The sequence below is a fragment of the Bubalus kerabau genome, chromosome 7 (genome assembly GCF_029407905.1).
Source record: "Bubalus kerabau isolate K-KA32 ecotype Philippines breed swamp buffalo chromosome 7, PCC_UOA_SB_1v2, whole genome shotgun sequence".
NCBI lineage: Eukaryota > Metazoa > Chordata > Mammalia > Artiodactyla > Bovidae > Bubalus > Bubalus kerabau.
Window position 1 is genome coordinate 41,422,301 of NC_073630.1, and position 288,358 is coordinate 41,710,658.

At 36.5% G+C, this 288,358-nt stretch overlaps 3 protein-coding genes across 28 annotated transcripts; 1 reads left to right on the top strand and 2 right to left on the bottom strand.

The window, feature by feature from the left end:
* Positions 1-2,267: 2,267 nt before the first annotated feature.
* DCAF16 (DDB1 and CUL4 associated factor 16) lies at positions 2,268-13,822 on the bottom strand. 4 transcript variants are annotated; one of them, XM_055588121.1, is made up of 3 exons: positions 13,526-13,800; positions 13,114-13,279; positions 2,268-3,997 (listed from the first exon to the last, which is right to left on the bottom strand). In XM_055588121.1, the coding sequence occupies exon 3, from the start codon at positions 3,375-3,377 to the stop codon at positions 2,727-2,729; it is 651 nt and encodes a 216-aa protein (XP_055444096.1). In that variant the 5' UTR covers positions 3,378-3,997; positions 13,114-13,279; positions 13,526-13,800; the 3' UTR covers positions 2,268-2,726. The 4 variants fall into 4 exon arrangements, with proteins under 4 accessions (XP_055444096.1, XP_055444095.1, XP_055444097.1 ...); XM_055588120.1 differs by lacking the exon at positions 13,114-13,279 and having other exon boundaries at positions 13,685-13,822; XM_055588122.1 differs by lacking the exon at positions 13,114-13,279 and having other exon boundaries at positions 2,268-4,012; positions 13,685-13,816.
* A 160-nt stretch (positions 13,823-13,982) lies between these two features.
* On the top strand, positions 13,983-60,668 carry NCAPG (non-SMC condensin I complex subunit G). Its single transcript, XM_055588118.1, has 21 exons — positions 13,983-14,228; positions 15,354-15,560; positions 15,981-16,209; positions 18,142-18,287; positions 18,570-18,654; positions 19,637-19,829; positions 20,308-20,457; positions 25,157-25,297; positions 25,860-25,983; positions 27,985-28,074; positions 28,393-28,572; positions 33,440-33,550; positions 35,769-35,888; positions 42,035-42,262; positions 53,934-54,115; positions 54,381-54,555; positions 56,717-56,878; positions 57,138-57,276; positions 57,617-57,700; positions 59,528-59,603; positions 60,453-60,668. The coding sequence occupies exons 1-21, from the start codon at positions 14,118-14,120 to the stop codon at positions 60,574-60,576; spliced, it is 3,057 nt and encodes a 1,018-aa protein (XP_055444093.1). The 5' UTR covers positions 13,983-14,117; the 3' UTR covers positions 60,577-60,668.
* LCORL (ligand dependent nuclear receptor corepressor like) lies at positions 60,428-235,457 on the bottom strand. Of its 23 annotated transcripts, none has more exons than XM_055588092.1 (10): positions 235,019-235,090; positions 184,811-184,876; positions 175,317-175,379; positions 172,536-172,615; positions 171,507-171,636; positions 117,638-117,889; positions 94,991-95,084; positions 82,151-86,964; positions 74,658-74,684; positions 62,904-63,034 (listed from the first exon to the last, which is right to left on the bottom strand). In XM_055588092.1, exons 4-9 carry the CDS (start codon positions 172,581-172,583, stop codon positions 74,659-74,661), a joined length of 5,364 nt encoding a protein of 1,787 aa, XP_055444067.1. In that variant the 5' UTR covers positions 172,584-172,615; positions 175,317-175,379; positions 184,811-184,876; positions 235,019-235,090; the 3' UTR covers positions 62,904-63,034; position 74,658. The 23 variants fall into 23 exon arrangements, 22 of the variants coding, with proteins under 22 accessions (XP_055444074.1, XP_055444075.1, XP_055444084.1 ...); XM_055588094.1 differs by having other exon boundaries at positions 235,023-235,082; XM_055588089.1 differs by lacking the exon at positions 175,317-175,379 and having other exon boundaries at positions 235,019-235,457.
* Positions 235,458-288,358: the final 52,901 nt, after the last annotated feature.

The window sequence follows — 288,358 nt, forward strand, 5'->3', positions numbered from 1 at the left end:
CAATAAATAGAGAATAAACTCATCCTTCTTAATCCTAATTATGGTGACTGAATTTAACCAAGGCCCATGGAGAGAGAGAGTGTGAAAGTAGTTAATTGACCCCTAGCCCCACCCACACTCATGACACACAAAAAGAAGTAAAGTCTTAAGGCTTATTCGGGTACCTATCATTTTGTGCAACCTGAAACTACTTAATATATACAAACAAATGGGTTCAAACCTAGGTTTGGACTGAATATCTAACACTTTCTTCAATTATATTTCTTTCCTAGGACAGCCAAGTCATCTCCTATGAGATCCACTGTATCTCTATGGACTCTATTTAGCACTTAGTGAATGTTGAATATGCCTTAAGCAAAGTAGAATCTATTTCATTTTGTTAGGAACAAATAACCATACTCTGTTCAGCATGTACAAAGCTATTGCTTTATTCAGCTGGGAAGCTGGGAAAAGGCTTCCTTTTGGAATGAACAGCAAAGATGTGCTCATGTGTTCAAGGCACTTTTATACACACGCATGCACACACACAGAAAAAGGAACATATTACAGTTACATAAACATCAACATATTTTAATTTTCAGATCTCCCTACTTCTTTCCACCTCCCCCTTTAAAAAAAAGAAACATGTTTTTGTAACATTAAAAAAAAAAACAATTTCATAGAATATCTACATAGGAGCAGTTACTGTTACAGTCAGTTATACTAACATATGGTTTCAATTCAGTAATTTTCCATTAACAAATATTTTTTTCTACCCACTATAATTCCCTCCTTTTCCTTAAGATGAAACAACTAAGGCTCAGTAGAAATTTCTCATTAGGTTAGAAACATTCTTCTTTCTCAAAGTTGCTATACATTTATAGAACTTGTGATTCCATTAATGCTTCCATTTTTTGATGCCACATTGTATACAGCACTTAATTATGGAGAACAGGAAAAAGCAAAACTAAAATAAGGATATATATATATACCTTTAACAATCTATTTTCTGATTCCCTTTAGATGCCCAGCCAACCAGGATCACATACAGATTTCCTCTTAATTATAGGTGTGTGAAAAGACTTACTGGCCTCATACATTTTATGTATGTTGATTTCTATGTTTTGACACAGAAAGACTCATTTGCAAGGCTATGAATGCTTTCTATTCAACCAGAAAAAAATATAAAGTTAGACACAGAAACACTTCAGATTGTGTTAGGCTGAGATTTTCTGCAATCAAGTTCTTTAAAGTTAGAAGGGTTCCTAAAAAGTTTGCAATAGATGTGGAAAGTGCATGAATACTGCTCCAGGAAACATATAGATAAAATACTTTCATCCACTAGCATAAATGCTTTTCTTTCCTATTGGTCTTTTGGAATGTGTTTAATTTGCTACCAACTAAAGTCTAGATACCAGGATGCAGGAAATATATTCCCTACAGAGCAAGTGTCTGTTTAAACTCCATGTATGATCTTATAAGGCTTCTCACATGACGCAGTGGTAAAGAATCCGCCTGCCAATGCAGGAGATGCAAGAGATGCAGGTTCATCTCTGGGTCAGAAAGATTCCCTGGAGTAGGAAATGGCAACCCACTCCAGTATTCTTGCCTGGAAAATTCCATGGATAGAAGAACCTTGCAGGCTATAGTCCATGGGGTTGCAGAGTCAAACAAGACTGAGTACACACACACATGATCTTACAAGCCAGTTCATCTAGAGACAGCCTGGCGGGAGCCTATAAAATGTGTATGCTGTAACTGCAGGTCCAATAATACGTCTGAAGTAGTGTAGGCTACTACTACATTGGTGGGTTACAGTCCACGGGGTTGCAGTTGGACAACCAAGTGACTACACACTGCTGCACTGCACTCCCTCCCCTCAAATAGGAACCCCTAAAGGGTGCCCTATGCAGGACTATCAATATAAAACTGGGAGGTAAATCCATAGTCCTACCATTTTCTTTTGTCCAGTTATTCTATTTAATTCAAGAACCTCTCTGAAAATGAGTATTAGAGAAAAGTAGAAGGCAACGGCACCCCACTCCAGTACTCTTGCCTGGAAAATCCCATGGACGGAGGAGCCTGGTGGGCTGCAGTCCATGGGGTCGCTAAGAGTCGGACACGACTAAGCGACTTCACTTTCACTTTTCACGCATTGGAGAAGGAGATGGCAACCCACTCCAGTGTTCTTGCCTGGAGAACCCCAGAGACGGGGGAGCCTGGTGGGCTACCGTCTATGGGGTCACACAGAGTCGGACACGACTGAAGCGACTTAGCTTAGAGAAAAGTATGCTCAGAAAGGTGTTATTAGCAGTAGCTAATTTACCAGTTTCCACAATGGCTATTCTGAAGGCTGGATAACCAATGGGATACTGGCCTACTTTTCCTTCCCATTAATAATTAGGTATCTAGTTAAGTCCATTAGACAAGCAGAGTAAATTGTGGGGAGAACTGAGTGTGGAGAATAGTCAACTTATTTTTTTTTGTAAAAAGGTCCCTTTTAACCAATTCTCTATTGAAGTTCTCATCTCATCCACAGGGTCTTTCAAAGGGAATGCTTGAACTGCACATCTTCTGTAGTTGAGTTACAGGACTCTTGGGGTATGTATTTAGTACTGGATGGTACTTTGGCTTCTGAAGACAGGGCATAGTTTGAGAAGACATTTGTTTCTCAACTGTGGGCTGTGTTAACTGTGTTCCTTTCTCATCTGGGAACATGAGATGAGAATGAATGGTGGGTGGGTTTTTTATAGTGATGCAGTTAGGAGTTTGTTAACTGCCTTTTGGAAGTCAGTGTAGGAATAAGTAGTGTTGATGGGTTCAGTGCGGGTTGTTTCCTTAACTGTTTTAGTTAACCAGCCACAGCAACAACCAGAAACACAGGAATTAGGAATCTGTTTTAGGTATTCAGGTATGGGGGTGGCTCTACTCAATGTTCGACTTAACTGTTTGGTGGCAAACTGCAGCGCTCCATTTAGAGTGGCATGGTCTCTAGAAAGCCGGCTGGGACTTATAAGGGGCTTTTGAAAAGGTGGTACTCCACAAGAAGCCAGAGGAGGCCATTCAGGAATTGGTTCCAGTTTGGGTACACAATGGGAGCAATGAGAGAGTCTCAGACCTATCTCTCGAAGTATATGGACTGGTGTGCTAGCATCCAGGAGTTTAGCATGATATAACCAGGAATTAGGATTTAAAGGTTTCCAAGTTGTAGAATATTTTAAAAGGCACTTAACCTGCCAGGCAAGACTCTCAAGAGGTGTTAGGTTGGGCACCACAGGGTCCTCTTCTTCAGAGGAATCCCACTCTTCCCCAGAACTCTCATTTAGGTAGTTAGTGTTTTCTTCTTCCTCACTTTCTGATTCTGATAAGGGATCAGGAGAGGGATTTCTAGGACCCATTAAAATAGACCAACAGTATAGGAAAAAAGGTACCAGAAAAAGGTAACAATCTAAGCCAGCAAAACACTGACACTGGCAAATAAAGCAAAAGATGAGAAATTGTTTCAATAAGATTCACTTGTTTCTCAGTCTGTTATACACACATAGTATGCCTCTGGCTTGCGACACTGTACAGTTCTTCAAGATTATGTTGTATATTCTTCACTTACAAAGAAGACAGCTCAGTTCTCAGCACCAGTTCAGTGTGTAAAAGTTAGTCACTTACCAGTGGCACAGGTCAGAGTCTCTCCTTCAAATCCTGGCTACTGAAGAAAAGAAGAGGTCATCCTATAGACAAGCTGATTTGCTTAGCATGGTCTCAACTGGTTGCGATTTCATGAAGAGACACTTTGTGTACTCTTTTTTGTTGGCAGAGATATTGTATCTATTTGGTAATGAAAAGAAACTCAGTGATTGCCTTCTTTGTCAGCTGGTGCAGTAACTTTTGTGCAGGGGGATGGTGGGATGAGTTGCCAAGGATCTGTCTGGTGTGCAATGATCCGATGTTTTCCATAGATGGTGCAAATGCCCTTGGAAACTGGCGACTTAGTTGCTGGACCATCTGCAAAGGTAGCCTTAACCTGTGAATGAGAAGACTCCAGACATGATATTAAAGCTTGAAAGCACTGGGTAACATTATTATCCATCTAATTTCATAGAGTATCCAAGCACACTGATGCTAAGCAAGAAGCCTTACTGCCTTTCCCATCTTCAGCACATAAACTTAGGCAGATTCTCCAACTGGGACTGGCTCCTACCATGACAAAATTGGGAAGGAGAGCCTGGGGTCACTTTAATCCTTTGTTGGTACATGCCTGGACTAGTTTGTTTTTTACTATGCAGTTCTAGATGGAAAAGCCTGGTAGGCTACAGTCCATGGGGTCGCAAAGAGTCTGGACACGACTGAGCGACTTCACCTGTTCACCTAGACCAGATAATTATCTACCAAAGCAGATTGCTTATGCTCCGAACTCCAAATAGGGAGCTGTAAAAGGTACCTTTTTATCTTTAGAGGTGCTTCTTGGCATTAATTTTAGGAGATCTGTCCCCATTGTAGTTTCTAGATGTTAGAACTCTTGCTGGGACTCAGAGGTTGTGGTCCTATGACTACTCTACAGATCATGGCAGGTATAAATTTTAATAATAGCAGGAATTACAATGACTATAAACAGCTTAAATTCATAATTAAAAGACAGACACTCAGAATGAATTAACAAAACAAAATAAGATTCAGTAACATACTTTAAAGCAAAAAGACCCAAAAAGGTCAAAACCAGAAATATGAAAAAAGATGTTATCAGGTAACTGGACCAGAATAAAGCTCAGATAGCAATCTTAATACCCAATAAAAAATATTTCAAACCAGAAAATATAAGGAACAAAGATGGATGTTATAATACAGGTAAAAGTGAAAGAATAAAAGTGATATACTCATAATAAATGTCTATGAACCTAAAAGCACATCCTTAAAGTTTCTCAGGTAACGACTAATAGAACTGAGGGGGGAATATAAACAGAGATATAAGCATTCTGAAACAGTTAAAAATATTAATATGCTCTAGGAACTATAAAACACAAACACAGAAATATTTCATGCATTAAATTATAAAGCATAACTAGATTCCAAAGGGTCAATTTCATTTAAATTGTCTGACCATAGTGCAATAAAAGTAGCTGTTAAAAGTAATTATTGGTTAGGAAACTAAATAACTCATGGATTAGTAAAATGGATATCATAAAATATATTAAATATAAGATTGAATGGTAATATAACCATACAAGGCAAAATTTGTGGGTCATGGCTGAACCAGTACCTAGAAGAAATTCATAGCTTTGAATACACTTGTGAGGAAATAAGGAAGTTTAAATACCCACAAGTTAGGCATTCAAGATAACAGAAAAAAGTAACAGCAAAATAAGCAGAAAAGAAATAATAAAGGCAGAAATTAAATAGTGTATAACAGAAAAATAGATTAATAAAACTGAAAGACAGTTTTCTGAAACTATGAATAAGAAAAACAAAACTGGTGAGATTTATCAAGAAAGAGATTTATAAAATACTAAAATTCATACAAGAAATAGGTAACTTGAATAAAACAGACCAGTATTAAACAAAGTGAAAAGGTAATAACTGCCTATTAAAAACACCACTCTCATAAGAGAGTTCCATTAAACTTCCAAGAAAATTAATACATATTTTATATTAACTGTTACAGAAAAAAGCAAAAAAGCATAAAACTGATTAGCTTCTTTCATGAGGATAATAAAACATTAATTAAATCTAGAGATGAAGCATATAAGAAAGATACAGGCTCATTTTACTTGCAAAAATTTCAGATACTACCTAACGAAATGTAATAGTGTAATAAAGAAAAAAAGAATGTCATAATCATGTAGAGCTTGAAAGCAAGAACATCTCAGTTTCATAAATTTATAAATATAAATCACTATAGTAATAAAACAGAAAAAATGAGATAATTTTATCAATTGTGGAAATTTAACTCTTCTTAGTTTTTGATCAACGCCTATTTATGACTTAAAAAAACAAAACACTTTTACCAGATTGGAAGAGAAAGCTACTTTCTCATCATGGTAAAACTTATCTACCAAAAACTTTCAGCAAATATTATCCTAAATGAGAAATTTAGATATATTCTCTTTAAAAATGAATCACATAAGGGTGATCCTGATGACTGATACTGTGTAACAAAGTACCAAAGTCCTGCTGCTACTGCTAAGTCGCTTCAGTTGCGTCCGACTCTTGTGCGACCCCAGAGACAGCAGCCCACCCGTCCCTGTGATTCTCCAGGCAAGAACACTAGAGTGGGTTGCCATTTCCTTCTCCAATGCATGAAAGTGAAAAGTGAAAGTGAAGTCGTGCAGTCGTGTCCGACTCTTAGCGACCCCATGGACTGCAGCCTACCAGGCTCCTCCATCCATGGGATTTTCCAGGCAGGAAGTCCTAGTCAACATTATTATTATTTTTTAAAAAGGGTGAGAACTGTAAAGAGATAAAACTACTATTTTACAGATGATATGGTCATCCAAATTAAAAAAAAAACCCTAAGATATAAACTATTAGAGCTACCAAAAAAGCTCAGCAAGGTTCCTGAATCTCTTTTCTAATTCACAGATTAACCTATGAATATTCATTAATTTGTTTATATAGCACTTACTCTTTGCCAAATACTATTCTAGGAATTTGGAGAAGGCAATGGCACCCCACTCCAGTACTCTTGCCTGGAGAATCCCAGGGACGGGGGAGCCTGGTGGGCTGCTGTCTATGGGGTCGCAGAGAGTCGGACACGACTGAAGCGACTTAGCAGCAGCAGCAGCATTCTAGGAATTGCACAAATACTACTCACTGAAATTCTAACAATCCTGTAAGATAGGTACTTTTATTGTCCCCATTTTATACATGAGGTTTAAGCTACTTGTCCAGTGTTCTATATCTACAAAATGATAGGACTTGACCACAGGCACTCTTAACTTCTATACCAGCAATACGGACCATAAAATATATTACATAAACACTTTCACAATAAAGAAAAAAAAAAAAAACCTCAGACCAAACCTATGAAGGATTTAAGAACTAATCAATAATATGCAAGACCTCTACAAAGAAGACTGTAAAATTCTAATCAAGGACACAGATAATTTAAAATAAACAGACATTCCATGCTCTTGGATGGAACAAATGAATACTATAAAGATAACTTTTTTCCAAATTAATTCATGCAATCCTCATATGTTAAGAATAAAATTCCATATATAGATACATCAACTATTTAAACAGAAGAGTAAAGGAGGTTCTTGGCTTACAGGATATTAACACATATTAGAGAAGCTGCAGAAATTAAAATAAGGTAGAGTTAGTATAAGAACAGGGCTTCTCTGGTGGAGTATAAGAACAAATAGTCCAATGGAACAAAGCTCAGAAATAGAGCCACATAAAATTTTAGAATGTAATATAAAGTTAGCACATAAATCAAGGGGGGATGAATCCATCTAGCACATAATATTGGTAAATCTGGCTCATATGAAGAAAAATAAAAGTTACTTATATAATGCCACATACAAAAGAGGACTCATGAGAGATTAAAGATCTAAGTGAGAAGTATAAGACTATATATTCACTAGAATATAATGCAGGAGAATATCTTTGTGATTTAGGAGCAGAGGACTTCTTAAAAAAAAAAAACAAACCATAAAGCACAAGAGAAACTATGATGAGTTCAATCACATCAAAATTAATCCTTTTTGGACTGAAGTAAAGACATCAAGAAAGAAGTTAATTACAAATCAACAACAAAGGTAGCAATCTCAATAAAGAAATGGGCAAAGGACAAAAACACCCAGTTTACAGAAGAAAAAATCCACAGGCCATTAACTCTATGTGAGTAAAGAGATATCACATTATTCTATTATTTTGGTAAAAATTAGGAAGATAGATAAGGCCAGGTGTTAGTGAGGGGACTGAAGGAATTCCTTTAGAAACCAGCACTATTGGTGGGATTATAGACTGGACTGAAGACTCTTGAGAGTCCCTTGGACTGCAAGGAGATCCAACCAGTCCATTCTGAAGGAGATCAGCCCTGGGATTTCTTTGGAAGGAATGATGCTAAAGCTGAAACTCCAGTACTTTGGCCACCTTATGCGAAGAGTTGACTCATTGGAAAAGACTCTGATGCTGGGAGGGATTGGGGGCAGGAGGAGAAGGGGATGACAGAGGATGAGATGGCTGGATGGCATCACTGACTTGATGGACGTGAGTCTGAGTGAACTCCAGGAGTTGGTGATGGACAGGGAGGCCTGGCGTGCTGCGATTCATAGGGTCGCAAAGAGTCGGACATGTCTGAGCAACTGAACTGAACTGAACCTTTCTGAAGAGCAATCTGGCAGCACTACTTAGCTAGACTATCTGCACATCTCAGGATCCAGCAATTCTACTCTTGGGTTTATATAACAGAGAAAATCTCCAGAAAACCAACATATATTCTGAAGCTTCACCTTTGATGGTAAAGAATTAGAAGCATTCAAAGTTTCCATCCCTAGAGGAATGGATAGGTAACATGTGATGAAAGCACATTAGAAGTATACATAGCAACACAGATGCACTAAAAGCATAGGTTAAATTGCAGAGTTGGCCATGACTTAGCAACTGAACAACAACAAATGAAATAAGCAAAACCAAAGTATCAACATTCCACTTATGCCATTCTGTAAGAATGATTTTCAAAATGAAAGTCTGTAACATCTCTAGGGTCTAGAGGTGATAAGGGCTGGCTTTGTGTCAGTAATGTTCATCTAAAGAACATTTCTCTGGGACTTCCTGGTAGTTCAGTGGTAAAGATGCCATGCTCCCAACGCAGGGGACACAGGTTAGATATCTGCTCTGGGAACTAAGATTCCACATGCTGTGCAGCATGGCCAAATAAAATAAGAGAATATTTCTCTGGCTTCTACTCATTCTTTTTTATCTAATTTAGTTCTCAGCAGTGGCACATATTAGGGGCTTAGCAAGTTTTTAAAAAAAAATTAATGAGAGAATGGTAGAGCCTGTTATAAGTTAACTACACAAGCATGTTTTACTTTCATTTTAGGGAGACAAAAATATGAAAATTTTAATATACATGTATGAGAAAGATATATAGACATATGAAATAATATTTAAAAACAGGATCAACAAAGATACTATTAAAGCCATACAAAGGGAATTGCTTGTAACTTAAACTTCATTTTTAAGAATACTTTAAAAAGTTTATATTACCTACTTCAATCTGAAAACAAAAAAATTATAAATGTATTGTAAGTATTTTATTGAGATAGGTTTTAGCTTTTAATTCTTCTGTCCTCATAGTTTTACTATTTTCATTCAACCAGATTCCATCTGCAAGACTATTAATTGGCTATACTTTAGTTATTGTGCTATTCAAAGCATTAAAAGGCTCATTCTACTGTAGCAGAAATAAGACAAAGTTTCTTGAAGGCATCTATAAATTCTAGAGTGAACCCATCCTGTTAACCTCTTACATTCCACAGGCACTAGAGTGTGTTAGTTGCTCAGTCGTATCCGACTCTCTGCAACCCGCATGGACTGTAGCCTGCCAGGCTCCTCTGTCCATGGGATTTTCCAGGCAAGAATACTGGAGTAGGTTGCCATTTCCTTCTCCAGGGGATGTTCCCAACTCAGGGATCAAACCCAGGTCTCCTGTATTGCAGGCAGATTCTTTACTGTCTCAGCCATTGCAGAAGCAGTTATAGGCATATCAAAACTGAATTACTGGGAAATCTCATGGACAGAGAGCCAGGCAGGCTACACTCCATGGGGTCGCAGAGTTGGACACGACTTAGCAACAACATGTATATGTATATGATGATAAAGTAACTGAACAAAAAACATAAAAACTGAATTAATCACTCTATATACTCCCATGTAAAATTTACCTTAAGAATGGTTTTTCTGTAATTTCAGAAATAGCCTTACTATACAAATTCTTTAGTTTGCTTAGTTTAATTGCTACAATTTCTTTTCCCCAATAGCATTAAAAGTCAAGACACAAATAAGCGAAAGGCAGTGAGTTTAACATAGCATCTTTTTAAAAATAAAGCCAGTTTTATTGAGGTATGATTGACAAATTGTATATATTTAACATGTACATGGTATCCTGAGATATGTATTCACCGTGAAATGATTACCACAATCAAGCTAATGAACATATTCATCACCTCACAGGTTTGTTTTATTTTTGCATGTGATGTGATGAGAACACTTAGAATCTACTCTCAGTATTTCAAGTATACATAATTAACTATCATCACCACAACATACATTAGGTCCCAGAGTTTGTATGCTTTGGCATCTTCCTATTTCCTTTACCCGCTGCTGCTGCTGCTGCTAAGTCGCTTCAGTCGTGTCCGACTCTGTGCGACCCCATAGACGGCAGCCCACCAGGCTCCCGCATCCCTGGGATTCTCCAGGCAAGAACACTGGAGTGGGTTGCCATTTCCTTCTCCAAAGCCTGAAAGTGAAAAGTGATAGTGAAGTTGCTCAGTGGTGTCCGACTCTTAGCGACCCCATGGACTGCAGCCTACCAGGCTCCTCCATCCATGGGATTTTCTAGGCAAGAGTACTGGAGTGGGGTGCCATTGCCTTTACCTGCTAGCCACTGATAACTCCCTTTCTACTCTGTTACTGTGAGTTCAACTTTTTGAGATTTCACATGTAAATAGGATCATACAGGATTTGTCTGTTTGGTTTATTTCATATGGCAGAATGTCCTCCAGGTTGACCCATGTTGCTGTAAATTGTAGAATTTCTTTTTTTTTAAAGATTGAATCATGTCTGTATATAAATGTTACATCTTCTTTATCCATTTACTCATTGATGGATACTTATTTCCACATCTTGGCTACTGTGAATAATGCTGCAATAAACATGAGAATGCAGATACATCTTTGAAATAGTACTTTTATTTCCTTTGGATATATACCAAGAAGGGGGATTCCTGGATCATATGACAGTTCTATTTTTACTTTTTTGAGGGACTTTCATATTGCTGCCCACCAACATGTATCAGTGTCCCTTTTTCTGTACATCCTCATCAACACTTGTTATCTTTAGACTTTTTAATAGTCATTCTGACAGATGTGAAGTGATACTTTACTGTGGTTTTCATTTGCATTTCCCTGATGATTCATGATGTTGACCACCTTTTCATATAGTGGCTGGCCATTTGCATGTGTTCTTTGGAAAATTTGTCTATTCAGGTCCTTTGCTCATTTTTAATTAGGTTATTATTATTAATTCACTATTGAATTGTATGAGTCTTATATGTTTTTTCTATTAACTCCTTATGGGATATATGGTTTGCAACTATCTTCTACCATTCCAAAACTGACATTTTTGTAATCCAGTATCTTTTTAAAAAAAGTTTTCAGATTATGTTAAAAAAATACTGAACAAAGACATATTATTAAACCTCACCTCCACGGAGCTAATCAAGATAGTTAGGCTGACCTCTGGTGGCCAATGCCTCACCAGTAACTGATAAAATGGTATGAATCTGTGATGAGATAATCCAATAAAATATGGTAAAGGAAATAACAGAATTGCACAGTTAAAAAAGCAACAAAGGTAGCAGACACCCAAAGCATAAGGAAGCATGAGCAATAAAAGGCTCCAAAGTAAGAAAAATGCCTCCAAATATTAGTTTGTTCAAACTTTTAGTTCACGAATTGATTTTAGATGAAAAACAAATGGTAAGTTCAGTGGTTCCCAAAGTAAGAATGGTTCTACACTAATACTGCAGCCACTAGCTCCATTTAGCATTTGAAATGTGGCTAGTGTAAAATAATTCTCAATTTATGTTGAACACATGTTGAAATGCTATTTTGGATATACTTGGTTAAAAAAAATAGTGCTCTTTCTACGTTTCTTTCACCACAGCTATCTAGATATTCTACATTTTAATCTACAGTGAGATTATAATTGTTATCAAGCATATTCCATGTACTCTTAAACCTCTATGATTTTCCTCAGCTGATTAACCTAAAGTACCCACACATCTTGCCTTTTCAGAAATTAGACATTTTGATAATTTTGAAATTATGGGGACTCCAACTGCTACCATATTTATTATTTTAACTAGCATTTGAATACCTAAAATATTTCAGGAATTAGGACTATGAAGCAAGGGAATGGATGAACAAATTATGGCATACTCAAACAACAGACTATTAGAGAAACCTATCTGTACCTCAGTTTCCTCTTCTTAAAAAGCAGAAAGTAGTTTCAAGGGTTGTATCTGAGGATTAAATGAAGTAAAGTGCTTAAAACAGTGTCTTGGCATAAAAGGTAATGAAATAAAATACAATTTCATGGCAAGAAAAGAAAAATTAAAACGTAAAATTTTTCTCCATTTGGGCCTCTTTCCTCCCCTTTAGTGTGTGTTGTGTAGCTGCACTAATCAGAACTCCTAGAAGATAACCATCCTTCTCAATCTTGTAAGGGGTCTCGTATGACCTACTACTCTCTTCACACCCATAGATCTGGATTGTGTAAACTGTCAATAATGTGCTGACAGTCACCCTTCGTCTCCAAAACATATATAATCGTGTTTAAGACCTCTATAGGGCAGAACAGTCCTTAGAGCTTCTTGAAAGACTATCTCATGGGTTATAATCCTCAGGTTGCCTTAAGTAAAATTTTCCTTTTCCTTCCTAGATCAATCACTGATTACTTTTTCCTAGACAAAGGGTCCATAAGGTGTTCAGTTACTGTTATGAAAGTATCAATATGAATAAACTTCAAAAATAACAGTTATGGGAAAAAGCAGGTTCCATATGATTATTCATATAACGTTAGAACATGAAAACAATACAGTATACTTATTCATAGATTTATTCATATGTCATTAACACACAAAAGTTAACAGTAAATTAAGAAAATCTCCACCCCCCCCCCCCCCCCAAAAAAAGAAGTAAGTCCATTACTGCTGGGGAGGGAAGATAGTTCGATAGGAAAAAGGCGTACATGAAGCACTGTAATCTAATTCTTTAGTTGGCTGTAGTATGGAGATGTTGATTTCTACCTGAAATAATTCCATTAAAAAAAATTCGGAAGGCAATTTATCTTAATCTCTATACCCTTTTCCAATCTGTGTTTTCCTTTGTTGAAAACACTGCCCTTAGGTACCTTTGTGGGGTTTCCCTGGTGGCTCAGTGGCTCCCTCCTGCCAAAGCAGGAGATGCGGGTTAGATCCCAGGGTGGGGAAGATCCCGTGGAGGAGGAAATGGCAACCCACTCCAGTATTCTTGCCTGGGAAATCCCACGGACAGAGCAGCCTGACGGGCTACAGTCCCTGGGATCGCAAAGAGTTGGACACGACTTAGCGACTAATCAACATGCACGTTTGTAAACCAGGCCTTCAAAGCCCGTACATCTACATCAAGCTGTATCTAAATTAACTAGTGCCTCTCTTCCCCAACTGCCTCCCACATTTGCAGACTCGCCACCAGCAATTTCACTGTGGGGAGAGGTTTAAGTAATCAGATGTGGGCATTGACCATTAGGACAACCGCTCAGAATTAAAAAGCGGCTCGCCTACATTAGACGACCTCGGAACATCTCCCTTCTCAGTAGAAGCCGGTGCGCTGCGCAGCACTCCCAGGCGCCCCAGCCTTCCCTCCTCCACGTATCTCCAAACGAACTCCTCCCCTTTAGGGGGAGCAGGGATCCTTCCCCTAGGCAGAGTCCCTGTTCTCACCCATGGAGGATTCTTTCTTCTTCCTCGCCTCACCCCCAGCCGCAAGACCCGATTAGGCCTAGCGCCACCAGCTCGGCTCCAATAGTCGAATCTCCACAGGGTTCGCACTCCCAGCGGATATCTCTTCCGGGGTAGCCAACGACCTTTTCTCTAGAAACGCCAAGTCCCCCCTATTAAAACGGCTTAAAAGACCCTCAGCGCATGCGCTCAAGCCGCGATGTTGAAGGCGGTGGATTAATCTCTTCCAGCTCTCGCCGCTCTACGCACTCGCGGTAGTCTCGCGGTATTTCCTTCTCCCGCGGGAGTTGTTTAAACGCTTTGGCGGTAACCACGCCCTCGACTGTCTGCCTCCCAGTGGAGATGCGGACGGTGGTCCGACTGGCCAGCTGTAGGCGAACGTAAACAGGGTTTGTCTCGGCCGGGTACTGGCGCCATGGGGAAGGAGAAGAGACTGCTGCCGATTAAGGAGGCCTTCCAGCTGGCGCAGCAGCCTCACCAGAACCAGGCGAAGCTGGTGGTGGCACTGAACCGCACCTACGGCTCGGTAAGCGCGGCCGCCCGCCGTCCGGAGCCCCCGCCTCTCCCCTCCCCGGCCTCTCTCCCAGGGGCTTCCCGCTACCCTCCCGACTAATCTCACCACGACTCTAGGCTCTTCAACCTTTCAGACCTGGTTCGAAGAGGCATACGGCGTGGACCGTTAATTCTCTGGCGGCGAATCCAAGAGAAATGTTTGCGCACACCGGGGCGACCTAGTGTAGGGCTGCATCCTGGGTCCTGAACGCGGTGGCTCAACGGCTGTTGTCCTTCTGGTCACCGCCCACATCTGATTACTTAAACCTCGCGCCACAATGAAATTGCATCATATCACCAATTAGCAAATTAATTGTTAGCACTAGACTCTTCCTAGTCACGTAAATACTGTTTGCTTCCTTTTGAATGAAGCCTTGAGACGAATAGGACAATGGATTTCGGGAAAATAAATTATCTTGAGGTGCTAGAAAAATTATGTCAGTATAATAGGGCTTGAGGATATGAGACAGGATGTGAAAGTTGTTATCGGAAAGGAATTGCTGTGTAATATTAAGGGTAATGGGCTTCCCCTGTGGCTCAGCGGTAAAGAATACGCCTGCCGTTCAGGAGCCTCAGGAGACGCGGGTTCGATCCCTGAGTCGGGAAGATCCCCTGGAGGAGGGCATGGCATTCTTGCCCTGGTATTCTCCAGTATTCTTGGCTTGGAGAATTCCATGGACAGCGGAACTTGGCAGGCTACAGTCCATAGGGTCGCAAAGAGTCAGACGCAACTGCAGCGACTACTCGCCTACGCACATTAAAGGTAATTTGGTAAAATGCAGACGCTGTTATTGATTTTGGATTTTTCATAAAGAAGCAAATTTTTACTAAACTGGTACAAAGGCATCATATGGAGAATTAAAGAGTGTTGAAAAAAATATCGGAAGAATTCTTTTCACTGTCAAAATTAACGTTGTTTTCTTCCTGGGAGATGTACATTTCTCTAGAGAGAGATTTGTGCAGATTTATTTCGGTGGTTTGGATAAGTGAGAGTTTACTAAATAATGATTTTAGTTTGTGGTAGGGCTGGTGTTTTCAGCGTTTTAGAGTAATGTTGAGAAAAAAGGATTTAATCCATGCAGTTTCTTTTCTCTTTCAGGTGGATGACAAAACAGATTTTCATGAGGAGTTTGTTCATTACCTTAAATATGCTATGGTGGTCTATAAACGAGAACCAGCTGTGGAAAGAGTAATAGAATTTGCCGCAAAGTTTGTTACTTCATTTCACCAATCAGATATGGAAAATGATGAAGAGGAGGAGGAGGATGGTGGCATTTTAAATTATTTGCTTACTTTTCTATTAAAGGTATAGGAAAACTAGAATTTCAGGAGAATAGTATAGAAAATTTTGCTATTTTAAAAGGGCCATAGGAGTTTGTGCATCTTAGGGAATGAAATATCTGATAATTGAGAAATGTAAAGGAAATATTAGAGCTGTCGTTAAGATTAAAATGTGGACTTTTAAAAATAGCTCTGCATTAAATTTTTAATGACCATTCTAAGCCAATTCTTACAAACATTTGTTTTAAATGGGTTCTCTATTTTAGAAGTGAGAGTTCCTACAAAGAGGAATGAATATGCTTTTGTAATTTAGTGAATGTTTTAGACTATATTTTGAGTCTTTGTGGTATGGAATGTGTATTTAGTATGCCTATGGATCAAGGTTTTTTTGCAAGTTGATAATGGTATGTGACTTGGAGTAAATTTTGATTTGTTTCTGTTTTAGTCTCATGAAGCAAACAGCAATGCAGTTAGATTTAGAGCGTGCCAGCTCATAAACAAGCTCTTGGGAAATATGCCAGAAAATGCCCAGATTGATGATGATTTGTTTGATAAAATTAATGAAGCCATGCTTATTAGATTGAAAGATAAAGTTCCAAATGTAAGGATACAGGCAGTTCTTGCTCTTTCACGCCTTCAGGATCCCAAAGATGATGAATGCCCAGTGGTTAATGGTATGTATAGTTCCCTAAATCCTTTTTCAGTTTCGTTGATTTTGTTAAATTCTCAGCAGATGAATTTTCTTATGACATATTATGGAATAGTATAGTTCATATATATGTACACATATATAATATGATTTTGAAACATATATTAAGAAACATCTTAAACTCAAGTAGCCACCATCCAACTTAAAAAAAGAAAGAATATCATCAGTACCTTTGAAGCCTATCTTAGGTCCCACTCCAGTTCTATCACTCTCCCTCTGAATTAATGATTATTTTGAATTTTTGTTTAATTATTCTCTTGCCTTTTGTTTGTTTGAACAGTTATACACGTGTGTGTGTTCTCAGTCACTCAGTAGTGTCTGACTCTTTGCGACCCCATGGACTGTAGCCCACCAGGCACCTCTGTCCATGGGATTTTTCAGGCAGGAATTCTGGAGTGGGTTGTCATTTCCTCCTCCAGGGGATCTCCTGACCCAGGGATCATCTCCTGCGTTGGCAGACAGATTCTTTACTACCACCTGGGAAGCCCAACCACATGTATATACCTCTAAATAATGTTAAGTTTTGTCTATCATTTTGTATGTTTTATGAATCATACTATATATTTCTGTGCTCTCAACATTATTTCTAACATTCATCTGTGTTGATATATTTATTTGCTGACTTATAACATTCTGCTGTATGAGTATAAGACAATTATATTGTTTCTGATATTGATGGACCTTTTAGTTGTTTGCATTTTTTTTCCCTGTTAAAATACAGTGTTGTTGCTATGAACTTTTTATACATGGGTTCTGGTGTACAATTTTTCTGGGATGTATACCTAAGGGTTGACTTGTTGGTATATGTCATGAGCTTTATTGGATAAGGTGCAGGTGTTCTACAAAACAGTTTATCAATTTATATTTCCAATAACTATACAAGTGTTCATTGAGCCCTATCCTTTCCAATGTTTGGTATTGTCATATTTTTAAATTTCTGTTTATCTGGTTATATGTATCATGTCGTTGTTATGCATCTTTTCAAATATTTAGCAACCAATTTTATTTCTTCTGTGTAATGCCTGTTAATGTGTTCTGCTCATTTTTCTATTGACTTATCTTATTAATTGGAGTTCTTTATATATTCTGAGGGGAAACCATTGGGTTATATGGATTGTAGATCTTCCTACTTTAGATGGATTATTTCACTCACTTCACTATGTCTTTTGTTGGAAAAATTCCTAATGTCAAAATTACCAATCTCTTATGGTTTGTACTTTATTTTATTTAAGAAATCTTTCTTTACCTCGGCTTGTAAAGAGAGTTGTATTCCACTTTTTTATGTATGACTAGGCTTCTTTTGGGAACTCTTCTGATTTGTTTTTCTCTTTGTCTCTTACTATCTTTATAATTTTAATAACTTGTGGTAGTTGCTATTTTTTGGTATTAAATGAAGGACATAATAATGTGTAAAATATGTATGTTTAATAGTTAACATATACTTGATGATAAAGCTGAGGAAAATCTAGAGGTAAGTATTTAAATACAGGAAATGAATTTTGTTCGGCAAAACCAGAAGTTCTCTCTTTTTAGGTTCATTAAAGATTAAAACAATGACCTCTTTATAAAAGCCATATTAGTTTAAAATAAACCGCCTTCCAGCTTAGACTTTTTTCTAAATCTTGAGTAGCAAAGACATAATCTGAATGATGGATTTTTCATGATTTTTAGGGTTATTTGTTTTCAGTTTTAGCCTTTATGCCCAGTCCATTGACTGCTTTCTCATTCTGTCCTTTTCAAAGGATGTTGGCAGAAAAGAATCTTCAGCTAAAATTAAATGTGTAAGACTAAAATATAGTAGTTTTATCATTATAAAGATTATGAAATATGGGCTATCTATGACTATGGCTAAATAAATGTTTTGTTGCTGTACTAAAATGTATTACTCTATTTTTAGCATATGCTACTTTGATTGAAAATGATTCAAATCCAGAAGTTAGGCGGGCAGTGTTATCGTGTATTGCGCCATCAGCAAAGACTTTGCCAAAAATTGTTGGGCGCACCAAGGATGTGAAAGAAACTGTCAGAAAGCTGGCTTATCAGGTAAGTAAGTCCAGTGTCTTGTGTAGACCTGTTCTTAAAAAGACAAGAAGCCATATTCTTAAAATACCTTTGAAAAATATTTGGCATGTAAAATTTCTTCAATTGAGATTTTTATGGACAGAGTATAAATAATTTAGGTAGAATCCTATCGCATTATTGTGTTGCCAGGTATTAATTTTTTTGGAGATTGTAGATAATTTTCTTAGGTGAAGGAGATATTACTAGTTATAAAATGCATAAATTATATTGAGTTTAATGGCCATTTTTTGCTGTCTCTTAAAGGTTTTAGCTGAAAAGGTTCACATGAGAGCTCTGTCCATTGCTCAGAGAGTAATGCTCCTTCAACAAGGTCTCAATGACCGATCAGGTAATTTAAACATCTTTATACATAAAACTTTAGTAGATTTTGAAGTCAAACTAAAAGGTTTAGGAAAGAGTGTCCTATTAATAAATTAGATCAGGTAAATCTATCATTTCCACAGCCTGTCCAAGTTTATCTCGGTGTATTGTATAGAAGACATTTTTCAAGATCTTGGTTCTTAGAAGTAGCTCAGTTTGTTTTTTTCTGTGTTTGGTGTATGGAGAAACTAGAGTTTAAGGCTGTAAAAATAACCTACGTCAGCAGTAGGGCAGAATCTCTTTTTCAGCCCTCTCTCTTTAAAAAAAAAATGCTATCTTATCCCTTTTGTGTATATCCTGCTATGAATGTGTTCTGTACATCTAAAACAAGTAGAAATGGTCAGACCAGTGTAATTTCCCTGTTTCCCACCTTTTCTCTTTTACAATTGGAGAATTGACTTACTGCAGTGATATGAGGAATGATATATTTTAAATTTCCAACCCCCATGAGAAGTCTCCAATGGCTTAATTTTGCCACAGCAAGAAAACCTGAGTTTGAAGGACTAATAACTAGGATGACTTTAAAAACTAAGAATAAGGTTTTTCAGTGATATTGCCTGTATGATTCACTACTGCAAATATCAGTTGTATAATACATGAAGTCAGGCAACAAGTGAAATAATAGGTATTATATATAGTCTAACATCTGAAGCCCAATGAACTCAATGAGAGAAGGAATGCACAAATATTAGGCTGTGGTAGTGGTTATATATTTGGTTCTGACCTTTTCCATTTTCACTTGAAAGTGAGGATCATAGTGACTTGTGATATCATTCTTTTAATTTTTTCTTTAGAACGCTTTGTTTTGTCTCTGTCTGGTTTCACTTTTGTAGTAAATATCGACTTAAATGTTAACATTGATCTGATAAAAATTAATTAAAGCACAAAAAATATAGGAGATGGAAGCTAGAGGGGGACTTGGTTCACCTATGTTTCCAATGACTTAACAGATGCTGTGAAACAAGCAATGCAGAAGCATCTTCTCCAAGGCTGGTTACGTTTTACTGAAGGCAATATATTAGAGTTGCTTCATCGATTGGATGTGGAAAATTCTTCTGAAGTAGCAGTCTCTGTTCTCAATGCCTTGTTTTCCATGACTCCTCTTAATGAACTGGCAGAAATCTGTAAAAATAATGACGGCAGGTATATAAAGTGCTCATTATTTGAAATATGATAATTGATGAACTTCTGTACTTAAAAGTAGTCCCTTTTACCATTACTTAAGATTGTATCGGTATCTTTTACTGAGACCTCTTAGGTTTTCTTTGCTCTGGTGAATGTCTTTTTTCCCTTTTTTTCCTCATTATATAAGAACTCACCACTTAGACTACTTTCCATTTTTTGTTTTGTTTTATTACTTTTATGTTTGCATTAGGCCTACCATGAAAAGTCCAACAGCATGCATCCCTATTATGTTTGCTTATTTGAGACTTTCTTTTTCCTTTTTGTCTAACTATCTTCATTCTTTTTTGTGTGGATAAATTAATGACTTTGCAATTAAAGAGGTGGTGGTTATAAATCAAAGCTGCTTATTCCCAGTTTTCTACTCGGTTCAAATTTTTTTTGTGTTCAAATATTCACTGGATATTAAGATATCTTATTCTTTGCTTTTTAAATGAAGGAAATTGATTCCAGCAGATACATTAACTCCTGAATTTGCTTTGTATTGGCGTGTCCTTTGTGAACATTTGAAATCAAAAGGAGAAGAAGGTGAAGAATTTTTAGAGCAGATTTTGCCAGAGCCTGTAGTATATGCAGAGTATTTACTGAGGTAAAATATTTTCCTTTGGTTTGGACTGTGCTTGTGTTGTACTTGTGTTGTTGTGTGTTAACTTTCCAGCCCCCTCCCTCAGAGCCATGCTTGATTAAAAATAAGTTAAAATCCAGTTTTTTTGACAGACAAGGAAAAATAGGTATGCACACTGAGACTCTAGAGAATATCCTGTGCTGCTCAGTATACTAAAAGACCAAAGTCAGTATGTTTTGGGACATTTTCTTAAAATTGTTCAGACGTGATGATGAACACTTTTTGTAAGGTTGACAACGGTGTACTCCCTTTTGAAATTTGTTGGCAAAGCTTTTCTAACTGCCAGGTAGTAAATATATTTAGTAAATATTTCTGTGGGCCATACTGTCTCTCTCACAGTGACTCAATTTGCTGTGACTCTGCAAAAGCAGCCACAAAATATGTTATGAATAGATCTGGCTGTTTTCTGATAAAACTTTCATTAACTTTTGTGGACACTAAAATTTGAATTTCATGTAATTTTCACATGTACATATTTTTACTTATGTATTTATATGTATGTCATATAAAGATGTAAAAATCTTAGCTTTGATGCTGTACAAAAAACAAGGAACAGGCTGGATCTGGTGCATGGGCAAGCAATAGTTTTCCAATTGACTGGGTGGATCCCTGTGGCCTGTTTTAGTATTTATTAAAATTGTTACTGTTTGGCTTTTTGTTTGTTAGAAAGTTTTTTCAAAATATCTTTTATTTATTTGAATTACCCTGATTTCTACTTAGATCACTTTACAATTATACAAGTAAACTTGTATAAGTAAAACATGAATGCATTGTCAAAAATTCAAATACAGAAGTACATAGAATAAATATGTTTCCTCTTATCTCCTAATTCCTCAATCTCCATAGAGTTGATATTTAAACAGTTTGGGGCATACAATTCCAAACCCTCTTTCTCTGCATTTAGAGACACACATTAAATGCATAATTTTAAAACTATAACACAGACTATACATACCTTTGCTTTTTTTCCAACTACTGATACTTGAGATCATTATATATTGGTAGATACAAATCTATCACAGTTTTAACAGCATGGAACTTCATAGTATGGTGGTAATATTTAATTTGCTCTTCTCTTGATGGTTGATAGACATTTAGGATGTTCTCAGTTTTCACTGATAAAGGTGTCTTAAACTTTCTTTACATTTTTATGTTTGTTTGGGATTTTGTAGAGTTGATTCCAAGAGGTGGAATTGTTGGGCCAAAGGTTATATATATATTTTTTTTAATGAATATTGGTGTGTAGATTTTTTAACTTCATGATTTTGGTTCCCTTTTTTTTTTTGACTGCACCTTGTGGGGATCTGGTTGGATCCACTCCAACCAGGGAGTGGACCTGTGCCCCCTTCAGTGGAAGCGGAGAGTCTTAACCGCTGGACCATCAGGAAGTCCTGGTTTTGATGCATTTTTTAAAAAAGCTTTTCATACAGTATGAATTATGGGCATGAATTCTTTTTTGGGGGGAATACAGATTTATGCTTTTGCTTATGAAAGTGAAAGTGTTAGTCATTCAGTCCTATCTGACTCTTTACAACCCCATGAACTGGAACCTGCCAGGCTCCTCTGTCCATGGAATTCTCTAGGCCAGAATACTGGAGTAGGTAGCCATTCCCTTCTCCAGGGGATCTTCTAGACCCAGGGATCGAACCCAGGTCTTCCACATTGCAGGCAGATTCTTTACCATTTGAGCCACCAGGAAAGCTTTTGCTTATAGTGGCTCCACATAGAAGTTTAGAGAGCAAAGCTAAGAATGTGTTTGAATTTTGTATGCAAAACATTGAACTTAAAAATATCTTAAATGTGAGCCAGTATGAAGACTTAGAGCTTGAACTCATAGTAACATGAGAAACGTGGGAATCTACGTAGAGTTTTAATGGTAGTTTCTTCAGGCTTTAATTGGAATATTCATTATAATGCAGTTTGGGCCATGTTGAAATGTTCCAAAAAGAAATGATTTTTTTTTTAACTTTTTATTTTGTATTGGGATATGGATGGTGAAGGACAGGGCAAGCCTGGTGTGCTGCAGTCCATGGAGTTGCAAAGAGTCGGACACAACTGAACAACCGAACAACAACAAATAGCCGATTAACTATGTTGTGATAGCTCAGGTGAACAGCAAAGGGCCAAAAGGAGTGTTTTTGATGCAGTGTTAAATAACACATGTTTACATAAAAGTAATAAATGCTCATAGATTGAGAAAATACAAGAAAGTATGAGGATATGTTAAATATTTAAATAACAAAGAGAAAACATCTCAGACTGCTTCACAGATTAATTCTTGTGAAGAGTTCAGTTCTGATTTTGAGAGATCAGTGATTTTTATATATCCTTTGTCGCTTTGTAAGTTTTTAATTAATTTACTTGAATCAACTTGTTTTTTTCACTTATGAAAAGATTTAAAGATTATATTTAATTATTGAAATAATACTTAAACAGGATGATTTTCTTTTTGGAGCAATGTCATTAGATAGGAATAGTTTTCTCAGGAACAGAAGCAAAATGAAATGGAAAAGTTGTTTCTTGATCTCAAATTTTCAGGCATTTTGTAACATTTTGTAACAGGAAGAGTCAGTGACTCTGAATGCTAATAGGAAACAATTTCCTGTTAATTGAGGTGTTCACATAAAGAGAGAAATTGGGGCTGTTAAATGAGGCTTATTAAATTTGAGTAAGGAAAAGGGACACATACAGTTTTTAGAAAGCTTAAATATAAATTCTTAGAGAGTTTTAGAAAAGACTTTCTTGAGTGGTCTCTTCATTATAAGGATTACCTGTAAAAATGATTGAGAATAGATGATTTCATGATAATTAAAAGCGCTGGGTCCATTTTAAGTTCTGTTATACAGTTCAGGATTTGTAATTACTAATGAAATAACTATTCTAAATTTATTTTTGAAGATACCCAAAATCTTAATGCTATGCATTGTGCTGAAGCTGGATGAAAAAGTAAGGAGGGATCCAAAGTTGAGTGAAGGTTTTTTAGCTTGTCAGAAATCAGCAACTCTACTGATTTATAGACTTTGATAATTATCAGTTTTGTAGCTGTTGCTTAGTTTCCTGCCAGATTCCAAAAGGTGGCTGATAGGTTTGAAGTTCCTAATATCATTGCTGTGGATTGATGAGCTTTTATTTACTCTTGGCTGTAATTTTATGAGTCATTTCATTTATTCGTCATACAGAATTCTGCAGTATCTGTAACTGGATTTTTGTTGACAGTTTAAAATGACACATTTTTCATCTACATTGTTGTTGTTCAGTTGTTTCTGACTCTTTGTGGCCTAATGAGCTGCAGCCCACCAGGCTTCCTGTCCTTCACCATCTTCTGGCACTTGCTCAAACTCAGGTCCATAGAATCCATGATGCCATCCAACTATTGTCTTCTGTCGTCCCCTTCTCCTGCCTTCAGTCTTTCCCAGCATCAGGGTCTTTTCTAATGAGTCATTTCATAAATTCCAACCTAATGGCACCTGGTTGTGTAAGTTTAAACTCATGATCTATTTAAACTCTTTCTTTATTTTGCTTTTAAATAGCTTTTTTTGTTCCACAGGAAAAAAAGAACTTCTGGTAAGCTCTTGAATGTTACCTAGGTGCGGGTTGTAAATGACTAATTTAGGCAGTGATAGTAAAAAATTAAAGGGATTCATTCCCTGGTGGCTCAGTGGTTAAGAATCTGCCTGCTAATGCATAAGCCACAGGAGATGCACATTTAATCCCTGGGTCAGAAAGTCCCTGGAGGAGGAAATGGCAACCCACTACTCCAGTATTCTTGCTGGGATAATCCCGTAGACAGAGGAACCTGGCAGGCTACAGTCCATAGGGTCACAAAGAGTCAGAGACCACTGAGCAACTGAGCACACGCACACACACACACACACACACACACACGCACACACACACACACACACAATAAAAGTAAAAGTGTGGTTGACAGTGCTTGCTTGGTAGCAATTATACTAGAATAAGTATAGTGGTTAATAGGACCCTAAGCAAGGACTGTAGCCCACCAGGCTCCTCTGTCCATGGAATTCTCCAGTCAAGAATACTGGAATGGATAGCCATTTCCCTCTCTAGGGGATATTCCTGACCCAGGGATCCAACCCAGGTCTCCTGCATTATAGGCAGATTCTTTACCATCTGAACCACCAGGAAAGCCCTCAAGCAAGGTAATACAAATTCATGAAGCTATCTGTTTTTTTCTAATTTTTTTAAAAGGTCATTGTGTTCATGGGTAACATAATTTTTATTTATACTATTATTCTTTTAAACAAAATAATGATTAAGGATGATGAGGGAAGACAGGCTCTTTCTGAATAATTGTATTTTTGAAGCAGAGATTTAGAACTTTCTAATTGAGAATACTAGTGACATTGAAATAATTAGTTATATTAAGAGATATAAATACGTACCTTTTGAAAATTTCCCATAGGAAATGTATTTTTAATGAAAATATATTTCCAAGTTCTTTTGAATCAAGCCAGTAAGTTCATGAAAGTTCATGACAATAACACAATTTAGTTTCTAAATCACATTAGTATCACATGGTATAAAATGTCCATATATAGATCTTGGGACTGATAAGGGTATAAAATGATCCTTTTCTCACTTAATGGGGAGCTGTTCAATGTTTTGTAACAAATTCTACATTTTATTGTGCTTGTTTTAGTTATATTCAAAGCATTCCAGTTGTTAATGAAGAACAGAGAGGTGATTTTTCCTATATTGGCAATTTGATGACAAAAGAATTCATAGGTCAACAATTAATTCTAATTATCAAGTCTTTGGATACCAATGAAGAAGGAGGAAGGTACATTTAAATGTTAACTCTTGTTCTAATTTGCTCTCCTAATAGTCTTTGTTAAAATACAGTCATATTACCATATGATTAAATGTATTTAACCTAGGTCTCTAAAATATTATATGAAGTTTTTTCTTTCCTCTTGTATATATAATACATATATGGAGTATATAAGTGAAAATATGTACTGTCTCTGTTTCTCTTCTGTTGTATGTATATGGAAATATGAGTTTCTAATTCAGTTTCATCAGAATAAACAATAAAGTTGCAGGTTTTTGCTTAAAATTTTGTTAGTATTATTAGTCCTCTCTATAATAAATATGGTATAAATTATTTGAATCACTTATGGTATTTTGTCATTTCATCATGTTGATTTATGAAAGATTATTAGGGTCATTTATAAATTTTTTTTTTCAGCATGTGAATTTTTGGCTTAAAGTCTATACATATATTTTTGTACCCAAAGATAAATATAAAAAAGAATTAAGACAAATTAAGTCTGCAGAATAGTTTGAAATATAATGTGTTTCTCTTTTTGTATTGAAATTAAAATAGTTCTTCTTGAATTTAGGAAACGACTGCTGGGTATCTTACAGGAGATTCTTACTCTACCTACCACCCCAATATCCCTAATTTCTTTTCTTGTTGAGAGACTGCTCCACATCATTATAGATGATAATAAGAGAATACAAATTGTAAGTAATTTTCTTCATTGGTGATAGAAATAAAAGATTCTGGTCAATAACATTGAGTGTTAATTGTGTTTTCAGTGCTTTTGGCTTTATTTGTCTTTAATTGCTTTTGTTTTAGTTTTGTCTCTATGTGAAGCTTTTGAATTTCTTAAAACCCAGTCCCTTTCACACACACGTTTTAAAAAATATTTCTTTTCTTCTCTTACTATGCCTATCATTGTGTTGATTCAGTTTGAAATGGAGCAGTTTAGGGAAGGCGTGGCATAGGCATTGGTTGCTAGGTTTGAGAGCCGGCTGAATTTATACATTTGTTGTTGTTGAGTTGCCAAGTTGTTTCCGACTCTTAGTGACCCCATGGACTGCATGCGGCACACCAGGCTTCCCTGTCCCTCACCATCTCCCAGAGTTTGCCCAAATTCATGTCCATTGAATCGGTGATGCATCCAACCATCTCATCCTCTGTCGCCCTCTTCTTCTGTCTTCTATCTTTCCCAGCATCAGCGTCTTTTCCAGTGAGTTGGCTGTTCACATCAGGTGGCCAAAGTTTTGGAGTTTCTGCTTCAGTATCGGTCCTTCCAAAGAGTATTCAGGGTTGATTTCCTTTAAGATGGACTGGTTTGATCTTGATTTCCAAGGGACTCTCAAGAGTCTTCTCTAGCACCACAGTTTGAAAGCATCAATTCTTTGGCTCTCTGGCATCTTTATTGTCCAGCTCTTACATCCGCACATGACTACTGGAAAAACCATAGCTTCAACTATATGGACCTTTGTTGGCAAAGTGATGTCATTGCTTTTTAATATACTGTCTAGGTTTGTCATGGCTTTCCCACCAAGTAGTTGTCTTCTAATTTCATGTCTATAGTCATCCCCCGTGATTTTAGAGACCAAGAAAAGGAAATCTGTCACTGCTTCCACCTTTTCCCCTTCTATTAGCCATGAAGTGATGGAACCAGGTGCCATGATCTTATTTTTCTTAATATTGAGTTTTAAGCCAGTTTTTTACTCTCCTCCTTCACCCTCATTAAGAGACTCTTTAGTTCCTCTTCACTTCGGGTTCATTTCCCATTGGACACTTTCTAAATTTGTGACTTTACCCAAATTATTTAATTTAGAATTTTTATTTGTTTGCAAGGTAAGAATAACAATATTTTTTATTATTCCATGAAATAATTTTCATAAAGTGCTTGGTAAATAAGTATCTTTATTTTTGGTAAAGTGCTTGATAAATAAGTATCTTAAAAATAAGTATCTTTATTTTTTTTAGATAAATAAAATATTTTATTTTTTAAAATTTATATTACTATTTTCAAGTACTGTTATTTTTCTCTGGGGTATTCTAAAAAACAGACTTGTATCATTGATTTTCATAAAATTGTAAATCACAAGTTAATTCAAAGGTTGTCTTTTCCAGCCCTTCCTTATACAGATAATATATAAATTCCTTCTACAACATTGCCAATTAGTGGTTATACAGCACCTGTTTAATGTACCTTCATTAGGGATGCAACTTTTTCCTGAATGTGCCAACTCCGGTGCCTAGTGTCTCTGAAAGGAAAGTGTTTAGTTTGCTGTCATTCTGCCTTGTGCACCCAAAGGAAGAATTAACGAGTATTCTTATTTTTGTGTTCCACTCCCATTGTAGCTTAACAACAGAGGGAGTCGAGGATTAGAGGCAGAAAATTTTAATTTTATGGTACCTAAGATTACAGGCTTTTTTCATTTTTTTTTCTGTTTCTAAGCACTGTATGAAAGAGAATTTATCTTCAGTGTCTGTATGCCTATTTACCTTCCCATAATATTAAGAGTTTTTTAGTCAGATGTATTGTTTGGTCATTTTTTTATAAAATTGTATAGGAAATAGAATGTGTGCCATTTTTGCTTATATGTTTTGCTCTATTTTTCAAAAGATTGTGGATACTGTTTGGAGTTTTGTGTAACAGTTGAATGTCATTTTCTGTTGTATAACATATATTAAAACATTTATTCTGAATTATAATTTATCAGGTTACAGAAATTATCTCAGAGATTCGGGCACCCATTGTTACTGTTGCTGTTAATAATGATCCAGCTGATGCAAGAAAGAAAGAGCTTAAGGTAACTCTCTTCTAAATTAAAGAAATACTTGACTAGAATGTATGTGTGCAAGTCTTTTATTTCTTGTACATTTTCAAAATTTCTCTCACAAAGTTAAATTATAGTTAACTATTAAACTATGAGACTATCAAGATGTTATCAGATTATGTGAGTTGAAAGATTTTCCAGTCTGTTTCAGGAAGACTACAACTTTTTCTATATGTGCCCGACTGATTAAACTTGTAGATGGTTGAGATGTTAATAATACTGTTTAGTTTGCTACAGATTTTGTATTAATCGTTTTTGTTTGGTGTTTATACAATTTATATCTTTTCTTAGATGGCTGAAATAAAAGTTAAACTTATTGAGGCAAAAGACTCTTTGGAAAATTGCATTACCTTACAGGATTTTCATCGAGCATCAGAATTAAAAGAAGAAATAAAAGCATTAGAGGATGCCAAAATAAACCTTTTGAAAGAGACAGAGCAACATGAAATGAAAGAAGTCCACATAGAGAAGGTATAGATAACTTTTTTACAGTAAATTTCAGCTGCTATTAATTATCATAATTAAACCTTGTTTGCTTAATTTAGCTGCCAGAATATATTCCCTTTGGAAGGATTTTTAACAGTACCATGAAATAATATGAAAATTATATTTTTCTGCCAGTTCCTTTCTGTTTTGGACTTCAAAAAGCTTTAATGAACTTTAATTATTATAGCTAGGACTTGATTTGATTTGCTCCCTTGTCATGCTAATCCCTAGGATCTAAAGTCTTTCTTGCTTGCCAAGGAAAATTGCCTTCCAGTGGTTTCCTTCACTTTGTTTTTTGTTTTAGTTTGTCTTGAATGATTTAGAAAAGGAAAATGCATGTTTCACTTATTTGTGGAAGACTCATGATCTTTCCACTGCTAGGAGAAGAATGTCTATAGTAACAATACTGTTAAACATATTTTTTAAAGTTTAATTACTCTTTGGTTTTAGAAAAAGCTAAGTAACTTTGTTATTTTAAATGAGATACTATATAAACTAGGTAACTAATAAAAACCTGCTGTATAGCATGGGCAACTCTACTCAGTACTCTGTAATGGCCTCCGATTATTCTCATGAAGAGAAAGCTGGATAGAGAAGAGTTTACTGTACAGGGGAGTTTTGTGAGATATGTCATTGAGTTCTGTAGCCATAGACTTCCCTGCTGTTAACACCCCACCTTCCCAATGGATATGCCTGCATTTTATTTTCATGGTTAATAGTTATTTCTTTTGTTTGACAAATTCAGTGGGCTTTTAAATTTGAGGAGAAAATTTAAAGCAAAAATTGAAAATGGAAACTGAAAAATGATATAAACTGCAGATCTGAATTAGAGAAATTTTAACTAAGGTGATCTGTCATGATTAATATTATCTGTTTAACTTTACTTGCTTTGACCATTTCTGTGTTCATTTGTCCTATTTAAGGGTTATGAATCTGCTACAGTATAATCACAGTATAGTGTAATAAATGCTATAGTCAGGTAAGGGTAGGAGAGGCATCTAAACCACATAGTGTGGTGTTGACTTCTCCAGAAGAATAAATGTTTAAACTTGAGATTTGAAAAATAATTTTTAAGCTAGTAGTTACAGGATTCTTTTGTATGTGTGTGTAGGCGGAGGGGGATTTTCATGAGTGTGAATTCATTTGATTCTCACTATGACCTAGTGGAATTAGTACAATTATCCTCATTTTATAGAAGGCAAGTAACTTGCCTGAGGTTAGCAGGATTCAGACCCAGGCATGTGGCTTTCGTTGTGCTTTTACTGAACTCTTGTCATCTCTCTGCAATGAGTTAGAGGAATGTTATAGGCAGATGGAGTGACATGTGTGAAGGCCCAGAAGTTAAAGAGTGCCTGTTATGTTAAAAAACTTAAGGTCCATGTGACTATAGAATTGACGGGAAGAGGTAAGAGAGAAACCTGGGGGAAAAATTAAGGGCCAATTCATGTAAGGCCTTGTATAAGCGATCTTTTAAAAATTGTGCCTTACCCAAAGATCATGTTGTTGTTCAGTTGCTAAATTGTATCCAACTCTTTGCAACCCCATGAACTGCATGCGGCATGCCAGGCTTCCCTGTCCTTCACTATCTCCTGGAGTTTCCTCAAACTCAGTCCATTGAGTTGGTGATGCCATCCAACCATCTCATCCTCTTCTTCCCCTTCTCTTCCTGCCTTCAATCTTTCCCAGCATGAGTCTTTTCCAGTGAGTCGGCTTTTCACATCAGGTGGCCAAATATTGGATCTTTAGCTTCAGCATCAGTCCTTCCAAAGAGTATTCAGGGTTGATTTCCTTTATGATTGACTGGTTTGATCTCCTTGCAGTCCAAAGGACTCTCAAGAGTAGTCTCCAGCACCACAGTTTGAAAGCATCAATTCTTCAGTGCTCTGCCTTCTTTATGTTCCAACTCACACATCCATACATGACTATTGGAAAAACCATAGCTCTGACTAGGTGGACCTTTATTGGCAAAGTGACATTTGCTTTTTAATACACTGTCTAGGTTAGTCATAGCTTTTCATGAAATTAAAAGAAAGTGTCTTTTAATTTAATTTCATGACTGCAGTCACTATTCGCAGTGATTTTGGAGTCCAAGAAAATAGAAGTCTGTCACTGTTTCCATTTTTCCCTCATCTGTTTGCCATGAAGCAATAAGATGGGATGTCATGATCTTTGTTTTTTGAATATTGAGTTTTAAGCCAGCTTTTTCATTCTCCTCTTTCACCTTCATTAAGAGGCTTTTGAGTTCCTCTTCGCTTTCTGCCATTAGGGTGGTATCATGTGTATATCTGAGGTTGTTGATATTTCTCCTGGCAGTCTTGATTCCAGCTTCTGCTTCATCTGGCCCAGCATTTCAAAATATGTACTCTGCAATAGAAGTTAAATAAGCAGGGTGACAATATACAGCCTTGATGTACTCCTTTCCCAATTTTGAATCAGTTCATTGTTCCATGTCTGGTTGTAACTATTGCTTCATAACCTTCATACAGGTTTCTCAGGAGGTAGGTAAGGTGGTCTGGTATTCCCATCTCTAAGAATTTTCCAGACTTTGTTATACTTCACACAGTCAAAGGCTTTAGCGTAGTCAAATAAGCAGAAGTAGATGTTTTTCCGGAATTCTCTTGCTTTTTCTGTGATCCAGTGGATTTTGGCCATTTGATCTCTGATTCTTCTGCCTTTTCTAGAACCAGCTTGTACATCTGGAAGTTCTTGGTTCATGTACTGTTGAAGGTTATCTTGAAGGATTTTGAGCATTACCTTGCTACCTTATGAAATGAGCACAATTGTGTGGTAGTTTGAGCATTCTTTGGCAATGCCCTTTTTTGGGATTGGAATGAAAACTGACCTTTTCCAGTTTTGTGGCCACTGCTGAGTTTTCCAGATTTGCTGACATTGGTGCAGCAGTTTAACAGTGTCATCTTTTAGGATTTTAAATAGCTCAGCTGAAATTCCATCACCTCCACTAGCTTTCCTCGTAGTAATGCTTCCTAAGGCCCACTTGACTTCACACTCCAGGATGTTTGGCTCTAGGTGAATGACCACACCATTGTGGTTATCCCAGTCATTAAGACCTTTTTTGTATAGTTCTGTTTTTTTCTTGCCACCTCTTCTTAATCTCTTCTGCTTCTGTTATGTCCTTGCCATTTCTGTCCTTTATTGTACCCATCCTTACATGAAATGTTCCCTGGGTATCTCCAGTTTTCTTGAAGAGATCGCTAGTGTTTTCTGTCCTTTTGTTCTGTTCCTTTGCATTGTTCTCCGAACAAGGTTCTTTTATTTCTCCTTGCTATTCTGTGGAACTCTGCATTCAGTTGGGTATGTCTTTCCCTTTCTTTGCCTTTCACTTCTCTTCTTTTCTCAGCTATTTGTAAGGCCGCCTCAGACAACTGTTTTGCCTTGTTGCATTTCTTTTTCTTTGGGATGGTTTTTGTCACTGCCTTCTGTACAGTGTTACAGACCTCCACCTATAGTTCTGTAGACACTCTGTATCAGATCTAATCCCTTGAATCTACTTGTCACTTCCACTGTATAATCATAAGAAATTTGATTTAGGTCATACCTGAATGGCCTAGTGGTTTCCCTTACTTTCTTTAATTTAAGTTTGAATTTTGTAATAAGGATTTCATTATCTGAGCTACAGTCAGCTCCCCCGGTCTTGTTTTTGCTGACTGTGTAGAGCTTCTCCATCTTCAGCTGCAAAGAATGTTAATCAATCTGATTTTGGTATCAACCATCTGATGATGTCTATATGTAGAGTTGTCTCGTGTGTTTTTGAAAGACGGTGTTTGCTATGATAGTGCGTTCTCTTGGAAAAACTCTCTTAGCTGTTTCCCTGCTTCATTTTCTAGTCAAAGACCAAACTTGCCTGTTACTCCAGGTATGTCTTGACATCCTACTTTTGTATTCCAATCCCCTGTGAAGAAAAGGACATCTTTTTTTGAGTTCGTTCTAGAACGTCTTGTAGGTCTTCATAGAACCATTCGACTTCAGCTTCTTCAGAGTTAGTGGTTAGGGCGTAGACTTGGATTACTGTGATTTTGAGTGGTTTTCCTTGGAAACAAACCAAGATCATTCTGTCATTTTTGAGATTGCACCCAAGTACTGCGTTTCAGATTCTTTTGTTGACTATGAGGGCTTCTCTGTTTCTTCTAAGGGAGTCTTGTCCACAGTAGTAGATACAATGGTCATCGAATTAAATTCACCCATTCCTGTCCATTTTAGCTCAGTGATTCTTAAAAATGTCGATGTTTACTCTTGGCATCTGTTTGACCACGTTGACCTTTTAAAGATCATGGTGTAGAACTAAAAATGAGATTTATGTCTTATGAAGATCACTGTTACTCAGGAAATTCATTTCATGCAGACATACTAGTTTGAAGACTTAGAGTAATGTAGTATTGAGATGATTGTGGTCTGAACATGATGATGGGGGATATGGAAAGAAGTCATGGATTTGAAACATATTTTGAAATTAGTAATAGGGAGAGCAGTGAGTCAGGAGTGTATCCTAGGTCTTTTGGTTTGGATTTCTGGGTAGATGGCAGCAGTATTTATGGATGTTGCTCGGGAGGAGGGATGTGGGTAGTAATTAGTTCCCTTTTGGCCATTTTGAGTTTAAAAAGCCTGTTGGACGTACAAGAGGAAATGTCTTATGGCAGTTTTCTATATGAAAATGAAAGTTTAGAAAATAGTTGAACTAGCTCATAAATGGTAAATTATGTGAATGGTTAAAGTTGTTCAGGGAATGTGTATAGAGACAACATGTCTTAGACAAAAAAACTCTAAGAAAGTAAATATTTGAGAGGTGGGCAGACTGTATTCTTACTAACGCAGAATATCTTGTGTTTTGTTTTAGAATGATGCTGAAACCCTACAGAAGTGTCTTATTTTATGCTATGAACTATTGAAGCAGATGTCCACTTCAACAGGTATAGGTGCAACCATGGATGGCATCATTGAATCTTTGGTATGTTGAAAGAAATAATGTAGTGGCTGCTTCATATTGTGAGAATTAAATTAAGATAATGCATGTAAAAGACCTGGTATGTAAGTTATAATTATTCTTTTAGAAAGTTTGAAAAAATTATACTGGCAAGAGATGCAGAATATCTTAATTTTTTGAATAGTAAGAGGAATACTGAGATACAATAGTAATATTTAAAGTACCAGAATCTTACCGTGTAGAAAGACTGAGAAAGTTACATTGTAAGCCTTGTGTAAGGAATTTGTTTATTACTGCATATTTAAGAGACTTTTTACTAAAGAAACCCTTCATAGGTAATCTCCATTTTACTCAGGAGAGGGATATAAATTCTGCAAGCCTTAGAACAACATTGTCTGATAGAAATATAATGCAAACCACCTGTTAACTTTAAATTTTCTAGTAGCTGCATTTAAAAATTAAAAAGAAACATGTGAAATTAATTTTAATATATTTAACTCAATATACCCCCAATATTATAATTTCATCAGTTAGTCAATATAAAAATTATATTCTTTTCTTCATACTAAGTCTTAAAGCACATTTCGATCTGGACAAATCAAATTTCAAATATTCAGTAGCCACATGTGGTTAATGGTGATGGTATTAGACATGCAGCTTTAGAGTATTTTTTTAATATTGCTGCTTATCCATAGCAAATTTTAAATGTATCCAAGCTCTTCCAGGATTTTCCCCAAGGTTTTTTCACTTGGGATTAGTGAAAAACAGCCAACAATTGTGATCTAAAATCTAGTTCCTTGGATTGTCATGAGTTTGTCAATATAGTAAAGAAATCTGATTGTTGTTTACAACAGTCCAGAGCTGATTAAAACTAGATCTATTAAATCTCCAGAATTTAGTTTTAATTTTAAGGAAGAAGATGTCTCTAGTGAAAAGTGATATTTTTAAATTCTGCTGTGTGCTTTATGTCTGGTTCTGTTGCAGGAGAATGATAATTTATGGTATAATTAACTACACAATTGAAACAGTAGTTACAAAGACATATATATACGTGGGAAAACACATACAATATTGAGAAAATAAAGAATACAAAATTGAATGGTCATAATGATTTTAAATATATAAAAGTAATCTGTCTAAAGATTGGAAGAGTAAGGTATTTAGATATAGGAGTAATAATATTTTAATGGAATTACTGTGCTTTAAAAATGAAAGTGAGTAAATATTAATAATTTTATAATAAATATAAATAATATTGTTTATTATAGTGTATTATGTACTATACACTCAGTATTGGGGATAGAGTATACATGATTTACAAAATATGTAGACTGCCCTTGGTAGATCTTTTGGTCAAGTGAGAGGGGACATGAATCAAATAAACAAGTGAAAGCTTATGCCATTGATAATTGCTATGAAGAAAAGCTTTATGGTCATATGTTAACTTAAGATAATGAGTTTCATCTGTTCATGGAGGGTGACCTTGAGGTGATATTTGAGTGGGCATATTAAGTATGTGAAAAAGGAAGGGAAGAATGGTAGATTTACTCTTGTGAATACTGTAGCCACCAGCAACATGTGGATATTAAAAACCTGTGACTGTTAAAAACTATTCTAAACATATATATATTTATAAATGTAAAAATACATTGGATTTCAAAGACTTAGTACAAGCAACATAAGTTATCTCACTTTTATAAAATATTTTTGAAACCACACCTAAAAATATTATCTTGATTTTAAAATATTGATTACATGTGTTGATAATAGTTTATTTATTTTGGAATAAAATGTAATGTGGCCATTAGAAAATTTAAAATGACATATGTGACTTGCATTATGTCCCTAGTGGATAGCACCAATTGGGAGACATTGAAATCAGATCAATTGAATAAACAAGAGCAAGGGATAGTGTGGTATGAGATGATACTGGGAAAGGCTACACAATATGGACTACACAAAGAGACACAACATGTCTCTCTGAGCACTGGGAAGCCATTGAATCAGTTTTGTCAGGTGGAGGGAATATAAGGACTATATTTTGCTCTGACTGTATTCTTATGTTTTAGCAATTTACTATTTACTTTTTTGAGTTAATAGACTATATATGGAAATGTAGATCTATGAGGAAAAAGTAGATCTATGAGGTCTTACAGAAATTTTCATTTTGACCACCTTTTTAATATACTGTTTTAAATTTTTTCCTCTAGTCAAAATTATTTTAATTTCTAATTCATTTTAGATTCTTCCTGGAATAATAAATGTTCATCCTGTAGTAAGAAATTTGGCTGTATTGTGTTTGGGATGCTGTGGACTGCAGAATCAGGATTTTGCAAGTAAACACTTCGTATTACTCTTGCAGGTAAGATTTATCACATGATTAAAATCTTGATTATACTTACTGAAATAAATACTCAATATGTCTGAATGTGCTAGTATTATAGGTTTAATCTATTCCAGGGCTTATTGATGTTGATGATGATGGATGACTTTTAGGAACTCAGTTTTTAATCTTCTGATTTTTCTGTTATTAAAAATTTTTTGTAGAAGATGAAATGTCAATTATTTAAGGTTATTTTAAAATTAATCATACAGCAAATTATATTGAGTGCATATAATATGCCCTGCATTATTCTAACTTAGGAAAAAATAAAATAGGTAATGAAAAACACAAGATAAAAGTTGCAGAGGAAATACACAGTGGAAAATAAACAGTAAATAGTATGTCAGATGGGAAAAAAGCAGAGGAAGGAAATCAAGACTGGGAATAGGGAGTGGGAGTAGTTTGATCCAGAAAGACATCACTAATAAGTCAAAATTTGGGCCATTACCAGAGAGGAGTGAGAAGAACTGTGTAGATCTGGGTTAAGTTTCCAAAGAGAGGGAAGAGCAGTGGGGGGCCCTGCAGTATGACTTTGCTTTACATGTTCAAGGAGCAGGACCTCATATGGCTAGGGCAGACTGAGCAAAGGGAAGAATAGTAGAAGAAAGAGTTTGTAGGTAGCTGACATCCATGTCTTTAGGGATGTCTAGCAATGGCACCCTACTCCAGTACTCTTGCCTGGAGAATCCCATGGATGGAAGAGCCTGGTGGGCTGCAGTCCGTGGGGTCGCTAAGAGTCAGACACGACTGAGTGACTTCAGTTTCACTTTTCACTTTCATGCGTTGGAGAAGGAAATGGCAACCCACTCCAGTGTTCTTGCCTGGAGAATCCCAGGGACGGAGGAGCCTGGTGGGCTGCCGTCTCTGGGTCGCACAGAGTCGGACACGACTGACGTGAGATAGCAGCAGGAGCAGCAGTCTACAAAGATGTAGCTTCACAGTGAATGAGATGGGAAGGAATTGGAAGATTTTGAGTAGAGGATTTTTATGCTCTGACTGGGTGTAGTGTTAATTAGACCATGGATTGGCAAACCTTTTCTATAAAGGTCTAGAGAGTAAATATTGTAGACTTTGCAGGGCGTATGGTCTGTCTGAACTCTTGCCCTGCTGTGGTGGTTGAAAACATCCATAGGTGAGATATATTATTAGGTGTAGTTGTAGATCAATAAAACTTACATTTATGAAATCCAAAATTTAATTTCATATAATTTTAGCACATAATGAGATACTAGTTTTTAACCATTTAAAAATGTACAGTTTTATTCTTAACTTAGAGTCTGTTTAAAAATAGGCAGCAAACTGCATTTGGTCCATGAGTCATAGTTTGCAGATCCCTAGTAGTAATTACAGGGATACAAGTATGGAAGCAGGGGTACTCATAAGGTATTGTAATAATCCAGGAAAGAGATATTGATGACCTGGACCAGTGTTAAGATTTTTGGGGTTATGGGAAGTGATGGTAGTTTAAGTTTGAAGGACAATGTCTGTAGAATTTGCTGTTGAATCTGATGTGACATGTGAGAAAAAGAAGTGGAAGGAAACAGGAATTTGGCCAGAATAGGTGGAGAGATGGAGTTACCCTTTCCTGTGATAAGGAAAACAGAATAACAGATTTTATGGCAGGTAAATGAGATAAGGAGTTCAATTTTAGACATGGTAAGCTTGAAATTGGAGGTACAGTTCAGTTCAGTTCAGTCGCTCAGTCGTGTCCGACTCCTTGCAACCCCATGAATCACAGCACTCCAGACCTCCCTGTCCATCACATACAAGTGGGTGTATATTGGATAGACATTTGTATGTGGGTTTGGAGCTAGAAGACAGGCCCAGACTGAGCACATGGATCTGGGAGTCTTTATTCTATAATAGTATCTGATGCCTAGAGTTTGGATGTTACCTGACAAATGCATGTAGTTTGAGAAGAGATTTCAACTTTATAGTTCTCTAGGGCTCAGACAACATTTAAGGTAAGGGAGATGAGGAACTAGTTAAGACCAAGGTGAAGTAGATAGTTAGGGAAAAGTGTGATGTCCTAGAAAGCAAGTGAAGATGATATTTTAATGAGGCCAATATGACCCAACTGTCTAATGCTTGTGACAGGTTGGTACGACTTCATGGTTGACCATTTTTGGCAAGTAAGGCAGTGTTTGGTGACTTTCATGAAAGTAGTTTATGTGAAGGTCAAAGTCTATTGGAGTGATCCAAAGAGAGAATTATTGAGTGGAGGGTTTTTGTCTCCAATCCTTCTCAGGGAGAAGGATTGGAGATAGCCAGTGTAGACTATTCTTTCAAGATTTTACTTTGTTAGGAGTAACAGAGAAATGGAGGGGTAGCAAGAGAGGATATGGGGTAAAAAAAGTTTTTTTGGTTTGAATTTTTTTTAAGATGGAGAAAATTAAAGCCTGTTTTGTACCCTAATGAGAATGACCCACGTGAAACGAAAACAGTGAAAATATAGGGAAGAGGGTGCTCAGCTGCTTGAGTGCTATTGAGTAGACAAGAGGGGATTAAGTCTAGTGTATCAGTGGAATGCATTTGACTTTTTGGTTCCTTTGGACATCTGTTTTTAACATTTGGGCCTAGCTTTACTTGGAAAATATACTTCCCTCCATCTCTTGTCAAATGTAGTGGGATAAAAAAGCTGCAAGGAAATTTTGATCTTGGGGGAAATTCAACTATTGATTGGGTTGAGTCTTAAATAAAATAATCTTCCTAAAAATGATAATCCTTATTGTCACATGTTATTTGCAAGTTAACACGAAAAGTGCTCCCATTTACCTGTTGGCAAGCAATATGCACAAAAATACCTTGCAGCTTTTTTATTCCACTACATTTGACAACACCAAGTGCTACATGAATCACACTGTCCTTTTGTGACAATGTGGGGAGATGGAGGGAAGTGTATTTTCCAAGTAAAGCTGGGCCCAAATGAAACTTCCTTTAATGTTGCATATGATATTGCCAAGAAAAAGAAAGCATATACAGTTAGGGAGGATGTGGGTAAGTCGTGTGTTCTGGAAATGGTCAAACTGTTTGTGACTTGTATCAAAGGAAAAAAATTTGACACCATACTTTTTTTTAAAAGATAGTTCTCAGAAATTTCAGTGTTTGGTTATAATTTCCTGTTTTGGAGTACTTTGCATCTAATCAGATCATTTAATGTGCAAGGATTAAATTCCTAATGTTGCTTTGTTTATATTTATCATCCCATGCTCATTATCAGAGTAAAATTTCTATTATGTGAGATTCTTTTGGAAACTTGGAATGTCATGTATTATCTTTAAAATGGTGTACAGTTTTTTTCAAACTGGGAGAAAGATTTTGTACTTTGTCCAGATGAATCATTTATAGCACTTAGCCATATATCTGGTTTTGCTCCAAGATGTAAAATAAATCTCCCATTACTATTTAAATCAGCAGGTATTGGCAATAGTGATTCTACTAGTAATTCTAAAAGGAGTCCCATCGACTATTGTGAATTTTATTGGCTTTATAGATGCCCAGGAAATAAAATCCTACATTTTCAAAGAGATTTTGTTGAGAATTAAACGAGTAAGTTCTCAACTTCCTGGCTTTGTAGAGGAAGGGTAGGGAAGTGTAGATTGACCCCTGCTAAGTGTAGATTGAAGCTGCTAAGTCGCTTCAGTAGTGTCCGACTCTCTGCGACCCCATAGATGGCAGCCCACCAGGCTCCCCCATCCCTGGGATTCTCCAGGCAAGAACACTGGAGTGGGTTGCCATTTCCTTCTCCAGGGCAGGAAAGTGAAAAGTGAAAGTGAAGTTGCTCAGTCGTGTCTGACTCTTAGCAACCCCATGGACTGCAGCCCACCAGGCTCCTCTGCCCATGGGATTTTCCAGGCGAGAGTACTGGAGTGGCTTGCCATTGCCTTCTCCAAGATTGACCCCTAGTCATTACTTTTTTTTTTAAGTGGAAGAAAAATCTTACTAGAACATTTGATAGTGAAGGGTTCATTTATGTCTAGCTTACTAAGTACCATGCTTTCTGACTCTAAAAATGAGGTAAAACATTCATCAAGATGCCCTATATACCATTTGAATACTTCTAATTTACAAGTTGTTTTCAAATTGGAATGCTGATGGAGGAGATTAAAGTTAGACAATTATATAAAATTTCTAGTACTGCAGCAAAAAAAAAATAGCCTAGAACTCTTTCCAAAGGTATAGTCATGCACTTGACTTTTAAATTTGAAATGTGAATTTTGATCTTTTTAATTTTTGTTGATATAACATCAATAATATGGAGAAGGAAATGGCAACCCAGCTCTAGTATTCTTGCCCGGAGAATACCATGGACAGAGGAGCCTAAGGGGCTACAGTCCATGGGGTCACAAGGAGTAGGGCATAATTGAGTGACTAACAGTGTGACAACAACATGAATAATAAGTGTTTTGGTCATTTTAGAAGAAATGTAATATGAATTTAATGCTTAAGAGTGTCCCGGAGCACTAGGAAGTTATTTAATACTAAACTTATCCCCCATTTGACAGAGCTATAGGAGCGCTGTTTTCTCCTGTATAATTTTCTGTAGTGAAAAGAATTGCCAAAATCAAGTTCCTGTGAAAAATAAATGAATGTTCCCTACCAAGACCATTTCATAATTTTACCTTAATACCAAATCAAAATAGTTAATAGTAGCCTTGTCATGGAATTAAAATTGACCTTTTTTTTTTTTAACTTTTATCTCTGAACTTTTTTCAGGGACTGGCTATTAATGTTTGTCTGAAAAATAACAGTATAATTTTTTGTACATTAAAAATGTGAGTGATACCAGATACAAATGCAGTAAAATAAATTGTATATGAAATTTTGCCTATGTTTTGAATGTTATTCTGGGGTGGACTTTTATTAGCTCTTCAAAGGAATTTGCAATCAAAAGAATTTAACCACAGCAGATTCAGTTGTTTATAAAGGTATTTTCAGAGCTATCATTGGAAGATTTTAGATTAAGGGAAAAGAGCTGTATTTTGGTAAAGTAAGAAATCATTTTTTTTTTTTTAATCAAGTTTGACTAGCAGAAACTGATTTAAGAAATATATCCACACTTGTTAGAAAGGCAGAAGAGGGAAATTACTTAATTTTAAAATCTTTCTTTAAAATATATCCAATTTTGAGAGCCAGTAAAGGACTGAAAAGGGCAAGGAAAGCCAAGATGCTGTTGAGAGAGTAGTGTGTTTAAAATTTGTAGAGAATGGTCATGACAGTACATTCTTAGAAATAAGCATTTGGATTTGGCAAATTTGCAAGTCTTGCCATAAGAAAATGTAATAGATTTATCTTGAAATTAAGTTTTGTAATTTTGAGCCATTTTTCTCAATTCATTTATTTGACAAACTTGTTGGTGATTTTTTTCTTTTTCATTCTATGGGCTAAGCTGTACAGCTTATCAATCCATCAAGCATATCAATGACCAAAATTTAAGTACATTAGAGAACATACTAATAGTAAATTCCTTCATAGTAGAAACATTCAACTCTTTTTTTTTTCATGGCTTTTTTTAAATTTAGTTTATAGGAATTCAGTTTTCTTAACTTAGGATACTCATACAAACTGCTGGGTTTTGTGATTTATTTCCTTTTATAAAGGAGTCCAGTGCAATGAAAACTGAATTGATGATTAATGAAATATGAATTTATTGCACTAATAAGAAAAAAATTTGTCTTTAATGAAGCTTGATAGCTTAGAGGAATACTGATATTCTAGTAAATGCTTTTCATTAGTTAGGATGTAATATTTTTGTTTTTGTAGATGGCCCTAAACAATTGCAATATAATAGAACAGTTTTTCTAGATCTTGAAAACATAATAAAATCATAGTTGAACATATACTCATACACATTTTTATATATAAAAGGAACAAATAATATAATTCTGACTCCAGTCAGGAAATTTTTACTGACTGATGAACTTTTTCTGAAAGAAATGTAACTCTTAAGCGTCATGGTATAAATAACAATAACTTTAGAATAAATTTTAAGTTTTTAAAAATATTATATGTAGACTTGACACTGTTGTTGAAATTAGACTAAGATATATGTTAATTTTATGTTGTGTAAACAGAATGAAAGTGTACCTAATTTACTTTTGGTGGGGGATGTTGTTTCAATTTAGGTTTTGCAAATTGATGATGTGACAATAAAAATAAGTGCTTTAAAGGCAGTCTTTGACCAACTGATGACATTTGGATTTGAACCATTTAAAACTAAAAAAATCAAAGCTACTCAAAAGGAAGGTGCAGAAATAAACTCCAATGAAGAGCAAGAGTCAAAAGAATCTGAAGAAGAGACAGCTATAGCCAAGAATGTTCTGAAACTACTTTCTGATTTCTTAGATAGCGAGGTAAGAAATGATCATGGCCTATTAGTGTGCAAGGTCATTTTGAGCATAGATATGTTTATGCTCTTTTTAGTTTTTTAAGCTGAAGTTTAAACTTGGCCAGCATTTAAAAAATTTTTGCCTTTTGAATATCATAATTAAATTCTTTCACTTGTAATATACCTAATTTCCCACTATCAAATTACATGTTTAGAGAATTGAAGTGTAAACAAAAATGAAATGACTATTGGGAGGTTGTTGTTTTTCATCTTTTTTCTCTGTCTTATGATCTATGACATACAAATTTCTTCCCCAGGAGTTTTTTTTTTTTTTTTCTATTTTGGCATGGGGATTTTAGTTCCTTGACCAGGGATTGAACTCCACCCCCTGCATTGAAAGCACAGAGTCTTAACCACTGGACTGCCAGGGAAGTCCTCCCAGTCTTAAGAAATAATTTAAAATAATCTTATATTGAGTGGGTACAAGTTCTAAGATATGGTATAGGCTTAGATCTGTTTCCTTAAAGTACTCATTAACTACATTTTTAAAGCATCTATAAACATTTAAATTATAAATTTTTTAATTTTTATTGAGATGAAATTGACATAACATAGATAACAATTTTAGAGTGAACAATTCATTGACATTTAGTGTAGTGCAACCACTGCCTCTAATTTTTAAAACATTTTTATATCCCAAAGGATTAAGTAGTTGCTCCCAGTGTCTCCTCCTACCAGCCTGTAACAACCATCAATTTGCATTTTGTCTCTATGGATGTAACTCTTCTGGGTATTTCCTATAAATGGAATCATAAAATATGTGACTTCCTGTCTGCTTTCTTTAACTTAGCTTTTTTTCAAGATTTATCTATGTTGTGACTTGTGTCACAAGCCTTCTTATGGCAGAATAATATTCTGTTCTATGTATATACCACAGTTTGTTTAGCCATTCATCCACTGAAGGATATTTGGACTGTTTCCACCTTTGGGTGTTGTGAATAGTACTGCTATGAAGATATGTATGGCTGAGTAGCTATTTTTAATTCTTTTGAGTATATTTCTATAAGTAGGGTTACCAGGTCATATATTAATTCTTCTTTGCTGTTTTAGGATTTTGCTTCTGCTCCTCATCCCAACTAATTGCTTAATATATCCTCAACCTTTCTTTCTCTTTAAAGTTAGAACATTTAAGTTCTCTCAGCAAATTTTAGTAATACTATAGTGTTATCATTTGCCACCATATTTTACATTTGGTCTCGAGGACTTATTCATCTTTTTTTTAAAGGTATAATAGAACTTCTTATAGCTGAAAAAGCACCCTTTTACCAACCTCTCTATATTTGCCCCCACCCACCAATCTGTGGTAACTATTATTCATTCTACTATTTCTCTGAGTTTAACTTTTTGAAAGATTTCTACATATAAGTGATACCAAAAAAGTATTTGTTGGTCTGTTTCACTTAGTATATTGTCCTCGGGGTCTAGTCCTGTTGTTGCAAATGGCAGGATTTCCTTCCTTTTTTATGGCTGAATAATATCTCACATCTTCTCTGTTCATTCACTAATGGACACACAGGTTGTTTCCATATCTTAGCTCTTGTAAATAATGCTACAGTGAACATGGGAGTGCAGGTACGTCTTCAAGATTCTCTTTTCATTTCCTTTGGATGTATACCCAAAAATGGGATTGCTGAATCATATAGTATTTGTGTTTTTACTGTTTTGAAGAATTTTATTCTACTTTACATAATGACTACACCAGTTTACATTCCCACCAAGACTGCACTTTGGTTCTTTTTTCTTCACATCTTTGCCAAATGTCTTTTTGATAAAACCATTTTAACAGTGTGAGGTGATATCTCATTGTGGTGTGTTTTTTTTTCCCTTAAATTCTTTTTAGGTTTTTGCATTTTGGTTTTTATTCATTTTTGAGTTATCTTTTGTATATGGTGCAAGGTATGATCAGTTGTCCTGTGGCCACTGCTGAGTTTTCCAAATTTGCTGGCAAATTGAGTGCAGCACTTTCACAGCATCATCTTTCAGGATTTGAAATAGCTCAACTGGAATTCTATCACCTCCACTAGCTTTGTTCATAGTGATGCTTTCTAAGGCCCACTTGACTTCACATTCCAGGATGTCTGGCTCTAGGTCAGTGATCACACCATCGTGATTATCTGGGTCGTGAAGATCTTTTTTGTACAGTTCTGTGTATTCTTGCCACCTCTTCTTAATATCTTCTGCTTCTGTTAGGTCCATACCATTTCTGTCCTTTATCGGGCCCATCTTTGCATGAAATGTTCCCTTGGTATCTCTTATTTTCTTGAAGAGATCTCTAGTCTTTCCCATTCTGTTGTTTTCCTCTATTTCTTCGCATTGATTGCTGAGGAAGGCTTTCTTATCTCTTCTTGCTATTCTTTGGAACTCTGCATTCAGATGCTTATATCTTTCCTTTTCTCCTTTGCTTTTCGCTTCTCTTCTTTTCATAGCTATTTGTAAGGCCTCCCCAGACAGCCATCACCTGACCTGCCTCTTGAGAAATCTGTATGCAGGTCAGGAAGCAACAGTTAGAACTGGACATGGAACAACAGACTGGTTCCAAATAGGAAAAGGAGTACGTCAAGGCTATATATTGTCACCCTGCTTATATTTAACTTATATGCAGAGTACATCATGAGAAACACTGGACTGAAAGAAGCACAAGCTGGAATCAAGATTGCCGGGAGAAATAGCAATAACCTCAGATATGCAGATGACATCACCCTTATGGCAGAAAGTGAAGAGGAACTCAAAAGCCTCTTGATGAAAGTGAAAGTGGAGAGTGAAAAAGTTGGCTTAAAGCTCAACATTCAGAAAACGAAGATCATGGCATCCGGTCCCATCACTTCATGGGAAATAGATGGGGAAACAGTAGAAACAGTGTCAGACTTTATTTTTGGGGGCTCCAAAATCACTGCAGATGGTGACTGCAGCCATGAAATTAAAAGACACTTACTCCTTGAAAGGAAAGTTTTGACCAACCTAGATAGCATATTCAAAAGCAGAGACATTACTTTGGCAACAAAGGTCCATCTAGTCAAGGCTATTGTTTTTCCTGTGGTCATGTATGGATGTGAGAGTTGGACTGTGAAGAAGGCTGAGCGCCGAAGAATTAATGCTTTTGAACTGTGGTGTTGGAGAAGACTCTTGAGAGTCCCTTGGACTGCAAGGAGATGCAACCAGTCCATTCTGAAGGAGATCAGCCCTGGGATTTCTTTGGAAGGAATGATAGCTGAAACTCCAGTACTTTGGCCACCTCATGCAAAGAGTTGACTCATTGGAAAAGACTCTGATGCTGGGAGGGATTGGGGGCAGGAGGAGAAGGGGACGACAGAGGATGAGATGGCTGGATGGCATCACTGACTCGATGGACGTGAGTCTGGGTGAACTCTGGGAGTTGGTGATGGACAGGGAGGCCTGGCGTGCTGCGATTCATGGGGTCGCAAAGAGTCGGACACGACTGAGCAACTGAACTGAACTGTTGATTAGTTGTTGCTGGGTTTTTTTTTTTTTTTTGCATGAAAGTATTCAGGTTTCCTCTAGCACCGTACAGCATGTGGGATCTTAGTTCCCCCGACCAGGGATCGAATCCATGCCCCTGCGTTGGAAGGTGGAGTCTTAACCACTGGATCACCAGGGAAGTCCCTCATTTTACTTTTGTTTTGTGTTTTCCTGGTGAGTAGTGATATTGAGCACCTTTTCATGTGCCTGTCAGCCATATTTATATCTTCTTTCACAAAAAATGTTTATCAATTGCTCTGCTCATTTTTTTTTAATTTATTTTTAATTGAAGGATAATCGCTTTACAGTATTGCATTGGTTTCTGCCAAGCATCGACGTGAATCTGCCAGATATACCCATGTCCCATCCCACTTGAATTTCCCTCCCACCTCTCTCCCTATCCCACCCCTGTAGATTGTTACTGAACCCTGATTTGAGTTCCCTGAGTCATACAGCAAATTCCCATTGACTATGTATTTTACATATGGTAACGTATGTTTCCATGTTACTCTCACCATACCTCCTACCCTCCCCTTCGCCCCACCTAGCCGTGTCCATAAGTCTGTTCTTAATGTCTCTGTCTCCACTGCTGCTCTGCAAATAGTTTCATCAATGCCATCTTTCTAGATTCCATATATATGCATTAGTATATGATAATTGTTTTTCTCTTTTTGACTTACTTCACTCTGTATAATAGGCTGTAGCTTCATCCACCTCATTAGGACTGACTCAAGAATGTTCCTTTTTATGGCTGAGTAGTATTCCATTATATATTTTTATATATATAGATAGATAGAGAGCGCGCATGTGTGTGCGGCGAGAGCACAGATTCTTTATCCATTCATCTGTCGATGGATATCTAGGTTTCTTCCATGTCCTAGCTATTGTAAATAGAGCTGCAGTAAACTTTGGGTTACGTGTATATTTTTCACTTTTGGTTTCCTCAGGGTTTCTGCCTAGTAGTGGGATTGCTGAGTCATCTGGTGATTTTATTCCTAGTGTTTTAAGGAGTCTCCATAATTTTCTCCATAGTGACTGTATGAATTTATATTCCCACCAACAGTGCAAGAGGGTTCCCTTTTCTCCACACCCTCTCTAGCATTTATTGTTTGTAGATTTTTTGATGATGGCCATTCTGACCACTATGAGGTAATATCTCATTGTAGTTCTGATTCGCATTTCTCTAATAATGAATGATGTTAAACATCTTTTCATGTATTTGTTAGACCTCTGCATATCTTTGGAGAAATGTCTGTTTAGGTCTTTTGCCCATTTTTTGATTGATTGTTTTGGTTATTGATTCGTATGAGCTGCTTGTATATTTCTGAGATTAATCCTTTGTCAGCTCTTGCATTTACTGTTATTTATTCCCATTCTTGGGTTGTCTTTTCACTTTGTTTATAGCTTCCTTTGCTGTGCAAAAGTTTTTAAATTTAATTAGGTCCTATGTGTTTATTTTTTTTAATTTCCATTACTCTAGTTGGTGGGTCGTAGAGGATCTTGCTGTGATTTATGTCATAGAGTGTTCTGCCTGAGTTTTCCTTTAGGAGTTTTATAGTTTCTGGTCTTACATTTAGGTCTTTAATCCATTTTGAATCTTATCTTTGTGTATGGTCTTAAGAACTGTTCTAATTTCATTTTTTAAAAAGTAGTTGTCCAGTTTTCCCAGCATCACTTACTGAAGAGACTCTCTTTGCCCCATTGTATATTCTTTCCTCCTTTGTCAAAAATAAGGAATCCATAGGTGCATGGGATTACCTCTGGGCTCTCCATCTTGTTCCATTTGTCTGTATTTTTTTTTTTTGTGCCAGTATGGCCTTGATGACTATAGCTTTGTAGTATAATCTGAAGTCAGGAAGGTTGAACCAACGCCCCCTGCAGTAGAAGGTGGAGTCTTAACAACTGGACTTAACTGCCTGGAAGGTGGACCACCAGGGAACAACAATTAATCAAATTTTGGTTTTGCTATTGAGTTGTAGTAGAGTTCTTTATATATAATTTTGGATATTAATCCTTTATCAGATATATAATTTGCAAATATTTTCTCCCATTCCATAGGCTGTCTTTTAATTTTGTTGATGATTCCCTTTGCTGTGGAGATGATTTTTAGTTTGATATAGTCCCATTTGTTTATTTTTGCTTTTGTCACCTTTATTAAGGAGCTTACTACCCTCTGTTTTTTCTGTAGTAATTTCATGGTTTCATATGGCAATTTCTTTAATTTTTTGAGGACCTGCCAAACTGTTTTTCATAGCAGCTGAACTACTTTACATTCCCAGTGTACCAACAATGAACAGGGGTTTCATCCTTATCAACACTTGTTATTTTAAACAATTTTATTGTTTGTTATTAAAATTAATACGAGAAAATTGTTATTGAAATTTTTAGCCATTTTAGTAAATTAGATTGGCAACTCACTGTAGTTTTGAATTAAATTACCCTAATGACTAGTGATGGAGAAGGCAATGGCACCCTACTCCAGTACTTCTGCCTGGAAAATCCCATAGACTTCTGCCTGGAAAATCCCATAGACGGAGGAGCCTGGTGGGCTGCAGTCCATGGGGTCGCTAAGAGTCAGACACAACTGAGTGACTTCACTTTCACTTTCCACTTTCATGCATTGGAGAAGGAAATGGCAACCCACTCCAGTGTTCTTGCCTGGAGAATCCCAGGGACGGGGGAGCCTGGCGGGCTGCCTTCTATGGGGTCGCACAGAGTCAGACACGACTGAAGCGACTTAGCAGCAGCAGCACCGACTAGTGATGAGTATCTCCCTATGCCTTTTGGCTATTTGTGTGCCTTGTTTAGAGAAGTATCTATTCAAATCCTTTGCTCATTTTTAAATTGGGCTTTTTACTTTTTTAATAATGTTCTTAGATTTTTATGAAGTTTTAGGTTTCCATGAAGACTAATTTATCTTTTGTTGCTTGTGCTTTTGGTGTTTTGTCTAAGACTGCACTGTCTAATCAGAAGTCATGAAAGTTTATCCTTTTATTTTCTTCAAAAAGTTTTACTCCTTTAGCTTTTGATTTAGATGTATTGGTGCGTTTTCAGCGAATATCTCAGTAAATGGTGTGAGGTAGAAGTCCAGTTTCATTGGTTTAACTGGACATCCAGTTGTCTCAGCACCATTAGTTGAAGAGATTATTCTTTTCCTCCTGAATTGTTTTAGCATCATTGTGGAGGATCAGAGAGTCAATTGATCATCAGTATGTGGGTTTATATCTGGATTCTCAATTCTTTTTCATTGTCTGTCCATCCTGAGCCAGTACCAAACTCTCTTGATTCATGTAACTTCATAGTAAGTTTTGAAACCAGGGAGTTGAGTTTTCCAACTTCAGCTCATTATTTTCAGTATTGTTTTGGCTATTTGAAGTACCTTGAAGTTCTTATGAATTTGAGGATTGACTTTTCCATTTCTGCAAAAAAGTCTGTTGGAATTTTGATAGTGATTGCATTGAATATATGTAGATTGCATTGGGGCAGTATTGCTATCTTAATGTTTTCCAATCCACTAACTCAAATGTCTTTGCTTGTATTTAGGTCGTCTTTGATTTCTTTCAAAAATGTTATGTAGGTGTCTGGGTCCATGTTTTTTACTTCCTTGGTTAAATTTATTCCTATATATTTTATTTTGGATGCTATTGTAAATGGAATTATTTTCTTAATTTCTTTTTTGGATTGTTCATTCATGTTCATAGAAACTCAGCTGTATCTTTGTGTGTGGATTGATTTAATTTTGTATCATGCAACTTTGCTGCATTCATTTGCTAACTCTTTTAGTTTCTCTGTGTGTTTATTCTTTGGCATTTTCTCTCTAAGATCAAGTTATCTGTGAAGAGACAGTTTTAATTCTTCCTTTTCAATTTGAGTATCTTTTATTTCTTGTTCTGGTCTGATTGTTCTGGCTAGGACTTGCTGTACAGTCTTGAATAGCAGTGGTTAAAAAAGGCATCCTTGTCCTGTTTCTGATCTTAGGGGGAAAGTTTTCAGTCTTTGTTGACTATAATGTGGAATCTTCATAAATGCCCTTTATCGTTTTGAAGAAATTCTATTTTCCTCTGAGGTTTTTTTCCCCCTAATCATAAAAGCATGTCTAATTTTGTCAAACGGTTTTTCTGTATGAGTTTAAAAGATCATGCGATTTTTTTTTTTTTAATTGCTGTGGTACATTATAATGCTTCATTTTCTTATATTGAACCACCCTTGCATTCTTTGGATAAATCTCACTGAGTTATGTTGTATAATCTTTTTAATATGTTGTTTGGTTTGATTTGCTAGTAATTTGGTAAAGATTTTTTACATTGGTATTCATAAGGGAAATTAATCTATAGTTTCCTTGCATTGTCTTTGTCTGCCTTTGGTGTCAGGGTAATACTGACCTCATAAATTGAGATAGGAATTGTTTTCTCCTCTTCTGTTTTTTAGGAAGACTTTGAGAAAGATTGCTGTCAGTTCTTTCAATATTTGGTAGAATTTACACATCTAGTCTTAGACTTTTCTTTTGCAGAAGTTTCTGATTTACTCATTCAAGCTATGTATTTTTTATTGGTGTATTCAGATTTTCTATTTCTTAAGGCCCTTTTGGCAATTTGTGTGTTTCTAGGATGTGGTTCGTTTCATCTAGGTTGTTTAATTTGTTGATATTCAGTTCTTAGTTTTATGTTTATAATCCTACTTTTTATTTCTGTAAGGCCAGTTGTAATGTTCCTGCTTTCATTTCTGATTTTAGTTATTTGCGTCTTTTTTTTTTGTCAATGTAACTAAAGGTTTTTCAGGTGTGTTGCTCTTTTCAAAGAAACAACTTCCGGTTTCATTGAGTTTGTTTTTCCCTCTAATTTTCTGTCTCTTTTTTTAGTTCTCTAAGATGTAAAGTTAGCTTATTGGTTTTAGATTTCTTTTTTTAACGTAGACATTTACTGCTATAAATTTTCCTCTGAACACTTTGGTGCGTATCAAAAGTTTTTGTGTTTTTTATTTTTATTTATCTAATTAAGTAGTTTCTAATTTTCATTTTGATGACTACTTTGACCTGTTGGTGTGTAAGAAGAGTATATTGTTTAATTTACATACTTGTGAATTTTACAGTTTTCTTTTGTTACGCTTTTCAGGTGTTTTCCATTGTAGTTGGAGAAGATACTTTGTATGTCATTCTTTATGAATTTATTGAGACTTGTTTTGGGTCTAATACAGGCTGTATTCTTGAGAATGTTCCATGGGCTCTTGAGAAGACTGTGTAGTCCACTGTTGTTGGGAGTGTTTTGTATGTTTGGTAGGTTTATGGTGTTAAGTCCTCTACTTCCTTATTGGTCTGTCCAGCTGTTCTATTCATTATGGAAAGCGGCATATTAACATCTTCAGTTATTATTTTCGAGCTGTCTTCTACCTACAGTTCCATCAATGTATTCCAGATATTTTGGGGCTCCATTTTTTTTATGTTTATAAGTATCTTTTTGATGAGTTCACCTTTTTAAAATAAATATTTAATGTCTTTCCTACTGTAACAATTTTTGACATCACATTTTGACTATAAATTGGTGGAAATAAGTCCTTATTAGTATTTTCTTAAGTTTTTAGTTACTAGCCAAGTGATAAGACTGACTTCTTGTTGGGAATTATCCAGTGCTGTGGGTTTGCTGACATTGCATAGATGGAAAACTATTGAACAGGAAAACTGACTGTAGATGAATGAGTTTTGTTTTTTTGTTTTTGCTTTTTTTTAAATACTGCAGGTTCATTAATCTCTTTCTGGCTTCACTAGATTCTGTGACTTTGATTTTATTTTTGTCATAACCACTAAAAAATTTTGACTTTCTTAATTGTCCTCTGGGCCATATACAAGTTTTCTTTACATGCTTTAAAGACCTGCAATCTTGTCCCAATTCAAATTCCTATGTTAGGAATTTTAAAAAGATGAAAGACATGCAGCCTTTGGAATTGGAGACTTAGAGACTTGTGTTCTGGTAACATCTTTGAATCTTCAATAAGGTATTTATTGCCTCTGGCCTGTTTCTTTATCTTTGAAATGGGAAAAATTATGCTTATTCAGGCTGGTTCTTTAATTTAGTCAACAAGTACTTGACAGCTATTTATGTGCCAGTCACTATATGGTCTTGAGAGTACAGTGCTGGGTGGAACAAAATCTCTGCCCTCATGGTTGTTTTGAGCCCTAAATGAGTTTGTGTGTGGAAAGAACCTGCCGGTACTGTGGCACTTCTTTTTCTTTTTATATTTTATATTTTTATTTTTATATTTTTCTTTTTATTTTTGAGTTTTGAAAAAATTTCTAAAATAGTTTTTGTATTTCCTCATTCCACTGTTTCCCCTTCTGCCCCCTCTAGTTTAGACTTGTCTTTCATTCCCAGATTATGGCCTGTCAACATTGTTGCTGTTGTTCAGTCGCTCTTCCGTGTCTTGACTTTTTGTGACCCTATGGACTGCAGCACACCAGGCTTCCCTGTCCATCACCAACTCCTGGAGCTTGCTCAAGCTCATGTCCATTGAATCAGTGATGCCATCCAACCATCTCATCCTCTGTCATCCCCTTCTCCTCCTGCTTTCAGTCTTTCCCAGCATCAGGGTCTTTTCCAGTGAATCATGTCTTTGCATCAGTTGGGCAAACTATTCAGGATTGAATTCCTTTTGGATTGACTGGTTTGATCTCCTTGCTATCCAAGGGACTCTCAAGCGTCTTCTCTAACACCACAGCTCAAAAGCATCAATTCTTCAGTGCTCAGCTTTCTTTATGGTCCTACTCTTACATCCACATGAGTGCTGGAAAAACCATAGCTTTGACTGTATGGACCTTTGTTGGGCAAAGAAATGTGTCTGCTTTTTAATATGCTATCTAGGTTGGTCATAGCTTTTCTTCCAAGGAGCAATTGTCTTTTTAATATCATGGCTGTAGTCACATCTGCAGTGATTTTGAAGCCCAAGAAGATAAAGTCTGTCACTGTTCCCATTGTTTCCCTATTTGCCATGAAGTGTTGGGACTGGATGCCATAATCTTCAGTTTTTGAATGTTGAGTTTTAAGTCAGCTTTTTCACTGTCCTCTTTCTCTTTCATCAAGCGGCTCTTTAGTTCCCTGTGTTTTTTTTTTTGCCATAAGGGTGGTGTCATCTGCGTATCTGAGGTTATTGATATTTCTCCCGGCAGTCTTGATCCCAACTTGTGCTTCATCCAGCCCGACATTTCGGATGATGTAGTCTGCATATACGTCACAGAATCTAGTTAAATAATCTATGACCTGTCAACCTAATTTTCCTGAAATCTCATTTGTCTAAGTACTCTTTCAAAAATCTTCAACGATATCCTACCTCATTGAGGGTGAATTTCTTTACCTAACTTTCAAGGTCTGTCTAACCTGATTGCTAATAAAACTTACTTTCTATTTGTAATAAAAATAATCACTGACATTTATTAAGGGTTTACTATGTGGATGGCACTTCTAAGAGTTTTACATATATTCTTTGTCATTTGTGATAAGTACTTCTGTTATCCCATTTTTTATATATGAAAAAAGTGAGGCACAAAGAAGTTAAGTAATACGCATAAGATCAGATCATGCAGCTAGGAAGTATCCGAGGCTTGAATTTAATTCAGGCTCAATAGCCAGTATTTTAAACTACTACTCGTTTATACCTGTATCTCTGTTTGAATACCACTACCTCTTTTTCATTTTTTTATCTAGTTTTGTTTTGGTTACCCTTTTTTAGGAATGCCTTTTTCTTCTTGTGCACCTTCTATTCACATTTTACCTGTTATTCACACATAATGCCACTCCTGCCTGTGGAACTTTCATTTATAGACACCTTCTCTGATGGTAGAGACTGTTATTGAAAGTTTTCTATATTTTAGCACCATGATAAGTGTTTAATACATATGGTTTTGGTTTCTGGTTTCACAATATTACCTTTTGGTTCTTTTTGTTCTTCTGAAGAGTTGAAAGGGAATTTATAGCTAGACTAATAGTTTGTCACATAGCCTTAACCTAAAAAGAAGAAATAAAATCCTCTTATGTGCCTTTAAATAATAATAACATGAATGCTTTTGGATAAATTTATATAAAAGTACTGTAGGATGGGCTACAATGTAAGGCCTAAAAGGGAAGTATTAATACAAATAAAAATTTTCTTTTAATGAAAGTCATTTTTAATAGGTGTCTGAACTCAGAACAGGAGCTGCAGAAGGACTAGCCAAGCTGATGTTCTCTGGACTTTTGGTCAGCAGCAGGATTCTTTCTCATCTTGTCTTGTTATGGTACAACCCTGTGACTGAAGAGGACGTTCGACTTCGAAATTGCCTCGGCGTGTTCTTCCCCATGTTTGCTTATGCAAGCAGGTATTTAGTCATATTGATAAACCAAAGTCTAGCTTGAAATGAATCCAGGATCCTCATGAGTCATAGTTATAGTATTTTGCTGTTAGTTTTCTTTTTCTTCAGTGGTAAATGAGAAGAATTTACCTAGATTCTATCTACCTGAATTATTTGGCTCTTTCCTAGATAAACATGTAGTATGTCTTGATAGGGTGAATTTTGCATATAATGTTTTTAAAGAATCATATGCTTTTTCTTTGGTAACATACCTTGAATTGTTTTTCAATAGGACTAACCAGGAATGTTTTGAAGAAGCCTTTCTTCCAACTCTGCAAACACTGGCCAATGCCCCTGCGTCGTCTCCTCTAGCTGAAATAGATATCACTAATGTTGCTGAGTTACTTGTAGATTTGACAAGACCAAGTGGGTTAAATCCTCAGGCCAAGAATCCCCCAGATTATCAGGTGGGTGAGTATATTAGCCTATGGATGGTAAGGGTAGTAACTAGCATGCAGGTCACTGTTGTTTTGGTAAAATAATCCTTCTGATAGTTTCTTTAAAATACAGAGGCTGCATATTGATCTTAAATTTCTGGCATATGTGGTAGTACATAACACTAAGAAAAGAAAAATGTCTTTTGCAACTGTGTCGGTGGACCTAGAGAGTGTTTTGTCTGAAATAATTTGTCTGAAATAATTCAGACAAAAGACAGATACTGTTAATTACTTATTTGTGGAATCTAAAAAATAAAAAGAATGAATATGACAAACGGATATAAAGTAGAGACTAGTGGTTATCAGAGAAGAGAGGGGAGGGGTAAGACAGAGACAAGGGGTAAGAGACACAGGTTACTATTTATAAAATAAACTACAAGGATATACTGTGCAGCAGGGATGTAATGTAGCCATTACTTTAAAATAATTTGAAATGGAGTATGATCCATAAAAATACTGAATAACTGTCATGCACCTAAAACTAATATAATGTTGTAAATTAACTACATTTTAATTAAAAAAGGCCTTTTGGGAAATGGGGAGATATCATATAAAAATAAAAGTGCTAACATTTTTGCTACTGAACGGAAATTACCAAAAATTCTTCATTTTTACCATCCCCTCCCCACCTCGTGCTGGCTGTTACTCATTTTGAATAATGACCTGTTATGTAGGGCTCATTGAGTGCTCAATTATTGATATACCTGCTATGTTTCTGATACAAGGAAGGGGAATTCAAAGGATGAAACTCACCTGAAGCTTAGTTTTGTTTTTAATTTAGAGAAGATACTCTCGCACAAATTAAATGTAAGCTGGTTTTTAACCCTTTAATATCATTTAATCAAACATTCACCATGTTGAAAATTAATGTGTTATGAATTATTTCAGATGTCAGTGTATTAAGTTGAAGGTATTGGTCTTCTGTTTTAATTGATATTTTAGTTTTTGATATTTAGTGACTGAATACCTCATTTGAGTTACTAAGTTACATGTTATTAGAAAGAAGATTACAAAAATTAAGACAAAATATAGTAAGGGTCAGTGATATAGCTAAGTGCTTTAGCATTTTAGAAGATGGCAAGTTTCATGTGGTTTGGATGGTAAGTTCAGCATTACTAGTTTTAAATCTCACTGAGTAAAATTCACTTAGGCCTTGTTTGGATTTGAGGAGTGGTTTGGATACAGAAAGAGACCCAGTGCAGGTGATCAAATGTAGCTGGTTTTACAAGTCATGTTGGGGAACTGTGGAAAAATCTTTACAGCTAAGGATCCTGAATAGGCCTGTTAGGGCAGACCATTAGGATAGGGAATTTGGAGTTGACTCTATTTGCAGGGAGTATAATGAAAGGCTTAATGGGATAATAGTCATTATTGGGAAGATTAATTTGATTGTCAGTTTCATTAGGTGTGGTGAGTTGGTAAGAGGAATAGAGAATATTAATAAAGAGAGCAGTTAAAAAATTGGTTTTAGGAAATAAATGCTTGTAGAAAGAGAATAGAAAGTAGTAGTAAAAAGTAGTAGAAATTGACATAGAAAAAAAGTTGCTGGTACAGAAGCCTAGCAGAAAGAGCTTTGAGGCGGGGGAATTGGAAGAATCCAAGATAACTCTGCTAGGTGTGGATGACAGAAGACCTCAAGAACCTGTTGACATTAGGGTGTACTCTTATGAGCAGCATCTTGGAGGAATGAAGGAAATAGATTGGGTAGAGGAAGAAATTGAACTGTCATGCAGTCTTAAGGTCTCAGCTGATCTCACAGGAAGTTCCAGAATTAGGATTGTTCTTTGCTTTGTCCAGAATTGAGATAAGGCTGGGCTGTTGTACCTGTACATCTACCAGTTACTGAATGTGGATTAACCCTTGGGGAGAAAGTGTGACCTTAAGCTTGGTTCAGTCTACATGTGGGAACTTTTAGCCTCTAAAACTCAAGGTAGCCTGGAGCGTGAATGGTTCAGTACACATTGTACCACAGCATCTACTATAAGAAGGGGAGCTTACATGGGGAGGGCTATGTTAATTTTGTTTTAGACATTTTTGTATTATGACAAGATCATTAGTTGGAAATGATATGTAGGACTGTATTATAAAGATACCATTTCAATTTACCAGTATTTTTCTCTTGATTTGCCAGGCCTTAACAGTTCATGACAATCTGGCTATGAAAATTTGCAATGAGATCCTAACATGTCCACATTCACCAGAAGTTCGGGTCTATACGAAAGCTTTGAGTTCTTTAGAACTCAGTAGCGATCTTGCTAAAGATCTTCTGGTTGTGTTGAATGAGATTCTGGAGGTAAGTAGTTTCTAGTCACTCTTAATGTGTATATGTTTTTTTTATCAAAGTAGAATTTACATTCTATTAAATTTATACATACATTAGTATTTGGTGCTCATTTCTTGAAGTAAATATTTCCTTCATAAATTTCATAGAATTTTTAGAATGCTTTATTAATTTTATCTTTATATAGTTTTTTTAAAAGGTTAGAAAATGCTGCATTAAAAAATATGCTGCATAAAAAAATGCTGCATAAAATTTTTTTTTTCTATTACAGCAAGTAAAAGATAGAACATGTCTAAGAGCTCTGGAGAAAATCAAGATTCAGTTAGAAAAAGGAATTAAAGAACATAGTGACCAAGCTGTAGCAGCACAGGATGACATCACAACTATGACTGTTCTTCAGAGTGAAGATGGTAACGATATAGTAACCTGAGTATTTATAAGATTCTCCTCTAACATATAGGTGATAGATGTCAGAAATGGAAGAGTTTTTCTAATTAAATTCACTTGGGAAAGTGTATGAATATTACTGGTAAGTGTTTATTGTACTTGTATAGATTTTTTGTGTACATTTCTCACCATAATACCATGCCTACTATGTTCCTAAGAGTTTTGCTTGCTTATTTTCCAGTGTTCACACTTGGAACATTTATTTATGGTACATTTTCAGTAGCTGCTGTTGGGACTGATTGTCACTGACTTGCTCATATTTTATGAGGCTATTTTTAATAATTATATTATTTCCTTTAATAGAAAAGAATAAAGATGTATACATAACTCCTCTCAAGGAAGTAAAAGCAACTCGAACGAAATCCACTCAGCAAAAGACCAACAGAGGTAATAACATGGATTGTCTAACTTTACAACTTTTCAGTTTTGTTATTGAATGAAATACTTTGTTTCCTTGGGTAAGTGTAAAGATTTTTCAATGTCTTGCTGCTGCTTCTGCTAAGTCGCTTCAGTCGTGTCCGACTCTGTGCGACCCCATAGACGGCAGTCCACCAGGCCCTGTCGTCCCTGGGATTCTCCAGGCAAGAACACTGGAGTGGGTTGCCATTTCCTTCTCCAATGCATGAAAGTGAAAAGTGAAAGTGAAGTCACTCAGTTGTGTCTGACTCTGCAACCCCATGGATTGCAGCCTACCAGGCTCCTCCATCCATGGGATTTTCCAGGCAAGAGTACTGGAGTGGGTTGCCATTGCATATCCTTAAATTTCTTTTTGATTTGTTTCAGCTTATATTAGGTTTTACTTTGTTTCTAAAAAAGGTAATAACTGTTGCTTCAAGTGCTTTTGATTGAAAGAAGTATGATGCAAAAGATCTGTTGCAAAGGACTGTTCGGCTTAAACTAAGATTTATTTATATTATCAGTTGTTTGCTCTCTGTCCTTTATATGATTAAGCATTTTTGTCCCTTTTATCCTCCTAGTATTTTTCTGGGCTTCTATTTTCCTTTTATTTCATGTTTTCCCAACTTAATTTATTTTCCAAGGGATATCCAACAATAAGGGATTTGTTGGAATAAAGTAAATGTTGACTGTTTAGGGGTCACTTAGAAAAAAATCTGAAAATCAAGGTCTTTTTAATCTTTTATTATTTTCTTATTACAAAAGCAATGCATGCTTGTTACAGAAGAATCAGAAAACACATCCAAGCAAACTAAAGAATGCTAATAATTCCATTCATGAGTCAACCATTTAAAAAAAAATTTTTTTTGAAGCCCTTTTCTATTAAGATTTAATTATTTCTAAATGGAATCTGGCCATGATATGGTTTTGGAGCCAGTTATTTGAATGCTGATTGCTAGATATTGTTCCATATCAGTCCCATATTGTTGGATGTTTTCTTGGGGATAACTGCATTAGAAGTTTACAAGCAAGTATGTAATGTTGGAAGAAAACAAAAGAAAAAATTGAATAAGTATGGTATATAAATTTCAACCAAATGACCATACTGAATAATTTGGCTTTGATCAGACTGCTTTTAGTCAGATATACTACATGAATTCCACCTCTTATTTTTTTTAATAGCTCAAATTTCATTTGTGTATGATATTTTATTATCATAAATGAGGATCATCACAGGCCACTTAACTTTGTAAATTTCTATCAGGTAGAATTTTTGTAACCCCCTCCAGCATATAAAGGCCTTAATTTTATTCTGAAATGTTTTAGGGCACACATTTGAATTGACCTTGTAATTTGAATATTTTAATATTCAAATTTGAATATTTTCTTGTAAAATTTAAATATTTTACAAGAAACCATATCTTACTGATTAAAGTTCTATTTCTTTGGGACCTGTTTTATGGGCTTAATCTATCTTTCTAACCTTATCATTAGGTCGACATATACCTTGTGCCATTAAGGGGTACACTCTTTATGTAGCATTTTTCACATGCTTCGTTTCCCCAAATGAATTTACAGAATTTCCCTCCGTATAACTCAGTTTCCATCTTTTCCCTTGCCTATTGTCAGAGCTTACATAAGAAATTAGTAAAATTTTAATCTTACTTGGGTTCCATTTCTCTATGGTATTGGTACTTTGTATCAAGGTGTCTGGGGACCAGGAGGGAAGGGTGGTGAAGAGGGGAAAATAAAGGGTGGGTAGTTGAGAAAATAGGTTTAAAATGAGCAATTGATAATGAGTTATATACTGTCTTTAAGGACGGAGAAAAGTGGTAGCTTCAGCTAGAACGAACAGAAGACGTCAGACTGTTGAAGCTGAGGCTAACTCTGAAAGGTATGCCATGTATATCTAGAATATGTAAAGAAGCCTATCTTCATTTTTTAAAAAATTATCTAGAAGTTAAAAAAATTGTAGTTTGCTTATACTGTGAATATATAACAAGATAATCTGGAAATGCATAGCTTTTTAGATTATCCAGGAGTATTTGACTTCCTCTGGTTTGTGTGCTTTTCCTATTGGTTGACGTGACTTTTAGTACTATGTAATTATTTTTATGTTCAAATTATATTTCCATCTGTTCGTCTAGTTAAAAGATCATGTATGTATGTCATCTCTGAATTTGAATTGGCAAACTACTGAGATTTAGATTTGGGTTCTCTACATTTATAATGATAGAATAATTCTACCTGTAATTTGGATGGTGTTAGTGGTATAATTTATTTTTGATTTCTGCCAATAAGCCACTATTGGAAGCTGAATGTTTACAGCTGTCTTGTGTTCATTCATTCATAGGTAAAATGTATATATTTTCAGTATATAATTTTAAAGGTGTGATTAAATTGAAAAAGTATATTTTGGGGATGCTTGCTCTTTAGTGTTTTAGGAATTTATTTGCCTAAATAAATAGAACTTATTTTTTTCACTACTTGAGTATCCCATAAAATTCTCGGGCAGTTGCTATGGTTCCTGTTTAATTACAGGCTTCATTATAGAAATTTAAGTTTTTGTTTTTTGCTTTATTCTGTATAATACCAGGTCAGTGTTTCTTGGTTTTTAGTTTTAAGCTCAATGGAATCAGGATATCAATCACACACTGATAGAATGACAGAAACAAAGTTTTATTTATAAATAAACTTGTTTTAAAGCTTATATTTAAATTGGTGTATTTCAACATTTGTTTAGTGATCATGAAGTTCCAGAACCAGAATCAGAAATGAGGATGAGATTACCAAGACGAGCCAAAACAGCAGCACTAGAAAAAAGTAAACTTAACCTTGCACAATTTCTCAATGAAGATACAAGTTAGGAGAAGAAATGATGGCGGTGGAGTCCTTTGAAAAATGGCCTTTAAAATTATGTTCAGTTCTTTGCTTTAATAAAGTTACCCTTGTATGAAAATTGTCTGATTCTTGCAGAAATTTCTGGTGTGTGATTCCACATTGTTTTATCCTGTATTGAATCTATAAGTGTGCTTATTGCTCCATCTGCTATCAATCAATCATGGATTTAATAAGAATCTAAGGTGGGTCTGGGAACCTGCCTTTTAACAGGTCTCCCAGGTAATCCTTATGAATTTTCATGTTTAAAATCATGGCATATGGGCAACATCTAAGTGTAATTAGCTGGCTGCTTGCTTTGAGAAACTTGACTTAGCTGTGGCATATCCAACATAGATAATAACTCCTCAGAACACATTTTTAAAATGACATCCTAAGGACAAATAAATACCACAAACTAGTCAGAAACAAGCTTATTTCCAGGGAAGACTAGTATGATGAACCAGAGTCCCCAGCATCCAAGTTCAAAAGTTATCATTTTGTGATCCTTACACTTTAAAATATTTTGATAATGCTACTTCTATAGGTGATTTTTTTCCCCAAAGTGTTTGCATATGAGAGCCAAAGTTTGCTTATGTTGATGGTTCCTTGGTTAGGGAGATGTTCACATATATGTATTAATGATGGGGTTTTCTGTGTTTGGGATATAACAAAATATTTATTGAGTGATTAAAAAATACTAGTAGGAAAAGAATGTGACAGCAAGTTCACTACATACTAATTTATGAGCACTATTTCTTCAACTGTAAATTTATTTTCTGAATAAAATTGGCACTTGCCTGACTTAAGAAACTTACTCTGTCAAATCAGTCCTCTTTCTTTGTGTTAATACCCAACAAAACATCTTTTACCCTCTGATAATCTAATTATTCAGAACAGAAATAACCTAACATTGGATCTATTTTAATAATTGTGCTTTTTTAAAGGTTTATTTCTGAGAGGCCATTTCCTTAAGGTGATGTTCTCTGATGGAGCTGAAGTTAAGACTGCTGTGCTTTTCTGGGCCAGAGTGCTATGTTACATATGTATATATGCTTTATACAACTGAGAAATATAAAAGGAGCCCAGAAGTTACAAAGAACGCTTATTAAGCTAAAAGGAAAATGAAGATATGGTGGTGATACAAAACAGTGAAAATCAGATGATTGTTTTTCATTCTGTTGGCTGTCTTTTCCTGTGCTTCAGATTCTTTATGTAAGCCTTTTTGATAAATCCCTGTCATTTAAAAAATTATTTGGGGGGTGGTGTAGGTTGGGATAAATAAGGTCTTAAAAGGTATGCTATAAGTAAAAGTCTTGAGAATCTCAATAAACTAAATCCCTTTTAATCCATAGCTATCCAAAGGGAAGCGGCCATATTCTTACATACTTACATGGACCACCATACCACAGCTTGCTTTCTCTGGCATGGGAAAAATAACTTTAAGCACCAAACTTTGAGTATTCTTACTATTCAAGTTTTAGACACAATCACATAAGCCAATGATGAAGCTATGCTTTGCACTACTAAAGGAATATTATCCTCATTTTAGGACATCCCTTTACACTTTAAAATAAATGGCTAGAATACAATAAAATCAATAGATGTAAATCCATTTACCATTTTTCATTCAAAACTGATAACTTACAAAAAATCAAACAGTATTCTTATCTGCAAGAGGCACAGATATGCTGAAGAGTAAACATGCAGTTGTGCCATTGCTCTTAAAGCCCACAGACTTCATAGGTTTAAAAGTACAGAGAAATAACTGATCAGATTCTCCCTATGAATGAAACACTTGATGATAAACTATGATCAATTTTCTATACATATATAACTTTGAAAAAGATACTTCTAAGTGATACCTTTGCCTTTTACCAATTTGCTTCGAGGTAGTTGGTATCCACCTGTTAGACAACCGTTCATGGGTCAAGTCATCAGAAGTCTTTACAGCACTAGCCTTCTAAATTTCACAATGCATTATATATTAAGACTTTGTGTACAGAAATAAAACGGGACAATTACATATTTAGGGTGTAAAAAATTCACAAAATACCATTAAAAAGAGAAACATCAAAATCCATTTGTACTGCAAAATTCCACAATGGTCTGGCATAAAACATGTAAAAAATACAAAGAATATAATCAAAATGATTAATGATTTTATAGACAAATCACAAGACCAGAAGTATTTAAAAATCAATAAATGCTATCGGCAGAAAGAATGTTGATGTACAAAATAAGGATAGTGCAAGAAGAACTGCAATCTATTTCTCTTCACTTGTGAGATTTTGGTTATGAACTGTACAGCTTGCTAGAGATGCTGCTGTCAACTTCAGATTCCATTCAATGGGATGATTAAGGCACATCTTAATGGGGCTCAGAGGGCAACTTGCTGTATTCCCATCAGACAAATCCAGTTTCTCATCAGTTTTCACTTGTAGCATGCTGGAAAAGAAAAGTGTAAAGCACTTTAGTTTTGCTTTCATTTCAAAGAAATGATCAACCTTAGAAAACTCAGTAGTTTTACTGTTTGGACCTCTAAACAGCATTTTTTTTTTTTTTTAAGCTCCTGCTGCCTTAATGAACTGAATGCAACATAAGTAATTGAGAGCTGACTCAGATTCCCTTGGACAAAAAATAGCATATATGGATTTCATCAGTATCCCTCAGGATATTTGACCTACTGAGCTTGGCATTCAACCCTTTTAACTTTTCCTTGAACCTATCAAGGATCGCAGACACTTTGACACAAGAAGGAATTAACCTCTGTTGAATGCCTACCATATTCTAGGCACATTCACATGCATTATCCCACATTTCATTAACAACGAAGCAAGGCTGGTATACTGTAAGCCCATGAGACGATAAAAGTGAGTCACAGAGTTACAGTACAAATAAAATTGAGTTGCAGGGCTGGAGCTGAAATACAGCACTTATGCCTGTCTACTAGCTCTCTGATGAGAATCTTCTCCAAAATCACAGACTTAACAGTCCAAAGGTAGCTAGCCACTCCACACGGGATGCACATGTAATCCCAAGTCTTAAGTAATAATGAAAGTCAATTCACATCTTCAGATGTGAGTTCTTATGTTTAGAAACAGCTTGATACACATTAGGTCATTTGACACGACTGATGAGTTCGACTGATGAGTTCAATTGGGCTACATCATTCCGAAACTTTCTCTGCTACTGCTGCCAAGTCACTTCAGTTGTGTCCGACTCTGTGTGACCCCACAGACCAGCTCCCCTGTCCCTGGGATTCTCCAGGCAAGAACACTGGAGTGGGTTGCCATTTCCTTCTCCAGTGCAGCAAAGTGAGACGTGAAAGTGAAGTCGCTCAGTCGTGTCCGACTCTTTGAGACCCCATGGACTGCAGCCTACCAGGCTCCTCCATCCATGGGATTTTCCAGGCAAGAGTACTGGAGTGGGGTGCCATTGCCTTCTCCGAAGCTTTCTCTAACTGCATGTCAATGATTCTGCCCATTAGTAAAGAGGAAGCTGAGCTGTGTAGTGTAGTGGCTTATTAGAATTGGTAAATGGCAGCAGCATCCAGACTTCAGTAGCAATTTCCTGATCCCTCCTTGCAACTTCAAACAACAGACTCATCTGTCATTCCATAAACCAGAAACAACCTGTTAAACGGTATTTTAACAACTATCATATTTTCACTGAGTTTTCCCCACATTGTTCGTTTCACTGAATGACATGATTTCAATTTTTATAAATAGATATGAAACAATGACAGCCTAAAAGACTACCAATCAAAAACAGTAAATCACTTAAAAAAAGCCAAAACTTAGAGATATGATTAATGACAGTAACGTTTTTCCTTCCTCCAAGGACTGTCAGTCTTCATATTTATATTTTCAAAACAAAGTTTGATGTATGCCCCTTTGAGAAACTAAAGGAAGCTATACAAACACAATGATATTAATTGAGATACCTTGGTAGGTATGTATATCAGGTATCAAATTCCCAAATAAGAAAACAATGGCATGGATCAACAAATCGTGGTCATAAAAATTTTTCTCTTTCTTTTTGCTATTTAACAAAGTATTAATCACAAAGTAATAATAACTATTGTTCTTTTCAATACTTAAGGACAATTTTTTAAAGTTACTTTTTTAGAGAGTAAACTCCAAATTTGGGAACACACTCTAGAGGTGCACAAAACTATACAAATGCATGGGGAAAAAAAATCAGTCAAGAAAAAGAACTCAATGTTAGTACCCATATACAGATCGACATGTTTAATTAATACATACCTACCAAAAAAGTAACGTTCAAAATTTGGGCACCTGTGATCTACACAATACTAAGAATAGAACACAGCCCTTACTAAGGCCTCAAGTACCATCTAGGTTCCTTATCTGATATAGACATGGCCTTACTTTGGATAAGTACCTCTCTTCTAGCTTCCTCCCCCTTTCACCAAAGTGTGTAGTGTTAAACTAAACCTTTACATTTGTCTATAGCTCCATATAGTTTTTAAAGCATGTTGACTGACTCTCATTAGATTGTCAGAAACAGGCCCGAATAAGGGCAAAGGTTGTCTGCAATGATTATGTAGACAGCTCAGCCTATTTTCAATACTTCAGTAATTTCACTCACCCTAAGACAGAGCCTCTCTCCACCATCTGCATAATGGTTTACAGAAAATGTGCATTTGGAAAGTATAAAAGGAAAAAATAATTTTTTAAGTCATGGGAATCCAAATAGTTATTATTTGTGTTTAATGATCAATGGTTACAGATAATTCTAAAATATTTTTTTCATATATACAACTCTAATAATTTAAACTTGTTTTACTTATTACTGGAGGTATGTGATGGTTCATTTCTGTCATATAGACAATAAACTAAGCCAGTCACATTGTAGAAAACATTTTAGTGTAATCAAGACAAGTCTAAAAATATCACTTATAAAGCAGTTGCTATATGCCAGGCATTATGCTACAAGTCTTTCTTACACTGACCTCATTCGGTTCTAACAATCATCCACTGAGGCTTAAAGAAGTAAAATGACTGACCCAAGGTCACAAAACTGAGTGAGTCTTCAGGGCCTATGATCTGTTTATGCTATCGTGCATGCTGACTCTTGGGTTGTGATTCTGTCATGATTCTCCCTTCATGTTACTACCTACTTATCTATTTCTTTAGAATACTTAATTTCCATGTCAGGTCTACAGCCATAACCTTATCCAAGAGACCTATATGTTTACAGCATGAATTTTCTTTAAAGAGGGAGCTGCTAGTCATATCTTAATTTCTCAGTGTGAGAAGAAAATGTCAGGGCACAGACGGACATGAGAGCCACCATGAGTGTTCTCTAGGTTAAGAGTTTCAGGGAACACAATTTACCTTTTCAAAAGAAGAAAGAAGTCTAGCTATATGCATGGATAGGCAACTCTGACACAGGATTTGGAATTTGAATAGTTACTATAATGTCCCGGAAACCATCAAATTTGAACTTATTTAATGCCAGTGGGTTACTGGTTTATTTTCCTCTGGAAATTGTGTCTTCCATTGTTAATTCAGTAAAAAATTCACTGACAGTTGTTACAGCTCAGCACTATCTTTGACTCTGGTATCTCCACAAATCTGTTCAAATAACATGAAAGGGCTGTCAATGTGCAAAACTAGAGCAGAGAACCTTCATGAAGTAGACAAGTGTATTCCTATGTTTTTGAGTAGTAAGTTACAAAAATGAAGTCACTGGTCTACTGGAATCTAAATTTGATGGTTCTTAGGTTCTAGGAGGCCAATATAGGACCCTGCCACAGAGAGAACTGTTTCAGTTCTACATGGGCCTGGCATTGTTCACCATCCACGTGTGCTGGTATAAAGTTAAATCCTTAACAATATCTACCTAATATATTAGGAATATAAAAGTGTGTGCTGGTATCTGTTTTAAAGGGTTTTGCAGCTTGGTAAGGTGGTGGTGGGTGGGGGGGAGTGCGGTGGGGGGGGGGCGGGGGCGGGGAGGAGGGAGTATTCATAAATTACCAGAATTAAAAGCAGTAAAAGGAGTAACTAAGGACAAAGGGATTACAGAGAAGGAAGAGTAATCCTAGAAATGGATTAACATTTGAAGTAGGTCTTTAGGGATGAGAATTTTAGGAAATTGGGACAGGAGATTTTAGATCCTGAGTTCTGATCCTAACTCAAATCACTCACCTGCTGAGTGTACACTCCTTAGCCTCCAAGTTTCAATTTAACTGGGTAGTGAAGATAGAATACCACGTCTTAAGGGTAATGTGATTGTTAAATGAGTTGATGTAAATAAAGCACCTGGTATAGGGAATGCATGTAATATGCCCGATTGGACACATAGTAAGGGGTCAATAAATATGAATATTAGTACTAATAACAAAAATCAAAATAAAAAATTACATGTGTGGGGATAAACTATGGCAGATAAATGTATAATCTGTTTTTACAATTTTTACTGTATTAGTTTCCCCAGTGATTCAGCAGTAAAGAATCTGCCTGCAATTCAGGAGACTTGGGTTCGATCCCTGGGTCAGGAAGACGCCCCTGGAGAGGGAAATGACAACCCACTTCAGTATTCTTTCCTGGAAAATTCCATGGACAGAGGAGCCTGATGGGCTACAGTCCATAGGGTCGCAAAAGACTCAGACAGCGACTAAACAAGTAATTTGTATACAACAGGTTAATTTTGAATCTCTGGGCTTAAAGAGGATCAAATGTAAAAAAGCCATAGAATGTAGCCAGGTAAACATGGTGCACTAGTGAACCATGAGGCTTAACATGACCAAATAAATCCTTTCTCTTGTTGGAAAACTCTCTGAGTGTTAGGTTGTACAGCTGTTGCATTTGTTTGTTTTTAAAAGATGTAATTTATCTGAAGAGTAAAATTTCCTTTTGGTAAGATAGTGATGAATTTAAAAGCTTTGGCAGATTGTTAAATTGGGAAATTTTAAGTCAGCCATTTTTCTGGATTTGCTCTTGGTTATTTGATATGGTTATCTGGAGGAGCAGAAGAACCAGGTGTTTAGGAGCAAGACCTTGAAAGCCAACAGTCTTAGAATAGAATCCTAGAGTTGCAACTTACTGCTACCAATTTTAGAAAAATTACATTTTCAATAAAAGATCAACACATGGTACACGCAGTATGTGCTTACTTAGCGCTACTACGATTAGTAAAGAGCAAATCGAAATAATCAAAAATTGAAAAGAAGACATTTAGAATTTAATCATTTCACTAAGAAGTGAGATATCTACCTAAATTTTTAGCTAAATGGAATGAAGGAAACTGTAGTCAGTTCAAAGGTACAAAACAAATTCTCTTCAGGATTCAATGAACAGTTTGCATTGCTATGTGATTTAGAAGTGATTCTCAGTCTTGTAGGGATCCCTGAATTTCTTAGTGAACTTGCATATTAGTACAACTGTGCCTAAAGCAGTATATTCAATAGGCATTCAAATATCTAGAAACTACATGATTCACATACCTTTATAAATAAACTAGAACATTTCAGTACTAAATTAATATGAAAGTCAAAGCAATTAGGAAGCTGTTTATCTAAAATAATGCCAATTAACTGTAGAAGATCACAGAACCTGGCATGGTGTAAATGTTTTTTGACCCTGTTCCCATAGGCCTTCTCAGGAACTTGTCAATGATCATCATCAGTGGTTCCAACCCTTTTTCTTAAATATACCATCTGTGGCAGATTAACTAATGACTTCGGTTCTTCATCCATCACTGTATTCACTCTGCCCTATCTATTCGACCGTGCCCTCCCATCCTGACTCACCTATGTGATGTGCACTGGCTTAATGGGATAATAGCAAACATACTATTTATAAACAGCAAACATGATGCTAGCTGAAGTTGAGAAACTAGACATTTACGTTCACTTTTACACTTCTGCTTCTGCCCTAAGAACATGCCTGGCTGGCTTGCTGCATGGCTATGAGAGACACAAGGAGCAGGGCTAAGCTGTTCCACTTGATTGCCAGCTAACCGTAACACACTGGAGGGAGCCCAGCCAATATCCAAAGAACCTCCAGTCATACTTGCCAATCACTGACACATGAGTGAAATAAATACTTAATTACTTTGAGCTAATGAGTTTTGGTGTGGTTTGTAAAATGTAGCATTGTTGTGGCAACAGATAAATAACAGACCATCTCTTCTCTTTTGGATTCTCACTATCATGTTTAAACAAGTGTAAGGTCCCTCATTCTTTAAAAAAAAAAAAAAAAGGCTTCACTCAATCTTTCGACCAACGTAGACAGCATATTAAAAAGCAGAGACATTACTTTGCCAACATAGTCAAAGCTATGGTTTTTCCAGTAGTCATATATGGGTGTGAGAGTTGGACTATAAAGAAAGCTGAGTGCTGAAGAACTGATGCTCTTGAACTGTGGTGTTGAAGACTAGAGAGTCCCTTGGACTGCAAGGAGATCCAACCAGTCCATCCTAAAGAAAATCAGTCCTGAATATTCACTGGAAGGACTGATGCTGAAGTTGAAACTCCAATACTTTGGCCACCTGCAAAGAACTGACTCATTTGAAAAGACTCTGACGCTGGGAAAGATTGAAGGCGGGAGGAAAAGGGGATGACAGAGGATGAGATGGCTGGATGGCATCACTGACTCAATGGACATGCTGCTGCTGCTAAGTTGCTTCAGTCACGTCCAACTTTGTGCGACCGCTTGGACTGCAGCCCACCAGGCTCCTCCATCCATGGGATTTTCCAGGCAAGAGTACTGGAGTGGGGTGACGCTGCCTTCTCCCCAATGGACATGAGTTTGAGTAAACTCCGGGAGTTGGTGATGGACAGGGAGGCCTGGTGTGCTGTAGTCCATGGGGTTGCAAAGAGTTGGACACGACTGAGTGACTGAATTGAACTGAATATTTTTAGTCAGATTACTTTAATAAGCTGTCCTATACTTGTTATCACCATTTTCTATACCTCTTATTCTTTAACCTTCTCTAACCTAGCTTCCAGGCCTTTTACTCCAGGAAACCAGCACTTACTAAAGTCACCAATGTAATAAGTCTAACAAAGGATCTTTAGTTTTTGACCTTTTGGCTTCCTAACAACATTCAACACTTTTGGCTGTTTCTTCTGCTAGGGACTGGATTGTGTCCCCCTCCCTTTCCACCACCCCTCCAATGCCCCATCCTCAGATTTATATATTATAAGAGATATAGGGAGTTTAGGAGTAATTAAGGTAAAATGAAGTCATAGGGTAGGGCCATAATCCAATAATCCCTTAGAAGAAATGGAGTAGGCCTCATAGTCAACAAGAGTCCTAAATGCAGTACTTGGGTGCAATCACACAAAAAAACAGAATGACCTCTGTTCATTTACAAGGCAAACCATTCAAATAACAGTAATCCAAGTCTATGCCCCAACATTAATGCCAAAGAAGCTGAAGTTGAATGGTTCTATGAGGACCTACAAGACTTTTTAGAATGAACACCAAAAAATGTCCTTTTCATCATAGGGGACAAGAATGCAAAATTAGGAAGCCAAGACATACCTGGAGTAACAGACAAATTTGGCTTTGGACTAGAAAATGAAGCAGGGCAAAGACTAAGAGACTTTCTCCAAGAGAACGCATTGGTCATACCAAGCATCTCTTCCAAAACCACAAAAGATGACTCTACACATGGACATCACCGGATGGTCAATACCGAAATCAGATTGATATTATTTGCAGCTGAAAATGGAGAAGCTCTATACAGTGTGCAAAAACAAGACCGGGGGAGCTGACTGTGGCTCAGATCATGAACTCCTTATTGCCAAATTCAGACTTAAATTGAAGAAAGTAGGGGAAATCATTAAGCCATTCAGATATGACCTAAATCAAATTCCTTATGATTATACAGTAGAAGTGACAAATAGATTCAAGGGATTAGGCCTGATAGACAGAATGCCTGAAGAACTATGGATGGAGGTTTGTGACACTGTAGAGGAGGTGGTGATCAAAACCATTCCAAAGTAAAAGAAATGCAACAGTGCAAAATGGTTGTCTGAGGAGGACTTACAAATAGCTGAGAAAAGAAGTGAAAGGCAAAGGAGAGAAAGAAAGATATATCCATCTGAATGCAGAGTTCCAAAGATAAGAAAGGAGAGATAAGAAAGCCTTTCTAAGTAAACAATGCAAAGAAATAGAGGAAAACAATAGAATGGGAAAGATTAGAAATCTCTTCAAGAAAATCAGATACCAAAGGAACATTTCATGCAAAGATGGGCACAATAAAGGACAGAAATGGTATGGACTTAACAGAAGCAGAAGATATTAAGAAGAGGTGGCAAGAATACACAGAAGAACTATACAAAAAAGATCTGCTAAGTCACTTCAGTCGTGTCCGACTCTGTGCGACCCCAAAGATGATCCAGATAATCACGATGGTGTGATCACTCACCTGGAGCCAAACATCCTCGAGTGCAAAGTCAAGTGGGCCTTAGGAAGCATCACTATGAACAAAGCTAGTGGAGGTGATGGAATTCCAGCTGAGTTATATCAAATCCTAAAAGATGATTCTGTGCAAGTGCTGCACTCAATATGCCAGCAAATTTGGAAAACACGGCAGTGGCCAAAGGACTGGAAAAGGTTTTCATTCCAATCCCAAAGAAGGGCAACGCCAAAGAATGTTCAAACTACCACAAAATTGCACTCATTTCACTTGCTAGTAATGCTCAAAATTCTCCAAGCGAGGCTTCAACAATACGTGAACCGTGAACTTCCAGATGTTCAAGCTGGATTTAGAAAAGGCAGAGGAACCAGAGATCAAATTGCCAACATCCACTGGATCATCAAAAAGCAAGAGAATTCCAGAAAAAATCTGCTTCACTGACTACGCTAAAATTTTTGACTGTGTGAATCACAACAAACTGGAAAATTCTTTAAGAGATGGAATACCAGACCACCTTACCTGCCTCTTGAGAAACCTGTATGCAGGTCAAGAAGCAACAGTTACAACCAGACATGGAACAATGAACTGGTTCCAAACTGGGAAAGGAGTACGTCAAGGCTGTATATTGTCACCCTGCTTATTTAACTTCTATGCAGAGTACATCATGTGACATGCCAGGCTGGATGAGGCACAAGCTCGAATCAAGATTGCCAGGAGACGTTATCAATAACCTCAGATATGTAGACAACACTACCCTTACGGCAGCAAGTGAAGAGGAACTAAAGAGTCTCTTGATGAAAGTGGAAGAGGAAAGTGAAAAAGCTGGCTTAAAACTCAACATTGAAAAAACGAAGATCATGGCATCCTGTCCCATCACTTTATGGCAAATAGATGGGGAAACAATGACAGACTATTTTCTAGGGCTCCAAATTCACTGCAGATGGTGATGCAGCCACGAAGTTAAAAGACGCCTGCTCCTGGGAAGAAAAGCTATGGCCAACCTGGACAGCATATTTAAAAGCAGAGACATTACTTTGCCGACAAACATTTGTCTAGTCAAAGCTATGGTTTTTCCAGTAGTCATGTATGGCTGTGAGAGTTGGATCATAAAGAAGGCTGAGTGCTGAAGTACTGATGCTTTTGAACTGTAGTGTTGGAGAAGACTCTAGAGAGTCCCTTGGACCACAAGAAGATCAAACCAGTCAATCCTAAAGGAAATCAATCCTGAATATTCATTGGAAGGACTGATGCTGAAGCTGAAGCTCCAATACTTTGGCCACCTTATGCAAAGAGCCAACACATTAGAAAAGACCCTGATGCTGGGAAAGACTGAAGGCAGGAACAGAAGGGGATGACAGAAGACAAGATGGTTGGATGGCATCACTGACTCGATGGACATGGGTTTAAGCAAGCTCTGGGAGATGGTGAAGAACAGGGAAGCCTGGTGTGCTGCACTCCATGGGGTTTGCAAAGAGTCAGACATGACTGAACAACAACAACAATAATCCAATAGGACTAACGTTCTTATAGAGAAGGAGACACCAGAGAATGGGAGAGTGTCCTGCAAGCCAGGAAGAGAGCTCTCACCAGAAACAGAACCCTCCAGATCTTAGACTTTCCAGTCCCCAGAACTGTGAGACAATAAATCTCTATTGTTTAAGTCATGCAGTCCATGTTATTTTGTTATGGCAGCCTGAGCAGAGTAACATACTCTCTTTTTTGAAACTCAGTACTGGTTTTCCTCTGCCTCTTCCTGTCAATTCAAGTTATCCCACTCCACCTGGCTAATGCATGTTGCTAGTTCTCAAGTTTGAGTCCCAGGCTTTCTTTCCTTTTTTCATACTGTCAGCTCTCATCCATACTCAGTTTCAGTTATCAATGATATTCTAGCTATCTCAATTTTTCTGAGTACTCAACCTAAAGCAGCTTTACCAAAAATCTCCTTGTATCACCTAATTTCATAACACAGATTTTATCACTGCCTTATGCTTTCTATTTTTCCCCCTCCCAATAAAATACAAGCTTGAAGAAAGTATAAATCCCTGTTGGTCTTGCTCAGTACATTATTTTCATCACCTAGCATATTGCAGCTGGATAAATATTTGTTAAAAAATGAATCTGGGATATTTTTTTCTGACCGTGATGAGGTAACAAGATGAATCTGCCCTCTTACTTTATAAACAGCACACGAAATACATGAAATAATGTTTCTAAGATAAAGGATGACAGAAGTACAGATGACAGTGATTCCTGAAAAAAAGGAAATAAAAGGTGGTAAGTCCTAAAACTTGCTATGGTTTACTGCTTAGAGTTTCCAGACTGCAATAAAGGAGGAACCCAGAGCTTGGGAATCTTCCTGAAAAGGGAAGACAGAGTTTAGATGTACAGGACTCCACGGTGACTAGAATATGTGGCGTATAGGAAAGAAAGGGGCAGAGAGAGCTGGCTCCAGAGCTCCCTCCAAGTCTACAGATCAATACTGATCACACATAAATGTTTCCCAAGGCTGTGAAAAAGACCATTGAGAAGGACCAGATGGAAAATACCTAGAGGCCATACAGGACTGGATATGACTGGTGTTGCCACCAAAAAATGGAACGTCCTCCTAGAACCTGGGTAAGTAGAGTCCCCAGATAGGTACTGGGTGTTGCCTGACTAATGGGGTAAAATCAACCACTGAAAGGACATAAACATGGCTTCTGAGAACCTACGTGGTCTACCCTTGACTTACTCTTTAATGTTCACCACATGTGACATCACGCTCCTCCTTCTCTAACTCAAGACACACCAGTCACATCTTATCTAACTCCACAAGGAATACCAAGCCTCATGTTTTTTTCAGTCACTTCTTTCTTCCTGGAAAGTCATTCCTCCCCTCCCCATTCTCTGCTGCTTGGCCTAGTTGATGCCTACTCATTCTGAACAGCTCAGTTCAATGGACATTTCCTCAGAGAAGTCTTCCTTTACTTTGCTGACTTGCTAAGATCTCCCTATAAGGAATTCTCATAGTACCATCTACAAATTAAGAACTTGTAAGATTTGTATAACTTTTCTCAAATGTCTGCCTCTCCAAACAAAGCTAACCATGAATGGAGTGACATCTGGTTTTGTCCCCCATCATATTCCGTATGACTACCATATTGCCTGGAACACAGGAGACAAAAATTTTTGAAAGAATAAATTAATGGGGTCTATAGATACTGGCTTCTAAAATCTATCATTCTATACATTTATATAACACATAAAGAAGCAAACAAATGAATTTTCCAGGTTGCCTAGAAATGGAATTGGAGGGGGAAAAAAATGAAGCCAAGGTCTTGCTTAAAATTAACAAAAACAAGGAGGAAAAAACATGGCAGGAGGAAATAATTCAGATACCTGCTCTGCCTTTTTTGGTGTTGTTGTTCGTAATTAAACAATAGGTGAATTCAGTAGGCTGTTTATTATGATAATCACAGAATACTCAGCTCACTATAGGAAAAATGAGGAGAAAAATATGGTAGCCATGAGGGCCGAACTAAAAAATTTGAATTACTAAATGAATAGAGAGGATAAAAGGGGAGAAGAGAACATCTGAGGCAGGAATTTAAGGTGTGAAGCACTGAAATAAATCTCTAACAGGTGGTAGCAGCTGGTTAAGGAAGAGAAGGGTGACCCTTGAACCACTTACCTCAGATAGACAAAGCAGGTCTGGAGGCTGCAGGGAGAAAATCAAGATTTACGAAACAGAACACAACTGGCATTGATGGCTCCCCCAGCACCACTCTGCTGGATACAGACAGGTCTTGTCCCAGCGAGATAAAACAAAATAAAATAACTACAAGTCAGAAATGTACCGGATTGTGTGGCAAGAGGGAGTGGACAACAGGGAGGGAGTGGATAGGTTTTGGGAATGAACTGGATATAATAATCTTAATTTACTAAAAGCAAAAAAAAAAAAAACAATAAATTTTTTTTCTAGTCACATCATATCAAAATTCTACCAATAAAAATGGATCAGCAAACTTTTTCTGCAAAGGGTCAGGGTATTTTAGTCTTTGTGGGTTTAGGATCTCTGTTGCAACTACTCAATTTAGCTTTTGCAGCATAAAACAGCAATAGACAAAACACATAAGTGAATGATCATGGCAATGTTCCAATAAAACTACTTAAAAGGCAGGCTGGGGGCCAGACACCTCAATTTGGAAAGTTAATCTTGTTTGAAAATAGTGCTGTACTTCATATCCATTAATAGGGTGAATCAACCAAATTATCTTTCTTCAAGTTTTACTAATTATGTTGTTAAACTGAAAAAACAACTTGAAATATTTTTTGCTAAGTTCCCTGAGTTACTTTGTAACTCTAATGTCTAACAATGCCCAGTAGATAAAAAAAAAAAAAAAAAAATACAATATTTGTTGAATAAATGGAATAGTTTTCCATGAAAGATATGGGGCAATTAGTAAAGCAGAATATTCTGTAATGGTTGACAAAGCAATGAGATATAAGATATGAGAGGAATATAAGACAGAAATTCTAGGAAAAAAAAGATAAGGAATTACCAAAGTAGCTGTTTCATAATGCAATATTACTATATTAAAACTCTTTAAAATCTAAGTCTTCTTCTCTTTAGTCAGTTGCTATGAAAATTACAATAATGGGGAAAATATCTAATTGTAAACAGAATGTATTAAAGCCTTTTTTATTTCCTTAGAATGCTTTAAATTACTGGGTCACAGTTTTAATATTTTTACTGATGGCACTGGCAAGTAACAAGACGATAATATAAAGCTCATGTAAAAAAGAACAGGTCAATATATTTATTATTTTTTACATTAAAATATGTCTTTTTTATCCAGTTCTGACCAAATTAAGAGTGTGGTTTAATTAAGACTCAAGGAGACTCTGATCTCGTATGTTTTCCTAAACTTGTAAGGTATTTTCTTATGATTTTTAATACAGAGAGGAAAGCCACCTGAACTGACTGCTACTTCCTTTCTTGATTCATTATGAAATAAAATCTATACAAAAATGAAACTTATAAATCAGACTTATCAAAATGTGATTATTTTGGCCTGAATGTTATTTACCAGAATCATCTTTTCATGGTGAATCATAGTAAAGCACTTACAATTTAATTCTGATTAACAATTTATGTACAAGAGCAAGTCTAGTATATAAATTAACTTATATATTTATAGTCACTGCATTCTTTCTGATAATATCACAGTAAGTACAGAGAAAGCCTAGCAGGAAACTATGTAGAGCAGTGTTTCCAAAACTATGTTCTGGGGCTTCCCAGGTGGCGCTCGTGGTGCCTGCCAATGCAGGAGATTTAAGAGACACTGGTTTGATCCCTGGGTCAGGAAACTCCCCTGGAGAAGGAAATGGCAACCCATCCCAGTATCCATGCCTGGAGAATCCCATGGATAGACGAACGATGGGGTTGCAAAGACTGAAGCGACTTAGCGTGCAAACTATGTTCTATGGGACATAAAGTTTGGAGAACATGTTTTAACATACTAATGGGGCACTATGATTCGGTAAGCACAAGAAAGAGAACTGAGCATTTCGCAATGTTACTGGACTACAGAACACTTTGCACACAGAACATCTTGGTGGACCAGTTTTTCCTGGAATATAACTTTGGAATGCTTGTGTAGCAAACCAGATTAAAGTGACTGAATCATTTGGAAACACTTTTCTATCAAAATGAAATTTAGAAAATCATCTACTCTGCAGCTGATGCTGCTAAGTCACTTCAGTTGTGTCCGACTCTGTGTGACCCCATAGACAGCAGCCCACCAGGCTCCCCCATCCCTGGGATTCTCCAGGCAAGAACACTGGAGTGGGTTGCCATTTCCTTCTCCAATGCATGAAAGTGAAAAGTGAAAGTGAAGTCACTCAGTCGTGTCTGCCTCTTCGCGACCCCTTGGACTACAGCCTACCAGTCTCCTCTGAACATGGGATTTTCCAGGCAAGAGTACTGGAGTGGACTGCCACTGCCTTTTCCATCATCTACTCTAGTGCTTCATAATTTCCATTAGGTAATATGCTGAATGTTACATGAAGTAACTCTAAATTTTATTTTTAACTGTTAAAGGATATTCTGTGCTGAGGTTGCCTCAACCGTACAAATTTAAAACAATATCTTGAGTTAGGACTCAGAAAAATATGATAAAATGTTCATTAGCAGGACCAGAGAAGGACGCATGGTTAGTTTCAGTTTTAGGTAATTAAAAGAGTATATCATTAATTTCAAATCACCCATCAGTGACATATCTCAGTGAAAACCAGAATTCTGAGTGGAAATATATATATATATATATATATATAGAGAGAGAGAGAGAGAGAGAGAGAGGGAGAGAGTCATTTTTGAGGACAGAAGACAAAACCGGAGAAACTGACAAACTGAACTTTTTTCAGTCATCTCAGAATCCAATTGAAAGTATAAACCTGAGTTTTGAATTTTTATAGAAAAATTTAACATTTTAGGAAAAATAATATGAGGATAGTAGCTTTAAGTACATAGTAGGTTATTCTGGCCTGAAACTTCAGAGGTGTCCAAAGTCCATTTATTATATCCAGCTGTATATCAATTAGGAAAAGGCACACATTTGCTTTAGGAACTCAAACAACACTGACATTAAAGAGGTCTATGTTATTATTTTCAATAGTCACACATAATTTTAGACCATTATCACCACAAAAATTCTCTTACAACTGGTCCTTCACACACCCCATTCTGCCCTCTCTTCTAATCTATATTGTGTGCAGCTATTAGAAAAAGACTTCTTAGAAGTAGTTTGATCATGTAATTTATCACAATTCAAAGAATAAATTCTTAGTTTGATCTCTTTTCCTTCTGTTACACCCACTTGGTGAACACAGTTTCTATTAAGTAAAATGGCCCATCTTTCTCCCAAGCTTTACATTCTGGCAACAGATAAAATCACAAGCTGTTCAATCCTATTACTTATTGAGATGTATTTCAAACATTATTCAGAGCTCAATACTCACCATAAAACTCTTAGATTACCTCTTGATTCACAGAAAATAGTCTACTATCCTAAACATTCTCCCCATAAATAATAAACTGATTTGTATCCTCCTAAAAATCATTCCCACTATTCTCATGTTTTCAGCTTCCCAGGTGGCAGTAATGCTGAAAGAACCTGCCTGCAATACAGGAGAGGTAATTAATGAGGCTTTTATCCCTGGGTGGGGAAGATCCCCTGGAGGAGGGCATGGCAACCCACTCCAGTATTCTCGCCTGGAGAATTCCATGGACAGAGGAGACTGGCGGGCTGTGGTCCATAGTGTCGCAGAGTTGGACATGGCTTAAGCAACTTAGCACGCACACATGCATTCTCATGTCTTAGGAGAGAAAGGACTCTTCGGGCCAACACCAATCTCTCTAACGATTCTCATGATACCCCACTATCAAGTCAGGGGCTTCACTCCATTTCCCCTATTTGCCATCTCATTTTTCTACTTCAGTCTTTCATTTTCCAGTGGTTTCTTCCCATTGGCATCTAAACATCCTTCAACTGGGCTTCCTCTCACTACTTCCCTATTTCCTCACCAATCTGCCATTTACATTTTTCTGTGCTAATTTTCTTCATTTCTTTTTCCTGCATTTACTCAATCATAAGAGTTCTGACTCTAAAATAACCTCTTGTGCTACACAGAAGATTTCAAGACCTAACTGACCTCTTATTAACACTTTACACTGTTGTTTTTTTCCTTTCTTAAAACGTATTTCCTGTCACCATTCTCTGCTGGCTTTCCTCTTATCTCCTGGCTACTCTCACTAGTCTCCTTTTGTACACTTTTCTTTTCTCCATATCTTTGGGGCTCTGAGACCCTATGTTCTTCACATTTTACACTGAACAGTCGCTTCCACTCTCATGGCTTCAATTATTTGCTGGCCCCCAAATCTTTATCTTTAGCTGAGACCTCTCTCCTGAGCAAAAACTCTTAACTAGTTGCATCCTAAGTATCTTTTCTTGGATACCCCACTAGATATCTCAAACTTTATATGTTTAAAACTGAACACCTAGAGTGAATATTACAATCACCTACCCAGATGTCCAAGCCAAAAACCTGATGTTAAACTTTATTCTTCTATTCTCTAAGATGGATTCTACTTCATGGATGTCTCTCAAATATATCCATTCTTCCCCAATACTGACACTATTAGGGCTCCAGATTTGTTTTCTTTCCATTAACTGATGCTGACCTCACAATTTGTGCTATGCCTCCATCAGCAGCTTTATCTTTTGCCATTTTTTCAACTACCCCACTGCCCCTTCCTAAATTCCTATTTTGTGTCTTAGCTATATGAACTAGATTAATCAGTGTTCCAGACAACCCTGCTCTCTTCAGTCAACCACATTTTCCCCATGCAATTTGCTTCTGCCTGAAATACTCTCTGGACTTCTAATACTTTGTCATTCTTCAAATTCCAGCTTAGAAGCAAGAATCCTTGCGTAATTCTCTGACCCTGGGTTCAACTTCCCTATGTGCCCCTATAGTGCATCTCTCTCTCCCATCATAGCTCTCATCTTTCCACGAATTGCCTATTCACTATCTTGCATAAGATGGTAAGCTCCTCGAGAGTACAAAACATGACTTTTACCATTCTATCCCCTTAAAACATGTAATATCACACTTAAAACATAAAATATACTCTATATTTTGAATAAATAAGCAATATAGATCTTATTTTCTTACTTAGATGGAAAAAAGCTTTTTGAATCTTGTATCGTGCCTAAGAGCATATTGTAGGCATTCATTAAGTATTTGTTAAAACAAGAATACAATAGAATTGCACTTCTTCTTCTTCCTTTCCATGTTTACAGTTGATATAAGCAGTACAAATGTCATCAAGTGTAAGTTTTAAAATTTCTGTGTACTAAACTATATCTATATGGTTAATCTTCAAAAGTTTAAAAACAAGACATTTTCAAGTAAAAGCAAAACTCTTCATCAACAGAAATATTCCATTAATTCATTATTACATTATCAAATGAATTTTCCTAGAAAAGTCCTATTGTTAAGTCTCAAACTTCCAGTCACTATGTATTCAATGAAGAAGAAAAACACATATAAAATAATGAATTTTAGTGTCACTTCCAAAAAGGCAAAAAGAAGTATGGAGTATCAAGAATAATGAAAAAAACAACAACACCTTAAGAAACATTTAAAAATCAGATAATATAACAAATATTGCTATAAATACAACTTTATAAAAATAATGTCCTTGTTGATTGAGTGGGAAAAAAAAGAATGTTAAAACAAAGAAGGAAAGTTATCAGTAAAAGATAAATAAAACTTTGAGCAGAACAGGAACTATTACTATGAATTTTTAAAATGAGAAAAGGTGAAAAACAACTCCTAATATGATACTAAAGTTTTTTTAAATGTTACAAAAGAATTTGAAATTAATTTGAAAAACTAACAATTAGGCATCTTCCATCTTATTTTTCTAGGGTGATATATTTAGTGAGATGAAGAATCATATTAAAATACATTTATATTTATACCTTAGAAAGATACAATGGTTAAGCTGGAAGAAACAAAATACAGTTCTGTTGAGAAATGACAATACAAACTATCTTTAGTATGAAATGAGGATGGTGTAAAGAATTAAAAATGAAACATTACACTTTATTCTCCATTCATGGCAATCTTTTAAAAATATGTGAACTTATTTTTAGGTGAATTATAAGCTCTTTTGAAAAAAATAACTATTAGACTTCTTCCCTCTTTCTTCCTGACATACTATTTGTTGTGTTATTTTTAGTTATCCTTAGGCCAAGGAACAAAGGGCGTTACTTTTGGGTTTGATACATTTTTAATAATAGAGACTCTAATTTGACCATCTTTAAAATTTTAATGATTTACGTTAAAAATTTTAATCACTGCATGTGAGATATACAGAAATAGGTATTATAAAAGTTATTCAGTTAAGTAATTGAATTTTGGGGTTCATAATAATCTTCTAACCTATTAAAACTTGAGTTTAATTACTGTTTTTAATGTTCCAATTTAAGACCTGAAAGTGTTTTTTTAGCTTTTAAAAAAGTTTTTTAAAAACATAACAAAAATTAAGCCACTAATACCTCTCAGGCCACACAAAAGACTCCCCTAAAATATACAATGTAACAATGCAACCATAGGATAAAAAATCCTTAAATATCCAAATGTAACCCAGTAACCCTGCATTCCTTCCCTCTTTCATGTCAGGGAAAAAAAATCAACAAACACTAACACACTCTTACATATCCTAAATTGTCTAGCACCTATCAAGAAGCAGAACTGGAACTGGTTACGATGGCAACTAGTGTTTACACCCCATTTTTCTAGGTTCGAGGGGCAACGGTCTCCCTGAGGCACCAGTGTCAGCTTGGTGTAACTGAGTAAAGCTCATAATTACTTGCTAAAGTAATTCCAGTTTGCATTCTGAATTTAGCATTACCTTAAAATTACCTGTATATGATTTTCTCCTTTGGTAGGTGATGTATTATCTCTATAAAGAAATCCTCATCTTTATATCCATGGAATCAATGTCAGATATGAAAAAACTATTTAATAAGTTGCTGACATATTGGAAAAAAAATCTTGACACTTTTAAATAGACTCTAAAAGTGGTTCCCAAAGCAGTATCAAAGGGCCTAACAACTTAATGGTGAATGTGAGATTGATACGCTAGGATTATTATATATGTTATGGTCTTCATCAAGTCAACCATGAGATAGTTTTTACTTTCCAGATGGTCTCAAAGTTACTAATTTATCATTAGATAATAAATATATATTAGCTTGTAGTGTAGTAGTAAATTTTTAGATAGCTACTTGGGCATATTTATTTGTCAGACTGTTCTCTATATTTTAAATTAGATCAGATGCAAAAGAAGAGAGTATTTACATTAATATTTTAGAAGCTTTCTATGTCTCAAATATACTTTTCTTGAAATCCTGGACACATTTAGATGTGGGGAAGTTCACTGGGACATTTAGCAGCACCTAATTTCATGAGTTTCATACTAGGTGCCAAGAAATTAGATTGTCCAAATATTTTAGAAATAAAACTAAATCAACTGTTCCTTTTCTATCCATCATCTGATATTTCACTCAAGGCACCTACAATGAAACTAAAATTAAGTAGAGAAAAACTTACCTAGTTGGTATTTTGAATAATAGTTTGCCATTTGTCCACTGTTGCAGGACTGTCGTTTATGTCTTTTTGTTGACATTTCTGTGGTCTTCCATGGTGGTCTTTTTCTTTTGTTCATTTTGCTAAGAACTTCACAATTATCAGAAGGATTCTTGTCATAGTTAACACATTTATTTAATCTACTATTTTCAAGTTGGGCAGGAAATTTATCGCTTGAAGGACTATTTGCTTTAGCATTTTCTATTTCTTTAGATTGCTTTTTAAAAGAATTTTGCCTAGCAGACTGGGATCTTAAGGTAAAGCGCTTTGATTCTTCTATGTGAGTTTGATGATTACTTCCACAGTTAACAGATTCAGGAGAGTAAATGATGGTATTTAACTTAAAAGTATTTCTGTGTTCGAGATAGTTGATCTTCCTCAAAAATATTCTACAGTCTTTCAAGGTTTTTGACCTCCAATTATTTGAACATACATTTCCTAGTCTTGGTCCCTTTTCAAAATCTTTTTGGCTGCAGTTTGTTCCATTCTCCTTTGCTTCTGAGTTAAATTTATTCTCTAAACTAGCATGTGTTTTGAAATCAGACATGGCCAACCTCTGTTGCAAAAAGTTATCCCTGATCTCAGGTGGGAAAATAAACTGATTATCTACTGTGTTTTTTCCTTGGAGTGGGACGTCAGCATTTGTTACTCCCTCAGTCTTACTCAAAAGTTGGCTCTGGCAAAAAAATCTTAAGTTCCTCCTCTTAGATATCCAAGCACCTGTCCCATGGCTGTGCAGCTTTCCCTGTCTTCTCCACCTTTCATGATGCAACCTCTTAAACTCAGTTCTTTTTAATCTAGTTAGTGTTAAATTACTTTTCACATTTAAGAGTGGGGAGCTAACCATTTTATGCAGTATATGCAACTTCCCTGCTGACTTTGAAGGCGAAGATAGTGCAAATTTTTTAAAGTGCTTTCTGAAAGGGCTGGTATTAAAATCAGAATATTTGGTCCCTAATTTAATTCCTCTGGTGTTTATTACTTCCAAAGGGTTTCGTGCATTTGCTTTTCTAACTAGTGAAAGAGACTGTGTTTCTGTTGTTTGCATAAACCAGGTACAGAGTTCATTCAAATCATACTTTTTCTGAAAAAGCATTTTTACGGGTGAAACCTCAAGTTCTAAAAGACAGGTCTCCAAAGGGCTTGCTATTTTGAAGTTATCATTTTCAATGTGGTCTCTTTTTTTATGAACACAATTTTCAGCTTCATCTCCACTCACAGGCACCCAAGCATTTGTTATTTGTTCAAATCTATTGTTTAATTCCTCTAATAAGGAATCGTTTGAAGTAGAAGCAGCCCACCACCTGAGCAAAGGGTTTGATGAAATTATAGGGTCCAAGGATACTTCAGAAATGGGTATTAATTTATCTTCCAAATGCTTTTTTGCATTCCTTGAATTTCTAGCTCCTGGCATACCTTTGGAAGCTATTTTAATCCTTGACTGCTTATGTTTGTCCTTCTGACTTTTACCTTTCTGCAAATGGAGCTTATATGACTTATGGAGCAGGGAATTTCTATAAATAAGTGAACTAGAAGATGCTAATGAGTGTAAGAAATGCAGAGATGGTTTTCGATCCCTAATGGAATGTCTGAAAGGTACAGCAGCAACCATACTTTTTGATTCATTCTTGAATTCGTCAGCTTCAGTGTGCCTTGTATCCATGGTGCACTGGTGATTTTCTTCAGGCAGATTTTTCTGGAATATATTTTCTTGTTCTAAAGGGGGTAAGCAGCTGCTAATACTCACTTCTCTCTCCTGAGGTGAAATTCTATTGATAGTCACAGATATGCCAGAGATTTTCACTTTTGCAGGTCTACCAGGCTTCCTAATTATTGCCAAAGGCTTCTGATTTGGTCGAATAATGTTCTTGGACGGTTGAGGTATCACAGGCTTGTTCTTGAAAGGTCTAACATATTCAAAGCCAGACCCCAAGATTTCACTTTCAGTAGTCAAACTTGAAATAGCACTTATTCTTTCACCCAAGTCAGTGTCATATTCTCTAATATTTCTGAGACTATTATATTCTGTTGGAAAATCAGTAACATTATTTTTTAAAGACATACCATTACTTTTGTTTATACTTCCTTCAGAAACATGCCTTTTAGTTCTTCTTGACCTTCCATAAATAACAGTTACTGTAATACTCTTCTGATATATGCCTTCTTTTACTTCTGATATGAGAGACTCTGGGCTTTTCTTTTCAGCACTAATGGACTCATTTTGGCAAATGGCGATGTCTGTTTGGTCAGTTTTAGGTTTCGGTGGTCTTCCAATTGGTCGCTTTATCTGTTTCACAACCTGGGGACCTATTTTTTTAGGTCTACCTGGTTTTCTTTTAAAAGATGAATCAATCGTACTGCTTGAATACTCTTTAGGTAACTCTTGTGGCTTATCATTCTTCATATCATCTGTAAACACTGCAGAGGATTCTGCCATTTCTTTTGCACAATTAAATTTGTTTAGTTCTTTTTGCAAAGTGTCACTATCATTAAGATTAGAACTATAATTTGCAGAGTTAGCATTTGGGATAGTCTCATTTGTTTCTTTTTTATTTTCAGTTACTTGATGAGTTGGTTGCTTTTCAGAAGAAAAATCATGATTTGATTCGGCATTATCGACTGAAGTTAAAGTATATTTGACTCCTTCACTGCTTTTAACCTCAGATAAAAACATGAGTTTGATAGGACTAGAATAGGTGGCAAAAGAAGAGCTTTCAATGGCTTCATATTTTGTTGGTACATTTTCAACACTGGAAATCAAGCTACTTGTGTTTAAAACAGATGACTTTTTCTGGTTAAGTCGTTTGCTATTCAAATCTATTGTAGGTATATGATTGGTTTTAATATTGGTGGATGCTACTATGGATTTTGATAAACTTTTCTCTTTACATGTCATTCTACTTACAGTCAGAGTCATATTTCTACCAGCAGGTTGATCTTTACCATCAACTTCTATCAATTTCTTGGATGCTTTATACCCTTCTGATAATGACTGATTATTCCAAGACTTTTTGGCCATATTTATTGTATCTTCCAAACGTTCCACAACAACTTGTAAATTAGAATTCATTGCAATTTTGTTTAAATCTATACTATGTGAGCTTTCAACCTGAATATTTTTTACTTCATCTTTTCCTTTGGTAGAGTCAGAAACTTTTTTGGCCTTAGGGGATTTTTTGAAAACATAATTATTTGTTACATATATAGAATACCACCCTGGTGGTACAATATTTCGTTTGGTTCTGCTCAAAAGTCCAGGGATATCACTTTTCAAAGGAGTTTGAGTATTCTCTAATTTTGGATTCTCTTTATGATTTTGCAAAGACTTTTTCCTAGCCACAGATTTCTCCTGTGATCTCCTTATGCTCATTTTCTCAGGAGAAGCTGTTTTAAAGCTTTCTGAAAATGCATCAAAAGCCAAGTTAGTTTCTAAATTACTTAGAGGTAGTTGCAATGACTGTAATCCATAATCTGGTAAAAATGATGTTTCCACATGATAATTATCTTGCAGGCTTTTAGAATTCTGTAAAGAAGGTCCTTGGCAATGATAGAATTGCTCTTTGTCTGCTGAAAAGAGTTCATCATTGCGCAAAAACTTCCTTGGATTTTTTTCGGTGTATTTTTTTCTCATAAAGTTTTCATCAAGACTAGCAAGTTCTCTTTTTATCTGTAGTGACTGCCTTCTGAATATGGGTGAGTCAGGAGAGCTGTGCATTGCAAATAAGGTTTCTTGACGCTTTCGAAATCTTGTCTGAATAATTTTATTTTCTATCTTTTTATCATGTTGACTCAGTAATTCCATAAAACTGTAATCACTGGCCTTTGCATTATGCAAAAGAGAGGTTATTAAATCTCTCAATTTTAAATCATTATCTGTATTACAATCACTGCTAGATAATTTTATAAGGTTTGTCATATCTATTGTTTCTATTGATTTTAATTTTTCATTAATACGATCCATTAAATCTTGAAAAATTATAGTAGTTTCACCCTTTTCATGATTTGTAGTACAATTATTGCAGTCTTCTAAGAGCAAAGAATCAGAGTTACTGGATTTTTTAGTTTTAGGCATTTTACCTTCATGATCATCTTCATCATTGCTTATTTCTGCTGGTGTCAGAGATGGAGGCTGGTTAATGTTTGTTTCAAGTCTATTATTTTCTAAGGCTGAACACTCCGAGATGACATCTTTCAATTTTTCAAATCCTTCAGCCTGCACAGGTGATAATGGTGGGGGTGAGGGACTCCGAGATCTACAAACATCTTGAAGATTTACTGAAACATCACGTATTTCCCTTGATGAATGAGGACTCTGAAAGCCTGATTTTGTGGAATGAATGTCTGCTAACAGTCCAGAACAGCACCTGTGAGAATTGTAACTGTTTGCAATTCCTCTATTCACTACCTTCTTAATGTGCTCAATAGTTACAGTTTGACAAGATAAACAATGTAAATCTTTAATACAGACCGGCAGAGGCACAAAACCAGGGCTTTGTCTTTCATTGTGTAAATACCCTCTTTCTGCCAGCCTATATTCACAACTACAGAACAGACCATCTAAATCATCTTCAATTAGGGGATTCTGGGACTCTGAAGACACAGTATAGGATGAATTACAACAGCAAAGAGAAGCAGCATTCTGCTCTTGGACTAGAAATTTCAACATAGCCAAAACTTGTTCCTGGTGATGTATGCACAAAGATTCCAAAACTTTGCTTAATGCTGATTTTCCTTTTTCCATTTTAGTAGCTTCCTCTGATTTTGCATCAACAGTTGAACTAAAAATAAAAATCAAACAAAAAATGAATTACAGCAAAAATACTAATATCATAAGGAATTTTAACAGAGCTTGAAATAGATATTTTGATATTGCTGGACTCCTAATTCCTATGGAGAGCTGTGAAAGTGATATCTTGATTATTGTTTACCAAAAATATAATGAAGCACTTATGATAATTCCCTATGACAAAATATGAGTCAAAGCAAAACCCTATGTTTTGTGTAATATAAAGGCTGCTACTGATAGATATGGTTATATTTACAGATTGCTAATGTTTAGTGCTTTGGCTATATTAAGAATGTTTAATGGAAAGTGCTTCAGAAGGAGTTAAAATTTTTATAAAGTAGACATTTTATAAGTTATTTCGTAGTTATCAGTCCATATTAGTACAAATAAGATAAATAAGATATAGGAGAAAATCTTTCTTATCTTTATTTAAAATAAAGATAATACCTTTATTTAAAAAAAGATAAAATATTTTTCAAGGTAGTGAAAATAAAATTATTAATAAAACGTTTTGTATAGTCAAAAGGAAAGTTAAGGGATTTAGATTTCATATAAATAACAGGCGTTTTAACCTAGTAATAAAATAAAAATTTAAGCTATTTAAAAATGGGATCTATTTTTAATTTATTTTAAATACTTAATTAATTACATCAAAACTAAAGGCATTACTTACCTAATTATTTAATTTCAAATGCTGGAAAATATCCCACTGTAGAAACTAACATAAATCTAATGGAAACTAAAACCCAGGATTACTTAGCAACCAATGTATAAGTCTATATAAAAAAAAAACTTTCTAATCCAATACCAGCAGCAAGAAGAATAAAATATATTAAAAGAATTCTGTTTCAGAAAAGTATCTGTTTAAATTAAACATATCACCAAACTCTGTACATGAAAACAGCCTCCCACTTGTGATTTCTTATATTTGTTGTTGTTAGTTACTGTTTGTATAAATTTTATTTAGGGTTGGAACTGAAATATGCTGACTATGAACAGTGATAGAAGACTGTATTTTGTTTTAATAAAGGGTTATTATGTTCACCAATATTAAAAATTAAATAATTTTTAAAATGAAAGTGAAACTGATTTTAAAAAGTTCCTCCCTAAAACCGGTTTCAACTGTTTCACAGATAAGTAGGCAATATGTTATCTACATTTTATAAAATTTCTGTTGAGTAGCAAAAACATCAAAACAACTGTTTCAGATTAGATAAAAATTTTTCTAGGAAAAAGATAATTTTACTAGATTCAATCCATGTTTCGCTAGTAAAACTAGCATGGGATTTAACATAAAGAAGTTATCAAACAGAAGAGATGAAATTACAATAAAAATTTTTAAGTCTACTGTCATCTCTAGACAGATGGAAGACAGGATATGACCTCGGTATCCCTTCCCTTTGGAAAATAATTTTTGTAAATTTTTTCATGGTTAGAGTATAAAATGATTGAACCGACTCCAAAGATTCACTACTGTATAACTCAGGAAACATATATAGAGAATAAAGGCACAAGTAAATGTTAACTATCAATAAGAGGGTATAAGTGGTATTATATTCTTTCCCAGCAAATTAAAAACTATGATTTTCACATAAGCAAAAGAAAACCCCAAAAGTTCTGACAGATCCATTTCCAACATGTTTGTTTAAAAGTTATATTATGGCCTATTAAACGTATCTGTAACTAAAGAGAGATTTTACATGCTTCTCATAAAAATACTTGCCTAAAACTGGTTTAACCTGTTTCACAGATAAGTAGGCTATGTTGTATCTACATTTTATAAAACTCTGTTGAGTAGCAGCAAAAACACCAAAGCAAATTTTGCAAATTTGGAAAATGACTATTTTTTAAACATTACTATGCTCTTGTAACAGTTCCTGAAATGCTCAAATGATTTTTTCCGTTAGTAGTCTAGAGCAGAACTAATCAAAATTAATGATTAGTGTTATTTTGAAAATCATTGAAAAATTTTAATAGCTCTCTTTTGACATTCCAAGAAGTCTATTCTTTAAGAATTTCTTATTCAGTTGATTATTTTTAATAGTGGAACTTCGAAAATCTCAACAATATCATAGGGCCCAATAATTTTGATCCAATGTCATATGAAGAACAGCTTTAAAAAGTTACTAGATATTCAGATATTAGGATTTTATACATCTCTCTCAGATATTAGATAACTAAGTTCTCAAATTAGAAAATTCTATAATATGCTTATTTGGCTTTAATTATTTTCATTTCTGTATTTTTTATATGTTAGAATCTCAAAGAAAAATCAAATGTATGAGTAAATAGTTGAATACACATAAGCCTCCAATCTAGAATTTACTCTCACTTAACTACATAAAGATTCTAAAATTGTTATGTTTCACAGCTCCATTGCTTTTCGTGCTAAAATTTTTTCTAATTTTTGTTTGATTTATAAACAAACACATCCTGCTTATTTTTTGGTAAGTTTCTATCCATTTTTCCCTTTATAAGCTTTGTTGCTGAGAGTTGTCTTTAGAAAAAGTCAATTTCTATTATTAATATTAATAAAACTGCTTCCTAAAGTGAATCAAATAAGTCAGTGTAGTCAAGTTTTTTCTTTTCTTTTCTTTTTTTCTTTTACTGAATGAATGAGTAAATCAATCACACACCAACAGTGTTGTAAATTTAAGTGCAAAAGCATTGAAGTGCTTTACTACAAATTACAACCTAGAAACACGTTAACTGAACAATTAAAATTCATACAATCAGATTTAGATATATAACAACACAAAGTAGAAACAGAATTACAGTACATTTACAACACAAGACAGATACATGAATTCATTAGAAAATATTGTAATAAATAATTCATGAATTATAGTGCAATTGATTTATGCATAAATATAACTAATTGCCTAACAATCAGTTTATATTAACAAAATCTGTCAAAATCAAGGCAGCCACAGAGTTTTACTAAATTACTGCGACAATGAAAATACTGTAATTAAAGAACAAATACAAGTATTTGTACTGTAAACAACTAAAAAAATCAGTCTCACTAAAGTTAGTATACAATTTAATATAAAATTGTCATTAGCTACCAGAAATGGTTTAAACAACTTTACTGAGCAGTAGTTTTCTAAAAACAGAGGCACTGTTTTTTCTTTTCCTTCTTTTTTTTTTAATATAAAATACTTGAGGAACATTCAAATAAGTAGAAAGCACATAAGGATTGCTTTCACCTTCACTAAAAGTCTGCTGAAACTGGATTTTTCAGAAAATTGTCAATTAACAAGTAGCAACTGGTAACTAAATTTATAAAGTACTTTGAAAGTTAAACATAAAGAACACCTTAATAGAATCACTGGGGAGAAGAGGAACCCATAAATTTCCCTGCCTTTCCTAGTTTGTATAATCAAAAGTTAACTCAATAATTAGAAACATTTTGTTTCTTTTAAAAGTTATGGGTTGATCATTACCTATAAACTATCAAAAAATATTTAATTTACTATTTCTGACCAAAAATAAATAATACGAGTACTAAAATGCTGCAAATTAACTATAATATTACCTATAAAACTACTGATCACTGTGAAGTCAATAGCAAAATGATCCCTGATTTTATGAATCCTGTAAAGTTTTTGGTCAGGTCATCTTTTAAATGATATAAAAGTGTTCTGTAAGTATCCCTTTACTATAAACTTCTCAATCAATTTATTAATGTAAATATAGTGTGAGGAATAAAAAAGCTCAATACAATATAAATATTATGTAATGCATTCAAACCCCCCAATTTTTGCAGGTAAAGTTCTGTATAAAGAGGTCAATAAAATTGTGTTGAAACATTTACTTTAACTTCATTTTTCAATGGGGGGCGGAGGGGAAATATATTAAATAATCCAAGTTCTGGCCCTCACAAAATATGGCTTAATTCTTTAAAAAGAAAGATGACTCTGACATCTGCTGTTTTGCAATCTATTATGTATAATTTCTTGGGGGAAAAAAAAGAGCAAGAGGATTCATATCCTAGTATGCAAGTAACTTTAATAGCTGAAGAGGGTTCAGTATAGATCTGAGAGACCAAATAACTACTTGGTTGTGTAGTTTTCTACTCTTCAGTTTCTTTAAACATGTGTAAGCAGTTTTTAAATGTAATAGCTGAAAATCTCTTTAGTATTATATGCATATATGATTATTAGATACACACAAACACAAGTGTAAAAACACATGTATTTGACAAGGTGCACTTACTTTTTAAATTCAGCTTTAAGTATTCCTTTTGGACTTAGGAAAACTGGCTTAGAAAAAATGATCAGAACCTGAATTTTAACAGAGAAAAGGGGCACTCGAAGAATTTTGTATTTATGAAGCAAATCCCCATTCTTTCTATGGAGGCACATGCTTTATAACATTTTACCACTAAAACTGCGTACTCCATAAATCCAACATGGATACTCTGAAACACATTTTAAAACTGCTATACAAAATTACTGGTCTTTCTCATGAGTCTAGTAAAAGTTAAAATGCACTGCCCAGCTTCTAACTACCTAATTAGTAGAGAGTTTACATTACTGAAAGTTCAAAACAGCTTCAGTGTTAAATATTTGTAAATCTATTCAAGACCCTGAACAAACTGCAAATTTGGTTATTAGCAAAATGATAATGTATCGCCCACCAAAATGAAATCTGTAATTCATTTTGATAAACTGAAAATGTTTTGAAATGTCACAGCAGCAAATATATTAAAGTTACACTGAGGTTTTTCCATAGTAGGAGTGTGTCACAATCCTTAAAATTTAAAGTAGTCATAACATCAACTAACCAGCACATTTAAACCAAAATTATCATTCTCAAGCTTTTTCTGTGCACATTATAAACATGCTCTAAGTTGCATTCCAACTTTCTTTTCTAACCTTACACATTAGCTTATTTTTCAAATGAAAAACAAAATTAAATTATTTTAATAATTAAATTTAAATTACTTTTTGTTCTTAGTATTCCATCTTACATTAAATGATTCTATAGCTGCTGGGGTTAACTATGTGTCAGTTTTTTTTTAAAGTATATACCTTATAAACCCCAACCTCCTGCTAAATCAACTATTAAATGATAAATATTAAATTTCATTATACATATCATTTAAGGTTTTCTATTTCTGATGGATGCACTTGAGTGCATTTCATATTTCATAGAATGCACTGTAGTGTACTAATACTGTATATATTAATTTTTATTAGTGTGGAGATAGCTGTCTGTTTAAACTTTGACTGGTTGTTTCATATACTTACAATAAATGTAAGTATGTTATGCAAAAATGCTTACAAACTAGTAATATCATATTTCCATTAGAAGATGGTTCAACTGAATGGCTGGAGTGGTCTTTCACCAAGAAAAATATTTCACTTGACAGTTACTTGTTTTCCCACAATGCTTTATGCTATTGACTACTAAAGAAAACCTGAATCTTTTTCACCTATTTATACAAGGATTAAATACAAACTATCAGAATTAAGTAAGCAACTATATAATTCTGTCCACAGTGAAAACCCTGAATAAAACTTTTTTTCAAAAGGCATGTAAGTGGTTTTTGAACTGTAAAATTTCATGTCTCCTGTCAGAGTGAGCATCTGTAATTCCCACATGTGTGTAGATAGACACACAAAAACACACCTGTGCACATACACACGCAAACACACATACACGCACTCACGCACATACAAACGTTTTCCTAACAAGTAATCTACACAGGCTTGCTGCTGTTTTTGCAGCTGCCAGTCCCTGAATCTGTCATATTGTATAACCCAGTGTCTGGTAATCGGAGTTTCTTCTTCGGAGGAGTCTTCAGTGTTCCAGATCTTTCTTTTACCTTGTATTCTAAAGTGCTGTGAGGTACCCCATAAATTCCTTGTGCTTTGGAAACACTCATTTTTCCGCTCATTACCATCGCAATAGCCTCTTCCATTATTTCATGATCATATTGCCGATAACGGCCACGTTTTTTCCTGGGCTGCTTATTATCTTTTCGATCCAATCCATCTTCAGTATTTTCAGAGGTTCCATCAACTGTTCCATTTTTAGAATTAAGACACAAAGGAGAGAGGTCCCCATGTAGAAAATAAGAGTCAACACTTGAGTGAGTTACAGGCCCAGAACATTCTATTTTGTTCTGTTTAGGGAGTATATTTTTCAGTTTTTGGAGGGCTGATCCTTCAAGGACTGGAGAGGTTTTGGAAACTTGATACATAACATCCAGCAGACCAGGACCATCAGGTTGTGGTTTTGAAATAGAACTTACTCGTAGCTGAGGAATTTTTAACTGTACAGTAGGATGTGTTTCATATTGTAGGCTTTCATTTTTTTCTTTAAATTGAGTAACCATTTTCTGTAGAGTTAACTGATGGAGGTAACTGGAAGCTGTTGGGAATTTTAATTCTGAGGTTTCAAGTAGATTGAGTTTACTTTTTTCTGTGCGCTCTGCTTGAGCTCTTGCCCACAAGGCTACTTTTTGCAGCACTGCACAAGTTTCTTTACTGTCTTTATATGAGTAACTATCATTGAAATCTCGAGTTTTGTTTTTAAAAGATGCAGGCTTCCCTGCTGGTAAGGCTTCTAAGTGGAGAAGTAAAGTTTTTTGAGGTATGCCATAAAGTATGCCTGCTTTATTTATGTCCAGTGCTCCAGACTGAATGTCTTTCAAAGCTTTTGAGAGCAAACCATCTGCAAACTCAGCACTTCTTTCCACATAGTCCTCTCTGTTTCTGTGTAGTCTCCTGGATGGATGGAATGAAACGATGGTAAACTGATGCATGAGAGACTCTCACACAGCTATGGAAGGGGAGGGTCCACTCCTTTATTATACTCCTTGCTTAGGTAACATCACTTTTTAAGTCTGTGAGACGTAGTAGTTACTCCTTATCAAAGCAAACGCTACAGTCCTGGTAGGACAGTGTGTCAATCATACGGTGGCCTCAACGGGCAGACCTTCCAAGAACATAAAATCCTAACTCAGTATTTGTAAAAATATTCTCATGATGTTGCTATTCCTCTGACAGATGCTTGTAGAGCAACACATAATTTTTTTACAATTAGAGTTCCATTATATAAAATACCCAAATCCTAAAGGAGTTTTTGTTAGTAGAAACGTGACGTTACCGCTAAACAAGTAATAAAAGAGTCAACCCCTTTAAAGGAAATTTGTAGCAGTAAGAATATTTCCAAACACAAACACCCCATATTTTTCTCTAGATAAAAACTTAAAATTTGAAACAAGTAGATATATTATATTGGGTAAAATACTTTTAGATTTTATACATGTTATTTCTATTTTGAATGTATCGTTATAACTTTCAAAGTTTCTTTAACAGAAAGTTCTTTATACCTCATGACTCAAAAAGCTATTACAGCCTTAGTTGAAACAAATTACACTCTGTATCTGAGATTTAAATGTTACTAAAAAGCTTCCTATGCAAATTGTTAATGGAAGATGCAAAAGTTACCCCCCCCAAAATTCCAAAAATCCAACAGAACTTCACTATTAATGATTTAATTAATTAAACAGCTTTCAAAACATGAAAGGACTTTCTGTGGTGATTACTAGGTATATTAAGTCTGCCACCACACCTAAAACACAATGAAAAAACTCTAAGCACTGTAAATTAGTTATAAGAATTAGTAAGTATAGTACTTTTAAAACTAGGTGATTGTTTAAAAAATTAAATAGTGAAATTACATATTTTTCTTAAAACTGCCTCCTAAATACTAAATTTAAAGTTCTCTACTCATCCTGCTTCTTAGTTTGTATTCCATGATTAAGTTGGTAGTTCATTTTAGTAACATGAACTAAAGTTTGGTGATTGTTCTGATAACTTTTCTTTAACAGAAAGAATAAAAAAGAAAGAGAAAGGACAAATGAAAGGTATGAAAGACACACATTTATGAGTGACAAAAATTCTGGAAGAAAACTATATATGTCAGTCTATTCAGAGTAGTATGAAGAATTCTATGCATAATTTTATATTAATACTAAATTATATTTCCTAGATATTGCTTACCCAGCCACTGAATTTTCAGAAGAAGGATCACATATGGATGACTCTTCAGATTTTATGCTGGTTTTCTTTGTAGAGAGATCTAACACTCCATCCCCTATAATTTTTGCAAGAGAAAAAACTTTATATTTGTGACAGATAGGTAATCCTTACATCATAACATTTCATATTTTGATGATCCACTAACTAATGACCTAAAAATTAACACTGGTATTTGATATGTGGCCATTACCAACTCATCTTGTGATTTTTAGCAACAGAACATGACTGGGAAGGCACTACATAGGAAAAAAGAACAGAGGAAGAGCTGGCATTGCCATGATATGAAGAAATTAGATAAAAATTGTTTAAAATCCACCCTTGTTCACCTTTCTCTTCTGCAGTGAAGAATCACTCGATTGCTTATTCAATAAAAAACATGACTGTTTTCTATTCAAGGCTGCCCAGATGATGCTTTGGGTAAGTGGGAATAATGTATGTTTAACTAAACCGAGAGCATAGAAAATAGGATGAATAAGAGAATGATAATTAGCATTTACTAGGACTATTAATATGTGGAAAACATACTTTAGGTAATCTATGACTCTATGCTCAACCAATGTATTTTTCAGAGCTCACAGTATAAAATTTTACTGTTTTAAATAACTGAAATGTACAACAGTTGAATCACTGACTATGTAACATATTGTGGTTATATCTGTGATTAGATGATGACACAACAAAATACCATTTTAGGAAAAAGTAGCTTGCTAGAAAACAACTGCCTATGTATTTCTTACTAAAGTGTAGTTATTATAATACTGAATTTACATAGACAAAACTTCAAGTGACTCAGATATGTTGTTAATCTGATAAATTTCAAAATCAAGAATAAAAATAAACTGAATTTAAAATACAGCAATACATATGGTGAATATGTTTCTGCTGCTGCTGCTGCTAAGTCGCTTCAGTCGTGTCTGACTCTGTGCGACCCCATAGACGGCAGCCCACCAGGCTCCCCCATCCCTGGGATTCTCCAGGCAAGAACACTGGAGTGGGTTGCCATTTCCTTCTCCAGTGCATGAAAGAAAAAAGTGAAAGTGAAGTTGCTCAGTCATCTCTGACCCTTAGCGACCCCATGGACTGCAGCCCACCAGGCTCCTCCGTCTATGGGATTTTCCAGGCAAGAGTACTGGAGTGGGGTGCCATTGCCTTCTCTGGAATATGTTTCTACTGATACCTAAAAGATGGAAAAAGCTGTAAAAAATCATTTTAAGAAAAATCCATGTTTTAAAAATTATACCAAAAAATTCATCTAGGTTTAAAAATAATTCAATTATGTGCAAAGCACTGCGAGAATTTGGAAAGCAGTCATTAAAAATGCATCAAGTACCTCCTCATGGTTCTTAACAATCTAGTTAGATTATTCATATACCACCACCACCATAACCATATTTCAGGCTGATGATATGTGCTACTTAGGAATAATAAAGCAGAGTGAGCTGATAAAAATAATGAGAGTCGGCCTAAGGCAGCTGCTGTTTTATTGAGTATTATCAATTCAGGCCTCTTTTGACTTGAACACAATCCTGAACAAAGTGAAAGTAACAACCAAGCAGATTATCTGGGGGAAAGCTTATAGAAGGATCAGTTTGTGCAAAGGCTATGATATGGAATCATATCTGGAATATGAGGAATAGCAAAGAGACCAGGGTGACTGCAATGGAATAAGCCAGACTGAGTGAGCTAAGATCAGAAACCAGGCAGACCATATAGGGCTTTGTAGACAACGGCAAGAAATTTGAATTTTATTTTGAAAGACACAATAAACCACTGGAGGATTCTAAACATAAGACTGACAATTTTAATTTTTTTAAAGGATTAATCTGCTGTGGGGGGAACAGAGAAACCTGTTGGGAAATTGATATGCTATTTCTCACCTTTGGGCTTTCACGCTTTCAATTAGTTTCCTCTGCCTAGAAGTCTCCTAATCCTCTCCTCCTATCTTCACATTCATCCTGTGCATGTGGGTTAAGCTGCTTTAGTCGTGTCCAACTCTGTGCGACCCTATAGACTGCAGCCCACCAGGTTCTTCTGTCTGTGGGATTCTCCAGGCAAGAATTCTGGAGTTGGGTTGTCATTTCCTTCTCCGGGAAGGATCAAACCAGATCTTCCTGACCCAGGATCAAACCAGGTCTCTTACATTGGCAGGCAAGTTTTTTTTTTTAATCACTAGTGTCACCTGGGAAGCACCAAATCTTACTCATCATTCAAGACACAACTTGAACTTTGTTGTCATTGTAGGTTCCTATACTTGCAACACTTACCTATATTATTTAGCAGTTAGAAGGCCATAATTTAGTTGTTTATTTACTTACTAGTGTTAGCCGCCAGACAATATGCTGCATGAAGGCAGAAAATATGTCTATTTACTGATGTGGCCCCATTTCCTACAACAGCGGCTGATACACAGTAAGTGTTCGGTTAGGTATTTGCTGAAAATAATTTAGAAGTAGAAATTCAGTTATTGCTAGAGGTTACAAAGCCTAGATTGAAAGGATAAAAAGACTGGGCAGACAAGTATATGGTACTGCTAAGTCACTTTAGTCATGTCCGACTCTGTGCGACCCCATAGGCGGCAGCCCACCAGGCTCCCTGACCCTGGGATTCTCCAGGCAAGAACACTGGAGTGGGTTGCCATTTCCTTCTCCAATGCATGAAAGTGAAAAGTGAAAATGAAGTCACTCAGTCGTGTCCAACCCTCAGCAACCCCATGGACTGCAGCTTTCTAGGCTCCTCCATCCATGGGATTTTCCAGGCAAGAGTACTGGAATGGGGTGCCATTGCCTTCTCCAAGTATATGGTACATACTACCTTAAAAATTATTAAATGAAGTATCTTTTGATCTCTTTACCTAATAAATGCCCCGGTTTATCCATTCAGCTCAATCTTATGCTTAGTCAACAACTCATCTCAATGCTCACACTTACTGAGCAATTAAGCCATGTGCAATTCATCAAAAATGCTATGTGGTGTCGCGTCTCTAAAACATCCAGTGCATGGTTCCCTCTGCCTAGAATGCTCTTTCCACTTTTCTTTATAGATTCAGACCCACCCCTGCCCCACCCAAGTAGAAGCTTAATGTCACCCTTGTCAACAGCATCCTATAAAACTTAATGACACACTCACGCAAATTTTGAGTTACGGATCTTTTTTTCCCAAAAGACTGAATTACTCAAGGTCAGGAATCCTGACATATTTCATAAACAAAAATAGATTTATATAGGTTATAGCATATAAAACACAGTCTTCATAAGTGTTATCCCTTGTCAATGTTCCAGAATACATTAATGAATTTCTCCAACTGTAAGTTCTACACTTTTGTTATGATTAAGGTTAATTATTCCACTAACTATAAATAAGAAAAGGAGGTGCTGAGAACTCTTCCTCTCTCTCCTTTACATTAACTTTGCTAACTAGGCTGTAGCTCCCTGTAACTGAAACTGTTAGCCACATGTCTGACTCTTTGCAACCCCATGGACTATAGCCCACCAGGCTCCTCCGTCCATAGGATTTTTCCAGGCAAGAATACTGGAGTGGGCTGTCATTTCCTTCTCTGGGGGTATCTTTCTGACCCAGGGATTGAACCGGGGTCTCTTGCACTGCAGGCTGAATCTTAACTGCCTGAGTCATAGGTAGCTCCCAAGCTAGGGCAAAAAGGTATTCTTGTTCTTTTTGGACTGCTCCTTGACTGCTGGATTGTAGCTGATTTCAGTCTTGAGGAGGAACTAAATTTAAGATCTTTTTCATCTTTAAGAGAAACTACTCAAATTAGGACTATATATCTGATTCACTTTCTTTAGGAACTCTAAACAGTGAAGCAGATAAGAAACACTTTTTTTCCCATAACCCCTTCTCTGTAACTAGGCTTCCCATGTTACTTATAAAAAAGATCTCACTTTTTATTAGCAATTTGCCACCTAAAGTTATTTTGCTGGTATCAGTTCCTTTTTCCATCATGAAGGCTGCAGATCAAGAGCTAGAAAAACGTTAAATACCCCGAGGATTGTTTGAAAAACAAAAAGAGAAGGGGAAAAATAGCTTGGGAATCACGACTGAGGGAAAAAAAAACAATCAGGAATGGCAAAGAGAGCATTTTCTTGCTCCTGTTGCTGATTTACATTTATCAGTATCACTCCTTCATAATGGAGATGTCACGTCATAACTAGATTGTTTTGTGTGTACACATTCAAAGTACTAATAATTAACTTGATGGATAAAAACTGAACATCTATTATGCTAAATGCTGCAGGGCAATATGAAGTTAAGTAGAGGACAGAAAGAGACTGAAATTTATTTAACCATTCACCTTTTGGTAGGTTCTTAGGTTGCTTCAGTTTATTCACTGTTACAAACAATTCTGAAGTGAAAATACTACTAAATGTTTTCTAGTATTCATGTGAAGAATTTTTCTAAGATGCACACCTAGGAATGCCAGTGCTGGAAGGTATACATTTTGAACTTCTGTAGATATTACTAAAATTTTTTTCCACAACCTTGACAACACTTGGTGTTGAGATTTTTAATTTTTGCTAATCTGATAAGTAAGAAGAGCAAGTTGCAGGAGTAAATTAATATGAGTACATTTGATATATGCATTTATGTGGATATCTAAAGCACAGAGAACCATTTTGCTTATAGATGCACAAATACTTATTATCAGAGGTTGCTTTCAAGGATAAACAAAAGGATGAACAGTTCCTTAAGAGAAAACATACTAGAAGTAAATATGATCAAGTAACACATTTCTTAGTTCTGAGTGACAGGAACATGATTATTACACTGCATTTTGCTCTATGTATGAAAATTTTCCAAATAATAAACAAATTATTTCCATTTACTGGTTGTAGTCTGAGCATTAACACAATTATTTCTCATCAAACATTAATGCTAAAGATACAGAATTAGAGAGAGGCTGGTGTAATCTATCAACAAGGTCAGGTAATTGTTAAATACATGACACTACCAGATAACTTTAAAAATAAATTGGTGTTTGAAAAAGTGAAACCATGAACAAATTAAGCAACTTCTTGAGTATTAACATTTTATTGGGTTAATTTTTTTAGAATTCACATTCCAAAACCAAGGTTTGGATTTCTGTTTACAAACTGTTCTCAGTTCTGTATTCTCCTGCAAATACCTGACAAAGAATCTGTAAAAAGAAGATAAATGCAATCCACATAATACAGATTTTTCACTCCTCCAAGGGCACCATTCTTTCTCATCCCTTAGCTGCCCTCTGTCAATTCGTCTAAGTACACTCTATGCTCTATTGGCCAGGCTACATATCACTTCAGCATCATCCCCTCAAAGAAGATTTTCCTAATTTACCCCCAGCCTTCTTTCATATTCCCATAGTACTCTTTGTATGTTTCTATTTGTATTTATGTATTTATGATGTGTTATTATAATTTGCCAAGTTTAGCACTTGAACTTCAATAGTACTGTGGGGAATTAGTAACTATTTTTAGGATCTATTTACAATTTATATCTAATTAAGTATACTTATTTGGCTGATTTTCTCACTAGCCTTACTTCTAAGCAAGGCCTGAAATGAATAGTACCTCAGTAAACACCAATTCACTGACTCAGCAATGGCTTGCCCAGTTCTGTCACATCAATCCTGCATACAGCAGACCCTGACTGACAAAATTATCATGAAATCAAAGAACTTTGTTCAGCCAGTTGAAAATGACAGCACAGTCAAGAAGTTGATATCTTATATGGGAGAGAAGTTAGTTTTACACACAGAGAAACTCCATTCAGTTAGAGGTTCAGAAGGATTTTTAATAATCCATTTCTATATTCGTTAGGTTCTAATAATATTTTCTTCAGAAATCTTAAGACTGCTGATCATTAACCACTTAATATGAATATTAAGTACGTTAAAAACGTATTTATCAACTCCTCACAATACTATTGATCTCCAGTTGCCATACTGAGAATGAACATGAGTTTAAAAGACCTTCAATAATACATTATGTATCATCAATATTAAAGATATAAGTATGAATAAAATTTAGTATATGAAGGCAAGTGAATTTTAATGACAAACTCTCATGTACATTTTATGCTGTTTGGACAAGGAAAAAATATTCCAAATTAAATTTCATAATAACACTAATCACCAGCACAAAACTTTCTTTCAAATCAATACTATTTAACATTTTATGATGTTTGATGCAAATCTATGCTAATAGTTTTAATAAATATCTGAACACTATTTCTACTTTATGTCTTTAATCATTTCTTATCTCTCCTTAAATAGGGTCATCCTTTTAGCCACTTGATGTACTGTTCTAGTCAGCCTTCAGATCTTTCTTGTTTTTCCCTACTGTACTCTCTAGAAGATTCCCCTGATTTCAAATATAAATATTTATATTTAACTGGTTTCTAGAAAATAGAACTTATAAAAAATCTACATATATAAAACTATAATATTTTTCGAGTGTTACTCTAAGAGCATTATATGTCTTAACCCCACTTAGGGCTCACACGTCCCAATATAAAAATAAGTTTTTTTAATTTGCAATTTTTAATGATAAAACTGAAAGTGAAATAGAGGTTAATTATCTTGCCCAGGGTCACACAGTTACACTTACTGTCATTCAAACTCAGGCAGTTATTCCAGACTCTGATTACTCTACTAAACTACAATATTTAACCTGTGTAATGTTTCAAAAAGTCAAGTTACAATGGTAATGATGTAATAAATTTGCTACCATCACACATAACCAGTTGAGAAACACAACAATTTTGGAAATAATCTAGTAATATGCTATCAAAAATCTTAAAAATGTTCACACTCCTCTAAACATCTATCTTAAGAAAATAGCATTTAACAAGAAAATGCTTTTATGTACAAAGGTATACCAAAATCTCAAATATACGTAAGCACAAATATATATAAATATTTGCACTATATATATATAAATATTCACACAATATAATTTTGCTAATTTTCTCCTTTCCCCAAGTTTGCCATAATGAGCATATATATTAATGAAGAAACCCTACAAACTTATCAATAAAATACCAAACTATAAAAGCAATCACTTGAGTTTATCCAAATTTTATTTTAAATTGTTTTTGTTACTTGTTTAACCATTGAGTTAGAGTCATAGGGGAAATAATCAATATAGCATTAGAGCAGGATATCAATTAAACTTTAATACTGGTTTTTCCATCCTTCATTTGCCGCCTTCTGCACATCAAACACACTTTTTAAAAGGGAAGAGTTACTGCTTTCTAGATGTGTTTTATTTAGTGCCTACATAGCTGAAATCTCATAGAATTAATTCACCTACTATTTACTAATAATGACAAGGGACAAAATAAATCATAAAAAAGTGCTTGTAATAAATTTAGGATATAAAAAATACTACTACTAACCATAATTAGGAAATATTACTGGTAAAATTAAACAACGCTTCAGCACTTCCACCCTAAGCCATTTTAGAATTTCATTGCAGTTCTTTTTTCTTTCTTCACTGATTCCTTTAAGCACCAAACCAAAGCCAAAAGGCTTCAAAGTCAACATCTTGAAAAATATTTTGTAAAACATTCCTTGTTTATACCAAGTATTACAGTGTGTACTCTGTAAGTTTAACCTTCAACCAAACTTTAAAAATGTGGGATGTATGCTTAGTACAATATTATAATGGAAAACTTTAGATTTGCTAGTCCTTATCATGTTCATTCAAAGGTGACCTAGGAGTTTTAAAAATATTTTTACTGAAATATTACATTCACAACAAGAATGAATGTTAAGTACACAGTCTAATGAATTTTTAACATTTCGCTGTAAATAGCAACTAGATCGCCACTGTCAACCTGAAGCCCTCCCCATTGTATCTCCTCTGGTCACCTACTTCTACTATCTTGACTTCTAACAGCTTTATGCATGCTCTTTGAAGTAGCAATTTCACTTCTAGGAGTATGTCCTAAGTAAAAATTAAGATTCAGTGCACAATTTCAGCTTGTGCATGTATATCTGCAGATAAGTATAATGTAATCCTTCCATGAAACAGAATACTATTCAGCTAAAATATATTGATGTTTTAAAATATTTTAAAAATACAAGTTACAGAGGATATATAATGAATGATTTGTGGGAATAAGCTCTGGGGGGAGAAAGTGAGAGTAAGAGTGTGTAAATGTATTTTTTTCCAGAAAATGATTTGGAAGGATTGAAAATCACAGCAGTTAACTCTGGGTGGATGAATAAAAGATCAATGCATAGCTTTACAATTCATTCATTTTATTAATATTTATTGAACAGTTATAATACGTCAGTCAGTTTTCTAAATGGCACAAAGGAAACAGTAGGGAGTAAAACAGAAAATGTTTCTGCTCTCACAGAATTTACATTCTAGTAGAGCAGACAAAGAAAAGATAAATCAATAAAATAATATTGCAATTATCCTCCAATTAATTAAAAAATAATTTCACAAGATGGTAAGACCTATAACGAAAATAAAACACAGTAATAGGAAAGAACAACAATAATGGCAGGTGGGAAGAGGTTACCATGTTGGAATAAATGATTAGGCAAAGTCTAGAGAAGATGATTTGCTCTTTTTCAAAAAAGAAATTTCACTGATACACTTTAACCATGCAAAATATAGAATGATTCCTTCTATCCACTTTAGTTTATACAATTACCTAGGTTTTTGCTATGCTTGCTCTATTTATACTATCTACTTAAGTATTTTAAAGTTAATTCCAGTTGTCACATCATTTCTATATTCTTAAGCATCTTTAAACATACGAACATTTTTGTACATAACAATTCCTTACTATCACCTATACGTAGTTAGTATTGAATATGCTCTAGGCAATCCAAAGTGTCTTTTTACAATCGGTATGTTCAAAGTAGGAGTTATGTTATGCTTGACGCTATGTCTCTTAAAATTTATGGCAGCCCTTTCCCTCATTTTTAAAAATAATGATACTGACTTTTAGAAGCCAGGTTATCAGTTCTACTAGATAATATCTTACATTATGGTTGTTCTTTCTCCTTTTCTATATTGTCATTTGATTTCACTTTAGTTCCTAATAATTCTGACAAACTTGAAGTTAATTCTAAAGCAAATGGTTCTCAAACTTTTGGATCTCACAATCTCTTTAGTGTTAAAAATCACTGTGGATCTCAAAGAACCTTTGTTTCAGTTAAGAAACTTTATTTCTTAACATTTATAAGTTAAACTGAGATGTTTTAAAATATTTGTAATTGATAACCATAAATGCTAATATTTATAACATTTTAATGAAAAAACATTTTTAGATATAAAGTGAGAAGTTTAAAAAAATAATTTTGTAAATCTTTTAAATGGCTAGCTTCATAGAATACAGTTGGATTCTCTATGTTTCTGTATTCAATGTGTTCAGAAATCATACATCAATCAGCCTCTGACTGACTCTACTACCTATTCTATTATTATTACTTTTGACCTGCTGTATTCTAGAAAGAGTTTCATTGAGAACCACTGACCTAAAAAATTGCTTAGGATCATGTTTGACGATTCTGTCAAGAATACTTCACAAGTGATGTACTGAGTGTATTTCCAATGATGCTTAAGTGATCAGTGTATTCTGATGACAACAGCTTGACCCCTCCACTGTGAAGTTCCCCAAGTAATCTTTCCTCTAATAGTTTTATCTTCTGATGCTACTTCTGATTCAGTTTTCTTATTAGGAGTTGTAAAATAATAATATTTTAAGTTTATCATGTCTTCATATTTATTAACTGAAATTCTTAAGAATCCTTCTCAAAAGAAGGCAATTTGGTTATCCTAAAATACAATTTGTAAAAGAAAAGCAAAATAAATGCTAAACTCTTTCCTGTAACTGCTCATTTTAAAAGTTATAAGCTGGTATGCTATGTTCCTCTGTGCAGACTAATGACTTTGAGGAATCATTATCAAGATCTAATGGATTTTAAAACATTCAACATGTTGCAGCTGAAAATGTTTTTCCTTTTGAGGCTTAAATGTTCTCATATTTGGCCAATGGGGAACCTTTAGCATTGCCTCCTGTATTTGGTTGACAAATCGGTCTTTGGTACATTCTTGCTTGTTGGCACAAGATGTTCCAGGATCATCTTATACATTTTCTGATCCCGACCTGGATTCCAAGGAGGTCTACTTTCCTTTAAAGGAAAATAATGTTTAGAGACCACAATCTAGGCCCAAGTTCAGTGTCACTGAACTGTCATGCAATTATTTCAGTACTGAAATATTCATAAATATACATTAAAAAGTACAGACTTTTGAAATGAAAAAAATAAATCATGAGTTTGCAATGACATTTCCAATCTGTGTGTGTGTATTAGTCACTCAGTCGTGTCTCATTCTGTGTGACCCTGTGAACTGTGTAGCCCACCAGGCTGCTCTGTCCATGGACTTCTCCAGGAAAGAATATTGGAGTGGGTTGCCATGTCCTTCTCCAGGTGATCTTCCTGACTCAAGGATTGAACCTGGGTCTCCTGCATTGCAGGTGGACTCTTTACTGTCTAAACCACCAGGGAAGCCCTTTTCAGTATCAGATCAGATCAGATCAGATCAGTTGCGTCCGACTCTTTGCGACCCCATGAATCGCAGCACGCCAGGCCTTCCTGTCCATCACCAACTCCCGAAGTTCACTGAGACTCACGTCCATCGAGTCAGTGATGCCATCCAGCCATCTCATCCTCTGTCTTCCCCATATGCAATTTACAGGGTTTTTAATTCTTTGATTTTTAAATTTGTTTGTTTCTACTCTTACCCTGAAAATCTTGGCTTCCTAAAATAATAACATAATTATATATTTGATTTATCCTACAGATCCAAAATAACACACAATGGCAATATCATTACTAACATTACTAAAAGAAGTTTAGGATTTCTTTGAAGTACTCATTTATGTTTAAAATATATTCCACCAAAAACATACAGTCAAAATATTGGGTAAAGTCACCTGACAGAATCCTTTTCTCAGTGCTAATACATTACTGTTAAAAACATGATGCAACTATGCTCATTTGTTACTTTCTTTTTCATATTTTAGGGATTGCTTTAATTTTTTAAAATTAAAAATCTTTGGGATTTGTTGAGCATTTAAAGGTCCATTCACAATACTTCTATTCAGCCCTCTCCATCTCACTTACTTCATTCCCTTATAGGTTTTATCTTTCCTGCTTTGTTTATACAAAATAATACATATATATATATGTATATATATATATATGTATATAAAATATATATATACACACACACAGTTCTGTATCTTGCTCTTACCTCCTAACAATAAAATCTGAAAAAGTCACTATAAAGGGATCTTTCTCACACCCTTTTCCAAATACTCAAGTTTTCCACTGTATGGATGTACAATAATTTAGTTATCCATTTGGGTCACTTCTAATTCCTTGCTATTATAAATAATATACCCCTGATGAATTAACTTTCAATATGTATCATTGATATTTGTATAATTATAAGCTCAATTCTTTGAAATGAGATTGCTGGGTCAAAGAGTTAAATGCATTGCCAATTCCCCTCCATAAGGATTCAACTAGTTTGTATTCCCTTAGGAATGCATGAGAGTGCCTGTTTCTTACAGCCTCATGAGAAAGATTATGTTGTTCAACTTGAATTCTTATTAGTCCGACAGGTGTGAACCATATAATGACTGTATTTCCTATGAGTTTATAAGCGTGTTTTCCTATGTTTAAACACTTTTAAACCTGCTTTGATGACTTTACAGAGAAATTAAAAGTTTATTTTAAAAAGAACAAAAAAAGCTTCTTATATGAACTGATAGTAAAACAATGCTAATTTACCTATCAGGTGGTTTTTCTTTCAGTACTCAATTTTTTGAAACTGTTAATGCATTAATTAGTAGCCCTTTATTTTATAATATAAATTATAAATATTTTTTCACAGACTACTGTTTCTCTTTGGATTTTTCTAATAGTGCTTTCTTCTTTATCACTCAAAGTTATTTTTACACTCTGGAATTTATCACTTTCTTATTGTTAAGGTGACGTTCTAACTGAGATATCAACGATGAAGGGGACAAGCCAGAGAAACAAGAAGATTTAAAGGCAGAATAATCCAGGAAAAGCAACTGGCAAAAGTGAAGGTTCAGAAGTGAAATGAGCTTAGCATGTGTCAGAAATACACAGATAGTGTTTAGTGCACATACTAAGCCAGGAAGAGAGGAAAAGGAATCAGAGGGGTAGACAGGGACAAAATCTTATCAAAACCATGCAAACCATGAGAAGAAAACAAATTTTATTCTTCCAGTAATAGAAAGGAAGATTTAATTCTGGTAATAACAGAAAGATTTAAATATAGAGGTAATACCAGCTTTACTTTATTCAAGTGGATATTTTGAACCCCATTTGGCACACTGATAACTTAAGAATTATGTTAAGGTACATCTTATGAAAGCTGTATTTGGAGGGAAAATACATGAAAAAATTACAAAGGAAACAAAAACTCGATGAACTGTCACTTGGAAACCACGTGGTAATACAGTGACCAACTTTATACCAAACTTAAAAAATATTCAGGAAAAATTTAACAGCTATTGAAAAACTGACTTCTTTTTCTTTCTTTTTATACTTCATATAGCTAATTAGGTTAGTCAAGTGATGGTTACATGGTAACATTTGTTTATGGAAGTTCTAAATTTAAAGTGCATGGTTTTATGTGATATTCTTTACAATATAGAAAAAAAGAAAAATTCAGTTCAAATATATTGTTGTTGTTTTTCAGTCACCCAGTCATCTCTGACTCTGCGACCCCATGGACTGCAGCACGCCAGGCCTCCCTGTCCTCACCATCTCTAGATGTCCTCACCATGTCAAGACTAGCCTTGACTAGTCTCCTGATTTTTAAGTGACTGAGATAATCTTCATATAGTTCCTCAAACATACCTGATTTATTCTTGCCTTCTTTGATTTCTGATATTTTTGTCTCTGTTTTTGATACTTCTGTCTGGAATGACCTACCCTCAGATCTTCATGTGGAGGACGACTTCTAATTATTCAATTCTCTGTTCAAACTCACTTCTTCAGGGAGGCTTTCCTGACCACCTTACCTAAAACAATCCTCTCAAGTCACTCTTGATATCTTGCTTATTGATTCTTTTTGTAAAATTAGGGGCACACTGACAGGCATATTTCAAAAAAGCAACAAATAACTTCTGTAAATGAAAAAATAATAACAAATTAGAAACTCAAGACAAAGGTTTAAACAGTGATTAGAACAGCTAAAGAGAGAATCGGTGAATCTAGAGACAGTTCTAAATTAACTAATCTAACACAAGAGACAAAGAGGTGGAAGATACGAAAGAGAAGAGATAAAAAGGATAGAATGAGAGGATATCCAAAATATGCCTCAAAAATTTTTGACAAGAGATGAAGTGAGAAATGTAATGTATTGAAAAAGATAATAGCTGGAAAACCACAATTGATAAAAGAAATTTGTCCTCAGTTTTAGAAATGATGACTTCCAAGCAGAATGGATAAAAGAAATCTATACCCAAACATATCCAGGACAACCTGCAAAACAGCATAAACAAAACAGAAAGTGAGAGATAGGTGCTAAAAGTAGATACAGTGTATGAAGATTACCTACAATGAAAAGACTATTTGTTGTGAAATTATACAAAAATAGAAGCCAAGACACAGATGTAGTAGCTGGGCTAAGAAAAGAGTAATTGTCAGCATAGACTTGTGTACCCAGAAGAAGAAAATCTCTTTTAAGAACAAGGGGGTTATTTAAAAACAAAAAGAGCAAGACACTAAAAAAAGAGAAAAACCTAAAAGAGTTTACTACCAGTGCTACTGCTACTGCTAAGTCACTTCAGTTGTGTCCGACTCTGTGCGACCCCATAGATGGCAGCCCACCAGGCTCCCCTGTCCCTGGGATTCTCCAGGCAAGAACACTGGAGTGGGTTGCCATTTCCTTCGCCAGTGCATGAAAGTGAAAAGTAAAAGTGAAGTCGCTCAGTCATGTCTGACTCTTCGCGACCCCATGGACTGAAGCCTACCAGGCTCCTCCGTCCATGGGATTTTCTAGGCAAGAGTACTGCCAAGTAGACCTTTATTAAAAGACTCTCTGATTCCAGAAGAAAATTCAAGCTACAAGAATGAATAATGAGCAAAGGAAAAAGATAATCATGTTTGTAAATCTAAACAAAAATTTATTATATAAAAACAAATAGTTAAAATGTTTTCATTGGGATGTCTTTAAAAGAGAACTAAAGAACTGATGAAATGGCTATTGTGTCAGGACAGGTAAGTTAAAATATTCCTTAAATAAACTGTTGAGTTAACTAAGCATTAAAAAATTTCTAGGAAGATCCCTTGGAGAAGGAAATGGCTACCCACTCCAATACTCTTGCCTGGAGAATTCCATGTATAGAGGAGCCTGCCAGCAGGCTACACTCCATGAGACTGGAGAGTTGGACACGACTGAGCAACTAACACAACAACAAGGGCAACCACTAAGAACAGCAGTAGAGTATGTTACTTCAAAATCAGCAAACGGAGAAGAGTCACATAAAAGAAAAAAATACAACCTAAAAGAAAATAACAAAGGAACAAAAAAAACTTAAATGGGACAAACAAAGTACAAAATAAGATGGTGCTATTTTGTGCTAGATAAGTTAATTTGGTTGATGAGACTATAGAATACAGGATGCTATGGGAAAATATAATAAGATCAGTTCAGTTCAGTTCAGTTGCTCAGTTGTGTCCGCCTCTTTGCGACCCCATGAATCGCAGCATACCAGTCCTCCCTGTCCATCACCAACTCCCGGAGTTCACTCAAACTCATTCATGTCCATTAAGTCGGTGATGCCATCCAGCCATCTCATCCTCTGTTGTCTCCTCCTTCTGCCCCCAATCCCTCCCAGCATCAGAGTCTTTTCCAATGAGTCAACTCTTCGCATGAGGTGGCCAAAGTATTGGAGTTTCAGCTTCAGCATCAGTCCTTCCAATGAACACCCAGGACTGATCTTTCGAATGGAATGGTTGGATCTCCTTGTAAGTCCAAGGGACTCTCAAGAGTCTTCTCCAACACCACAGTTCAAAAGCATCAATTACCCAACCTCAATTTTGGTGATAATTAATAAGAATGCATGTGTATGTCTGTGTGCATCCAATTTAGGAGGAATAGAGAAAGTTTTTCTTACAGAAGTTATGTTTAAAAGGAGCCTGAAGAAAAACCAAGTAAGGTTTATTTAGAAAAAATTGATGGAAGTAGGGAGTGGCTTCTACTGAGAGGCAAGAGTATGTACAAATGTTTTGAGGTTAGAGTATGTGACATTCAAGAAAACAGAGAATTTCAATATGAAGACTAAAGAAAGGTACAAGGTGAGAGTGAACAGGTAGGCAGGGTCTGGATCTTGGTGAGTTTAGGATTTTAGACCTATGAACAATTCAAAGCCATTAAAGAGTTTTAAACAAATGAGTGGTAAGACTTGATTCAGAATTTTTAAATATCACCTGTTTCCTATATCCCTAGAGTCAGAGAAGGTGAGATCAGAAGGGACATGGATCATCTAGAAATGTTTATTCTTCAGGTTTACTGAAATATGGTATCTTCTCAAGCATGGAACATAACATTTTCTTCCATGTCTTTAGCCTTGGAAAACAAAAGTTTATTACAGAAAAACAAGATGGATATTTTATTGCATTCATTAGTACATACAGAAATATCTTCTGAATGGAACTTAGAAACTATTCAGTATTTTCCTAACAGAGTAACAACAGACTTCATTTATAAACAGAGTAATTTAAAATATAGTATCATAAAATGATACATTGCCCTTTTAATTATAATTTAACATCTCATTTGACAATGTCACCTACCTTAATCTCGGCCAAGAAACCAGATTAGAGGAGGTGGCAGCACCACTAACAAAGGACACTTAATGACAATTAAACATATCACTGAAATTTATATATCTCATTCAATGCAATCTCCCAAATGTTCACTTGAAGCCTAGTTTATACTCTCATTTATAATTTATTACAAAAATATTATTTAACTAGGAGATATTTCCAAAGTTTAGCTTACTAACAGCAATGAGAAATAACTTCTTTATTTTTTTTTTATCTTAATCTGTTGGCAGTTAGCTGTAGGGAAAATAATTTGAAAAATGTCCAGTCATTATAGGTTACTGCAATAATTAATGTTCATCATGACACTAAGTTCCATATGTTGTTTAAAGATACTGCAGGATAATTTCCATCCAATAAGTTTAAAGTAAGAAATTTCACTGTTAAAATATCATAAATCCAATGAACAAGGAACAATTCTTAGTTTATCTGTCAATAGTATTTGAAAATAGTGAAGATTTTTAGTCTGGTAAATCCAGTACGTCATTTACACACACTGGGGATGCAGAAGCGAATAGACCGATTCCTGCTCCAGAAGTGGGGATATATACACAGAAATAATTGCAATGAAGTGAGAAATTTACTATATTGAAAATTCTACCAGAATATTCACTCAAGCCTCAAGGTAGAAAACAACACCAACAAGGGCAACAAAGCACTGCTGGTTCATCTCTGCCCACATTTGATCTTGTTTTGTATATACATAGAACTGGTAAATTCTTCAAGGTTGTCACGATAATGATAAAGGTTCGTAAGTTTCAAATTTCTTCCTTTACTTTGGGATTCAAAGAAGCTTTTACTTTGGGTCCAGATTAGAGTAGAAAAAAAATTTTTTTGGTTATGCTAATGTTATTTTTTATCCGTTTTTAAATTTACTGCTCCAGGAAAAAAAAAAATCCATAACTTACTTTGTCCCAGTTTCTGAGGCTCAAAGTATTTATAAAAATCTGTAGAAATGAAAATGCACAAAAAAAATCTCTAATATTTGAATACTTGGTTAGAAAGTACATGGAAGAGGTAAATAGGAATGTTTCTCTCATGGTAACAATATTTTAAGTCAGTCTAGGGTTTTTCAAAGAGAAGACAAGGAAAATGAAAAGTACGAAAACTGATTTATGAAGAACAATTAGAGAACCTATAAAGATTTGCTTGAGAGGTTTAGACAGACAAAATAGTTTCAACAAATATTTGCAGCACTAATAAAAAGCAAAAGGAATAAATTCTGTCATATTGCTGCAGATGGAAAAGAAAACCCAACACCCTGAAGGTTAGCATAGAAAAGAGAAGTCTCAGAGATACAATGATTTCTACAAGTATTTATAGAACTATTGAGCAAAATGCTATTGCAGATGGAAAAAAATGCGAAATGAAGGGTGGATATTTCAAAGATATGAGCTTAACTGATGGAGCTGTCAAATATTTTTTGCAAGTACTTATTGTCAGTCAGAGATTGAATTACCATTGAAAGATGAGCAGGATATTCTTTTGTGCATCTTTTACTTTATTTGGCTATTCTGTTATCTTCTGATAACCACTTTTGTCTATTTTTCTATGGTGTCATGTTTTCCTCATTGGCTATAGGTTTGTTTAATTGAATGGTTGTTAGTTACATCAGTTGTAAATACTGTCCCCAAATTGGAGATTTGAATTTTCACTATTCATAACGACTTTTACTGGAGAAGGCAATGGAAACCAACTCCAGTACTCTAGCCTGGAAAATCCCATGGACGGAGGAGCCTGGTGGGCTGCAGTCCATGGGGTTGCTAAGGGTCAGACACGACTGAGCGACTTCACTTTCACTTTTCACTTTCATGCGTTGGAGTGATCTTGCCTGGAGAATCCCAGGGACGGGGGAGCCTGGTGGGCTGCCGTCTATGGGGCCGCACAGAGTCAGACACAATTGAAGCGACTGTTGAACTGATGCAACAGCATAATGACTTTTATAATACTTAAGTTTTACATTTTAGTGCAGTCAAATTTACACAATTCTTTTATGGATTGTTATTTCTGCATCTTAGGAAATTCTTCCTTATTTTAAGTTCATTAAGATATAATCTTTTATTTTTTCTTTTAGTTTTGCTTTTAACATTTAGCCCTTTAACCCAAATGAAATTACTTTTGTGAGTGATATAAGGTAGGGATCCATTTCCCCCCCACTCTCCATGCACATAACCAATTGCTTTGGAACTGTTTAATGACATCTCTTGCTCTTGTACCAAGATTCCACTAATGTTTGGAGAATTTCTGGGCTTGCTAATTGGTCCCAGTGATTTGTATAAGGGCTACAGGACCTTGTTTGAATTATTTTGCTAAGTCTTGATATGTTTTAGAGAAGTCCCTTACCACATTGTCTTGGTAATTCTTGGCTCTTTTAAGTTTTACACATAAATTTTATGATTGGAAAGTCATTTTCCACAATAAACCCTATCAGAATTTTAAATGGACTGATGCTGAATTAAAAAAAAAAATTATTTATTTATTTTTGGCTGTGCTAGGTCTTTGTTGCTTCATGTTGGCTTTTCTCTAGTTGCAGCAAGTGGGAGCTATCTTCATTGCAGTGAGCAGGCTTCTCATTGTGGTGGCTTCTCTTGTTGTAGAGCACAGCTCTAGGGCACATGAGCTTCAGTAGTTGTGGCGCATGGGCTCAATAGTTGTGGTCCCAGGCTCTAGACCACAGACTCAATAGTTGTAGCACACGGGCTTAGTTGCTCCTCAGCATGTGGGATCTTCCCAGACCAGGAATTGAACTTGCATGTCTAGCACTGGCAGGTAGATTTTTTACCACTGAGCCACCAGGGAAGACCTGAAGCTCAATTTTTAAGTATATTAAAGATGAACCGCTATCTTTTATAGAGTCTTCCCATTCATTTAAAATAGAATTACTTATTTTGGGAGTCTTCTTTTATATACTTCAATAAAATTTTTATAATGTTCTCCGTAAGTTCATAGTTTATTAGTTTCATTCTTAGGTGTTTTAATGTTTTTCCTGCTTTTGTTGCTACTGTAAAAGAGATTTTTTAAAAGTTGGATTTTCTAATTGGATATTATAATACATACTAATCTTGTGAATAGTACATTTTCTAAACTTTTTCACCAGTTTGAAAACTTTACATAGATATTCTTTCATATTTTCTATATATACAATTATACTGTTTATAAGCAACCACAATTCTGCTCATTCTTTCCTTATAACCTATTACTTATTATTGCTTATTTCTTTTTTTCTCTTCACATTACATGAGTCAAGACCACGCATAAAATGTTGAAAATTGGTGATAGTATGCATTTTTGTCATGTCTGTTACTTTAAATCATTTCATTATGACGTCCCTGGCAGGAGATATGCTCATCTATTCTTGGTGGTATAAGCAATTTTTATAATAAATGTCAGATTTTGTAAATATTTTTTTTATTTATTAGGATGATATAGTTCTCTCATTTTTTTGTAATGTGGGAAACAAAAAATGTTTCAAATGCAGAATTATTTGTGCTTCCCTAGTCATTATTTATAATGTTTTTATACTTCACTATGTTCAATTTGCTTGCCTGGAAAATCCCATGGATGGAGGAGCCTGGTGGGCTGCAGTCCATGGGGTAGCTAGGAGTTGGACACGACTGAGCGACTTCACTTTCACTTTTCACTTTCATGCATTGGAGAAGGAAATGGCAACCCACTCCAGTGTTCTTGCCTGGAGAATCCCAGGGATGGTGGAGCCTGGTAGGCTGCCGTCTATGGGGTCGCACAGAGTTGGACACGACTGAAGCGACTTAGCAGCAGCAGCATATTCAATTTGCTAATGTTTAGAATTTTTGCACCTACATTTGTAAATAAGACTAGTTGGCATTTTTTCTTTCTTTTGTTATCTGTACTTCATTTTGATGACTCAAGATGACAGTAATATTTCTCTCTTCTTTTTTTAAAATAGTCTTTAAAAGATAAGAATTATCTATTGCTTTAAGTTTCCTATAACACCATTTGAGATAGTAATTTTACAGATGTACAGGTCAGACAATCCACAAATTATCCACATTATTTATGGCCACATTATTGTTGGAATTACAGATTACAGCATCTAATTTGAATAAAATAACTGACAAAATGAGCAAATGACTTAAATGTGTATTGTTGCAAAATAACAGAGTAAGAATAATGTAAAAAAAGTAAGTACTAGCAAAAAATACACAAAGGCAGAACTAATCCTGCTACTACTAATATGACCATTTTATTAATTATATCATAAGGTATGGACAGTGAAGTCAGTCCAAACATTTTTTTAGGTCTTAAGAAACTATATGAAGTAAGGATTTATACCTTGTATTATTACTAATGAAACACTTTAAAGTCTACACTGTGTGACACTGAGGGTGAAGTTGCCATGATTAGCAAGACATTTGAAAATGGTTTATAATATCTTTATTTCAACCTTAAAAAAATATTAATTTGTGAAAATATTAGTACATATAAAGTACTGGTGTGTATACATACACACACACATGTGCATGCACACACAAAAGCATCAGAGGTTATGTGCTCTATTAAAAAAAACTGGTATGCAAGTAGGCAAAGTTAGAGCTTACCAATTTCTACCACAGCAGAATAGTTTTATAAAAGAGGATCTAATTTTACTACTCTCTGCTTAAAGAAACATAGCAGCTTTCCATGGTTGTAAGAAAAGTCAAAATCCTTAATATTTCCTATATGTTTTTCTCATAATCTTATATTTTTTTAGTCTCACCTGCTACTATTCTCTCCCTTGCTCTCTACTCTATAAGCCACATTAAACTATATGATTTTGTCCTCAAGTAATAACACTGAAATCTCATATCACAAATCATCCTTCAAAATTATAATCAAGAAGACTATTTACACATTTATATCCATCATTAATCCTCGCAACCTCAGAATGTTCAAATAATTACAATATCAAAAAAGTTCACATTAATGTAGTAACTATTTTCTATATATACTTGGACATGCCTTATCACTTGAATTCACAGAATCACAGAATATAAGAACTAGAAATTTACTTTTAAAATGTCATCTATTCCAACCAATCAGGTGATGCTTCTGAATGCCTCTAATGATAAGGCAAGCAGGGAATCATTTTTCTCGTTCCTCTTTAAAAAAAAAAGTCTGATCCTTAGAAATATTCTTTCTTATATGGTTCTAAAATCTATTTCCACCTAATCTCTAGGTAGTGATCCTAATTCTGCTCATTGGATCATTCAGAGAAAGTTCAGTCTTACATAGTGGAATAACGATAAAAATTTTAGAGACTTCGAAGGCTTCTCTTCTGTGGTAGTATGGAACAAGAAATAGAGTATGGAAGGACTAATGTTTGAGTATCTTTTATGAGGTGGTTATTTTATATTTAACTTTCATATTGCCCCAATGAGTTTGTTATATTATTGCCAAGTAACAAGTGAGGAAATTAAAACTGACAGAAAGTTAACACTTCGTGTAATTTAAGTAGCAGAGCAGGGATTTCAACCACAAGTCTGTCACAGATACCAAAGCCTATGTTTAAGTCTGTTTATAACACTGAACTGCTTCCCACAAAGGAGAAAGATTTAAGAGGTGAATCATTGAAATGTAACAAAATAAGCGGCGATACTAAAATTCCCATACTTTCTAACTTTCAAAATTCAATGTATTGATATATTTTGCCCTTAAGCCTTCTATTAAAATCATCTTCAACATTTCTTTCTCTGTCTTATAACCAACCTGTCTTATTATCTCAAATTTTTCATATCTTTCTACATAAATAAACTCATAAAACCTAAAATTAAGAAAGCAAAAAGAAAAATATTTCCATATTTCAGCCTCTCTCAATTTTATAAAACCTAAAATTAAGGAAGCAAAAAGAAAAATATTTCCATATTTCAGCCTCTCTCAATTTTAATCTGTTTTACACACTGAAAAGATGATCGTCTTTAAATACTGAGTAATGCACTCTTCTCTAGAGCCTCAAACACCACATTGCCTTCTGCAATCAAACTTAATGCTAACATTTTTCTGGTTTTGAGGCCTGACAACACTATCCCTAATTTGTATTAACAAAAGCTATTTGTTCTCTCTTCTCTAGGCAAACACTTATTTGGCATCCTCCACTGAGCGACTGAACTGAACTGAACAAGCACTTTAAGGCTCTTCCTTCTTTTCCTCTGAGAATCACAATTCTTCCTTTAAATAATGATCAGATAAGATCAGCACAGTTTCGTCATTCATGCTTTTGAAAAATGTGTCTCTCTATATAATTATTTACATTATGTTTATTAAGGTATTAACTTTTCTCTTTCCCTAGTGACATCATAAACAATTGACTATTATCCATCAGTTTTAAATTTTTGACCTAAGTGTGAAAAACTGAAGAACAAAAGTGCTTAATGAATGTTCTCAGGTGTACATTACAAAAATTCATTTTTATCATATACATCTTTTTATTTGTATACTTTCCTTTTAGGTTGCTTGTTAGGATTCTCTCACCATACACTTTATTGTGAAAAGAGGGTAGAGAAACTTTCACTTCTCCTTTTATAAACAAAAGTCAAATGTAATACAAAAGTTTTAATTTAGCACTTCTCTCTAGTCAATGTTACAGACTAATTTCAAGTAATATTACTTTTAAATTTCTCTGTGAATATATGGTTATATATATACATATATATATACTTAAGAATATTAAAATCATACATCACATACACACACACAAATCTTACCTTGCTGAGTATTTTGTTCTTGCATTCGATTCACAGTGAGGTCTAAGGGGCCTTCCTGCTCTTCCTGAAGGGAGTTTTCTGCTTGATTCATTTGGATACTTTTACATATCAGACTTGGTCCAATTGAACCATTTCTATTCTCTTGAATTTTACCACTTTTTGAAATATACTCAATTGCAAACTGACGTATCATCTTTTTCATTAATTCCTGAGCAACTAGGGGAATGTTAGGATCACAGTTCTGAGGAAGATCTAGGGAAGAAATAAATACAGTAAGAATTAAAAAGAGAATACAAAATACCAATGTTTAAATTTATCTTAACTACAAATTAATGATTTCAGAAGTCTCAGAGGAAGTCCATAATTGCGAATGGTTTCTGTAACTTAGCAACAAAAACCTTGTAGATTTAATTAGTATTACGAGAATATATTAACCCCAAACTTGGCTATTTAATTATTTCTTCAAAATAAACATTTTTGGCCCCAAATTAAAATATAAAGAACTAGACATAAAATGAGATAGCTTATTTTCAGTTTTAATTCAAATGAATTGTAAAAGATATTAAAACTTAGTATGTGAACATAAATTGTATATATAAGTAATCAAGCAAATTTTAATATAGTAGAGTAGGTACACACATTAACTATTAAAGAAAACGTCTAAACTCTGTTAACTGTTTATTACCATTAATCCTGTCAAATATGTAGAGCCTGAATGTCATCAAGGATTTTTTCTTTCTCAACTTTTCATATCAAGACATTTCAGTCATAAAGAAAAAATTAACACTACAATGACACAGAGAGCCTCAACCAAGATTCAAGAATTGTCAGTATGCTGCCATATTCACATTCTTTTTACTTTCTGGTTTGTAGAACTACTGTAAAGTAAATTGCAAAATTATGGCATTTCACTCCTAAATATTTCAGCACGCATCCACTAAGATTCCCCTATAGAAACAGTAATACCATTATTGAGAGTCTTAATCAGTCCTTGATCCCAAAACATGTTGGTCAGCTATAACCAAAATAAAGGTAAGTAGTCATATACATTTCTGCTTGAAACCTGGACAAGAGGTAAAAACAACTAAATTATTTTATAGTAAGAAGTATGGAATAAATAAATTTATAAACACAGTATATAATAAGTAAAAAAGAGTACTGATATTGGGTGGTAGTGGTGGTTTTTCCAAAGACATACTACTGGTTTCACCCCAATCCTTTTATTTACCGTGCTCCTTCAGAGGTAGAATGACTGGTGAAATGGGAAGGATGACTAAGCTTTATCTGGTGAGTCTCTGTACTTCCTCTTCGGAAGTGGGCCTACTTCTAGAGATATTAATTTTCTGCTCATTACCACCTCAACTCTTACCCAGACAAATCAGTGTTGTGTGAACAGACCTGCCTTGATTCTGAGCTGTCTGAGATTGAAGGCTTATGTCGTCTTAGTTGGAGTGCCTAAGAGATCTGAAGGCAAATCCTCCAACCAGCAACTATTTTTATAAAGGTGAGGAAAGGCAACAAACTACCTCCACCTTGATCACCATCATATCTGATTAGCAAAATGCGATCTAAACTGACATCAATCTGTTTATGGTCTTGCAGAAGTATCAATATATTTGATCACAGGGTGCTTTTTTGGATCTGCTAGAGATGTTGGACACAACTGAAGCAACTTAGCAGCAGCAGCAGAGATGTTGCACAATAAACATCTCCTTAATATTAGCTCTTTTAAAACAATTTTGAATTCTGAAAAAAACATCTGAGGCGGGATTATGGGCTTATAAAAAAACTAATATTTAATTCTCATATTTATTCTTTGTTTAGAACCGAGTAGGGAAGAGAGGCACTAGTTGTTCTAGGGTACTAAAAAGAAAGACTTGCCTATACACTTGACCCTTAAACAACATGAGTTTGAACTGTAGAAGTGCACATAGACATGAATTTTTTTTCCAATAAATATACACTACAGTACTACACAATCCATAGTTGGTTCAATCTGTAGATGTGGAAGCCCAAATATGAAGGGCCCACTATAAAGTTAAGAGTTTTGACCATGCAGAGGGTCAATGCTCTGAACTCCCATTTTGTTCAAGGGTCAGTTGTATATATTATATCCCTATGGCATATTTATTTTAAAACTGGAGGTTTGTACCTCTTAATTTCCCCCTCTTCACTTATTCATCCCCCAACACCCCTCTCTCCTCTGGCAACCACTTGTTTGTTCTCTGTAACTATGAATCTGTTTCACTTTGTTTTGTTTCTTAGGTTCCACATGTAAGTGAGAATATGTAATACAAGGTGTATGGCCCATGGTATTGAAATAACTTTGTATGGGGACAGACTGTTACTAAATTTATTGTGGTGATCATTACATCATGTATGTCAAATCATCCCATAGTATACCTGAAACTAAAATAATATTGTACATCAACAAAATTTTAATGAAAAAAGACTGACAGATTGAAATCTTAGCCATCTTTATAAATTTAGGTTAGTTAAACACCCCTCCATATTTTAGTTTCTCTGTTCATAAAATGGAAATAACAGAACTTTGGAAATCATAATAGGGCTTGCTCACAGGATATTTTAAGATTGTATGAGATTGTAGATAAAATACTGAGTTCTTATACTTGGCATTTTAATAACTGACATTAACTACACTGTTATCTTAGATTGTAGTGAACATAACAAGAGAAACAAGAAGATTCAGGCTGAGCAGTTATATATTATTTAAATCATAAAATGTCAACTAAGTAGAAATATTAACTAGGTTAATACATACATTATTAATTAGCTTGGAAAATACAAAGGACATAATTTCTAAGCCCATGTGATATATTCTGATCCAGAATAGACAGTATTAGCATATGTAACCTAACTAAAGTGATTAATATCAAAGCAAGAGATTTCTATGTTACACAGAAGGATTCCTAATTAATACTATTTCTTGATGACTTCCTTCAGGAATCCTTGAAGGTTTTCCGCAAACTGTTTCTCCGTCATTTTTCCAAACCTAATCTCGCTTTGCATTATGTGTTAAAAGGAGATACTGGATTTACTTCTATGTATTTCGGTTAACTGACCTGTAATTTACTGGCTAATGCCACTTTATAAATTCAAAATGATTAAATTTATAAAAAAGGGACAGAAATATGATCACATTCATATCATATGACTAGAGCTACACTTTAGAGTTGAGTTTGCAAAGTCGCTTCAGTTGTGTCCGACTCTGTGTGACCCCATAGACGGCAGCCCATCAGGCTCCACCGTCCCTGGGATTCTCCAGGCAAGAACACTGTAGTGGGTTGCCATTTCCTTCTCCAATGCAGGAGGGTGAAAAGTCAAAGTGAAGTCACTCAGTCGTGTCCGACTCTTAGCGACCTCATGGACTGCAGCCTACCAGGCTCCTCCGTCCACAGGATTTTCCAGGCAACAGTTGAGTTTAGAGCTCAGTTATTCATCTACTCAGTTTTTGCTTGTTTATATTAGGAATACATCTATGTGTAAAACCAAAAGCCTTGGCAAACAGCAAAAAACCAAATACGATTTAAAAAGATAAAGAGATAAAGAAAATGCTGCTCAGTTGCTAATTAGTTAGTGAGCCTTCTAGATTTCTTGCACAAGTGGTCACAATTACAAAAAAATGAATTAACTAAAGATCTTGGTCAGGGATATACACTCAAATGGTTTCAAAAGTTAGGCAACTAATAAACACTGGGCTAGAAGAGAAAATATGTTGCCACATGGAAATGGTATGCCCCTAAGAAGACAGAAATAATTTATTTTTGCCCTATCTCTTTATTTTTCAAATTTAACAAATTCAAGAATTTAGCAAGTTCTTTGTGGTGGCCAGTTTCAAGATGGTTCTTAATGATTCCCACTTCACCTCCTGGTCTCCAGTGTTGCATAGTCCCTTCCACATTGCATGAAGGGTGAAATGTGAGATTAAAATAACATACTGCAAAAGTGTACGTCACTTCCAAGATTAGGTTATAAGAGAATATGGCGTCTATCCTGGATACTCTGAACACTGATGTTCACTATCACCCCCTTCTATTCTGCCCTCTTGCTCTCTCATCACTCACTCTGGAGAAAATTGTGGCACTGAGGAGGCTCACAAGGAGAGGAACTGAAGTATCCTGCAAACAGCAGAATGACCGAACATGGAAAAAGATGCTCAACACCAATCAACTCCCAAATGACTGAAAAGGAAAACAACATACCAAAAGGTATGTGATGAAGCTAAAACAGTGATTAGAGAGCAACTTAAGGCAATAAACATAGATATTAAAAAATTCAACTCAACCTAGCCCTCCTTAAGAGAAAATGATTTGAAAATTAAACCCAAAGCAAGAATAGAGGAAGAAATAAATTAAAAGTTAGAGCAGAAAATATTAAATAGGAGAAGGGAAAGGCAAGACAAGGTAAGATAAAGAGAAGATCAATAAAACCAAAAATTGATTCTTTGAAAAGATTAAAAAAAATTGACCAAGAAAAAAAATAAAGATTTAAATTTGTAAAATTAGAAATGAAGAAAGAGATATCACCATTAACATTAAAGAAACACAAAAAAGTAATAAAGAAATACTACAGAAAAAAAAGCTACATATCAACAAATTAGATATCCTATATGAAAAGGCCAAATTCCTAGAAAGACAAAAACTATCAAACTCACTCAAGAAGTAATAAAAAACTTGAACAGACATACAAGTAAAGAGACTGAATTAGTAGCAAAACTCTTGTCACAAAGAAAAGCCCAGGAACAGATAGATTTACTGGTGAATTCTATTAGACATTTAAAGAAGAATTAAAACTAATCCTTCACAAACTCCAAAAAAAGAGATGAGGAAGGAACACTTCCCAACCCATCCTATGAGGGCAGTGTTAGCCTGATAGCAAAACCAGACAAAGAAACCACACAAAAAGAAAACTACCAAATCAAATGAAAACTATCCATTATGAATAGACAAAAAATCCAGTTGACCCTGAAGCAACATGGTTTTGAGCTATGTTGTTGTTGGGGCTTTCCTCGTAGCTCAGCTGGTCAAGAATCCGTATACGTGGATTTTTTTTCAACAGCAGATACTACAGTACTACACAATTTGTGGTTGGTTGAATCTTAGTGGATGTGGAACTACAAATTCAGAGGGCTGACAGTAAGTTATACATGAATTTTTGGTTGTACAAAGGGTCAGACTCTATCTACCACATGTTTGAGGGTCAACTCTCCTATCAAACAGAAACTAGCAAGACACAATAAAAAGGATTATACATCAATACCAAGTGGGATTTATCCCCAAGATGCAAGGTTAGTTTAACATATAAAAACCAGTCAAGCAATGTAATATAACATATTAACAAAGGACAAAAGCCACATTAATAATCTCCAGATGTAGAAAAGCACTTTATAACCTTTCCATGATAAAAACACTGAACAAACTAGGAATAGAAGGAAATTACCTCAATCTAAGAAAGGGCATCTATGAAAAATCTACAATAACATCATATTTAATGGTGAAAGAGTGAAAGTTTGCCCAAAACTATCAGAACAAGAAAAGGACATATGCTCTCACCATTTCTATTCAACATGTACTGGAGGTTCTAGCCAGTGCAATTAGGCAAGAAAAGGAGGTAAAGGCCATTTGGATTGAAAAATTAGAAGTAAAACTCTCTTTATAGATAATGCAATGTTGTATATAGGAATTTCTACAGAATCCACACACACAAAATTTTAGAACCAATTAAGTTCAGCAAGGTCACAGAATGCCATGTCAATATACAAAAATCGATTTTACTTCTATACAATGGCACTAAGCAATTCCAAAATGAAATAATTAGGAAAATAATTTCATTTACAACATATTACAAAGAAGAAAAATAAGTCTGACAAAGCATAAAGAGAACCTAAATAAACAGAAATACGTCCTGTGTTCATGAACTGGAAGATTTAATACTGTTAACATGATAATATTCCCCAAATTGATCAACAGATTTAACACAATCTCTATCAGAGCCCTAGCTGGCATTTTTGTAGAAAATGACAAGCTGATTCTAAAATGCATATCGAAATGAAAGGAATCCAGAATAGCCAAAACAACCTTGAAAAAGAAATAAATTGGAAGACTAGCAATTCCTCATATCAAAACTTATTAAAAAGTGTAATAACCAAGCGTAGGTGTTAATGGCATAAGGATAGACATATAGATCAATAGAGCAGAACTGAGCCCCAAGATAAACCCTTAATTTATTAAAAAAATTTTTTTCCCTCCCTTCATTCCTTCCTCCCAGGCTTGCCTTCATCGAAGCTATTTTCCTAAAAGAACCGAAGGAGATCTACAACAATAATTCATTCAACAAAATCCCTTAGAACTTATTATATGCCAGGAACTAAGGTATTTTCCAGGAATTCAAAATGAACAAAATAGACAATAGTCTCAGCACTCATGCGAAGAACACATATCTTAATCTATTTTTGTTAAGAGTACCAAGAAAATTCAAGGAAGAAAATAATTGTCTTTTCAATAAGTTTTGCTTAGGACAACTGGATATTTATATGCAAAATAATGAAGCTGGACCTCTACCTCATACCATATAGAATAATTAACCCCAAAACGGATTAATGATCTAAGCACAGGACCTAAAACTATAAAAATCTGAAAGAAAACATAAGTATAAATTTACTTATAAACATAAGTATAAAGACCTTAGATCAAATCAGTGATTCCTTAGATCTGACACTAAAACACAAGCAATGAAACAGATATAAACAACTTGATTATTATTTAAAATGTTTGTACTTCAAAGGAAATTATCAATAAGTGAATACAGTCCACAGAACAGGAGTAAATATTTACAAATCACATGTCTGATAAGGGTCTACTTTCCAAGTATATAAAGAACTTTTATAACCCAACAATAAAGAAACAAATGCCCAATTAAGGAGAAAATGATTTGGGCAGGCATTTCTCCAAATAAGATATTACTAATGACCAGTAAGCACATGACAAGATGCATTTCCCTAAAGCACATTAGTCTTTAAAGAAATGCAAATCAAAACCAGAATGAGATATTACTTCACACCTAGAAGGAGAATTATAATAAATGCAGATAACAAGAACAACTGAGGATGTGAAGAAATTTGAGTCCTCATACACCACAGGTGGGAATGCAAAATGGTGCAGTCTTTTGGAAAATACACTTTGATAACACAATGGTGGTGGTGGTTTAGTCACTAAGTTGTGTTGTGATCCTGTGGACTATAGCCCACCAGGTCCTCTGTCCATGGGATTTTCCAGGCAAGAATACTGGAGTGGGTTGCTATTTCCTTCTCCTGGTTTCCTGGAGAGCCGACTTCTCCTGGTCAGGAAGGGGATCTTCCTGACCCAGGGTTTGAACCCAGGTTTCCTGTGTTTCAGGCAGATTCTTAACCAACTGAGCTACGAGGGAAGCCCTTGATAACACATTAAAAAAGGTAAACAAAGGATTATCATATGACCCAGCAAATTCCACCCCCAAGTATATAACCAAGAAAACTGAAAACACATTCAGTCAAAAATGTGTATGAATGTTCACAGCAGCATTATTCATAACCACCACAAAGTAGAAACAACCCAAATGAACATCAACTGGTGAGTATATAAATGTAGTATATTTATACAATAGAGTATTATTCATTCATAAAAGGAAACAAAGAACTGATATGTACCAGAATAATGAACCTCAAAAGCATGCTAAATGAAGGTTGTGCATAGTACAACTGCATTTATATGAAATGTTTAAAACAGGCAAATCTAGAGATAGAGATTTGTTAGTGATTGTCAGAGCCTGGAGAAGAGTAGGAGAATGATGAGGAATGAGTGCTAATCTAAAAATGGGTTTTTTAAGGATGAAGACTATATCCTACAGATAGTGGTAATGGTCACAAAACTTTGTGAATGAGTATATTAAAAACCACTGAATTTTACACTTTAAAAAGTAAATTTTATAGAATGCAAATTATATCTGAATTAAAAAAAAAAAGAAAAATAGGAAAAAAGGGTAAATTAGTGTGGAACTTTGAGCCTAAAGGGTAGATTCATGAGCCATAAAGAATTATTTCTTAAGATCTAATCAAATAACTTCCAACATTTGCCCAGCTGGATTTCAGAATTGCTATGGAACAGTGATCCCTGTGTGCACCCAATTTCCCCATTTCAAACAGGTTTGTTTACAGAGGTTATCCTATGCCTGTCCTAACACTGTATGTTGGGTGTGTATGGGCAAGTAATTTGTCTTTTCACTTTTAAAGGGCTACAGATCAAGAGAAACTATACCAAAGGAACTACACCCAAGGAACTTCATTTGTATCTAAACTAAATTAGATAACAAGAGCATGATTTTTGAGATGATACTATAGTAAGACTTCTGGAAGTCTTGGTCAGGGGTGAGTATATTTTACATATGGGAGACATGTGAATCACCAGAACCAACTGATTCCAGCTTCCTTGTATTCACTCCTTTGTTAAGTATTCTTCTACACTGATAGGTAACATATAATGCTATTACTTACCAAGAGAGAGAGCTGCTCTTAGGATCAATCTAAGAATATCTGTGTAGGTTGTCTCAATTATGAGACTGTCAATGTGGAAAATGTTGGTCACTAATTCAACAAAAATTTTAAAGGCCAGGATGATGGTTTCTGTTATCTTCTCTTTCTCCATCTCCATTTCCCTTCTATGTTTGATATGTATTAACAACAATTAACAGTGATATAGCACTTTATATAACATGAAGAGCTCTAACATACATTGATATCACTTAATGACAAATATCATATTAGATCAGAAAATGATATAATGAAAGCTAAGAAGGGAGGGGAAGTCTTACAGCACTACTGACAGTTGTACACTGACAGTGTACAGTTCTGGCCCTTGCCTTTTATTCTTCCACAGTTATTTTAAAAAATTTCAATCTTTAGAAAAGTTGAATGAAGAATACAATGTACTTCCACAAAATTTTACCTCTATAGATTCAACTACTGACATTTTGTTTCATTTGATTTACATATAAACTCACACACACAAGTTATTTATGGGTGAAGGATCTGAAACCTGTAGATACCACGAAGCTTTAACTCTAATTGAGTAATAAACAACAACAACATTATGAAACATAACTATAATGCCATCATCCCTTTCAAAAAAATTAACACAAACAATATTGTCCCCAACTCTCCCCCTTATCTCCTTTACACCTTTTCTTCCCCAACCTCAGGCTGCAATCTAAGGTTCCATATTGTATTTGACTGTCATGTCTCCCTAGTTTTTTTCCTGTTTGTTTTTCTTTTTAAAAAAAGAAGAAAGAAAAAAAAAAAAAAAAACCTTAAGATGCTATTTATCTTGTAATATTGTCCTAAAGTTTGGATTAGCTCCATTAAGATTTCAGTTCAGGTTAATCATTTTTGACAGGAAGAGTACACAGATGGTATGCCTCCTTAATGTATCATACCAGTTCATCCCAGCATTAGTAATGTTGATCATTAGCTTTAAGGTGGTTATCCAACAAATATTTCCATTGTAGAGTTATATTTTCTCCTTTGTAATTAGTAATCTATGGAGTAATATTTTAATGTATTGATAATTATTCTCTTCCCCAACAATCTTGTATTTGCTTAATGGTTTTTGTATCAATTGGTAATCTCTGCCAGAAGCAACTGGTATACTAGTGGTTACAAACCAGTAATTTTTTAAAGTCCACTATACTGAAACCATACTCACAGAAAACTAGTCAATCTAATCACACTAGGACCACAGCCTTGTCTAACTCAATGAAACTACGCCATGCCCGTGGGGCAACCCAAGATGGGCGGGTCATGGTGGAGAGATCTGACAGAATGTGGTCCACTGGAGAAGGGAATGGCAAACCACTTCAGCATTCTTGCCTTGAGAACCCCATGAACAGTATGAAAAGGCAAAATGATAGGATACTGAAAGAGAAACTCCCCAGGTCAGTAGGTGCCCAATATGCTACTGGAGATCAGTGGAGAAATAACTCCAGAAAGAATGAAGGGATGGAGCCAAAGCAAAAACAATACCCAGCTGTGGCTTTTGAACTGTGGTGTTGGAGAAGACTCTTGAGAGTCCCTTGGACTGCAAGGCGATCCAACCAGTCCATTCTGAAGGAGATCAGATTTCTTTGGAATCTGGGATTACTTTGGAAGGAATGATGCTAAAGCTGAAACTCCAGTACTTTGGCCATGTCATGCGAAGAGTTGACTCATTGGAAAAGACTCTGATGCTGGGAGGGATTGGGGGCAAGAGGAGAAGGGGACGACAGAGGAGGAGATGGCTGGATGGCATCACTGACTTGATGGATGTGAGTCTGGGTGAACTCCGGGAGTTGGTGATGGACAGGGAGGCCTGGCGTGCTGCGATTCATGGGGTCGCAAAGAGTCAGACACGACTGAGCAACTGATCTGATCTGATCCATTCTCTTATTTTTCTGTAGCATTCTTTAAAAAAATAAAGAAAAAAGGAAAAAAAGAAATGCGTTCTCTTCTGTGACCCCCGCATCTTTTTTGGTTTTGTTTCTTTTTATCACAATGAAAAAGGAACATAGATTGTTTCTTATTATCTAATATGTTATCTAGGACTTCATTACTCACTTTAATGCACAAATGATTCCAAATCTGGCCAGTGGAAAGCCCTTCATATTGGTCATTATATACTTTCGATGTATCTTGAGGACTTCCTTTTTTTTAGCATATAAAAATGTTCCTTGTCCGCTTTCTATTTTTCCTGTTCCTGACTTGGAATCAACCAAATGTCCTATTTTTGCTATTTGTGGTAAAAGTGAAAGTCGTTTAGTTGTGCCTGACTCTTTGAGACTATACAGTCCATGGAATTCTCCAGGCCAGAATACTGGAGTGGGTAGCCCTTCCCTTCTCCAGGGGATCTTCCCAACCCAGGGATCAAACCCAGGTCTCCCACATTGCAGGCAGATTCTTTACCAGCTAAACCACAAGGGAAGTCCAAGAATATTGGACTGGGTAGCCTGTTTCTTCTCCAGTGGATCTTCCTGACCCAGGACCAAACCGGGGTCTCCTGTCTTGCAGGTGGACTCTTAGCCAACTGAGCTAGCAAGGAAGCCTACTTGTGGTAGGGACTGGAGTAAGTGTGGTGATTGCTACTGTAGTGTCACTGCTTCTAGAATTTTATAGTAGGCAAAGTTAATAAATGCTAAAATATATATATATATTTAAATCATTAGTTCATATCGTTACCTCTTTAACCATGGAGTTCTTCTCTTTCCCCATTCCATATTTTTATTCCCTTAACAGTAAAAACTCACAAAATTACCACACCAATATAATGACTGAAATGTTTATCCTTAAAATATATACCACTGAGAACAGAGTACTATATTTGTAATCTCAGTTAATTTTTCCTGTATTATCAATATGAAATACAGTTAGGTTCATTTGCTTTTTTGTTTTACCCAATCACATCCTTGTTGATTTTATTTTTAAAAAAGGTACAAAATTAACATGTCTCAAAACTCAAAAACATACAAGTCTCAAAAAAGGTTCACTTATTTTCACCACTCCCAAAGTAACCAAATTTCTTCAGTTTCTAGTTTATCCTTTTGTGTTTCTTGTATAAAAATAAGAAAATGCTCATATATTCTTTCCTCTTCTGTCTAAAAGATTATCAATCAGTTCAGTTTAATTCACTTGGTCAGTCATGTCTGACTCTCTGCGACCCCATGGACTGCAGCATGCCAGGCTTCCCTGTCCATTATCAACTCCCAGAGCCTGGTCAAACCCATGTCCATCAAGTCAGTGATGCCATCCAACCATCTCATCCTGTCATCCCCTTCTCCTCCAGCCTTCGATCTTGCCCAGCATCTGGGTCTTTTCCAAGAAGTCAATTCTTCACATCAGCTGGCCAAAGGATTGGAGTTTCAGCTTCAGCATCAGTTCTTCCAATGAATATTCAGGACTGATTTCCTTCAGGATGGACTGGTTGGATCTCCTTGCAGTCCAAGGGACTCTCGAGAGTCTTCTCCAACACCACAGTTCAAAAGCATCAATTCTTTGGCGCCCAGCCTTCTTAATGGTCCAACTGTCACATCCATACATGACTACTGGAAAAACCATAGCTTTGACTAGAAGCACTTTGTCGGCAAGGTAATCTCTCTGTTTTTTAATATGTTGTTTAGGTTGGTCATAGCTTTTCTTCCAAGGAGCAAATGTCTTTTAATTTCATGGCTGCAGTCACCATCTGCACTGATTTTGGAGCCCCTCAAAATAAAGTCTGCCACTGTTTCCATTGTTTGCCCATCTATTTGCCATGAAATGAGAGGACTGGATGCCATGATCTTAGTTTTTTGAATGTTGAGTTTTTTGGTGTTTTGTTTTTTTTTTTAATTGAAGGATAATTGCTTTACAGAATTTTGCTGTTTTCTGTCAAAGCTCAACATGAATCAGCCATAGGTATACATATATCCCCTCTCTTTTGAACCTCCCTCCCTAAAGGTGGAGTTTTAAGCCAGCTTTTTCACTCTCCTTTCACTTCCATCAAGAAGCTCCTCAGTTCCTCTTTGCTTTCTGCCATAAGGGCAGTGGCATCTGCATTATCTGAGGTTATTGATATTTCTTCCGGCAATCTTGATTCCAGCTTGTGCTTCATCCAGCTTGGCATTTCACATGATGTACTCTGTATTAATAATAGACCATATTTGCCCTTTTTCCTCCTGTTTTTTAACTTAAAAATACATACCAAGTTAATTCTTATCAGCTCATATAGTCTTAAAACCTTTTACTGAAGTATAATTCATATACAATATTAAATAAGTTTCAGGTGTGCAAAAAAGTGATTCACAATTTTTAAAAATTATATTCCATTTATAGTTATTGGCATATTCCCTGAATTGTACCATACATCCATGTAGCTTTTTTATTTTCCACAATAGTTTATGTAAAAACTATTTTAAACTATTTTCCACAATAGTTTGTACCTCTAAATCTATCTTGCTCCTCCCCTTCTCTCTCCCCACTGATAATCACTAGTTTTGTCTCTGTGAGTCCATTTCTTTTGTTATATTCAGTAGTTTCATATTTTTAAGAAGCCACATTTAAATGATATGCACTATTTGTCTTTCTCTAACTTATTTTATAAGCATAATACCCTCTAAGGTTCATCCATGTTGCTGCATTTTTCATTCTTTTATGGCTTAGTATTCTGTTGCATATATATGCCATATCTTTGTTATCCATTCATCTGTTGATGAACATTTAGGTCACTTTATTTTACTCTACTACTGCTGCTGCTCAGCAGCTTCACTTGCATCCAACTCTTTGTGACCCTATGGACTGTAGCCCACCAGGTTCCCTGTCTATGGGATTCCCCAGCAAGAATACTAGAATGGAGTGCCATGCCCTCCTCTAGGGGATCTTCCCAACCCAAGGACTGAACCCACATCTCTAAGTCTCCTGCATTGGCAGCCAGGTTCTTTACCACTAGTACCACCTGGGAAGCCCATTCTATTCTACAGCTCCATGGTAATCCATTGTTTCTACCACATGATCAACCTGTTTCTAGAGTGAGTGAGTGAGTGAGTGAAAGTTGTTCAGTCATGTCTGACTCTTTGCAACCCCATGGAATATACAATTCATGGAATTCTCCAGTCCAGAATACTAGAGTGGGTAACCTTTCCCTTCTCCAGTGGATCTTCCCCACCCAGGACTGAACTATGAGGGAAGCCCTGTTTCTGAGGTATACGCATGTGATTTCTAATTTGCTGTTCTAAACAATGCCGCAATAAATAATTCTGTGCATTTCTATTTTCATTATGTTAAACAAGTACCACTGGGAAAATTATAAGTGGGATTACTGAATCAAAGGGTAAATTCATATGTACTTTTAATAGATATGCCTAATACCTCTTTGTGGGGACTAAATTGTTTTGTACTTGCCACTGCAACTAATAAGTGACTGTTTCCTCATAGGTTCCTTAACAGAGTGCTCTCAGGCTTTTGAATTTTTGCTAATCTCACAAGAGAAATAGTAACTCAGTATCGTTTTAACTTGTAGTTCTAGTACAAATTTTAGGGCCATTTAAATGTCTTATAACACTCTGCTCATGCCTTTTGTCTATTTTTCTATTAAATCAACTTTGGTTGGTCTACAATGTTGTGTTGGTTTCAGGTGTATAGCAAAATAAATCAGTTACACATATTTATACATCCACTCTTTTTTTTTTTTTTTTAAAGATTCTTTTCCCATATAGGCCATTACAGAGTACTGAGTAGAGTTCCCTATGCTATACAACAGGTTCTTATTAAGTTATCTATTATATATATATTGTAGTGTGTATGAAAAAGTGAAAGTGACAGTCAGTCCTGTCCAACTCTTTGCAACCCCATGAACTGCAGCTTGCCAGACTCCTCTCTCCATGGAATTCTCTAGGCAAGAATACTAGAGTGGGTAGTCATTTCCTTTTCCAGGGGATCTTCTTGACCCAGGGATTGGACCTGGGTCTCTGTGCTGCAGGCAGATTCTCTACCATCTGAGCCACCAGGGGAAGTCCAGCAGTGTATATGTCAGTCCTAATCTCCCAATTTATCCCTCCCCCTCCCTTATCCCCTGGTAACCATAAGTTTGTTTCTACATCTGTGACTCTACTTCTGTTTTGTAAATAAATTCATTTGTACCCTTTAAATTTAGATTTCACATATAAGCAATATTATATATTTGTCTTTCTGTGTCTTCACTCAGTATGACAATCTGTAGGTCCTGCAAATGGCATTATTCCATTCTTTTTTATTGCTGAATAGTATTTCATTGTATATATGTACTACATCTTTATCGGATTCTCTGGTGGATCAGGTGATAAAGCATCTGCCTGTAATGCAGGAGACCCAGGTTCAATTCCTGGTTGGGAAGATCCCCTGGAGAAGGGAATGGCAACCCACTCCAGTATTCTTGCCTGGAGAATTCCATGGGCAGAGGAATCTGGCAGGCTACAGACCATGGGGTCGCCAACAGTTGGACATGACTGAGTGACTAACACTTTCACTTAAATTAAATCTTTATCCATCCCTTTGCTAATGTACACTTAGGTTGCTTCCATATCCTGGCTATTGTAAACAGTGCTGCAATGAACATGAGTGTGGTGCATGGATCTTTTTGAATTATAGTTTTCTCCAGGTATATGCCCAGGAGAAATTCTTGGGTGGAATTCTTGTGTCATATGCTAGTTCTATTTTTAGTTTTTTAAGGAACCTCCAAACTGTTCTCCATAGTGGCTGTGCCAATTTACATCCCCAACAGCAGTGTAGGAGGGTTCCCTTGGGACCTTAAATTTTTATGGTCTGAAAAATTTCATGAAACATAGAGATTAGCTGATCTTAGAAAATTTGGTAAAATATAACTTAAATTTTCTGGGTTAGTGCTTTTGTTGAGGGTTCTTGATATTTATTCCTATTTATTTAAAAAAAAGAAAAAAAAAAAAAAAGGCCTGTTTAAGTCTTCTAATTTTTCAGAGACAATGTTGGTAAACTGGATTTTCCTATTAATTATCCATCTCACCTAAGTTATACAGAATAGAATCTATGACTTTTAAAACTTTCTGCTTAAATGATTATTCTCCCTTGTCATGTCTTCTGTATCTCTCCTTTCCCTCTCTGTACTAACCTCTCTCCTGTTACTACCCTGCCAAAATTTACCAAATTTTCTAAGATCAGCTAAACTCTATGTTCCACAACTAGTACTTTTCTATTCTGTGGCCTTTTCTAAAGAACAAATTTTTTTTCTATTTATTTTTTAGTCAATGTTTTTTTGTCCCCTACCTTAATAATTTTTGCTTTCATCTCTATTATGTCCTCCCTTGATCATTATTCTGATTTACTTTGTGATTTTTCTTTTGGGGTGGTGGGATGCACCACGCAGCTTGCGGGATCTTAGTTTCCTGCAGTGGAAGCATGGAGCCCTAACCACTGGACTGCCAAGGAATTCCCACTTTGTGATTTTTTTCCTTGCTTTTCTGATGGGAATTCATTCTTTCATCTTTACTGATAAAAATATTAAAGGCCAAATGTTTTTAAAGTCACTATTTTAATTATATCCCCTAGATTCCTACATGTATCATCATCAGTGTATTTTAAAGAGATCCTGTACTTTTTTTCTTCCCTCTCACATTAAAGTTTTTGTTTTTTAAAAAATAATTTTATTTATTTATGTTTGGCTGTGCTGGGTCTTTGTTGCTGTGCAGGCTTTTCTCTAGTTGAGGTGAGTGGGCTTCTCACTGTGGTGGCTTCTCTTGTTACAGAGCATGGGCTTTAGGACACTCAGGCTTCAGTTGTTGTGGCATACAAGCTCAGCAGCTGTGGCTCGCAGGCTCCAGAGCACAGGCTCAATAGTTGTGGCACACGGGCCTAGCTACTCCATGGCATGTTGGATCCTCCTAGGATAGGGATCAAACCTGTGTCTCCTGCATGTGTCTCCTGCATTGTCAGGTGGATTCTTTGCCTTGAAAAAATCAAAGTCTTAGTCATTCAGTCCTGACTCTTTGCAACCCAATGGACTGTAGCCCACCAGGTTCCTCTGTCCATGGAATTCTCCAAGCAAGAATACTGGAGTGGGTAGCCATTCCCTTCTTCAGGAGGTCTTGCTGACCCAGAGATTGAACCCAGGTCTCCAGCACTGCAGGCAGATTCTTACTGTTTGAGCTACCAGGGATGCCCCTTCTTTATCCTAAGCTGCTTAAAACAATATTTACATTGTAGGTGAACATGACTGGTTTTTGCTGCTATTATTCATTTCTATCTTTACTGTATTATGATGAAAAATTAACTTTGTAATGATTCTACTTTATGAACTCACTCAGAATCTCTTTATGACACAGTATATAAATTTTCTGTGAATGTTCCAGATAAACTTAAGAAGAAACAGTATTATCTGAGAACAGAGTTCAAATTATATCCATAAACTATTGTTTATTATTTACTATTATTTACTATATAACTATTATTTACTATTATTTTAGGTCTTTTTACATCCTTACTTATTTTAGATCCACTTTACCAATTAAAAGTGACATGTTAATACTCTTTGAGTGTTTGTCCTTTACCCTGAATACTCTCAAGTTTCTGCTTTATGAAGGTGGTTGCTGTATTATTTGGTACATAGACATTAATAAATGCTATGTCAACATTATGAGTTAAGACCCTTAACCAAGCCTTTTGTCCTCAAGACAATCAATGTAATTTGGTATGCAAGAGAAATATTTGAGTACCTCATCTTTAATTGTACAGAATTATTTTTTAAAAGTCTAACCCAAGGGTTTAATTTTCATAAATTAAAACAATTTTATTCCTTCATCAAGGGCATTCTTAATAGCCGCCCCCCCTCCTTTTTTTAACACAATGTGTGTGATGTTGAAGAACACAAGGACCACTAGGTACAGTTTATTGTCCCTGGCTTGATTTATGCTAGGGTACCAGTAATTTTCCCCAACATTGCTTTTGTACCATTAGTGTAAATGTCAACACAGCAAAAGTGGCAAATAACATCTTAGAATTTTTTTTTTTAAGTTTTGACCTTGCAGATTCCATGAATGAGTCTTAGAGACCCAAGAGTCCCATGTATCACACTTGGAGAACCACCAAACCTAATATATTTTTATCCCATAAAAACAGTATTTTTAGTTTAGTCGCTAAGTCATGTCTGACTCTCTGCGACCCTAAGGACTGTAGCCTGCCAAGCTCCTCCGTCCATGGGATTTCCCAGGCAGTAATACTGGAGCGGGTTGCCATTTTGGAAGGCAATATAGAAGAATCGCTGGAAGTACATCACTTACTAGTAAGATATACCTGGAATCAAATTCCAGCTCTGCTGAATACAGGCTATATAGCATTGTGTAAGTTACTTTGTAAACCGTAATTTCTTTCTCTGTAAAGTGATTCTACACATATTCTCTAAAGGAGCTGCTTCCAGGATTAAATGAACTAAAACACAGACAGCACTCAACCAATGCCTATTACATAATCCTCAAAGAGTAACAGCCTAATTATGTAATTTTTATATAATGTAGCTATTTGCTACAATCCCTATCAGGAGAAAAATATCAAAGACAATAATCTGAGAAATTTTTTTCGAACAAAATCTCTAAAACTGAGCAATATCCTTGAAGCACAAATTCCTAGAATTTTAGAATGTGTAATTTCAGATACCAGCATATTGTAACATTTTAATTTTAGTAGTCATTTTTTTTACAAAACAAACCTTTTAACTTTGTCTATCTTCTCTATTTTATCTTTGCATTTTGTTTTACAAGTTTCATTCAGTATTCTTTGTTTGCCTTTCTCCTACTTATTTCGGAGAAGGAAATGGCACCCCACTCCAGTACTCTTGCCTGGAAAATCCCATGGACGGAGGAGCCTGGTAGACTGTGGTCCATGGGGTCGCTAAGAGTCGGACATGACTGAGCAACTTCACTTTCACGCATTGGAGAAGGAAATGGCAACCCACTCCAGTGTTCTTGCCTGGAGAATCCCAGGGACGGGGGAGCCTGGTGGGCTTCCGTCTGTGGGGTCGCACAGAGTCGGACACGACTGAAGCGACTTAACAGCAACAGCAGCAGCAGAAAAAAAAAAAAACCTCCTTCAGTTAGATGCTTCGCTCACTTATTAAAATTCCAATCCTTTTCTTAAGTAAAATAAAAATTTAAAGCTATAAATTACCTTCTACTAAATCCTGTAAGCCCTATAAGTTTTCAAATGTATTTTTAATACCATTTAGTGCCAAATATGGAGAAGGCTATGGCACCCCACTCCAGTACTCTTGACTGGAAAGTCCCATGGACTGAGGAGCCTGGTGGGCTGCAGTCCATGGGGTCGCTGAGGGTCGGACACGACTGAGCGACTTCACTTTCACTTTTCTCTTTCATGCATTGGAGAAGGAAATGGCAACCCACTCCAGTGTTCTTGCCTGGAGAATCCCAGGGATGGGGGAGCCTGGTGGGCTGCCGTCTATGGGGTGGCATAGAGTCAGACACGACTGAAGCGACTTAGCAGCAGTAGCAGCAGCAGTGCCAAATATATTCTGAAAATCATTATGATTTCTTCTTTATCCCATAAATTTCTTAGAAATTTTGAAAATTTCCAAACACATAAACTTCTTCATTTAAAACATCTTTTTTGTTAATGATTACTATCTTAACTGAACTGTATCAAGAAATATTGTCTGTATGATACCAGTTTTTACTTGCTGATAATGGTACAGAATGCACACAGTTTTTGAGTATACTTAAAAACATGTTTACAACATTTATAAATTTGTAATGGCTGGGTTCAGGTTTCTAAGTATGTCCTTTATCTCAAACTTATTAACTATGTTGTTCAAATCTTCTTCCTTCTCATTAACTTTAGGCCTGTTTGACTTAACTAAGATCTTAAACTCTCTCTGATATTCTCCTTGTCCTTTTGATAATTCTGTATCATACTTTCAGGTTATTTGAAGACATAATATCTAAAAAATTCCCTAATCTGGGAAAGGTCCAAGAAGTAGAAGAGAGACCCATATAAGATCAACCCAAAGAGGACCACACCAAGACACACTGTAATTAAAATGGAAAAAATCAGAAATAAAGAGAGAATATTAAAAGCAACAAGGGAAAAGCAACAAATTGAATTCAAGGGAACACCCATTCAGCAATCAGCTGACTTTTCAGCACAAATTCTGCTGGCTAGAAGACAATGGCATGATATAACTGTGAGTAATGAAAGGGAAAAATCTAGAGCCAAGAGTACTCTGCCCACCAAGGCTTTCATTCAGATTTGATGGAAAGATAAAAAATTTTACGGACAAGCAAAAGCTGAGTTCAGCTTCATCAAACCAGAGTTATAAGAAATGTTTAAGGTACTTCTCTAAGTAAAAAAGAAGAGGCCACAACTGGAAACATGAAAACTATAAAAGAAAATCTCACTGGTAAAGGCAAATATAAAGAAATTAATACATACAAAGGTAGAAGGAAGGTTAAAAGATAAAAGTAGTCAAATCATCTTTATCCCTAATAAGTAATTAAGGTACACAAAACAAAATGATGTAAAATATGATTCAAAAACAGTAACTGTGGGGGGAGGGGAGCAAAAAGGCTGGGGTATTAAAAATGAATTTGAAATTAAGAGATCAGCAACTTAAAATAACTAGGCATACATACACATACCTCATGATAATCACATATCAAAGGATACATAAACAAAAAAGAGAAAATAATCCAAACATAAAGATAGTCATCACATCACAAAGAGAAACAAAGAAGTAACAGTAAAGAACTATAAAAACAACTCCAAACAACTAACAAAATGGCAATAAATACATTTCTATCAACAATTAGTTGTTACACACTGAGTCAAAGTGAGAGGATGAAAAAGGTACTTCATGCAAATAGAAACCAAAGGAAAGCTGGAGTAGCAATACTTATATCAGACAAAATAAATTTTAAAACAAAGACTGTAGCAAGAGACAAAGGACATCACACAATAATCAAGGGATCAATCCAAGAATAATAATATAAAAATATATGTATCCAACATAGAAGCCATCTATATACATAAAATATTAAGTCACACACAAAGGGAGAAATTGACAGTAACAAATATGTACAAGAACTATATAAAGAAAACCACAAAACTGATGAAAGAAATCAAACAACTGAATAAATGGAGAGAGATCCCATGTCCACAGACAGAAACTCAATATTGTTAAGCTGTCAGTTCTTTCCAACTTTATAGATTCAATGTAATCCTAATCAAAATCCCACAATATCTCATGGGTATTGATAAACTGATTCTTAAGTTTATACAGAAAGTAAAGGACACGGATTAGCCAATCCAGTAGTAAAAAAAAAAAAAAAATTGGAGAACTGATACTACCAACCTCAAGAATTACTATCAAGCTACAATAACAAGACAGTTTGATAATAAACACAAATAGACAGATCAGTCGAACAGAATAGATCGCCCAGAAATAGGCCCATACAAACAAAAGTCAACTCATCTTTGATAATGAAACAAAAGTAATCAAATGTAGAAAGAACTGTCTTCAAAAAATGACAGCAGAACTGAACCACCACATGCAAAGCAAGAATCTAGAAACAGACCTTTCATTTTTCACAAAAATGAACTCAAAATAGGTTATTTAATTTCACATTTCTCTTACTTTAAAAAACTATTCAGTAGATGGCACCAGACACCCTCTAGAATAAGGAATTACAGAGGTACTACTCATAATGCTTAGTTCTGATGTTAATACATGCTTTGAGATTCCATTTATTTATTAATGAATATTATGACTTATGCTTTTGAAAAACATGTTGCTGCTGCTGCTGCTAAGTCACTTTAGTCGTGTCCGACTCTGTGCAACCCCATAGACGGCAGCCCACCAGGCTCCCCCGTCCCTGGGATTCTCCAGGCAAGAACACTGGAGTGGGTTGCCATTTCCTTCTCCAATGCATGAAAGTGAAAAGTCAAAGTGAAGTCGCTCAGTCATGTCCGACTCTTAGTGGCCCCATGGGCTGCAGCCCACCAGGCTCCTCCATCCATGGGATTTTTCAGTCAAGAGTACTGGAGTGGGGTGCCATTGCCTTCTCCAGAAAAACATGTTACAGACAACTAAATTTAGACGCAAATCGTATTATTCCGTAAGTAGGTAAGTAATCATGAAAATCCAGGGATGCAGATCTGACAAATTAAGAAACAATAGTAGTCCTACACTACAGGCAGATTTTTAAAAGTGCTATATTAAGCCATTTAAAAACCAAATTCAAATTCACATTTTGACAACTACATAGCACGTCCATTTGACACTTCTTGACTACTAAGAGCAAGTGTCTCACTGGGAAACTGTTTTTCTCTGTAGACAAAGCTGTCACTAAACATCCATCAAGGCACTTAAAAATTCATTTTCTCCTCAACCTGGGACAGAAAAAACTATTCTGTCTTCCTAAAATGCAGAGGATGAAAACATGTTAACTACCTACCAAGGAACTACTGCTGTCCACCCCTCTGGGATTCAACCTGACATACTCAAATTGCAGTTTTACAGAGAACAAATGATGTAGCCCTAACTTCTAAAAAATAATCTCTTCCCTTATCTTCTTAATTTATATCACATTAAAGTGATCCTATACAGGTGCTAGGGAATTATGTATTTTACCTATTGCTGCTTAGTGGCTCAGTCATGTCCAACTCTTTGTGACCTCATGGACTGTAGCCCACCAGGATCCTTTGTCCTTGGGGATTCTCCAGGCAAGAATACTGGAGTGGATTGCCATGCCCTCCTCCAGGAGATCTTCCTATTCCAGGGATCCAAACCAGGTCTCCCACACTGCAGATGGATTCTTTACCATCTGAGCCACCAGGGACGCCCTATTAATGGAGACCAAATACCATATACTGCTGCTTTGGTGGAGACAGGAGAGGAGTAGAATAAAGGAGAAAATCAAAGAGGTATCTGAAAAGAAGAGTAAAATGCGTTATTTTTCCAAATTAAGAACTCAATGCTTGGAAAACAAATTATCAACTAGGCAGCATGTGGCTGAAATAGTAACAAAAACAAATATATTAACTTTTAATTATCATTAAAGAGTTCTGCACAATAGAGAATTATTATTTAACATTTATTTCCAATGAAAAACAATCTACTCAGTGTCCTGAACAAATTAATTAAAATTTTAGAACGTAACTGTAGTTGCAGAACAACAGAAATGGAATGAAATTAAGTCTAGATATACACACACACACACACACACACACACACACACATACACAGAGTAAATGAAAACCAATCTTGGAAGTGAATCCCCTGAAAGTCCATTATATACTACTAGGTAATATAAAAGCATGGCCACTGATTGATCTCTGATTTGTCCATAAAATATATGTGTTAATCTTCTGGGCACTGGACAATATATAGCATAGTGATTTCCAATCTTTCATACTGTAATTACCTATTTATTTAAAAGATATGCAAATAAGAGGTAAGGTGCTCTGCCAAATTTTATGAAGAAAAAGTAGTATCAATTTGAAACTATTACAAAGGAATTTTTTCTTTAGTTTACAGTCTGATTTCAAGTAAATATATGACTTTTCTGACTTTTTAAAATGTCAAAAACAGCTTTTGTATATTTTGCCAACTTTCAGGACTATTAGACTTCAGGATCTGTTAACACAAGATGAGACAAAATCTAATCCAACTGCATAATTTTACAGAGACGAGAGCAAATTTTTTACATTATTTTTAATCATTTCATAATCCATTATATAAATTTTATAATAGTTCATAATTTATATATAGGGTTAAGAATTTATAAAATGACACATCCTGTATGCCTTTTAATCCCTCTGAACAATTTAGAGTATTCATCCTCCTTTTACGCTGGGTATCCAATTCCTTGCACCTATTCCTTAGTACCAAACAAACTGTTCTGGGATAACATTCTAACCATTTTAAAGTTTCCAGAGAAATTCTGCCAACACTCTATTACAACTTTTCATCACAGGCTGTTAACATTGCCACTGTTAGACATATTTCAACAAAACATGTTCTAGCATCCATACTATAAAAACAACTGGAAAAAAACATTTTAGAAGAGGGGTCTGTTAATAAATGTTCTGCAATCACTGAACTATTAACATATTAGGAAAGATAATTCCTTAATATAAAGAGTAGTATTAACATATGTAACTTCCTAAAACATTTGTAAGAAAAGAATGCCAGAAGAACATGGAGTAACTGAAACTGCTCAATTTTTTAAAAAAACACCTGATTTTCATTAATAATTTAATCCTTACTTTACTGAAAATCTATCACAAGAGGCAATAAATGGAATTACGTTAGACTTAGATTTCTCCTTTTCCTCATCACTCTCCAGTTATCACACTTACCAAGTATGACACCTAGAACATTAGTAGAAAAACAGCAGCATATACACTCACCTCCCCAATTAAGAGGTACAGTTAAAAACTATATAAGAAGAAAATTCCCAAGTCATTATAATAATTATTAATTGATAAAACTAGTCACATTTTTTTAAAATAAAAAGAGGAACTAAAGAGTGAAAAAGCAGAACAAAGTCAAAGTCCAGTTCAGTTCAGTCAGTCACTTGTGTCCAACTTTTGTGACCCCATGGACTGCAGCATGCCAGGCTTCCCTGTCCAGCACAATTCCTGGAGGCTGCTCAAACTCATGTCCATCGAGTCAGTGATGCCATCCAACCATCTCCTCCTCTGTGGTCCCCTTCTCCTTCTGCCTTCAATCTTTCCCAGCATCTGGGTCTTTTCTAATCAGTCAGTTCTTCACATCAGGTGGCAAAGTGCTGGAGTTCCAGCATCAGTCTTTCCAATGACTGTTCGGGACTGATTCCCTTTAGGATTGACTGGTTGGATCTCCTTGCAGTCCAAGGGACTCTTTAAGAGTCTTCTCCAACACCACAGTTCAAAAGCATCAATTTTTCTGCATTCAACTTTCTTTATAGTCCAACTCTCACATCCATACATGACCACTGGAAAAACCATAGCCTTGACTAGGCAGACCTTTGTTCGCAAAGTAATGTGTCTGCTTTTTAATATGTTGTCTAGGTTGGTCATAGCTTTTGTTCCAAGGAGCAAGTATCTTAATTTCATGGCTGCAGTCACCATCTGCAGTAATTTTGAAGCCCCCCAAAATAAAGGCTGTCACTGTTTCCATTGTTTCCCCATCTATTTGCCGTGAAGTGATGGGACCCTATGCCATAATCTTCGTCTTTTGAATGAGTTTTAAGCCAGCTTTTTACTCTTTCATCAAGATGCTCTTTAGTTCCTCTTTGCTTTCTGCAATAAGGGTGATGTCATCTGCATATCTGAGGTAATTGATATTTCTCCCAGCAATCTTGATTTCAGCTTATGCTTCCATCCAGCTCAGCATTTCTCATGATGTACTCTGCACATAAGTTAAATAAGCAGGGTGACAATATACAGCCTTGACTTACCCCTTGCTCAATTTGGAACCGGTCTGTTGTTCCATGCCCGGTTCTAACTGTTGCTTCTTGACCTGCATACAGATTTCTCAAGAGGTCTAGTATTCCTATCTCTTGAGGAATTTTCCACAGTTTGTTGTGATCTACACAGTAAAGGCTTTGGCATAATTAATAAAGCACACGTAGATGTTTCTCTGGAACTCTCTTGCTTTTTCGATGATCCAACGGATATTGGCAATTTGTTCTCTAGTTCCTCTGCCTTTTCTAAAACCAGCTTGAACACCTGCAAGTTCACAGTTCACGTACTGTTGGAAGCCTGGCTTGGAGAATTTTGAGCAGTTCTTTGCTAGCATGTGTAATAAGTGCAATTTTGTGGTAGTATGAACATTCTTCAGCATTGCCATTCTCTGGGAGTGGAATGAAACTGACCTTTTCCAGTCCTGTGGCCACTGCTGAGTTTTCCAAATTTGCTGGCATATTGAGTGCAGCACTTTCACAGCATCATCTTTTAGGATCTGAAACACCTCCATTGGAATTCCATCACCTCCACTAGCTTTGTTCGTAGTGATGCTTCCTAAGGCCCACTTGACTTCACGTTCCAGGATGTCTGGCTCTAGGTGAGTGATCACACCATTGTGATTATCTGGGTCGTGAAGACTTTTTTTGTAGTTGTTCTGTGTATTCTTGCCAACTCTTCTGAATCCGGTCCAGTTTTATATCCAACATAGAAGCAGACAGGAGAGTCACTTGACCTGGGCCTCACATTTGCAAATTTCCTATGTATTTATGATTTTACTATCATCTTCAAATGAGGTTATATATTCATATGTGACAGAATTAAAAAAAAATAAAAGTCCTACAACTTCAAATTTCCATTGCTCTACTAGACTTCCTGGATATCACAAATTAATACCTTTTGTATATCTACTAATGACCTCGTGAATACAATTTTATTTCATTTTGTAAATGCATTCAGAGCTTAATTTGTTATACAAAACATTTAAAGTATACAACAGTTTGTAAAGCCCACTTTAAAAATGTAAATTGCCAATCTTAAGTTTTCAGAGATCCTCTTTTATTATTCATAGTTTTCTTAGTCTTAATGTAGTTTCACCTATGTGTCTAGTTAATTTAGCCATCACATGGAGGATGGGCTTTCCATGTGGTGCTAGTGGTAAAGAACCCGCCTGGCAATGCAGGAGACATAAGAGACACAGGTTCAATCCTTGGGTCAGGAAGATCCCCTGGAGAAGGGGATGGCAACCCACTCCGGTATTCTTGCTGGAGAATCACATGGATGGATGAACCTGGCAGGCTGCAGTCCATAGGATCACAAAGAGTTGGACACTTAGCATATACACATGGAGGATATCAAAACTATGTCTTCTTCCTCACATGGCTGAACAAATTAGGAGGCATAAAGGCACTCCAACAAGGTGACAATCCTATTAAACAAACACAAAACATTACTAATGATCTTATAAAAGACTTGTATATAGAATTTACAAAGAATACATACAAATCAGCAGTAGAAAGCAAACAACCCAACTAAAAACAGGCAAAAATTGAACAGATCTCTAAAAAAGATCTACCAATTGCCTATAAGAACTTGAAAAAGCACTCAATATTATTAATCATTAGGAAAATGCAATTTAAAGCAAAATGAGATACCATTTCATGCCTACTAGATTAACTAGTAACAAAGACAAGTAACAGTAAGTTGCTGACAGAGATGTGGAGCAACTAGAACTCTCATGCATTTCTAATGAGTTTGCAAAAGGACAAATTTGGGAGACTGATTTGTCACTTTCTAATATATTTTAAATACATATTGATGCTATGACCCAGCAATTTTACTCTTACAGATTTTCCCAAGAGAAATGAAACAGATGTCCAAAAAGTATAGGAATGTTCACAACAGCCTTATTAATAATTCCTAGTGATTTATTAATAACTGCTTTTAGAGGAGGCCATAAGAAAGAACAAAGAATCAAAAATGATTCTTGTATTTTAATCCAGAGTGAGTGGGAAGGTTTAAATGGCACTAATTAATGGAGCACATAAGAAAATGAGCAAACTTACAAAGGAAAATAAGTTTAGATCTACTAAACTTATAATTCCTCCCATAATAAACATGTGGAGATGTCTAGAAAACAGCATGAAACTTGGAGGCTGTGGCTTACATAAACAGAAGTTAAGAGTTGAAGCCAAGAGAGTGGGTGAGTTATTTTGGAGGAGGGGGTAGTTGGGGAAATACATATATATACATAAATACACATATGTATGCATATATGAATTCTAAGGACATAGTCCTTAAGGTATAACCTTCTGGAGGCGTCAAGAAGATCAAATAGTAAAGAGGTAGATAGAATTCTTAACTCTTTTTATGCAAGAACGCCTTTGGCAATGTGGTCAAGACTATGGTTTCCTTCTCAGAATCTTGTCTTTTAAAACATTTTTTGGATTTTTTTTATTATGATCATTTTTTCCCCTCACTTAATCACAGAATCATATTTTAAAAGCACAAATTTGTAGGATTACAAAAGAAACCAACTATACTAAACACAATTTAGGAACTTTTTAAGTTGAGATACAGTAATATATTTATCCCTTCTTAATGCATTAAAATGGGCTTCCCTGGTGGCTCAGTGGTAAAGAATCCTCCTGCCAATGGAGGAGACACAAGTTCAATCCCTGGGTCAGGGAGATCCTCTGGAGAAGGAAATGGCAACCCACTCCAATATTCTTGCCTGCAAAATCCCATGGACCGAGGAGCCTGGTAGGCTATAGTCCATGCGGTCTCAAAAGAGTTGAATATGAATGACTTAGTTACTGGACAGCAACAATGCATTAAAATATAAGATCTGGTAGTTAAGTCTAATATTTCCCATAATTTCAAAGTAGCAAGAATATAAACAATAATTTATGTGATATGATTTTTATTCCTAGAACAGATATTATTACTACTACTGTTGTTTGTTACCAACATCTATCTTTGAAGGAAATGCTAAATTTCAGCTATGCTGTGCTATGCTTAGTCACTCAACTCTTTGCGACCCCATGGACTTTATATCACCAGGCTCCATTGTCCATAGGGATTCTCCAGGCAAGAATACTGGAGTGGGTTGTAATACCCTCTGCCAGGGGATCATCCCAACCAGGTCTCCTGCATTGTGGGCAGATTCTTTACCACCTGAGCCACCAGGGAAGCCCTAAAACTTTAGCAGGGGTTAGTGAAAATAAAGATGTCATTTTCCCCCCCTATTCAAGTTCATGAACCCATGAAGTCCTATCCATGAACTTCTTGGGGAAATCCCTGGTTAAGAATCCATAAACTAGAAAGTAAAATTAAAGAGACATAAAAGCTTGATAAAAGTTTTCCAGTGTCAGGGAAATTACAGCAGCAAAACAGTATGTGCGAGTTTTAAACTGCAATGATAAAATACCATATCCTCTGCTTCATTTCTTACCACTGTGAGTGGATCAAGAGAGAAAGACAAAAGAACAGCATGTTAAGCAAAGTAAGGTAGAATAGATTCAGAGGTTTCTGAATATTTTCAGAGGATGAAAAGAAATTATAACTGTACTTAAACTTTAATTTTTAAAAATGTATCCCCAACAGGAATCAGTTGATAACCACAGATTGCCAATACAATGTTCATTCTATCTTTCACATTCCATTCCCAACCTGCTTCATCCAGATTTTACTTCTTAAACTATCTACTGATAAATTCTGCAATGCAAGCCAGGGTCAGAACAGATGAACAATAATGGTACAAGGCTTTTAGTCAGCCTAACTGCTACCCTAGAGAGAGCATTATATTGACATGAAGGGTAAACCATTTTCCTCTTAGACGGTTGCAGTCAGGCTACCCTAGATATATTACCTTAATGCTTATATCTCTACACAATAGTCTGTGTTATGGTGAAAATTTGAAATTATTTAGAATGCTTAGTAATTTCTATGACAGACTTTTTTTCTTCCTCAACAGCTATAGCACTTGCTATTAAGTACTATTAATCTCTGACTCAACAAAGTATTGATAATTGTTCAGATAATATCTTATTCCTATCACAGGCACTTTCAACAGAGTTTAGAAGTTACTGTCTGGAGGCTATTCAGTTCAGTTCAGTCGCTCAGTCGTGTCTGACCTTTTGTGACCCCATGAATTGCAGCACACCAGGCCTCCCTGTCCATCACCAACTCCAGGAGTTCACTCAGACTCACGTCCATCGAATCAGTGACGCCATCCAGCCATCTCATCCTCTGTCGTCCCCTTCTCCTCCTGCCCCCAATCCCTCCCAGCATCAGGGTCTTTTCCAATGAGTCAACTCTTCGCATGAGGTGGCCAAAGTACTGGAGTTTCAGCTTTACTGTAGAAGAATTATGGCTAGTGCTCCACAAGTGTTTGTAGAACATATCCAGTTGTAGAAAATACCCACTATAACCAATGTGGCATTCAGAAAGATACAAAAGTCTTCAAAGAAGCTTTTAGGTCTGCTAAAGTTAAGGCATTCCTGGGAACAAACAGAAACAAAGGTCTTAAAAATCAGATTCCCTACCAAAGAAACTCTAATACTTGAACAACATAGTAAAGTCCAAATAAGGCTGTAAAAATTCTATTCTAAATGAGTTAAGTTTGATAAGGGTTACTGTAGGATTTAAATGTATTCTTTTCTGGACATGACAAGATAATAAAGTAGGATACAGTGGAGACAGAATAAAAAGAACAGTTCATATGCTCTTGATTCTCTTCTCCACTTTAACCTCCTGTACTGTACTCATGAATGTTGAAATTGAAGGCCAAATAAGCCTCAAGATATTCTTCCAAGAAATATACAATCTTTACATTGTATCCTTCCATACTGGATCACTAACTCCTAGAGAACAGAAAATATTCTTTCTCTGTGTCTCTTTTATTAACCTTAACTAGTATTATATCCACTGTATCCTACTATATAACATGCCACTGTACTCCCTGAGACCAAGAACTGTATCTTACTCATTTACCTATTCAAGGATCTACAATGGTACCACAACAAGGTAACTCAATAAATTTCATAAATAAATGATTTCCACATTTCAAGCTAATATTTTTTGTTATAATTTTTCACAGGGCACAGAGAAAAAAGAAAGAGAAAACATTTGTTTATTCTTTTACACATAACACAAAGGTTTCTAAACAGTCACTGAAAGGAAATAATAGAGAAAAATGACTTTTCCCCCCCTAGAAGTCTTATGAGTTAGCTAGTTCAAAGACAGGCAAGAATGCAGATTTAGACATTGCTTATGTTGTTTTCATTCTGGTTTACTATGTCACTACTGAACATGCACTGCAAAGGATAAATATAAAATCAAGGATCAGGTAAGTGGACACGGGATGGGCTTCCTGAAGCTTCTCTTTATTCCACAAATTTGATGGTCTCAACTTCCCACATAAAATGGGAATCCACCAGGCCAGAGGAACATTCAGAATACATAACCATAGCACTTCTGCCTTTTTCAATGTTTTTGGAGGGGTAGGGGTGGGTGGGTGAGTAAGGAAGATAGAAACATGTTATCATGGAATTCATGCTATTATCATAAGAGGAAACTCTCGCTGTACCCCAGATGTACTTCCAAGTTTCATTTCTTAAAGACTAAATGAGGCATTAGTAAAAGTCATGGCCTATCATAGCTTAATGTAGACATTTAATCCCTTTGCCCCTCCTTACTTTTCCTGCTCCTCCTATTTTTTGCCTCTTTAAAGCCATAGTCTGACCACAATATCTGTGAATCTCTTAGCGTTGTTAAACAGAAAGTCCAACTCCCCTGTGACTACAATTTTACCTATGAGACATTTTAGCAATTAAATGTTCTTTGTTACGTTCAGCTCACCACTTTTGGACTTCGGAAGAATCAGTTAATCTCTAAAATATACCATTAGAGCAGAGTTGTTCACATTCTGTTGGATATTCACTCATCAATCAACTAAACTGAGAATGCACCTTAAAATATGTATATTATTTATAAATTACATCATCACATTATTATGTGCCAAACATCTCAAAGCACAGCATATACTTAGAGGAGGGTTCATCGATGATAGAATCTTTAAATGCCACTTATCTATTTTTAAGAGTTAATTCAGAAAAAATTACACAGTAGAATATGTACATCCATTTAACTGGGCCATACAAACTACAATATATCACAACACTCAGAATGAAAAACCAAAGAATAAGGGTTCCATTACCAATCTCTCCTTGTCTGAAGGACTGAGCTCTCACTCTTCTCCCAAAACACTAGGTCTCCTTTATATGGCAAGGGACTTCTGATACAAAGCTCAAATAAGGGTGTCACTGTTAGTCCATCCATCAAAAATTAGTAAAGGTTATTTATTTTTATTATGCTTTAAAAAATATTTTAAACTTTAAAAATAGTTTTAGACTACAAAAAAGCTTCAAAAACAGTACAAAATGGCCTGTAAATTCTTTTCCCAGCTTTTTCTTAATGTTAACATCCTATATAACCAATTATCAAAACACAGAAGTTAGTATCAGTATAATATTATTAACTGTAGATTTTATTTGGAATTCATCAGTTTTCCCATTAGAGTCCCCTTTCTATTCCAAAATCCAATCCAGGATCACACAATGCATTTAATTATTCTGTTACCTTCAGCTGAGTTCATTTCAGTCGCTCAGTCATGTCCGACTTTTGCAACCCCATGAATCACAGCACACCAGGCCTCCCTATCCATCACCAACTCCCAGAGTTCACCCAGACTCACGTCCATCGAATCAGTGATGTCATCCAGCCATCTCATCCTCTGTTGTCCCCTTCTCTTCCTGCCCCCAATCCCTCCCAGCATCAGAGTCTTTTCCAATGAGTCAACTCTTCGCATGAGGTGGCCAAAGTCCTGGAGTTTCAGCTTTAGCATCATTCCTTCCAAAGAAATCCCAGGGCTGATCTCCTTCAGAATGGACTGGTTGGATCTCCTTGAAGTCCAAGGGACTCTCAAGAGTCTTCTCCAACACCACAGTTCAAAAGCATCAATTCTTCAGTGCTCAGCTTTCTTCACAGTTCAACTCTCACATCCATACATGACCACTGGAAAAACCATAGCCTTCACTAGACAGACCTTTGTTGGCAAAGTAATGTCTCTGCTTTTCAATATGCTATCTAGGTTGGTCATAACTTTCCTTCCAAGGAGTAAGCGTCTTTTAATTTCATGGCTGCAGTCACCATCTGCAGTGATTTGGGAGCCCAAAAAAAGTCTGACACTATTTCCACTGTTTCCCCATCTATTTCCCATGAAGTGATGGGACTGGATGCCATGATCTTTGTTTTCTGAATGCTGAGCTTTAAGCCAACTTTTTCACTCTCCACTTTCACTTTCATCAGGAGGCTTTTTAGTTCCTCTTCACTTTCTGCCTTAGTCTCCTCTAAACAGTGAAAGTTTTGCACTTTCCTTGTCTTTCATGATATTACACATTTTGGATGAGTACTGGTCAGTTATTTGGGAGAATGTACCTCAATACAGCTGATGCTTTCTCACGTTCAGTTCAGTTATGCATCTTTGGCAAGAATACTACAAAAAGAATGTGAATTTCTCAGTGCATCAGATCAGTGCACCAATAAGACTGGATGTTTTTTAAGACTGGTGATGCTACCCTGGAAATCTGCTGGGTTTCTGTATTGCAATGCTTCTCCTTCTCTCTTCATAATTAATACACTGGGGGAGATACTGTTAGAATGATATTCTGTTTCTCATCAAAATTTTGCCCACTGATTTTAGCACTCATTGCTGGATGCAATGATTGTCACCGTGGTGTTCTAAGGATGATTTTAATTTCCTGCATTCCTTATATTTTAAAATTGGAATTCTTTTGTAAGCTAGAGCTGTCCCTTCTTCATTTATATCAATGTGAAAAAATGAATACTGATTTTACTCTATGGATTATACCCTTATTTTTTTTCTCAAGTTGTTCCAGTTTTGACCATTAGAAGCTCTTTCAGGTTGGCTGGCACCTGTGTCCTACCAACTTACCTTTTATCGAGACTTCCTTACTTTTTGGCTTCTCGGGTGGCTCAGATGGTAAAGAATCTGCCTGCAATGCAGGAGACCCAAGTTCAATCCCTGGGTCGAGATGATCCCCCGGAGAAGGGAAAGGATACTCACTCCAGTATTCTGGCCTGGAGAATTCCATGGACAGAGGAGCCTGATAGGCTATAGTTCATGGTGTCACAAAGAGTCAGACAATGACTGAGTGACTAAACACGCTTTTGATTTCTGGTACCACACTTCAGTTCAGTCACTCAGTCGTGTCCAACTCTTTGCGACTCCATGGACTGCTACATGCCAGGCCTCCCTGTCCATCACCAACTCCTGGAGTTTACTCAAACTCACGTCCATTGAGTTAGTGATGCCATCCAACCATCTCATCCTTTGTCATCCCCTCCTACTCCTGCCTTCAATCTTTCTCAGTATCAGGGTCTTTTCAAATGAGTCAGCTTTGCATCAGGTGGCCAAAGTACTGGAGCTCCAGCTTCAACATCAGTCCTTCCAATGAACTCCCAGGACTGATCTCCTTTAGGATGGACTGGTTGGATCTCCATGCACTCCAAGGGACTCTCAGGAGTCTTCTCCAACACCACAGTTCAAATGCATCAATTCTTCAGTGCTCAGCTTTCTTTATAGTTCAACTCTCACATCCATACGTGACTAATGGATAAACCATAGCCTTGACTAGATAGACCTTTGTTGGCAAAGTAATATCTCTGCTTTTTGATATGCTATCTAGGTTGGTCATAACTTTTCTTCCAAATAGTGAGCATCTTTTAATTTCATGGCTGCAGTCACCATCTGCAGTGATTTTGGAGCCCCCCAAAATAAAGTCTGCCACTGTTTCCACTGTTTCCCCATCTATCTGCCATGAAGTGATGGGACTGGATGCCATGATCTTAGTTTTCTGAATGCTGAGCTTTAAGCTAACTTCTTTACTCTCCTCCTTCACTTTCATCAAGAGGCTCTTTAGTTCTTCACTTTCTCCCATTAGGGTGGTGTCATCTGCATATCTGAGGTAACTGATATTTCTCCTGGCAATCTTGATTCCAGCTTGTGCTTCATCCAGTCCAGCATTTCTCATGATGTACTCTGCATATAAGTTAAATAAGCAGGGTGACAATATACAGCCTTGACATACTCCTTTTCCTATATGGAACCAGTCTATTGTTTCATGCCCACTTCTAACTGTGGCTTCGTGACCTGCATACAGATTTCTCAAGAGGCAGGTCTGGTGGTCTGGTATTCCCATCTCTTTCAGAATTTTCCAGTTTATTGTGATCCACACAGTCAAAGGCTTTGGCATAGTCAAGACAGCAGAAATAGATGTTTTTCTGGAACTCTCTTGCTTTTTCCATGATCCAGTGGATGCTGGCAATCTGACCTCTGGTTCCTCTGCCTTTTCTAAAACCAGCTTGAACATCTAGAAGTTCACAGTTCACGTATTGTTGAAGCCTGGCTTGGAGAATTTTGAGCATTACTTTGCTAGCGTGTGAGATGAGTGCGATTGTACGGTAGTTTGAGCATTCTTAGGCATGCCTTTTTTGGGACTGGAATGAAAACTGACCTTTTCCAGTCCTATGGCCACTGCTGAGTTTTCCAAATTTGCTGGTATATTGAGTGCAGCACTTTCACAGCATCATCTTTTAGGATTTGAAATAGCTCAACCGGAATTCCATCACCTCCACTCGACTTCACATTCCAGGATGTCTGGAATTCTGGTACCACAAGATGCTCCAAATTCATTTTATATTTTCCCAACCCCAGCCATGGAAGCAACCACTTCTCCAAGGAGCCTTGGTTCTCTTGACTGAAAAAGTCTTATTTTATTAAGGACTTATATCAATGTAAATAGAATTCCTGCACTTCAGGAGATCATCTTACTTAATCCCTGACTACATGCACAGATGATTTTGGACAGCACCATTTTACAGCACTGCTCCAATATGTTTTTTTGTTGTTGTTCTAACAAAATATTTAACAATAAAGGAATGCTCTCTACTAACAGTCTAAAACATTTCCAGGTTTAACAAGGATTGAGTCAAAGAAATGGATGCAACCGCAAAAACTTGTTATAGTTTTATTTCTATAACCTTCCAGACACATATAAGGCCTGCAACCCTGGAACTTCAGTCACTCCAATAAACGACAATGCCAGAGGTACATAAATATACCCTAATCTAGGTAGGCACTGACCATTACTCCACCAAAGAGTGAGTGTTTCTTTTACAAATAAACCTCAGCAACAACAACCACTACTGCCAAAATAATAAGTATGCTTTTTAGAAAAACAAACATAAAGTAAAAAAATAACCAGCATTTAATATAGGCTCACAGATGGTTTTGTAGAATTTTAGAGTATTTTAAATTGAAAAGTGAAATATGTACAAAGTAAATCAGGAGCCACTAGGCCATAACATGCCCAAATAATACCAGAAGTTCAAATAATACCAGACTATTAGAGCATATGATCAGACTCACAAGCATATATGGCTAGTATCATTGTTCCAATTGTTCATCAGAAACACTGGTAGCCTAACTTAGTATGTATGTTTAAGATAGGAGCAACCCTATGAGGGTCCACTTTAACATGTTGCTGGCTTAAATATAAATTTTCTTAAATACACATAGAAGTATTTTAACATTTCTAGCTACTATAATGTATACTCTTGATTGTGTAGCTAAGTCGTTTTAGTTGTGTCTGACTCTTTGCCACCCTAAGGACTGTAGCCCACCAGGCTCCTCTGTCCATGGGATTCTCCAGGCAAGAATACTCGAGTGAGTTGCCATGCCCATATGAATCTAAAGAAGTAAAAAGTAACCTAAAATAATAAGTAGTTCCCAAATAATTTATATTTTTCTCTAGAAAATGTGACCTATCATTACACAAAATACAAGATTTTCACTGTTATTAGTTAATATTTTAAAATCAGCTTTGGTCCTCTAACCAATCAGAACATGGACAGAATAAGAAAAATGGCTAACAAGAACAGCCAACTTTTCAAACTATCCAGACTGAAATTTTACTTCAAAGTGTCTCAAATGATTATTAAGACTGGTTGGTATATATGCCTGTAAAATAATTTCTCTCAAACATTCTTTTAACTTTGTTTCACTTCCTTAATGCTACATAGGCTAACAAAATATATCAACACACTTTAGCAAAAACTTTCCATTTTATCAAATAAGAAATTGAAGCACAAAAGTGACTTTTTTTGTATAAAATAAACGTTGTAATTTGTATTTTATTTACCTAATCATTCTACTCCGCTAAAGTATCCAAAGAATACTACATTTGCTGCTGACAGTTCTTAAGTATTGCTGCTAAGTCACTTCAGTTGTTTCTGACTCCGTGTGACCCCATAGACGGCAGCCCACCAGGCTCCCCCGTCCCTAGGATTCTCCAGACAAGAACACTGGAGTGGGTTGCCATTTCCTTCTCCAATGCATGAAAGTGAAAAGTGAAAGTGAAGTCGCTCAGTCGTGTCCAACCCTCAGCGACCCCATGGACTGCGGCCTACCAGGCTCCTCCATCCATGGGATTCTCCAGGCAGGAGTACTGGAGTGGGATGCCACTGCATTTAAGTATTATCACTCACTTTTGAGACTGTTATGATTGATACCTGGAGAAGGAAATGGCAACCCACTCTGGTGTTCTTGCCTGGAGAATCCCAGGGACAGGGGAGCCTGGTGGGCTGTCATCTCTGGGGTCGCACAGAGTTGGACACGACTGAAGCGACTTAGCAGCAGCAGCATGATTGATACCTTATACTTTGATGTTAAGTTATTAATTCATGGGCTCCTAAAGGCAATTTTCTTCATGATTACAAAACTTGAGAACTAAATCCTTTATGATCTTCCTTTTTTGATTTAGTGTAATTCCAAGTAATTGATGATACTGATAATAAATAATACTGAATAGCAGCATTAGTTTTAGATTATTGAGTCCTTACATTAATTTTTCCTCCCACTCTTCCCCAAATTTGTTGTGGTATAACTGGTATACAAGAAAAACTACACATAAATAATGTCTAAAATTTGGTGAGTTTGGATGGCTTATCTCTTCAAGTCATCACAATAATCCTCTTAAGAATGCCAGAATTATTCCCATTATATAGAAATGGGGGCTTCCCTGGTGGCTCAGCTGGTAAAGAATCTGCCTGCAAGGTGGGAGACCTGGGTTCAATCCTGGGTTGGGAAAATACTCTGGAGAAGGGAACAGCGACCCACTCCAGTATTCTGGCCTGGAGAATTCCATGGACTCTAGAGTCCATGGGGTTGCAAAGAGTCTGAGGCAATTGAGAAATTTTCACTAGAGAAATGGAAACTAGTCTTAAAGAGGTTAAAAAGTTTGCCTAAGGTCACACAAGGCTGAATAAGTAGTAGAAGCAACTCTAGAATCCAGGTCTAACCCCAAATTTGACCTCAACTACTGTGCCATAGTATGATTAGAGAAAGTCATTTAGATGCCAGTGCCTCCTTTTCTTATACACTCAAACAAACAAAAATAGTGCAATCTGCCATAGGGCTACTCTTCCCTGGATGGCTATTATAAACATGGCACTAAGCTGGATGTTTCATTTACATTATATTAATTTGCACAATCCTAAAGGAAATCAACCCTGAACATTCACTGGAAGGACTAATGCTGAAGCTGAAGCTCCAATTCTTTGGCCACCTGACATGAAGAGCCAACTCAATGGAAAAGACCCTGATGCTGGCAAAGACTGAGGGCAAGAGAAGAAGGGGGTGACAGAGAATGAGATGGTTCGATGGCATCACCAACTCAACTGACATGAGTTTGAGAAAACTCTGGGAGATAGTGAAGGACAGGGAAGGCTGGTATACTGCACTCCATGAAGCCACAAAGAATTGGACATGACTTAGCGACTGAACAACAACAAATTTGCACAATGATGTAGTATCACCAAGTTAAATAATTGGCCTAATATCACAGTTATTTAATAAAAAAGAAACAAAACAAACAGGAAGCAACCCATCTAGATTTGATTTCATAGTCCATGTTCTTTTTTCTACAAGAAGCTACTATTGAACACACACCATACCTATCAATGCTAAAACACTAAAATCTAAACTAATATCTTTAATAAAACTATTTTTTAGTGGGTGAGGGCAGACAACAGAACACAAGCATCCACAATTATTATGCCTCTTCTGCACATGAAACTAAGCCACATAAAATGGTAAGTAGTTTACCAGAACTATATAGTGAATAAACGGTAGGGCAAGACTTTAGTCCATGTTTGATGGTAAAACTTATGTTTTGACCTTTCCACTGACAATAGAAACATTTTAAAGACTTCATTCAAAACACTTAAGGGAGAACACACACGCGCGCACACGCACACAATCCATATGCAGAAAAGGCAGGGGATGATTGCTATGAAGTAACAGATCAGACATCAGATCAGATCAGTCGCTCAGTCATGTCCAACTCTTTGCGACCCCATGAATCGCAGCATGCTGGGCCTCCCTGTCCATCACCAACTCCCGGAGTTCACTCAGACTCACGTCCATCAAGTCAGTGATGCCATCCAGCCATCTCATTCTCTGTCATCCCCTTCTACTCTTGCCCCCAATCCCTCCCAGCATCAGAGTCTTTTCCAATGAGTCAACTCTTCGCATGAGGTGGCCAAAGTACTGGAGTTTCAGCTTTAGCATCATTCCTTCCAAAGAAATCCCAGGGCTGATCTCCTTCAGAATGGACTGGTTGGATCTCCTTGCAGTCCAAGGGACTCTCAAGAGTCTTCTCCAACACCACAGTTCAAAAGCATCAATTCGTGGGCACTCAGCCTTCTTCACAGTCCAACTCTCACATCCATACATGACCACAGGAAAAACCATAGCCTTGACTAGACGGACCTTTGTTGGCAAAGTAACGTCTCTGCTTTTCAATATGCTATCTAGGTTGGTCATAACTTTGCTTCCAAGGAGTAAGTGTCTTTTAATTTCATGGCTGAAGTCACCATCTGCAGTGATTTTGGAGCCCCCCAAAATAAAGTCTGACACTGTTTCCACTGTTTCTCCATCTACTTCCCATGAAGTGATGGGACTGGATGCCATGATCTTCGTTTTCTGAATGTTGAGCTTTAAAGCCAACTTTTTCACTCTCCACTTTCACCTTCATCAAGAGGCTTTTTTCTGAATGTTGAGCTTTAAAGCCAACTTTTTCACTCTCCACTTTCACCTTCAACAAGAGGCTTTTTAGTTCCTCTTCACTTTCTGCCATAAGGCTGGTGTCATCTGCATATCTGAGGTTATTGATGTTTCTCCCAGCAATCTTGATTCCAACTTGTGTTTCTTCCAGTCCAGTGTTTCTCATGATGTACTCTGCATATAAGTTAAATAAAACAGGGTGACAATATACAGCCTTGACGTACTCCTTTTCCTATTTGGAACCAGTCTGTTGTTCCATGTCCAGTCCTAACTTGCTTCCTGACCTGCATACAGATTTCTCAAGAGGCAGATCAGGTGGTCTGTTATTCCCATCTCTTTCAGAATTTTCCACAGTTTATTGTGATCCACACAGTCAAAGGCTTTGGCATAGTCAAGAAAGCAGAAATAGATGTTTTTCTGGAACTCTCTTGCTTTTTCCATGATCCAGCAGATGTTGGCAATTTGATCTCTGGTTCCTCTGCCTTTTCTAAAACCAGCTTGAACATCAGGAAGTTCATGGTTCACATATTGCTGAAGCCTGGCTTGGAGAATTTTGAGCATTACTTTACTAGAGTGTGAGATGAGTGCAATTGTGCGGTAGTTTGAGCATTTTTTGGCATTGCCTTTCTTTAGGATTGCAATGAAAACTGACCTTTTCCAGTCCTGTGGCCACTGCTGAGTTTTCCAAATTTGCTGGCATATTGAGTGCAGCACTTTCACAGCATCATCTTTCAGGATTTGGAATAGCTCAGCTGGAATTCCATCACCTCCACTAGCTTTGTTTGTAGTGAGGCTTTCTAAGGCCCACTTGACTTCACATTCCAGGATGTCTGGCTCTAGATCAGTGATCACACCATCGTGATTATCTGGGTCATGAAGATCTTTTTTGTACAGTTCTGTGTATTCTTGCCATCTCGTCTTAATATCTTCTGCTTCTGTTAGGTCCATACCATTTCTGTCCTTTATCGAGCTCATCTCTGCATGAAATGTTCCTTTGGTATCTCTGATTTTCTTGAAGAGATCTCTAGTCTTTCCCATTCTGTTGTTGTTCTCGATTTCTTTGCATTGATTGCTGAAGAAGGCTTTCTTATCTCTTCTTGCTGTTCTTTGGAACTCTGCATTCAGATGTTTATATCTTTCCTTTTCTCCTTTGCTTTTCGCTTCTCTTCTTTTCACAGCTATTTGTAAGGCCTCCCCAGACAGCCATTTTGCTTTTTTGCATTTCTTTTCCATGGGGATGGTCTTGATCCCTGTCTCCTGTACAATGTCACGAACCTCAGCCCATAGTTCATCAGGCACTCTATCTATCAGATCTAGGCCCTTAAATCTATTTCTCACTTCCACTGTATAATCATAAGGGATTTGATTTAGGTCATACCTGAATGGTCTAGTGGTTTCCCCTACTTTCTTCAATTTAAGTCTGAATTTGGCAATAAGGAGTCCATGGTCTGAGCCACAGTCAGCTCCTGGTCTTGTTTTTGTTGACTGTATAGAGCTTTTCCATCTTTGGCTGCAAAGAATATAATCAATCTGACTTCGGTGTTGACCATCTGGTGATGTCCATGTATAGAGTCTTCTCTTGTGTTGTTGGAAGACGGTGTTTGTTACGACCAGTGCATTTTCTTGGCAAAATTCTATTGTCTTTGCCCTGCTTCATTCCGTATTCCAAGGCCAAATTTGCCTGTTACTCCAGGTGTTTCTTGACTTCCTACTTTTGCATTCCAGTCCCCCATAATGAAAAGGACATCTTTTTTGGGTGTTAGTTCTAAAAGGTCTTGTAGTTCTTCATAGAATCATTCAACTTCAGCTTCTTCAGCATTACTGGTTGGGGCATAGACTTGGATTACTGGTGGCTGCGACCGGCGCGCTAAGCATGGCTGAGAAGAACTACCCCACGTCCGAGGTCAGGGGCAGAAAATGGGAGAACCCCATGCCTGAAGGGCGTGGTCAAGAGGCGTTACCCCACGTCTGAGGTCAGGGGCAGTGGCCGAGACTGCCAGACTGCGACGGCGCAAGAACGGCGGAGAGGAGCTACCCCGCATCCGAGGTCGGGGGAGCTGCCGAGAGGAGATACCCAGCATCCGAGGTCAGGGGCAGCGAGGAGAGGAGTTACCCCACGTCCGAGGTCAGGGGCGGCAGGAGGGAGGAGCTACCCCATGCCCCTAAGCCAGAGGCCAGGCACGGCGGGCGGGAGCAGCTACCCCGCACCCCCATGCCAGAGGCCGGGGCGGTGGCCGGCAGGACCAACCCCACGTCCAAGGAGCTGTGGCTGCACAAGCGCAGGAGGGCCTAGAGGAGCTATCCCACGTTGAAGGTCAGTGGTGAGGAGACACCCCTCGTCCAAGGTAAGGAGCATTGGCTGTGCTTTGCTGGAACAGCCGTGAAGAGATACCCCACACCCAAGGTAAGAGAAACCCAAGTAAGACGGTAGGTATTGCAAGAGGGCATCAGAGGGCAAACACACTGAAACCATACTCACAGAAAACTAGTCAGTCTAATCACACTAGGACCACAGCCTTGTCTAACTCAATGAAACTAAGCCATGCCCATGGGGCAACCCAAGATGGGTGGGTCATGGTGGAGAGATCTGACAGAATGTGGTCCACTGGAGAAGAGAACGGCAAACCACTTCAGTATTCTTGCCTTGAGAACCCCATGAACAGTATGAAAAGGCAAAATGATAGGATACTGAAAGAGAAACTCCCCAGGTCAATAGGTGCCCAATATGCTACTGGAGATCAGTGGAGAAATAACTCCAGAAAGAATGAAGGGATGGAGCCAAAGCAAAAACAATACCCAGTTGTGGATGTGACTGGTGATAGAAGCAAGGTCCGATGCTGTAAAGAGCAATATTGCATAGGAACCTGAAATGTCAGGTCCATGAATCAAGGCAAATTGGAAGTGGTCAAACAAGAGATGGCAAGAGTGAATGTCGACATTCTAGGAATCAGAGAACTGAAATGGACTGGAATGGGTGAATTTAACTGAGATGACCATTATATCTACTACTGCGGGCAGGAATCCCTCAGAAGAAATGGAGTGGCCATCACGGTCAACAAAAGAGTCTGAAATGCAGTACTTGGATGCAATCTCAAAAACGACAGAATGATCTCTGTTCGTTTCCAAGGCAAACCATTCAATGTAGTAATAACAAATCAGTAAGTTTTAATCAATAGAACAGTTTGAGCAAACTGTCAATATAATGTACAACTGCTGCTGCTGTTAAGTCTCTTGAGTTGTGTCCGACTCTGTGTGACCCCATAGAGAGCAGCCCATTAGGCTCCTCTGTCCCTGGGATTCTCCAGGTAAGAACACTGGAATGGGTTGTCTTTCCTTCTCCAATGCATGAAAGTGAAAAGTGAAAGTGAAGTCTTATAGTCATGCCCGACTCTTAGCGACCCCATGGACTGGAGCCTACCAGGCTCCTCCGTCCATGGGATTTTCCAGGCAAGAGTCCTAGAGTGGGGTGCCATTGCCTTCTCCGAATGTACAACTAGCCAATAGCAAATAGTAAACTGTAACTGACAGTTCACACTTATAATTAAACATGATGAAACAGTAATTTATAAAACTAATTCATTACATTTCACAAGTAAAGTATTTGATCAAACCCTCTGCTAGTCCTAGACTCCTTATATCTCAGTAAGACATATTCAGAAAGAATTAATCAGCCACTGAAGTGCCGAGAATAAGTAGTAAAAGAGCATTATAACTATATCATATTAAATGAGATAGAGAGGAAAGCTCATGTTAGATGATATGTACGAAGTGCTATTTCTACAAAAATTGCATCAAAAAAAAGACCTTTATGTGAGAGTAAAAAACTGAAAATATCAGACTCAAAATTATGGCAAGATGGAACTTGAACCTTTTATAAGACAGTTAAGGTGACAGATTGATTCACTATCTGCCTGATAACTCAGGTGATTTTTTACATTATATTTTATCATCCATAAAAGTACAGTATATGAAAAAAATTATCTAACAACAACACCACCACCAAAAAGTCCAGCTGACTAACATACCCTTCCTCTTCCTTCTTATTTCAACTCAGGACATATGAACTATTTCAGTCGTTAGCTAAATTACCTTGGCTATTAAGTTTTCATTTTTTCCTTAAAAGGTCCTGATCTTGAGATTCTAATACCACCCAATTCAACACAATGTGCTGTCTAAAATTTGGAGGCAGACCATAACCAGGTTTAATTAAGTCTTACAGCTAAAATAACAAGAGGAAACACAGTTCTAAGAATTGTGGATTAGAGTTTTAGATGTATTATTTACAAGGACAATGAAAACGTTCTACATATATGTGTTAAAGTATATCTTAAAAAGAAAATAAGCAAAAGAATTATCATAGTAGTTTTTACTCTAAAGTCATCTAACCATCTGCTGTTTTTAGGTATATAATAATAGAGATAAGCACTGTTTTAAAAGCATATTTAATAAACAGTGTGGTTTAATTAAAAAAATTTAAAATAACATGAAGAAGCTGAAACTTAAAGAGACAAAATTTAAAAAGAAAAAAAATCAGAGAAAATCAGATCTCTAAGAAATGTAGATTTTCCAGGAAGTTAAAAAAACAACAACAACAAAAAAAAACCCCTTATTTTCACAGCATTGAATACACACAACCTGTGACAGGCGGATTGAATAAAACCTGTAAACATCAGTTCTCATAAAAAAAAAAAAAACAAAAAACAAACACGAAACCCTCTCATTTTAGAAACATATTATTTCATAGAGCAAAATTTTAAGACACCTGACTATATAGCAACTGAAAGGAGGAAACTGCTTTTGCATAATCTTTTGAGCAGGCTTCTCCTGTATTTGCTTGGTCACTTGCCAATATTCCTGAACCATACTGCTGTATGGTATCCTAAAATCTCTTTGGCAGCTAAGCCATGTTATTCCACCACACACATGTAGGTATGTTCAGGAAAATTCACCTTTAAATGATTTTTCATCATTTTATCCCTAAAATGCATATTTACATAAATTGAGCAGTAAATACCTATTACATGTTGAAAGAGGATCTTCTATATTTATGATTTATGTTCTTGACCAGAACTCTGTTTAAGAAACTAAGAAATGTTTATAATGAATTGGAAAGAAAAAAATTATTAAAATATTCTTTGCCTCCAAGAAGTTAAAAATCTACTAAATAGTATTAGGGGGATATGACAGAATAATATTTAAAATTGACAAAGAAGGTAGAAATCATTTTATAGAATCAAAATTATCCTTTAAAGTCTCTTAAATACACCTATACAGCATATACATCACTTAAGGTCTACCGTCTCATACATTATTATGTATCATGAAACACACATCTTTTAAATATGAGAATCACACTCTACTTGCAGAGATGCTTTAAAGTACACGAGGTGTGTGGAAACTAAGACCTATTAAAAGAACAGTAAATTTACTTACCTCCCATCAAAAGTGTTTTGATAAAAAGATACTCTCAGCCAATCAGGCTTGGGGAAAAGTATCTCAATAAACAATGACTGGAGTATGAACAATCCTAGCATATTTTCTGTTAACTTCCAGGTGTTAAAAGAAATGTTGACTGTAAAGCAAAATGTCTTACAACTTGTTAAGGAGACTAGATTTAATGAAGTGGACCATGAAAACGATAACTGTTAACATTAATTATGATTGATAAAATCTTTCAACTTGATGCTAATCATTATTCAGGCAAATATAAAGGAGTCACAAATACCTGACACCAAATCTTCAAAAGAAATTTCAGATCATGCAGATAAAATTTTGGCTGATACAAGTGAGTTTGATAATGATGAGAAGACTCCACACATTAACAGGTGACCAGGGGCTGAAAAACTACAAGTGAACTGAATAGTTCATCCATTTTTAGTTTCTTAAAAATCCCACTGCCTTTCCTCTGACTTCAGCTGATGGTTCAGAGCTAGTTCCATGGATTCAGATATTCATCTGTTCATTACTTCCCCAGCTCACTCTGGCTTAATATTACTCATCACCAAACAGCAACAAAAACTAAGCCTTCATCTCTTTTATTACCATCACACTTCATGTAAGCAACTCTTTATTAAACATTTTGTAAAATGGCTTTTTGATTATTTTACTAAGTATTACTGATAATCACTATCTTATATTATTTAATACATGTTAAATAATACATGTTCCTTGGTCAAGTTACTTAAATTATTTTTTTGTATATAAGTAAAGGAACAGTAGAATCAAATAATCTCTAAATCCTGTATCTGCTTTAAAATGCTGTAATTTTAGCTTGGTCTTAAAAGGAAAATAAGTAGTCTGTAAAACTGAGGAATAGGAGTGGCAATCACCTCCCACATGCCTGATACATAATTTTTCAAAATCCATATTATCTTTAACTCTTGAAATGTATTTCCCCCAGGTTTTCTGTAGTTTGATACCCTTTTTTTTTTTTTTTTAAATGGTTGTGCAAATGTTACTTGAATACCACCTGTGCCCTGGTATTCCCTATGCTCCTCTTCCTCCTTTGTCTCCAACACTTAAATATATATTTATATCTAGCATGTGTGTAAGGCAGGTGACTGTGTGTGTGTGTATGCATGTGCATACATGTACACTGAACCACAAACATAATTTACTTATTTACTGCTTGCTTCCCCTTACTATCACACAAAAGTTCATGCAGACAGAGATGTTTTTGTCTTTTTTTTCACTAATATGGTACCTAGCATATAGAAGGAACTTTCCTGAATGAATTAACTTCTCTAATCATGGATGCGAAATATGTTTTATAAAGGCCAACTTGCTAGTCTTGCTTTGGGGGGAAGTCACACTCAAGGAAAGAAAGAACTAAATTATTAGCATTTTATGAAAGAACACATGGGTGATGATATATCTGGTGAATTTATGAGTTACTCAAGAAAATCAGAAAAGTATTCTAAGAAGATTTTTAAATGATATTAATAAGTTAATACAAAAAAGCTAAACAGTACATAGTAATTATAGAATTATAGAATTTTTCCAGTTCAGAACTCTGATTATTTTGAATAGCATATATAGATTACTACATTTATTTATACACAGGCCAATTCCATTATCTGCCATACTAGAGACAAAGTACAGGGAAGAAATATTACCCAGGGACAGATGGTGATACAAAAAAAAGGGCCCCAAATAGAATTATACTCTTCTGAGAATTAGGTCTTCCCTCTCACCTAACAGACTACATTTTTTAAACTTAATTAGAATGTGCAAAGAAATAATTTAGACAGAACTTCTTATATAAAGAGAAATGGAAGAACTACTGCTTCCTCAAAATTTAAATGATGTCCTTAAAAGGTTATCAGGGTTGTGTAAAACCACTGAAAAGAATAATTCAATGACCAAACATTTCTGAAAGAAATTTGGAATCACTTTTATTTTCATTATTTAGGCTGATTCCTAGAACACTTTCTTATCACATACAAGGACTCATTAAAGACTTTGCTAAAAGATCTAGTATACTATAAGTCATGCTTTTAAAAAAAAAATGATCTTTTAAATCATGATTTTAAAGCATTACTGCTGAGCTTTAAAATATTCCTTTTCTATATGCACTCAATTAAGTTATTGAGTTTTGAGTGTATCAGATACAATTCTAAGTGCTAGGGATATAGCATAATAAAAATCCCATCTTATTGTTCTTATATTGTAGAAGTAGCAGAAACAACAAACACATTAAAAGAGGAGTCAGTTAGAAAAACAAACAAAAAGCAGAATGATAGGAAAGACTGAAAAAATTATCATAAACAGGGTGGTTGGAGCAACAAGTGATCAGGGCCAGGGGTAATGTTTGCTAATACAACGGAGTGCAATGCTCAGGTGCAAACAAGGATTTTAGACAGAGGTAATAGCAACAGCAAGTGAGAAGACCCTGAGACGGCAATAAGGTTAGCACATCAGAGGATGAGCAAAAAGCCAGAGTCTGCAAAAGAATGAGCAATAAGAGATTTGACTGAAAAGGAGGCTAAACTAGGCCATGTAGATCAAACCTCTGATAGATTTTACTCTAAGTGACATGCAAAGCCACCGGAAACTTTTGGGCAGAGGAATAATGTACTGGTTTGGGCTTCAGAAATATTTTGTGTAGAAAAATGAACTGGTCGGAAAGAGAAAAGTAGAAAGAGAAACAGTTCGGAGGCTCTTTAACACATATTGACAAGGGGATTTTTGCAGAAACTAATGCTTGTGGTGTTAATATGTCTCTGGTCAATATTAAGTAGTACATGCCAGAGATGAAGTCTCTTGGATTAGAGTGGCAGCAATGAAACAGTGAGACACGGTCAGATTTAGAATAGATTTTGAAGGTAGAACAACAAATGGGAGTTGATGATAGGTTGCATGTGTGTATAGAGGATACTGAGCAATCAAGAAAAGTTTCTTGTTTTGGGGACTAGCAACCAACTAGGGTCAAGAGTGATACTTTTCACTAAGACAGGAAAGGTTGGGACAGAAGTTTGGGAAAGTAAAATCAAGAATTCTGTTTTACAGAGGTCATGTGAAGTGCCTATTAGATATTCTAATGAAGAATACCAAGTAGACAGATATAAGAGAGAAAAGCTAGAGAAAAGATTAGGATTAGATATAATCCTACAATATCCAGATGTCACCAACACATACTACTGGATGAAATGAAGCTATCAAGTAAGAGAAGCCATTTGAGAAGAAAAGACACTGCGGACTAACTCTTGGGCTCTTCAATATTTAAAGGTAAAGAAAACAAAAACCAGCAAGAAGCATGTGAAAGAAGTAATTTGCAAGACAGGGGGAAAAAATGAAAAGAATATAATATCCTAGAAACCAGGATTAAGGAAGTGATCAACCCTATCACTGATGAATGGTGAAAATCTGAATAAGGTGAGAATTGATTAACTTTCCTCTAAAGAGTATAAAATGGAATTACCAATGAAAATGATAAAACAGTTTCAGTACGGTAGTAGAAAAGAAAGTCTAATCAGGATGAGTTGAAAAGAAAAGAACACAGTGAAGATGGTTAAAAGCACAGAAAATAAGTACCTACTATGTGTCAGATGCTAGAGATATCCCAGTAGGAAAAAAAAACAAAAATCCAATTCTTCATGGTGTTTATATACTAGTAGATGGAAAAAGACAGTGAATAATACATTAAAAAAAATAAGCAAATGATATAATGTTAGAAGGTAACTGTACTACAAAAAGGAGTGGTGGTTTTTAGTTGTGAAGAATTTGAGGAGAGGGATATAAAATAATTACCTAGGTGTTTAACTTTAGTCAAGTTCAGCTGTTCCAGGGCAAGTGTATAATATATGGGGTATAGGGTCAAAATCCAGATGAGGTTCTGACATGCAAATATGAGAAAGGAAAAGAGAAGCAAGGAAGTTAAGATTTTATAGAAAGATGATTACAGCAATCAAGCACAGTATCTGAAATGAGTAAGGAGAAAAGTAAAGTCATGAGACAATGAATAGTGAGAAGTGGTATGGTCAATAGATTGGGGGTTGCAAGAAGGTTAAAAAAATATTGGGATGACTATTAAAATGGTAGTCAGAAATAGGGATGGTTGAAATTATATTTGGGAGGTGGCAAAGGTCTAGGGATGATCATCAGAAAGGTGGCTGGAGTGGAATGGAGGAAAAGATCATTAGAAATGGAGAGGTCAAGTAACTGAGAAGCCAGAATGTTGCATGAATCAGCTGCATAGTATTTGAAGTCACCAAGAACTAAGACGGGAGCAAGAAAGTGAAAAAAGTTAGTAGAGGTGTGTAACATGATGATGTGGATGGAACAGGTAGATGTCAGGTGCTTTAGACAAGCTCAGGGTTTTGAGTGAGGACAGTAAATAGATGACTGGAAAGCAGCTATAAAGATCTCAGAACTTGTCAATTTTATCATTCCTGTATTACATAAAGCAAGCAATTAAAAACATTTAGCAAGAGAAAGGGCTACAAAAGCATCTTTTATGAATATACAGGTTTCACCTAAAGCAATAAAGTAAAGGGAACATTAAGAGAAAAGACTGAGGATATAGGGGATTGTTGATGAAAGATCACAAGTTTCAGAAGACACAGTGGAAAAAAATATGGGTGCTTATAAAGGGGTAACTGATTAGGTCAAATTAGAGATTAAAGAAGACAAAAGGAGATAAAAGAATCCAGGTAATGGTAAATGAATAATCTAACAGTCTGTCTTTAATTCCTACTATGGATGGTGTTACAGGCAGAAAGGTGACTTTAACAGAAATGCCTAATATCTTAAATCCAGTTATAACTTTAAATGTGTTCTCAGAATTTCATTCATATCATCTATGTATATGGCCCCCCCCCAAAAAAAATCTTTTCATGAACACCTCTGGATTATGACTCATAATAGTATGTGGATTATTTTACCACACTAACATACAGTTTGGAGAAGGCAATGGCAACCCACTCCACTACTCTTGCCTGGAAAATCCCATGGGTGGAGGAGTCTGGTTGCAGTCCATGGGGTTGCTAGGAGTCAGACATGACTGAAGCGACTTGGCAGCAGCAGCAACATACAGTTCCCTGAGAGTTCCAAAAAGGCAACCCACATATAAAGAGAAAGCCAAGGGGCCTTCCCTGGTGGCTCAGATGGTAAAGAATCTGACTGCACTGTGGGAGACCTGGGTTCGATCCCTGGGTCAGGAAGATTCCCCTGGAGAAGGGGATGGTTACCTGCTCCAGTATTCTTGCCTGGAGAATTGCATGGACAGAGGAGTCTGGCGGGCTACAGTCTATGGGGTTGCAAAGAATATAACACTTTAAATTCACTTTTTCAGTGTATGACCACATGGTATCAGAAAGGTGCATTTGTATAAGAAATACTTAGGGCATGAATGAATCAGGTCAAATTTATATAGCCATTCAAAGATACCTGCATTTAAGAGAAAAGCAATCTAAAAGATTTAATACTCCTGTTTCTAAGAAGTCAAATGTTTTAGTATCAGACATAATCCAATTAATTAATAAGAAGTATTAATATTTATTTCATGCAATATTATAAAGCTTAAAAATTAAAAGTTTAAAGGGAAAAAGATTTGTGTTCAGAAAAGGCATGAAAAACTTTATATAAAACCTGGCTATCAATTAATTTCAGGGGAAAAGATTGGTTAATAGCAGCTTTCAACTATATATCAAGAAGGGCTTCAAAAAGAAATGGCCAGAATAATAGTCAAATGAATGTTAAATATGTGTTGTGGGGGGGTGGGGTGGGGGGTAGGGGGGGTGGAGGATAAAGTAGGAAAAACATCATATTTTGATGAAGGAAGGTTTTATTTTATTATATACTTAGCAGTATGATTCATTCAGCTACAATGTGCATACTATCTGTCCTATTTAGTTAAGTATGTTTCTTTAACTGAAAAATAAAAGAGATATCTTCTTGAATTGTAAGCTAGTGATTTATACTGCTTCAGGTGATCAGAGAATATGAAGCCTAAAGTCAAAATAATTTAGTTTACATCCTATGAGGATAGCTTCAGAAAAGGCATTTTATATTTATATGCCTATGTTTATCCACATTTCAAAACAAATAACATATTCATGCTAAACATATATAGTAATAAATTTAAGTACAAAGTAGAAGATAAACTATATATACATGCACAACAATTTTGTTCTTCAAATGGAATAAGTATAATACCATAAGTATGTGGAAAAACTGGAACATATCTTAGTGTATCTCAGTGCTCATTCATCCATTCAAGAAATATTTATTGAAGATACAAGATGTGACAAGTACTATTCCATATACTGAGGATTCTGCAATTAACAAAACAAAGTCCCTGCTATCATGGAGGCTTCATTCTACTCTAGCACTCTACGTAAATGTGCAGGTTAACGTCTACAAGGAACTCAATTCTGAAACATTTCTAAAGAATATACAAAATTAGTTAAAAATTCACTTCTACACTAAAATATCCCCTCTCGCTGACTATACTTATTCAACCCACAAAGAGTATTTTTGACTAGCTTCTAATATAAGGGATTGTCCAAACTGTATTTAGATTAAGTAATAAGCTTTTCCAGTTATTAAATAGTGTAAGGGAACTAATCACTAAAGCTGTTCATAGTTCATATGAAGGAAAGATGGAATGCTCTGAATTTCTGATAGGTCCTCTCTAGTGTTCCCAATTCAATTAAAATAATCCTAATTCTAGGCTGCTAAGTAGTAGAAAACAGGAAGATTTTTCTACTTAATACTTAGAATCTAAGTGTTCTTCACATAAAACATCTTTGACCTTTTAAAAATTTCTTCCCAGGGTTCAAATGTTCACAACTCAAAACTTAACTTCTCTGAGCTTCATTATCTTTATCTGTTAAAATGATAACAAAAGTATCTATCTCTCAACAATGTTTTGGGATTAAATGGGCTTAGTGTTCAATCATAATTGGTGACATCAACCATAATAATTATCCCAAGTGTGAGTTCTCAATAAAAGTAACGTATCATCGAAGCCCATAAAACTATAGTTAGGAAAGATAATAAACAAGCTATAATAAGAATATTAAAAGATTTCTCTGTGTTTTGGCAAGATGATCACGTGCTTATGTTCCTCAAACTAAGCAACAGATTCAAAGTATCAGTAATACTAATGTTACTAATATCCAGAACTCCTAAAAATGACTGACTTTGTGAAATGTTCAGGAATCAAATAAAAACTTCACCAACCAACTAGAGGCTTCTATTAGCATTTTATTTGCTTCCAAAGACGCAGAAGTATTTCCTATCTTTAAAAACAAAATTTTTTTTTTTTTTTTTGCCTTTTGTTTCAAAGTTAAAGAACTTACTAAAGAAATAAATGCATAAAGGAATTAAGACCATTTAAAAGATACTGTTACTATCTTCTAGCCACATCCTAGTCAGACCATATTGGAAATCTCGAAAACTATTTCATTCATAGAAATTAAAAACAAACAACAGAAACAATGCCAAGTAAACAAGTAGAAAAGTCCTTATGTTTAATTAAGGTGATGATGGACCACAAATAAAGAAATTAACAAAGACAAAAATACTAAAGACCTAAAGTAAGGCAAAAATACTACTAATAAGAACCTTTTATTTAAAAACTCTGTGATCCTTCAAAGATCTCGAAGAAAAACAAAAAATCCCAAATGGAGAGGTCACTAAATATCCATGAACACTCACCCAACCACTGGTAGGAGACCTCTTGAAGACCCAGATGCTTGAATCAGCTGAAATAGTACCAATTTTTTACTGATTACTCTTAATAGGGCAATGGAGCACAGGTTAACTCCATACTATCAAATATTAAAAGTTACTATTATTAATTTCTACCTACTACCATTACAAATTACTCAAAGGAGAAGGAGACTGAGTAATGAGTTCTAAGATGAGTGAAACTTACTGCATGCATGTGTGTAAATGCATACATTTCCTCCAGCTCTCTTTGTGATGTAAACCTGAGAATGTAATTCTTCTCGTAAGTGTAAATATACAGGCAGAATAAAATTTTCTAAATTAATACAAAATCCTTAAAGCATGTAAAATATTTTTATATTGGTTTATGTAGAAAAATTCTTTAAATTTGTTTTTTAAAGACAATGACAATTTCTCAATATGAGTTACTTTAATTACACACAGGGAAAGATTTTCAGTCCTTTACACTTAAAAATATATATAGTTCTTAATTTTAGGCCTTTTAATATGCTAATTATTATTCTAATCAGAGGATTTTCATATTTCAACACATAAAAGAACTCATAACACTAAGACTGAACAAAAGCCTCCTTTCTCAAAGGTAAGGACAATATTCAACATTACAGATTAAAACTTGAAAGTTACCTATTTAACAGAAAATATCTGATGTTACCTAATTCAAAGTATTAAAAGCACTATCAGTACTTAGATGAACATACAGTACCATTTTCTTCATCTCTGGAAGTTGGGAGGTATGATGAGCTTCCCACTACCACCCTGCATTCCCCCTAAACCATCACTTACTCCCAAGGTCTATGTGGTAAAAATTAAGACATTCTACTATTGCAGAAATGGCCAAGAAAAAAAATGGAAGGGTCTATATTTCTCTAGTTTTCTCAAGTAGCTTAAGACATAAAAACAAGTTCTGCCTGATACATATGTATCAAGCAAGGAAACACATGAAACAACCCTCATTTGGATTAAATGTTTAGATAGGCAGCAAAGAAGAACAGTGACATTGTAATAGCACATTCAAGCTATCAAAGAAACACTGAAATCTCAAGCCAGCAAATATACTACCAACCTGGCTGATAAATGATTTTTAACTGTTACATTTCTATAAACAGTTTTGCAATATATTATATCACTTATTGAACGCAAAAGAACTTCTGCAGTCTTGAGAAAAGCAACAAAATAAGGAAGACCAAAAGCATACAAAATTTTCTTCTGCCTACAGTAATTAACAAAATAAAGTCAAGGAGAGATTTGAGAATGGTGAAAAGGAAAGCCTAGCAGAAGGCTAGCCCTGTGACTGCAAATCCTAATGCCCTAAAAATATGGAGAAAAACTAAGGACAAATAAGGAAATAATCAAGAATGGAGTAGAGACTGACATTAAAAACTCGTATGTGAGAAAAATTCATACATTTTAGGTCTCTACTACAAATTTTAAATGACAAAGTATATCAATATTACCTTTCTTTCGAAAGAGTGCATTTAGGTAATTTTCTGCTTGGCATTCAATCTTTTCAGTGTTGGACTGGCCCTGAGATGATAGCTCCTCTGTTGGTGTTGACTGTGAAGAATCAAGAGATGGTATACAATCCTAAAATTAGAAGAAAACATCATAAAAAAATTACTTTTTATTTAAACATGGGACTTCATTAAAATGGCAAAAAGAAATTCTCTAAGTGTTCATTTGTTCTGTCTTTTAAATATATGAAATTATATACAGAACATAAAATTTGGGGAAGGAGTCAGGAAAAAAGAAATTTATCTTTGATAGAGGGCCAAACTAGCCTTATTTCTTAGCAAAACTACTGTCAAAAAAGAGGAAGGGGGAGAAAAGATAAAATATATTGTTAAATAAATTCACTATATAGCGTGCCAGTAATGAGAGTTTTAAGAACAAAGCAGATGTTTACCCACTAACATGACTAAAATGGGTGCAAGTTCTCCAAGTTCCCATTTCTTCTCCGCCATTCTCACAACAGTATTAAAAGAATTAGGACTTCCTACCATACAAGAAGATTCTACTTGTCTAGTTTATGCCCTGTTTACAGTAAAAACTGATAATTATTTCACAGGAGATAATTACGATATCCAAAAGACTTCATGAAAAAGTAAAAATCTAAAAAGTAGTACTACATTATCTTCCAACCACTGATTCCTAAGAAATCAGACTGTAAGGTAGTCTCAGATCAAACTAGGCTCACCTTTGTTGACCTAAATACAAAACAGAACTGAACTGAACTTTATGAGTCAGGAGTTTTAAGAAACAAATGTGAAATAAGCAAAAAAGATGAGTGTATTGGGATTTTCACCTGCAAGTTAAGCTAAATGTTAGACATCTAACATGAGACTTCAAAATATTCTTCTCATTATCAAAATCAAGTATTTAAATTTCACTGTAAGTCCCAAATTCTCAGAACAAATTAAGTTTAAAAAATTTGCATTACAACTGTGCAATTAGTTTAGAAATAATTTCATAGCACTAAAACTTACACTGACTGCTTCTCTTTGTAGGTTACAAAATGAACATTTTTCATCCATAGACCAGTCAGTCAGCTCTTCTGGTTCACAGTCTTCAAAAGAGGGAAAAATATTGATTAAATACACTAACTTTATATAAAACAAATAAAATTACCACTCTCCACAGCAATGGGTCATATAAAAAAGCTAACTACTAAAAGTAAGGGGGAAAGGCCTAAAAAAAACCTAAACCCATGACATTTAAAAAGAAATATGGAGAGTAATTTTGCACTATTATTGGACAAAGTAGCAAGAACAATGAGCTGGCTATAAATTCATTATCCAACAATAGAGTTTTAACACATTATTCGACCAGGGGATTTCTGCAGAAACTAACACCTGTAGCATTAACATGTCACTGGTTAATAATGTGTTAAGTATCATTTAACCTTCTGAAATACTCGATTTATTATTGTCTACTAATTTTTATTTTCACTATGAAAGAAATCAGAACAGACAGGGAGATACGGGATAAGGGAATAAATTTGGCACAAATGACAATATAAAACAGAGAAATGGAATAAAGCACCAGAAAAACCTACAAATTTGAGAATATGGAATGCTGTCCAAGAAAATTTAATAGAAATCCACTACTAAAAAGTCAGATCAGATTTTTTTATTACATTGCTAAAGGATTTGTTGTAAAAGTTAGGGTAAAAAACAAGTAAACAAGTTACATTATTCATTACGAAACATGGATTTTTTTCATAAGAATGTTCCTTATAATCCAACTACTGGAATATATTAGAGAGTTCGTGGAAAACATTTTCAAATGAAGGAATTTTATGAAGAAATAATAACTTTGCCATCCTAACTATACTTGGTATAGACAGAGATTTTTCAGACTTACTCCTTGAAACAGAAACTCCCTCCAATTTCTTTTCCCAAATAAGTTAATACACAGAACCTCAAATACAGAAACCATCATCATCTAAGGCAGCTACATTAGAACTAATTTGAAAAGCACTGGTGTACCATAGTAATTTCTTATACTTTTGAAATGTTTAATGAAATCAAATACTTGTTTTCTGCTAAACAACAAAGGAAATAAACTCATCTTTCTGGAATGATAATGAATAAATACTAGATAGGTTCAGCCTCTTGCATTAATTCAGATACACAGGTCAGAATAGAAGATATATAATTTGTTGGAATATAAAGAGTACAGTGATAGATTCCTTTCATTTCTGGCAGTGGTCCAGAAATATTCCCATTATTTATTTAAACTTGGAAAGAATAGGGAATGGGAACGTAAGATCCAGTATGGAGTAATGGAAAGATGACTGGATTTGAAGTCTCCAAAAATCTGGAATGGAATCTACTAGTTATAGCCTTGCCAAGCCAGGCTTTTAATTTCCGTATCTGTAAAATAAGGATACTGTCACCTAACTTATTTGTGATCAAATTTTTAAAATATTAAAATATTTTATAAACTACAAAACATCATGCAAAGGCTAATTATTAGTCAGGTACAGTCACTAGTCATTATTTTTTAAATTCTGTACTATGACACATGTATTTAATAAAGTTAGTTTGCAGAAGACAGATAACTTTAATTGAATATCTGCTTAAGAAAACTGATCAATTTGTGTAAACAATCTGACAAATCAAAAGGTTTACATAATCTATACAATTAAAAACCCAGAACTGTAGTTATGCAGGTTCATAATTTTTTCCAACTTTTTACCCAGTCACTATATCAGAATCACAGACTCACACTCTTGAATGTAAGACTATGCAGTGTCTCTTACAGAGAGTGAGGCACAGCTTTCTGACCAATGAAATGAATATATAAGAAGTGACAGTATACCACTCTAAACAGAGGCTTTAAAAGACATGGCAAATTCCCCATGGCAATTATCTTGAACTTTCACCATCCAACATCAGAAGAACTTGCCCCATAAAGCCATTATCCATTCAGTCTGGAACGTGGAGTCATGAGGAGATGTAAACCCCATCACAGCCTAGACTCCAATGAATAGTCACCCATAAGCATGAAATAGATTTTGAAGCTGTTTGTTATGCAGCATTACTGTACTAAAACTTGACTCATATGCCAAGCATAATTTTGATAGATCAAGGAAATCTTACTGCTTTTAAAAATTATGGCCTCAAGAACTGGAAATATGAAAGGACTCCAGCACTGGGATTTTTTTTTTTTTTTTTAATATTTATTTGGCTGTGCCAGTCTTAGTTGCATTCAGGATCTTTGGTTGCCGCATTTGGGTTCTTAGTTTTGGCATGTGGGATCTAGTTCCCTGATCAGGGATAGAACCTGGGCCCCTTGCATTGGGAGCACAAAGCCTTAGCCACTGGACACCACAGAAGTCCCAATTAGGATTTTTGAAAAACAGCTAGTAGGTCTGGAAAAGGTATTTTTGAAAAATCATTGAAAAGTTTCATAAAGCTTAAGTGAAAAATACGTTGACTCAAGGGACAACAACTTTGGGTTAATTCAGACAATTATCAGTTGTAAAATAAAATTGGGCATGCTGAGATAATCCTTATTTATTTTAGTCACTTTAGGTGAAGTTCTTCAAGGAAATTTAATTAAAATAAATGCCTAAATAGTTAAATAAATGGCACTGAATATTCAATGATTACATAAATGCCATTAAATGTTACTATGTTTGGAAATCTATGAATTTACTTGAAAATATTTACTCTTTATATAGCAACTTTTAATTTTCAATCCAAATAAATGCTGGTGGTATACATTTTTTATATATAGGAAAAGCGATTTTGAAAAATCACCTGGAGGCCAGACTTCTCCCTCTGTCCAGGTTGTCCTTTCAGGTCATAAAAATTAAATAAGCACTACAACAAAACACATTCATTTTATCTCTCAAACAAAATTTGACAATGAATCAGATAGTCATCTCTAAAATAAGTTGTCTCTCATTTTGAAATTTTAATACATGAAGTTATAAGCTCAAAAAGGTCAAATTATGTACCTTATACAACTAGCCTTATTAATAAAGGCAATGTCATATATGAAAACTGATAGTAAATTAATGATCAAAATCAACCTTTCCACCATGTATACATATTCTTGTGGTCAAAGTCTGGTTCCAATCATTTACCTAATCTATCTGGGAAGGTAACAGACTTTGAAATTAGAGAGCCTTGTACTGAATCATGGTCTTTCCACATACCAGATGTGGTCCTGGGCAAATTACCTTCTCTGAACATCAATTTCCTCATCTGTAAAATGAGGGTAATAATGGCATCTTAAGGCTGAAGTAAAAATTAAATAAGAACATTTGCAAAACACATTAAGTCCAGAAAATGTTACTTTCATTTTAACTAATCACACTTCTTTTGAATGTTTTTATTATCTTCAGTACCCTCTAACCACAAAAAATAAATCTGCAGTTCCTAAAGACAAAGCTCAATGAAAAATGATTAAAGAGAATACTGAAACTAGATTTTTCATTAAGATCACAAGATAGTGATTATAACTTTGTTAATTTTGATAAAAGATACTGAACAGTAGGCAATATAATTAAAAGATAATCTTTAATTATGAACTATATATTAACTAAACTGAAATTACAAGGAGAAAAACTATGATATCATCTAGAGAATAATGATTAAAATTTTGCAATATATCCTTCCAGTTTATATTCTATGCCTTTTAAAAAATTAGGATCAGTTGATTTTTTTAAAAAATCAATAAAATGATAAACCTCTAGCCAAGTTAAATGAGGAAAAAAAAACCAACAGAAATGAAAGAGGGGCCATCACTATTGATCCTATGAACATTAAAAGGATAACAAAAGAATATTATGGAAAACATTATTTTCCCACCAAATTGGGTAAAATGGACAAATTTCTTGAAAGACACAATCTATCAAATCTCACAAAAAAATACAAAACCTCAAAAGACACTTATCAATTAAAGGAACTAAATCAATAATTAATAGCCTCCCCAAACAGAAAGCACCAGCCCAAATGGTTTCTCCATCATCTGTTCCATGAAATAGAAGCAGAGGAAGTATTTCCTCATTCTTGACTTCAAAAACCTGTCTGGATACCTCACTCAAGAAGATATGCAGACAGCAAAAGAGCATAGGAAATGCCATTAGAGAAACACAAATTACGTCAAGATACTACTACACACCTATTAAAATAGTTAAGTCCAAAACACTGACGACACGAAATGCTGGTCAGCATGTAGAGCAAAAGGAACCTAAATTCACTGCTGGTGGGAACACAAAACAGTACAGCCATTCTTGAAGATAGTCTGACATACTCTGTCCAAAGGATCTAGTCTAGTGATCATGCTCCTAGGTATTTATCCAAATGAGTTGAAAATGTATGTCCACACAAAAACTTGCACACACATGTTCAGAGCAGGCTTAATCATGATTGCCAAACCTAGGAAGTGATAAGGAAGTCTTTCAAATAGGTGAATGGATAAGCAAACTGTGGCACATCTGGAAAAGGCAGTTTTATTATTTTGTTCTACTTTGTTTTATTGTACTTCACAGATACTACACTTTTTTTTTTTTTTTTTTTACAAACTGAAGATCTGTGGCAACACTGTGCTGAGCAAGTCTATCAGCGCCATTTTTTTCCAAGAGCATTTATTCACTTTGAGTCTTTGTGTCACACATTTTTGTAATTCTCACATTTCAAACTTTTTCATTATTATATTTGCTATGGTCATCTGTGATCAGTGATCTTTTAACTATTACAATTGCTTTGGGGTGCCAAGAACTGAGCTGATATACAATGGAAAATTTAATCAATCAATGTTCTATGTGTGTTCTTAATTTTATTGAAGTATAATTAACTTACAATGTTCTGTTAATTTCTGTTGTACAACAAAGTTATTCAGTTATATATATACACATATTGTTTATATTCTTTACTATTATGATTTAATCACAAGACATTTTATATATTGTGCTATACAATAGGATCTTGCTGTTTATCCATTCTATACACAGCGGTTTGTATCAGCTAACCTCAAACTCCCAATCTATCCCTCCCCACCCACTTCCTCTTGGCAACCACAAGTCTGTTCCCTATGTCTGTGAGTCTGTTTCTGTTTCATATGAGTTCCTTTGTATCATATTTGAGATTCCACATATAAATGATATCATGTTGTATTTGTTTTTCTCTTTCTGATTTACATAAGTATTTGTATTTCTGTTTACTTCACTTATGATAATCTCTAAGCACATCCATGTTGTTGCAATGGCATTATTTCATTCTTTTTATGACTTAAGTACTATTCCATTGTGTATATATACCACATCTTCTTTATGCATTCATCTGTCAATGGACACTTAGGTTGCTTCTGTGTTTTGGCTATTGTGAATAGTGCCGCTATGAACACACGGTTGCATGTATCCTTTTGAATTATAGTTTTGTCTAAATGTTATGCTCAGGAGTAGAATACAGGCTCATGTGGTAACTTTATTTTTATTTTTTTGAGGAACCTCCATACTGTTCTCCATAGTGGTTGTATCGGCTTACATTCCCACCAACAGTGGAACAAGGTTCTCTTTTCTCCACTCCCTCTCCAGCATTTGTTATTTGCAGACTTGCATCTTCTCATGGGCCTTTTGGCCATCTGCATGTCTTCTTTGTAGAAATGTCTCTTTAGGTCTACTACCCATTTTTCAATTGGGTTATCTGGTTTTTTGTTGTTGTTGAGTCATATGAGATGTGTGTATATTTTGGAGATTAAACCCTTGTTGGTCACATAATTTGCAAATATTTTCTCCCACTCTGTAGGGTGTCTTTTCATTTTGCTTATGGTTACTTTTGTTGTACAAAAGTTTTTAAGTTTGAGTAAGCCCCATTTGTTTATTTTTGCTTTTATTTCTATTGCCTTGGGAGACTGGCCTAAGAAAAGAGTACGATTTATGTCAGAGAATGTTTTGTGTATGTTCTTTTCTAGGAGTTTTATGGTATTATTTCTCATATTTAAGTATTTAAGCCAAGTTGACTTTATTTTTGTGTATGGTGTGAGGATATGTTCTAACGTCACTGATTTACATGCAGCTGTCCAACTTTCCCAATACCACTTGCAGAAGAGACTCTTTTTTTCCACTGTATATTCTTCATGTGTGTGTTCTGACTATACCACCAAATAGCCTGTCCCCAATCTGTCTCCCTCTCATTGGGCCTTATTCCCCGAAACACAACAATATTGAAATCAGGCCAGTTAATAACCCTACAATGACCTCTAAAAGTTCAAGTGAAATGAGGATTTTAAGTCTTTAAAGTCTCTCGCTTTAAAATCAAGAGCTAGAAATGATTAAGCTTAGTGAGGAAAGCATAAAGTTGAGATAGCTGAAGGCTAGGCCACATATGCCAAACAGCCAATTTGTGAATGCAAAGAAAAAGTTCTTAATGGAAAATAAAAGTAAACACATAAATGATAAGAAACCAGAACAGTCTTATTTCTGATACGAAGAAAATTCTAGTGGTCTGGATAGCCTGCCACAATATTCCTTTAGAGAAGTAAAGTCGCTCCGTCATGTCTGATTCTTTGTGACCCCTTGGACTGTATAGTCCATGGAATCCTCCAGGCCAGAATACTGGAGTGGGTAGCCTTTCCTTTCTCCAGGGGATCTTCTCAACCCAAGGATCGAACCCAGGTCTCCCACATTGCAGGCAGATTCTTTACCAGCTCAGCAACAAGGGAAGCCCAAGAATACTAGAGTGGGTATTCTTTTTTTTTTTTTTTTTAATTTTATTTTATTTTTAAACCTGAAACACTGTATTAGTTTTGCCAAACATCAAAACGAATTCTTAAACCAAAACCAAAGACATTCCCTTAAGCCAAAGCCTAATCCAGAGCAAGGCCCTAATTCCCTTCATTTCAATGAAGATTGAGAGAGGTGAAGAAGACAGAGAAGTCTGAAGCAGCAGAGATTGGTTCACGACGTTTAAGGAAGGCAGACATCTGCATAACATCAGAGTACAAGGTGAAGCAACAGTGCTGATGTAGAAGCTGCAGCAAGCTTACCAGAAAATCTACCTAAGACAATGAATGAAGATGGTCACAGTAAACAATAGATTTTAAATATAGATGAAACAGCCTCATATTGGAAGAAGATGCCATCTAGGACTTTCATAGCTAAAGAGGGAAGTCAATGCATGACCTCAAAGCTTCAAAGGACAGACTGACTCTTGTTAGGGGCTACCGATGCTGATAACCTGAAGTTGAAGCCAATGCTCATTTACCATCCCCAAAATACTAAGAACCCTAAACCCAAACTGTGCTCTATAAATGGGACAACAAAGCTTGGATGATAGCACATCTGTTGACAACATGCTTTACTGGATATTTTAAGCTCACTGTTGAGATCCACTACTCAGAATAAAAAAATTCCTTTCAAAACGTAAACGTGACTGCTCATTGATAATGCGTCTGATCACGCAAGAGCTCCGATAGAGGTATACAATGAGAGTTATGTTGTTCTCATCTGCTAATACAATAACCATTCTGCAGCCCATAGATCAGGAATCATTTCCACTTTCAATTCTTATTATTTAAGAAAAACGTTTCATAAAGTTATAGTTGCCATAGACAGTGATTCCTCTGATGGATCTGGGCAAATTAAACTGAAAAATTTTTAAAAGGATTCACCATTTGCCATGAAAAACATCAATGATTCAAGGGGAGAGGTCAAAATATCAACATTAACAGGAGTTTTGAAGCAGCTGATTCCAACCCTCATGGATGACTTTGAAGGGTTCCAGACTTCAGTGGAGAAAGTAGCTGCAGTGTGGTGGAAACAGCAAGAGAATTGAAATTAGAAGTGAAATGTGAAAATGTGACTGAGTCATTACAAACTCATGATAAAACTTCTTTAGCATAAGAAGAAGGTGCTTCTCATGAATGAGCAAAGAAAGTGGTTTCCTGAGATGGCATTTACTGGTGAAGATGCTCAGAAGATTGTTGAAATGACAACAAAGGATTTAGAATATCATATAAACTTAGCTGATAAAGCAATGGCAGGTTTTGAGAGGACTGACTCCAATTTTGAAAGAAGTTCTATTGTGAGTAATAGGCTATCAAATAGCAATGAATGATACAAATTGTGAAAGGAAGAGACAATCAATGTGGCAGACTTCATTGTTATTTTATTTTAAGAAATCACCACAGCAACCACCACCTTGATCAGTCAGCAGCCATAAACATCCATGCAAGATCCTCTACCAGCAAAACAATTATGACTTGCAAAAAGTTCAAGAGATGGTTAGCACATTTTAGCAATAAAGTATTTTTTAACAAAGTCACACTGTCTTTTTAGACATAATGTTATTGCACCCAATAGACTACGGTATAGTGTAAACACAACTGTAAAAAACAAAAAGTTTACATGCACTGGGAAACCAAAATTTCATGAGACTCACTCTATTGTTACTCTGTTTATTGCAGTGGTCTGGAACTGAACTGGCAATACCCCTGAGGTATGCCTGTACACTTGGATAAGTCTTTGTGACCACACTGAGAAAAGCTACTATAGCTTATACAACTAACTATAAAATAGTATTAGGTTCTCTGGTTTAATATAAATAATCATCAATTCATATTACAAAACTATTCATTTTTTATTTAATACTAGGTTATGAGTTCCTAGTAGGCAGAGATCCTATGTATTCATTTTTCTTTCCTCACTGCTCATCCCAGTTTCTAACACAAAATAAGCATTCAAAATATGTTACCCAATAAATCTAAAAGGTAGTTTTGTTTGCTCAATCATCATAGTGCTAACAGTTAGGGGGAGAAAAGGATATTAAGCCAAAAATATTAAATGCTGGTCAATGTTATAAGTCATGGATTAGCAAACCTTTACTATAAACAGCCAGAGAATATATATTCTAGGTTGTGGAGGTCATAGAGTTGAACCATTCAACTACTGCTGAAGTACAAAAGTAGCCACAGACAATATGTCAACAAATGAGAGGGGCTGTTCCCAATAAAACTGTACTAACTGGACATTCAATTTGAACTTCATATAGCTTCCACATGTCACAAAATATTAAATCTTCTTTTGATTTTTTTCAACTATTTAGAAACATAAAAACCATTCTTAGCTCACAGGCCATTCAAAAACAATAAGCTGGATCCAGCCAACATGCAATCACTTTCATACCTCGGATATAATTTCTCTTTGAAATGTGGGCACAGCTAGAGGAAAACCAAAGGGATCTATCAGCCACTTTACACATGCCCTGTACTCTCCTCATGTATTAAAAAATATCCATAGTCCGGGCAAGTAAATCAGACAATCTTACATATGAAAGAAACTAGTTTCCTGGTAAGACATGAGAAAGGACTAAGGCAGAAAATAAGGGTAAATTTCTGCTTAGAAGTCATGTGACAGCAGAACAAGGAGTTTTGGGTTGGTAGAAAAGAGGCATAGAGTATAGGGAACTTCTCAGGGGGTACAAAAAAAATCACAATATTCAAAGTTTCTTTGGAGACTTGACTCCAAAAAACAGTAACAGTTATATTTTCCTCAGAAGGACAAAAAGTTGTGAGAAGAGATCAAAGAAGACAAAGTTAGAACTTCTGTTTCCAACAAATTAAAAATTAGAACACGCAAAAGTTTCTTTCAAAACCATTCAATTTGGAGGCGACTCTGAACAGATTTCAAGAAATAAAATATGTACTCCTCAATATACAAATATATAGGATAAAAACCTTTACATTAAAAACATACTGTATACCAGAGTTGACTTTTAAGGTAGCAGTATGAAATTTAGAATATATTTTTCCACAAAATAGTAGCAAATTGGCAATGCAGTCTATTTAACTTAAATGTATTACAAACTAAAAATACTATGCATTTAATTTTATAACAAAAAATAATTTAGAGTAATATACAAGGATCCCATGCTAACCAATTAATCTGATACCTGTGTTTTGGACAATGAATAACAAAGGTTCAGATTTCCAATGATTTAGATAAAAACATACACTTATCTAACGTGTCTCCTGAATATAGATTTGTATAATGAGAAATATCTACACTTGGTAATCCTAACATCTAAATATTAAGCCGTTTTAAACAATGATAAGAACAAAGAAAGCAAACATTTAAGAAGAGGATAAGAAAAAAGCTGGAGACGTCTATAGTGGATAGCTTCCACAAACCTTTTCAAAGGCTCTTCTACACTTTGATAGCACTGTTGTAACTTTCCTTCAAGATATAATACGGCTGTCTTTCTTTACCCTTGCACACACATAAATTTATTACTATAATTAGTATCATCCCTCTTAAGTCTGCAACTTTGATTAGAAGCCTTTTTTTTTTTTTTTAAAGAATTCAAAAACGCAAAGAAAAGAAGAAAGATTTTACCTAAGAAACCTGGAAGAAGGCAACATCAATATGTGCCAGTGTTTGAGAAAGACTGAGTTCCACAGCTTAGTTAATTTTATAAATCCTGCCATCAAAAAAAGCACAAAAGAGGATATAAAGTACAAGATCTACCAGAATTAAAAGAAAAAATGGGATGGTATAATTCACCAAATTAATTATCACAGATATACGATGTAATATTTTTCTGCCATTAATGATGATACAGAACTTCATGTATCTAAATGATATACTAGTGAACAAAGTCAGTAAGCACAAAAACCTATACACACTGTACACACAGTATGTACTACTTTAATAGAGGAATAATTACATCCAAACATATATTTAAAATTTATATAAAAATGTTAAAGGTTATCTATGGGGTTGTGGAACTAAGAGTATATTTAAGATTTATTTGTATTTTCTAATTTTTAAAAATGAACATGGGTTACTTGTATACTAAGGAAATACTAGTCTAAAAACAAAATACAAGACTTTATTTCATTAGGATATTCTGCCCTTTATATACTAAACAACTAATTTCTGAAGGAACATAAATATATACCTATGTAATTATATAAAGATAAATTAAATTTCGGGAAGCAAGATGCTTAAAAGTTACAAGTTGCATCTTGGGTTATCAGTAGGCAATTAAGTATAATGCTGTTTCTGATCTGAACGAGGACAGCAGGTTTAAAAAGAAAGGTTGAAGAAATACCAAACATATGTTAAATACTTGCTTTTTAAGATTTTTTTCCTTTCTTCATTTATATGCTCAGAAAAATAAGTGAAAATAAAACCAGTTTTGCTTATAAATACATCAGGTAAAAATATTTAATGCAGTATTAAACTATGATAAATGAAATAAGAAATGAATAAAGATAGAAAAAGATTTTAGCCATAAGAATGACAAAACACTAGAACAACAACAAAAAAAACACTAGAACAGGCAGTTTTCAGTCTTCATCCTAAAAGTCATGTTCTGCATGGGTATCATTCATCTGACTGAACATGGGTGGTTGGCACAAATGGTCTTTGATACAGATTTCAGCTCTATGGTTCATAATTCAATTATTCTGCTCAGCATTAAAAAATGAGAGAGAGAGAGATAGAGGATGAGTGGAAACTTTTGATTGCTCCTAACATCACTATCTCTCCCTCAACTCAAAAGATTTATTTGCACAAAATACCTTGGGTCTTTGTAGAATGGGAAGTACCAGGAGAACAGAAGGTAACAGAGTTAGCATATAAAACTGAACAGGTAAGAGATTCAGAAAGAATTATATCAAAACCAAACAAGAAAATCTACACTAACATTGCCCATTTTGTGAATGAGCTATACTATAAAATTTCAAGGTCTACAAAAATGTCCTCTTATAATGCTCTGTTTCCAGGCAAGAAATAAAAAAACTAAACTATATCACAGCAATTATAGCATAGATCAAAATTTTCTACCAGGATTTTTGTTAAAGTGTTTGGAAGAGGAGGCTATAATAAACAACAAACAGTATTAAAACTCTGAACACACACAGCAGGATATCTCAGAGTAACAATCTGAGTTCCAGGCTGCCTATATCATAAGTAATAAGAGATATTCATCTAATTCAACCCCTTTGAGTTCTCTTTAAGAATAAGTCAGGGAACATAATGTTTAAAATAACAAAAGTTAAATTTTATCATTAAGCTAAAAACCAAGCTTTGTTTTCTATTTTGTACTAAAATAGTGTACTAAAGTTACAATATTAATAACATTATGTAATAACAGAAATAATATTTGGCTCATTTATTTTAAAGTATTTTCTAATTAAACAAGATCACAAATTCATTTTAATATAAAGCTAGTATAAAACAACTTTTTCACTTGTAAAATGAACTGAAGATTAAAATTTTAAAATAAAATTTAAGAAGTATTACCTTCAAATAAACTGAGGTCTCTTCGTAGCCGTGGTCCATAAAGCCCTTCTAAAATACTCTCAAAACCTGTGTTATTAAAGAGAGAAAAGTATATTAGCTACTAAAAAAGCTTATCCATACACTCTACGTGAGAGTGAGTGTGTGTGTGTGTGTGTGTGTGTGTGTGTGTGTGTGTGAACGCGCACACGCTCAGTTGCATCTGATTCTGTGACTCCAATGGACAGTAGCCTGCCAGACTCCTCTGTCCATTGAATTTTCCAGGCAAGACTACTACAGTGGGTTGCCATTTCCTACTCTAGGGCGATTTTTCCAACCTAGGGATCAAACCCATGTCTCTTGTGTCTCCTGCACTGGCAGGTGGATTCTTTACCACTGTGCCACCTGGGAAGCCACACTCTACATGAATCTGATAATTTTAACATACTATGAGGTGTCATTTTCCCTTTAGATGAATTAAGCTGAACTGGGAATATGTAAAACAGTAAAAAGTCACACAATCACTACCAGGAATTACGATTGTAAAAAAAAAATATATATATATATATAAATATTCAAATGTAAATATTCACTTCTAAAACAAGTAAACTTCTTTGTCATTTTGAAACATTCCCAGGTTAAAATAACGGGCAGGTTTGTTTTGCAATGACTTTGTTGAGAGGAAAAGAATAATTGGAAAATACATGAATTACAATCCTGTTTATACTGGTTACGAAAAAATGTTAACTTTTTAAAAAGTAGCATCTTTAACTTCAATTTTAAAAGTGAGTAAATGAGTGTCAATAGGGAGAAATTCTTGCAATTTCTTACAATTTAAATCTACTTACAAAAAATAAAACAATTCTGCCTTGTTTTAAGGGAAAAGTTTAAACCTACAATTTAAATTCTTACAATTTAAACCTACTTGCAACAATTAAAAAACAATCTTGCCTCGTTTTAAGGAAAAAATTACTGAAAATCTTATTAACAAAACTCTAGTTCATGAATTCATAGAGTATACTACTTTCTGAATATACTAAGATTTTATAATTTTCTTTTTGAAGTCTGTATCATATTCAGTATTAAGAAGGTTACTGACAAACTATAAGACATCCAGAGGAAAATGGGCAGGATGGCAAAATAACTGGGAAAACAAGAAAAGTAACTACTTTAAGGATGCTTAAATTATGAAGGAAAAAAACTAAACGCAGCATGATAGACCTGCAAAATGAACTATAAAGTAGATTTTCTATGTAGTTATTTTTAAACTATAAAACAGTAGAAATATTTCTATAGGAATGTTTCATAAATCACAGAATGTTTTTAAAAAACAAAAACCTCTATAATCAAGATGCATGTTAAAATCAATGATGTCAGTCAAAAAGTGACAACATTGTTTAATTACTAGTAGACTGTGAAATGCATCTTAGAACTAATGTCTTAAATTTTACCAAATAAGGTAGGTAGCTACCATGATACTTGGTAAATACGTACTTTAATAAAATTTCTGTGAAATGATTCAGAGCTAGTTCCCACAGTGGAAAGTTCAGGTAGAAAAGTGAATGAACTCCCAAGAATGCTTTCAAGAATGCTTACAGAAAAGACTTACTATTAGACAAAGATTCAGATGAAACAACCCCCAAATCTCTATTAACAAGATATTCATTTTCTGTGATCAATTTACTCCAAAAGTAATACTGCAAACAACTACTTTAGGATACTATTCTGTAGTATTTTGGACAAACTGTATAGGCCCTCCCTAGATAAGCATACTGAATTTAAACAATGACTATTTCCTAGATTTAAGTTTGAAAAGAAAGCAAACAGGGACTTACATTCCTGTTCTGCTGGGTTTCCCAACTCTTCAAAAGATAAGACCAAGGTCTTACATATAGCCTGCTAAGATTTATTCATATTGCATAGCATTGGTGCTAAATTAAATGATACCTTTAGTTAAAAAGTTTTGTTTTTTGTGTGCTTATAGAAACACAATTGATGTTTGTATATTGACTGTATCTGAAGACATTGCTGAACTCTAGTTATAATAATTTATCTGAAAATGCTCTTCAGTTCAGCTCAGTTGCTCAGTCATGTCCGACTCTTTGCGACCCCATGGACTGCAGCACGCCAGACTTCCCTGTCCATCACCAACTCCCAGAGTTTACTCAAACTCATGTCCATTGAGTCAGTGATGCCATCCAACCATCTCATCCTCTGCCGTCCCCTTCTCCTCCTGCCTTCAACCTTTCCCAGCATCAGGGTCTTTTCCAATGAGTCAGTTCTTCACATCAGGTGGCCAAAGTATTGGAGTTTCAGCTTCAACATCAGTTCTTCCAATGAATATTCAGGACTGATTAGGATTGACTGGTTTGAGCTCCTTGCAGTCCAAGGGACTCTCAAGAGTCTCCTCCAACACCACAGTTCAAAAGCATCAATTCTTCGGTACTCAGCTTTCTTTATAGCCCAACTCTTCCATTCATACATGACTACTGCTCTACATACACAAATATATAATCTATAGATAATGGTCAGTTCAGTTCAGTCGCTCAGTCGTGTCCAACTCTCTGCGACCCCATGAATTGCAGCACGCCAGGCCTCCCTGTCCATCACCAACTCCCGGAGTTCACCCAGACTCACGTCCATCAAGTCAGTGATGACATCCAGCCATCTCATCCTCTGTCGTCCTCTTCTCCTCCTGCCCCCAATCCCTCCCAGCATCAGAGTCTTTTAAATGAGTCAACTCTTCGCATGAGGTGGCCAAAGTATTGGAGTTTCAGCTTTAGCATCATTCCTTCCAAAGAAATCCCAGGGCTGATCTCCTTCAGAATGGACTGGTTGCATCTCCTTGCAGTCCAAGGGACTCTCAAGAGTCTTCTCCAACACCACAGTTCAAAAGCATCAATTCTTCGGTGCTCAGCTTTCTTCACAGTCCAACTCTCACATCCATACATGACCACTGGAAAAACCATAGCCTTGACTAGACGGACCTTTGTTGGCAAAGTAATGTCTCTGCTTTTCAATATGCTATCTAGGTTGGTCATAACCTTTCTTCCAAGGAGCAAGCATCTTTTAGATAGATAATGGTAGGTTTTTTTTTTTTTTTTTCCTTTTTTAATCCTTACAGATTTTTTGTTTCTGGCTCTTGCTTCACTGTCTTATCTAGGACCTCAATATGATGTTGAAAATTGGTGGTGGCAGTGAGCATTGTTGACTTACACCTGATCCAAATGGGAAAGCATTCCAAGTTTTATTATTAATAAGTATGTTTGTTGTTTTAATAGAAATACTGCTTATCACACTAAGGAAGTTCATTCCATGTCTAGCTTGCTAGGAGGGTTTTCCTGCCATGCAAAGATACTGAATTTTATCCAATCAATCAATCAGTTTATATTTGATTTAAAATATTGTATTCCAGGTATATAACACAGTAATTCAATATTTTTATAGGCTACACTCCATATAAAGCTACTATAAAATACTGACTATATTCCTTGTGCTGTAGATTACAATCCTATAACTTATTTATTTCATACCTAGTAGTTTGTACCTCTCAATCCCTTTCACACACTTTGCCCATTCTTTCACTCCTCTTCCCTCTGGTAACTACTAGTTTGTTCTATCTTTAAGTCTGTTTCTGTTTTGCTGTATTTGTCAGTGATCAATTAGATTAGTTTTAGTTTTTAGATTTCATTTATAAGTGAAAAGATACAGTATTTGTCTTGCTCTGTCTGATTCATTTCACAAACCACAATACCTTCTAAATCCATCCACCTTGTCACAAATGACAAAATTTCTTTCTTTCTCATTTTTTACAGGTGAGTACCAAATTTGACTTTACCTATAGATGGTAAAGAATCTGCCTACAATGCAGGAGACCAGGGTTTGATCCCTGGGTCAGCAAGATCCCCTGGAGAAGGGAATGGCAACCCACTCCAGTATTCTTGCCTGAAGAATCTGATGAACAGAGGAGCCTGGCAGGCTACAGTCCATAGGGTTGCAAAGAGCTGGACATGACTGAGAAACTAACACTTTCACTTTCCAAATTAAATTCTTAAAATCTATTACTTTCCTGATGGCTCAGACAGTAAAGAATCTACCTGCAATGCATGAGATCTGGGTTTGATTCCTGGGTCAGGAAGATCCGCTGGAGAAGCAAATAGCAACTCATTCCAGTATTCTTGCCTGAAGAATTTCATGGACAAAGGAGCCTTGTAGGCCACGGTCTATGGGGTCGCAAAGAGTTGGACATGACTGAGTAAATAACACTTTCACTTTTCACCAAATTTATTTTGAATTTATTGAAATAACCATGTCATTCTTTCTTAAATCTCTTAATATAGTGATACAGTGAATTACGTTGAATAAAACTCCCATTCTTGGGAAAATCCAACATTATCATGAGATATATTTGCTGGGTTTCTTGATTAGCCTTTTCAAATTTTGGCATCTATGGTCACTAGTAAGCCTGGTATGTAAATTTCTTTTGTACTTGATCAAGAATTTATATGAATGTTATGCTACTCTCATAAAATGAGTGGCAATGTCTTTCTTTTCCTCTTCTCTGAGAAAATATTAAGAAATATAGGATGCCTTGCTTGAACATTTAATATGCCACGAATGTCAACTGGGAATAAAGTCTTTCTGAAGCACTTACCACTGATCAAATTTATTTCACCGTTAAAGCAGGGGTCCCCAACCCTTGGACAATGGACCTCTACCAGTTCATGGCCTGTTAGGAACCAGGCCACACAGCAGGAGGTGAGTGGCCGGGTGGGTGAGTGAGCAAAGCTTCATCTGTATTTATAGCTGTTACCCATCACTCACTCACATTATCAACTGAGCTCAGGAAAACAAGCTCAGGGCTCCCACTGATTATGCATTATGGTGAGCTGTATAATTATTTCATTATATAGCACAATGCAACAATAACAGAAAAAAAGTGCACAATAAATGTAATTCACTCAATCATTCTGAAACCATTCACTCCACTCCAGCCCCATCCATAGAAAAATTGTCTTCCATGAAATGGGTCCCAGGTGCCAGAAAGGTTGGGGACAGGCTGTGATTAAGGACTATTCACAAATTCTATTTCTTACATTAGTCATAGTTTTCTGGGAACTTGCCCATTTCAACTATATTTTCCAATTTATTTGCATAAGATATTTCCTTGTATGTTTCTATCTTAATGTCAACAGTATTGGCAGTCATGTCCTTTTTGCTTCTCATTCCACATATTGGTTACTTATTTTTCTTTTTCTTCAGCTGAGCTCATTAAGTTTCTCTTTTTTTAATATTTAGAAAGAATTCCTTTTTGATTCCTTGATCTTCTCTATTGCACGTTTGTTTTCTTACCCATTAATTCCTGTTTCTGTTTTTATTTCCACCTCCCTTTTATTTTGCTCTTATTTTTTCTTGAAATGGATTTTAGCTAACTTTCAGCCTTTTTCTCTAACATATGCATTTAAAGTTGTTGATTTCCATCTAATAAGCTGCATTCCACAACTTTTAGTATGTCATATTTTCTTATCATTCAATCTAAATATTTACTAATTCCCATTATCTTTTTAGATTTCCAAACATACAAGTATACCCTTTTCATAGATATCTAACTTAATTATACTGTAGTAAAGGAAAATGTCCAACATGATTTCAATCCTTTGAAATTTTCTGAGATTGTTTTTATGGTCAACACATAATTTTTGAAAATTCTCTACATATGCTTGAAAAGAATGTGTACTCTAAAACTGTTGGATGCAGCATTGTACTCTTTAATCAACCTTATACAGTTTTGTGTTTTCATGCCTGTTTTTTTCTATCAATTGTTGAGAAAAGTAAGTACAATCTTCTATGAAATTGTGGCTTTGTCTATTGCTTTTGTATTTCTTCAAAATTCGGCTTTACAAGTTTTTGACACCATGTTATAAAGTCCTTATAATTTTATAATTGTTATATCATCCTGGTGAACAGAACTTTATATAATTATGAAGCAAACCTTTTTATTTCTAGTAATGATTTTTGCATTTGTCTCCCTAATGTCTTTTTCAATTATTTCTTTACAACCTTTCTGTATCATTAAATAACATGTAATTTCTATTTTTAAAAAAATATTATGACATTTTGCCAAAATTCAGTAATTTAAAAAGAGTTTATATTTAAGTTTAAATTCCTTATCTGTTTTTGTTCTATTGTATCAAGCTTCTATTTTTCACCTTTCTTGCAAACTTTGGAATTTACTGAATATTTATCACTTAATTTTCTTTTTCCTCTATCAGTATGAAAATTATGCCTTCTATTTTCATACTTTTTGATGTTATCCCAGAAATTAGGATATAGGTCTAACATTAATCAGATCCTTACTCATCCTTCCATGATTAGACCTCCTTCCAATTTATGCTATTGTTCTATACATTTCACTAAATATTATGTTCTTTTATGTTTGCACACACATTTACCACTGTCTCTGCTCTTCATTACGTATCATATCTCAGAGTATTGATCTAGGAATATTTTCCCTCTGCCTTAAGCATCTCCTTTACTGAATTCCTGTTGTTAACACCTTTCCTAAGACTCCCATCAAAAGTATCTAAGTTGTTCTCACAATATACTTCAATATACTTTCATGCTGCTATCTCTTCCTCCTATATTTTACTTTTCTTTCTCTTTTCTTAACTGCATTTGGTTAATTTCTTCTACTATATATATATTCCACTTCACAAATTCCATCTATTGCACAATCAACTGACAAATCCTCTGATTTTTTTAGTCAATTTTATAAAGATAAAATTTTCATACAATACTATGCACCAATTTTTAAGAATCAAGTTCAATAAATGTTGATAAATGCATACTCTCATTTAACTAAAAACATAATCAAGCATAGAATATTTCTATCAACTCAAATAGTATCTTTGCACCATCTGAGTAAATTTTCTGGAACAACCCAAAGCCCAAAGAAACACTAACCTATTTTCTGTCACTATACATTAGACCTGTCTTTTCTATAGCTGCATATAAATGGAATCAGAGCATATATTGTTTTGAGTCTAGCTTCTTTTGTTCAGCAACCTGTTAATGAGATTTATCCACACTGTTGCATGTATTAACAGTACTTTTACTTTCTATGGATATAGGAGAACTTATTTATTAAGTCTCATGCTGATGGACATTTGAGTGTTTGAAAGCCTTTGTGAATAAACATTATCATTTCTCTTGAATAAAATGTTATTTCTGGGCTGAGTGGTAAGATTTTTTTGGTTGTTAATACTTTAAGGAACTGAACGGCTGTTTTGCAAAACAGCTGTATTCTTTGACATTCCCACCAATAATATGTGAGAGAGTCAGTTGCACCACATCCTTATCAACATTTAGCACTGTCAATCTTTCTAACTTTAGCCACTCTAATAAATATGTATGGGCGTATAATTGTGGTAGTAATTTGCAATTTCTTAATGAATAATGATTTTAAGCATTCTTTCCATAGAAATGTCTTTATTTTGTTATGGCAACAGAGTTATACTTGCTTCATAAAGCAAACTGGGAAATGAACCATCCTTTTCTATTTTCTGAGTTTGTATGGAGTAGTATCTATTCACTAACCGGAAACCAGACCTGGAGTTTCTTTGCAGCAAAGTTTTACATTATGAATGCTGCTTTTTAATTCAACAGAAACCTATTCAAGTTATATATTTCTTAATTGGTCAGTTTTGGCTGTTTGTATCTTATAATTTATTCATCTAAAATTGTTCAAAAGATTTTCATACTACCTTTTTAGTGTCTGTACAATCTGCAGTGATATCCCTCTTTCATTTTCTGTATCAGTTTAATTACCTGCTCTACTTTTTTATTGATCACTCTGGCCAAAATTTTAGCAATTTTACTAATTTTTTCAAAATACCACTTGTGGTTTCAATAATTTTATTGTCCATCTTTTTCTATGTTGTTTTATTCTACCCTATCTTTATTATAGTCTTCCCTATAATTATTTTTTGCTTTATTATCTTTGCACTTATCTTTCTAGGTTATTAAGGTAAAAGCTTAGAATACTGATAAGTGACTTTTGTCCTTTTCTAATAAAAGCATCTGAAACTATACATTTCTCCTTACTCACTACTTTAGATAAATCTCATAAACTCTGATAAATTATCTTTTCATTTTCATTCAGTTAAAAATGTTTGTAATTTCGCTTATGGTGCCTTATGTGCCCAAGTTATATTATGTACTGTTTAATTTCTAAACATTTGGGAATTTTCCAGATATCTGTTACTGAATCCCAGTTGAATTCCTTGTGTTCATAAAACATGCTTTGTTAGGTTACAATCATTTTAAATTTATTGACACTTGATTTCCAGGTAGCATATGATATACTATGTTGGTGAATATTCCATGAACACTTGAAAAGAATGTGTATTTGCAGTTGTTAGGGGGAATGTACTATAAATGTCCTTTAGGCCCAGCTGACAAAATGTTCTTTAAGTCTTCTATATTTCTATTGGTTTTCTAATCTTTCTCCTTTAAGTTCTATCAGTTTTTGTGTCATATATTTTGAATCTCTGATATTAGATGCATATTTTTTTAACATTATGTCTCCTTTGTGAATTGATTTCATTATTATAATAAAATGGTCCTCTTTATCCTTGTTCTAAAGTCCTGTAAGAGCTTTTGCACACCAAAGAAAACCATAAAGCAGACTAAAAGACAACCCTCAAAATGGGAGAAAATATTCGCAAACAAAGCAACTGACAAAGGATTAATCTCCAAAGTATACAAGCAGCTCATGCAACTCAATATAAAAAAGAAAAACCAATCAAAAAATGGGTAGAAGACCTAAACAGACATTTCTTCAAAGCAGACATATAGATGGTCAACAAACACATGAAACAATGCTCAACATAGCTCATTATTAGAGAAATACAAACCAAAACTACCATTGGTTATCATCTCAGTGTCTGTGATGTTCATTTATGTTGTAGCACATATTATTACTTCACACTACATTTGTACATCCATGTGATAGCTGATGGACTGTTTTCACTTTTTTGGCTTATTGTCAATAATGCTGCTATGTATATTTGTGGACATATATTTTCATTTCTATTGGGTAGGTACACACAGAAATGAAATTTCTAGGCTATATGGTATTTTTATGTTTAACATTTTAGGAAACCACCAAACTGTTTTGCAAAGTGCCTAGACCATTTTATACTCCCACTAGTAATTTCTCCAGTCTTACCACTTGTTTTTTCAATTATAGCCATTTTGGTGAGTATGAAGTAGTATCTCATTTTCCTAGTGACTAATGATATTGAACATCTTATTATGTGCTTATTGGAGTAGGAAATGGCAACCCACTCCAGTATTTTTGCCTGGAAAATTCCATGGACAAAGGAGCCTGGTAGGCTACAGTCCACAGGGTCACAAAGAGGGAGACACGACTGAGCATGCACACTGTATTACTGGTAATTCACATATGTTCTTCAGTAAAATGTCTATTCAAATCCTTTGCTTATTTTTCTTTTTTAAGTATTTATTTGGTTGCAGATTCTAGTACCCAGACCAAGGATCGAATCCATGTCCCCTGCATTTGAAGTATAGAGTCTCAACCACTGGCCCAGAGAAGTACCTGCTTATTTTTCGGTTGGGGTCATTTGCCTTTTCATTATTGAGCTATGAAAGCTCATATGGATATAGGGTCCTTATCAGAGATATGATTATCTGCAAATATTTTCTACAAGTCAGTGGGTTGTCTTTTCACTTTCATAATGATGTCTTCTGAAGCACAAAGGTTTGTAACTTTTTTTAGTTACAATTTGTCAATCTTTTTTTGTGTGTATCTGTTTTTACGCTCCCCATTATTTGTCTACTCCTAAGTGAATACCACAATGTGTTAAGGATTACTATTTGACGATTTTAAAAAACATTCTTAGTATCACTCAATGACTTTCTTAACAAAGGTTCAACATATCATTTATTGGAGCTACTCTTCCTTATAGTTTCTATGATCAACTAAAAATGTCAACTCAAAAGAAAAAAAAATTTTTTTTGGTATATGGATGTAGCCAAATTATATCCAGTAAACTTATTATACTCTTCTGATTGTTTTAATAATATACCTGTGGATTCTCTTATATTATTATATACAAATGCCTATGGAAAACTACAACTGTAAGTCCTCTCAAATCACTGTGCTTCCCTGCTCTTTAATTTTATTATTTTGCCTAAGGCCTCCACTTAATAATAAACAGAACTAGAAACACCCTACATACACAAGAAGAAAGATGAGGATTACAGCATGCTTCACATCCAAAACTCTGCAACACAGAAGACAATGGAATGACACCTTGAAAGTGCTGAAACTATCAACCCAGAATTTTGTACGTAACAAAAATATCCTTCAAAAATAAAGGTGAAATAAAAACATTTCAGACTGACAAAAACTGAGAGATTACAAGACCTGCACTACAAGAAATGTGAAAGAAAATTCTTCAGGCAGAATATATTACAACCCAGACATTTGGATCTACAGAAAGAAATGAAGATTCCCTCAAAAGGATAAAGATGAAAAGAAATGTAGAAGAAAATTTCCCATTTGGGGGACCAAGTCAAATTTGAAAGCTTTTGCATAGCAAACCACAAACAAAATGCAAAGACAATCTACAGAGTGAAAAAAAATATTTGCAAATGATGTGACTGACAAGGGTTTAATTTCCAAAATATAAAAACAAATCATACAACTTAACAAAAAAACTAAAACCCTATCAAAAACTGAGCAGGAGACCTAAACTGACAATTCTTCAAAGAAGACATACAAATGGCCAACACAGCCTGGAAAGCTGTGTATGCTGCATCTTGGCAGGTGCTTTATTTAGCACCTTCAAAAGTCAGTTTTTCCAGGCTGATTCAGTGAGGTTCATAAATGCATTGTTTGGTTTATAGTTCCAAGTCAACTGATTTTCCTGATTAGTGGTAAGATAGAGCAATACTAAAAAGAAACTTTGCTAAGAAAAAGATCTAGTAAAGGAACTAATATTTCCATAATCCAAACTCTTAACTACTTACATTTCTGGGAGGAAAAAACAAAAACTAAGTGGCCATTTTAATTACTTAGACCATGTTTCCCCTTTGGGGCTAAACCTTATATGGTGTTCTGTCAGAATTTCTCCTCTTTTTCAATATATAAACATCATTTTTCATCCTATAATACAGGTTGCCTTCACAAATGCATATTAGCTGAAAGAATTTCAGTTAAAAAAAAAAACACACACACGGAAAACAGTATGGAGTTTCCTTAAAAAACAAGTAGAGCAACTATATGATCCAGCAATCCTACTCCTAGACATATATCTGGGTAAGATGAGAACTCAGTTTGAAAAGATACATGCACCCCGATGTTCATAGCAGTACTATTTAAAACATCCAAGACATGGCAAGCAACTTATGTGTCTATCAACCGATGAATGGGTAAAGATGTGGTACACACACACAGGAATAAAGAATAAAATACTGCCATTTGCAGTACATGGATGGACCTCGAGACAATCATAAGCAAGTCAGATGTGAAAGACAAATATCACATGGTGTCATTTAAGTATGAAATCTTTAAAATAATACAAATAAGTTTATTTACAAAACAGAAACAGACTCAAAGACATAGAAAACAAATTTATGGTAAGGGGAAAGGAGGAGGGATATATTAGGAGTATGAGATAAAGAGAAACACACTACTATGTATAAAATAAACAACGAGGATTTACTATATAGTACAGGGAACCATATTCAATATCTTAGAATACTCTATAATGGAAAAGAATCTGAATATATACATAAACACACATATACACACATCTGAATCACTTTGCTGTACACCTGAAATTAGCACAATGATGCAAATCAACTATACTTTAATCTTTTAAAACATAGTTTCCCAGTTTTAATTGCCCTAAAAGATAACTGACCAAAGTAAAAATAGTAGCAATACTGGTTAACAGCATATGTGAAATTTTTGCAAGTAACATATTTGACAAAGAATTTATATATAGAAAATATAAAGAACTCTTGAAAAAACCCCTCAAATATTTTTTAAAAAAAACATATCACCAAAGAAGACAAAGGGATGGCAAATTAGCATATGAAAAGTACTTACATTTATCACTGATATGCAAATTAAGAACCCAACAAAACATCACTACATACCTACTAGAATGTAGGTTATCATGTGGCTAATATCACATGCTAGTAAAGATGCACAGCAACTGGATTTCTCATAAACTACAGGATAGAATGCCAAGTGGCACAACTACTTTGGAAAACAATTTGACAGTTTCTAGTGGTGTTGGCAATGGCACCCCGCTCCAGTACTCTTGCCTGGAAAATCCCATAGACGGAGGAGCCTGGTAGGCCGCAGTCCATGGGGTCGCTAAGAGTCGGACACGACTGAGCGACTTCATTTCACTTTTCACTTTCATGCATTGGAGAAGGAAATGGCAACCCACTCCAGTGTTCTTGCCTGGAGAATCCAAGGGATGGGAGAGCCTGGTAGGCTGCCGTCTATGGGGTCACACAGAGTCGGACACGACTGAAGTGACTTAGCAGTAGCAGTAGTGTTGGAGAAGACTCTTTAGAGTCCCTTGGACTGCAAGGAGATCCATCCAGTCCATTCTAAAGGAGATCAGTCCTGGGTGTTCTTTGGAAGGAATGATGCTAAAGCTGAAACTCCAGTACTTTGGCCACCTCATGCGAAGAGTTGACTCACTGGAAACGACTCTGATGCTGGGAGGGATTGGGGGCAGGAGGAGAAGGGGACGACAGAGGATGAGATGGCTGGATGGCATCACCGACTCGATGGACATGAGTTTGAGTGAACTCCGGGAGTTGGTGATGGACAGGGAGGCCTGGCGTGCTGCGATTCATGGGGTCGCAGAGTTGGACACGACTGAGCGACTGAACTGAACTGAATAAGCTAAACACACACTACCACACAATCCAATAATCTTACTGCTAGATATTTAACCAACAGACATGAAAACTATGTTCATACAAAAACCTGTACACAAGTTTTGTAGAGTTTCATTCACAGCTGTCCTTCCACTGCTGAATGGATAAACTGATATAAGAGAACACTATGAAGCAAAAGGAATAAACTATTGATACATGCAACAACATGAATATATCTCAAATGCCTATCATTATGTGAAGGAAGCTAGAATCAAAAGTACATACTGTATGATTCCATTTATATAACACACTGGAAATAACAAAACTATAGGGTCAAAATCAGATCAATGGTTCCTAGTGCCCGGGAGTGGGTAAGGAGATGGCTATCAGAGGGCATAAAATAACTTTTGAGTATGGTGGAACTATTGTATATACTGAACGCCTAGGAGTTGGTTAGCCAACTCTTAGTGTGTCAGAACTATACTCTGTAAATCATACCTTAATAAACCTGGCCAATGGGACTTCCTTGGCAGCCCAATGGTTAGGACTCTGCACTTTCACTGCAGGAGGCATGGATTCAATTCCCTATCAAAGAATTAATATTCTGCAAGCTACATGGCACAGGGCTTCCCAGATGGCACAGTAGTAAAGAATGTTCTTGCCAATGTAGAAGACGCTGGAGACTCGGGTTCAATCCCTGGGTCAGAAAGATCCCCTAGAGGAGGAAATGGGAATCCACTCCAGTATTCCTGCCTGGAAAACCCCATGGACAGAAGAGCCTGGTGGGCTACAGTCCATGAGGTCACAGAGTCAGACATGACTGAGTGAGCATATATGCAAGCTGTCTGGGGCAGCCAAAAAAGAAACCTCACCAAAAAATTTTAAATATGCCATAGATGATTTCTGAAGCAGAGAAAGGTGGGAATCATTATTAAGAACTAGATGAACTGTGAGGTTACACAGCTTGATAGGTTATCCTCTTCAAAAATAAAGTCAACATGAATGATGTTAGGGTTTAGAGCAAATACCGAAGACTGAAAGTCAGATGTCACAGTAATCAGTGGATGTAGAAAGCTAACAGCTTTCTGCATGCTGGTGGAATACTAAATTTGATACATGAAATTCAAAAATAAAAACCCTTTTGAACAGAAATAGAACAAAGATTTGAAAGCAAAAGTATGATACAAATACATACAGAAAAAACTATTTTCAAAAAAAAAAAGGTTTTGAGACTAAAAGTATGAGAAGTCAAATATTAATATAAGTAAGGATAATGTGGTATGTTTAGATGAATGAGATTTCATAGGAGAGTTCATCACATGATCTCAATCCCTTCCTTGATAGGTGAAATCACCATCTATCTATCTATCTATTTATATTCAATCCTCATCTTCTATTCTGGTCAGGTGTTCTTACCCTGTCTCAGCACTATTTCACAAACAATGTTCATTCCTTTTTCTTTTCCTCTAAAGACCTCTACTTTTCATTTTTCATTCCTTCTTTTGTCTACTAAAGCCTAGGTCGTCTAAGAAAGTATCCCTAATCAAACCATTCCTCATTAATTATCTGTTCATCTTTAAATGTCTGTTTTACTTATTTGTGCCACACAATTTAAAGACCTAAGTTTCATCAATGAAGCCTTTCCAAACTCAAGTGTAACTAAACTGAGTTCAGGTAACTGGGGTTCGGATAGTTTGATCTTTTAAATTTGAATATTTGAATTCAGAAATATCTTAAGAAATCCATTGTCTCCATAAGCCATACAGTGGCATTCTAATATTTAGCATGCAAACTTATTCCATGATGGTCTCATATTTCTGAATAGATTAACAAAACCTCAAGTAAACAGAAACCAAAACAAAAAACCCATCTCTCTTTAGAAGATACTCTGGTTTGGAAAATACAGTCACCAAATCTATTACAAATAAGTAAGAAGAATTAGTATTTTGTCCCACTCGTTCAACAAAAGACAAGCTCTGGGCAAAAATTTGAAGCCTCCCCACCAAAGGTCACATTTTCCTTTCCTATATTCTCTTTGGCTCACTAATACCATTTCTGAAGGTCTAAAACTATGCTGAAACTAATCCTTCCTCATCCTGGTCAAATAGAGTTATACCTGACTAATGATTACAGAAGGAGCATACTAAATGATGGTGAGTAGTAGTGGGTAACTAAAGTAGAGTGGCAATAAAACTTGCTGATAAGTAACTATATTGTAAACTTGAGTGAGGGTAGGTACCCATTCTGATGCTTTTTGCATTCCTGACTCTGCTTATCCTAATGCTAATTATTAAAGTTGACGTGATAGCTAAAAATTTAATACTGTATTTCTATAATGAAATACATCTGATACAATACTTTTCTATTTGTAAATATATCTTCAAATTATTGAGTTGCTAGATTCAATTCTATGTTTTAAAGATCTAATTAAATGTATGTAATTCTCATTCAAGTAGAGAAAACTCTGACCTATGTAACATGCCAACTGACTATCTTTTCCTAAGGTCACAATTATTTAATGAAGTGCATCTTCAGTAAGTACTGGGATGATAAATCTATTTAAGTGTATCTTTACTTCCATGGTGGCTCAGACATCAAAGTGTCTGCCTACAATGTGGGAGACCTGGGTTCAATCCCTGGGTCAGGAAAATCCTCTGGAGAAGGCAATGGCAACCCACTCCAGTACTTTTGCCTGGAAAATCCCATGGATGGAGGAGCATAGAAGGCTATAGTCCATGGGGTTGCAAAGAGTCAGACACGACTGAGTGACTTCACTCACTTACTTCCATGGGCTTCCCTGGTGGCTCAGAGGTTAAAGGGTCTGCCTCCAATGCAGGACACCTGGGTTCGATCCCTGGGTCGGGAAGATCCCCTGGAGAAGGAAATGGTAACCCACTCCAGTATCCCATGGACGGAGAAGCCTGGTAGGCTACAGTCCATGGGGTTGCAAAGAGTCAGACACAACTGAATGACTCCACTTTCTTTTCTTTCTTTCTTTACTTCCATGGTGGTAAATCCATGCACTACATTCAGTATAAAACTGTACTGAGTAAAACTATAGTTTATACAAAATTTCACTTGGTATATGCTAGAATCCTGCTTTCAAATACTGACTCCTGAATTCAAATGTAATAAACATTAAAGCAAAAGGCAAGAATTCAGACTTTGGAGGTGAAAGAGACAGGGAAAGGTGGTGTCAGAGAAGGTTTTCCAGAAATGAGGACATCCAAATTGAATCTTAATAGAAGAATGGGAATTAGCTAGGCAAAACAAGGAAAGGCATATTATACATTTAGCAAAGGAGAGCAGCATGCATAGATAGGGAAAAGAAAGCTTAATACTGTATGCTTGAATACAGCACTACCCAACAAAACTCTGTATAATGACCAAAAATGTTCTGTGTTGGTGCTATCCAAATAGGTGATGAAAAACTGATTTTTAAATTATATTAAGTTTCAATTAATTCAAACAGCACGTCTAGAAGTAAAAAAGGTATGATAAAAATAAGAATGTGATTTGTAAGAAGGGTAATAGAAAAGCCTGGAGAGATGCATATGACATGGATACTGAAGGGCCTACCACATTCTGCCAAGTAGTTAGTTTTTATCCTGAAAGCCAAATGAGCCACAGCAGGCATTTAAGTAGTCAAGGCACAGGATTAGCTTTGCATCCAGAAAAGATCACTCAAGCAGCAAGTGGCACACAGACTAACATGAGGAAAAATGAATAAGGCTTAGAATGGTCAGAAAACCAGCAAAAATACAGCAGAGAAAACGAGAATGTAAGTTTAGGGAGAAGTATATCTAAGGAAAAAAAAAAAGAATGCCTTTGGGTCATATAATACAATTAAATGGAAAAAATAATTAAATGGTGACAGAATTTCATCATTTTAAGGTGGGATTTCTGGCTTGAGAAATTGAGTGAACAAACATTCACTGAGATGGAAAATCCATGAAGTGTTTTTTTTTTTATTTTTCAATTTTGCCTTATATGATTGGTAACTATAAAAGGAGTTCACTTTTGTATATTCTAACTTGGATATGTGGGCATAAATTAAAACAAAAACATCTGGAGGTAGAAACTCAGACAGAGAATATCAGTACACAGATGGAAGATGGAGTTTCATTTTCTAATTAATTGAAACCACTTTTCATCAAGTATCAGAATCAAAATATTTTTAAATTACAATGTAAAAGTTTTTCTATTGTAGTTGCTAATATTATAATGATATTATTGTTTTTACTACAAATGTTCAGTATTTCAGTACACAATTGAAGAAAAGTTAGTGTGTCAACTGGTACCATGCTACCCACAAGCCCCCCTCCAAGCCTGCCAACACTCAAACCCTAAAAAAAGCCATACTGTATCCCAACTCAGGAATTCAGCCTACAACACATTCCAACCCCCCATTCTTGCCTCCAAAATATGTCTAGATAACGCCTACATATTCTTAAAATCTTGGTTTAAAAAAAAAAAAATCACTGAAACCCTAAAACTCCTAGAAGAAAACACAGAGGAAAAGCTCCTTGACATTGGTGTTGGCAGCAATTTTTTTTAGATATAATACCAAAAGCACAGGAAAACAAATGTAAAAATAAACAAGTGGGACTACATCAAACCTTGCTCTGCACAGCAATGAAAACCAACAATGACCAAGCAATCTATAAAAATATTCACAAACAATGTACCTGAGAAGAGGTTAATATCCAAAAGAGAACTCACATAATTCAATTGCAAAAAATAATCTGATTAAAAAGTGGACAGAAGAATTGAACAGACATTTCTCCAAAGAAGATATACACAAATGACTACATGACCATGAAAGGTACTAAGTATCAATAATCATCAGGGAAATGTAAATCAAAACCACAATGAGATATCACCTCACATGTGTTAGGATGTGCTAAGCCACTTCAGTCATGTCTGACTCTGTGCGACACCATGGACTGTAGCCCACCAGGCTCCTCTGTCCATGGGATTCTCCAGGAAAAAATACTGGAGTGGGCTGCCATGATCTCCTCCAGGGGATCTTCCCAACCCAGAGATCCAATCTATGTCTCTCGTGTCTCCTGCATTGGCAGGCAGGTTCTTTAGCACTAGCACCACCTGAGAAGCCTCCTGTTAGGATGGCTGTCATCAAAGAGACAAAATGTAAGTGTTGGGGAGGGTGTGGAGAAAAGGGAACCCTTGTGTACTATTGGTGGGAATATAAACTGGTGCATCCACTATGGAAAACATGATGGAGGGGCCTCAAAAAATTAAAAACAGAACATATGATCCAGCAGTTCCACTTCTGGGTATATATCGAAAGGAAACAAAAATCACTCTCTCAAGAAAATATGTGAATCTGTGTGTTCATTGCAGCATTGCTTACAGCGGTCAAATGTACTAAGGAAACAATCTATGTGTCCATCAGTGGATGAACAGATAAAGAAGATGTGACATGACATGGATCGACAATGGAATATTATTCAGTCATGAAAAGAAGGAAATTCTGCAATGACATGGATGAATCTAAGGACATTGTGCTAAGTAAAATTAGCTAGACAAAAACAAACTGGATGATCTCCCTTATATGTGGAATCTGGAAAAAAAAGAAAACCAAACTCAGAGAAACAGAGGGTGGAACAGTGGTTACCAGGGACGGGAGTGTTAAGTAGAGATGGAGCACTGTTAATCAAAGAGTATACACATTCCATTGTAAGATGACTAAGCTCTGGGGATCTAAAGTACAGCATCATGACTGTGAAAGAAAGAAAGTGAAGTCGCTCAGTCGTTTCCAACTCTTTGTAACCCTGTGGACTGCAGCCTACCAGGCTCCTCCGTCCATGGGATTCTCCAGGCAAGAATACTGGGGTGGGTTGCCATTTCCTTCTCCAGGGGATCTTCCAGACCCAGGGATTGAACCCAGGTCTCCCGCATCGCGGGCAGATGCTGTAACCTCTGAGCCACCAGGAAAGCCCCAGTAATATTGTGTTGCATACTTGAAATTTGCTAAGAAAGTAGATTTTAAGCTTTCTCACCATACACACCAAAAAAGTTAACTATGTGAGATAACAGATGTGTTAATTAACCTGATTGTCATAATCACTACACAAAGTATACATATGTCCAATCATCACATTGTATACTTCAAATATACACATTTGTCAATTATACCACAATAAAGCTGGGGGAAATGGGGGAGAATCACTGCCTCAGATTTAAAGTTCATATAATCTAATCTGACTTTAGCTTAGACTAGACCCATTGTTACATGCTTTATATTATATAGTACTTTCCTTGGAGCACTAACACAATTCTCATTAATCATGTATAATTTTTAATGTAGCTTCCCAACTAATCAATTATTCATTTAACAAATATTTGCATGTCTACCAGGTGTTCTACAAGGTGACATCAGTGAGTAAAAAGAGATAAGAATTCTGCTCTAAGCTCAAACCTGTGGAAGAAGACTGACAGGAAAAGAAAAAAAAAAAAAACACACAAATAAATCTTGATATTTTTATTTGATAAATGCCACAAAATTGTATAAGCGCCAAAAAGGAAGGGACCATGTCATTTTGCTTGCTATGACAGCGCTAGAATCTGGCCCATATAAGGCATTCATATATTGTTGAATACATGTTTGAGAGAAAAATTACACTCTGAGAACAAAGGCATTTATTCTCAAACAATTTTTAAAACACAGCCCAACCTATAAGTTAAAAACTTAATAATAATTATCTTTGTCCCATTAAGTATCTTTCTGGAATTCATAACCATTTATTTACATCTATCTTGTTCTAAGAAGAACCCACATTATGTCTTGCTTAACTTAGTGCTTTTTCTATTTCTTGGACTCTACCACACTTTAGCTTCAATGTAACTAACTGCCTCTTTGTTAGTGTCTGCCCTGGTGGCTCAGATGGAAAAGAATCTGCCTGCAATGCAGGAGACCTGGGTTCCATCCCTGGGTCAGGAAGATCTCCTGGAGGAGGCAATGGCTCCCAGTATTCTTGTCTAGAGAATTCCATGGACAGAGGAGCATGGTGGACTACAGTCCATGGTGTTGCAGAGTCAGGCGTGACTAACACTTTCACTTCTTTCTGAATCACTTTCTTACTATTCTGTTCTTTCTGAAACATTTTCTTCTCCGACTTAAGGACTGTGGTAACTCGATGTGGTAACTCAAATACTAAAAGTTCAGGATGGGGAACACATGTATACCTGTGGCAGATTCATGTTGATATATGGCAAAACCAATACAATATTGTAAAGTTAAAAAAATAAAATAAAATAAAAAAAGTTTCTCCATTACAAGGTCCTAAAATCTCCCTAATCCCCAAACATGCAAATAAATGGAACTACAGGTATCTACTGGTTTTAACGATGCTGCTAAACACCCTACAATACACAGGACACCTCCATACAGTAAAGAACTGTCTAGTCCAAAAATAGTGCCAAGGCTGATTTGAAACTCAGCATTAAGGGAACTAGGTTCAACATGTCTGAACAGACACTAGAAGAGAAAAATCTGAGTGAGTGAAAATTGTTCACTCGTGTCCGACTCTTTGCGACCCCACGGACTGCAGCCTGCCAGGCTCCTCTGTCCATGAAATTCTCCAGGCAAGAACACTGGAGTGGGTAGCTGTTCCCTTCTCCAAGGGATCTTCCAAGTCCAGGGATGGAACCCAGGTCTCCCGCATTGCAGACAAATTCTTTACTGCCTGAGCCACCACTAGAAGAGAAAAACTCAAAGAATGTCTTAATTATTCTCTAATTTATGCAACAAATGGGAAAAAAACCAGTCAAATGGAATTACTGAAGAATTAGTTCAGTTCAGTGGAGTCTGACACTTTGCGACCCCATGAATCGCAGCACGCCAGGCCTCCCTATCCATCACCAACTCCTGGAGTTCACTCAGACTCAAGTCCATCGAGTCAGTGATGCCATCCAGCCATTTCATCCTCTGTCGTCCCCATCTCCTCCTGCCCCCAATCCCTCCCAGCATCAGAGTCTTTAGTTTCAGCTTTAGCATCATTCCTTTTAAAGAAATCCCAGGACTGATCTCCTTCAGAATGGACTGGTTGGATCTCCTTGCAGTCCATGGGACTCTCAAGAGTCTTCTCCAACACCACAGTTCAAAAGCATCAATTCTTCGGCACTCAGCTTTCTTCACAGTCCAATTCTCACATCCATACATGACCACTGGAAAAACCATAGCCTTGACGAGATGGACCTTTGTTGGCAAAGTAATGTCTCTGCTTTTCAATATGCTATCTAGGTTGGTCATAACTTTTCTTCCAAGGAGTAAGTGTCTTTTAATTTCATGGCTGCAGTCACCATCTGCAGTGATTTTGGAGCCCAAAAAAATAATGTCTGACACTGTTTCTACTCTTTCCCCATCTATTTCCCATGAAGCGATGGGACCAGATGCCATGATCTTTGTTTTCTGAATGTTGAGCTTTAAGCCAACTTTTTCACTCTCCACTTTCACTTTCATCAAGAGGCTTTTTAGTTCCTCTTCCACTTTCTGCCATAAGCGTGGTGTCATCTGCATATCTGAGGTTATTGATATTTCTCCCACCAATCTTGATTCCAGCTTGTGCTTCTTCCAGCCCAGCGTTTCTCATGATGTACTCTGCATATAAGTTAAATAAGCAGGGTGACAATATTCAGCCTTGACATAATCCTTTTTCTATTTGGAACCAGTCTGTTGTTCCATGTCCAGTTCTAACTGTTGCTTCCTGACCTGCGTATAGGTTTCTCAAGAGGCAGGTCAGGTGGTCTGGTATTCCCATCTCTTTCAGAATTTTCCACAGTTTATTGTGATCCACACAATCAAAGGCTTTGGCATAGTCAAGAAAGCAGAAATAGATGTTTTTCGGGAACTCTCTTGCTTTTTCGATGATCCAGCGGCTGTTGGCAATTTGATCTCTGGTTCCTCTGCCTTTTCTAAAACCAGCTTGAACACCTGGAAGTTCACGGTTCACGTATTGCTGAAGCCTGGCTTGGAGAATTTTGAGCATTACTTAAGAATAACCACATGTATAAGATAAATAGCTACCCTGTTCGAGACTTAAACGTAACTGATTTGACATGAGAATAATTATTTTACTGTATCTAAATGCTTCTTAGTCGTTGTTGGAAAAAAAGGTCTCATCCTCTCATTAAAAGCTACTAGCATTCCCTGATTTTTATATCTGAGTCTGTTTTGCCCTCTCATAAAATATAGAATGATAATGGAGTTAAGATTCACACTGAAGTTTTAAATTTGCCACCATACTAGCCATGTGATCTTGGACATATGATATAACCTCTCTGAGTCACTAATCCTTCTTCTCTAAAGATTTGGAATGTCATCAACATTTTAAATGTTGAAGATTTAATTATTGTTTTCAACATTTAATAAAACAATACATTTCGGGTACGGAGTTAATTTGTACAGAATTTCTTAATGTGTTGAGTTCAGTTGCTAAGTTGTGTCCTACTCTTTGCGACTCTATGGACTGCAACATGCCAGGCTTCCCTATCCTTCACCATCTCCCAGAGTTTGCTCAAACTCATGTCCATTGGGTCAATGATGTGATCCAGCATTAACTGAATTTCTTAATAAAATGCAACAAATCAATAAATAAACACTAAACATATCAGAAATTAGAAATATACAATTCAGTTACCTGAACTAGATTTTACTCCTACCTGAGTACACAGGCACAAATCTGGAAACATTCTGACCAGGCTTTATTCATATTATTTCCCTTTAACTTTTACTAAGTTTGTAAGTTACTCTTATTAAGTTATAATAAGAAAATATTCATATTTTACAGCACCAATAATCTCATTTTAAGCAAACCTAATAGGTAAAATGACTTAAGTTCATATACAAATGAATATATGGGATAATAATATGCTTTAGGAAGAAACAATAACTTTAAATAGAAGGTTTGCTGAACATTTAAAACAAACACACAAAAACTCAAGGTGCAACTTTTATGAAAGACACCTGACTCAGAAGGCACATCTGACTCTTACATTGAAATAACTTGTAGAAAGTAGACTATGAAGGCTTTATAGAAAACTGACAGCAAAAGAAAAATACTTACCTCCAGAATGGAGGAAAGGGAATGGAATGGGTAAAAGACAGATAAGAATTTCAACTTCATCTGCCGTGTTTTATTTCTTAAGATAGAAGGTGCATGGTGCGTGTGGGCACTGTCATGTCTGACTCTGTGACCCCATGGACTGTAGCCCACCAGGTTCCTCTGTCCATGGGATTCTCCAGGCAAGAATACTGGAGTGGGTTGCCATTTCCTCCTCCAGGGGATCTTCCCAACCCAGGGATCTAACCCAGGCCTCCTGCATCTCCTGCACTGGCACATGGGTTCTTTTATCACTTAGCCACCTGGAAACTCCAACATAGAAGGTACATGAATATATATTACTCTGTAAGTTTTTGAAGCCCTGATATAGTTTATAAATTGAAAAAAGTTTCATGGTTTCAAACAGTAAATGTGTTATAGATTCATCCCTACTGAACATTACTCTTAGCAGTACAGAAAATGTGAAGTTTACTGGAGTATCTCTGATTACCAAGGCTCTTATAATGGACACAAGAAGTCACTGTTCTAATCAACTTTCACCATTTAAAAGAATAGACAACTATACCAATTCTGCTTAAAACGTTTCAATGGGTCTCTACTGCTTACAAATTCTAACTATTCTAGGATAAATGATTGGCCTTCCCTGATCTGCCCCTGCCGATTAGCCAACCTCATTTCATACAACTCCATTATAATTAATACGCCACTTATAAGAAACAACTAATCTATTAGTTATTTACAAATCTGAGCTTCTGCTTGTCTTTCTGAAATGCTTTTCCCCCAACTTTGTGGATCTGTCAAGTATTCTTCCAAACTAACCTAAAACATTTTCTTCCAACTTTATAACTAACTGAGTAATTAACCACATTAAGCAGCAGTTTGTTCATGTGCAAAAGATCTGGCATAAAAGAAATACTGTCCAAATGGTACCAAAAAGACTTTTCTAATCTTACTTGTCAGAATTCACTGTTACTAGCACCACATTCTCCCAAGTATGTTCACATACTAACTTGAGGCTTCTCTTTTTTCTTCTTGATTGAGAATGGTTAGCAACTTGACAACAGAGACAATATTATTGCCTTTTTATTAACCCTAGGATCTACCACAGTGATTCCCCTAATAAATGGTAGTTGAATTCACCTAAAATGCAGCTTTGACTGTGCGGATCACAATAAACTGTGGAAAATTCTGAAAGAGATGGGAATACCAGACCACCTGACCTGCTTCTTGAGAAACCTATATGCAGGTCAGGAAGCAACAGTTAGAACTGGACATGGAACAACAGACTGGTTCCAAATAGGAAAAGGAGTACGTCAAGGCTGAATATTGTCACCCTGCTTATTTAACTTATATGCAGAGTACATCATGAGAAACGCTGGGCTGGAAGAAGCACAAGCTGGAATCAAGATTGGTGGGAGAAATATCAATAACCTCAGATATGCAGATGACACCACGCTTATGGCAGAAAGTGGAAGAGGAACTAAAAAGCCTCTTGATGAAAGTGAAAGTGGAGAGTGAAAAAGTTGGCTTAAAGCTCAACATTCAGAAAACGAAGATCATGGCATCTGGTCCCATCACTTCATGGGAAATGGGGAAAGAGTAGAAACAGTGTCAGACATTATTTTTTTGGGCTCCAAAATCACTGCAGATGGTGACTGCAGCCATGAAATTAAAAGACACTTACTCCTTGGAAGAAAAGTTATGACCAACCTAGATAGCATATTGAAAAGCAGAGACATTATTCTGCCAACAAAGGTCCATCTCGTCAAGGCTATGGTTTTTCCAGTGGTCATGTATGGACGTGAGAATTGGACTGTGAAGAAAGCTGAGTGCTGAAGAATTGATGTTTTTGAACTGTGGTGTTGGAGAAGACTCTTGAGAGTCCCATGGACTGCAAGGAGATCCAACCAGTCCGTCCTGAAGGAGATCAGCCCTGGGATTTCTTTGGAAGGAATGATGCTAAAGCTGAAACTCCAGTACTTTGGCTACCTCATGCGAAGAGTTGACTCAATGGAAAAGACTCTGATGCTGGGAGGGATTGGGGGCAGGAGGAGATGAGGACGACAGAGGATGAAATGGTTGGATGGCATCACTGACTCGATGGACTTGAGTCTGAGTGAACTCCAGGAGTTGGTGATGGATAGGGAGGCCTGGCGTGCTGCGATTCATGGGGTCGCAAAGAGTCGGACACGACTGAGCAACTGAACTGAAGTGAAAATGCAGCTGACAGAGAATCTGACTGAAGGGAGAGAAGGACCATCTACACTGTGTAACATAAAGGTTTTTCAAGAAGTAGAGAGTTTTTAAATAATAAGAAAGATTACAAATGTAAAAATGAGCATTTGTAGCAAATACAGTGTTTTAGAGACGACCAAAACACATGACAAAGTCTTCATAGAGTCAATATTTTTGTTACACTCCTAATAAAAACATCTGCCTTAAGGTCACAGTTTAATGGGGAAGAAAAACAAAAAGTAGACAAGCTCAATAAACATTATATAGAATCCCTGAGATGGGCAAGAAAAGAGTGCTAAAGCCAAAGAGAACTTGAGTGAAATAAGATGGTAGAAGGCACTTTATCTTTAAACTTGGGGGGTTAGGTGTTAATGGCATGGTGGTTAAAGAAAAAGATAAAAATGCTAATTTCTGAAGCAACAAATTCAAGATGAAAAAGGCTAAAAATGAAAAAGAAAACACTCTTACAAATTAAGGAAATAACTTTCAAGTATAAATTAAGTACAAGATAAGTAACTTGCAAAAGTAACCAGCTTTTAAGGCACAAGAAACTCAAAAGCAAAATATACTATAAACTGTGGCTTATTTCAATGACTTAACTCTACCTGAATTCAGTGACTTAATTATGTAAAAAAAAAAAAAAAAAAAACAGTTTTCAAAGCCACAAGAGGATAGGGGCAGTGGAGAGTCTATGTTCCTTGCAGTCTCAACTCACTTTTGATAGAACACATTATTTGTAAAATTACTGTCTTGGCTCCATTTGTCTTTGGCTATGTCCAAAAAAACACCGCTTTCAAAGAGTATATAATTTCAGTCACCACAAATAAGATTATCAAATGTGCCACAAACTTTAAGAAAATTTCCAAAGATATTTTGCATGATAGCTGTATGGTAGAAAAATTACAAAAGGGACAACATAGATGCCTGACAAATGAAAAAATTTCAACACAACTTGATAATAATCAGTTATAAGGTAAATCTATACATCAAACTGGGCTTCCCTGGTGGCTCATTAGTAGCGAATCTGCTTGCAATGCAGGACATGCAGGAGACATGGGTTCAATCCTTGGGTCCCGAAGATCCCCTTGAGAAGGAAATGGCAAACCACTCTAGTACTCCTGCCTGGGAAATCCCATGGACAGAAGAGCCTGGCAGGTTACAGTCCATGGGGTCACAAAAGAGTCGATCATGACTTAGTGACTAAACCACAAATATGTTACTCAATTTCCATTAAATTTATGTTTATATTTTAGCAATGAAAGGGTGAATGTATTGGAAAAACTCACTCTTTTACAATTATTTACGTACTTACTGGGTGCCAAGAAAGCAGGGAGAAAACTTGTTTTTTCCTTTACGCATAGACACACACACACAAACACTTTTTACTTGCTGGAAAAGACAGCATAAATGTTTATAAGACAGACAGAGAGTGATTATCAATGCATACAAAACGGTTCCAAATACAAACCTGCAAAGAATAAGAAACGTTTCCTGGAAAAAATGAAATATAATTAGCTAAAATGTAACAAAAATAATCCAGGAGTAGAATCAAAGTTAAAAATGTAGAATGTTTAAGAATGTCAACCATATGGTTTATAATAATGTAAACTGGAAACAGTCCAAAATTCTTCAGTGATATTCATGATAGATGAATGTTATCATAGATTTACACATTAGAATATTATAGAGCAAAGAAAATGAATATATCTATAGGACGCCATAAGAATGAATCCGACAACCATAGTAAGTTAAAGAAGCTATACACAAAGAATAAATACTATATAATTCCATTTAAGCAAGTGAAAGTAAAAGTCACTGAGTCGTGTCCAACTTTTTGTCATCCACATGGACTATACAGTCAATGGAATTCTCCAGGCCAGAATACTGGAGTGGGTAGCCTTTCCCTCCTCCAGGGGATCTTCCCAACCCAGGGATTGAACCCAGGTCTCCCGCATTGCAGGCAGAGTTTCCCAAAATAGGCAAATATAATTTATGGCGTTAAGAAGTCAGAATACTATTCACGTTTGGGGGTGGAGAGACTAACGACTGGGAGGGATTATCAAGTGACTTCCGGGGTGTTTATTTCTTAATCTGGTGGTGGTTACAAGAGTATATTCACTTTGTTCATTGAAGTGTACATTTATAATCCATATACTTTTCTCTATATGGTTATACTTTCAAAAGTTTACAAAAAGAAAAAACAGCAGTTATTGGTAATCCAGGAGGAAAAATGCTAAAGCCTGAAGGCACAGTGCTTGATCCAAAAAGGGTTCAGCATTGCCCTTCTGTAAAATTCTAAGTATGAAACTTATACTCAGGATTACTGTAGGATTAAAGGACAGAATATGTGTAAAGCATGTATCTGGCACAACTATTTACAGATGTTTAATAAATGTTAACTATTACTATACTATTGTAACTGTGCTACTGATGCAGTTCCTTGACTGTAGTGATAAAGGTGTAATGACAAAAAGGCTAAAGAAAAGAGATAGCAGGTTACGATAGGGTTTTCTAAAATATTTTACTTTATCCTAAGGTGGTGGGGAACCAATGAGGAATTTTACAGAGGGTAAAATGATCACATTTGAGTTTAGGAAAACTGTCTAAGGAAAGAAGATGTGAAGCTTAAAATAGGATGTTAAGAAAAGGCTATCAACAAATCATACCGAGAGATCCAGTAAACAGAAAGGAAGAAAAAAACACTGACTTGACCAACCTAGATGGCATATTCAAAAGCAGAGGCATTACTTTGCCAACTAAGGTCTGTCTAGTCAAGGCTATGGTTTTTCCAGTGGTCATGTATGTGAAGAAAGCTGAGTGCCGAAGAATTGATGCTTTTGAACTGCAGTGTTGGAGAAGACTCTCGAGAGTCCCTTGGACTGCAAGGAGATCCAACCAGTCCATTCTAAAGGAGATCAGTCCTGGGATTTCTTTGGAAGGATGCTGAAGCTGAAACTCCAGTACTTTGGCCACCTCATGTGAAGAGTTGACTCGTTGGAAAAGACTCTGATGCTGGGAAGGATTGGGGGCAGGAGGAAAAGGGGACGACAGAGGATGAGATGGCTGGATGGCAACCGACTCGATGGACGTGAGTTTGAGTGAACTCCGGGAGTTGGTGTTGGACAGGGAGGCCTGGCGAGTTGCAATTCATGGGGTCGCAAAGAGTCGGACACGACTGAGTGACTGAACTGACTGAAAATCAATACACACAAGCTATTTTGAAAAGAATAGCTTATAACTTTATAAAGGTTACAAAATTAGTAAGTGACACCTAGAATAAAAGACACCCTAAATTCATAATTTACTACAAAAATCTCAATTTAATGTTTTTCATATAATTCTAACTTTAAGCACAGGGCTTCCCTGGTGACTCAGTGATAAAGAATCTGTCTGACAGCGCAGGAGAGGAGGAGACCCCTGCAGATTCCATCCCTGGGTCAGGAAGATCCCCTGGAGTAGGAAATGGCAACCTGCTCCAGTATTCTTGCCTGGAAGATTCCATGGACAGAGGATCCTGGAGGGCTGCCGTCTACAGGGTCACAAAAAGTCAGACACAACTGAGCAACTGTGCACACACAGCGCAACTTCAAGCAGACAAATGTCAACAGGACATTCTCTTCAACTGTTCATTAAAATTAAACTAAAAATAATTTTTTAAAAGTCTCTTGGAATCATCACAATTGTTATTACTAATGACAAATCATTAATATATGTGGATAGATACTTATACATCTATGCCTCTGTAGCTCCCTGGTAGTTCAGACGGTAAAGAATCTGCCTGCAATGCAGGGGACCTGGGTTTGATCCCTGGGTAGGGAAAATTCCCCGGAGGAAGAAATGGCAACCCAGTCCAGTATTCTTGCCTGGAGGACTTCATGGACAGAGGAGCCTGGCAGGCTACAGTCAATGGGGTAGCAAAGAACAGGACACAACTGAGCGACTAACACTTCATGCCTCTATATATCCCTACTTATACATATCTCCTAAAATTCAGATTTTCCAAGTCATAAAATTAATTTGATATGGATCTGAATAAACACTTGAGATCAAATTTTAAGTATCAAATTATCATGAGTGTTAACAAATTTGCAACACTAATGTAAAAACACTTTTAGTAAGTTATTGTTATTTCAGCAAAAACCAAATAAGATGAATGCTCTGATATTCTTTGACACATTAGCTATACCTCTGTTAATTCAGTGGTTCTACAAGATGAAAAACAATGAACTGCTCGTCAACATATGCAATATATCTGTTAATAAGCAGAACCTTCTTTGATTTGCTTGATGAATATAAAACGTCAGATAGGTCCAAGACATAAGCACCAATGCTTTATGATTTTACAGTCATTTAAAAGTAAACAAAAAGATAGGAGGGGATGGAAGAGGAAGAGAAGAGGAGACAAGAGGGAAGAGAAGAAATGAGTAAATTTCTGGGATCTAGAACTCACCTTTTCTGGCTCATAACAAAATCAAAAGGAATCAAATATAGTTTATATTAAGCCTAAAAGCAAGCAGTAAGATATCATAAATGTCATGACATTTTTCACAACTCTGGCATTTAAATCCACTTTGTTCACATTAGAACATGGAATGGACTGATTGCTGCATTCACATAACCAACATACAAAATGTTTTGTCCTAATGAAAATTTTAACAATACTATTGTTAAAGCTGGGTCACAGAAATATGGGGATTCATTATGCTTTCTTTTCTATATATTTAAAATTTCTCATAATGATTCTTATAAATTATACTGAAGATTTAAAATATTCTCCTGGGAAAGCTACTTTTATTTCCCCAAGGAGTAATCAGTGTTTGCAGAGGTTTGGTATAAAACAGAGATCTGCAACAGTGCTGCTGTGCTGTGCTTAGTCGCTCAGTCATGTTCAATTCTTTTCGACCCCATGGACTGTAGCCCACCAGGCACCTCTGTCCATGGGGATTCTCCAGGCAAGAATACTAGTGGGTTGCCATGCCCTCCTCCAGGGGATCTTCCCAACCCAGGGATCGAACCCAGGTCTCCCACACTGCAGAAGGATTCTTCACCATCTGAGCCACCAGGGAAGCTCAAGAATATTGGAGTGGGTAGCCCATCCCTTCTCCAGGGGATCTTTCCAATCCAGGAATTGAACTGGGGTCTCCTGCATTGCTGGTGGATTCTTTACCAGGGGAGCTACCAGGGAAGCCCGGATGGAAGGTGGAAAAGTGGCATTCCTGTGAACTTCACCACTTAAAAGCTAACTAACAAAAATGTCAACTAACACCCAATTAAATATCAGAATAAGGACTAAATCCTTGGGGAGAAAAACATTCACAATCCAGCTTCAAGTCAATTTTTACACTCTTTTGGTTTCTGCCAAACTGGAACTTTGGGGCATGCTATAATTTTCAAAAAAACACAATATAGGACTTCCCTGGTGGTCCAGTGGCCAAGACTCTGTGGTCCCAATGTAGGGGGGACCAGGTTCGATCCCTGGTCAGGGAGCTGGATCCCACATGGATCCCACATGCTGCAACTAAGAGTTTCCATGCTGCAACTAAAGATCCCACATACTGTAACTAAGAGCCGGCACAACCAAATAAGTAAATATTTTAAAAACAAACCAAAACAAAATATATCAAAATTCCACAAAAGCAAACCTTTTGCTTTTGTCTCTGGAGCAAAAGGAAGGCATCATTGGGTTGAAAATAGAGCAAATATTTCATCAGATTGTTGTTTGTAGGGTAGAAGGTTAAACTAAAAAGAATCAGAACAGAAGAGGGGAAACTAAGACTTTGTGCAGTAGTCCAGGCAAACAAAAGCAAGGATGACTTAGACTGGAATGGAAAAAGAGGGAAAAGAATGGACTTCAGATATATTTGGAAGCATAATAAATAATAACTGGGTACAGGAGTGGAGATGCAGAGTAAGTGAAAGATGACTTTCTGACTTGTGAAACTAGGTACAATCAGAAAAAAAAACAAAGGAACAGCTTTGGTATTTGGTAGAGGGAGAAGGCAATGGCGACCCACTCCAGTACTCTTGCCTGGAAAATCCCATGGACGGAGGAGCCTGGTGGGCTGCAGTCCATGGGGTCGCTAAGAGTCAGACATGACTGAGCAACTTCACTTTCACTCTTCACTTTCACGCATTGGAGAAGGAAACGGCAACCCACTTCAGTGTTCTTGCCTGGAGAATCCCAGGGACGGGGGAGCCTGGTGGGCTGCCGTCTATGGGGTCGCACAGAGTCGGACATGACTGATGCGACTTAGCAGCCGCAGCAGAGGGAGATCAATAGTTCAGTTTTAGACTAGTCTTACTTATGATACCTGAAAGACATACAAGTGGAGAAAGAAATCAAATATTGAGACAGGCGAGTAACTGGGAAGAGATAAAGTGAGGGTCACAAGAAAATGTTTAGGATTTTGTTTAAAGAAGTAATCATTATATATTTCAGCTATGGAAGTCTAAAACCTACAGTGAACCATGTTACATTTACTCTACTATATTTGACACAATTGGTGAAAACTGACTTGAGGTAGTCTTTCCAAATTACTTGTATTTATTATAAAGATATGTGCCTAACAACAACAACAAAAAAAACATAAAATTAGTAAGTCTATCTAGGTTAAGTCTATTCCTTATTTTTCTGACACATAATAAGGTATAAAGTTGCGGCGGGGGGTGGGGGGGGGGGACAACAAAACACCACACCCAATAATAATCAAGGTCCAAAGCCACCCTTGGACCTACAAATGTTAAGAACACAAGAATGCAGAGGTGCCACATCATTCCTGCAGCAAAAGTTGTGAGCAAAGAAAGATCAGAATTTATACTCTACTATATTCCATTGTATGACTGGCTTCTTTAGAGTTCTTGTTGTACATACTTTTGCAACAACTGGCTTAAGGCAAACTAGCACATCCTAATGGTTGATCCTAGAAACTGATACACCTATATACTGACTCTACTACCGCAAATATGAAAACTGCTCTATGTTCCATCTGGATAATGGTCTCACAATCCAATTAAACCTCTTAAATACAAGCATGGAAACGATTCCTTAATCTTCCTCCTTTTTCTATATGCCCACAGCTCATCTATGACTAAAATCTACTGATTTTAATGCTTCATATCTTTTGAATTCTTCTTCCTCCTCCGTTTCTACCACTACTCTTATTTCAGACCCTCATAATTTCTTGGTTGGGCTGTCCTGATTGATCTGCCTGTCCTATTCTTCTACTGGCAGCTGTGCTGTGCTGAATCGCTCAGTTGTGTCCAACTCTTTGCGACCCCATGGACTGTAGCCCACCAAGCTCCTCCGTCCATGGGATTCTCCAGGCAAGAATACTAGAGTGGGTTGCCACGCCCTCCTCCAGGGGATCTTCCCAACCCAGGGATTGAACCCAGGTGTCCCTCATCGCAGGCAGATTCGTTATCCTCTGAGCCATCAAAACCACAAATTAAACTACATCACTCCCATGCTTTAAAATCTTGCAATGGTTTTCTACTACCTATGAGTTACTGAACTTCTTTATCTGTAAAGTGTGGATGATAAAAATAGTTCCTACTTATGTTGTGAAAATCAAATGAATTGTAGTATAATTAAGCATTTAATGCCTAATGAACAGTAAAATAATATAATTTAAAATAACAATAATTACTGTCATATATGCTTAGGTTTTTCTCCATAATTTAGCTTCTAGTTCCCTTCTCAAGTCCCACAGTCATTCCTGGACACATACAAAGAAATTTAATCACTCTTCTCTATACCACAAAGGGACAAGAATGTCTAAACCCAGAGTATTTCTCCCTACTTCTGAATTCAAAGTTTTGAAATAAAGAACACAGTTCTAGTATTAATGTTTTAAATGTATCAGGAAGCAGGAAGGATTAGATTTGCTAATTTTAAAACCAGGTTTTACCAGAAGAGTAATATAGACTTAAAAGTAAATTCTATCTTCATTATTTTCTAGATGAAAAGTCTTAGACAAATTTCAAACACTAAAAGTGATTTATTCAAGAGAATGCAGTATTTAGATGAATAGCATTGCTTTTAAGTATTTATTTTTATTTGTAACAATTAAATGTTTGACTTATGGTAAAAACTGTTACTTTTCCAACTATTTGAGAGTAAATGGCCCACATGATAACCCATCACTCTTGAATTCTTTAATAACTATTTCCTAGGAAGGCATTCTCTTACAAATACAGCCATTTGTTATAAAATCAGGAAATTAACAATGAAGCATCATGCTCATTGCTACTGAGGTCTCACTGCTCCTAGGCCCCTTCTCAGAGAACAATTTAGGGCATAAGTATATATTTCTATATTCTATATCTATATAGAATAAAAACCATGAATTCACACCAACATCTCTTTTCCAATTCAATAATATGGAAAGCATTCTAGTATTTTCCAACTTCCGTAACAGTAACTCTGTTCTCAGACACTGATATGCCTGGCTCCCATTATCCTTAATGTTACTTACTGGACCAGTCTCCCATTGTGGCTACTTCTCCACCCCCACATGGATGCTCTCTTCACCCCTTTTTGCCACAACACCCGCACGCCTCCTCCATGAGTAAAACCTCTCCACCTTGCTCAGGCTGCTATTCCTCATGCCTGGCACTCCTAAAAGAATATCCTCATTTTGCTTAGCTACTAACATCCCATACACAACTGACCCTCCACTAGGATGTCTTCCTCTCCCCACCCTCAGGCTCTGATCTTGCACTGGGATGCCTGCAAACATGGACTCCCATCTCACCCAACTTGAGGCATGATACACCCATACTAGGCTACCCTCCTACACAGATGCCTGTCTGCTGCCCCCACTGGCCCCCATCACCTCCAAGTAGATGCCCTCCTCATCCTCTTACCCTGTACCAGGCTACTCTCCTTCACAAATACCAATTTGACCCCGCTTAGCTCCAAAACCTTACACTGGTGTGCCCTCCTATGCAGATTGCTCCTCATGCCTCCAGTTCCATTATCGCACATGGGGACCCTTCTTATCCCTGCCAGGCTCTGACATCCCACCTTTCAAGAGGACATGCCCCTGCCCCTGCCCCTGCCCCAGACATACCTTTGTTTGGTTCCACCTGATGGTTTCAGTACTAAAATGTTCAGAAAAGGAAGAAGAAAGGAACAAGGAAGAATAACTGATGACATTTTAAAAACAAAAAGTGATACCAGTAAATAAACTGCATACTACTAAGTCGCTTCAGTTGTGTCCAATTCTGTGCGACCCCATGGACTGCAGCCTACCAGGCTTATCTGTCCATGGGATTCTCCAGGCAAGAACACTGGAGTGGGTTGCCATTTCCTTCTCCAATGCATAAAAGTGGAAAGTGAAAGTGAAGTCGCTCAGTCGTGTCCGACTCTTAGCGACCCCATGGACTGCAGCCTACCAGGCTCCTTGGTCTATGGGACTTTTTGGGCAACAGTACTGGAGTGGGGTGCCATTGCTTTCTCCCAAATAAACTGCATAAGCACCCATAATTCAGCTAAATAAAAGGATAATCTATTTGTCAAAGTATCCACATTTTCTTAAAGAAACAATGGTCTATTCCTTTACATTAATTCCTTCTAAATTTGAAAAGTCAATTGAAAATTGATAAATAAGACAGTATTATCTTTTTCTAGCCAAACATGCATTCTATTTAAATATCTTACAAAAGCTTGTAGCAAAAGCTAGTTCATTAAAAAAAATAAAACTCTACCAACTTTTTTGAGAGTTTTAAAAAATTGAGAATCTCAAACACCAGAATTAGGTATTTAAAAAAAATACTTTGAATATATAAGTTTCACGTGTTTTCAGTATAATGACAATTGTACTGTTTTCAGTACACTTATGCCCAGGTATAACTCTGCAAAACCAGCCTCAATAGTTACAGGAGTAATATACCCTTTCCTTGCTCCCTGCTTCTATGAGGAAGTATGCGTCATCTGCACAATCTCAGACTCTCTTTACTCCTAGGGAAATAAAGTGACTATTCTTATTCTCATTGGTGATTTTGTAAAGAATAACTGAGTAGACCCTTGGATGTAGCTATTGAGAGAACATACATGCAAAAAGCTCATATTCTATCTGCATCCCTGGTATGCCTAGGACTCGGTAGATAAACAGGCATATTTATGTGTTTGCTGCTCAGTTGTGTCTGACTCTGCAAATCTGGGGGCTGTCCATGGAATTCTCCAGGCAAGAATACTGCAGTGGGTTGCCACTCCCTTCTCCAGGGGATCTTCCTGACCCAGGAATCAAACCAGGGTTGCCTGCACTGCAGGCAGATTCTTAGCCGTCTGAGTTACAAGGAAAGCCCTATGCCAGAACCCAAATTTTCCTACTAAGTTATCTCTCTTATCTGCCTTCTATCATTAATAAAAGTGATATTCTGCTTCCATCTTTCTCCTTGTTTTAATTTTCAAGTTGTTAAGAACCCAGGCAAAAAAAAGGGTGCTATTTGAGAGTATTTCAGCAATCCAATATCTTTATTAATTTATTGAAATGGAAATTGCTTATTTTCCCAGCTTTGACTCAAATGGGCTGCTTCGATTTGAGCTTCTTAAAACTATTACAAACAAAAAACCCTCAAACCTGAACCAACAGATGTCCAAAGTGAAAATAAGTTGATTTATATGATCATGCTTATTACCCATTCAAAAAAAAAAAAAACCTCAAACGCTCATAATTTCCTTATAGACACCATAATTTATACTTTCAATCCTATTTCCTACTTCTATCCTGTATTCCAATGACACTAGTGTGCTGAATATTTTCAGAATATACACTATTTAGATTTCTATATCTTTGCTTATACTATCCCTCAACCTGTTCCTTCCACCCGACTTTCCAGCTGGATCATTTAACTTAAGGATCAGTAAACTACAGCCAGTATGTAAAATCTGCCTACTTTTCTAGATAATTTTGTTTTTGGACCACACCATGCTCATTTATTTACACACTGCTTTTGCACTAGAATAGATATCCATGTCTAAGGGAAGAGAAACCCCAGTAAGACAGTAGGCGCTGAGAGAGTATCAGAGGGCAGAGAGACTGAAACCACAATCACAGAAAACTAACCAATCTAATCACATGGACCACAGCCTTGTCTAACTCAATTAAACTAAGCCATGCCGTGTAGGGCCACCCAAGACGGATGGGTCATGGTGGAGAGTTCTGACAAAATGTGGTCCACTGAAAAAGGGAATGGCAAACCACTTCAGTATTCTTGCCTTGAGAACCCCATGAACGGTATGAAAAGGCAAAAATATAGGACACTGAAAGATGAACTCCCCAAGTCAGTAGGTGCCCAATATGCTACTGGAGATCAGTGGAGAAATAAGAATGAAAAGACGGAGCTAAAGCAAAAACAACACCCAATCGTGGATGTGACTGGTGATAAAAAAAGGTCCGATGCTGTAAAGCACAATACTGCATAGGAACCTGGAATGTTAGTCCATGAATCAAGGCAAATTGGAAGTGGTCAACCAGGAGATGGCAAGAGTGAACATCGACATTTCAGAAATCAGCAAAGTAAAATGGACTGGAATGGGTGAATTTAACTCAGACGATCATTATATCTACTATTGTGGGCAAGAATCCCTTAGAAGAAAAGGAGTAGCCATCATAATCAACAAAAGAGTCCAAAATGCAGTACTTGCATGCAATCTCAAAAACGAAAGAATGATCTCTGTCCGTTTACAAGGCAAACCATTCAATATCACTGTAATCCAAGTCTATGTATGCCCCAACCAGTAACGCTGAAGAAGCTGAAGTTGAACAGTTCTATGAAGATCTACAAGACCTTTTAGAACTAACATCCAAAACAGATGTTCTTTTCATTATAGCGGACTGGAATGCAAAGTAGGAAGTCAAGAAACACCTGGAGTAACAGGCAAATTTGGCCTTTGGAGTACAGAATGAAGCCAGGCAAAGGCTAATACAGTTTTGCCAAGAGATCGTGCTGGTCATAGCAAACACCCGCTTCCAACAACACAAGAGACGATTCTACACATGGACATCACCAGATGGCCAACTCCGAAATTAGATTGATTATATTCTTTGCAGCCAAAGATGGAGAAGCTCTATACAGTCAGCAAAAACAAGACCAGGAGCTGACTGTGGCTCAGATCATGAACTCCTTATTGCCAAATTCAGACTTAAATTGAAGAAAGTAGGGAAAATCACTGGATCATTCAGGTATGACCTAAATCAAATCCCTTAGGATTATACAGTGTAAGTGAGCAATAGATTTAAGGGACTAGATCTGATAGAGTGCCTGATGAATCATGGACGGTGGTTCGTGACATTGTACAGAAGACAGGGATCAAGACCATCCCCAAGAAAAAGATATGCAAAAATGCAAAATGTTTGTCTGAGGAGGCCTTACAAATAGCTGTGAAAAGAAGAGAAGCAAAAAGCAAAGGAGAAAAAGAAAGCTATACCCATTTGAATGTGGAGTTCCAAAGAATAGCAAGGGGAGATAAGAAAGCCTTCCTCAGTGATCAGTGTGAAGAAATAGAGGAAAACAACAGAATGGGAAAGACTAGAGATCTCTTCAAGAAAATTAGATACCAAAGGAACATTTCATGCAAAGATGGGCTCAATAAAGGACAGAAATGGTATGGACCTAACAGAAGCAGAAGATATTAAGAAGAAGTGGCAAGAATACACAGAAGAACTATACAAAAAGGATCTTCACAACCCAGATAATCATGATGGTGTGATCACTCACCTAGAGCCAGACATCCTGGAGTCCAAAGTCAAGTGGGCCTCAGGAAGCTTCACCAGGAACAAAGCTAGTGGAGGTGATGGAATTCCAGCTGAGCTATTTCAAATCCTGAAAGATGATGCTGTGAAAGTGCTGCACTCAATATGCCAGCAAATTTGGAAAACTCAGCAGTGGCCACAGGACTGGAAAAGGTCAGTTTTCATTCCAATCCCAAAGAAAGGCAATGCCAAAGAATGCTCAAACTACCGCACAATAGCACTGATCTCACACGCTAGTAAAGTAATGCTCAAAATTCTCCAAGCCAGGCTTCAGCATTATGTGAACCGTGAACTTCCAGATGTTCAAGCTAGTTTTAGAAAAGGCAGAGGAACCAGAGATCAAATTGCCAACATCCACTGGATCACTGAAAAAGCAAGACAGTTCCAAAAAAACATCTATTTCTGCTTTATTGACTATGCCAAAGCCTTTGACTGTGTGGATCACAATAAACTGTGGAAAATCCTGAAACAGATGGGAATACCAGACCACCTGACCTGCCTCTTGAGAAATCTGTATGCAGGTCAGGAAGCAACAGTTAGAACTGGACATGGAACAACAGACTGGTTCCAAATAGGAAAAGGATTATGTCAAGGCTGTATACTGTCACCCTGCTTATTTAACTTAGATGCAGAGTACATTATGAGAAACGCTGGGCTGGAAGAAGCACAAGCTGGAATCAAGATTGGTGGGAGAAATATCAATAACCTCAGATATGCAAATGACACCACCCTTATGGCAGAAAGTGAAGAACTAAAGAGCCTCTTGATGAAAGTGAAAGAGGAGAGTGAAAAAGTTGGCTTAAAGCTCAACATTCAGAAAACTAAGATCATGGCATATAGTCCCATCACTTCATGGCAAATAGATAGGGAAACAGTGTCAGACTTTTTATTTTTTTGAGCTCCAAAATCACTGCAGATGGTGACTGCAGCCATGAAATTAAAAGACACTTGCTCCTTGGAAGGAAAGTTATGACCAACCTGGACAGCATATTAAAAAGCAGAGACATTACTCTGTCAACAAAGGTCTGTCTAGTCAAGGTTATGGTTTTTCCAGTAGTCATGTACGGATGTGAGAGTTGGACTATAAGCTTTTGAACTGTGGTGTTGGAGAAGACTCTTGAGAGTCCCTTGGACTGCAAGGAGATTCAACCAGTCTATCCTAAAGGAGATCAGTCCTGAGTGTTCATTTGAAGGACTGATGTTGAAGCTGAAACTCCAATTCTTTGGCCACCTTATATGAACAGCTGACTCATTTGAAAAGACCCTGATGGTGGGAAAGATTGAAGGCAAGAGGAAAAGGGGTCACAGAGGAAGAGATGTTTGGATGGCATCACCGACTCAATGGACATGAGTATGAGTAAACTCCAGGAGTTGGTGATGGACAGGGAGGCCTGGACTGCTGCAGTCCATGGGGTCGCAGAGTCAGACTTTACTGAGCGACTGAACTGAACTTTGCACTAGAACAGAAGAGTTGAGTAGTTGCAATCAAGACTATATGGCTCACCAGGACTAAATGTTTACATCTAGCCCTTTACAAAAAAAGTCTGTAACCCTTACTTTCACTCAATCCTTTTAAGTACAGTCATTTCAGATTCTTCAAATCAAATTAATTGCTGTCTTTCCATTATATTATGCCAACTCTAATACTTTACATCCCTCATAACTGTGAATCTTTAAAAGCAAATGTAGTAATCACAATTCCCACCTCTCCCAATACTTTAGGGGAAGTATTCTTGAAGGAGCTTTTGCCCTTTTTTCTAGACCTTACTCATCCTACCAAAGCAAAGAAGAATGACTAGTATTGGCAGCATCCTGATAGTTGTTCCTAGCAGAATGGATTAATGTTTTAAAGGTCATTTTTCATGCATCTCCAAGCCTACCACTCATCCTGCCTAGATGGTCCAATGTATCAATAACAAACCACAGGTAACAGGTAGTAAAGCTTCCTTGTTTATTAGAAGAGGCCTGCAGCTCCAGCTGCTTTCTCTTTGATAGGTTGGCAAGTTCAATTCAGAGTGATACTGTCTTTGTTTTGGCCTCAGTTACAAGCCAGGTTCTTTAATACAACCTTACCGTCTAAAAAGTTAACATTTTGATTCTTTATTTTTCAGTCTATTTCCAATTCAGAACCTAGTTTAGAAAGAATCATAGAATTACACTCCAATTAAGTGACACACAGTAGGACTCAAGATATTCGATGACTGACAACAGTAAACTAACTGGGAAAAAAATCTTTCTTTTAAAATGTGTAACACACTAATACTACATATATTAAGTTGATGAACTTACTTAGGAAAATATGTTTCGAAGGAAAAACAAGAGTTCACATTCAATGATTCAAACCAAGTCTACTTATTTAATTATTTCTCAATATTTTGTAGCTATCAAGTCTCAGCTTAATTAACATATAAAGCAATCATGGATATTATCAATTCAGAAAAGTATTCTCCAACTTATTTTCTATCTATGAAACAAACATCCCTTAAGCCCAGTTCAGATCAGTAGCTCAGTCGTGTCTGACTCTTTGCAACCCCATGGAATGCAACACGCCATGTTTCCCTGTCCATCAGCAACTCCCTTCCAATTACTGCTCCATTCATTATGTTCTCCCTCAAAATGTACCTTCTCAAATGTTTTCTCCTCTTACATTAATCTTAAATACATTCTAACCTATTACAATACAGCTTCCATTCCCACCATTCTGCTTAAATTTATCCAGTCAAGGTCACCAAGTACTTCCATGCTGCCAAAAACAATGTACACTTCCCTGTTTAATGGTACTTGACATCTCATTAACATATAACAATCTCTCCTTATTGTAACACTCTTCTCTCCTCTTAGATTTGGTAATGCCATCTCTCCTGGTTTTTGTACTCAGCCAACGGTTTTACTTTACAGTGTAAAAGTCCAGTGGTCTTACTTTGAGACTCCTCTTCCACCATCCAAAAAGTGTTAAGATTCTTTAAGATGTGGTACCAAGTACTCTACTCCCCTCTAGTAATACTATCTCTTGCCCTTAGGTGGTCTCATTCATTTCCACAGATTTACATGTCATCTTTATGCTGATAATTCCTTAATTTATATGTCAGTCCAGAAACCACTACTACATAAGTATTACAGCAGTAATTACTTTTCATAAAAACCAAAAATAGAGAACCTTTAAGGACAGATACTATCCTAGTTTCACAGATTTCTATCTGTGAAAAGTAAAATGACTTGTGCCTAAGGTTATAACTTGTTCAGTCACTCAGTCGCATCCAACTCTTTGCGACGCCATGACTGCAGTACGCTGGGCTTCCCTGTCCTTCACTATCTCCTGGACTTTGCTCAAACTCATGTCCATTTAGTTGATGATGCAACAACCATCTCATCCTCTGTTGCCCTCTTCTTCTCCTGCCCTCAATCTTCCCCAATGAATTGGCTCTTCCCATCAGGTGGCCAAAATATTGGAGTTTTAGCTACAGTTCAGTTCAGTTCAGTCATTCAGTCATGGCCAACTCTTTGCAACCCCATGAACTGCAGCACGCCAGACTTCCCTGTCCATCACCAACTCCCAGAGTTTACCCAAACATGTCCATTGAGTCAGTGATGCCATCCAATCATCTCATCCTCTATTGTCCCTTTCTCCTCCTGCCCTCAATCTTTCCCAGCATCAGGGTCTTTTCAAATGAGTCAGCTCTTCGCATGAGGTGGCCAAAGTATTGGAGTTTCAGCTTCAACATCAGTCCTTTGAATGAACACTCAGGACTGATCTCCTTTAGGATGGATTGGTTGAATCTCCTTGCAGTCCAAGGGACTCTCAAGAGTCTTCTCCAACACCACAGTTAAAACCATCAATTATTCAGTGCTCAGCTTTCTTTATAGTCCAACTCTCACATCCATTCATGACCAGTGGAAAAACCATAGCCTTGACTGGATGGACCTTTGCTGACAAAGTAATGTCTCTGCTTTTTACAATGCTGTCCAGGTTGGTCACAACTTTCCTTCCAAGGAGCAAGTATCTTTTAATCTCATGGCTACAGTCACCATCTGCAGTGATTTTGGAGCCCCAAAAAATAAAGTCAGTCACTGTTTCCCCATTTATTTCTCAAGAAGTGATGGGACCAGATGCCATGATCTTCGTTTTCTGAATGTTGAGCTTTAAGCCAACTTTTTCACTCCCCTTTTTCACTCCCCTCTTTCACTTTCATCAAGAGGCTTTTTAGTTCCTCTTCACCTTCTGCCGTAAGGGTGGTGTCATTTGCATATCTGAGGTTATTGATATTTCTCCCACCAATCTTGATTCCAGCTTGTGCTTCTTCCAGCCCCGTATTTCTCATGATGTACTCTGCATCTAAGTTAAATAAGCAGGGTGACCAATATACAGCCTTGACATACTCCTTTTCCTATCTGGAACCAGTGGTAGAGGCTAATGAGGAACTGTATTTTTTCAATTCTTAATCCTTTTTACCATTTGCAGACTTAGCCCTTTGTCCCTAAACTGTTTCCTAGTTTACTATTTAAATATGAAGACTACTGGACAAAGTTATTTTCCTACATACACATCTTACATACAGCCATCAGAAATGAACTAATCAGTTTGAAATTAACAGAGAAAGATCTTAAACTTGTTTTTCAATAAATGCTTTAGAGAAGACTCTAGGATACAACTGAATTTTAAAGGTGACTGAGGATGCAGGGTGGCTGTTATGATTAATAATATACTCAAGAATTTGGGGCAACGTGTACAAACCAGAAGTAAAAATCAATGTAAGTGGCTGGGCTGTCTAAAGAAGAAGTGAGCCAAACAGGAAAGAAGTCTGATGGACTATGATCGACTAACTTGTATTTGATGAAAAAAGACACATGGGAGATACCACTGCTTTTTAAACTACAAAAATCAAAGTAGTTATTCCAAACAATGATTTAATATAGGCTGTAAGCTACGGTGAAGGGCAGTAAATCAGCTATGCAGCTACTGGCATAAACTAGACTCTCATCTGAACCTGCCCAAGTGTTTGACTTCATCAGAAAAACAAAATTCAAAGGGATATTGTAAAGAAAATAGCAATAACTTAGTAATAGATTAAGGTAAAGAACAAAGAAAAACAAAGAAGCAAATATAAGCAAGCAGAATAGGACTGTTGCAAATGAGTGGGAAAACTATAAGAAGATACAGAAAAGTAAGTTGTAAGTTGTTTTCTAGAAAACATAAGAAGTCTCAAAACAAATTTTTATTTAGCTTTAATTAAGAGCAAAGTAGCATTCTTCAAATACAAATATGGCATTATTTTGTTACCTTAATTAGTTTCCTAATGGCAGTAGTAGTTGGTCTGGGCCTATTCACATTGTCTTTCCTATATTCTGTGGTGAATAAAACACACAAAAACATACACACACAAAGAAGGAATATTAGCCAAAGGAAAAAGGAACTCTAAACCTTAATAACATATAATTGGAAAAACTGGAATAACCAAAAAGAAAGAAAAATTGTATATCCAAAAGTTTACATGCCTTTGTTGCTCCTGCCAAGACTGCATTGTGGTAGAAAAAATAAAGACCAGGATCAAAAGATAAGTCAGAGGAGCATGGAGAATACATAATAGCTACTTATGGTGACATAATAGGAACTTACCACAGTACCCACCCAAACAGGGAGAGGGGTACACACATGTAGCCAGCTAAGGGAAGTAGCATGGACAGGAAGAGACAGCAAGCCCACAGAGAAAGGAGGATATGTACGGTATGCTCACACCGACACACAGCCTGTTTCTAACATCTGCAAATACATAAAATTCATATATTGTTTGAACCCAAGGATGGCAGAACTTCCAGGTATACAATTGAAGAGTATACAGAATTTCAAATTTTACATGCAAAATTCACAGTAAGCCTATTTTACAGAGAAATTTGGATATGTGTCTTTACCACCCAACTACTCATGATCATCACAGATTCCACTTGCCTGATACATATTAGATAGTGGTATAATTCACATCTTTTTTAATGAATAAAATAAATGCTATTTGAAACAATAGTTTTAGGGTCTAAGTTTTTGGGTAGTTGACCCATTCATACCAGTTCTCATCAAATCCAGATTTCTACATAAATCTTCTCTTCTGGGATTTACACAGCAATAGTGACAAGATGAAGCAGATGTTAGCAGAAAAACAAAGGAGTAGGAGAAAAAGAAGCACCCAGAAAGAAGTGTCAAGCTGATTATGTAGAACTATATTTCCCTGGACTATCCCATCTTTGAGGCTTCCCTGGTGGCTCAGACGGTAAAGCGTCTGCCTGCAATGGGGGAGCCCCGAGTTTAATTCCTGGGTCAGGAAGATCTCCTGGAGAAGGAAATGGCAATCCACTCCAGCACTCTTGCCTGGAAAATCCCATGGACGGAGGAGCCTGATAGGCTACAGTCCTTGGGGGTCGCAAAGAGTCGGACACATTATGTGTTATAGCTCTATGAAGTGCTCTGTAACTTCTTCAGAGGTTAAAAGTAGAGGAAGATAATATTTTCTGACCCTGATTATGGTTGTGAGCAGGTAGTTTGGAAGAAAGTTTACTCTGCTAACACTTGCTGAGTGCAGAGCTCAAAGACAGTGACATGGTTAACAGGAAGAATACAGAGAGTAGGTAACAACAAAGAGTTCAAGATGATCTAGTACGGTACACGCTTTTTTAAATGAATTTAAACTAATTTCTTATATTCAGTTACTACGAAGCCAAAATATCCCTTAGAATGTAGAATGGCATGAAATGTCTTTTGCTCTCCTTCCATATAAAAAGCAAAGACCAAGCCAAGTGACTATACTGTGATTCTTAAACTCCATGACTATGGCTCAAGAATATCCTGGAATATAGATCTTTTAAGCCCTTACTATCGTCTTCTTTAACATGACTCAGGATCTTTTCATTGTTCATTGGCATTCCCGCCAGAAACAATCTATTGGCAAAAACTCAAAGCTGCTAATAACCTGTATAATTCAATAACAATAATAGGCAGTTTAAGGCATGCTTTCTTTGGCAGACATATTAACAGATATCAACACAATTAATTTTCAAACAACTTTTATTATCTTCAATTTATAGGTAAGGGACTGACGTACAGAGAGATTGAGTAACTTGTAGGTGGTAACTGGTAGGTGGTTAACAGTTAGAATTCAAACACAAGATAGTCTAGTTCCAAGATCCATATTCCCATTTGCTATATTGCAGTATTCAAACAAAAGACATGGGGAATAAAAGATTTGGGGAAAGCTATCAGTTTGGTTAGTATCACTTATTCAACAGAAGTGAATAAGTGTGGTATTCAGGTAATCTAGACTTTGCTGGAGTCACTCATTATAAAACTGCGCTGTCCAATGTGGTAGCCATTTGCTGCAAGAGGCTACTAAGCATCTGAAATGTAGCCAGTCCAACTTGAGATATAATAACTGATTTCAAAGACTTAATATTTTAAAAAGAATGTAAACTAATTCAACAGTTTTATATGGGTTAATTTTAAATATTTTTAATATACTGGGCTAAATCAAACATGCCTTTTAAATGTGGCTGCTAGAAAACTATTTCTACTGGGACAATGATGCTATGTTGGAAATATGCTGGAGTTTATAGAATAATTCTAATCAAATCTTCATTGTTTTACTGTTGTAACCTTAAGGAAATCAATTACACTGATGATTAACTTCTGTATCATAAAATAGGGCTTAACAACAGTCCTGACACCTCCTGTTCACATTTTCGTATCTAAATCTATTTTCCACTAAAAAGAATCTAAGACTCCTTGGAAAAATGGCTGATGTCAGGGCTGGGACAGGTAAAATCCAAGATAAACCTGGAATATTTTGTTTGGGAAGAAAGAAGTGCTCAAAAATAATCACTGGGCAGGGAGGGATTGGGGAAACACATGGTTTGTCAAAAAAACACTGGAACCAGCTTGATGAGGCTCCCACTGGCCAAACCTAGGACAACCTGGAAATCAAAATAATGACAGCAATGGATTTAGCCACTGAATAAAGTTAAGAATCAATGAGTTCATTCTAATGAAAATAACAAAATAAAGGAAGAGAGGAAAGACTGCTTTATGACAGAGTATCAACTACTAGCCACAGAACAAAAAGTCATGAATGGATGTTAAAACTTGTGGGTAAGTTTTATGAGACTATGTAAATATCCTATTCTTCAAAGTATTGTCCCATCAATTACATATTAATTACAAAAGGACAAACAGTAACTTTTAGGGAGAAATATGGAGAATACCACATCAACCAAACTTTCAAAGGTACCATCACCAACGTTGGAACAAACCAACATTATGAACCTTAATATACAAGGTATTAAGAAGGACAGAAGATATTCCTGCCAAAACTGCATAACCAATCTAATCATGAGGAAACAACAGACAAATTCAAACTGAGGGACATTCGACAAAATAACTGTCCTGTACTTTTCAAAAATGTCAAGGTCAAGAAATACAGGAAAGGCTGAGGAAATGTTCCAGATTTAAAGAGACTAAAGAAATATGACAACCAAATGCAATGTATGATCCTGGCTGGGGGGAAAAGCTATAAAATAAAATTGATAAAACATGAACATGAATTATGAATTCAGTAATAGTATTATTAAAGTATGTCAATGTTATATTACCTGGTTTTAATAACTATACTATGGTTAGGCAAGACAATGTCCTTGGTTTTAGGAAGTATAACTGAAGAATTTAGGGATAAAGAGGCATCATGTCTCCAAATCACCTTTGAATGGTCCAGAAAAAAAAAGATATAGATAGATACAGGGCAAGAATGATAAAGCAAATACTGCAAAATGTAATACAATTGCTGAATGTGGGGAAGGATATAGAGGAGTCCCTTGTACTATTCTTCCAACTTTTCTTGTAAATTTGAGATTATATCAAAATTAAAAGTTAAAACAAAAAACTTGCATTTCCCAGATCAAATATCCTAATAGACTATACAAGTCCTGATAAAGTTTAAAAATATATTAATGCGTTTCTTTTATCCTAGACTTTGCTTTAAATTTTATGACTTATCAGATATTAATTATGTATTTCATACAATCCAGGTCTATATCTGTTATCTCTCAATATCATGCTGAGTGAAGTGAATAGAAGTCGCTCGGTCGTGTCCAACTCTTTTCGATCCCGCAGACTGTAGCCTACCAGGCTCCACCGTCCATGGGATTCTCCAGGCAAGAATACTGGAGTGGGTTGCCATTTCCTTCTCCAGGGGATCTTCCCGACCCAGGGATCAAATACTACTAATTATATCCAACAAGCACTCAAACATTTGTTAGATGAACCTTCTCGAAAGTTAGCACAGTACAGGATTGCAGGGAAAAAAAATCAAATTGTAAAAAGCACCACATTGTAAATAATGATATTGTGACACAGAGCTTACAGAACAACTCCTCAATTCTAAAAAAAAGAAATACTAGGATTAAATCACAGAGTAGCCATAAATCTAACATAAAGAGATGAGCTCCACAAATAGAGAAAGGTAAACGATATTTTCCATATCAAGAATTAAACATCTTAGCTAACTACAAGCAGTTGTGACAAGTAAAATGGACTTTTTGCCCATAAAATTAAAACATTAATATGTTATTTAAAAAATGAAAAAGATTAAAGATTTAGGCTAAGAACTGAGATTTTAAAATTTCACTATTAATTCAATACTAATTTGCTGTACAGCCTTGAAACACTGCTTACAATTTTCATACCTCATTTTAAAAAAAGACTTGTAGATCATTTTCTTCCCCAAAGGCAGACAAAATATTTTATAAAATGTCAATAAGAGCACTAAATATTCAATATGGAAGTACACATATTCACACACATACACACAGGCACAGTAAAAAGAATACAGTTTCTTTGCAAACATGTTTACAAATAGCAAAACGCAGTTACAAATACATTCAATCTCAATTCATACTATGAATAGGTGCTTCACACAGAGACTACTGAAAAAATCCAATCAACCAGTGTTTACCCTGCTTAAGAGTTTTATTGTTTATAAGTAGGAGGTGGATCTTCCTAGGTCTCCTGAGTAGGACTGGGATGTGGGAAGTAATTCTCAAATATAGTTAGGGCTTAGTGGGGGGAAAAAAATTCCTTTCAAAGATCGTACAAGTGAATATAGTGACTGCATATTAAACACACACCATTAACTCAATTTTCAACGTCTTCTAATGCTACTAGAGTATCCAAGTAGGTAAGACAGAAAGATATCCTGTTTCCCTTTTCCATCAAATCCAATTAATTTTGCGTTTAACAAAAATTCGACTATTTTTCAAAAACATATTTTTGTGAGACAAAGTGATACTTAATGCAACTAAACAAGCAAGATGAGAAAAAACAAAAAGCCAAAGTATTCTAAAATATAAAAATTGTCCAAATACATCGTCAAATAACTGTGTGCCTCGGCAAAACTTAACACAGTATCTCGAGCCAGTATTACAATGCTATCATCCTGCCTGACTCTAACTGAACAACTCAATAGTTTTCAAACAGGTTGTCAGTGGAAGAGATCTTTACATAAGCAATTATAAAAACAGGGTCCATTTTGTATTCGGGAGTCATTAGCAACACTTCGCTTAAAATTTTACATAAAAATGCGATGAGGTTCTTTTTCACATTTTTTAAAGCAAAATCACTTATGACTACTTGACTAAAGCTATTTCCTAGAACGTTTCCTTAGATAACAACAAAACATATGAAGGGTAAAACTGTGACTTGCTTAAACATAAACGTCCCTAATGAGAGCAACCTTCCTTCTCGTATGTTTTCCTATACCCACCGTACTCTGCAGTGCACATTTCTGAGTTAAGTTGTACTAGTTTCTTACCACGATCTCCTTTCCACTACTGAAAAAAAGAAAGATCTTCAAGCGCTAACTAAACAAATCTGAGGGGAGTGGGGGGAGGGAAAGGGGTGCGAGGTGGCGCAAGAACAGATGGAAACAAGGTAGTTGTTTTCTTAGGGCACTAAGGTTTCTTACTCAACTCCCAAAGCCAAGGTTTAATCGCCAGTTGAGCAAGCTGCTTGCCACTATCCACTCCTTATACAATGCAACCTTCCCTTCACCTCTTCTCATACTCTCCTACCCATCAACCCTTGCCAAAACAAACACAACACACCCCATCCCACAACCCGCGTTATCCCCTCAGTGCCCACTCAACCAACCTGCTGGATAACAGCTCCACGTACACGTCTCACTCAGACAAAAAAGCCACGGCGGCAAGGCGGCGAGATCCCACCACCTCACGCCACCCCCGAGGAACCCGCAGAATGACAGTCCGCAGCCCAGAAGTTTGAAGCAAAATGATTCCCACCCAACCAAAAGGGAAGACGAAATTGCAGAAGGGGATGCGAGGTGGGGAGAGCGATGTGCATGTCTGTGCGGGGAAGGGTCCATCACATGACAGTAAAAGAGGACCCGAGTCGTCCGGGCGTCCGTGAGGAGAAGGGCGCGGGGGGGGGGGGGTGCCGTCGCCATGGCAACACCCCCTCTCAGTCCAGACTTCCAAAGAGGGAGGAAGAACTTCAAATCCCAACCGTCAGCGCTCGAGCGGCTCCTTCTTAAAGGGGTACACACCGCGCCGCCACCGCCGAGCACGAGAGGGCAGAGTTGGGCGCCCCCGCCCCTCGGGCGACGCCCCCGCCGCCCCTCGCCCCCAGCGGGCCCACCCTAGGCACCAGCCCCGCGAGCGCCCTAGGGTCGCTCAGGTCCTCGTCCCCGGAGCCCGGCCGCGTCCACCCGCCCGCCCGGCCCACGGCGGCAGAAGGGGGTGTGTGTGCGCCCGGCGGGGGCGCGGACCTGCCCGCCTTCCTCCCGTCAGCTCTGCCCGCCGGCTCCCCTCAGCCCGGGCGCCGACACGCCGGCCCGCTTCCTCCCTATTGACAGGGCTGACGATGAGCGGCGAGGGGCGCCGACGAGTTTCGGGGAGAGCGCAAGCGAGCCGTTTCCTCGGGGGCTCGGCGAGCGGGTCCGAACTAACAGTTCCAGGGGAGCCCAAGAGCTAAGGAGAATGAGCGCGGACCGCGCCGGGCGAGGAGCCGCCAGACAAAAGGCGAGCGCCGGAGCCGCCGCGCCGCCGCCGCTCCCATCTCGCTCCCCCATTGAACTGACCCGAAAGGAAGATTCAACTAAACCGCTCAGCCACAAACTCCTCGGGCTGCGGCACTCGTCGCCGCGCGGAGCCGGGGCTCCGGCCCGTGTCTCTCTTACCTACACAGTGCATGAGGCGGTGGCGCCAAGAGTCGAGTTCCCGCCGGAATCCTCTCCTCTCCGCCGCGCACCGAGGGCTCCGGCACTGAGCGGCGGCGGCGGCAGCAGCGGCGGCGGCAGCGGCCATTCTCTCTCTTCCCTTGTCCATCTGCGTCCCGCGTCACGCGCCCTCATTTACATACGAGCGGCGCAGGCACGAGGCAGGGGCGCGAGCCCTCGGCGCGAGCCCCGGAGCGCGCGCCCCCCGGAGGGGGGTTGATTGACACGTGTCACACTACCTTCCCTCTGCCCTTCCCTCCCCCTCCCATCGCTCCCTCTGGGAGAGGCGGGGAGGGAGCCTGAGGAGAAGGAAGCAACCTGCCGCTTCCGCTGACCCCGCCTCCCCATCTACTCCCCTCTCTCCCCTCCCCCCGGAGTTTACTCAAGCAAGCCATACTGCTCCCGCCGCCCGCGAAAACCCTGAGCAGCAGCGAGAGGCTCGGAGCTTGGCCAGGAACCGGCGCGCTAATGGAGCAGACTAGCAATGCCTTCCTTCTGCCTTCGCACCGCGACTCCGGACGCCCGGAGACTTCACTTCCCAGGCCCCTTTGCGCTGGGATTCCTAAGCGGAGATTGCCGTTTCGGCGCGATGCATGCCGGTATTTGGAGTCCAGTAGAGATGGGCACTTTACGGTCTTTGCACACTTGGGATAGCTGCCGGGCCTTAGATTTCTCAGTTCTGCGCTGCTTATGGGTTTAGCGCCCAGAACAATGCGCTGCGACTGTTGCAGGGTCTGACCCAACCGCCTTAACTTCCTTAGGATCCATGATAGAAGGGCAGTGGAAGCCGCTAAAGTTGTGGGTCCCTTGAAGGTTCGGGCTGCTTTAAGTTTATGCTCTAAGTGCTGGAAACTTTTGGGGTCACTGTCATCTCGCTACTGTAGGGAAAGAAAAAGCCGGTGATTCAGCTGCATCCGAGATCTGCCAAATGTCCAAAGACAGCCCACAGTGACTTCAGTTTCCAGGGCAATGACATCTCAGAAAGCGAGAATATTTGTAAAATTAGGGAAAAGAAGTGGGACTTCACCGGAAATCGTTTACGGGGCAGAGGATTAGATGTGGCTGGGTTAAAACTCCAAAAGGAGAAACTTATGCTCGGCAAAATGTAAGCTCCTGGACAGCAACCCATTGAGTCTTGTGTTCCGTGTCATCTTTCACTTGCCTAATCCTGGTACAGTGCGCGGTACGGATTTAGCACTTAAACGTTTGGAATAAATTCTGCGCTGCTCTAGAGAAAATATTTCTTCACACACAGAGAAAGCTTTTAATTAAATATGAACTCCAATGACAGTTTTTACTTTTGCTCCACAGTGATTGTGCATGTGTTTCTGTATATGTGCAAGGTGCTGAACCGAAACCAAGACCCCAAAGTTTGCTGAGAAGTACTGTGTATTCCTGGGAATTTATGCATAAGTCTGTGGAAAACACGTTTTAATTCTTATTGGAAACGCCTGTGAATTCTGAATTCGGTTCTACCCTCCCTATTTTGTGGGTTATCCTTCCTTATCTACCTCTCTTCCCACCCTTGCCCCCAGGAGAAAGTAGTCCTGCTCATCACTTCTTCCTCAGTAGTGAAAGATGCAGTTTTGAATTTTCAAAAATTAAAAAAAAAAAAAAAAAGTGAAATTCAGAATCTCATAATCATCTTTTTTAGAATGAACACAATTGAAGAAGCAAGTGAAATCAGGAATGAAGATGTTTTGGAGTCATCAGTGGATGGTTTCAGTTATGGATTCTACTGGAACTGTAATCGCCAAAATTATCAACCTCTGTAGCTTTCCTGATCTCTTTCACAGTACTCGACATTGGTTAGGATAGCCTAGGTTGCTAGGGCTTCCCTGGTGGCTCAGCGGTAAAGAATCTGCGTACAATGCAGGAGACCCAGGTTCAATCCCTTCTGGGTCAGGAAGATCCTATGGAGGAGGGCATGGCAACCCACTCTAATACTCTTGCCTAGAGAATCCCAAGGGCAGAGGAACCTGGTAAGGCTGCAGTCCTTAGGGTCTCACAGAGTCAGACAAGACTGAAGCGACTAAGCAGTAGCAGCAAGTTACTGATGCAGTAACAAAGGATCCAGAAGTTTTAGTGGCTTAAAAATAACAACAAAACAGTTATTTCCTGTCCATTTGTATGTTCATTTCTGGTAGAAGGAAGGGAGGGGGTGGGAGAACATCACTCCATGAGATTGTCACCAAGCAACCAGTTGGCTTAAGGAGGCTCCAACCAATCTCTGGAGCTTCCCCACTTGCATGATAGGCTGAAGGAAGATGAAAGTCAAACAGGCTGTTTCTAAAAGTGATCGAAGTAAATTTCACTCATATTTCATTGACAAAAGCAAATTATGTGGGCATGCTACCTTGAAGGAAGCAGGAAAGTGTAATTCTATCATTTGCCCAGAAGGAAAATTAACCAAAATTTACTAGTGAACAGTACCAATGATTACTGCAATCCATCCTTCTAATCACCAATTTACATGTCACTCTCCTTATGCTGCAAAATATATTCATTCCTATCACAAGTGAAACTCCAAAAATTCTATTCAGTACTGGCATTAATCTCAAAGTCCAGCATCTCTGGGTGATGCTTGGTACTTCCTGTATTAGAACAGGAAAAAAAATATGTCTCTTGTTATAGAGACCTGAAATGACAAAGTATCTATCTTCTCTGCTTACGCGCGCACACACACACACACACACACACACACATGTGCACTTAACATACAGTGGTGGGACAGGAACATAATAACTGTTTAAAAAGGGGACAAATGAGTGGCATGCATGAATAGTATTAGCAAAATATTTTACCACAGCTAACATGGATTGCCTACTTCCCAGCCTCTAACAACAGTTTCCTCGCCACTACTCACTGAGCTTTTAAGTCATAGAATATATTTTAGATTTTCTATCATAACTATACTTCCTTCTGGGCACCAAATTCTATGTTAGTCAGATGGGCTGGGTAATGCTCCAATAATAGAAACCCAAAATCTCAGAGGTTTAATATAAAAATTTATTTCTTACTTAAACTATATGTTCTCCAAAACTTGGTATTGGGGAGGGTAGGGGGAACTGTTCTGTGTCCACCCAGGGACCCATGTTTATGGGACGCCCCCCAATCTGAAAGTTCCTAAGTCAGCATAACAAGAGAAAAAAGATAACCAAAGCATAGTCCAGCTCTGAAAGACTTCTGCCAGAAGTAAAATATTTCATTGGGTGAAGCAAATTGTGTGGCTATGCCTAACTTCAGAGGAGTTGATATATCAGATAGGGCATAACAAACCACCTCAAAACTTAAAAGTTTGTAACATCAACTTTGTTTAGTTCATGATTCTATGGAATAGCAATTTTCATTAGGCTCAGCCAGACAGTTCTGCTTGCCCAGCCTGGGCTCACTCAGGTGTTTGTGAAAAGCTACCTGTCAACAAGGCAGCTCTGTTTCTGAGGGTGAACTGTCAGCTGGGACAACAGAGCAATCAGTTCAGGTGTCCCTCATCGTCAGGAGGCTAGCCTTGGCTTGTTCTCTTGGTGGTAGTCACAGGGTTCTAAGAGCAGCAAGAGAGCAAGCCTCAATACACAAGCACTTTTTAAGTTTCACCTTGGGTCACATTTGCTCCAGGCCTATTGGCTCAAGCAAATCATATGGCCAAGCCCAGCGTCAAAATGGGCACATAGGTCCTACCTCTTAACAGGAAGACATGTTGTAAAAGGGCATGGAAAGAGGGAAGGAAACAATTTGTGCCCACTTTTCAGTCTACTGCCTGAGGGAATATGCAATGCTACCATGTTCCTCCAAAGTAGGGGAAATAAGTATTAATGAACAGAACTAATGAATATCATATCTGTAGAACTTCTGGGAGAAGAGGAAGATAATGGCCATATACAATGAAATACACAAATTGAGTTAACTTTTGTTGTTGTTTACTTGCTAAGTAGTGTCCAACTATTTTGTGACCCCATAGACTAGAAATCACCTTGACTTTGAAGAGCAAAGATTTTCCCGTGGCAAGTATCACAGAGTATGTTATAACAATCCAATAACTTGATTTTTGTGTGAGTTCAATGAACATAATGATAGAAGTCTAATTGATTCGCTTTTGTATTTTCAGCATCTAGTGCTGTTCCAGGCACTTAGTTGACACCCATTGTTTATTGATTGATTTGGTAATTGTTAGGAATATCTGTCAGAGAAGGCAATGGCATTCCACTCCAGTACTCTTGCCTGGAAAATCCCATGGATAGAGGAGCCTGGTAGGCTGCCGTCCATGAGGTCGCAAAGAGTTGGACACAACTGAGCAACTTCACTTTCACTTTTCACTTTCATGCATTGGAGAAGGAAATGGCAACCCACTCCAGTGTTCTTGCCTGGAGAATCCCAGGGACAGAGGAGCCTGGTTGGAGGCCGTCTATGGAGTCGCACAGAATCGGACACGACTGAAGCGACTTAGCAGCAGCAGCAGCAAAAGCAGCAGGGATATCTATAGAGCCAAGGATAGAGAAGGAATCATATCCAAGATTGTCTCCTACTCTGAAAATCTGGCTACAAAGGATTTTTTTAATATAGCAAAATTATATTAATATAATATTATAACTTTATTAATGTTATTTTAATTAACAAAATGTTAATGGTCTTTGGCAAGATTTTTTGTTCTGCTGTATATTTCCAGTACATATTATATCATTGTTTATTGCTGTGTAACAAACCAATCTATAACTTAGTAGCTAAAAAGAACAACCATTGGTTATCACTCAAAAAGTCTACATTAATCTGTAATGGGTGGTTCTGCTTATCTGGTGAGCACTGCTGGTTTTGACTGGGATTGCTAATGCTAGAAGCTGCTTGAACTACAGTGGCCTCTCTCTGGTCTGAAGTTTGGCTCCCCATTTGCTGCAGTAAAAGGAATGACTGAGCCAAGCATCTCATTATTGAGAGACTAGCTAGAGCTCCCATACTTTGGCCACCTGATGCAAAAACTGTCTCATTGGAAAAGACCCTGATGCTGGGAAAGATTGAAGGCAGGAGGAGAAGGGGACGACAGAGGATGAGATGGTTGGATGGCATCACTGACTCTATGGACATGAGTTTGAGTAAACTCCAGGAGTTGGCTATGGACAGGGAAGCCTGGTATGCTATAGTCCATGGGGTCACAAAGAGTTGGACGCAACTGAGAGATTGAACTGAACTGAGCTAAAGCTTATTTATTTAGTTGCAGGATATAAAGCACAATAAGAGGGTAAGCAGTGTAAGTGCTTTTCAAGTCTTTGCTTGCATCATATTTGCTTGTTATTCTCCTATTAAACAAGGCAAATCATATGACCAAGCTCAATGTCTGAGAGCAAGAGAACTAACAAATGACATGGATTCGGAAAAGATCAACAAATTACTTCAATCAAACCATGATAAATATCTATCCAAGCTCACTATTATCCACCTAAAACTTATAAACAATTTATACAGTGTCAAGTATACATATGAACTGCTAGAAAAATTGCATTTCTTGATTTATGTGATCATTTGCTGGTCAGTTCTTAAGCTGGGGTACATTTTAGAATATGACATACAAATACATTGGAGTAGTTTGAAATACCCATGTTTCCACAGAAGAGAAATATGAAATTACAGAGGTACATGACAAGAGATGTTTTTTGAGATACTAACCATATAGGAAAAGGAGTACGTCAAGGCTGTATATTGTCACCCTGCTTATTTAACTTATATGCAGAGTACATAATGAGAAACGCTGGACTGGATGAAGCATAGGCTGGAATCAAGATTGCCAGGAGAAATATCAATAACCTCAGATATGCAGATGACACCACCCTTATGGCAGAAAGTGAAGAGGAACTAAAAAGCCTCTTGATGAAAGTGAAAGAGGAGAGTGAAAAAGTTGGCTTAAAGCTCAACATTCAGAAAACGAAGATCATGGCATCCGGTCCCATCACTTCATGGGAAATAGATGGGGAAACAGTGGAAACAGTGTCACACTTTATATTTTTGGGCTCCAAAATCACTGCAGATGGTGACTGCAGCCATGAAATTAAAAGATGCTTACTCCTTGGAAGGAAAGTTATGTCAACCTAGATAGCATATTCCAAAGCAGAGACATTACTTTGCCAACAAAGGTCCGTCTAGTCAAGGCTATGGTTTTTCCTGTGGTCATGTATGGATGTGAGAGTTGGACTGTGAAGAAGGCTGAATGCTGAAGAATAGATGCTTTTGAACTGTGGTGTTGGAGAAGACTCTTGAGAGTCCCTTGGACTGCAAGGAGATGCAACCAGTCCATTCTGAAGGAGATCAGCCCTGGGATTTCTTTGGAAGGAATGATGCTAAAGCTGAAACTCCAGGACTTTGGCCACCTCATGCGAAGAGTTGACTCATTGGAAAAGACTCTGATGCTGGGAGGGATTGGGGGCAAGAGCAGAAGGGGACGACAGAGGATGAGATGGCTAGATGGCACCACTGTCTCGATGGACGTGAGTCTCAGTCAACTCTGGGAGTTGGTGATGGACAGGGAGGCCTGGCGTGCTGCGATTCACGGGGTCGCAAAGAGTCGGACACGTGAGTGACTGAACTGAACTGAACCAAAAATGAAAGCTATTCTTTTATTATGCAACAAAAATAAACAACCCAGTATACAAATACAAGTATAAAATGCCTATTTAATTATGAATTATCAACATGAAATATAAAATAACATACATTTTATAATTTAATAAAATATAAACATTTTTGTGTGAATTAGATTTTGAAAGTATAAGGCATAGCTATTAGATGCCTTAATTAACTATAAAATTACTCATAATTCTGAGAAGCCATTTTTTTAAAGTAAACTTTATTAACTGCTTTAAAAAGATCATGCTGCTGCTAAGTCGCCTCAGTCGTGTCCGACTCTATGAAACCCCATAGACAGCAGCCCACCAGGCTCCCCCATCCCTGGGATTCTTCAGGCAAGAACACTGGAGGGGGTTGCCATTTCCTTCTCCAGTGCATGAAAGTGAAAAGTGAAAGTGAAGTTGCTCAGTCATGTGTCTGACTCCTAGCAACCCCATGGACTGCAGCCCACCAGGCTCCTCCATCCATGGGATTTTCCAGGCCAGAGTACTGGAGTGGGTTGCCATTGCCTTCTCCAAAAATATCATACTTCACTATATATTTCATTTAGTTCTGAGCTATAATGCATTGATCAGAAAGATAAAAATCAAAGACAATTTTGATCAATGAATTATTAGGACATGGAACACAGCCCCTTACAAAATATTTCTAATCAGCCACACAACCGTATTATGCTAAGTGTTATGCAAGCATCTTATATTCATCCAGGTTTATGAGCCAAAGATTTTCAGTATTTTTTTTTATTCTGGGAGTTTGGACTCTAAGGACCCTTGCTTCAGATACACATGCTGATGCATTTAATTTCAATACTGTAGTTAAATAATTAAATAGATGACCAGTTTTATCTTCTTGATATATTTCCAAATATTGTCAACATCTTTTTTGTACATTTTGTAGGGAATAATGATAAGATTTCAAAGGATGGACTAAAAGTTGAAGAAGCAGAAATATAATGATCATGGATTTCCTTTCTTATTAGTACAAGCTCAACAGCTGCTCAATCTCCCTCTCCTCATCAAGGATCATGAGAGGCACTCCACTCAAGGGGAGGTGGGTGATCTGGTGCTCCTCAGGCAGGTCAAAACTCTCAAAATCTAATGGATTGAAGGGAAAGAATTTTTCTATTTCTGGATAGGTGTCTATTTCCTATTCCAAAAATCAGTGTACATTAAAATGGGCATAATAGTTGATTCAGTATTGTCACTCATCTCAGGGGCATATCTCAGATTTTTGTTCTCAATGTTCTCTGTTCAACCATTTTTAAAAGATTGCTGTTATACCCTGTAACCTCTTCATATTAAATCTCTTATAGTTAGATACAAGCTTTGCTGTGTTAGGAGGATTTCAGGCCCTAAACTGGAAGGATAACCAATACTGAAATTAGGGTGAGCATGTTTTCTTTTCTTGTTCTCTCTTTTTTTCCTTTTTACAAAATCACACACTTTTGAGCTTGGCATCTGAATTGAATAAATTTACCATCTATTTTCTCTTACATCCAGATAGATGTTAATAGGATCTGATCTATCACTACTTTTTTTGTGTGCACTTGAGATTACTTCCCCAGCCTAACTCATTATTATCACTTTCATTTTCAGCCTTTTATTAAAATTTCAATGTATTATAGCTTAATGATGGAAATTTCATCCAATTTAATCCAATTGCATAGTTCAGTATCAAAGTCAAATAAAAATGTCATCTATAGCACCTAGACTATTACAGTTTAGAGAGAGTATGGGTTGTATAGGTCAATCCCTTACTTTTTCAGATGGGCATATTGAGACCCAGAGAGAATAAGCAATTTATGTAGGTTACACAGCTTATAAGCAGTAGTATACAAGGTAAAGATCAGATTTCCTGTTTCCTAGTCTTGACTTTCTTTAGTTTAATAATAGCCATGATTTGTTGAGCATGTATCAGTTCAGTTCATTCAGTTCAGTCACTCAGTCGTGTCCAACTCTTTGCGACCCCATGGACTGCAGCACACCAGGCCTCCCTGTCCATCACCAACTCCTGGAGTTTACTCAAACTCATGTCCATTGAGTCAGTGATGCCATCCAACCATTTCATCCTCTATCATCCCCTTCTCCTCCTGCCTTCAATCTTTTCCAGCATCAGGGGCTTTTCGAATGAGTCAACTGTTTGCATCAGGGGGCCAAAGTATTAGAGTTTCAGCTTCAGCATCAGTCCTTCCAATGAATATTCAGGACTGATTTCCTTTAGTATGGACTGCTTGGAATTCCTTGCTGTCCAAGGAAATCTCAAGAGTCTTCTCCAACACCACAGTTCAAAAGCATCAGTTCTTTGGCACTCAGCTTTCTTTATAGTCCAACTCTCACATCCATACATGACCACTGGAAAAACCATAGCCTTGACTAGGCAGACCTTTATTAGCAAAGTAATGTCTCTGTTTTTTAATATGCTGTCTAGGTTGGTCATAACTTTACTCCCAAGGAGCAAGCATCTTTTAATTTCATGGCTGCAGTCAGTGTCTGCAGTGATGTTGGAGCCCAAAAAAATAAAGTCAGCCACTGTTTCCATTGTTTCCCCATCTATTTGCCATAAAGTGATGGGACTGGATGCCATGATCTTAGTTTTCTGAATGTTTAACTTTAAGCCAATTTTTTCACTCTCCTTTTTCACTTTCATCAAGAGGCTCTTTAGTCCTTCACTTTCTGCCATAAGTGTGTATGTCATGTATATACATGATTAATCCATTTAATCTTTCCCATAACCCTAGGCAATAAGTTCTGTTAGTAATATATGTATATCGCAAGAAGGAATTATAAATTTGTCCAGAGAAGTTAACTTGTTCAACATCACTCTACTAGTTACTGATGTTACTGGAATCTGAGTCTCTTTTTCAAAATTTAATGACTGCTTTACACTAGGAAGCAGAAAAGAAGGTGAAAATGTTGCTTTGTAAAAAAAAAGTCAGAAATTGAGGAGCCTGGGCTTTATATGATTTTCATGAGGGACTCCTGATTATTTGAGGGAAGATAGGGATACAAACACAAAAGTATGGTCCCCAGTATTTAATATATCATTCAGCCAAACTGGGTTTTTTGCTGCCCACCTTCTGATGTTTCCTTGCTGTCTACTCTCGTGGCACTCATCTAATACTCCTTTCTGTGCTCTTAAGACACATTATGTACATGTTTTCTCATGAGTTTTTCTCATATTCTTTCATATAATTATTTGTGAGGTATCTTATCACCACTCTATCACCTTGTTGATTGTGAAGTTAAAGCCTGGGTATTCATCATTTCTTTATATCTGTATTCAACACTTCAGTTCAGTAGCTCAGTCGTGTCCGACTCTTTGCGACCCCATGAATCGCAGCATGCCAGGCCTCCCTGTCCATCACCAACTCCTTGAGTTCACTCAAACTCACATCCATCGAATAGGCGATGCCATCCAGCCATTTCATCCTCTGTTGTCCCCTTTTCCTCCTGCCTCCAATCCCTCCCAGCATCAGAGTCTTTTCCAGTGAGTCAACTCTTCGCATGAGGCGGCCAAAGTATTGGAGTTTCAGCTTTAGCATGATTCCTTCCAAAGAAATCCCAGGGCTGATCTGCTTCAGAATGGACTGGTTGGATCTCCTTGCAGTCCAAGGGACTCTCAAGAGTCTTCTCCAACACCACAGTTCAAAAGCATCAATTCTTGGCTCTCAGCTTTCTTCACAGTCCAACTCGCACATCCATACATGACCACAGGAAAAACCATAGCCTTGACTAGACGGACCTTTGTTGGCAAAGTAATGTCTCTGCTTTTCAATATGCTATCTAGGTTGGTCATAACTTTCCTTCCAAGGAGTAAGCATCTTTTAATTTCATGGCTGCAGTCACCATCTGCAGTGATTTTGGAGCCCCCAAAAATAAAGTCTGACACTGTTTCCTCTGTTTCCCATCTATTTCCCATGAAGTAATGGGACCGGATGCCATGATCTTCATTTTCTGAATGTTGAGCTTTAAGCCAACTTTTTCACTCTCCTCTTTCACTTTCATCAAGAGGCTTTTGAGTTCCTCTTCACTTTCTGCCATAAGGGTGGTGTCATCTGCATATCTGAGGTTATTGATATTTCTCCCGGCAATTTTGATTCCAGCTTGTGTTTCTTCCAGTCCAGCGTTTCTCATGATGTACTCTGCATATAAGTTAAATAAACAGGGTGACAATATACAGGCTTGACGTACTCCTTTTCCTATTTGGAACCAGTCTGTTGTTCCATGTCCAGTTCTAACTGTTGCTTCCTGACCTGCATACAAATTTCTCAAGAGGCAGAGCAGGTGGTCTGGTATTCCGATCTCTTTCAGAATTTTCCACAGTTTATTGTGATCCACACAGTCAAAGGCTTTGGCATAGTCAAGAAAGCAGAAATAGATGTTTTTCGGGAACTCTCTTGCTTTTTCCATGATCCAGCGGATGTTGGCAATTTGATCTCTGGCTCTTCTTCCTTTTCTGAAACCAGCTTGAACATCAGGAAGTTCACGGTTCACGTATTGCTGAAGCCTGGCTTGGAGAATTTTGAGCATTACTTTACTAGCATGTGAGATGAATGCAATTGTGCGGTAGTTTGAGCATTCTTTGGGCATTGCCTTTCTTTGGGATTGCAATGAAAACTGACCTTTTCCAGTCCTGTGCCCACTGCTGAGTTTTCCAAATTTGTTGGCATATTGAGCGCAGCACTTTTGCAGCATCATCTTTCAGGATTTGGAATAGCTCAACTGGAATTCCATCACCTCCACTAGCTTTGTTCGTAGTGATGCTTTCTAAGGCCCACTTGACTTCACATTCCAGGATGTCTGGCTCTAGGTCAGTGATCACATCATCGTGATCATCTGGGTCATGAAGATCTTTTTTGTACAGTTCTTCTGTGTATTCTTGCCATCTCTTCTTAATATCTTCTGCTTCTGTTAGGTCCATACCATTTCTGTTCTTTATCGAGCCCATCTTTGCATGAAATGTTCCTTTGGTATCTCTGATTTTCTTGAAGAGATCTCTAGTCTTTCCCATTCTGTTGTTTTCCTCTATTTCTTTGCATTGATCTCTGAAGAAGGCTTTCTTATCTCTTCTTGCTATTCTTTGGAACTCTGCATTCAGATGTTTATATCTTTCCTTTTCTCCTTTGCTTTTTGCTTCTCTTCTTTTCACAGCTATTTGTAAGGCCTCCCCAGACAGCCATTTTGCTTTTTTGCATTTCTTTTCCATGGGGATGGTCTTGATCCCTGTCTCCTATACAGTGTCATGAACCTCATTCCATAGTTTGTCTGGCACTCTATCTATCAGATCTAGTCCCTTAAATCTATTTCTCACTTCCACTGTATAATCATAAGGGATTTGATTTAGGTCATACCTGAATGGTCTAGTGATTTTCCCTACCTTCTTCAATTTAAGTCTGAATTTGGCAATAAGGAGTTCATGGTCTGAGCCACAGTCAGCTCTTGGTCTTGTTTTTGCTGACTGTATGGAGCTTCTCCATCTTTGGCTGCAAAGAATATAATCAATCTGATTTCTGTGTTGACCATCTGGTGATGTCCATGTATAGAGTCTTATCTTGTTTTGTTGGACGATACTGCATCATTAAAACAAAATACTTTGAAACAAGATGCTGTGAGAGCAGAGAACAACAAGGAATCAAGAAAGATCTCTTGGAAATTAAAAGTATTTTTGATGAAATTAAGACAAAATTCCATAGAAATGTTGAGAGATTAAGACAGAAAATTTCTTCGAAGTAGCATCAAAAAAGCAAAATGATGTAGAGACAGACAATAGAAGATGTGAAAATTTCAAGATCAATCTGGGGAGTCCAATATCTGACCAACCTGAGTTCCAAAAAGAGATTATAGACAAACTGAGGGGAAGGTATTTTCAAAGAAATAATATAAGTTCCCAGAACCAGGGGAAATGAACCTCTAGATTAAGTGGCTTCACTCCAAGTCATACAATCATGAAATTTCACAATTCCAGGAATAATGAGACAATTCTAAAAACTTCTAGGCAGAAAAGGTAGACCATGTATACAGTGAATAGAGTCAGAATAGTATTAGATTTCTCAGCAGAGGACAATGGAAAACATCTTCAGAATTAAAATTAAAATGATTTCCAATCTACGAGTCAGTTATGGGATCAGAGTATATATATTCAGGCTTGCAAAGTCTCAAAACATTTACTTCCCATGTATTTTTTTTCCCACATGCTACTGGAGGATGTGCTTTTATTATAACTAAGGATGTAAGTAATCAGGGAAACCGGGAATCCACCATAAAAGAGATCAAAGGGATTCCTAAGATGAGGAAGCAGAGGACAGTTATAAAAGAGATTTAGCAGAAGATTTCAAAAGCAAGTACAAATGCAAGTAGGATGGTGAAAGAATCCAAGAAAGAATTTCTTGGGACAAAATGAAACAGAAATCATACATAGGTTTGACTTGTGTTTTCCTCTATTTCTTTGCATTAATCACTGGGGAAGGCTTTCTTATCTCTTCTTGATATTCTTTGGAACTCTGCATTCAGATGGGTAATAGAATGGGAAAGACTAGAGATCTCTTCAAGAAAATTAGAGATACCAGGGAAGAATTCATGCAACAATGGGCACAATAAAGGACAGAAACAGTATGGATCTAAGAGAGTCAGAAGATATTTTAAAAAGGTGGCAGAATACACAGAAGAACTATACAAAAAAACGTCTTCATGACCCAGATAACCACGATGGTTTGATCACTCACCTAGAGCCAGACATCCCGGAGTCCAAAGTCATGTGGGCCTTAGGAAGCATCACACAAACAAAGTTAGTCTAGGTGATGGAATTCTAGCTGAGCTATTTCAAGTCCTAAAAGATGATGCTGTGAAAATGCTGCACTCAATATGCCAACAAATTTGGAAAGCTCAGCAGTGGCCACAGGACTGGAAAAGGTCCATTTTCATTCCAATCCCAAAGAAGGGCAATGCCAAAGAATACTCAAACTACTGCACAGTTGCACTCATCTCACACGCAGGCAAAGTAATGCTCAAAATTCTCCAAGCAAGGCTTCAACAGTACATGCACTAAGAAATTCCACATGTTCAAGCTGGATTTAGAAAAGGCAGAGGAACCAGAGATCAAATTGCTGACATTTGTTGGATCATATAAAAATCAAGAGAGTTCCAGAAAAACATCTACTTCTGCTTTATTGGCTACACCAAAGCCTTTAACTGTGTGAATCACAACAAACTGTGGAAAATTCTGAAAGAGATGGGAATACCAGACCACCTTACCTGCTCCTGAGAAATCTGTATACAGTTCAAGAAGTAACAGTTAGAACTGGACATGGAACAACAGACTGGTTCCAAATTGGGAAAGGAATACATCAAGGCTGAATAATTTCACCCTGCTTATTTAACTTCTATGCAGAGTACATATCATACAAAATGCTGGGCTGGATGAAGCACAAGCTGAAATCAAGAATGCCAGGATAAATATCAATAACCTCAGATATGCAGATGACACCATCCTTATGGCAGACAGTGAAGAAGAACTAAAGAGCCTCTTGATGAAAGTGAAAGAGGAGAGTGAAAAAGTTGGCTTAAAGCTCAACATTCAGAAAACTAAAATCATGGCATCCAGTCCCATCACTTCATGGCAAATAGATGGGGAAACAATGGAAACAGTGACAGACTTTATTTTGGGGGGCTCTAAAATCCCTGCAGATGGTGACTGTAGACATGAAATTAAAAAAAGCTTGCTCCTTGGAAGAAAAGCTATAACCAACCTAGACAACATATTAAAAAGCAGAGACATTATTTTACCAACAAAGGTCTGTCTAGTCAAAGCTATGGTTTTTACAGTGGTCATGTATGGGTGTGAGAGTTGGACCATAAAGAAAGCTGGGCACTGAAGAATTGATGCTTTTGAACTGTGGTGTTGGAAAAGACTCTTAAGAATCCCTTGGACTGGAAGGAGATCCAACCAGTCCATACTAAAGAAAATCAGTACTGAATATTCACTGGAAGGACTGATGTTGAAGCTGAAACTCCAATACTATGGCCACCCTATGTAAAGAACTGACTCATTTGAAAAGACCCTGATGCTGGGAAAGATTGAAGGCAGGAGGAGAAGAGGACAATGGAGGATAAGATGGTTGGATGGTATCACCGACTCTATGGACATGAGTTTGAGTATGCTCCAGGAGTTAGTGATGGATGGAGAAGTCAGGCGTGCTGCAATCCATGGGGTCCCAAAGATTTGGACATGACTGAGCAACTGAACTGAACTGAACTTGACCTGTGCAAAACTGAAAATTTAAAGAATGTTGGGGAGAGCAAAAAGAACTAATAATAGGTACATAGATAACCTAGAAAATGAATAATCCTTCAATGTATGTGACTTTGAGTTTTTATCTTTGCTCCTCCAGTATCTATGATAGTGCCTGGCATGGAAGAGGATCTCAGTGTGTGCTTACTGTATGAATAAATGGATGGGTAAATGAATGGATGAATTAATAATGTAATAATAATAATAATGACTTTGTGCCTTCCTCCACCTGACAGTTTCTTGAACATAGACAAAACTCTGTGAATGTTTATTGAATTTCGTGATTGCATATTGTTTACTTAATCATTTGTTAATCCCTTTTTATTAGTCAGATTTCTTAGTTTTGAAAAACAGAAATTGAATTTAAATTTGTTTAAAGTAAGAAATTTATTAAGATTCTGAAAAATTCCAGGTGGTAACCTTTAGTCATTGAACGAATCCAGGTACTCAAAAGTAATCTGTTTCTCTGTCTCCTACCATTGCTTTCTTCTTGGTTGCTTTTAAGAGGTTGATTCTTAGGTCAGATCTCCACAAGTGCTTGGCCAAAGTAAACACTAGTAGTTATAGACTTAATCCTTTATTTTAAATTAAATTTATTTATTTTTTAGTTGAAGGGTAATTGTTTTATTTAGAATTTTGTTGGTTTCTGCCAAACATCAACATGAATTAGGCATAGGTATACACATGTCCCATCTCCTTCCCTATCCCACCCCTCTAGGTTGTTACGAGCCCCTCCCTAAGATTAACAACACCTCTTTTTTATTATCTGCTCCAACATATACAGCTTATTAAAAGTTGATCAACTTTTATCGACTTCTTGAGCTAATTATTTTGGCCAGGGGAATAGAATATTCTGATTAGGTAGGCCTGGGTCACATGACCAACCCTAGAACCGTGGGTCAGCCTCATCCAAACAAGATGGACTCAAAATCAGAGAGTTCCTCAAAGGGCACTATTACCAGAAAAAGGAAATGTAGATATCTAGACAGGCAAAACCAAATAGCACTTCATTGAAAAAAATTCACTTAGTTTACCCTGACCTCTATTAAAGACATGCATATTCCTCCAAATAAGTCTTTCAAAACAGAAAATAGCATTTGAGATTTCTTGTTAAATATGACTTCATATATCTTCTTATAGCTCATCTCCAGTTTTTCTAACTTCTCAACATGTAGATGGTAGACCAGCTTTGTTCAATAGAAGTATAATGTGAGACACAAATGTAAGCCACATGTCCAATTTTAAATTTTCTAGTAGTCATATTTAAAAAGTAAAAGTGAAATTCATTTAAAAAATATATTTTATTTAATCCAATACATCTAAAGCATTACCACTTCAACATATAATCAATGTAAAAGTTTTGATGAACTATTTTATATTATTTTTTCTATATTCTTTGAAATTCCATGTGTATTTTACACTTGCAGCACATTTCAATTCAGATTAGCCACATATGGATGAAGACTACCATATTGGACAAAGCATTTATGGACATTGAAAGCTTTTATATTCTATTAAGTGAAGGCTTTATCCTTACCCACCTCCCAACCAATTTCCTCTCTTAAAAAACTTCTATTTCCATTCTAATCATCTTTCTCCCTCCAATCAAATAGGACAATGTTAACTAATTCACAGTCTTATGATTTTGAAAAAGGAATAAAAAGAAGTGTTCACATATTTTATACTTTTCGGGAATGAGAGCTGAAATAAAATGGCAAATCACTCTGGTGCTTTTATTCAGCATGAGTTAAAGCAATGTGAAACAGATGATCACATCTTGATGACAATTATGGTACTACTCGGCAGGAAAAAATGAAGGAATTTGGCCTGGTACTATTAAATAGCTGCCCAGATAGGTTCTACAAGGAATAGAAAGAGTGAGAAGAATCAAATTACCCACACACAGCTAATGAAATAATTGCATCATGTTGTTGAGGAATCTCAGCTGCTAAGGTAGAATATCTGTTAGTGCGCCTTTCTTCCTTAAAGAAGTCTGCTTCACTCATGCTTTTGAGGATAAATCTTCATGTGTACTTTTTTGTGTGTTTAAAAAGCAGGCTCTTTTTCTATTATGAATCGCTTGATCCAAGGGTTTATTTTGGCACCTTGAGGATTATGTAAAACTTCTTGCTGAAGCAGCATTTTCTTTTAAAGAGTTGGTTTTTAAGGACTCTTTAAAAAAGATGAAAAATAAAATAAAAAGCCCTCCAAAATGTCAACTACCTTGGGATAGATTTTGTATTATTTTCTCAATTCAAACAAAACTGCAGTATATATAAACATGTGACAGAATTTTATTCTGCAAATTTAGTATGATTAGAATTTATATGCCGCTATAAAATACTGTTCATTTTCACAGAAATATCTTCAACAATTTGTGTTTGTATATGAGTGAGTTAATTTTAAAATGTCATTACTTAAGATATACACTTTATCATAAAAATCTTTTAGCCAGAAAACAATACTCTGTACATAAAAATTCAATAAACACTTTGGCATTTAGTGTTTTTCAAGTGCAACACTGGACATGAAGGGTAAGTTTCACAAAATTTACTCTCTTGATCATGACATATGCCTTTAGTGTTTTTTACACAGTTTGTAGACCTTCCTTTAAGAAATTAGATCTTAATTTTCCCCTAAGGACCATGTCCTCTCCTGTTTTCTGTTTACCTGCTTCCTATGGAATTGACTCCATCTCATGGATGGAGGAGCCTGGTAGGCTGCAGTCCATGGGGTCGCTAAGAGTTGGACACAACTGAGCGACTTCACTTTCACTTTTCACTTTCACTCGTTGGAGAAGGAAATGGCAACCCACTCCAGTGTTCTTGCCTGGAGAATCCCAGGGACGGGGGAGCCTGGTGGGCTGCCGTCTATGGGATCGCACAAAGTCCGACGTGACTGAAGCGACTTAGCAGCAGCAGCAGCAGCCTGACTGCAGACTTGAGCAGGTGAGTCAGGACTGGCCAATCAGAACATTGGATTCCTTAGTATAGTGACTGGCACAAGAATGGACACATAACTAGTCAGGACTAACGAGACACAGAGAAATTTGGGAGAGATCTTTGCTCTTTTACACTAAATGTGCCGCGACCATTTGCAACTAAGTACATGGTGTTTGAGAATGAAACCACTGCCAAGGCATGGAGCTCACAAAAGGAGAGAGGAAAACCAAGTCTTACAATGAGCTTTGTCTAAAGCCAGTAACCTCGGACAAAAAGAAGCAAAGTAGAGAATAAGACCAATGAGAGCAGTGATTTGGAGGGGAGGGGAGATGTCAGATTTTAGAAGAACAGCAAGCCTTCCAGCCAGATAATACAAGATTAAAGGCAGCAACAGCAGGATAAAAGGAGAAAAACCTCAGTTAGTGAAGGCAGTGGCACCCTACTCCAGTACTCTTGCCTGGAAAATCCCATGGATGGAGAAGTCTGGTAGATTGTGGTCCATAGGGTCACTAAGAGTTGGACACAACTGAGCGACTTCACTTTCACTTTTCACTTTCATGCATTGGAGAAGGAAATGGCAACCCACTCCAGTGTTCTTGCCTGGAGAATCCCAGGGACAGAGGAGCCTAATGGGCTGCTGTTTATAGGGTTGCACAGAGTCGGACACAACTGAAGTGACTTAGCAGCAGTTTTGAGAAAATATAAAATGACAATAATAGAGTGATCAGAGAAAAGACTAGAGAAAGAGACAAGGAACTAATCAAAGATCTTGTCCTCTAGGTTAAGGACCATTACACAGAGGATGGTAGGATCACTAACATATTTTAAGCAAAGGAGTGACATGGTCATATTGGTTTTGTAAAAATCATTTACAGAGGGCTTTATTTAAGCAAGCACTCAATGAATTAGAACAAAAGCTGCAATAAGAAATTGAATATGTGAGGACACATTTTAACAAGTATTAGATTGTGAACTTGGGCTTCCCAGGTATTGCTTGTGATAAAGAACCTGCCTGCCGATGCAGGAGACATAAGAGACACAGGTTCTGTCCGTGGGTAGGGAAGATCCCCTGGAGGAGGTCATGGCAACCCACTTCAGTATTCTTGCCTGGAGAATCCCATGGACAGAGGAGCCTGGTGGGCTACAGTTCATAGGGTTGCAAAGAATCAGACATGACTGAAGCAACTTAGCACACATATACACGGATTGTGAACTCATGGAAGACAGTCATTTGCATCAAAGCAAGTTCAATCTCTGATCTATAGTATTGAACTGTACAAAATTGCTGATATTTGAGTGTGTCTGACCTATAAAATTTTACATATGGTTCAATCCACTAGAAGTATATTCTTATATGACAATGGCAACAAGAACATTTTTAGAATTTTTTCCCATATAGTTTCCTTGATTTAGAATCAGTTTTTTTAAGGTGGCATAATCATGTTTTTATTTGAGACAGAACCCTCTAGAGGCATTGCAGGATGGGTTGGAGGATACTAAAGGCAAGGAAAACATTTAGAAGACTTTACCATAGTCCATTCAAGAGTTAATAACATTTGGAAACAGAGGAGTGGTGGAGAGAAGGCAAAGAAGAAATGAAATATTAGTTCATGAATTCATTAATTTTATTAGAGTTAAAATTTTAAATCAAACTAATGTGTACACATGATTTAAGAATAAACTAGTACTGAGTGATTTTTAATGAAAACACATGTCTGCCTTGCACTTCCTCAATCCAGTCCTGTTCTCCACAGCTAACTATTTTAACTTCTTAATTGTTTATATGGAAATTCATTCTTGTGGTTGCTCAGAACCTCCGTATTCAGTTGTACAACTGTGGCAGCCCTAAAATAGCTCCATATCTTGAATAGTATGTGTTTACAACTAGTTCTTGACTTCAATTTTTGACCTTATCAATCTATTTTCCTTTTTCCTACCTTTCAATATAGTTGAATCACTATTTGAATATATTTTAATGACGGTTTTAGTATTTTAATAGATGTATTTAGCCCTTCGCGTTAAAAAAAATTAATTTTGTTTCTTTTTGGCTGTACTGGGTCCTTGTTGTTGTGTGAGCTTTCTCTTGTTATGGCAAGTGGCGGCTAATGTTTCTTGTGGTGAGCAGGCTTCTCACTGTGGCAGCTTCTCTTGCTGTGGCGCACATGCTCTAGGCACATGGGCTTTTGTGGCACACAGCTTTAGTTACTCTGAGGTATATGGGATCTTCCAGACCAGGGATTGAACCCGCATCCCTTGCATTGACAGTCAGATTCTTATCCACTGGACCACCTTGAATACACATTTTTAAATATGTGGGTGCTTGCTATATGCTTGGATATGTTGTCTGTAAATTCATATATTAAAACCCTACCCCCACTACTTCAGACAGTGACAGCATTTGGAGATAGGACCCTAAAAAAATGTGATTAAGTTAAAATGAGACCATAAGGTCAGGCACTAATTCATTCTGACTGGTATGTTTATAAGAAGAGGAAATTTGGACACAAAAAGACACCAGGAATGTGTGCACAGAGAATAATCATGTGAGGACACGAGAAGGCAGCCATTTGTAAGCCACCTTGATCTCAGACTTCCAACCTCCAGAAATATAAGAAAATAAATGTATTGCTAAGCTGCACAGTCTGTTGTATTTTTCTAGGGCAGCCATAGCAAACTAATAATGAATAAAATAAAAAATTTAAATTATTTAATATATTTTTATTGCTTGTTTCATCAACAGTAGCCAGTGTATTTGATTCTCCACTTTTCCAGATGAAGGTTTTTAGCACCCTTACCTTTCCATTTGCTCTCTTTCCCTTTCAGTTTTCACTTTTCATCATCTGCATTTTCACATCAACTTTGATCATATTTACAATCTACTCTGCAACCATATTTAAGTGTTACATGCTTTGTCTCCGAGTTGATCCTAAAAATTGATCATCAGTATATGTCTTCCCAGGTGGCTCAGTGGTAAAGAATCCGCCTGCCAATGCAGGAGATGAAAGAGACCCAGGTTTGATCCTAGAGTAATGAAGTTCCCCTGGATGGCAACCCATTCCAATATTCTTGCCTGGAAAATCACGTGGACTGAAGAGCCTAGTGGGCTACGGTCCACAGGGTCACAGAGTTGGACATGACTGAGCTGGCGTGCATGCAAATGTTGTCTACATGCTATGACTATGTTTCCTCAACAACCAAGAAATTTAATTTTCATTTTCTGAAGTTTTTTTTTTTTTTCACTCTCCCCCCTCAGTTTGATGAGTCTGTGGACTACCTGGGTTTGGGTAGGTTTAGTTCCAGGTTGCGGGTCAGATTTTTATGCACATGCCTTATTCTGGGATCTGGCTACTCAGGGCATGCTCTTATCATAAGATGACAGATAGGCATGAGGGCAAGCAAGACAACACAAAACATTTAAAGTCCTTCTTCATATCACATTAGCTGCCATTCCACTGGTTAAATTGAGTCACAGAGTTAAGTCCAATGTCAATGGAAGGGATGTATATTTTGCACACGATGAACCATGACAAGACTGTGGGGAAGGGGGCGAATGAATTGTAAGTCCGTCCTAGTATCTACCACAGGTTCCAATGGCTACTGAAAATCACTGTTATTTTCTCTAAATTATTTGCTTTTGTTTGTTTTTCAGGCAAATACCTGACTTTTGTTAAGATAACATACATTTAAGAAAAAAGTCCATGTAATAGAATAATAAAGCGATAGTATTTAGCAGGACCTTATACAAAGCAAACAGTAAATATTTGATAGACTAAGTAAATGAATGTGTGAATAAAAAGAAACTAGTTTTTCAAAATGGATTATTCAGATCAGAAAATTTCAAAAATGTTTATTTTTCTTCCAGATAATTTAGACAGTTTCAGAGTTATACATGAAAATGTACTTTATCTGTCCTGGGTTTGTTCTCCTGTTAACCGAAGTGGTTCAGTGACTATATTTAATTTTCGTCCCTAAAATACATACAAGGCTAATTTAAAATATTTGTTGCATTAAAAATATCTACCCTGAAGGATAATTTACTTAAAAAATTTAGGGTTTCATAGTGTAGCTGCTTTAGAATTTAAATGGAAAATATTTCATATTGTTAAGTTTCTAAGAAATTTTTATCAACTACCTCACTTTAAAAGTAAATGAATTGGCCTGAAATATATGAAAAAATTCAGCCACAAAGGTGACTTTTTCCTGTTTTGTGGGACTACATTTAGCTTCAATTTAAGGCTGGATTTGCAAACATTCATGAATTAGAAAGTATTCTCACAATGATTTTCTTCTCTAAAAAGTTTTAAAATAATTATCATTAACTAGTAAGTTTTGTTTAAAATATCTAATCAAGCTCTTTTGCAAAGATAAAAAATAAAAAACTATTTGGATCAACACCATGGATTTTATTCATGAAATGAAGTCAATTGAATGGCTTCTTTGGTAACCTAGGTCTGATTTCTTTTGAAAGTAGAGAATCTGGTAATTTAGTAATCTCTGTAATGTTAATGGAATGCAAGTTTGTATTGATGGTAGCATATCTATTCTAAAGTGCACAGTTTGACTTTACCATATTGTTTATTTACTAAAAACTTTGCTCTGCCTGCAGATGAGAGACTATTATTGGAGACTATTAATGAGATCTATACTCACATCTTGGTCTGAATATACTTTGTTGTCCCCTTGACCATTAATATCTTTGTATTTCAACCAGGTGTTTTTCCTCCCAGAGTGCCTATGATAGAGATGTAGAAAGATCATACAGATGTGTGAAGAAAGTTTTTGTTGTCATGGAAAGTTTCAGGTTTAGGAAGCTTCTACTCTTGAGAGTTTAAATCTCAGGAACAAGCTTGCTATTCACAGCTTGCAAGTCATGTTAGTGACAGCTATTAGTGTCTAATCTCTGAATTTATTTTGAAAAGGCAAGTTTCAAAATAAATAGGAGTAGGTAGCAAGGAAACTTTGCATGAAGTCAAATTTCTAAGCTTAAAAAAATGTTTCCACAATCTATGATTTTTTTGTGCAAATTTAGGTGCCAAGTCATCTATTGCTGGTTGTGTAAAGAGGATCTCCTTAAATTCACTACAGCTTCTACCTCGGTCTAATAGGCTTCTATACAGCTAGGGTTCAAAAAGAATGAAACAGGGGGTAAAGAATCTGCTAAGTCCTCAGTAAGCAAGGTATTTATTTTGTGTGTGTGTGTGTGTGTGTGTGTGTGTGTTGGGGTGTGTGTGTCTATATTTAATCAGCCTAACAAAATGAAAAGATATAGGGATGCATATCAGTTTTCTAGGGCTGTTGTAAAAAACACCACAAACTGGGTGGCTTAAAAGAAACTAAGTGTATCATCGCACAGTTCTGGAGGCCAAGAGTCAGAAATCAAGGTGTTGATAAGGCCACTTTTCTCTGAAACCAGTAGGAGAATTCTCCTTTGCCTCTTCCTAGCTTCTGATGATTTGTTGGAAATCTTTGGAGGTTCTTGCTTGCAGCTGCATCGCTCCAATCTCTGCCATTATTGTCACTTGATGTTCTCCCTGTGTGTCTCTGTCTTCACATGTCTGCCTTATAAGGACACCAGTCATTCTGGATTATAGGCCCACCCTACTGCAGTATGACTTCACTTTAACTCGACTATTCACATCTGCAATGACCGTAGTTCCAAATACGGTCACATTCTGGAGTAACTTGGGGGTAGGACTTCAACATATTTTTTTGTTTGTTTGTTTTTGTGGTGGGCATAAATCAACCCATCACAGAATATAAAGCAGAGAGAGAACTCAAACTCTGAAGTGAATAGTCAGAAAGGGACCTCTGTTAGCCTGTAATGGAGACTGCGAATTAGGAAAAATGGTCCCTCAGGGTGGACGCAGTCACCACGCCAGGGCTCACAGCTGGAGAGAGAGCACAAGCTGGATTTCAGCCCCCCCCTTATCCCCTCAGCATAGTGTCTTTGTATAGAGCACCAACAGCCCAAACTAACATGATCCTGAGACTGGAAGCAGATGATGATAATGTGTTGATAGTAAGAATGTTGACAAGAACAAGTTGATGAAAATGGAATATTTTGATGGAGATGGAACAAAGTAGGGAGGGTGGATGGCATTCAATGTCTGACCTCACCAGTGCTTATGGAGTATCTACTCCATGCTAGGTGCTCTGGTTATGTCTGATATGTAGCACAGAACAGAATGGAGGAGTCCTCTTCTCTGCCCTTAAGAACTTACATTATCTATCTAGTGTAGGCAAATAATGAATAAGCAAACAGCAAGCACATTATCATAAATCATGGAAAGTGTTCTGAAAGAAATAAAAGAGCATATAATGAGAGAAGAAAATGAGGAATAGAGTAGATAACCTTTTTCGGATAGAGTGATCAGAAAACAACACCTTAAAAAGATATTTAGATACAGACCTAATGGATAAGACTTAGGGGTGACATTGGTTAAAGCTGGATCTAGTGGGATGGGAGATAAGATACCTAACCTAAAAATTCTTGGTCTTACTGATTTTAGATCTTGGTATCTTTCTCAATTTAGCCTTTTTACTTCTCTTTTCTATTATTGATAGAATTCATCATTTTGTTGAGAGATTTTAGTACTCTCCCATTGGAAATAATTTTGTAAATACAACTCAATTTTATCAGTTGTTCAAAATTTGCAGCAATTGTGAAATGTATGTGTTATTATCCAAGAATTTTATTTCCTCACAGAACTGGAGCCATCCAGGTTTCCTATGAGGCCCAAAAATTCTCCCAGAACTGGGATCAGCTGCCAAAATCTCTGAAAGCAAAACTGAAGATGGATTTGTGCTTGAAATGTTCACACAAAGTTCCCTACATCTTGGGCATCCAGGTCCCGTCATTCTAGGAAGGATACTGGGTACTGAAACAGTTAAAATGAAATTTGCATTTTCTGATCACCATTTCCTTCCAGTTCTGTATCATTACATGTGAGGTTTAAAATGCAACAAGGAAAATAGACTTCTTTTAAAATAGTCAGGTTAAACTAGTCACAAGCTTTACATATTTATTTAGATTTTTTTTCTGTGCTCAAAAAAATTGGATCTGAAGTATCAGCAATACAAAAATAAAGAATTAAACATAAACTTTGGTCATTTATGGCCAAAAGGAATTTCATGGCTGAGAAATGCATATGGTACTCTAGGTGGGTCCATCTCTAGGTGGGTACTCTAGCTGTATGAGCTTCACTTGGTGTCCCTTCCCCAGAGACCTGGAACTCACCGAGTACTCTGTCATCCCAATCACTCTCCTGTTTCCTTTCCTTCACAGCACTTATCAGTAGCTAAAGTCACTACATTAATTATTTGCTTATTGCCTGATTTCATACAGTAAAACTTCAGCTAGATCTTCTCTTCTTCATAGCTGTATCCATAGCACTTAAAACATAACATACAGTAAATACATGGTAAATATTTGAGAGTGTGTAGGAATGAATGAAATTCAGGTATAGAGAAACATTTCTACTGACAAAAGCACTAAAAACTTATTTACTCAAAGGTGGTCAAATGTTTTTAATGTTAAATGCTTCTTCTATGAAAGCTATTACATTATGTATGTAATTTATATTTAACTAATTCATTTAATGTGTACGAATTCACGCAACTAAGCCTTTTTGAAAAGACCCTGATTCTGAGAAAGACTGAGGGCAGGAGGAGAAGGAGATGACAGAGGATGAGATAGTTGGATGGCATCACCGACTCAATGGACATGGGTTTGGGTGGACTCTGAGAGTTGGTGATGGACAGGGAGGCCTGGCGTGCTGTGGTTAATGGGGTCGCAAAGAATCGGACACGACTGAGCAACTGAACTGAACTGAACGGAACTGAAACCATTAAGGATACTATACCTCTAGTTCTCTTGAGTTCAAGCTATTATTTATAGGTTGTTTATTCATGAAGGTAGAAATTCCTTCTAATATTCAGTTGGCACTCCTCTGTAGTATGTATTACATTGCTTTGCATATTGCACATAATAAGAACAGTAGTAATAGTAGCTAATATTTGTTTAACACTTACTACATGACACCGTTTTATGTGTTTTATGGATGTCTTATGTGTATCTCATTGTAACCCTGTAACTTTCTCAGTTACACAGTTAATAAGTGACAGAGCCAGAATTTGAACCAAGGAAATCTAATTCCTGAACCTATCATCTTAGCCTTAATCACATTCTAACGCTGCAGGAAAAATTTGTTACTGTAAAACAATTAAGCCAATTATTTAAAACATGAATTTTCAGTGAGTGTTCTTCACATTTTTAAGCTGTGTGTCTTTGAAAGACTTTTGGTTGTTAAAATTTTTTTTTAAAGATTAAGATATGTCATCAAACGAAAGATAATGATCCAGGTTCAGAAGGCAATTCTAGAGTAATGTTTCAAATGTGCCTTGCATTTCAAAGAATAATTAGAAAGGGATATAGTAACTTTTCTTAATTGGAATTTCTTTATTTGCAAGTAGCAGAAGCCCACACAAAACAGCTTAACATAAGGGGCAACTTACCTGAAGAAAGGCTATCCTGGAGAAATCCAAATACAAGAAATAGTACCATGTTTTATAAAGCTGAAAGTGGGATTTGACAAGTAATCAAAATCTACTTTTCCTTTATCTCTTTCTCCCTCTAAAGCCACATGGTCCATTGAAATTTGCATATCTATATAATTAATTATCACTCCTCCTCCCTCTTTAGTTTTTCCACTTTTCTGTGCACATGGCGACAGGGAGGAGGGCAGAAGATGACTGATCCCTTATACACAAGCTTAGCATTTGCGTAAGGTTATTGTATCTCAAGTTCTCATTTACAAATTCCCAGTAGAGAGAGCTCAGTAGTCCAAGTTGTCTCAGTGCCTATTTGACTGTGGTTGGGCAACAGAACTGACCCAATACAAAGGCTTAAGACCTTGGGCGAAGTGACATGGGCTTGGGAGAAGTCCTCAGAGAAAGTGTTAGTTGCTTAGTCGTGTCTGACTCTGTGACCCCATGGACTGTAGCCCACCAACTTCCTCTGTCCATGGGATTCTCCAGGCAAAAATACTGGAATGGGTTGCCATTTCCTTCTCCAGGGGATCTTCCTGTGCCCAGGAATGAAACCCAGATCTCCCACATTGCAGGCAGATTCTTTACCATTTGATCTACCTGAGGAATTCTCAGATAAGGGAAGCAGAAACTGGGAATATGTCCCAGAGGTGATTTCTATAAGTTTCAAGGTTACAACCTCGAGGGAGATAGTCCACTTATTTAAAGTATGGTGGTGGTTTAGTTGCTAAGTCGTGTCTGACTCTGTGACCCCATGGACTGTAGCCCACCAGGCTCCTCTGTCCATGGGATTTTCCAGGCAAGAATACTGAAGTGGATTGCCATTTCCTTCTCCAGGGAATCTTCCCAACCCAGGAATCGAACCCAGGTCTCCTGCATTGCGGGCAGATTCTTTACTGACTGAGCTATGAAGGAAGTTCATATATTTAAAGTATAGGTTCTTGAATGTTTGCTTTAGATTAAAGTACTTACTTTAAAATTAAAGTACTTACTTTAAAATTAAAGTACTTACTTTAAAATTAAAGTAAGTTTAATTTCTTTACAGTCACCTGAACTTTACAATTTGCAAAATTTTAATGGATGGAATGGAAAATGGTGGAAGGACTACTTTAGTGTGGAATGCCAGGAAAGACCTTTCTGATGATAAAATATTTAAGCTGAAACCAAAATAATAGTTTGTTTAAGTATTAAACTGACACTTTGACTTTTTGTCAGATCCTGTTTAATATGATTTACAAATATTAACAGTTTTTGTATTAACTGACTTTTACCAGCAATGGTAAGAGTTCAGATTAATACAAATGTCAGTTGTTCTCAAATACAGTTCCAATAAAATTTCCAGTTTTGTCAGATTTAAGTCTCTAAGTCTATAAAATATTTAACTATGATAAAATTTCCAAAGGAATTATTTGTTTCACTTTATTTTTAACTTTTAAAAATTTGGGGTAACATGCAATATAAAACCAAACCAAAATATGGAAGAACAGTAATGGGGGAAAACTTGTCATGTAAAGTATTAAAATACTTTATAAATATTTTAATTAAAGATTATTGGATGGAAATACTATCAGAATAGATGAACTAATCACTATTAAAAATATAGATAACCTGAAAACAGGATCTTGGCTAATATATAGTACAAACATTGTTAATATGATAAAGGTGGCATAAAAGAATTAACTGGCAATGGGAGAAATTATGAACTCAAGGTTGATAATTGGCTAACAGTGGTGAGTATAATTCTAAAATGACCCTCAAGATGTATGGCTCCTGGTGCAGACACATATACTCCTAGCTATTTAGACAAGTACTAATCTAGGTATTTCTGTGAAGGAATTTTGCAGATTGAATTAAGGTCCCAGACCACTTGTCCTTAAAAATACAGAGAAGATCCAGATGGATCCTCTTATCAGATGAACCCTTAAAAAGGATAAGCTCTTTCTGGAAGGAGATGTGGAGTGTGAGAAGGATTCCATATGAGACAGAGTCTCCTTTACTGACTTTGAATATGTGGGAAGTCTCTGGAAGAGCTTAGTCACCCTGACAGTTAATGTGCACCTCAGTTCCGCAGTCACAAGGGCTACAGTTCAGCCAATAATTGGAATGAACTTGGAAGCAGATTCTTCCCCATACTTTCCCGAAAGAGAGAGCTCAGCCAATACCTTGATCTCAGCTCCATGAGCCCCTGAGCAGAGACCTCAGTCATGTCATAATTGAACTTCTGGCCTACAGGACTACAAGCTAATAAACTGACATTGTTTTTTAGGCTGCTAAGTTTGTTGTAAAGTGTTATACATCAGTAGAAAACTCATTATTTACCTTATTGGGGTGAGGTAAATAAACATAGAGAATCACCTCTTCATAATACGTCACAATAAACCCTGTAAGTATTAATGCTTTCAATAGAAAGGAATGAAACAATGAAACATAAAACAAACCTATATCATAGTGTGACTTGTTCCCTAATTTTTAATTATGTAATATTAGGTGCAGAAAAGGATACAGGCACTATATGTATGAGATTTGATGCATAATTCGAGAATGAACATCTTTGAGCCCACCATTCAATTTAAGAAATAGAATACTACCAATGCTGATGAAGCTTTCAGTGTTATGTTAGGATCCTTCCCTTCTTTTTCTGGGTCTCCCCTTCTCTATTCCATCCAACCAGATAAACTCTATCTTGAAATTGATATTTATTCTTCCTTTGCTTGTGTTCAAATTAGCAATAAATTCAATATATGTATGTATCCTTAGACAATGTATTATCCAGTTTTGTTTGTTTATGAGCTTTATAAAATATCATACTCATTGTAGTCCTCTGTGGCCTGTATTTTTTCTGCTCGTGGTTATATTATTAACATTTATTCCTATTGTTGCACATGGTTTTGGTTCATTCAGTAATAACCCAATGTATCAACATATTATAATTTATCCAACCTCCTATTATTGGACATTTTGGTTATATTCATTATTTTTGCTATTAGAATCATGAGTATCCTTTAGCATATTTCTTGGTTTCTGTGGGATGTATAGGAGTTAAATTGTTGGACTGTAAGTGTGTACATTTTCAACTTTGGAAGATAGTGCCAACTTCTTTTCTAAAGTAGTTGTATCAAGCTATAATCTTACTAGCAGTGGTCTTGTCAATATTTATTATTGTTATATTTCCTACTCTCTGCCAATCTAGTGGCTATTTCATGTGCCTAGTTTACATTTCTATGTTATTAATGGAACTGAGGGCATTTTCATGTTTATTGGGCTGTTTGCTTTCTTTTTAATGCAATTATTGTCCACATCTTTTGGGCATTTTCCTACTGAGTTATTTTACTTTTTATTATTGATTCACAGAAGTTCTTAGTGTATTCTGGAAACTAATTCTTTGTCACTCATTTGTGTTGCAGTTTTTCTTAATAGTTTCTGGCTTGTCTTTTCAATTTCATTATGGTGTCTTTTGACGAAAAGAAGTCTTTGATCTTATTATATAGAATTTATGTCTTTTCTGTAATAGATCTCATCTAAGAAATACTTTACTATCCCAAGGCCATAGGATACTCTTTTAGATTTTGTTCTGAAAACTTTACAGTTTTACCATCACATTTTCTTTTGTAATCCATTAGAATTTAATTTTTATGTATGACATGAGTTGTGATTTCAATTTACTTTTATTTTTTTTCCATGTGGATAGTCGGTTGTTTCAGCATCATTTAAATAAGTTGTTTTTCTCCTAGTTACGCACAGAGTTGTCTCTGCTAGGGATCAAGATGTTGTAATATGTAACTCTCTTTTTTTGGCACTGTAATTGGTCAATTTCTTTATCTCTGTGTTTAGAAGATGCTATATTAATCAAAATAAATTCATAGTAAGTCTGATATCTGATAAGGCCATTTCCTACATTTTATTTTATTTTCCAGGCAGTTTAGATCTTTGTCCATGTAAAGTTTAAAATCAGTTTGTTGTTCCTAGAAGAAATCTGTTGGGATTTAGAAAAAAAAACTTTTAGTCACAAAAATTTCAAGTGTATATAAAAATAAGGACAATGGTATAATGATTCATTATTTCATGTGAAAAAATTATTTTTGTAAGGTGTGGAAAATTCTGAAAGAGATGGGAATATCAGACCACTTGATCTGCCTCTTGAGAAATTTGTATGCAGGTCTTGAAGCAACAGTTAGAACTGGACATGGAACAACAGACTGGTTCCAAATAGGAAAAGGAGTACGTCAAGGCTGTATATTGTCACCCTGCTTATTTAACTTAGATGCAAAGTACATCATGAGAAACGCTGGACTGGAAGAAGCACAAGCTGGAATCAAGATTGCTGGGAGAAATATCAATAACCTCAGATATGCAGATGACACCACCCTTATGGCAGAAAGAGGAACTAAGAAGCCTCTTGATGAAAGTGAAAGTGGAGAGTGAAAAAGTTGGGTTAAAGCTCAACATTCAGAAAACGAAGATCATGGCATCTGGTCCCATCACTTCATGGGAAATAGATGGGGAAAGAGTAGAAACAGTGTCAGACTTTATTTTTTGGGGCTCCAAAATCACTGCAAATGGTGACTGCAGCCATGAAATTAAAAGATGCTTACTCCTTGGAAGGAAAGTTATGACCAACCTAGATATCATATTCCAAAGCAGAGACATTACTTTGCCAACAAAGGTCTGTCTAGTCAAGGCTATGGTTTTTCCAGTGGTCATGTATGGATGTGAGAGTTGGACTGTGAAGAAGGCTGAGCGCTGAAGAATTGATGCTTTTGAACTGTGGTGTTGGAGAAGACTCTTGAGAGTCCCTTGGACTGCAAGGAGATCCAACCAGTCCATTCTGAAGGAGATCAGCCCTGGGATTTCTTTGGCCACCTCATGTGAAGAGTTGACTCACTGGGAAAGACTCTGATGCTGGGAGGGATTGGGGGCAGGAGGAGAGGGGGACGACAGAGGATGAGATGGCTGGATGGCACCGCTGACTCGATGGACATGAGTCTCTGTGAACTCCGGGAGATGGTGATGGACAGGGAGGCCTGGCGTGCTGCGACTCATGGGGTCACAAAGAGTCGGACACGACTGAGCGACTGAACTGAACTGAAATGATGGCACTTAATCCAGAAAGATGGTGTATTAAATTACTAGGGCTGCTGAAACAAAGTACCACAAACTTGGGTGGCTTAAACAACAGAAATAAATTGCCTCGAAGATCTGGAGGCTAGGTGTCTGAGATCAAGGTGTTTGTAGGGTTGTCCTTCTGAAGGAAGTTGGTTCCATGCCTTTCTCTTAGCTTCTGTTTGCTGGCAATCTTTTGCACTCATGTGGTTGGTGTTCTCCCTGTGTCCTCATATCATCTATCCATGTCTTTCTTCACATGATATTCTTTTCTTAAGGACAATATTATAGGCCTACCCTACTCCAGTATAACCTCATCTTATCTAATGACATCACAATGACCCTATTTCCAAATAAGGTCACATTCTGAAGTCCTAGGTGGGAGACTGGCTGGGACTTCAATGTGTGAATTTTGAGGGTGACATAATTCAACCTAAAATGAATAGCTTGAAACCACAATGTGAAAGGTCTTGGAGAGCATTTGAAAAGGCTTCACATTTGTCCTGTGGGAAGCTTTTGAAGTTTATGAACAGAGCAGTACTATGATTACAGAGATATTTCTGAAAAACTGATCTGACTGCAATGTTTTAACAGAGTTATGGTTGAAAAGTAACTTAAGCTCAAAAAATCATTTTATGGGTGGGACACTGTATGGGAACTCACAGATGGGAAACCTAGAGAATTAGACTTGAAAAAACATAGGACCAAGTTTACTTCAAGGGTCAGCTTAGAAGGAACTGTTCTATGGCACTGTCATGATGCCTTGACTGAAATAAATTAGATCTGACCATTTTCAGTCTTTGTATTATATCAGGCCAATATTTGTATTCATGGTCTACCTAGGGTCACAGATCTGCTATAAGGAGTTGTAGGTCAAGTCACCTTGCTTAACAGTCCCAGATACAATGAAAGAGAGGTAATTATCCAAAAGAAAACTGGAGCACTGCTGCTAAAGAACAAATGTCCACAGCAAATATGTAAGGAAAGAAGCTAGAGGCAGGGATCCAATGAGATCATTTCAAAAGCACCATATGAGGTGATGAAATAATGGACTGGGGTGAAGGAGTACTATGAAGAAAGTTTGATGTTACCCCCAAATTGATTGATGATCAGGTGGGGTTTGCTCATAATGATCTGAAGGTGATGACAAAAGCAGTGTGATCAGGAGGGAAAGCTGGTTTTATAGGAAGGTATAGAAACACTTGTACTTTTTTCATTGCCCAGTATCTAAACATTCTTCATATTTGGGAAGGATTGCAAAATAAGAAGGCAGAGTCCTACCTTCTATCGTGGGAACCAAAAGTTTATATGCAGGAGCAGATAATCTCCCTCCAAGCTTCTTCATACAGTAACTTAAGTGTAGGAACGTTGCCTAGGCTGGAAACATCAGATACACCCATCTGGAGCTTAAAGTTCTTGAGGGAGTAATGAAATAAGGCAGTGGATGGTCAGGGATTTTTTTTTTTTTCTTGTGGCAGAGTTATGAGTCCAGTAGCACAAGATAATTGTTAAGTGGTGATGACATAAGGGCAGTATCCTCAGCAGACTGCATGTATGGTGGGGGTGTAGCTGTGTCTTGGTTTCTGCTTATTTTTGAGGCCGGTTCTCCAGCCCTTCTATTGATCTTGTGAGACAGTCCTTACAGACTGCCAAAACAATTCATTTTCTACTTAAGTGGAGAGTTTGTTCCTTTTGTTTGGAAAGATGGATGATGATGTACAGAGGCCACAGCAGGGATGACAATGACTGGCATTTTAGTCATGATGAGTGAAAACAAATAGTGTGACAATCACACAGAAATGTTTGGACTCAGCTGGATAAGGGCAAGGAGTGTGTGCAAGGAGTCAATAATGGAGGTAGAGTTGGTTGTTATCTACCCAGATGTAGTTAAGGCAGTTATGACAATGGATGGATTTGTTGGGGAGAGAAAGTATGAAGAGAGAAAAGAATGTCCAGGGCAAATCTTTGGACTATACAACAGTGAGAGAATACGAGAAGAAAGAAAGAAATGACAGCAATCAGAGAGCTGGATGGAAAGACAACGGAGTTCAATCATACAGGTCAAGGAAGGAAAGAAGTTCAAGGGGAAGTTATCAACATTTTTGAAAGAATAAAATTCATTTAAAATATTTTTTCAGAAAGTTTTTAAAAAATATGAAACTGAGACTTCTGAATTCAAAATTCTTTGGGAATTCTTATTTCTTTCTATGCTTATAGAACCAGATCAATTAATATCTAAGATTTCTTTTTGCTCTTAATCTTTAAGAATGTTAAAGATTTATTGACATTGGGATAAAGAGTTGTATTTTTATCTCAAAAATCTGATAAAGATGGTAAACTAGTATTTACACAGTTTGAGGAAAACAAACCATTAGCGAATCCAGAACTAGCCCATCTCCTACAACTGAACTGTTCAATTTTCCCATAAGGATAGGAAACTAAGCAAATTAAAAAAAATTCTAAGTTCTCTACTTCTTTCTTGAACTCCACTCTCTAATGGGAATTATTCAGATCACTGGATAAGAGTATGAGTGTTTTTAGGGCTAGTCAAGATTCTACAGAATTAAAACAAAGTATTCTTTAACCTTTAGAGCAAAATAGGTTTTCTTTGGTTTGATTTACTGTGCCCAAAAACTATTCCTACAATTTCTTTGAGAAAAGGACTCTTTGTTCAGATGTATTTTGGGTAACTCTGGGTGAAACAAAACTGAAAAAGATGCTTTAAATGGTAATTCTTCTCAGAGTAGTGTTGGAAATGCATTTAATTTTTTGATTGACAAATACTTGTTCAACACCTTCCAGGGCTAGACACCGTAAGCACTGGGGGCGTAGTAGAAGCCTGCCTTTAGTAAAGGAAGGGCTGGTGAGAATTTCCTGTCATTCTGCAAGCAAATGTATGGTATGCAGTTTCTCTTTTACTTTTTTTAACCAGGGGAATCTTTTCTTCTTTTCTTATTTTTGGTGGAGAATCTTGGGACTGTCTTTCTGAGGAACGTGCTTTGAGAAAATGTAGGGCTGCATTTACTATTAGATTGCCTTGATATGACTTTTCCCTAAGAGGTCCAGAAGCTGGAGAACAAGGCCAGGAGGGGCAAGCAATGAAGTAGACCTAACTGAAGACTTTACACACTTAGATTCCCTAAGTCACCCAACCACTGAGGTCAGCCCTGGGAACATGGGGACAAGATGGGACTCAAGAATTTTGAAGTAGTGAAGTTTTTCAATGGTTTACTATCAAAAGAGATGCTGATTGACAACATTTATTTTGGAATTTTTCAAAATATCAATTTGAATTCTAATCAGAGGGTATATTATCTTCTTTCCTGCCTAGTGGTGGGGAGATGCCTCCAAGAGGTTACCTTGTGCTCAGAGAATTAAAGAGCTCTGGATACCTTTTCTTTGTGGAAAGGAACCAAGGAGGTAAAGATTTGGGGTGGTGAGAGCTAAGGTGATGAGTGCCTAAGAACATGAATCAAGAACACAACTTGGGGACCTTAAGTCATTTCTAATCAGTACTATAAACTAGTCACATTGCAAAAGTGTTGAGGGTTCCATGGACAGCAGATCTTACACTTATATATATGATTTTACATATAAATATGTAAGACCTGCTGTCCACGGAACTCTCAACATTGTTTTACAAAATAACTAGTTTATAGCACTGAGATGATTATCTGGAAAGGAGAAGGCTTTCACTGTTAGAAAGACCTGGATTTGAAACTGAACTTCTTCATTTCTTATTAGGTGCCTGTGACATAATTATTATGCTCCAAATTATGTGCAAAGGCTCTGTGAAGGTCACAAAGATGAAACAAAGAGGAACTTTATTCTCAAAGACCTTATGATTTGAATGGGAGATAAGGAATGTACTTTTACCTGTGACATAAGGTAGGAAATGAATAAGGATCATGAGAGGCTATACAGCACTATTCACCCCTATATTTTCAGTTTACAATTTCCTTCCTTGGAAATAATAAGGGGCTCTCATTTGCATCTGTGAGTCACTATGAGGACTGTATCATAGTGAATCTAATTTTTAAGAAAGAATACTTTGTTGCCAGACACATAAAAATCACACATATTTCTACTTGGCCTGTTTCTAGCAAGTTTTGTTTTTATTTGTTAAAATTAGGCATTAAACAGATAATGCTATTTCTACTCATAAACAATTTGAATAAATTGTATAGTAGTTTCTAAGTGTCAACCTCTTTACCTCTATTTTCTCATGTGTTCCTTATAACAATTAGATGTAGTATGAAAGATACTAGCATTTCTTTTTCTAAGTTAAAAGTTAAAAAAATTTTTTCAAACTTTTAATTTTATATTGGAGTATAGCAAATTAACAGTGTTGTGATAGTTTCAGGTGGCCAGCAAAGGGGCTCATCCATACACGTACATGTAATCATTCTTCCCTACACTCCCCTCCTATCCAGGCTGCCACATAACATTAAGCAGTGGTCCTTGGTACTAGGACTTCCTTTCGTCAGATGAGGAAACTGAGGCTCCAGATCATTCAGTGATTTACCCAAGTCTAGCAAGTGAGGTAGAGTTGGAAATAAAACCACAGTTAACTGTTTCCAATTTCTACATTCTTTCTTGCAGACTGTGGTTTCCCAGCCTTCAGGCTTCAAAGTCTTAGACAAGCTTCAAATTTATCCAAAAGATTAGTGAATTCAAATATATACCAAAAATTAACTATAGGCTAAAGACTATATTCTCCACGTAATTAAGATGATCAGTTCAGTTCAGTTCAGTCGCTCAGTCATGTCTGACACTTTGCGATCCCATGGACTGCAGCACGCCAGGCTTCCCTGTCCATCACCAACTCCCAGAGATGATAAGATGATAGTATGACAAATATACTTAAGTATGACAAGTATACTTAATATTAAGATGAAAGTATGACAAACATAATGTAATTTCAGTTACGAATGTAATTAATTCATACTTTTTTGTTGTTATGCATTTTCTTCAACTATCACAATGTGTGCATTTATTATTATTACTAATAACATGGAAAAGGAATCCCTGATGCCTACTCCTCTAGAAGGAAAATTATCAACTATTTAAATAAAATGCAAATCAAGCAGTTGAAAACAACATTGCAGAGAAAACTTTTTCTTCCTTTCCTCTTCTTCCTTCCTTTTCTTTTTTTGAAAAAAGAAAAAAAAAAAATTCCTACTGGTCAATGCTTTAGAAGCCTGTGGTTTCTTTGTAGTCCAAAGTGCTATTTTTAGTCTGTACCCAAAGGCTTGAAATTCTCATATTGACCCAGATGGTCAAATATTCCTCTTGACCAAACTATTGAGGAGACAGGATACAGAAGCCTGTTTCTAACTTTAGTTTAGCAATTCTTAAAATCTCATGAGATACTCTTAAAATAGTTATAATTAGGTGGCCCAGGAAACAAAAAAAAATTATCTTCTGATTTTATATCATATTATAAACAAAATAAAAAACTGGTTCGGCTATTGTTATATGAAATGATAAAATCTTTCCAATTAAGTCCTCAATTAAAAGAAGGAGCTTTTAAATTGGAATTAAAAAAAAAAAGTGTTTTCTTAGACCTGGAAAAGGACAAAGGCAGACCACAGAAAAGAAAATTGCCTGAGGGAATAATGAAATAGGAAAGAGAATCAAGTCAGCTCGCTCTTTCAATCCCCCTCTCCATATGTTCCTCATTGCTAGAACACTTTTGATAGTGAAAGGAAATGATATTAATAATCATGCGGTTAAGTACTGGACAGTCTGCCCCTAGCAAACTGGGAATCAGGGTCTGTTTGCTTATCACAATGGAGCCAAACAGGTAGGAGTCAGCTTTAGTAAAGTGTGTTTTGAAACATTTGGAAAATTTTAGAATTTCCACTCTCTCACACTTGATCTTCAACTCCCTGTTCAGCAAAGTGGTATGCAAACTTAGTTGCTTTATTATTCAGAGAAAGCAAGAATAAATTTCTCTTCAAAGTATATTCGAGGATACTCCCATTAATCTTGTATTTTAGTTCTTTCATAAATCTTAGTACTACTAAGTGGTTGATAGAAGCAAGTCTTGCCAAATATGCAAATAGAGAGTAATTTCAATATTTCTACTTAAAAATGAATGTGTTCTATTTTTTAAGGAAGTAAAAGAGAAATTCAATCCAAAAAGATGTTTTTTTCTAAGAATTAATGTGAATATAAAATTTCAAAGTTTTTAACATATTTTCCCATTTTGTCCTCATTCAGTTCACCATTTCTTGTATTCTACTTTTTGTTCCATTAATTTGATTTGTTTTTGTGTTGCTACTTCCTACCGATTAATTGGCTAATTTATTTTAGAAAAGATGATACTAGTTGACTATTTTAAAGATTAAAAAGCAGATTTCTCCCCCTCCTAACGTGGATGATGTGCTTAGACTTCTGCAGAAATTCTGAAAGAAAATATTTCCAAGAAATTCAAGAAAATAATTCATGATTATTTAAAAAACACACACAATGTGCTTTAATACCCAGAAAAGATGACTGATGTAGTCATATAAATATTCTTATCATCTTTTCAGGAATTTAAGGAGACTAGTACTAGAAGGTTATGTTTAGAACCTTTTTGGTATTACAAGGAGAGGGAAAGCAGCTCATAAATTTTAAAGAATATGGCTGGAATTTTTTTTCAGGCTTTAGATGGTTTAAGTTGTTTTTATTTATGCAAAATTACATATTTTTAAAAATTTTGGGCTCTACTTGCAATTTTTTAGCCAACTCCCATTATTCATGGTGATTATTTCTATCGCGTCACTATAATAGAAATACTGAATTAATGAATTAGTGCTGAATATTGAATCTCCACTCCCAGGGCAAATATAGAGTTAATTAAGTTCCTATGAATCTCTGGTCACAACATTTTTATCAACTGATCAGTATGCAATCTTGTTTTTATTCATGTTTCTATTTAAATACACCTTATTTAATATATGCTGTTGATTCATTGAACTCATGTCCAGTGGTACTATAACTCGGGGCTGAACCAAGTTTATCTAACACATGTATTTTCTCCACAAGGCCTTCTTGTGCCTAGACAGCACTACTCCATTATGCTTGGGGATCACTTTAAATAGCAAAATCTCCTTTCCAAAAAAGGGCAGAAAAATGAGAAAAATGTGATACTAAATAGATCGTGAAACATTGACACTTGTTTACAGTATGCGAGCTGACATAAAAAGGCAGAGCTTCTCCTTGTTTGACCTCAGTAGGAACGTGCACGCAGGGCAATTCAATCTTTTCTAATCTGTGTAAGCTTACAAAAGAGAAATGAGTAAGGTTAGTAAGGAGGCAAATACAGGACACACGAATGATGAGAATGTACTGTATACTGTTCACCCTTATGTCACGGCTAACTATGCTGCCTGGCATGAGGAGCTCAATATATATGGTGAACAACTGGTTTCCCTTAATTTTTAAATGAATCCCAGTTGTCTTACCCTGATTTGTGGTATACTAGTTTTGTACAGGTAAACATTTTAGAGTAATATGATTGCTTGCTTGAATAGACTCATAATTGTTTCCCTCTGGAACTTGGAAAATATTGCTCTATTATCTCTGACATCTAAAATTGATAAAAATTGTGATGCCAATCTAAATCTCAGGCCTCTGTAGTGTACCTGTTAATTCCTCCCCTCTGTGCCTTCTTTGAAAGCTTTTCGAATGTTTTTCTTTTCCTTGGAAAAATGAAAATTCACATGCATTTGGACTTTTTAAATGGAAACATTTCTATCTTTCTACAGTTCTGGGAAATTTTCTTTATTGGTTATTTCATTGGTTCTGTCTTCCTCCAGTCTCTCTATTACTACAGAAATCTTACTGAATTCTAAATATCTGAATCTAGATGACATCTTTTTTTAAGTTGCTTTTACACGTTTAACACATTGTCCTTTCATACTATGTCCTGGAAGCGTAGGCTGGCTTAGATTTCTAACTCAAATATTTATCTGCAGTCATGTCCATTATACAATTCAATCCATGTGTTGAATTTTAGAGAAAAACTTACAAATATATTCATTTTGAGTTAATTTTTATATATAGTATGAGGGATAGGGTACAAACTCATTCTTTTGCATGTGGGTATCAAGTTGTTCAAGTAACAAACATGCAATCCATTTGTTAAAGGATTATTGTTTCCCCATTGGACTCTCTTGCCTTATTGAAAATCAGTTCACTATAAATGCAAGGGTTTCTTTCTGGACTGTCAGTTTTATTCCACTGATCTATATGTCTAGTTTTATGTCAATATCACACTGCCTTGATTATTGTAGCTTTATATTAAATTTTTAATATAAATTATTAAAATTTATCCAACTTTGTTCTTTTTCAAGATTTATTTGACTTTTCTGGGTCCCTTGCATTTCCCTATGAATTTAGAATCAACTTGTCAATTTCTGCAAAAATGGCTGGTGGGGTTTTGATAGAAATTGTATTGAATCTGTAGATCAATGTAAGGCGTATTGCAATGTTAGCAATACCGAGGCTTTCAGGTCCATGAATCTGGGATGTCTTTCCGTTTGTTTAGATCTTCTTTAATTGCTTTCAATGATACTTTATGGTCTTAAGTATATAAATTTTACATTATTTTTGTTAAATTTAAGTATTCTACTTGTTTGAATTCTTTTATAAATAGGATTATTTTCTTAATTTCATTTTTGAATTGTTCATTGCTGATTGTGGTTTAGTTGCTAAGTTGTGTCTGACCCTTTTGTGACCCCATGGACTATAGCCCACCAGGCTCCTCTCTCCATGGGATTTTCCATGTATTCCAAGAATACTGGAGTGGGTTGTCATTTCCTTCTCCAGGGGATCTTCCCAACCCAGGGGCTGAACCTGAGTCTCTTGTGTCTTCTGCATTTCACCCGGGTTAGAATATAAGTGAATTTTATATACCAATCTTGTGTCTTGGCAACCTTGCTGAATTTGCTTATTAGTTCTAATAGCTTGTGTGTGTGCATGTGTTTTCCATAGGACTTTCTATACTTGAGACCATGTCATGCAGGAATAGAGATAAGTTCACTTCTTTTTTTCCAAAGTGGGTATCTTTTATTTATTTTTATTTTCCCATTTCATCTTTCTCTTCTTCTTTATCCCCACCTTCTCATCTTCATTTTCCTCTCTACTTCTTATATATTTCTTCTGTCATTTCTAGAGATTGCAGCAGATAGGAGAAGAAATTGGCCTGGTCCCCTATCTTAATTCAAGTCTGAGAACTACGTATAATAGTGAAATGTAAGAAATAACTAAAATGAGAATTGTTAATTAATCTGCAGTACACCAACATAATGATACATCATACAACCATTAAATATATGTGCTTAAAGAATGCTGAAGTCTATGCAAAGCATGTGTGATACATTAAGTATAAAAGGCAAGATTTAAGACTGTATTTATGGTATGATCATAAAATGTACAAAAGAAAGCATTACTAAATTATTAGGAAAAAACTTGATGGATATGCCAAAATATTTATTTATCAAATATTAGTCATGTAATTTAAGAATACATGTCCTATTATTTGAAGGTTAGTGGCTAGTGGTTAAGCCAGTGGCTGTAACTTCTTACATGCTATGGTCCCTAGGTAATCTGTTACTACATTTCAGACTATTTTCTTCCTTGCTCTCTCAGCTACAGCCAAACTGGCCTCTTTTTTTGTTCTTTGAGCACATCAAACTTCAGGGCCTTTTTTTTTCCTCTCTTTTATATTTATGGAACATTATCTTATCAAATATTCCCATGGCTTTATCCATGATTTGATTCAGGCTTCTGATCTAATTTTACTTTATCGTCTATCCTGTAAAAAATAGCAACCCTCTCTGGTCCTTTATACTGCTTTTTCTTTGTGAATCATTACTACCTTAAGGTATTCATTCATTTCTTTCTCCACGACAGTATGAATACCATGAAAGCAGAAACTTTATCTTATTCACTGCTCTATCTTCAGAACCTAGAACAGCGTTTGGCAAATAGTGGGTACCTAATAAGTGTTTGTTAAATAAATAACTTTGTGAATGCATATCTGACATAAAACAGACAATCTGTCATTTTATTCTGTGTTTAACTTGACAAAACATATCTGAACCCTAAATTCCTACTGAAGTTTGAGGAGTTAATATGAAGTATGGAAATAATAATGCTTCGAAGTGTAGATGTTTAAACTTGGTTTTTGCAAATCATATTTTGTCTAAGAACTGCTGGCAGTGGATGAAGCTCTCATTCTATTACAGGATTGACTTTTTTATTTGCCAGAAACATTAAATAAGATAAATGAGTATATAATCATTTGTTGAGTGCCCACTGTATCATGTTTTATAATCCTAGTTAATCATTGCTACATGTTAAACAGAGATTACTATCCTCAATTTTCAAAGGAGGAAGCTGAGGCCAAAGATAAATCATTTGACCAAAGGTACAAAGAAATAAGTCACAGTCTGAATTCAAACCCAAGTCTTCAAACTTTAAGTGCAGTGCTTTTTCCATAGATTGATTAATTAATTTAAAAATGTTTATTGAGTAGTTGCTATGTGTCAGGTTCTTTTTTTTTTTTTTTTTTGCAGTAGGGTATACAATGTTGAATAAAAGAAAAAAAAAAAGTCCTCATGCTTTGTCATATTCTAGGGGTGGTGCAAGAGAGAAAAATAACAACAAAGTGACAAATAAAAAGTATATTAGATGCCTGATTAGATGGTGACTGGTACTAAGGAGAAAATGAAGCAGAGAAGGAGATATGGCATGCTGGAAGAGGTGTTGACAGTTAATATCTTAAATAAGGTGCTTAGGTAAGATTAACTGAGAAAGTGACATGCAGTCTATAGTATTCTGGGGGAAGAGCATCCTCGGCAGGGGGAAGAAGAGTAAAGGCTCTGAGGCACCTGTGTTCTTGTGTATATGAGGAAAAGGAAGAAGCTGGTGTGATCGGCGTGGAGTGGCCATGGTAGAGAGTGGTAGAAGATCAATGTCAGATAGGCAAAGGGGAGAGAATTCAATAGTTGGGATTTTGTAGGACTTTGGTTTTTACTGTGAAGGAAACAAGGAGATGTTGGACAATTTTGAGCAGTGAAGTGAGGTGATAATTTATGTTTTAAAATAATCTTGTGATTTATGTTTATTGAGCAGATTTGGCTTGGAAGACCAAAAGTTTAGTTTTCTCTATCTGAAGTTTGAGATGCCTGACACATTGAGTAGAAATATTGAGCAAGCAATCGAATATAGAGTTTGGAATTCAAAGGAGAGGTCTGGGGTGATGATACAAATTTGGAAATTGTCAGCACATTGATCATATTTAAAGTAATACATCTGCATGAAAGGACCTAGGGAGTGAGGGAAGATAAGGGACACATCCAAAGACTGAAATCTGGGGCTCCAACATTAGGAACCAGTAAAGGAGACTGAGAAGGAGAAACCTGTGAGGTAGAAAGACACCCAGGAGAATGAGGTTGTCCTAGAAGCCAAGAGAAGGAAGTGCTGAAAGGCGGAGGGAATACTCAAGTGTGTAAAATGGTTCAGAGCCGGCGTGTGCAAAAGGGAGAGAAGAGAGAAATATATCTGTGGCTATGTCCTTTTGTTTCAACTAAGAAAGTTTTCTTCCTCCCCAAATCCTCTGTAAGTCCAGCCATGTGGTGATGTAAGGCAATGGACTGGGTTGGGCGCCATGGTTGACTTGTTTTTGGTGTGTGTAATCCCCCTGTCCCTCTTCTGCCCAGATTACTGATGATCCTGGCGAGGAACATTTCCATGGGGATGTGTGCATTTGCTATGTCTGGCTTGTAGACAAGTAAATACAAACGCTGCTTTATCAATTTACAGTACAATTGCTCTGTGGCCAAAAGCAGAATTGGAAGTCTGCCTCCAACTGCCTTCAGGATAGAGGCCAAACTCCTTAGCGTGCCATATCAGCCTTCATCAGATGTCTTTATTCCTTGCCATCCTCCTACTCTCCACTTCCTCCATCTTACCCCATCCTTTCCCCGCACCACACAGCACCTATGCTCCATTCACACTGGACTTCAGCTCTCCTCTAGGCACACTGTGCTCTTCTGTGCCTCTGCATTGACACATGCTGTTCCTCATGCTTGTAATGCCCTTTGCCATTTTTGTGCTCAGGAAGGCACTGCTGGTCCTCGGAAGCTCAGTTCATGTGGAATTTCCACTGTGAAGTCTTCCTGATCCCTAGGCTGGGATACTTAAATTCCTTTACGTGCTTCTCCCTCTCCTGTTGAATTTACGTATTGTATTGAAATGTCTGACATTTCTCAATGGATTTTCAAGCTTCTTATCTCAATATCCCGTACTTTGCCTGGCAGATAGTAGGTACTTACTGATAATACTGGTGGCTCCATGGTAAAGAATCCGCCTGTCAATGCAGGAGACACAGGTTTTGTCCCTAGGTTGGGAAGATTCCCTGGAGAAGGAAATGGCAACCCACTCCAATAGTCTTGCTTGGGAAATGCTATGGAGAGAGGAACCTGGCTGGCTACAGTCCATGGGGCTGCAAAGAAGTCAGACACGACTTAGCGACTGAACAACAAACAGCAAAATGATAATAATAGCTACTTTTAAAACTCTATAGGATGCTTGTCTTTGTGCTAAGTGTTTTTTAATGTATTTTCTCATTTCATCCTCATAACAACTTTCTGAAGTAAGGTTTATTATTTTCCCATGCCAAAGATGAAGAAACTGAGGTTCACAGTGGTTACGAAACTTCCACTAGATTTCAAATAGGTTATATAATCTAGATTTCAAATCCAGTTAATTTTGGGGCTTGAGTACTTAATTTCTGTTTTGTACACTTAAAGGAGAAAGGAAGGCAGGTTTAGGAATAGAAGTTTTTTTTCCTGGGGTTCCAAACTCTCATATTTTCAACTTTCATTAATTTCTAAATGATTGTGCCTTTACATACCATTTTCCTAAACAGTTATGTGGCATCCTTTTCCCTTTCACCTGTATTACAGTAGTCCTGTTTGTTCACCCAGGAAATGTTCAGTATGATCTTACACTGGGCACACCCAGACACACAGCAATAGCCAGGCCCAAGTCCAGGCAAAAGCTTCGAGTAGTCAGGTGTGGTGGGGCAAGAGACAGGGGGAATCAGTGAGGAAGCAGGGCTACTGCATTGTACAAGTCCTGGAAGAATTAATCTCATTGTGATCTCATGTGAATGGTGTGCTGAGGGCAGATGGTAGAGAGAGATGGGTGAGTATGGTGGTCAGTTGTATGTGTCCACTTGGTTAGGCTGTAATCCCCCAGTTAATCAATCAAATGTTTACTGGGTATTGCTGTGAAGGCAATTTATAGATCTGTTTAACATCTACAATCTCTAGTAAAAGGAGATTATCCAAAAAATCTGGTCTCTAAGTAAAAGGAGATTACCCTGAAAAATCTGGGTGGGCCAGATCCAATCAGTTGAAAGGCTTTGAGAACAGAATTGAAGTCTCCCTGAGGAAGAAGAAAGTCCACCTGTGGACTGCAGCGTCAGCTCCTGCGGGAGAGTTTCCAGTCTACCCTTCCTGGCAGCCTGCCCTTAGGATTTGAGACCTGTCTAGCCGCCACCTACAATGCTGTATGCCAATTCCTTGCAGCCAATCTCTGTCTCTCTCTTTCTTTTTATCTATATATATCAATATAGATATGTCTATATATCTATATATATATAAATATACATTATATATTCATAAATAATATTTTGTACAATAATATAATCATTATATATTATATTGAAATATAAAATAAATAGAATAATACAATATATAAAGATTATATATATAAATATATATATCAATATAGATATTGATATATCTAGCCTCTTTCACTTTGATCAAGAGGCTCTTTAGTTCTTCTTCACTTTCTGCCATAAGGGTGGTGTCTTCTGCATATCTGAGGTTATTGATATTTCTCCCGGCAATCTTGATTTCAGCTTGTGCTTCATCCAGCCCAGCATTTCTCATGATGCACTCTGCATATAAGTTAAATAAGCAGGGTGACAATATATAGCCTTGATGTACTCCTTTTCCTATTTGGAACTAGTCTGTTGTTCCATGTCCAGTTCTAACTGTTGCTTCCTGACCTGCATATAGGTTTCTCAAGAGGCAGGTCAGGTGGTCTGGTATTCCCATCTCTTTCAGAATTTTCCACAGTTTATTGTGATCCACATAGTCAAAGGCATTGGCATAGTCAATAAAGCAGAAATAGATGTTTTTCTGGAACTCTCTTGCTTTTTCAATGATTCAGTGGATGTTGGCAATTTGATCTCTGGTTCCTCTGCCTTTTCTAAAACCAGCTTGAACATCTGGAAGTTCACAGTTCGCGTATTGCATGTGAGACGAGTTTAATTGTTCAGTAGTTTGAGCATTCTTTGGCATTGCCTTTCTTTGGGATTGGAATGAAAACTGACCTTTTCCAGTCCTGTGGCCACTGCTGAGTTTTCCACATTTGTTGGCATATTAAGTGCAGCACTTTCACAGCATCATCTTTCAGGATTTGAAATAGCTCAACTGGAATTCCATCACCTCCACTAGCTTTGTTCGTAGTAATGCTTCCTAAGGCCCACTTGACTTTACATTCCAGGATGTCTGGCTCTAGGTGAGTGATCACCCATCATGATTATCTGGGTTGTGAAGATCTTTTTTGTACAGTTCTTCTGTGTATTCTTGGCACCTCTTCTTAATATCTTTTGCTTCTGTTAGGTCCATACCATTTCTGTCCTTTATTGAGCCCATCTTTGCATGAAATGTTCCCTTGGTATCTCTAATTTTATAGAATAGATCTCTAGTCTTTCCCATTCTATTGTTTTCCTCTATTTCTTTGCACTGATCACTGAGGAAAGCTTTATCTCTCCTTGCTATTCTTTGGAACTCCATATTCAAATGGGTATAGCTTTCCTTTTCTCCTTTGCTGTTTACTTCTCTTCATTTCACAGCTATTTGTAAGGCCTCCTCAGACAGCCATTTTGCTTTTTAGCATTTCTTTTTCTTGGGGATGGTCTTGATTGCTATCTCCTATAAAATGTAACAAACCTCCATCCATGGTCCATCAGGCAATCTACCTATCAGATCTAGTCCCTTAAATCTATTTATCACTTCCACTGTATAATCATAAGGGATTTGATTTAGGTCATACCTGAATGGTCTAGTGGTTTTCCCCACTTTCTTCAATTTAAGTCTGAAATTGGCAATAAGGAGTTCATGATCTGAGCCACAGTCAGCTCCTGGTCTTGTTTTTGCTGACTATATAGAGCTTCTCCTTCTTTGGCTGCAAAAAGAATATAATCAGTCTGATTTTGGTGTTGACTATCTGGTGCTATCCATGTGTAGAGTCTTCTCTTGTGTTGTTGGAAGAGGGTGTTTGTTATGACCAGTGCGTTCTCTTAGGAAAACTCTATTAGCCTTTGCCATGCTTCATTCTGTACTCCAAGGCCAAATTTGCCTGTTACTCCAGGTGTTTCTTGACTTCCTACTTTTTCATTCCAGTCCCCTATAATGAAAAGGACATCTTTTTTGGGTGTTAGTTCTAAAAGGTCTTGAAGGTCTTCATAGAGTGGCAAAAAGTGAAGAAGAACTAAATAGCCTCTTGATGAAAGTGAAAGAGCAGAGTGAAAAAGTTGGCTTAAAGCTCAACATTCAGAAAACTAAAGATCATGGCATCCGGTCCCATCACTTCATGCAAATAGATGTGGAAACAGTGGAAACAGTGGCAGACTTTATATTTTGGGCTCCGAAACCACTGCCCAATCACCACTAATGGTGATTACAGCCATGAAATTAAAAGACGCTTACTCCTTGGAAGGAAAGTTATGACCAACCTAGACAGCATATTAAAAAGCAGAGACATTACTTTGTCAACAAAGGTCTGTCTAGTCAAGGCTATGATTTTTCCAGTAGTCACATATGGATGTGAGAGTTGGACTGTGAAGAAAGCTGAGCACCGAAGAATTGATGCTTTTGAACTGTGGTGTTGGAGAAGACTCTTGAGAGTCCCTTGGATTGCAAGGAAGTCCATCCAGTCCATCCTAAAGGAGACCAGTCCTGGGTGTTCATTGGAAGGACTGATGTTGAAGCTGAAACTTCAATATTTTGGCCACCTGATGTGAAGAGCTGACTCATTTGAAAAGACCCTGATGCTGGGAAAGATTGAGGGCAGGAGGAGAAGGGGATGACAGAGGATGAGATGGTTGGATGGCATCACCGACTCAATGGACATGAGCCTGATAAACTCTGGGAGTTGGTGATGGACAGGGAGGCCTGGCGTGCTGTGGTTCACAGGGTGGCAAAAACTCGGCAAGACTGAGCAACTGAACTGAATATCCAGCCTAGCCACCTCCTACAATTGTGTAAGCCAACTCCTTTCAGTCAATCTCTGTCTCTCTCTTTTTATCTATATATATAAATATACATGTATATGCTGCTGCTAAGTTGCTTCAGTCATGTCTGACTCTGTGCGACTCCATAGATGGCAGCCCACCAGGTTCCTCTGTCCCTGATTATCTGGGCAAGAATACTGGAGTGGGTAGCCATTTCCTTCTCCAATATATATATATATATATAAATATATATAATTATATATACATAAATAATAATAATTTTATATAATACATATATATATCCTTTTGGTTCCATTTTGCTTGTGCAACCTTGACTAATAACACTGAGAGAATCAAAAAGGTGTCTTTAAGAGGAATTAGAAAAAGCAAAAGAAGAATACGATAATATTATAATAATATGAAGAATGGTCAACGAGTGGAATTGGAGGATTAATTGTCATCCTTTAAGACTTCTTAGATGCTTCCTCATATACTCTGCCATCTTCACCTCCTAGCCTGTGTAGTTTTTTCTTTTCTGTCTTGTCTATTACCTTCTGTTATGGATTACAATTACATACCGACATGTTTGTGATTACCCAACTCTCCTTCTCCATTTCTTGGTATATGAGTTGTGAGACAGGGTAAAATTCATCTCTTCATCCCTGGCAGATAGCTTATTTCCTGACTCATATTAGGGGCTGAATAAACATTTGTTGATAAATCAATGAGAGTCCACAGCATTAGAGGCTCAATGATGCCCCACCCGGCCATTCTATGGATCAGGGAGGGCTTTCTGGAGGAAACAGCCTCTGCGAACTATCAGAAGGAAAACTCCAGCCAGTTTTTCTGGATCTGATTTCCCCTATCCATTTGCTGGTGCCTTCAGGAGCACACGGTTTGCTGGGCCCTCTTCTCTGTAATGCGGTCCCATCAACATACTTCCTGTGTCTCTAAGAAATGGAAGTCAGTGTATTTTACTTGATACTGCTTCCCTGCAAGATCCACTGGCCACTTCACATACACTGGCACCTCTCACAAGGGTATTTTGATATTTTGAGGGGCTGGTGGATATTACCATCTTCAGACACCTTCCTTGGGCTCTTTTCATTCTTCTCCTTGTTACCACCAGAATCTGAACCATTTCCAAACATGTATGTGCTGGATGTCCTCTCTTTGCAATACTAGAAGCAATGTTTTTCCCTGCAAGAAAGAGAGCAGGGTTTCTTCTGGAGGGGGAGTACTCACTCTAGGGATGCTCTAAAGGGGTCTGGATGGTGACTTTCTCCTGCAGATGGATTTCCCCCTCTGACAGTCCAGAAGTGTGACTCACCTTCTGGAAACTTCAGGGAAAGGAAGATGTGCAACTCTTTCTTCCTTCCTTCTCTCAAGAATCTGTATCTTCTAAACTTTTTTTTTTTTGGTATGTGCTTCTCATCTCTTCTTTGTTGGAAACAGGAAATTCATGCTTATTTATTGAATAAAAATTGTTGAAGAAACTGAAATTGTTAATAAAGATGAAAATGTAATTGCAGAAATGGCTAATTCTAAGACTGGGGTAGGAAATAATACAAGATGAGCCTGGCATACCTTGTAGAACCTCTAAATAAGGGAGGTGTAAACAAACAAACTAAAAAATAAAACTTCATTGATTTATGTTATGTCAAAGGGGCATGAGAGTCAATTGAAAGTGATGCCAATAGGCAAAGCTGGGCAAATTTGAGCAACAAAACAACAAAGTAGCACTGGATTATAACCCAAAGTGTAAATAAATATTCATGTGTCCACACTGATAGAGATAAATGATTGAATAAATAGATAAATGGGGGAGAAGAGACAAATCTCCCATACAGAGGATGTCCAAATAAGTTGTGTAGGTACTCCATCCTAAAGGAGGGGGCATAACTCCTCCCTTCTTAAGTGTGGACTGTATACATTGGCTTCCTTGAAAAATGTATACAGTATAGAAAGGGGGAAAAAGAGTAACTTTATAGTAGATAAACCTGAAAAACACTATTTTAGCCAGGGGACCAAGATCAACTTCAACAATAATTAGTCATGCTGATAGAATGTCATACTGATTGCCTGACCCATCCATCTTGTGTGGCCCTACACAGCATGGCTCATAGTTTCATTGAGTTAGACAAGGCTGTGGTCCACGTGATCAGATTGGTTAGTTTTCTGTGAGTATGGTTTTCATTCTGTCTGCCCTCTGATGGAAAAGGATAAGAGGCTTTGCTTCCTGATGGGAGAGACTGACTGAGGGGGAAACTGGGTCTTATTCTGATGGGCAGGGCCATGATCAATAAATATTTAATCCAATTTTCTGTTGATGGGTGGGGCTGTGTTCCCTCCCTGTTATTTGAGCTGAGGCCAAACTATGGGGGAGGTAATGAAGATAATGGCGACTTCCTTCAAAAGGTCGCATGCACTCAGTGCCCCCCACCCTACAGCAGGCCACTGCTGACCCACCCCTCTGCCAGAGACTCCTAGACACTCATGGGCAAGTCTGGCTCAGTCTCTTGTGGGGTCACTGCTCCTTTCTCCTGGGTCCTGGTATGCACAAGGTTTAGTTAGTGCCCTCAAAGATCCTGTCTCCCAGTCCTGTGTAAGTTCTGGCTGCTCTATGGTGGGGTTAATGGTGGCCTCCTCCAAGAGATCTTATTCCATACACAGGTCTACTACACCCAGAGCCCCTGCCCCTGAAGCAGTCCACTGCAGATCCGTGCCCTGCAGGAGGCACTCAAACACAGTTCTGTCTCAGTCTATGTGGGGTCTCTGGGTCCTGGTGTACCCAAGGTTTGTTCGAGCCATCTGAGCATTTCTGGCGGGTATGGAGTTTGATTCTAAATGCAATTTTGCCTCTCCTATCCTTTGCAGCCAAAGATGGAGAAGCTCTATATAGTCAGCAAAAACAAGACCAGGAGCTGACTGTGGCTCAGATCATGAACTCCTTATTGCCAATTTCAGACTTAAATTGAAGAAAGTGGGGAAAACCACTAGACCATTCAGGTATGACCTAAATCAAATCCCTTATGATTATACAGTGGAAGTGAGAAATAGATTTAAGGGACTAGATCTGATAGGTAGAGTGCCTGATGAACTATGGATGGAGGTTCATGACATTGTACAGGAGACAGGGATCAAGACCATCCCCATGGAATAGAAATGCTAAAAAGCAAAATGGCTGTCTGAGGAGGCCATACAAATAGCTGAGAAAAGAAGAGAAGTGAAAAGCAAAGGAGAAAAGGAAAGATATAAGCATCTGAATGCAGAGGTCCAAAGAATAGCAAGAAGAGATAAGAAAGCCTTCCTCAGCAATCAATGCAAATAAATAGAAGAAAAAAATAGAATGGGAAAGACTAGAGATCTCTTCAAGAAAATTAGAGATACCAAGGGAACATTTCATGCAAAGATGGGCTCGATAAAGGACAGAAATGGTATGGACCTAACAGAAGCAGAAGATATTAAGAAGAGATGGCAAGAATACACAGAAGAACTGTACAAAAAAGATCTTCATGACCCAGATAATCACGATGGTGTGATCACTTACCTAGAGCCAGACATCCTGGAATGTGAAGTCAAGTGGGCCTTAGGAAGCTTCACCAGGAACAAAGCTAGTGGAGGTGATGGAATTCCAGTTGAGCTATTCCAAATCCTGAAAGATGATGCTGTAAAAGTGCTGCACTCAATATGCCAGCAAATTTGGAAAACTCAGCAGTGGCCACAGGACTGGAAAATGTCAGTTTTCATTCCAATCCCAAAGAAAGGCAATGCCAAAGAATGCTCAAACTACTGCACAATTGCACTCATCTCACATTCTAGTAAAGTAATGCTCAAAATTCTCCAAGCCAGGCTTCAGCAATATGTGAACCGTGAACTTCCTGATGTGCAAGCTGGTTTTAGAAAAGGCAGAGGAACCAGAGATCAAATTGCCAACATCCGCTGGATCATAAAAAAAGCAAAAGAGTTCCAGAAAAACATCTATTTCTGCTTTATTGATTACACCAAAGCCTTTGACTATGTGGATCACAATAAACTGTGGAAAATTCTGAAAGAGATGGGAGTACCAGACCACCTGACCTGCCTCTTGAGAAACCTATATGCAGGTCAGGAAGCAGCAGTTAGAACTGGACATGGAACAACAGACTGGTTCCAAATTGGGAAAGGAATACATCAAGGCTGTATATTGTCACCCTGCTTATTTAACTTATATGCAGAGTGCATCATGAGAAATGCTGGGCTGGAAGAAGCACAAGCTGGAATCAAGATTGCAGGGAGAAATATCAATAACCTGAAGTATGCAGATGGCACCACACTTATGGCAGAAAGTGAAGAAGAACTAAAGAGCCTCTTGACGAAAGTGAAAGAAGAGAGTGAAAAAGTTGACTTAAAACTCAACATTCAGAAAACTAAGATCATGGCATCTGGTCCCATCACTTCATGGGAAATAGATGGGGAAACTATGGAAACAGTGAGAGACTATTTTTTTGGGCTCCAAAATCACTGCAGATGGTGACTGCAGCCATGAAATTAAAAGACGCTTGCTCCTTGGAAGAAAAGCTATGACCAACCTAGACAGCATATTAAAAAGCAGAGACATTACTTTGCCAACAAAGGTCCATCTAGTCAAAGCTATGGTTTTTCCAGTAGTCATGTATGGATGTGAGAGTTGGACTATAAAGGACCTGAGTGACAAAGAATTGATGCTTTTGAACTGTGGTGTTGGAGAAGACTGTTGAGAGTCCCTTGGACTGCAAGGAGATCCAACCAGTCCATCCTAAAGGAAATCAGTCCTGAACATTCACTGGAAGGACCGTTGCTGAAGCTGAAACTCCAGTACTTTGGCCACCTTATGTGAAGGGTTGACTCAACGGAAAAGATTCTGATGCTGGGAAAGATTGAATGTGGGAGTAGAAGGGGACAACAGAGGATGAGATGATTGGATGGCATCACTGACTCAGTGGACATATTGGGTACATTCCGGGAGTTGGTGATGGACAGGGAGGCCTGGCATGCTGCAGTCCATGGGGTCTCAAAGAGTCAGACATGACTGAGTGACTGAACTGAACAGAACTGATTGTATGTACCCCTGATTAGATTGTAATAAAGTGACCCTTTACCTCTGTGATTTTTCTCTCCCAAACACATAACCCCCAACTAGACAAGAGAAAAACAGACAAATTCCAATAGAGGGTATCTTACAACACACCTGAGCAGCATGCCTTAAAACTGTTAATGTCTTTAAAACAAGGAAAATCGATAACTAATAAAGCCTACTGTGTAGCATAGGGAATTCTACTCAATACTCTATAATGACCTAAATGGGAAAAGAATCAAACTAATACAACATTGTAATTCAACTATACTCCAATAAGATATTTAAAAAAGAAACAAAAATAAGGAAAGTCAGAGAATCTGTCACAGCCAAGAAGAGTCTAAGGAGATAAGATGACTAAATGCAATAGATGTGGTATCCCTGTGGGATTCTCTAACAGAAAAGGGACATTA

Coding starts and splice junctions, on each gene's coding strand:
- DCAF16 (XM_055588120.1), bottom strand. CDS start 3,377: ATGGGTCCTAGAAATCCCTCTCCTGATCCCTTATCAGAATCAGAAAGT.
- NCAPG (XM_055588118.1), top strand. CDS start 14,118: ATGGGGAAGGAGAAGAGACTGCTGCCGATTAAGGAGGCCTTCCAGCTG. Junction 18,288..18,569: donor TCAGAAAGCTGGCTTATCAG/GTAAGTAAGTCC, acceptor TGTCTCTTAAAG/GTTTTAGCTGAAAAGGTTCA. Junction 28,573..33,439: donor AAGAAGTCCACATAGAGAAG/GTATAGATAACT, acceptor GTTTTGTTTTAG/AATGATGCTGAAACCCTACA.
- LCORL (XM_055588089.1), bottom strand. CDS start 235,166: ATGGACAAGGGAAGAGAGAGAATGGCCGCTGCCGCCGCCGCTGCTGCC. Junction 172,616..184,810: donor AGACCTCAGTTTATTTGAAG/GTAATACTTCTT, acceptor CCTCTTTTGAAG/ACTGTGAACCAGAAGAGCTG. Junction 86,965..94,990: donor TCTGAAAATTCAGTGGCTGG/GTAAGCAATATC, acceptor TTTTATTTTTAG/TTCAACTGTTGATGCAAAAT.